Raw genomic sequence first — 243,793 nt, forward strand, 5'->3', positions numbered from 1 at the left:
TTCTTGTTAGCTAAGGGAAGATATTGCAGGATTTGAAACCAAGGCCAATTTGTGCAGTTAGATGCAAATCAGGTAAAGAAAATGTTCCTCCTTGCATTGAATGGTCCTCCTTGGCATGGTGGAGAGGCTTGTACGTTCCCGTAATCTTTTGCGCAATGCCATCGGGGGTTTGTTCCCTGGACACATTACAGTTCAAATGTCCTCAGTAGCAGAACATTCGAAGAAAGACTGTGCATCTCACCAGCTCACAAGGCAGAACAGGACTTCTGCAGCAAAGTTATCGTGGTTCGATATATCACAAACGACCAACTCTTAAAAATAAGCTGTCCCACATTCTCCTGGGACCCTGCACCAGCCGGGATCATCATCTTTGTGGTCAAAGAAATAATAAATTTTGCAACTTGGAATGTTGGAACATTCATGGGAATCAAGTCCCGCAGTCCAGATCCCACTACCTGTGCCACATCCTCCCTCGCTCACTCAAAGATCTGCAGGTCAAAATTCGTCTTGTTCAGTCATGCGGAGACCAAGTGGCTGTCATCTCGAATTGAGGGAGGCCAACGACTATGATAGAATGATACAGCACAGAAAAGGCCATTCCTCCCATAATGCCTATGTTAGCTCCTGATTGAATAATTATCTACCGTACCATTCTAGTAAATGTTTTTGCACTCTATCCAAGGGCTTGACAATTTTTATACCCTGTGTGCCTAGAATTATTCACAACATTCCTAATGAATGTTCTATAAAAGTTTACTAGAGCTTCCTTTCTTCTATAATTAACAGCTTTATTCGTAAAGCTGAAGACTGCATATGCTTTTTTGAATAGTTTTTTTAACTTGCCCAGCCATCTTCAGCAATTCATGTGCATAAACCTCTGCTTTCTCTGTTCCTATATCCACTTCCAAATTGTACCATGTAGTGTGATGTAACTGAAACAGTGGATCTGACTCAAAGGGCCTATCCCTGCATCTAAAAGCCACAAATTAAGGAATACCTAAATTGATTGAACTTAATAATGACTGCTGGTGAACAGGGATTCAGAATGGTTTCCATCTTGACTGGCCGATATCTTTTATGCTCTTTATGCTTTAATTTTTGGAAAAAAGTGACATTTCTAGATGAAGTTGGAACACTCCAAATACTTACTCCCATTTTTCCGCACATTGGGGATTTAGAATTTGTTTGGGAGAATCCCAGCTCAAATCTGTACAAGATCCAGCCTAAGATCTCGGCCTCTCCCTGTTGTGGTCTTTCTTCTGCAAGAGGAAGCATGGAGTTGGGAGCGTGAGAAATGGAATATGGAGAGAAAAGAAAGACAGTATTTGGGGAGAGTGACTGTGAAGTATGGGTGCGTGAAAGCAATACAATGAGGGTAGTGTTAGTTGTTGAGATGGTGATGCGAGGTCTCTGGAGAAAAGGCATGTTCAGAACTGCCAGGTGTTTTGGTGAAAGGAGTGCTGTGCAGGAGCAGTTAATGTGTGAAAGAAGATATCTGAAAGTGATATAGCATTCACCCTTCCTTACCTAATGAGGTCATTAAAATATTTCCAATCCAGATCCCTTGCACCACACTCCTGCTGCCAACAACCACTATTTCCTATTTCCAGCCATACCTATTTCACTTCTCTCCTATCCTGAGAAAACAGCAAACCCCTATGTGCCCTCACCACTTCCAACATGACATGCAGAGAAGAGACGGAGAACACACAGGGCAGCCTCTCACTTCTTCCTTCCATTTCTGCACTGGCATAAGCTTTCAAAGAAAAGTATGCCTGCAACTATTCTGAATGCTACTGGGTTCCTTTTCAATTGGCAGAGTGTAGAACCGCTCGCTGACAAAACCTATGTTCCTAACACACTTTCAACCCCTACTTCTCCCTCATCACCTCCAAATAATCAGCTTATATAAAATTCCATCCTGTATTCCCAAATCCGGATAGTTTCTATTGATCAGAGAAGTAGAGACTGCAGCATTACACTCCGTGCATCTTCCTAGCCGGACAACACCTCTTAACTAATAACTCTTGCTTCATCTTTTTCAGCCAATTCATTATATAATTGTATACTTATGTAGGCTACCCACTGTCTTCAGCATGCATTGCAGCTTTTCCTGTGGAGTTTTATTGACAGCTTTCTGGAAATATGAATATACTATATTTGGAGTGTTCCAACTTCAGCTAGAAATGACACTTCTTTCCAAAAATTAAAGCATAAAGATCAGTCAAGATGGAAACCATTCTGAATCCCTGTTCACCAGCAGTCATTATTAAGTTCATTTAATTTAGGTATTCCTTAATTTGTGGCTTTTAGATGCAGGGATAGGCCCTTTGAGTCTGATCCACTGTTTCAGTTACATCACACTAAATGGTACAATTTGCAAGTGGATATAGGAACAGAGAAAGCAGCAGGTTTTGCACATGAATTGCTGAAGACGGCTGGGCAAAATTATAGGAGAAAGGAAGCTCTAGTGTTTTTTTTAAACGTGATTTCCAGAATGAATTTCAGACATTCTGTGCATCACAGAGTGTCCTAGAATGATTCACACTGGAAAGCAGGGGGCGGGGCCTATCCCCACTGGACAGGCCATGAGTATAGCGCTGAGTGGCATACTGCGCATGTGCCGATCTGTCAGTGCCAAGATTGGTGCATGCGCAGTGCCGCTCACCCAATTGCTGGCCAGCCCCACAGCCTACCCACCCCCGGTCGCAGGCCTCCTGGACCTCCAGGGGCCAGACCCGATGTTCCCCCCCCACCCCAGCCAGCCCTGATCACTCCCCACTCCCCCTTCCCTTAGCCAGTTCTGATCTCCCCGACTTCCCCCAGCCGGCCAGCCCCAATCTCCCAATCCCTCATCCAGACAGTCCCAACACCGCACCCGCTCCCCCCCCCTTCACCACACAGTCCTGATCTGCTGCAAGTCCAGACCCCCTGGACGGCCAGCATCGATTACCTCTTCCCTCCCTTTTAGCAGGAAATTTTGCAACATTTCAGCTAAGTATGTACACCTGGACCAAGACAACTAACAACTTTTATCCCAATATTTGGAACTCTTGACCAATGGAAAGGGTTTTCTTGACTTCCCAACAGCAAACTGAGCTTAATTTGTGTCCTAACCAATGTCCTTCGAACATCTAGTCCTTAAGATTATTCTTCTAGCCAATCTGCTTTACAGCCGTTGTATTGAATGGCGGGGCAGGCTCGAAGGGCTAGATGGCCTACTCCTGCTCCTATTTCTTATGTTCTTATGTTCCCTTCTAACTTATACTATAGACTGTATCTTAACTGGAACATCTTGTCTTAAGGCCAACCTAAAGTCCAATAATGTTGTAGATATAGCATTTATTTATTGCTAAGATAGACATGCTGGAGCCCAAATGTGCCCCAGCTATAACTCCACGCTCTTTCTTAAAGCTACACTACAGTTTTTATCACTTAAAGAAATGCCAACTTAAAGGCATTATTAACAACACCCTAATAATACATGCTGTGAAGTCCCTAGATCATGAAAGAGATAACAAATTGTTTAAATCAGACCTTACCTTCTTGCTTTTTAAAGAAGCAAATTATGCTGATCCAGATGATGTCTGCTACAGGTCACGTGAATAACAAGCTGGTGACGGTTTCTGTAAATTTCCAAACGTAGTTACAGGACAAATCTCAACCTTCACCTTTGTGGAAATTTATACCTCTCATTGTGAGGACACATTACGAACAATGCAACTGGGGATCAGCAGATGATCTGTCGCTCCTGTCTCTTGGGGCAGCATAGTGGCACTGCGGTTAGCACTGTTGCCTCAAGCGCCAGGGACCAGGGTTCAATTCCCAGCTTTGGTCATTGTCAGTGGGGAGTCTGCACGTTCTCCCTGCATGGTCTTCCTCCAGGTGCTTCGGTTTCCTCCCACAGTCTGAAAGACGTGCTGGTTAGGTGCAGTGACCATGCTAAATTCCCCTTCAGTGTACCTGAGCAGGCACTGGAGTGTGGCAACTAAGGGATTTTCACAGTAACTTACTTGCAATGTTAATGTAAGCCTATTGTGATTAATAAATAAATAAACTTTATAAACTTCCCCAGCCCAGTTCCACATAAAGGGAAAGACATCAAAACTCATTATACATTTAGAGGCATTAACTGACAACATCTCCCTCTGAAGGTGCACAATGAACTTTGACCAAAGACATAGAAACTGCTTCTTAGCCTCCACTGACTCATTAGTGATCTAAGCTTCTGGCCTTTGGAATGTTTTAACATATTTCTAGGCTCACAACTCAATCTGCCGTTTAACCTATAGTCTGCAAACACCAATGCAGGACTCCAGGCTGACCAACAACTTGCATCAAATCAAAGTCTCCTCAAAGTCTGTTCCTCTGGAAGATTCCTGCCATCACCTGCTGAGCAAACCAAGTCTCCAACCTGCAAACCAGCACCAACCGCAACATTGACATCAAACCAGCACCAACCACAACATTGACATCAAACCAGCACCAACCACAACACTGACATCAAACCAGCACCAACCACAACATTGTCATCAAACTTGCACCAACCGCAACATTGTCATCAAACCAGCACCAACTGCAACATTGTCATCAAACCAGAACAAACTACAACATTGTCATCAAACCAGAACCAACCACAACATTGTCATCAAACCAGAACAAACTACAACATTGTCATCAAACGAGCACCAACCACAACATTGTCATCAAACTAGCACCAACCATAACATTGTCATCAAACTAGCACCAACCATAACATTGTCTTCAAACCAGCACCAACCACAACATTGTCATCAAACCAGAACAAACTACAACATTGTCATCAAACTAACACCGACCACAACATTGTCATCAAACCAGCACCAACCACAATATTGTCATCAAACCAGCACCAACCACAATATTGTCATCAAACCAGCGCCAACTGCAACAGTGTCATCAAATCAACAGACAAAGGAGGGACCCCTGTCATACTGAACAGAACGGATTACTGCAAAGAAGTACACTGACAACTGAACGACCAGGAACACAACAGACAGTTACCCGCAGATCCAACCAAAGAACACATCTGCCAACTCAATGGACTGATTAAGACCTTTGATCTGGACCTTCAGAACACCTTCAATGCTGTCATCCCACGTACTCCCCGTGGTGGAGATCTCTACTGCCTCCCGAAGACACACAAGGCCAACACACCCAGCTGTCCCATCGTATCAGGCAATGGGACCCTGTGTAAGAACCTCTTCGGCTATGACACGGGCATTCTGAAACCCATCGTACAAGGAACCCCCAGCTTCTGTCACAACACTCTAATCTGATGTTGTAAGACTTCTTACTGTGCGCACCCCAGTCCAATATCAGCATCTCCATAACAAGTCTTTGCAAATCAACATCACCTTGTTGTGCCACCATCTACTTTAAAGAATTCTGCAACTCTTTCTTCAGCTAGCTGAACCTTTCTGAACTGTAATTTTTCCATGCAAAAACCCTCTCATATAAACTGATATCCAAAATATGTAGTTCTTTTTCTTTTAAGTTATTCATAGTTGTATTAACTCATCTATCCTATCTTTCCTATCTTCTTACTCGTGTGTGTGTGTGTGCGTGTGTGTGTGTGTGTGTGTGTGTGTGTGTGTGTGTGTGTGTGTGTGTGTGTGTGTGTGTGTGTGTGTGTGTGTGAGAACATGCAACAATTCCCAGGTTTGAATAAAGAATGATTTTGATTTAGCGTGAAGTCACTTTGAAATTGACATCACGAACAGGGTTTGGAGAAACATACCTATTTCAAAAATTAAATCACCTCTGCTTCTGAGCAGACAGTGAGAAAATAACAGAGTTTGCCTCCCTCCCCAGTCCATCACAATACATATTAAGACTTTCATCACTAAGTTTATGTACAGTAGCATTTGGTAATCTAAGCCATATGAATTATATGAATTACACAAATGGTGAAATCTAACAATTTGCAACCAAAGCAACCCTGACTGCAGTGGAGGAGAACACATTGGAGATTTGTAAAGTGGCACAGACATTAAGGGTTGGTGGTAGAAAGATTAGGGTGATCCACAGAACTGGTGAAAGCATTGAATATCAGACTACTACCAGCATTTAACTGTCCTTCATGCTACATTGATGTCACCACCAGCTAAAGCATTGGATGTCAAGTTTCAAGGTTGTCCCCATATTAAAACTAAATCATGTATTTTAAGGATTCCTCAGGTTGATGATGGATCTACATAATACCATAAAACCATAAGACATAGAAGAAGAAGTAAGTCAAAACCAGCCCATCGTGTTTGCTTTACCTTTCAATGAGATCCTGACTGATCTGATGATAATCCTCAACTCCACTTTCCCACCTTATCCCCATAATCCTCGATTCCCTTACTGATTAAAAATCTGTCTATCTCAGTCTTAAACATAATTAATAATCCAGCCTCCACAGGCCTCTGTGATAACAAATTCCATAGGTTCACTATCGTCTGAGAGAAGAAATTCCTACTCGTCCCTGCCTTAACTGGGATCAACCTAGTGAACCTTCTTGGACTGCTTCTAATGTCGGTATGTCTTTTCTTAGAGAAGGGGACCAAAACTGTTCACAGCGTTCTAGGTGGGGTCTAACTAGTGCCTTGTATTGTTTTAGCAAGACTTCCTTATTTTTATACTCCATTCCCTTTGAAGTAAAGGCCAACATTTCTCAGGGAAACTCTGCTGTGCTCTAACCCCTTCATGCCCATTACTTCCAACACTTGGGGAATATATTTCAAATCTGAGGATCTTTCATGTGACCTTCTTTACTGGCTGAACTCACAGCCTTTTTAGATCCAGGTAGGTAGCTTTTCGGAACCACTTTTTCCCTGGTTGGTTCTCTCATCTGCAGAGTGTCTGCACTTTTTCCCAGCCTTCTGCCACACTGCAGAGTTTTGCTGAAATAGGTCGGGTTGTTCAGCCTATCTGCACTATTCTGGCTTCCTGAGGCACAGCGCTTGGAACTTCACCAAGTCATTTCTCCACAACATAGCTGATTCCCTCATTTCCTTTTGGAACTCCCACTCTGCTCCTTGAGTTTTTAATTTAATTTCCGTCACTTCCTGGTGATGAACTTGTTCTCTCTTTTGTTCACTTTTCTGGAACACTCTCTTTCGCCTCCTCCTTTCCAGTTCTGAATCGGCTAAGAGGGAGATTCATAATCATGAGTGAACTCTTTATCTCTTTACGTACTGGTAACGTCAGGTCCAGACATTCCACTAAGTCCGGGATTTGTTCATTTCTTTTGACTTTGCTGGGTAATTTGAACTGTTATCTCCATAGCTACAGCTTTGAATTAATGTGTGCTAAGGATCTCCAAACTTTCTCCAAAATTTGTATTCTCTGGCTGATCAAACATGGGGATCAAAAGTTGCAGCTTTTCATGTTAGGGCAAGGAATTTGCCTTTGTAAATTACTTGTCTGAAAATTAATTCCAGCCACTAAATTTTCCCTTTTTAGCTTCCAATTCATTTTTTTATCTTTAATTTGTCTTGTCTCTTAACCTGAACTCTGGTTAAATTCAGAATGGGCTTTCCCAGACTTTAGTTCCCAACTTCTGGTACAGACAGAAAGGGGATTCATTTAATCAGCCTCTCATTACTCATCCATAAGCAAAGCATTTTTTTTTACTTCTTCCCCTTTATAAGTGGTGACATAGTTTCCCCAACCCTTCAGTTTGGAGTGTTGCAAACCTGTATTAATAATCCCACAGCAATCTCAAGATAAGGTTAAATAAAAGCTTTGATTCATTTTACAAACACACCAAGCATGGGCCTTTTGCAATCACGCAATAAAAGAGGGATAAGGGAAAGAAAAAGGTTTAAGGCAAAAGCATGATAAAGAACAAGGATTAAGATTTTACGACAGTCCAGAATCAAACGTCTGGTAGCATATTCCTTCAGAGATAGTAGGCTGACTGTTGCAGGGCGGTCTGTCTTTTCAAAAGGGAGGACTTCCATGATGGGGAAGGCACATAGAGGTGAATTAGTTTTGAAAGGCACAGACACAGAAATGGTTCACAGCGTAGATGAGGATCAACCAAGTTATCTGGACATGGGTTCTTTCTGCTGCTACCTGCTCAATGGCAAAATGGTAGACAGAGATGGGCTTCTTGCCTGGAGTCCTGCTTCTCCTGTGGGGTCAAACAATGAATGAAAATGAGACTGAAAAGCTGTGTAATTAAAGGAGTTCTGACAGCTCAAATCTCAGTCATGTGACAGGGTAGTTTTGGGTTGAGTTATTTGGCTAATGAAGCCCCGGTTGAAACCCATTATGTTTTGAAGCGGGTAATGACGCACCGCATTGAAGATTAGGAGGCTCGAGATTTGTCCATAGCTGACTGGGGCAGCTATGACAATCCATTATGTTGGTTTAACTGGAATGTTTGTACAATGCAAGAAGCGTTAACATTCCAAAGGATGTAGGGTGTTAGCTTTTGTTCGCTTTCAGACTGCTCAGAAACTTCCAGAAGGCACCGCGTGATCAACTGGAGGCATTTTATTGGCTCAGCAATTGTCCATTTTGAAAAACAGAAAAAGATTTATTTTACCAAGTAGCCAGCTGAGGGAGATATATATTCCCCCTGTCTCCTAGGAACAGTCTATTTAGCTGGAGATTAGGCAACGTGCCATGGAAGGTAAATATATTATTTTACAATGATCATAAACTTGCAAACATTAATGAGAAGTAAGTGGGTTCATGATTCATTGAACTCATTTGCTCATCAGAAAAAAGTAATGCTTCTATTTGGGATTTTTCATGCTCTCATATAAAGCTTGATGCAAAACAAAGGATTCTACTAAGCCAGAGATTGAAATTCATGGAACATAAGAACATAAGAACATAAGAAATAGGAGTAGGAGTAGGCCAACTAGCCCTTCGAGCCTGCCCCACCATTCAATAAGATCATGGCTGATCTGTCGTGGCTCAGTTCCACATTCCCGCCCTCTCCCCATAACCCTTAATCCCCTCTCTTATCAAAAACCCATCAACCCGCGTCTTAAAAATATTTAGCGAGGTAGCCTCCACCACTTCAACGGGCAGAGAATTCCAGAGATTCACCACCCTTTGAGTGAAGAAGTTCCTCCTCAACTCTGTTCTAAACCGCCCCCCCTTTATCTTGAGGCTGTGCCCCCTAGTCCTGCTATCCTTTCTGAGCGGGAAGAGTCTCTCCACCTCTATCCTATCCATCCCATTCATCATCTTATACGTCTCAATGAGATCTCCCCTCATTCTTCTAAACTCTAACGAGTACAAGCCTAATTTATTCAGCCTCTCCTCATAGCTCAACCCCCTCAACTCCGGCATCAGCCTTGTAAACCTCCTCTGCACTCCCTCCAAGGCCAAAATATCCTTGCGTAAGTACGGCGCCCAAAACTGCACACAGTACTCCAGCTGCGGCCTCACCAATGCCCTATACAGCCGCAGCAAGACCTCGCTACTTTTATATTCAATCCCCCTGAGCATTTTGAAAACATCTTGAGTTGTAACTGGGTTTTTAACGGCGTAGCAATGTCTTAATTACTGCTAAACATACTCACTGGTCCTGTAAAACTAATTTTATGTTTGTGGAATGTCAAATTTCTCCATGATGAGAAAAAGATGAAATTTGAAAGATATTATAATCTTTCTTATCTTCATTTTCATTCCTACCTTTGTCTAATCAATAAATGTTTTGCATTGCACTATCTGATAGGATAGTTTACTTCACTAAGTGAAGGATAGATCCTCCCACAGAATGTGGCAGAAATGATCTACCACATCCCTTGACAAACCCAGATGGCACAGAATTGTCTGTCAGTTATCTCCAGATAGGGAAGTTTTCTTCAGTGGACCCTTAGATGTACAAGTAATGTCTATGGGTTGTATTTAGCCTCCTTATCCTCTGTGTGTTACTGGAGTTCCCCTAGACAATGACCTGAGCTGAGCTGAGCTCCTCTTGAAGCTGTGCTAGATGGTGCCAGGCCCCTTTCCTCATCCTCCTCAATTAGATCATTGCCATCAAGAAGGCAGCATTAAGCACAGATTTCCATTACTCAACTCTCCTTCTCCCTGGAGACTGATAGATGCAAGAGATTACTGAACACTGAGCAAATATAATAGACTCCTACATAATCGGAAAGTCACTGTCATGCCCCAGAGCTGTATCTGTGCTCCTAATGTTTCACTGATGCACTGTCAGCTGAGACACACACTTACATATTTTGGTGCCCACGATGCCAACCCTGACATTGATTGAGTTTTGAAATTTAATCAGTCTGTGTCGCATCTGGCCTTCCATATTCATGTGACTATTGCCATGAGGCTGTCTCTCCAGAGACAGACATCTTAACAATCAGTTCAATAAAATCATTCACTGAGAAGACATTGATGGAGCACTGCTGTCCTTAGACTTGGAATATTGTGTCAAGAAGTGGAGATAAAACAGATTTTGGAATCCTGCAAATTCTGCAGAGAAGACACTAAGAACCCAGGTGCACGGAAATGGTTGAAGCCGCAAAAATGTTGTTGAAAAAGAACAAAGCAAATACAAATGGGCAAAAGGAAAGTAATGACATACAGAATGGGTGTAAATACTGAGTGAATGAGCTGGACAAACTTTGTAAACTTTCCAGTTCCATCTCCAGTAAAAATGAAAGATGATACATGGAAGAATTGGTAGTTTTTCCAATTACAATGGCAGATTTAATTAACAAGCCTGAACAATAAAAGTAGTCACGCTCCTAATGTTGCTGGTGGGGGACTGCTACAAAATGTATACCATCCTAAATTTAACCAACAAAGAAAGAATAAAGGCAGAGATTTTGAAAGATTTAAACAAATGTTTTGAACCCCAAGTGAATGTTACATATATGAACACTATGGAGGTGATCTCACCAAAAGGAATTCTAGGTCCAAAACAGGCAGGAAAATGGGAGATTTGAGGCTATAACAACTGGCTCCCCTTGCTGGGGATCAGCTCTGACCCTCGTCAGAGAGAACCTCTCCCAGCGAGGCCACAGGCAAGAGAGCCCGGATAATAATGTCCTGGGTTCATTACATCCATGCAAAACATATTTAAATTTAATTTGAATAAATTATTCAGCCTTGCGCTGGAAATGGGCAAGAGGTTCACCTCGCCAGATAACCAGTGCCGATAAGACCGCAAGAGATAAAAAATCAGGCGCAAACCTGATTTCTCGGCTCTCTGGTGACCTTACCAGCTCACCCCACTGATGGGCCATCAAGGTGCGATGTTAAGATCACTCTCCCCCTCCATGTCTTCACCAATGCTACATATGAATGCTATGTCTTCAACATTAGAGCACAAGATGCACAAGAATCCATTGAACAGTATGTGACTGTAGTAACACAACTTGCAGAAGTATATGAACTCAGACAGCTCAAAGAAAGTGATAAACATGTGTCAAAAATGGAGAGGCTGTGAAACATCAGCTGATGCATATGTAAGGGATTGCAGACCTGGAAATGTGTTATGATGAAAGACGTTCCAGACCTAAGGACTAGAACAATCACAGATAATGGGCAGGATGGAAATGCTGCGGACTACATCATTCAAAGAGAAAGAAGGATTGCCCAGTGTGGGAAGACAGTGTTTCAACTGCAAGAAACAGAATCACTCCGCGTTTGGCTAGAAAGAAGCAATATTAACCAATAAAAGTGGCAACTGGAGAGATATCCAACAGGAGAATTTGATGAAGAAATTTACAAACATGTGAATAAGGAGCAGCAATAGACCATATGGCCCCTCGACTCTGCTCCACCATTTAATAAAATCATGGCTGACCTGATAGTAACTTCGAATCTGCATCCCATCTACCTTCAATCACCAAACTCTTCCTTGCTTACCAAGAATCTGTCCACCTTTGCTTTAAAAGTATTCAAAGACTCTGCTCCCACCACCTTTTCAGGAAGAGAGCTTCATGTCCCTCTAAGAAAAAAAGATTGCCTCATCTCCGTTTTAAGTGGGTAACCCTTATTTTTAAACAGCATACATCATACAACAGGTTGGTTCAGTTAAGTCGATAAATAATTTGTGACAGCTACAACAATGACCCCAGAAGGAGAATATCAAGCAAACATGAAGTGTCAGATAGACACTGGTGCATCATGCAACATAGTGGGCCTGATTTTACCATCAAGTTGCACCCATTTCCGGACACAAAAACTTGGTAAAGTCAGGCGTGAGGCAGGTAACGCGATCCACGCCCACCTCCGCGGCCGTTCCCCCTTTACCAATGATGGCCTTTCTCCTTTTGCCAATAGCTGAAAATAATTGTGATTGGAATTGTGCCCGAAAATGGGAGCAACAGCAATTTAAATGTGTTTGAATGCATTTAAATTGAATTCATGAGTGGATGCCCAACTTTACCAGCACTTCCCCCTTTACCACCGCGTTTGTCAATCTGGAATCTGTGCAAATCAGACACACTTAATCAGTGAGGGTTAGTGAGGAGGTAAGTGCATGGTGTCTGATGGCTCTCTGCTACTAATGGGTGTCCTGTTATCATGGCCATTTTCTGTCTCTGGTCAGTGGCGGCTCTGCAAGTGTGTGGGGGGATGGGGGGCTGTCACTTTGCAAGATTGCCTATGTCTGACTCGCAGCACAGTCCCAAGTCTTAGCATTGACCTCGGCTCTTATGATGATGCTGGGCCCTAGCGCACTCAGCTCACTTCCAGCAGAAGGATGTGCACAAAACTCTTTCAAATTGCACTGCTGCAGCCCCTCAACTTTGCAAGGAGCTGTAATTGTGGATAGCATGTGGCTGGGGGAATTGGGGGGCTGTGATTGTGGGGAGAATGTGGCTGGGGGAATTGGGGGGGGTGTGATTGTGGGGAGCATGTGGCTGGGGGAATTGGGGGGGCTGTGATTGTGGGCAGCATGTGGCTGGGGGAATTGGGGGGCTGTGATTGTGGGGAGCATGTGGCTGGGGGAATTGGGGGGGCTGTGATTGTGGGGAGCATGTGGCTGGGGGAATTGGGGGGCTGTGATTGTGGGGAGCATGTGGCTGGGGGAATTGGGGGGGCTGTGATTGTGGGGAGTGTGTGGCTGGGGGAATTGGGGGGGTGTGATTGTGGAGAGCATGTGGCTGGGGGAATTGGGGGGGCTGTGATTGTGGGGAGCATGTGGCTGGGGGAATTGGGGGGGGCTGTGATTGTGGGGAGCATGTGGCTGAGGGAATTGGGGGGGCTGTGATTGTGGGGAGCATGTGGCTGGGGGAATTGGGGGGGCTGTGATTGTGGGGAGTATGTGGCTGGGGGAATTGGGGGGGCTGTGATTGTGGGGAGTATGTGGCTGGGGGAATTGGGGGGGCTGTGATTGTGGGGAGCATGTGGCTGGGGGAATTGGGGGAACTGTTATTAAACCCCGCTCACAGGCTTGTACAACGCAATTTGTAATTGCTAATATTTTTGCAGGCAGAATGCGTATGGGGGAACCTGAGAACGGGTCTAAGAGTCGGATCTGAAACACTCCCAGATTCAAGTCCGCCCAGCACTTAGAATTAAAATGGTAAAATAGGGCCAGTAATTTTCACAGACGTGTGCAAAGTAACTCAACATGACAATCCAAAAACGAAACCCTTAAATGTGAGGTTGAAGCTATGCAATGGAATTCCAATGCAGTGGAAAGAAGAATGAGCCAGATTTCCAGACCATAGATGGAGCACCAGAACCACTCATTTCAACTGGAGCTAGGGGATTGGCAGGAATTTTTAAATTTGGCCCAGAATTAACTGAAATGTTGAAGGACAGAATGGTCTGTGGTATGAACAGCTTAATAATTCAAAAAAAGTTATTGACGGAATTCAAAATCACCTTCAAAAATGCTGTGAGCTGGCCCAGGCGACTGAATGAGCAGAGCAGGGAGTAACAGGATTGTAAGTTTTGCAAGGCGTGCCAAATGAAGTAAATCGTTTGTGGCGGAAAATGGCTGTAGCGCAAAACAGCTTAGAAGTGGGCGCAACAATGCCCAATAGAAGAAGTGCAACTGTGAGGGCTGAAATGTGTTTTCGATGTTGGGGAGAACACTCCTGAGAAGTTTGTCGATTTACAAACAATGCGTGCTTCAAATATAACAAGAAAGGTCACTTAAAGCCGTAGTGGAGGGCAAAGCAATCAGTACAGTTGGTGCAAAGGAACAAAAAACAGCAACTGCCAGCTTAACTTGGTTAGAAACTTTGCAGTAGGCCTGCCATAGGTGGCTTGTAAAATTGTGGAGAGAACAGAACTGGTCTCTTACTTCGTGGGGGTACAGGGCTGCAGATGCAGGAAGCACCTGTACCACCTGAGGAGGAAAGCACGGGATACTTAGGTGATCTCTGCAATATGTTTATGGTGGTCAGTTTAATTTCAACATTGAGGTAACTTGAGGTTAAAGAGTTTTCCATCTAGGCAGTACTTAATACTGACACCAGAGGGCAGTCAATCTTTAATCAGGTGAAAAGCACTTGCAGGGCAGTGAAGAAGTTTCTTGGACACCCAAATCTCTCAACCATAATTCGCAGTTTTCTTAGCCTTGTTTTTTTACTTTCTGTATTCTTTCATGGGAGATGGGCTTTGCTGCTTGGGCCAGAACTTATATTGTCTATCCTAATTGCCCTTGGGAAGGGGATGGTGAGCTGCCATCTTGAACCACTACATTTCATGTGGTGTAGGCAAACCACAGTGCTGTTCGGGAGAGAGTTCCAGGATTTTGACCCGGCAGCAGTGAAGGGATGGTGATATATTTCCAAGTTACGATATCTTGGAGACAAACCTGTAGGTGGTTGTGCCCGCCACCCATCTGCTGCCCTTGTCCTTCTACGTGTAGACATCATGAGTTTGGAAGGTAATGCACAAGAACCTAGGTGAGTTGCTGAGGTTCACCTTGTAGAGGTACACTGTATTTTTACCATGCTAGATGTGGAAGGAATGAATGATAGCAGTTTGGGTGCCAATCAAGTGGGGTACTTTGTCCTGGATGATATTGAGCTTCTTGAGTATTGTTGGTGTTGCATTCATCCAGGCAACTGGAGGGTATTTCATCACACTCCTGACTTGTGCCTAATAGATGGCGAACAGGCTTTTGGAAGTCAGGAGGTGAGTTACTCTCTGCAGACTTCCCAGCCTCTGAAATGTTCTTTAAGCCACAGTATTTATATGGCCAATCTAGTTCAGCTTCTGGTCAATGGCAACCCCCCATATGTTGCTAGCGCTTTGTCCAACTTGAAGAGTTCCAGGTGTTGCTATCAACAATTTTCTTAGTTGAGATGATGTTTGGTAATAAGGGTCACATTAGGGGTTCCTGAGGAAGGTTGAAAGCCGCACTCATCCTGGAATCTTCCATTCTGGTTTCTAAGTTCAGTGGAGGGAACCAAATTCGGAATGAATTCCATTAGAGAGTGTGATGCCTGGCCAGGCACCACCTTAAGCTATTCAGCTCACTACCTATGTACCTGCAGGGAGCATGGTGAATCACTTGGCAGGGCGGACAGGTAGTCACTGTCCCCATCGTTACCCTATAGGGTTGAAAGTCTGGGCACCATATCTGAAGGGACCTGGACAGTCTGTACTATACCTTCCACTTTTGCCTGGCCAAACATCCACACTTCCTTGCAAGCCCTTCATTTCTCACCCTCCATGCCATTTGGACTTTCACCACCCAGACTTAAGAGTCGGGTGGCATTTTCAGACACTCCGCCAAGAGGACAATGCAATGGCAATTCACCAATAATCATGGAAGAAGTCTACCTTGCTAGGCACATGCCACTTATCTGCAGTCATCAATATAAATGTTCTAATTTCTTGCTGGCAGTGAACTTAATTTCGAAGGGGAATGAAATTCTGGCAACATGGCCTGTTAATGAGTGCACATGACAAGATAATGCATGCAAAAGGACTCCCTAACATTGCCAGGAGGCTTGACCCACCTTTAAAGTCCTGAGGACATAATTCTTGATGTTCATCCTGCTGTCCAGAAACAGATTTTTGGCCTCATGCTAAATTAAGTACTCCTGCCGTTAAGCTTCTTAGTGCTTGCGGGATCGGAAGATTCCGCCGGGTGTCTCTGAGAGGATTTTCTCAGCCACAGTGAGTAGGCAATTCAGGAGGCTTTCCCTGCTATAGGTAAGAGGGAGAAATAAAACCTCTCACTATTTCCCTTCTTGATGATAGTTCCAAATGACTCATCTTTGAAATGAGAGAAATTTCCTCTCAAATCCGTGGCATGAGGGCATGGAGCTCTGATGCAAGCAGAAATCCTCTAGCTTTGAAGAGCCAAGCTGGAATACCAACAGGGCCTCAGGTTTTATTGTTTTCAGTCCCTGAATAGACTCCTCGGCAACCTGGTCTCACAAAGATGATATGGGGAAGTGATAGGGCACTCGGTGTTGCATCTGTGAAGGGAACATACTCTGAGGCTGACACATCCACCACTAGTAATGGGAACACTTCCAAAATATCCTTGAGAAAACTCATTCCTCAGTGTTTCATGACAATCCACACAGTTTATTGTTTTGCAGTGAAACACAGTATACCCATCAACTAGGTCATATTTTTGTGAAATGGAACCATCCAATTGTTTGAATTAAGCATCATAATTGAGACAATAAAGTGTAAGTAATGTTTTTTTGAAAATCAGAATGATCAAATGATTTCAGTTCAGAGTCTTGAATTAAGATTATTGAGTAGTATCACTTTTTCTCTAACCACACGAGGGTGCTAGCACAATATAGTTGGAATGGGAGCCTGTTTTCAGGCCCAGAACTAGTGTTACATGGACGGAGGCATCCCAAATCCGAAACCTGAGACATTAAGCTTCATTGCCTGCTTGGTGAGTAGCCAAAACCTGGTTATCTTCCACTGGTACCTCCAAACAATGGGTTTTGAGACGAGCAGCCATCACAGAGGTGAAAGGTAGGCCATGTGTGGTTGTGGATGGTGGGTTTGGGGAGGACAGTGGAAATGGGGGTTGGGGAGTGGTGTGAGTGAACTATGTGCCAGTGGCCAGCAAGAGTACAGGAACAGTAAAGCTCCAAATTATAAGAAAAGTCTACAGGAACATTGGGTGTATAGTCTTCCATTCTGGGGTCTCGGTCCGGTGGTGAGCAGGAAAATTGGCGTGATTCCCACTGGACAGCAGGACAGCTGAACATGGGCTATCTTCCACTGTCTGCTTATTAATTATGCAGCCGCAAGGTGCACAGTGATTCTCATGTCATCGCGAGTAGGATTCCCTTCCGTTACCTTGTGTGGGGGGTCAAAGGTCCTGGCACTGTATTTAAAGGGCAGCAATTCACTCAGTGCAGACCAGGAACTCCGTGTTACTCCTGTTGATTGTAGTTCGTACTGGCGAAGCTGGTAGAAGTGAGTAACCACATCCCAGGACGTAAGAAGGTGTCTGCAGCATTGCCTTTCATTCATTTTTTGTTTATTCTTTCACCAATATGGGTGTCATTAGACAGACCAGTATTTTTATTCTCCATCCCTAATTCTCCTTGAGATAGATAAGAATACTGCTGGTTGGGCCATTGCTGGCTACTGCAGTGGACCCTGCTTGCCAGCATCTTGACCATCCTAACCCTCTTCTGCCTCTGCTGCTCAGGCCCTTGCTCCTCCTGGCCCTGTGTCAACTTGCAATGAGTCCTCCTTCTCCTCAATAGGATCAGAGCCATGATTAAAGCAGGGTTGCTTGTAACCTGTATCATCAACAACTCAATGGATCTGTGAATAAATTGAAGTGATAAATTCAATGAGCATGTCTTTTACAGAATTCTCCCCATTTCAAAGCCGACAGGCTAAGCCCTTTACTTGGCCTCTGTCTAGACATGGCATCCCACCTCACCATTTCCAGGTAAAGGACATCCTGGAGGATCAGCAATGGATTTTCCCCATAGATGGGGACCATCTTTGACCATGGTGATGACAGCCACGTGCAAGGAGCGTCCTTCTGACATTTTCTCACTTGGCTCCCATGCCCTCAAGATCCTATAGAGAGACCATAGCTTTGGCAGCATAGAAAGACTAACCACATGAACCCTTGTCAGCCATAACAACCTGGGAGGATGAAGGTTTGGAGTCGAGATTTTGTTGCCCTCCACTTTCCGTGATGCTTGGTGGAATCCGCCTCCTTTCCTCGCTTTATTCCTGTTTTTGACTGCAGCCAATGCAAATGGCACAGAATGAATGGCAGTTCCACACACTGAATTTGTAATATTATGAGGCCCATGAATCAGAAACAAACATGCTACCAGGAGGGCGTCCCCATGGAGGCATGCTCCTGGACATGAATCCTCTCACTATGAATGCTAACATATTTGTCTTCTTTACTTAGTGCACCTGTATGCTTACCTTCAGCAACTGGTGTACAAGGATACTCAAGTCTCATTGCACATTTCTCTCTCTCAATTTATAGCCATTCATAACCGAGCATGATTAACATCCTGTTGCCTCATAATTATTTGGGTGTCACTTTAGTCAACCGCACGTTCTGACCTTGAACTCCACCCATCTGAAAATATCCTCCTCCCACTTTGAGAAATCTCACTTACTACCTTATTGCATTGTCAAGTAAGATTTGTAAACATGGTTCATGGCCCCTTCCAGACTCTGTCCATCACCTTCTACCCTTTCCCTGTTACCTACAAAATTCTTCACCATCCAACATGAGCCACCAGAATCGCCATTTCTCTCCCCTCTCTCATCCTTGAACCATCCCCCACCATCACGAACATCCTTCCTGCATCCAGTCTAATCCTATTGGAGTTTTATAGGTTTCTATGAGATCCCCTCCTTATTCTTCTGAATTCCAGTGAACATAATCCTAACCAACTTGGTCTCTCCTCACACATCAGTCCCACCTTCCCAGGAATCAGTCTAGTAAACTTTTGCTGCACTCCCTGTATAGCAAGAACATCCTTCTCAGATAAGGAGACCGAAACTGCACACAATATTCCACATGCGATCTCACCAAGGCCCAATATGATGACAGCAAGACATACTCCTGTACTTGAATCCTCTCACTATGAATGCTAACATCTTTACTGCCTTGTCTTCTTTACTGCCTACTGCACCTGCATGCTTACCTTCAGCGACTGGTGTACAAGGACATAAGAACATAAGAACATAATAATAATAATAATAAGGACACCCAGGTCTCATTGCACATTTCTCTCTCTCAACTTATAGCCATTCAGATAATAATCTATCTTCCTGTTTTAGTTGTTTTGCTACCAAAGTGGATAACTTCACATTTATCCAAATTATACTGCATCTGCTATGCATTTACAACTCACTCAATTTGCCCAAATCATACTGAAACATCTCTGCACCTTCCTCACAGCTCACCCTCCCACCCAGCTTTGTGTCATCTGCAAATCTGGAGATATTACATTTAATTTCCTCTTCTAAATCATTAATATCCATTGTGACTAGCTGAGGTCCTGGCACTGATCCCTGCGATACTCCACTAGTAAATACATGCAACTTGGAAAAAGACACGTTTTCTTGAAGAATTCCAGTAGATTTGTCATGATTTTGGTTTCGTAAATCCATGCTTTTGTTTTGTAAATCCATGCTGACTCTGTCTGATCATGCCACTGTTTTCCAAGTGTTCTGCTATAAAATGTTTTATAATGAATTCTAAGATTTTTCCCACTACCGACGTCAGGCTGATTGGTCTATAATTCCCTGTTTTCTCTTTCCCTCCTTTTTTAAGAAGTAGAATTACATTAATTACTCTCCAATCTATAGGAACTGCTCCAGAGTCTTTATTCTGGGATGTAGGTTATCAGGCTCTGCAAATTTATTGTCATCTATTTCCCCAACACTATTTTCATACTAATATTGATTTCCTTCAATTCCTGCCTTTCACTAAACCCTGTGTTCCTGAAAATTTCTGATGTTATTTGTGTCCTCCTTTGTGAAGACAGAACCAAAGTATATATTTAGTTGGTTACATACATAACATAACACGTTATTAATTTGTGTGATGGGCGGAATGACTTTTGGCTTGATAGCAGTTTAAAAAGTAGAGGTGAGTTTATAATTTAAGTCTTGTAAGTTATTGTGTCCAGTTAGTCATGTTTACTTTATTTTAATTCTTTTCGATATACAAGAAAGTTTAAGTTTGTTGAAAAAAGTGACATATTGTGGCATAGTCCTGCTGGTAATTTGTTAGGTGTTCAAATTTCTTCTTTAAACTGTAACAATATAGAATAGGTTGAGAATTGACACAGGTTTCACTGTGTGTATAGTCCTTAATTTTCACAGAGTCACAGTATTATTACAGAGGCCATTCAGCCCAACATGTATAGAGCATTATGACTTAGTGCCATATTCTTGCCTTCTCAACATATGGAGATATTCATGTTTTCTTGAAGAATTGCAGTAGATTTGTCATGATTTTGGTCTCCTAAACCCATACTTTCATTTTCTAAGTCCATGCTGACTCTGTCTGATCCTGCCATTGTTTTCTCTGTTATAAAATCATTAATAATGGATCCAAGAATTTTCCCCACTACCTAAATCAGGTTCACTGGTCTAAATCCCCTGTTTTCTCCCCACCTCTGTTTTTAAATAGTAGGGCTACATTAGTCGCCCTCCAATCTGTAGGAAGAATGTTTCCTCTCATTCTATGTTTGAGTGTGTGGCAATTTTTTTAAACATACGTGGCTCCTTTAAATTTTCTTGCACATGAATTGGAAAATGTATCCAATTTAAAGAAGACAAACTGACGTTTCACAACAAGCATGAGTGAACTATGCCAAAATTCATATTTTCAGCTGGAGATTCACTTATTGCCCATAACTTGTCCACACTTGCAGGATATTTGATGAGGCAATTGTGGCTTGGGAGAATCTAGTAGCGTGACAGAATTCATGCTGCAATAGTCCTCAATTCCATGGGAAGTCCTGAGCTATTTTAGATATTTTCTGCAGGTTGTCTGGAAGTAGGGTAGAAATGCATTCTTCCACCTGTCCCTGACTCCCTATTTTCTGACTGTATTCATTATGGGATACCTTATCAAAGGTATTTGATTTGATTTATTATTGTCTCATGTTTTGGGATACAGTGAGAAGTATTGTTTCTTGCGCACTATATACAGACAAAGTATCACATTCATAGAATACATCGGGGAGAAGGAAAGGAGAAGGTGCAGAATATAGTGTTACAGTCACAGTGTGGCTGTAAAGGAAAATTAATTTAACGTGTCGTAGGTCCATTCAAAAGTCTGATAGCAGCAGGGAAGAAATTGTTTTTGAGTCAGTTGGCATGTGATTTTGGTATCTTTTCTCCTGACGGAAGAAGGTGGAAGAGAGTATGTCTGGGATGTATCCTTACTTATTCTGGCTGCTTTTCCAAGGCAGCTGGAATTTTGAAGACAGCAGGTCTTTTGAAAGTTCAGATATATTCCATCTATTGCACTACCATTGTCTGCTCTGCCTGTTACCTCCTCAAACATTTCAGTGAGACTGATCATATGATATTCTCCCTTTAGAAACCAATGTGACTATTCATTTTTATATTTCCTTTAATAGGGATTCCATTATTTTCCCATCACTGATATTAAGCTGACTGGTCTATAATCCCTGGGACATGTTCTGTCCTCCTTCTTAAACACAGTAAAAAGTCTGACTTTTTAACTTGTCGGACTACACACTTCACAGACTTTTTACTGTGTTTACGCCAGTCCATCGCCGGCATACCCACATCACTCCTTCTTAAACACATGGAGGTATTATATTTATGAACTACTAGCCCTCAACCACGACATCTTTTTCTAACAAATTAGTAACTAAGTGTAAGAATGCCTCTGCTATCTCATCCCTGGATTATTTTAAAAGATATGGATTCAATCTATCTTGACCAAGAAAATTACCCTCTTTGAGATTGTTTAGTTTATTCAACTCCCTTGTTTTTACTCCAGTTATACTAATCTCATTGCTCATCTCATTAGCCAAACCATAGAATGTAAGAGAAGGAAGCTTATGCTAGAGCTGTCTAAAGCACTGGTTAGTTCACAGCTGGAATACAATGTACAAATCTGGTCATTTCAGTAAAAGAAGGCTCTGATCGCACTGGACTGTATGGAAGAGCTGAGGAGAGATTTATTTGAGGTGTATAACATCATAAGAGCCCACATAGAGTGGAATGGAATGTCAATTTTTGTTAGCAAAGAGGTCAATAACCTGAAGCATTAATTTAAAGTAATTGTCTTTTGATTTGATTTATTGTCACATGTATTGGTCAAAAGTTAAAAAGGATTGGTTCTTACACAATATACAGACACAGCATACCATACATAAAGAATGAAAGGAGAGATTGCAGAACATAGTGTTACAGTCATAGCTAGGGTGTAGAAAAATATCAACTTAATGTGAGGTAGGTCCATTCAAAATTCTGATGGCAGCAGGGAAGAAGCTGTTCTTAAGTCGGTTGGTGCATGCCCTCAGTCTTTTGCATCTTTTTTCCGATAGAGGAAGATAAAAGAGAATATGTCCGGGATGCATGGGGTCCTTAGTTATGCTGGCTGCTTTGCTGAGGCAGAGGGAAGTATACGCAGAGTCAATGAATGGGAGATTGGTTTGCATAGGGGATTTGACTTTGTTCACGATCTTTTGTAGTTTTTTGCAGTCTTGGGCAGAGCAGGAGCCATACCAAGCTGTGATACAACCAGAAAGAATGCTTTCTATGGTGCATTTGTAAAAGTTGGTGAGAGTTGTAGCAGACATGCCAAATTTCCTTAGATTTCTGAGAAAGACGAGGAGTTGATGGGCTTTCTTAACTATAGCATTGGCATGGGGGAACCAGGACTGATTGTTGGTGACACCTTAAAGCTTTCGACCATTTCTAATTTGTCCCCATTGATATAGAGAGGGGCATATTCTCCACTATGCTTCCTGAAGTTGATGATTATCTCTTTTGTTTTGTTGACATTAAGAGAGAGATTATTGTTGCCGCACCAGTTCACCAGATTCTGGATCTCTTTCCTGTACTCCATCTCATTGTTTGAGATCTAACCCACAACAGTGGTGTTCTCAGCAAACTTGAAAATCGAGTTGGAGGGAAATTTGGCCATACAGTCATAGCTGTATAAAGGGTATAGTAAGAGGCTGAGTAAGAGAGGAGATAGAATATAAAAGCAGGGAGGTCTTGCTGCAACTGTACAGGGCACTGGTGAGGCTGCAGCTGGAGTACTGTGTGCAGTTTTGGTCGCCGCACTTACGCAAGGATATTTTGGCCTTGGAGGGAGTGCAGAGGAGGTTTACTAGGCTGATACCGGAGATGAGGGGGTTGGACTATAAAGAGAGACTAAATAGACTGGGTCTGTACTCGTTGGTGTTTAGAAGGATGAGGGGGGATCTTATAGAGACGTATAAGATAATGAAGGGGATCGATAGGGTAGAGGTGGAGAGATTCTTCCCGCTTAGAAAGGATAGCAGGACTAGAGGGCACAGCCTCAAGATAAAGGGAGGGGGGGGCAGTTTAGATCAGAGTTGAGGAGGAGCTTCTTCACTCAAAGGGTGGTGAATCTCTGGAATTCTCTGCCCGTTGAAGTGGTGGAGGCTATCTCGCTAAATATATTTAAGACACGGGTAGATAGGTTTTTGACAGACAAGAGAATTAAGGGTTATGGGGAGAAAGCGGGAAAGTGGAACTGATCCACTTCAGATCAGCCATGATCTTATTGAATGGCCGGGCAGGCTCAAAGGGCTAGATGGCCTACCCCTGCTCCTATTTCTTATGTTCTTATGTTTAGGTGTTCCAGCCGCACTCACCCCAAATCCTGCCCAGGGTCAACGGAGCTTTGCATGTTCCGTGTCTTGCCCGCTACCATTCCCATAGGCAGGTAGAATGGCGGGCAGAACAGAAAAATTCCATCCAATGACATTGGATGTGTTTTCCCACTCTAAAGAGATTTGACCAGAATCTAATATCACACCATATTGCCTGCTGATACGCTCAACAATGAGCCTATCAGCAAGTGCAGAACTATCAAGATCTGATTGGTGCCTTCGCAGACATCAGCCAGTACAAGTCCCCCTTATTGCTGGGGTCCTGTGCCTAAACACATAGAACCCTGCAGTGCAGAAAGAGGCCCTTTGGCCCATTGAGTCTGCACCGAACACAATCCCACCCAGGCCCTACCCCCATATCCCTACATATTATACCCACTAATCCTTCTAACATACACATCCCTGGATACTGAGGGGCAATTTCTTAGCATGGCCAATCAACCTAACCCGCACATCTTTGGACTGTGGGAGGAAACCAGAGTACCCGGAGAAAACCCACGCGGACACGAGGAGAATATGCAAACTCCACACAGACAGTGACCCTAGCTGGGAATCAAACCCAGGACCCTGGAGCTATGAAGCAGCAGTGCTAACCACTGTGCTACCATGCCGCCCTCAATCTATTTCATTCTACACGATCAACAAACACGATCCATTTCATTTTACATCCGCCTCGTCATTTCTGAATATCTGCAAGTTTCGAAATAAGATTGGAGCCAAGCAAAATGCTGTTTGTTTGACCAGCTATACAAAGTTGTCTAATAGTGAGAAAAAGACTCAAAGTATAGGCTGCCTATATCTTTGTCGTACAATGTCAATACTCTGTTAAAAAATGCTTGTTTAAAGTTTATTTATTAGTGTCACAAGTAGGCTTACATTAATACTGTAATGAAGTTACTGTGAAAATCCTCTCTCCGCCATATACAGGCGCCTGTTCGGGTACGTTGAGGGAGAATTTAACATGGCCAATACATCTAATCAGCACATCTTTCAGATCGTGGGAGGAAACTGGAGTACCCAAAGGAAACCCACACAGACATGGGGAGAAGGTGCAGACTCTACACAGGCAATGACCCAAGCTGGGAATTGAACCCGGGTCCCTGGTGCTGTGAGGCAGCAGTACTAACCACTCCACCACTGTGCCACCTTCAAAGCAGAGGCTGCCTACATCTTTATCTTCCAATGCTAATACTCTGTGAAAGAATGAAAGTCATATGTGGAGATGCCAGTGTTGGACTGGGGTTAACACAGTAAGAAGTCTCACAACGTCAGGTTAAAGTCCAACAGGTTTATTTGGTAGCACAAGCTTTCAGGGCTCTGCCCCTTCATTACATGAGTGGGGAGTTCTGATCACAAACAGGGCATATAAAGACACACATTCAGTTTACAGAATACTGATTAGAATGCAAGTCTTTACAGCTAATCAAGTCTTAAAGGTGCAGACAATGTGAGTGGAGATAGCATTAAGCATTGGTTAAAGAGATGTGTATTGTCTCCAGACAGGACAGTGAGTAAGATTTTGCAAGCTCAGGCAAGTCATGGGGGTTACAGATAGTGACCGAGGTGGTCTTCACGACACACAACAGCACAGAGTCGCTGAGCAGAAACTGATAGCCAAGTTCTGCACACATGAGGACAGCCTCAACTGGGATCTTGGGTTCATGTCACACTATCTGTAACCCCCATGACTTGCCTGGGCTTGCAAAATCTTACTGTCCTGTCTGGAGACAATACACATCTCTTTAACCTATACTTAATGCTATCTCCACTCACACTGTCTGCACCTTTAAGACTTGATCAGCTGTAAAAACTCGCAGTTTAGTCAGTATTCTGTAAACTGAGTGTGTGACTTTACATGCCCTGTTTGTGATCAGAACTCCCCACTCACCTGACGAAGGGCAGAGCCCCGAAAGCCAGTGGCGTTTGCTACCAAATAAACCTGAAAGAATGAATGTGCCAGAGTAAATTGTTTGTCTCATTTCTACCGTTATAGAATGTTGGAGTAAATTGACCATTTGGGATGATAACCCAAGGCTACCTTGAGAACTCTGTGAGAGATATCATTCCATGCCATATGCACTCAGTAAGAAAGCTGGAAAAAGCAGAGCAACAGCTTTATAAACATTGACAAGCAGCAAAAAGCTGACAGCTCAGGAACAACCGTGAGGCATAAAACCCAACAGTTACACAGGCTTGTAATTTAAACTGCAGGTATACATATCAGTCCCTTGCTTGAATCGGAGAAACATGAGTCTATAAAATCTGAAAGGAAAAGGGGAAAACTGGTGGTGCATCCCTAAGGTGACCTGTGGTTCATTCTCTTGCATTTGTTTTGAATTTTGACATTGCAAAAGATGTCCATTTTTCTGAGATCTGGCATGATTTTGTAATAAATCAGTCCACAGTGACATGGCTGTTTCGAAACAAAAGTCAACTGTCTGGCTGGATGCTGAGTGATAAAGGCTATCTGCTGTCACAATTGTCCAGAACATAAACAGCTCTAATACAATGAGGGTCATTCTGGCCCAGAGTTACAATAGAGCATAAGTTTGGAATATTAAAGGCATGTTCCCCATTTTTTGGTCAGTCTAATATTGTTGTAATTAACCTTCCCCCAGTTTAGCACATTATCTTGAGGACTACACTTTTCTTTATCCATTTATTCATTTCTTTATTTCAGGTTTCCAATATCTGCAGTATTTTTCTTTTATTTTAGTATTAGTTATGCAGATTGGCTACTCGTCACTGCTACATGGGTAGCTTCTGCTGATGATGATCCAACTCCAGGAAAATTATCTGGACCAGAGACCAATGCATCTTTCTCTGAAACTCCTCTCAGTCCTGCCTTGAAGTCTGCCCCCACAGGCCTAGGAGTATTCCTCCCAATACTCTCATCAACTTTCTGTAGATAAGGTACTTGGCAATTGGTCAATTTTAGGGAGTTCTTCCTCTATGTGTATCCAGTATGTGTTCAACTGTAGCAGTGCAAGAGGCCCATTGCACCAAGGGAATCCAGCTACCACTCTGCCTCCTAGCTATGACCAGCCTGCCTCCCAGCTCTGACAAAGGATCATTCAGCCTCGAAAGGTTAGCTCTGTTTCCTCTCCATAGATGCTGTCAGACTTGTTTAGATTTTCCAGCATTTTCTGTTTTTGTTTCAGATTCCAGTATCTGCAGTAATTTGCTTTGCCTCCACCTGTGCTGTGCATTAGAGGAAATCGATATGACAGATTCATGCACCATCTTTCAATGGGTGCTCCTTCATTTTCCCTTTCAGTTTGGTGTCTCAATGAAGTCGGAGGAGAGGGCCATTTCCTGTCATTTCCTTGAAGATATGATCTCTACCTCAACTAAGAACCAGTTTTTCTTCCTTTTGAAGCCACGTAGAGACTCAGCCCACCTTGCACAAGCCGATAACATTTTTTTAATCGTCATTCACAGCAGCACTTCAATGGGCCTGTAAAATGTAACCTATTATTTATTTACTTCATCTACAAGATCGTATTTCATAACTTTCCGTACAAGCTCCCGATGGCTCTTTGTCCAGCCAGTCAGTTGGGGAAAATTTGTACCTATAATGTTGTGCTCGTATGACATGTATAAGCAAGAATCTGCTGGTAAAATGTTTGATAGTTGCTAGGGAATTTGTGCTTTGCTTCAATTGTTTTGGATATAATGCTGTATCAGATGTTACCACCAATGTTGCGTATAATGAAGACATGGCTTGCATGTTATTGCCAAGTACAAGTGCAGTATCAGAACAGCACTAATCATGTGTAGCAATGTGAGTTATTAATTTATGAGTAATGTAGCCAAGCAGAGTTGTTCTTATAGTGATACCCAACACCATGCTTGCTGAAATGAAATGGGTAGAAATTACGCCAAAATTTATTGTTGAAGCCTACATGTAGCCCAGAACAGCACCTACATCTGCTTTTCTTTAGATGCAAGTACCACCAGGCCTAATATCTGCATTTATTTTTATTTATCAGTGTCACAATTAGGCTTACATTAACACTGCGATGAAGTTACTGTGAAAATCCTCTAGTTGCCACACTCTGGCACCTGTGCAGGTACATTGAGGGAGAATTTAGCTTGGCCAATGCATCTAACCAGCACATTTTTTGGGACATAGGATAGAGATGGGCAGAAGAAGTATTCACCTGTCCCTTGGAATTTCATATATCAATATAGTAGGAACACATTGACACTAGGTTTTGACCCAAATAACTTCTTCACACAAATTCTACCCCAGAATAAAACAGAACATCTGGGCTATAAACATGAGCCAAACTTAAACAGATCCAAGAAAGGGTGAAAATAAGTTGTATTGGGGAATCAAACATGTTAAATAAAATGACTTAATTGAAAACTGCTTGGTAAACTACTTTAGTTTCTTTGTCAATATCATCCTACATTGAACCTTGCATTTATCTTCAAGTTTCTTCAATGCTCAATCATCAGCTCCAAGCTCAACTTTCTTATAATTCATAATGCAGTTTCAGACAGGACAAGACCCTAGTCCGTCTAGTCCACCTATCCACAATGTTCTCTCTTTGCATTCCTAATAACCATGGATCTGATTTCTCAACAAGAACTTGCTTAGTTCCTTCTTGAAATCTATTAATGTTGTTTCTCTTAAATCCTTTCCCATAATCTGTTCTCCAAACTAATCACCTTTATATTAAAAATCTGTCCCTTACATTTCCTTTCCTTTTGTTATCCTTAACTTTTCATGACCTCTTGTGTACATAATAGCCAAGGTTACTAGATTCAGTTTCTCCAAACCTTTCGTAATTGTAAACATTCCTATCCTATCAGAGGATCTGTCTAGATCAGCTAGATAGTCAACATCTTTTCCAAAAGGTAGTGGAGTCTAAAACTAGAGGCCATAAGTTTAAGGTGAGAGGGGAGAGATACAAAAGGGTCCAGAGGGGCAATTTTTTCACGCAGGGGATGGTGAGTGTCTGGAACAAGCTGCCAGAGACAGTAGTAGAGGCGGTACAATTTTGTCTTTTAAAAATCATTTAGACAGTTACAAGGGTAAAATGGATATAGAGGGATATGGGCCAAACACAGGCAACTGGGAGTAGCTTAGTGTTAAAAAAAAAGGGGCAGCATGGACAAACTAGGCTGAAGGGCCTCTTTCCATGCTATAAACCTCTATGACTCAAACCCCCTCTCAGCCTTCTCAATTTTAAGGTTAATCAATCTTTTTTTATGAGCCCTTCCTTGATGTTCTTGGATCAAGAATGTCGACCTTCTTGCCATCTCCTCCAGAAATTAATAGTCAAATTATTTTAATCCAGATTCTACAGTTCCCACAGTATTGACTCTTCTCAAGGTCACCAGTTCTATTCTCTGTGAGCCTAACTGTGCCATGAATCCCCTTCTTGATCTCATTTTAACATTCAACATAACCAACCCTTCATTCTCAACTGCCTCCCTTTCTTGATACATCTCCAAAACTCTGTCTCTATTTGCTTCCACTCCTATATATTCCAGCATTATCCCCATGAACCCAGGAATGCCTCCTTCTAATCTCACACTGTGACCTCCAGAATACCCTAAATATTGATCCCTCTGTTTAAAATAGTGAATGAAGCTCTCCATTCAAAAAGGGGGGGAGCAAGAAAACAGAAAACTGTCATAGGGAGGATGTTAGAAACTATTAGAAAAAATAAATTCAAGGTAATCAGGCAGAACCAACATGGTTTTGTGAGAGGGAAACCATTTTTAACCAATTTATTGGAGTTCTTTGAATAAATAACAAATGCAGTGGATAAAAAGGAACCAGTGGATGTGTTGTATTTAGATTACCAATAGACATTTGATAAGATGCACAACAAAAGTTATTATGTAAAATAAAAGCTCATTGTGTAGGTGATGTGTTGGCATGGCTAGATAATTGGCGAGTAAGAGGGAATAGAGAGTAGACATAAATGGGTCATTTTTTTGGTTGGCAAGATGTAATGAATGATATGCTACAGGGATCGGTGCTGAGGTCTCAAAGTTTTATAATTTATGTAAAGGGACCAAAGTATGGATACTACATTTGCTGATGATACAAAGATGAGTAGGAAGGTAAGTTGAGAGGAGGATTTAAGGAGGCTGTGAAGATCTGGCAAATGGACAATAAACTGAGAAAATGTGAAATTGTCCATTTTGGCAGGAAGAATAAAAAATAAGTATTTTATCTAAATAATTAGTGTTTTCAGAACTCTGAAATATGGAGAGACCTAGTGCATGAATCACAAAGGCTAGTATACTGATACAACAACAATAATTAGGAAAGCTAATAGAATGTTATTGTTTATTGCAAGGGGAAATGCTTGGTGGTACACTGGTTAGCACTGCTGCTGCACAGTGCCAGAGACCTCAGTTCAATCCCTAACTTGGTTCACTGTCTGTCTGGAGTCTGCACGTTCTCCCTGCGTCTGCGTGAATTTCCTCTGGGCGCTCCAGTTTTCTCCCACAGTCCAAAAGACATGCTGTCCATGTTATCGACCATGTTAAATTCTCCCTCAGTCTACCTGAACAGTGTGGCCATTAGGGATTTTCACAGTAACTTCATTGCAGTGTTAATATAAGCCTACTGACAGATAAACTTTAAAACTTGAATTGAATACGGAAGTAGAGAAATTATGCTTTGGTTATTCAGGGCATTGATGAGACCACAGTTGGAGTACTGTCTACAGTATTGGTCTCCTTATTTAGGGAAAGGTGTAAATGCTTAGGAAACAGTTCAGAGAATGTTTACTAGACTACTAGCTGGAATGGGAGGGTTGTCTTATGAAGAAAGGTTGGAGAGGTTAGACTTGTACCTGCTAGAGTTTAGAAGAGTTAGAGGCGACTTGATGAAGCATAGATCCTGAGGGTTCCTGACAAGATGGATGTGGAAAGGATATTTCCTTTTGTGGGAAAATCTAGAACCAGTAGTCACTATCTAAAAATAAAGAGTCATCCATTTAAGACAGGGATAAGGAGAAGTTTTTCTCACCCAAAATAATGAGTCTTTGGAATTCTCTTTCTCAAAAGGCTGTGGAAGCAGAGTCTTTGAATAGTTTTAAAGTGAGATGGATAGATTCTTGATAAGCAAGGGGGTGAAAAGTATCAGAGTTTGGTGGAAATCTGGAGTTGAAATTAAAAATAGATGAACCATGATCTTATTAATAGCAGAAAAAGCTCAAGGGGTCAAGTGACCTACTTCTGTTCCTGATTTATATGTTTGTTTTGTAGAACATACAACACTACAGCACAGTACAGCCCTTTGGCCTTCGGTGTTGTGCCGAGCCATGTCCGGACCCAAGATCAAGCTATCCCACTCTCTATAGAACATAGAACACAGTTTCCATAATGTTTCCATATCTCTCCAGTGTGTCGACCTCCTTTTTATAATATCGTGACCAGAACTGCATATAGTACTCTAATGTGTTGGCTATATGTTTTGATAGAGGTTTAGAGAAAACTTCCATAATTTTCAATTCTATCTTTCGAGAAATAAAACCTGTTATGATTTAGATGCAGCAGTCAAGAGAGGGAGAGAGACCTCATTCTCTGATGTATCGCACCTACCTGTCAAATAAAAGATACTTTCCTTCATCAGATTTTTGAAAAATCTTGCAGTTTTTGAGCTTTTTGAAAAATTCAACCTTTTTCTCAAGTCTGGATTTTTTTAAAATTTCAATTATTGGCTGAACCTTTGTTTAGTGTCTCTATGTTTTCACCTATTGTTGCAGGACCACCTAGGTTGATTAATTACAATTTCTTCTTGAGATAATTGGTGCTCTACCAGCTGCAGAACTTCTTCCCTTTCGATTGGCCTTGAGTAAGAATCCATATTGTTTATGTTGGTCCAGTCATAAGCACAAAGTCTTTGCTCCTTGTTAATATACATTCAATGAGAATGGAAGTGAGTTGAAGACTTCAAAGTCGCATGTTACAGTTGAGAAATTACACCAACACTTTTCCACCCATGGAATACCTTAAGGCAGAATTTTCCTGTTGCAATCACACCAAGGTCAGAAATTCCCACCCAAGGACAATGGAACTTTGCATGGTCCACTGAATTTTCTGTCCTGTACGCTATGATTCCTGTGGTGGGCAGGACGAGAAAATTCCATTCATATGCTGGAATTTTACCGCGTTGCCCTGCCGAGGCTCGTAAGATCCCACCCGAGGCCAAGGGAAAATGCTGTTTTACGAGCCTCACCCGCCCCAATTTTGGGATGGGCATGGCAGTAAAATTCCAGCCATGGTGTTTTATAATGAAACAGACTTCACGAGTGCTGAGTTTCAGACCTTCAGTGTCCTCAGTGGTATCACGTACATTAGGACTGCGCCTTACCACCAGCATCCAACACTCTAGCTGATCGAGCCATCCAAACTTTAAGCCTCACATAAAGGAGCAGTCAGGAGGGACCCTGAAAACCAGAATCTCATCATTTCTTCTGGGCTACAGGATCATTCCACATGCAACAGCAGGAGTCCTGCCAACAGAGTTGGTAATGTACAGTCATCTCAGAATGAGTTTGAGCCCCATGGTTCCAAATTTAGTGGGGAGGATAGAGGCCAATCTTAAACTGTCATTAACAAAATTGTTAGAACTTTAGGTTAAGCTATAGGTAGGAAACAGTTTTCATTTTTATTACTTTGTAGCAAGTTTGTTAACAAAGAAAGTACACACGCTCAGATATGAAGTAACAAATCTGCACTCTCCTAACATGGTATCACTGCACTGTAACCTTGAGAATCCATTGCAAAAGCAGCCACGATTCTTTATAGTATTAGCTTTACATTTTCCAGCATTTTGCTTCACTGAATTAGAATGAACTGAAGGACACAATTGAAGCAGTCAGAAGATAAACCATGATCCATGAAAGTCAACATGATCATTTTCAGTGGATGCAGCCATGTATCTGAGGAATTTTGGAAGTGGGTCAAGTTGGGTCCCTGGAGGTGTTGTATCCAAAATTGGACTCATGTCTTATCATGTAGATGTAGAAGGAAAGATCATCTGGAAACACACAGAACATTTGAGAGAGCAAGATTTACGCCAACAGCCAGTACTGCTAGCAGAAATTATATTGGCATGTAGAAATGCTGTCAACTATCCAAGCACTGAAATATCTGTTGGTCCTGTGACAAGCAAACCAATGTGGAAGCGCCTGAGAGGAGTTATATCGCTCCAGAAGGATCTGCAAACCACTGAAAGACTTAATGTATAATTGACTAAATTCATGTACTAAATGTTTAATTACATTGGACTGTGTAAATTGAATATTGACATTTATATAAAAAGACTTAGAGGGTGAGGTATTTGGTGATTGTCCCTCTAAGTATCCATCTGCAGAATAAGGGTCACATAACCCAAGGGAACCAATCGGGGGTGGGGATGTTGGAATCACAGAGGTAAACTCAGGTTTCATTTTCAGCTCTAGAACATTGGAGTTCTATGAGGATGTGTCTAGGGCGGTGGATAGAGGAGAGCCGGTGGATGTGGTCTTTCTTGATTTTCAGAAGGCATTTGACAAGGTACCTCACAAGAGGTTATTGCAGAAGGTAAGCGGGCATGGAGTTGGGGGTAGGGTGTTAGCGTGGATAGAGGATTGGTTGTCAAATAGGAGACAGAGAGTGGGGGTTAATGGGTGCTATTCGGATTGACGGTTGGTGACTAGTGGAGTGCCCCAGGGGTCGGTGCTGGGGCCTCAGCTATTTACCATTTATATAGATGATCTGGAGGAGGGAACCGAGTGTATGGTGTCGAAATTTGCTGATGACACCAAGATTGGTGGAACGGCAAATTGCGCGGAGGGTGTGGAGAGTCTGCAGAAGGATCTAGATAGGCTGGGCGAATGGGCCAGGAAATGGCAAATGGAATTTAATGTTGGCAAGTGCGAGGTGGTCCACTTTGGCAGGAATAATGGTAGGAAGGACTATTACTTACGGGGCGAAAAACTGCAGCAGGCGACGGTGCAGAGGGACCTCGGGGTCCTTGTGCATGAGTCGCAAAAACCCAGCCTGCAGGTGCAGCAGGTGTCCAGGAAGGCTAATGGGATGCTGGCCTTCATAGCGAGGGGGATTGAATATAAAAGTAGGGAGGTCTTGCTGCAGCTGTATAGAACATTGGTGAGGCCGCAGCTGGAGTACTGTGTGCAGTTTTGGTCGCCGTACTTACGCAAGGATATTTTGGCCTTGGAGGGAGTGCAGAGGAGGTTTACTAGGCTGATACCGGAGTTGAGGGGGTTGAGCTATGAGGAAAGGCTGAATAAACTAGGCTTGTACTCGTTAGAGTTTAGAAGAATGAGGGGAGATCTCATTGAGACGTATAAGATGATGAATCGGATAGATAGGATAGAGGTGGAGAGGCTCTTCCCGCTCAGAAAGGACAGTAGGACTAGGGGCCACAGCCTCAAGATAAAGGGGGGGGCGGTTTAGAACGGAGTTGAGGAGGAACTTCTTCACTCAAAGGGTGGTGAATCTCTGGAATTCTCTGCCCATTGAGGTGGTGGAGGCTGCCTCGCTAAATATTTTTAAGACGCGGGTTGATGGGTTTTTGATAAGAGAGGGCATAAAGGGTTATGGGGAGAGGGCGGGAATGTGGAACTGAGCCACGACAGATCAGCCATGATCTTATTGAATGGCGGGGCAGGCTCGAAGGGCTGGATGGCCTACTCCTGCTCCTATTTCTTATGTTCTTATGTTCTTATTCTCGGAAGCTGACTAGCAGCCACGAGGCTGCAAGCCTCTGTATTATAGTTACATTTCAAAAGAACACTACAGTTGTTATAGCTGTTATTTACCTGACTGATGAACGGGAATTGTTCAGTCACTTTAATACATCAAAGAACAGTCTGGAGTTTACTACCAAGTCTTCCCTGGGAAAGAGTGATGACTAATGTAGCTCATCAAACCATTTTACATAAATCAGTTCAGTCTCTCAAACTCTCAGTAGAATGCACACAAACACAAGTTTGAGTAATTGATCCTTAGAACATACCTTATTCGTATGTTCTTTCTCACCAAATTATCAAAGAAACCAGTCCACGAAGCTCTGATTTGACATTTCTTTATTAACCTATGATCATAATTAGCAGGATTTAAATTTTAAATGTCAGATTATTTCATTGATAATATTAATTACTGAAATGAATAATGGAGTTATACAAATTGTTTGTAGTTTAGTAGTTCAGTGCTAACTAGATTGCTGATGATAAACTGATAGGCAAAGATCCATGTCCAAGATTGATATAAATTGGTAAAATTTGTTTATGATTAGACTCCTTATGTCGCTGACAAGTTGAAGGCATAATGGTGATTCCACTGAATATATAAAAGTCCAGTGCATCATTTTATTCCTGATTGGTTTCCAGTTAATTATGACTCCAGGAACTCATGCAACTGCATTATTTGGATTTGGCACCACGGAGTTGCTTGTTTTGTATTCCTCTGAGTTAATAATGACAGCCCTTTGGGACATCAGACTGAAGAACCGCTTGCCTGCTGATATGATGTATATTCCCACTTGACCTCCTAGTTTCTGAATAGTTTTTATGCTTGTAGCTGCATCTGAATAAACTGGTTTAAACATCATTCCCGAGTCTAGGAAATATCTCTTACAGCAACGTGACACACTGACGATATTGGACTGGTATGGACATGAAATTTTTAATTCCCGTAATCTCTCATTCCTGTCCTATCGGAGATGTATTTTTCACCCCTTTTACACAGACAGCGTAAAACTATACTGAGAACATTACAATATGACAATCAAAGAATTGTAATGTCTGACCTAATCATTGTACTTAAAGTAATTACATCTATTATAAAGCCTTGATTCTCAAATCTCGGTTATTAACCCATCTGAGTAGCATTTACGTTACAAGAGTTGATACTATTAGACTTAAACACTCATTAACAAAATTGTTATAACTTTAGGTTAAGCTTCAGGTAAGAAACAGTTTCCATTTGGCAACTTCATTTTTATTAGTTTGTAGCAAGCTTGTTAACAAAGAAAATACACAAATTCAGATATGAAGTGACAAATCTGTACTCTCCAAATACGGTATCACTGCACTGTAACCATGATACTCTGTTGCGTGAGCACCCATGATTCTTTGTAGTATCAGCTATACATTTTCCAGCATTTTGCTTGACTGAACTAGAATGAACTGAAGGACATGATTAAAGGACACTTTCCGTGCAGCCTCGCTGGGTGGCAGCTTCCAGTTCCAGCCTGTTTGACTCGCACATTATGTGGAAAAGAAGCTGATACCTGGCATCGCAGGATGTTAGCAACATGAAATTCAGCTCCTCTCACACAAAATCAGAAAGTTTTATTTGTTGTTGAACTTGTACAAACAAAGGCATGCATCCAGTAAAGCTTGTTTTCCTTATACTGAGAACTGCAACTTTCTGTGTGATGGCCAACAACTGTTTAAGTTACAACTGCCACTTTAATCACAATTGTTAAGTTTGTTAAATCACTGAATAGAGAAAAACCTTCATGGTGACTTGGTTGTGCCTTCATGCTAAATAATCATTTAATTCATTAATCTGGCAGTATCATAAAATCTACAGTGCAGAAGGAGGCCAATCGGCCCATCGAGTCTGCACTGACAACCCAGATCTTGTTCTAACCCCATAACCCCACATATTTACCCTCCAAATCCCCTGACATTAAGAGACAATTTTGCCTGGCTGACCAACCTAACTTGCACATCTTTGGTCTGAGGGAGGAAACCAGAGCATCCAGAGGAAACCCACACAGACATGGGAAGAATGTGCAAATTCCACACAGACAGTGACCCGAGGCCAGAATTGAATCCAGATGCCCGACACTGTAAGGCAGCAGTGCTAACTACTGTGCCAACATACCACCCAAATATATAAGTATAAGCCCCTAATCTTCTAAAGGAGAAAGATTAAGGGCTAATTTGCCTATTCCATCTTGTGTCCTTCTGTAGGCTGCTTCTATTCTATATATTGTTTGAATTTTTTATCATCTTCTTAAAAATTTCTACACTAGATAATAGAAGTAAATGCTGATAGCATGAAAACATGCCTTTATGATTAGAGGAATAAGCAAGCATTCATTTTATCTGACCTGACAGCCTATCTAAAATGATGACATGACTAAATTATGATAAAAATTCAAGATTGAATTTTCTATCCTTGAGAATGACCCTGGTCTGTATAATAGATTGTATTGTCTGAATGACTTGGTCATGAATGTTTCCCAGGCCCCCTTTCATTTCTCAGTGAATAAGATTTTGTTTTACATGATGTAAGTTTAAAGCTCAGTTTTTTTAAAAAATCTTAATTGCTGAGCTGTTCTTACTTGCTCTGGTTTCTCAATTATAATCAACTTACTCTTCCCTTCACTTTGTTGTTCTGCTCTACACCATCCCCCCACCCCCAGCACACACACACACACACACACACACACACACACACACACACTGTATCCAGGGATTCATTTAGCAGCAGTTGTTTGGGGGATTGTCAAATTGACAACAAATGATAAGCGACTATTTTCTATACTGAAAGTAAGTTCATTTACTATCAGGAGTTGTGACTGGAGAGGGTATTTTCTTTATTCTTCAAACCTCTGTCATGTTCACCCTACCATTATTCACTGATTATGAGAAGTGTGTCATGCTAATTTAGGGCAGCACAGTGGTTAGCACTGTTGGCTCACAGTGCCAGGGACTCAGGTTCAATTTGAGCCTTGGATGTCTGTCTGTGCGCATTTTGCACGTTCCCTCTGCATGTGTTTCCTCAGACTTTTCCAGTTTCATCCCACATTCCAAAGATGTGCAGGTTAGGTTGGTTGGCCGTGCTAAATTTCCCCAAAATACATAGATTAGCTGGCTAATTATATGGGGTTACGGGGTAAACCCAGGTGTCGGTGCAGAATTGATGTGCCAAATAGCCTTCTTCTATACAGTAGGGATTCTATGATTATCTATGAAATTGTCCCTTAGTGTCCAAAGATGTGTAGGTCAGGTGGATTTGTCATGGTACATGTTATAGGGATAGGGTGGAGTGTGGGGGGCCTGGGAAAGAGTTAGTCCAAACTCAATGGGCCAAATGGCCTTCTTCTGAATTTGTAGGGATTCTGTGCTTCTATGGTTGAAAAATGAGTTGTGGACGAGATTCATGTCATATCAGTGTTATCTGATAATAACTCTTCCAGCAAGGCTGTATTGTAAGCGATCTGAGTCACCAGCTATTGTTAGGATTTGATTTTCTTTGCTTCTCACTTGGATTAGTCTTTGCATAATGTGCAGTTACAATGAATAGATACCAAAAAGCACACTGATTCTCCGACTAACTATCCTGCTCCCAATTAAATATCAAGAACAAGACAGAGGAACCGTACAATGAACCTCAACTTCAAGTCCAAGTTCTACTTATCATTAGCTTCAGCTCATTCCAAAACTCTGCATCGTATCCTCACTGTGATGCATTGTTGCTGACCGAATCCATCATCTCAAATTTAGCATTTTCATTTTTGTGTTTCCCTCGCCTCAACGTTTCCTTTCACAACCCACAAATTCAGGAGGGTCTGGAGTGAGTAGAGGACAGTGGGAACAATCAAAGCAAAATACTGGTGAATCTGAGTGTTTGCAAGAAAAACAGGAAAAGCTGGAAATATTCAGGATCTAGCAGCATCTGTGCCTTCTTTGTCTTCTCCACAGATGCTGCCAGATCCGCTGAGTATTTGTTTTGATAACAGGAATTTTTTTTATTATTCGTTCATGGGATGTGGGCACCACTGGTTGGCCCAGCATTTAGTGCCCATCACTGATGTCAATCACATTGCTCTGGATCTGGAGTCCCATGTAGGCCAAAGCAATTAAGGATGGCAGATTGCCTTCCCTAAAGGACATTAGGGATCTGCTGGCGACTGAAGCTTGGGTCAAGTTCTTTTGACTGGAGGACAGAATTGTGGCCTTAGGCAGAGGGGCACATTACCCGGAGCACGGGGGGTAAAACAGATGGGTTTTTCCAACAATCGACAATGGTTTCATGGTTATCATTTATTTCAACTTTTAATTCCAAATTTTTACTGAATTCAAATTCAATCTGATTCGTTACTTTTTTTTTATTTTGTTGAAGTTTGGAGTCCATTGTTGGCGACTAGGGGAATTTCACAGTAACTTCATTGCAAAATGTGAGCCTTACTTGTGACTAATAAATAAACTTTAAGCAAAACGCACAAGCCAAAGAAGTGGGCAGCGTGATTTCGAATGGGAAATTCTCAGGTCAAGCACTGAGCATTGCCATCATTTTCTGCATGTGATTTCCAGCATTCGCTACATTTCAACACGATATCACAAAAGCTTGTTTTAAATGTATCTTTTCCCGCTTTTGGGGGGCAGGGGGTTTCTATCTTATCCAGATGTGGAGACACCGCAGATGGGTGTGTAAGAGTGGGATGAGGTCATGCTGTCGGTGTCCCTTTAAAGGCAATTCAAGCTGTAAACTTCCGGTCCCGTGGTGTGACAGAAGGAAACTAAATGGAGAGCAGCTTATTTCCATGTTATCAGTGGGAGAAAGGAGCAGAGAGTCGGAGCAATGGACAAGGAGTGCCCGGGGCTTCGCTGTTTGCTCTGTAACTAAAGGCAATACCGGTCTCGCAACGTGTGGGAGGAAAGCAGGATTAACACACGTTTGCAAAAACATACACATACACACAGCCGGGGATCGCTAGAATGTGCCAGGCTAACGTCTGCAGCTCCGGTGGAAATATTGCAGCACATCACAAAGCTATTGTATAATGCTTTGCTCTTGATTTCGTACAAGTGCCTCTTCTCAACTGCAGCCCAGCTGGCAATTTTGTTGACAAGCTCAAATCATTTCCCACCCCAGTGTGTTTCCAGTTTTTTTTTGGAACGAACAGTCAGTGGTCCTCATGTTTTATTGTGTCCGGGTCTCTCTCTCCGCTGCGTTGTGGCTGAAGCCGGCCCGGAGTTGGACGGGTGAGCAGTGGCGACCCAGCTCCTAACCGGCACCTGGAACATCTTGCACTATATATACCCCCCAACAAAAACACCCACATTCTCCCCCCCCCCCCCCCAAAAGCACAAACATCATTCCCAAAGCTGCCTCCACCTCTCCAGCCCTGCAACTCCTTCACTAGTTCACTTTTTGTAATACATATTTAAAGAGAATGGCTTCTCTCAGCCTGGGATTAAATTTCTCACGGAAGAAGAGCATCGCGAGGAATGCTGCAGTGGAAAGGAAAAACCTCATCACCGTCTGCAGGTAAATGGAGGCTTCGTGTACGTGTTGGTGACAGAGACATTGCTGCTCTTTGTGTGTGTATCTCCTTAATTACTCTGGGCTCCCAGTGGCTTTGCCTTGTATCATTCTCTGTAAGCAGACGCTGAAACATACACGTCTCCCTTTCAATTCCCCGCCCGTCCAAGCATTGATTTTGTTCATTAGCATCATTACAAATTGCATCTTTTGGTCGAATGTAAAGCTGGTAAAAGTGCTGAGAGTGTGTGCGGTTGCTCACGCAGTTACTCCAGTTCCATTCTGTCCAGGAGGATCGTATCAATTGATTCACTCTGTTCTAAACGGGGATAATGTGTTTTTTTATCAGTCACGGGATGTAAATGACTCGTCCCACTCTGGCTCCTGTTTCCCACTTTTTAGAGTTTAACGCATGTTTTCTTGACCAACTTGTATTATTAATTTGAGACAGGGGAACCGTCCCGCAGTCCAGCTCCCCATTCCCTGGATCACTGCATTAAATGGACTGGGCAGTAAGGTAGGGAGGGAATCATTTGGGAATTCACTTCCTCAGAGGCTGTGTCGTTGTGTATATTCACGGCCGAGTTAAGATGGATTTTTGATATACACGGGAGACAAGATATTTCTTCTGAGGTTGGGAATAGACAGGAAAGTGGAGTTGACACCTTAAACAGATCAGCTGTTATCTTATGGAATGGAATAGCAGACTGGAAGGGCTGAATGGCCCACTGCTCTGTTCCTAAACCAGTCTGTTTTACCCCCCCCGTGCTCCGGGTAATGTGCCCCTCTGCCTAACACCACAATTCTGTCCTCCAGCCAAAAGAACTTGACCCAAGCTTCAGTCGCCAGCAGATCCTGGTACTTCCAGGTGTTCAGCTTTGCTTGAGGAGGGGGACTGGGGTTGTTGAGTAGCGTGTAACAAATTGATAATGCTAGATTTGAAAAACTTATTCAGTGACTGTTTAATCTGGTTCGGAAGCATTGTGATTGACTGAATAGAATAGTGCTAGATGGACATTGGTAGGGATGCAGTCTCTCTCTCTCCCTTGTGTATTCATATCCAGCCAAAGTGCCAGTGAGTCGCTTCGAGGCATCCTTGCACATAAGAGTGACCGCTAGGAGGTGTAGGTAACGGACTGAGGGTGGATGGTCCTCCTCAATCCCCGGGAAACACCCCGGCCTCTGCTCTTTGTCCCTCTGCTGATCAAGATCGGACAGCTCCTTTGAGGGGGGTTGGCTGGGGAGGCAAAGGTGCATGTAAGCTGCAACTGACATTTCATAGCTGTACACACACATTTGTAGGAATTCTCTTCTTAGCTTTCATTCATTTCATGAGGAAATATTTGTCCATTTTAGTTTTATTTTTTAAAAATCCCACAAGTATTCAAACAGGCTGTGTGGCACCAGTGTTCTCTCCCATTTGTCCTCACTCGACAATGTTTAGTGGCGAGTAATTGGTGGGAAAGGATTTGTTTACTAGACTAAGTACTTTCGGATGAAGGGTCACCCAAAAACGTTGGCTCTGTTCTCCTTGCACAGATGCTGTCAGACCTGCTGAAATTTTCCAGCATTTCCTGTTTTTGTTGGTAGTTTCTTTACCAGTGTAAAGATGGACTGAAATGTTTTTTGTGTTGAAAATTATACTTCCAAATGAAATATTCAACCCAACAAAATATTTCATTTATATTTGTGTTCGTCCAAAACTCTGTCCTGTGTTAGTGCTCACCTGGGTGCTTGGTGGCCTATGTCATTAACTCTTGGTCCACCATGACATCCATTTAAAAATCTAATTATGTTTAAATCATTTATTAACCTTCCTAATCTCTAACCTTTTATTCATTTATGAGGACATGGGTCTCACTGGCTGGCCAGAATTTATTGCCCATCCCTAGAAGCAGTTGAGACTCAACCACAGTGTTGTGGCTTTGGAGCCACATGTAGGCCAGACCAGGTAAGGACAGCAGATTTCCTTCCCAAAGGACATAAGTGAACCAGATGGGTTTTTCTGACAATCAACAATGGTTTCATGGTCATCAGTAGATTCCTAATTCCAGATTTTTAAAAATTTGTTGAATTCAAATTCTGCCATCTGCAACGGTGGGAACTATGGTCCCCAGAACATTAGTTGAGTTGCTGGGTTAATAGTCTAGATAATACCACTAGGCTATCGCCTCCCCTCTAATAATGTCCTCCAGTCCTACAGGCTTCTGGGAACTCTGCGTTCTTCAAACTTTGAGTCCCATGTCCCTCAGATCGCCATTAGTGGTGGTGTCAAGCATGCTTTAGAGTTAAAATTCTTTTTATTCATTCATGCGATTGGGCATCAATAGTTGGGCCAGCATTTAATGGCCATCTCTAATTGCCCTTGAACTGAGTAGCTTGCTAAGCCATTTCAGAGGGCAGTTAAGCATCAACCACATTACTGCGGATCTGGAGTCCCATGTAGGCCAGACCTGGAAAAGATGACAGATTTCCTTCCCTGAAGGACTTTAGTGAGCCAGATGGTTTTTTTTTGACAAATCAATGATAGTTTCATGGTCGTCATTAGATTTTTAATTCCAGATTGTCAATGAATTTGAATTTCACCATCTGCCATGGTGGGATTTAAGACCTTTGCTAAAATCTGCCTTTAAATAGGATTTTAGTTATCACTTCTGATCTCCTACTTCTGGTTCGGCATTAATTTACATCACTGATTAAAGACATGACATAAATGCAAGTTGTTGTAATGTGGTGAGATGTCCCAAGGTACTTAACATGGGAGCATTATCAAGCAAAATTTGACAGAGTCAAAATATGGTTTCACACTGAAGTATACTGGAATGTTTTTCTATTTTACAGAAGCTATACAAATGTAAGTGATCAACTATAAAGGAATGTCCTCATCCAATATCATGTAGGATATGTACAATGTTTTACCTATTGTGATGTGTAATATCTTTTTAAAAATATGACCTTATGTGGCTTAGTGTCTGATTTTGCTGCATGATGCACCTGTGAGGTGCCTGGAGATAGTTAATTGCATTAAAGGTGCTATACAAGTTGTTCATCTTTTGTTGGGATTGTCCAAATTATAAATCAGCAGGAAAAGTTGCTAGCATCATTATAACTGAACAATGGGAGCATGGCCAGGTGACACAATGAATTTACAGATCAGGAGGGGCTCCAAGTTGATGATTAGTCTGAGATCTGGAAAGATTGCTGAAGTCCTACAACTTGCCTCAAGTATAGGGTAGCATGGTGGTGGAGTGGTTAGTACTACTATCTCAGAGCGCCAGGGACCCGGGTTTGATTCACTGCTTGGGTGAATGTGCAGAGTCTGCATGTTCTCCCTGTGTCTACATGGATTTCCTCTGGGTACTCCGGTTTCCCCCCTCAGTCTGAAAGACGTGCTGGCTAGGTGCATTGGCCATGCTAAATTCTTCCTCAGTGCACCCAAAGAGGCGCTAGAGTTGGCAACTAGGGGATTTTCACAGTAACCTCATTGCAGTTAAAATGTAAGCCTACTTGTGATATTAATAAATAAACTTAAAACATCATGTTTTGTCTTACAATTCAGCGACAGCTCATGAACATTATACACGTCGATAATAGGTGAGAAGAAGACTTGCCTCATGTTTGATTGTCTGAGTAACATACATTTTTAAAATTTATATCCAATTCAATGCAATCAAAGTTCAATTTAAAGCCTCAACGAGTGAAATAATCCAGATCCAAGCTCACAAGACAGGATCACCACTTCCTGTCTTGGGCTTGATCTACATGATCCAAGCTGATTGGAGTAGGCATAGCTCCTCCTGCAAGGCTTAATCTCATTTGCATCTTAGCCAAAAGGCCTAGATGCCACTGTAAAAAAAAAATTGCTTCCAATGATGCCTCAGTATAACCTCATGACTTGAACCAAGTGCAGGATAGCAAAACTACTCTTGATCTTAGCTAAAAGTCCAAGAAGCAATTGTCTGAGTAACATACTTTTTTAAAATTTCAATCAAATCAAGTCCAATTCAGAGTCTCAAGTGAGACATTCCTGATCCAAGCTGACAAGACCGGTCTCATCTCCTGTCTTGGGCTTGGTCTACATGATCCAAGCTGATTGGAGTAGGCATTGCACCTCCTCCAAGGCTTGATCTCATTTGCATCTTAGCCAAAAGGCTGAGATGCCACTTTTAAAAATTGCTTCAAATGAAGCTTAATGACTTCAACCAAGTTCAACATGTCGATACTGCATGTGATCTTAACCTTGTCTGAATAACATACTTTCTTGCTCGCAGATAGGGGTGACATTGGGATAAGCTAGCAGAAGGCTGGCAGTATCTAAGGAGCCACACTGAGTCAGCAACTTTAGGATAGAGTGAGAAAAAATAAGTTCCAGCTGCCTTAAATTTTTTCCTGACTTGAAACAAAATACATTTTCAAGAAGCTAAATGAAATGTCGTCATTTATTTTGAAAAAAATGAACAAAACTGCTGCTCTAAATCTACTTTCACTTCTTTAAAACCTGCTGTTGCTTGTGACAGAAATTAAGAGAGGGGAAATGGGAAGTAAAGTAATATGCTTAAATTTCATCATATGATGATGGTAAATGTTACTTAATCTTCTCCACATGATTTGTTTAGGCATGATGCAAAACCAGATCAGAATTGCTTTACCTGTTTTTCATATTGCTTCACTGAAGTCAAGTGATGTAGCATTAAGTCATAGAGGTCAACCCATGCAAGTAATTGAACTGATGGTTCTGTCAAAACTTTGTATCAAAGATTGATTGCCAGCTTATCCTATGTGCCATGATGCACGAGTCCTGGGTGGATATGGTTAGACTGGGTTCCTCAATTATGTGCCTTGAAGGATGTTATTGAGGTTCAATTTTTCTCCTATCCAGATCTTTATGGAATCTCCTGAGGTTGTGACAACTCGCTCTCAAAGTAGGGGGAAATTGCAGCTACATCTGTTTGGCATTAGGGTCCTTCTAGAAACTCCTAAAGGATCTTCAGGCAGAGACAGTCAGTCTGTCATTCGTCAGCTGTACCCTGGGAACTCTTTCTGTTCCTTCATCAGTACTTAGAGCAGCACAGCAGTTGTCACTGTTGCCACACAGTGACAGGGACCCGGGTTTGATTGCTGCTTGGGTGATTGTGCGAAGTCTGCGTGTTTTCCCCATGTCTGCTTGAGTTTCCTCCAGGTACCCTGGTTTTCTCCCACAGTCCACCATTACAGTGCTGGTTAGGTGCATTGGCCATGCTAAATTCTCCCTCAGTGTGCCCGAACAGGTGCTGGAGTGTGGCAACTAGGGGATTTTCATAGTAATTTCATTGCAGTATTAATGTAAGCCTGCTTGTGATGCTAATAAATAAACTTAAAACTTGGCTTCCAGAGCTACAATAGCAGCATACATTTATATGGTGCCTTTTAATGTATTACTATATCCCAAATCATTTCACAGGATCACAATAGGACACAAAATTAATACTGAACCAGAGAAGCTGACATTCGGACAAGTGACCAACCATTTTTGTCAGAGTTTTTATAGAAAGGTGGACAGACCAAGGGGTTTTAGGAAGATAATTCCAGAGCTTGGTTCCAAGATGATTGAAGGCCTAGCCAACATTACATTGTGAAGGAGCTAAGGATGCGCAAGAGATTGGAGTTAAAGGAGCACTGAGCTCTTGGAGAGTTATGTGCCTTGAAGAATTTAGAGATGGGGAGGAATGAAGGCCAAAGAAGGATTTAGAAAAGTAGAAACTAGAAGCAGGAGTAAGCCATTTGGCCCTTTGAGTTTGCTCTGCCATTCATTTTGATCATGGCTGATCGCGAAATTCAATAGCTTGATCCCTTTAGCCCCAAGAACTATATCTAATTTATTCTTGAAATTAGGCCACATTTTGGTCTTAGCTACATTTTGTGGTACTGAATTCTACACATTCATTTGATTTGATTTTATTATTGTTACATATATTTACATACAATGAAAAGTATTGTTTCTCCTGCGCTATAAAGGCAAAACATACTGTTCATAGAGAAGGAAACGAGAGAGTGCAAAATGTAGTGTTACAATCATAGCTGGGTGAAGAGAATTAAATGCAAAGTAAGTCCATTCAAAAGTCTGAAAGCAGCAGGGAAGAAGCTGTTCTTGAGTCGGTTTGTACATGACCTCAGATATTTGTATCTTTTTTCTGAAGGAAGAAGGTGAAAGGGAGAGTGTCCAGGATGCATGGGGTCCTTAATTATGCTGGCTGCTTTGCCAAGGCAGCAAAAGGTGTAGATAGAGTCAATGGATGGGTGGCTCTGGATGAAGACATTTCTCAACTCAGTTTTAAAGGGACTTATCCTCAAACTGTGACCCCTAGTTCTGGATTCCCCCACCATTGGGAACATTCTTTCTGAATCTACCCTGATGTAGAGTTGGCAGCGTTGGATTGGGGTAGGCACAGTATGTAGTCTCTCAACACCAGGTTAATGTCCAACAAGTTTATCTGGTAGCACAAGCTTTTGGAGCACTGTTCCTTCATCAGGTGAGTGGAGGAGCAGTGGTCTGAAAACTCATGCTACCAAATAAACTTGTTGGACTTTAACCTGGTGTTGTGAATCTACCCTGCCTAATCCTGTTAGAATTTTATAAATTTCTATGAGATCCCCTCTCACTCTTCTAAACTTGAGTGAATATAATGCTAACCAATTTAGTCTCTCCTCATATGACAGACCTGCCATCCTAGGAATCAGCCTGGTAAATTTTTGCTGTATTCCACCTGTAGCAAGAACATTCTGCCTTAGAAAAGGACACCAAAACTGCACTCACTACTCCAGGTGTGGCCTCACTATTGCCCTATACAATTGCAGCAAAACATCCCTATTTCTATACTCAATGCTCTCACTTTGAAGGCCAATATACTGGCTGTACCTATGCGCTTACTTTCAATGACTGATGCATGAGGACACCAAGGTCTCGCTAAGTATCTACCTCTCTCAATTTACACCCATTCAAGTAATACGTCTTCCTATTATTGCTACCAAACCTCTCATTTATCCACATTATACTGCATTTGCCGTGCATATGCCTACACACTCAGCTTGTCCAAAGCATGCTGAAGAATCTCTGCATCTTCCTCACAGCTCACCCTCCCACACAACTTTGTATCATCCGCAAATTTGGACATTGTACATTCAGTTCTCTTTTTCAAATCATTAGTATATAATGTAAACATTTGGGATTGAATGTGGACAAATCCCCAGGTTCTGATAATCTTCATTCCAGAGTATGTAAGGAAGTGGCCTTCAAAATAGTAGATCCCTGCAGAACCCCACTAGTCACTGACTGCCAATCAAGAAAAGTCCCATTTATGCCAAGTATTTGCTTACTATCTGCTAACCAGCTTTCTATCCGGTGATACAGTGGTTAGCACTGTTGCCCCACAGCACGAGGGATCCAAGTTTGATTCCTGGCTTGAGTCATTGTGTGTGTGTGTGGAGTCTGCGTGTTCTCCCTGTGTCTGCGTGGCTTTTCTAAGGGTGTTCCGGTTTCCACTCAGTCTGAAAGACATGCTGGTTAGGTGCATTGGCCATTCTAAATTTTTCCTCAGTATACCCGAACAGGTGCCGGAATGTGGCAACTAGGTGAATTTCACAGTAACCTCATTACAGCATTGATGTAAGCCTTACTTGTGACTAATAAATAAACTTTACTTTTTTTACTTTATCTCAAGACAGGACTTGCAGTCCCATATGCTTAAACTTTACATGGTAATCTGTTATGTGAGACCTTATCGAAAGCCTTCTAAAAGTATAAATAAACCACATCCACTGGTTCTCTTTGGTCAATTCTACTAGTTACATTCTCAAAAAATTCCAATAGATTCATCAAAAATGATTTCCTTTTTGTAAATCCATGCTGACTTTTTCTGATTGATTGTACCACTGCCTTCCAAATGCTGAGTTATGAAATCCCTGATAATGGATTCTTGCAACTTACCTGGTACTGATGTCGGGCTCACTGGTCTATCATTCCCTGTTTGCTCTCTACCTCCCTTTTTGAATAACGGGCTTGCATTAACTACCCTCCAATCTGTTTTCAAAGATTTCAAAGAATTTTGGAAAATAACCACCAATGGGTCTACTATTTTGAGGGCCACTTCCTTACATACCCTGGAATGAAGATTATCAGAACCTGGGGATTTGTCCACCTTCAATCCCACCAATTTCCCCAAAACCATTCCTCTACTAATGCTGATTTACTTCAGCTCCTTACTAAAACTTGTTTCTCTTAGAACTTCTGGTACATTATTCATGCCTTCCTTTGTGAAGGCTGAAGGAAAGTACGAATTTAATTCCTTGACCATTTCTTTGTTCCCCTTTATGAATTCTCCTATTTCTCTTTGTAAGGGGCCCACATTTGTTTTTGTCAATCTTTTTCTCTTTACATACCTACAGAAACTTTTACGGTCAGTTTTTAACGTTCTCTGCTAGCTTACTTTTATACTTTATTTTTCTCTCCTTAATCAATCGTTTAGTTCTTCTTTGCTGAATTTTATACTAAAAGATTGTAGGCCCAGTCTTTGGGCCTACAAAAGGTCGTGAATGTAGCCCAATCCATCACACAAACCAGCCTCCTATCCATTGACTCTGACTCACTCCCTGCTGCCTCAGCAAAGCAACTGGCGTAATTAAGGGTCTCACACACCCCGGACATTCTGTGTTTATCATCTTTCGTCAGGAAAAAGGTAGAAAAGTCAGGGGTCACGTACCAATCGAATCAAGAACAGCTTCTTCTCTGCTGCCATCAGATTTCTGAATGGACCTATCAAATCTATTGCTTTTTCTTCCCAATTTGTATGCTTGAATCTGATACTATCTCTAATTTCCCTTGTAAGCCATGGTTTGCCCACAATTCCCTTACCACTCTTGACTCTCCCAATCTATATGCAGATTAAAATCGCCCAGATGTTCCTTTAACACATGCATCTCTGATTTCCTGTCTCATGCATTTCCCAACATTACCAGTACAGATCGGTCTGTATAACACCCCCACCCATGTTTTTTGCCCCTTGTTGTTTCTTAACTCACCCATACAGATTCCACATCATCAATGCTAATATTCTTCCACAATATCATATCAATATCATCTTTGATCAATAATACAACTCTGCTATCTTTTCCTTTTCTGTCTGTCTTTCCTAAACACTTCCTCAATGTTTAGTTCCCATCCTCAGTTACCTTAAAGCCACGTCTCTGAAATGCCAGGTATATCATACCCTTTATATCCATTTGCGCAACTAATGCATTCGTTTTGTTTTCCGGTACAAAACCTTAAGGTGAGCACTTTTAACGTTTCTTTTTCCTCTCCTACAATTTTTTTTACTTGGTCCTTATCTGACTCTAGTCCTTGATTTCCATGCCTACTTATTTGAACATGAACAATCATCATTATGCAAATCTGAGCTGAAATTTTTCAGTTGAGTCATTTGTGTACCTGAGGCAATCTCTCTTGTCAAACTGTAAATGTAATTTAAAACCAGCAAGCTGTATCCATCATCTTGGCCACATCATCTTTGACTGAGTTTTCTGTCCTATTAACACGTTTGATATGTTCGGTTATCATTAAATGGCTTGGTTGTGTATGCCGGTAACTAGAAGAAAGGTTGTACTTGCAGTGAAAATTGCTTTCTGCGTGCATTTGAGTATCTATTATCCATACTTAGAAAGTGTAGGAACAAGCCCTTCGGCCCTTTCAGTCTGTTCCATCATTCAAGTGAATTTTGGCTGATCTGTATCTTTCCTGAGGCCAGTGCTCTAAACCAGACACAATATTTCTGATGGAGTCTGACCAAGTCTCTCTATAATTAAAGTATCACTTCCTGCAGTCGTCTTCAAATAAAGGCCATCATTCTATTGCTTCCTTTGATTAATTTTTTTATTGTCCATTAACTTTAGTGCTTGCAAATATGGATGTGCGTCTAAATTACTCTGCTACTCCACGGTTCCTAGTCTCTCATCATAATGTTCTGATTTGTCTTTCTCTGATCCAAGGTGAATGACCCCACATTGAAATCCACATGTATTTTTTGTCTGTTCACCACATCTATTATGTTCTTTGGCAATTTTCTGCTCAAGTCTGCATGACTTGCTGTCTCAGTGTGATGCAGAGGCAGGTTTGAATGATACAACTGAAAAAGCCATCAAATTATCGTGCCTTCAGTTTTTAAAAGCAATTTATGCTTGCAGTTTTAATAAAACTCTTTGTGCTTTGGATGTTGGAACAGTTTTCCTCATTTAACAGTAGATTTTTAAAACTAGAAGAAAGGTTGTACTTGCTGTGGGATGTGAAAATGTCATCGGCTCAGTTAAGCAGATTTATCTGGAGCACTAATTCTACCATTGCAATATTTAAGCTGAGTCTAACTCACTCAAAAACCATCCAGTTGTACAATTGAAATCAGGCTCTGAGTTGTATTTGAATAAGTCCAGTGTTTGCCAATTAGATTGTTATCAACATATTAAAATAGCTAGAGGAGAAAAGATCTTTCTACTGTCTTCTCAGTCTACAGTGAGAAAAACCAAGGGGGAGTATCAACCAGGGTACAGTGCTAAAAAGTGAGAATGGTGCTCTTGTGCATCAACGTCCAACCAAATATAGGAGCATTGTTTTAATGACCAGCCCTTTCTCACTAAGCTAATGCAAACTAGCATCACCATTTTTAACAAGTTGCTTTCCTGTGAATAAGTACTTCTTTTTCTGTAAAAGTCTGCATCGGAGAACACCTTTGGTTCAGGTTGAATACGATTTAATTTTCAAGAGTGGGTATGATTTTTATACCCCCTTGTTTCCCTTACCAAAGCATAATTTCTATCAAAAAGCTGAATTGAATACTCTGGCTTTTTGAGTTTGAGATGGTCGGGTGTTCAGCGCTCTTGAACGAACCTCTCATTCATTCTGCTTCAAAGGAAGACTAATTAAGTACTTCAGAAGTAAATGAGCTTTCTTTTCTCCTGTATCACTTTGCAATTCTACATGCTCTTGTTACAGAGTCACTCGCTCCAACTCCCAACTTTACAACAGTTATGATCATGTTGCTTGACAACTTTTTGGCTGTGGAATCCAATCAATTTGCTCTGAGGTGGATCTGTGAATTGTAGCTAGCTCTACATCTGCTGCAGCACAGTAGAGACATGTTCTCCAGAGAGAAAACAGAGCAATGGTGATGCAAGGCATGTGGGTATTGTTGGCTGGGCTGGCATTTATTCCCCATCCCTGAGGGTCGTTAAGAGTCATTCACGTTGCTGTAGGTGTGGGGTCACATCTTGGCCAGACTGAGTGAGGATGACAGATTTCCTTCCCTACCAGATATTAGTGAATAAGATGGGTTTTTACAACAATCAACAATGGTTTTGCAGTCATCATTAGACTTTTAATTCCAGATTTTTTTTTAAGTTGTAATTTTACCATCTGCCACGGTGGGATTTGAACCCGGGTCCTCAGAGCATTCCCCTGGACTACTGATCCAGTGACAATACCATGGCCTTCCTTGAATGGTTTACAGAACGCAATGAACATTTGTGACTCCCTAGTTTCAAGAAAGATCATGAGCTTTAAAAGTGGAGCCATCTAGTTGAGTTAAAAACATGACAGCAACCATTTACTGATGGTGGGAGCAAATGCCAGACTTTGTTGCATGTTGGGAGTAAATGCTAAGCAGCATGTCAGATATGGGCACAAGACTCATTGAGGACTGTTGGGAAAGAAGATGAAAGCTAACATTTATTTAGAAGGAAACATAGGACAGCTGCCTAGGTCACATCAGGGGTACAACTGGGCTCCTGAACTGAAGCATGAAACCAGTGTTGATTCTGCTCAGTTGGCTGGACAGCTGGTTAGTGATGTAGAATGCCACTAATCACGTGTTTAATTCCCCCACAGGCTGAGCCCTCTCAACTTTGCCCCTCGCCTGAGGTTGGTGACCCTCAGATTAAAGTCACCACCAGTCCATGGGCTGTCTATGGTCATCTGGGATGATGGCAACTTTACCTTTTACAACCAGTGATTACTGCTTTGTGTTAATAGTTGCCTTGAGAGTACATCCACTTTGAAAATGCCAGGTGTAAATTCAATGTTTTTTTTTGTTTTAAATCTAATGGAATTCCACAGATTTCCATTATGTCACCTCCAGTAATAGAATGCTTTTGTGCCAGCAATGTGACTGAGCTGTTTTAATGTGGCTCTTGTACCAATTCCAAAAAGCAATAACCGCGTCATGTTGCTGAAGTAATGTTGGGAATATATTGTGTATTGCAACTTGCATGCATGCCAACAAATAAGCATTCAAATGGCTCATGTAGTTTTCTACACTGAAAACTCAGTACTTTAGAAAATGATTTTGTAGTGATTTCTATCTTTTTAAAAAAATTCTTTCACTTCTGGATTTGGCAGAGCTTACATGAATTATACAGAATTCAGTGATTTATCCTTGCATTGTATTTCTGTGCACCATTAGTTATAGAACTGTCACTATGTATTATATAACATGATTTTATTCAATTGACTCATTTTAATTCTGCACTGAGTAACTTCCAAAGAGAATAGGCATTACATTTTAACTTGTACATTTAACGACCTTTCTTAGATTCTGGAAATTACCCCATCAAAATTATATTCTGGCAATGCATTTCCAAGCATTGTACCTTCAAAGAAGTTTGTAAATTAAAAGTTACAGTGGCTTGGGATCATGATGAAGGTGAGAGATTCTGGCTGTGACATTGGCTACTGAGCTTAGTAAAAAATCAAAGTGTTCCACCCAGTACAGACAGTGGCTTCAGTTCTGACCCCTCATCCATAGCATTCCTAAACAAAGGAGTAGAAATCGGACCTTGTATCCACTTTATGGGTGTGAAGTATGTACAATTTTGGGGGTCCAATGACTTGACCCAAATTTACCTCAAGAATATCTGACATAAAATTGGGCTGGATTATTTTTCACATATTTGGGATGGTTACCAAAGAAAAACATGAGGCTTACTGGATATGCTAATCGAGGGCAGAGAACAAAGAACAACCCAGCACGGGAAACAGGCCCTTCGGCCCAACAAGCCCACGCCGCTGCATCTTCCTACACCTACCCTGCCCTGTGTGTATGAGAGTGGAACCCTTAATGTAGCCAGATTCAGGGGAGAATACCTCTATCATATCACCCCTTAATCTCTGCCTTTCTAAGGAGAAGAGCCCCAGTTTCTCCAACCTTTCCTCATAACTCAGTCCTTCCATGCCAGGCAACATCCTGGTAAACCTCCTCTGCACCCTCTCCAGAGTCTCCACGTCCTTCCGGTAGTAAGGTGACCAGAACTGGACGCAGTACTCCAAATGCGGTCTAACCAACGTTCTATACAACTGAAGCATTAGACGGCAGCTCTTATACTCTATACCCCTTCCTATAAAGGCTAGCATTCCATAAGCTTTCTTCTCAACCTTCTCTACTTGTGTTGACACCTTCAGAGACTTGTGCACCTGCACTCCCAGGTCCCTCTGTATTTCTATACTCTTAATCGGTCTACCTTTTATCACGCAACTCCTCCCTGCATTATTCCTTCCAAAATGCATCACCTCGCATTTGTCAGGATTAAATTTCATCTGCCCAATATACCAACCTATCTATATCCTGCTGTGTCTGTTTTTGGATTCCAATGCTAATTGAACTGCCCTGAGGGGAGCAGGCTTTCCAGATTGAGATGTGGCCTAGCCAGTAACAACCACTGAAAAGCAAAGTTTGCTACCAAATTGCTCAGGCTTTTGTCTTTTTGGCATGATAGATGTCTGTGCATGTTTACACATCCTTCCGTGGCCTTTCCCACACTTCCTCCGCTTTCTTCCTCTTCAATATTTCCACACATCTTTTGGTCACCTGACTCCAGTGTACCATAACTTCTCTCCCAATGTGCTATGATATTTCAGTTCTGTTCTCTGGAACATCTCCCCTAAATCATCATCTTATCCCCTTCCAGTCTGCTGAAAATGAATCCTTTCATCGGCGTCAACATTTAAGAATAATGTGCTTTAGTGTGGAACTAATATATTTGCATCCTTTGGAGTATTTCTTTTCAAGGTAAATTATAGTTCATCTGATATTAATGGATAGAGATAAGGCCTGTCAGTACAAAGTACAGGTTTACATGAATTTAGCAGAACAACCTCGTGGAGGCAAAAGCAACGTGGCTACCTTGTAGGCTGCCACACCTATTCTCCACTACTTTGGGTCACTCAGAACTTTATTGGGGGGTTGGGATCTGTGAAAAAGCTACAGTACTAAAGATCCAGTCACATGGCTTCATGTGATCTTGAAGTAGAGGATTATTACAATCTGGAAATGATTATAAACAAGGTGTACTAATTTCACAATAAACAAACTGAATCACAGAACATTGATAAAAATATTGTAATTAAAATGGGATTTAACTTATTCAACCACTGTAAACCCCTCACATTGGTTGTTTGTAATTAATAAATCATAACTATTAATGTTACCTGAATACATTGGTATTTTTCTATAGGGTCATATTTAATCCATTTAGGATTTTTTTTCTGACAATTGGCTGTTGGCATCGATGCCTGTGGATAATGCATGCTGATATGTATGATTCCCACAATGAAAATTTAATGAATGTTATAAACCTTTGATGATATTGATATTCTGTGGCTAACGTTTCGGAAATAATAGTCAGTATATAGATCTAATGTTCTGAATAGAGGTTTAAAAATCGATTTGTGCTGCCTTTCTTAATAATTTTAAATCTGCATGGCTTGCTGCACTTCAAACAGAACCTCTGATAGATTTACTTTGCTTAAATGTTCCACAGCTCTATGTGGAAGATCCCCTAATAGGGGAAAAAGCATAAGAGTGAAACTTCTGTTTCAACCTTGAACTACTAATTGGGTCAGAGGCATATGCAGGAGATAACTGCAACAAGGTGGGGTGTGCATCAGCACAAGTAATGAATAGCTCATTCAAAAATGAGAGGGTTAAATCTGTTTGAACATGTGTGCATGGTAGCACAGTGGTTAGCACTGCTGCTTCACGGCTCCAGGGACCTGGGTTTGATTCCTGGCTCGGGTCACAGTCTGTCTGGAGTTTGCATATTCTCCTCATGTCTGTGTGGGTTTCCTCCGGGTGCTCCGGTTTCCTCCCACAGTCCAAAGATGTGCTGGTTAGGCTGATTGGCCATGCTAAAAATTGCCCCTTAGTGTCCAGGGATGTGTGGGTTAGTGGGATTAGTGAGTAAAATATGTAGGGATATGGGGATAGGACCTGGGTGGGATTGTGTTCGGTGTAGACTCGATGGGCCGAAGGGCTTCTTTCTGCACTGTAGGGTTGTATGATTCTATGCACAAGTTTAACTGGGTCTCACAGCATTCCTTTATCACTCTGATAGACCATATCCAGTGACGTTGGTTGTTGTGAACTGGGAGACCTTGGATGAGTTGAAGGTACTTTAAAACGTGATTTCTCACTTGAGAGGCTTGTTGTGAAGGCTGTCAACATTCATTCTGATCCATTTTAATTAACAATCTTCAGAACAACTACTGCCATGATGGCCCTCTTCAATGCCAAGCAACTCACCTGACAGGTTCTGAAAGAACGATGCACCACCTCAATACTGTGGGAATATTTCTTGGGTGAAATATGAGTATTCTGTAAATATTTTGATGCTGCATAATGCCATTGTCCTCATGCACCAAGCGACCCATGTCTCCAATGATGAACAGGCCAGCCAGCCGTGACTATGTCCACGGATACAACCTAATGAGTTGTCACTACCTCCTGAAGTACTGTCTGACCGTTTACATGAAGAACCTCATAACATTTGTAAGCCTACTTGTGACAATAATAAATAAACTTAAACAGATTTTGACATCGTCTTCTCCCAACTGAATAAGTACCTACACCACCACTGTCGAGAACAGTGGCAAAGCCTGTAATTCAACATGACTGAAGCAAGTGTATCTTCAACCCTGATGAAGCCTGGAAAGCCGATGTCATGAACAAAGGCTTTATGAAAAATTCAATGCAGAATAATCTTCTGCAAAGTTCATGGGTAAATCAAAACCCATGTCTGCGCAGATTGTGGAAGATATGGATTTTTGATACACAATAGAAAATTTAAATCTCTTCAGTGTGTGACTATGCTCATCAGACCAAACCATGAAATATATAACAGCCCGGTGCCTGATTCAGATTTACAGAGGAGGCATCGCAGTGGTACACCTTTCCTACTCCTGACACAATTGCCTGGCTTAACTGCCTGAATTTAAAATTATCATTCTATATCAGCCATAAGAAAGAAGAATTAAAATGCCTTGCTCAGGGATGCCAAGTTGCGTTTGTCCAAATTTCCTCTTTTCTGTCTTACTAATTTAGGAATGAATTTTTCACTTATGATACTGGACATGTGGTTTGCAGTCATTTGAGAATACGCTGGGTAGCTTGGAGATTAATAACTCCCAAAAGGCAATGACAGTGACAAGGATGGCAAATTTAGTAAAAAGATTATAAAATAGTTTTGATATTCAAACATGTCTTCTCATTGGGTACATGAGATTCAGGGAATCATCCTTTTGCATTTTCCTTATTAAGCCTTGGATTTTGATTTAACTTGAGGATGTGATGACTTTTCAGGCAACAGCTTTTATAAAAAGAAATGGAAATTTATTTTGAAAACTAGAATTTATAAATTGGATCTGTTGTTGGTGAATACAGTGTAAGACACTGATGCATGCAGCCAGGCTTGCAAGCAAAGACAGTTTGGACACTAGCCTGCATCAAAACATACATTAATATTTTAATTGCATGTGAAACAAACTAGGTAGGAGGTAGGCATTTAATTTGTTAACTTTACACGTAGAATAAGATTTTTGTATAAAGGTGGCAATAACTGCTCAAAAATGTACCATGTAGGAAATAACATTAGTATTCATTGCTTACAGATACTTTAGTGGTATCAATTGCTTTCTTTCAGGACATCCTCAATGTATTATGTATAATTTTCTGATCTTTAGAACTAGAACTGCTTGAGCTTCACAATACAAGTTGCAAACTGATTCACTTGCAATATGAGCTTGTTGGATATTTATTAAAGGTGAACTTGATGGATTCCCTGTCTGAAGGTTCTGCTGGGAATGGTCTTCAGAACTCTGATCAAACCAGTTCAATTCAAAATTATAATCACAATTGACAACACCTTGATTTGCATTTGTAAAAAAATAGTTTTGAGCAACTCTTATTCAATGCATATTTATTTTATGCGCTAATAAATCCAATAAGGAATTCAAGACTCATTTATTTATCCAGAGAATGGTTAGAATGCTAAATTTGCTACCATGTGGAGTGGTTGATAGGAATAGAATGAATGCATTCAAGCTAGAGAAGTATATGAAGGTGGAACAAAATAGAAAGATATACTGGTAGAGTGAGATAAAATAATGTGTGGAACACTAACACTGCACCAGGGAGGCATAATGATTAGCAGTGCAGATCACAGTGCCAGAGACCAGGTTCTATTCCTGACTTGGGTCACTGTCTGTTTGGAGTTTGCATGTTCTCCCCGTGTCTGTGTGGGTTTCCCCCAGATGCTCTGGTTTGCTCCCACATTCCAAAATTGTGCAGGTTAGATGGATTGGCCATGCTAAATTGCGCCATAGTGTCAGGGGGATGGATTCGTGGGGTAATGGAGATGGGGCCTGGTGGGATTGTTGGTGCAGACTCGATGGCCGAATGGCTTCCTTCTGCACTGTAGAGATTCTATAATTCTATGCATAAATCAGCTGGGGCAAATAGCTTGGTCTGTGTTTCAATTTTTATGTAAAGCTAAAGATTTTCATTTACAATTTGGGTTAATTTTTGATTTGGTGTGTTATTTGCTTGCAACTGACTTTATTTTGGCCTATGGTCCTGAGAATGGTCATTTTAAAAGGAATGTTCTTTTCCAAACTTTGTGTAATTTGCAGGTTGAGGGAGGTTGTTAGACTGTGCAACAAGTGCTAAACCAGTTGCATCAATGACTCAATCAGAATGAAGAGATGGATGTAGTCCTAACTCTTGCCGTTGTTTTCCATTGAAATCCTGGGAGCAAAATCCAGACCCACAAAATAGACAGCAGGGAAATTTTACTTAGCTACAGATTTGGAATTTTGCCTATCATTCTTAAATTTCTTTCAAACAAAAAAAAGTGATGGGCTCTTGTTTTTGCCCTTTTCTCCTCCCCAATTTTCTCCACTGCTGAAAATGTGACTCTCAAACCATTAACTCTCTTTAACATCTTTTTCTTCCTGTGACTCCATTCAGAACCAAGACAAGAAGAAGTAATATCTCGTCTTGAAAGAATCCCATCTTCTAATTACTCTGCATGTCTGACACTTGCATTCTGCAATTCCACTGAATGTTTTTTTTCCCCTCTAGTGAGCTGCTGAGCAGTTAGCTGAGTGTCAGTTTAAACACTCAACTGTTGGGATATGTCATCATTTGCTGTTACTGAGTACTTTTATCCTTTCACGGCTGCTGTATTTGAATCTTAATCCTGATGTGTGTTTTTACCTGTGTTCTTTTCATTTTACAGATTTTCTGTCAAGACTCTAATTGATCGTTCCTGTTTTGAGACCATTGACGACTCGTGTTCAGAATTTACAAACTTTGCAGCTATTCTGGAACAAGTCCTGAGTCATCGTCTCAAAGGTAACCTTACCTGCTCTATACGCATTTATCGAATAAACAGGAGTTAGCCCACTGGGTTGTATTTGTTTCAGTGGGGGCGGGGCTGCCTTGTAATTGAGGGTGACGTCCATCAGATGATTGAGGAGGCTGATTCTGGATCTGCAAAATTTTCCGCAATGGGGGAACATTGTCGTTTGGGGGAGTGAAATTTGCAGCCCTGGGTTGGCTTCCCCCTCCTTCCTCTGCCACCGTCTGTCTCACTGTCCAGTCGCTGAACCTCAAAGTGGACCAGGCAACCACCTTTAAGGCTCCGTTTTGTTCTCCTTATGTTACATGGTAGATGTTTGTCCATTGTCCTGCAAAACTTTGAGATACCTATCCACAGCTTGCATGGTATAGAAATGCAAATTGTTCCTCAGGGTTCTGTCCTGATAATTAAAGCTGTAATGAAATTGCCAGCCTTTGATTTTCCTTTTATCTTTGGGCTACCTTTTAGTTGTTGCATTCGTGCTTTCTAAATTTATTTCCCTTGTTTCTGTTTCTCCTGCATTGTTTATTAACTTCCTTCATCCTTTTCAATTTAATGCCCCTACTTTTCATGTCTTTAGATTTTCAAGGTTTAAAGTTGGTGGCAGATGCCTAAATCTGAGAGAAAATGAGGGAGGAGCAATGGTGGCTGGTGGCTGCTTGCTGCATCCATAAAAGTGACTTCAAGGCTGTGCAAAGGCTAACATGATTTAATGACAGGATAATTGTGGCCCCTTTTTAAAAGGAATAAATATCTCTGGCCTCCGATCCAGAGATTACTTGACTGTTTCAGAAGGACAGGTAGCAGGAACCATTTTTAGATAAAAGGTAGACTCCTATTTTGGAAATACACATTTAATAACTTAAACTTGTTGATTTACTCCCATGATGCCATATTTATTTTTATTTCATTAACATGTTTCCTCATTCATGATATCTGAGGATTCTGCATTAATGAAATTAGTTATCAATAAAAACAAAACTCATTCATAATTCAGTGACCAAAGTCACTGAGGAGTCACAAATGATATGGAACATTGTGCAGTTATCAGTGAACATCCCCACTTCTGAAGTTATGATGGAGGGAAGGTCATTAATGAAGTAGCTGGAGATGGTTCAGCCTAGGACACTGCCCTGAGGAGCTCCTGCAGTGATGTCCTGGAGCTAAGATGATTGACTTCCAATCACCTCAACCACCTTCCATTGTGCTAGGTATGCCTCCAATGATTTTCCCATTGACTCCTGTTTTGCCTGGGCACCTTAATGGTGCCTTGTTATCAACAGCAGTCATTCACATCTCTGGCATTCAGCTCTTTTATCCATGTTTGACCAAGGCTGTAATGAGGTCAGGAGCTGAGTGATCCTGGCAAAACCATGAGCAGGTTATTGCTGATTGCGCTGCTGATGACTCTTCACTGATTGTCGAGAGCAGGCTGATGGGGCTGTAATTGGCTGAGTTGGATTTGTCCTGTTTCTTGTGTACAGGATATGCCTGGGCAATTTTCCATATTGCCTGGTGAATGCCAGTGTGTAGCTGTGCTGGAACAGCTTGGCTAGGGGAGCAGCAAGTTCTGGAGTACAAGTCTTCAGAACTATTACTGGAATATTAACAGGCCCATAACCTTTCCAGTATCCAGTGCCTGATTCTTGATATCAACTTGATTGCAGTTTATCATCCCAAGCCTGAATGTTTTGCTGGAGGTGGATAAGGACTTCTTCTGTTTCTGAGAAGTTGCTAAGATTGGTATTGGACATTAACCAGACCAGAAGCCTCCGGTCTTCTGACTTTATGATGAAAGCAAGGTCATTGATGAAGAGGCTGGAAATGGTTAGACTTAAGATCCTAAACTGAGGAATTTCTGCAGCAATGTCCTGGGACTGAGAATAACGGGCCTCCAACAACCAGTATCATCATCTTTTGTGTTAGGTATGACTCCAACCAGTGGGCATTTAAGAGTCAACCACATTGTTGTGGGTCGAAGTCACATATAGGGCAGGCCAGATAAGGATGGCAGATTTCCTTCCCTAAAAGAGATTAATGAATCAGATGGGTTTTTATAACAATCGAAAATGGTTTTATGGTCATCATTAGACTTGAATCTAATAAGAAAATCTGGAATTAATTCGAACCCAGCGCCTCCAAGCTTTACCCAGGGTCTCTTGATAACTAGTCTAGCGACAATACCACTAGGTCATTATCACCTTTAATGAAGATTCATGTCCTACAGCTCATATCTTAATTAGACAAGATTGAAGACACATTAGGCAAAACCAGTCTTAAATTAGTCATAAAGCTACTTTAGTTATAAAACTCAGTAATAAGCTATATTTATTTTAAATTTTATTTTACCAGCAAACTGAGAGTTCTGTTTCATTAAGTACATTGTACTGACTTTGATTAACATTAAAAAATCTTGTAGAAAGAAGTCCCAATTGTTGATTAGCAAATCAGATGTTTAAAATGTAGCGTTACCATCAGAGGGAGTAAGTGTTTTGTAAACATGATACCATGCTCATGTTCTAAAGAAAAGTATGTTAAGAACATTTTAAGGAAGAAATAACTAAATGAATAGACATTGTTCTAAATCTAGCCCAGTTTGCTCATCTTTCCACTAGTTGCAAAGTTCCTACATAAAATATCTTTGAGCAAACTCAATTCAGTTCTAGACGGCAGGAATTTCTGTCACAGTAAAAAAAAATCACTAATTTAAACAGCAATTGGCAATTATACTGATCATAACATTGCTGCTGTAGAAGATGGGGGAAAAAAATCACACAGTGCAGTGAAGATGCTCCCCGTGGCTTTAATTAAGGCACATTGCAAGAGCGCACCTTTGTTGTGCGGCTTTGAATAAACATAAAATATTCATTTGTGAGATGTGGACATTGCTGGTAAGGCCAATATTAATTGCTCAGCTCTGATTACTGCTTTTAATACAGCAGAACAGATTGTGCAGGAAAAATTTGCAGAGTACCAAGAATGTGATGTTTTTAACAATTCCTGGCTGCTTTCGCACAACAGAGCTAGTCTCTGTTGAATATGCAAACAAAGGTGACTATCTGTATATTTGAATTTGCAAAATCTTTATTTCAATTCAAGACAAGGGCTAATAGATTTAAACTCCAAATTCTCTATCCCTTCTGACCACAGTCAGTGCAATTTAACTTTTGATCAGGCTGATGTGTTTTCCCAAAGTGTCTCCCCCACTCCCAAGCAGCAGACTATCATGGATTTTATACAAGGAGTGTTACTTATGCAAATCTGTGGAATTCCCTGCCCAGTGAAGCAGTTGAGGCTACCTCATTGAATGCTTTTAAGGTGAGGATAGATACATTTTTGAACAGTAAAGGAATTAAGGGTTATGGTGAGCGGGCGGGTGAATGGAGCTGAGTCCAGGAAAAGATCAGCCATGATATTGAATGGTAGAGCAGCCTTGAGGGGCCAGATGGCCTACTCCTGCTCTTAATTCTTATGTTCTTATTCACACACTCCTGCTGGAAAGGTCTAATGTTATGTCAATCACACGACCAAGAAAGGTGCGTGCACTTTCCCTCAGCTGATAAATCAGTCCTTCGTATTGAGCACCACTTGGGAGAAGCACTAAGGAAAGCAATGGCACGGAATGTACTCTGGGTTGAGGATTTCAGTGTCTATGAGCAAGAGTGGCTCAGTAGCACCACCATTGACCAAGCCCTAAATAGTATAGCTGCTTGACTAGGTCTGTGGTAGGTTTTGAGGGAATCAAAACAGGGGAAAAAACCTTCTTCATCTTGTCCTCGCACACCATCTGTCACAGATACATCCGTTTATGACAGTATTGGTAGGAATGAGTACCGCATAGTCTTTATGGAGCCAAAATTCCATCCTTAAGTTGAGGGCATCCTCCATTGTGTTGTGTGGCAACACTATGCTACATGGGATAAATTTTGAACGTATCCCGCAAACCCAAAACTGGACATCCATGAGGCAGTGTGGACCATCCGCAGCAGCAAAGTTGATTTAACCACAATCTGTAATCTCAAGGCCCACTCCACTATTACCACCAAGCCGGGAGATTAACCCTGGTTCAATGAAGAGTGCAGGAAGGCATGCCAGGAGCAGCAGCAGGGAAGAAGCTGTTCTTGAGTTGAAAAATGAGATGAGAATCTGATGAAACTTCAAAACAGAGCTACCTGTATGCCGAACAACATGAGCAACAAGTGATAGAGCTAAACGATCTCACATCAGGTCAGTTCTAAGTCCTGCTGTTGTTGAATGCTTGCCCAGTGGTGGACAGTTGGGAAAACATAACTAACTGGAGGAGGAGGATCCCCAAATATCCCCATCCTCAATGATGGGGGGGCCCAGCACATTAGAGCAAGAGAATTTGATTTATTATTGTCACATGCATTAACATACAGTGAAAAGTATTGTATCTTGCACGCTATACAGACAAAACATACTGTTCATAGACAAGGAAAGGAGAGAATGCAGAAAATAGTGTTACAGTCATAGCTAGTCATATAGAAAGATCAACTTAATGTGAGCTTGGTCCATTCAAAGATCTGATGGCAGCAGGGAAGAAGCTGTTCTTGAGTCAGTTGGTATGTGTCTTCAGATTTTTGTATCTTTTTCCCAGTGGAAGAAGGTGGAAGAGAGAATGTCTGGCGTGGGGCCCTTGATTATGCCAGCTGCTTTTCTGAGGCAGCGGGAAATTTAGACAGAATCAGTGGATGGGAGGCTGGTTTGAATGAAGGACATTGCTTCATTAATGACTTTTTTAGTTTTTTGTGGCCTTGGGCAGAGCAGGAGCCATACCAAACTCTGTTACAACCAGAAAAGAATGTTTTCTATGTTACATCTGTAAAAGTTGGTGAGTGTCAAATTTCCTTAGTCTCCTGAGAAAGTAGAGGCATTGATGGGCTTTCTTAACGATAGTGTCGGCATGGAGAGACCAGCAGAGGTTGTTGGTGATCTGGACACCTAGAAACTTGAAGCTCTTGACTCTTTCTAGTTCGTCCGCATTGATGTAGACAGGAGCATGTTCTCCACTATGCTTCCTGAAGTCGATGACAATCTCCTTCATTTTGTTGACATTGAGGGAGAGATTATTGCCATCACACCAGTTCACCAGATTCTCTATCTCATTCCTGTATTCTGTCTCACCATTGTTTGAGCTCCAACCCATTCTGGTGTCATCAGCAAACTTAAAAACCTAGTTGGAGTTGCTTTCCATGGGTTAACTTTTGAGAAGGCTGCTCAGACGTCTGCAATGGAGACAAAACTAAAATGTTTCCAACAATCTTCAGCCAGAAAGTGCCAAGTGGATGATCCATCATGCTTTCCCCCCAAGGTCCATAGTATTGTAGATGCCAATCCTTAGAAAATTCAATTTTTGCCATGTGATATCAAAGGATGGCTGATGACACTGGACCCTGAAGAGTTTATTGTCCTCACAGGATTCTGGCAATAAAACTGAAGATTTCTCTTATGGATCTAGCTGCCAGCCTAGCCAAGCTGTTCCAATACAGCTAACATTTACCTGACAATATGACAAGTTGCCCAGTTATGTCCTGTCAACAGAAAGGACAAATCCAATTCGACCAATTATCATTACGTCGGTCTCTCAATCATCAACAAAATGATGGAAGGTGTTATCAGCAGAGCTATCTAGTGGCACTTGCACAACAATAACCTGCCCACGGATGCTCAGACCCAGCAAAGTGGCACTTCTATACACTCTGCAGGGAATGGCCCTGGAAGTTCTCAAGATTGACTCTGACTCTGATTCTGGACGTCATCAAATCTCATGGCATGAGGGCAAAAAGGATAAGGAAACCTTCTGCTGATCACCACGTACCATTAAGCTGATAAATCAGTTGAACGCCACTTGGAGGAAGCACTGAGGGTAGCAAGAACACAGCTGGGGGAATTCAAAGCCAGAAACTGAGTTGGCTGATTGCCAAAGGACATAGATGGTAACGGAATGTGTGTCACATGGTTGAGAAACCAATAAGGGGGAAAAACATACTTGATCTCGTCCTCATCAACCTCTAGGCAGCAAATTCATCTGTCCATGACTGTGTCGGTAGGAACGAGAACCACAATCCTGTGAAGACAGAGTACTGTCTTCTCACTGTGATGATACTGTGCCTTTAAGAAAATAATTTATATCATGTTTCTTATAAGGAATATGTTTAAAATTCAGCTGTTTTACACTGTGTCAATTTGGGCACCAAACAGTTCACATGCTGAGAATGTAGGCTAATGATTAATTTTGGTCAAAGATGTGTTTGTTTTAATCGGAATTGTTACATTTTTGTTTGTTTCTTTCCTTGGGGTTTCAGAGTAGGACCCTGAATAGGTTGATTGACAAAGATAGCCATGTACTTAAGGGAAGAAGCCAAGCTTACAGGGAAAAACATGCCGTTACTGTTGGATTCTGAAAGAAGCAATAGGACTGTAACTCGCAGTCCCAAGTATGAGCACATAAGGCTGTGTGTTGCTAACTGATTTTTGAAGTGGAGTTTAACTCTATAACAGGAATATTGCTTGAATTGGATGGAATAGAGATAAGTTAGCAGTTAAGGATTATATCATGTTTAAGTATTTCAATTGGTAAACGCTAAGCTAATTCATTCGTTATAGTTAAACTGTATTGTTAAATCTAGTTTGTTTTGGTAAAAACTTCCAGTGTATCAATAGAAGCATACCTAGAGTGAAACATCCTCACATTAATGCCAGAATAAAAAACTGTTGTAGTCTAGTCAGGCTTCATAATATACTTTTTGGGGTTTCTGATCTGGTACCTTAACCATATTGAGGATCCCTTCCATTGTATTCTGTGGCACTATCATCATGCTAAATAGATTTCAAACAAATCTAGTAACCATGAGGCACTCTAAGCCATCAGCAGCAGCAAAGCTGTACTTGACTACAATCTAGCAAAGCTGTTCCAGTACAGCTACAACACTGGCATCTACCCAGCAATGTGAAACATTGCCTGGGTATGTCCTGTACACAGCAAACAGGAAATTGAAGCTGGCTAATTGCCACTTCATTCATCTACTTTTGATCATCAGTAAAGTGATGGAGGGGGTCATCAACAGTGCTATCGAGTGGAATTACTTAGCAATAACCTGCTCACTGATGCTCAGGTTGTGTTCCGCCAAGATCACTCATGTATAATCCAGGTGATGAATTGGGGTGGGTGAACCCATAACAAGGTCAGAGGAGCACTCCTCCTCCTCTCCTCCTCTTCCTCCTATGGGAGATGTGAAAGAAAAATAGTTTTGGTAGTTTTCTTTCCTGATCATCTTCACCTCACAGGTTTTCCATTCAGATTAAGTCAACATTGTTTATCTGTAGTTGCCATTATAAAAACAAACTTGTGTTGGTGCTGATTTTCTGTGATTTTGATTTTAAGCTGTAATATGCTTACTGCCCATGATGTCAATCAAATCTAGTATCGTTATGTAAGAGAAGGTTCTTACTTTCCATATGTTCTTTTTGCTAGTTCAGTTGAGCAAGTTAAAGTTGAGAATAGTCAGCTCCTTTTCATTTCTAGGACTGGTAACTAACCTCTGGTGATGGTAACTAACCTCCATTGAGTTTAACTGCCCAGTTTCTACATTATCACCTGCAAAATGAAAAGGTTGAAGTTGAATTACTGTGTATAACATATGGGTGTTTCCACCCCAAACCCCCTTTCACCTGCAGACTCCAGTTTGCTCTGCCTGCTTTACAGCACTTATTCATAGAATCTGATAGTGCATATGGAGGCCATTTGGCCCATCGAGTCTGCACAAACCACAATCCCACCTATCCCCATAACACCATGCGTTTACCCCAGCTAATCCTCCTGACACTAAGGGGCAATTTACCATGGCCAATCCACCTAACCCGCACATCTTTGGAGTGTGGGAGAGAACCAGAGCACCCAGATGAAACACACACAGACACAGGGAGAATGTACAAACTCCACAGAGACAGTGACTCAAGCTGGGAATCGAACCCGGGTCCCTGATGCTGTGAGGCAGGAGTGCTAACCACTGTACCACTATGCTGCCAAATTGATGCAAAATGATTTCTCCTTACCCTTGTCATTTACTTCTTTTCTTCAAGATGCATGCCTGGTTTTCTTCCATCTGTTTGCCAGTTAAATGTTGGCATACGAGGATAGAAACTGCCTTTAGTTTTATTTTACACTCTCTGTCTCCTTAACTTTATGGCTCTAATATTTACTGGTGAAGTGTTTGTGGGAGTGGGGAGGTGGTTGCACAGGATTCTGGTCAAGTCAACTTTGAGGAGATTGCAAATCTCTGCTGAACGTGTTTCTGTGTTAGTTAATGAATTATGGTGGTGACACTTGCTTCAAGTATGGGGCCAGCTTGGTTTCTCTTATTACAATCATTGGGCACTGAATAGGACTCGGTATTCACAGCAGTGATGCTGAGGAAGATTAATGAGGCATTGCCAACTGTGGTAAATCTAGATGGGCTGACAACAGCAGGACAAACCATAAACAATATGATATTCCATTTCGATAATGAAAATCTATCGCACTCTCACACGGAATACCAATGATTTTGTTACTCGAGCAAGATTACATTTTTGTTCAAACTGTAGCTGGCTTTCACTACATTATCTCCTTTCCATCATGTTTGGTGCAGTTGCTTCTTTGCCAGGCAAGAGGACAATTGAATTACTGCAAGCACAGTTAACTTTTTTCGTCAGCTGTTAAGACAAAACGATTTTTTTCCTCTACCCGTGGCTTCCAAAAGGCCCCCAAGGAAGTGTTTGTCATATGCTAGTGGAGTAGAGATAGACCATCACCTTGAATATAACATGACTAAGGAAGTCTTGTGGCACAATGGTCGTGTACCTACCTCTGGACCAGAAACTCCGGGTCCATATCCAGCACCAGGACTTGTTGGCCAAGGGAGGAACGTTCGTAACACAGTTCAACAGGCTTATAATCAGCTCAGGAATCCTTCCACCACCTCCCCGCTATTCCTTAAAGAAGAAAAGAAGTGTGTGTGAAAGTATCCTTTAAAAAAATCAATGGCCAGCACTGCTTCATGACGCAAACTGGGAAATGTGTAGTTTAACAAGTTTGGCACTATGATCAATGAGTCTTTCCCACAGTAGGCAGTGATTGATCGGGTATAGAGGTGTGAAAAACTTCAACAATAGGCTCTACAAGATCCAGTTTATTTTCACAGATTGAAAAATGTACTGACATGATGATATTTCCCCCACAGCAAAGATAAATTGAATTCTGGTATGTTGAAAATACATCCACAGAATTGCAATTAAATCATGCCACAGCTCAGTGGAAAATACCAATTTATGAACATGATGGAAAGTCTATTCCATTCTCTTGGTGGTCGTATGCTGCTCGTGACTGCTGCCTACCCACGTGAACATGCTGGGCAAATGTGGGACCTTTTCAGAATTCAGTTGTGACCTCTACATTGCTCATTGACACACAAACACTTCACTTCGTACCAATTAAATACTGTTCTCTCCAGGGTGCCTGTAGTTTCTGTAACAGCATAAATGGATGGCTGTATTATGGGATATTCAAATAAGCCTTTCAAGAGACTGCTTGGTTGGCGCTCAGTAGTTCTAGTGGCAAAAAAAAAGCCTTAAGTTTGTGAGATCGAGCCATTTCTGCCACCTCCAGTGTGATATCAGCACCAAATACATCTGCCCTTTCCCTCCCTGAAGGAACCTTTTCCCTCCATAATACCCTGGTCTATTCCTCAGTCAGCCCCCCAGCACCCTTCCAACAACACTTTCCCATGTAAACACAGGTGATGTAACATCTTGCCTTTTAACTCCTGTTAAGCCCCAAACACTCCTCCTAGGCAAAGCAGTAATTTTTGTGTACTACTTTCAATCTAATCTACTGTGTACTGCACACAATGCGGTCTCCTCTACTTTAGGAAAATCAAATTGTTTGGGGTGTTGCAATGGTTTTCTTGTTGTATTTTAAAACTATCGTTCCCCTCAAGTGGCCAAACAAAGTAAATTGTTCCAAGATGAACTTATTAGTAGTTACAACAGAATGGTTCCAAGATGAGCTTTACTATAGCTAGCAATAGTGTGTGAAATTTGGAGTGAAAGCTTCAGAACTACATAGGCAATTAGAAACTCAGTATTGATTACAAGTAATTAACATATACCAATAACAATAGGAGTTGTCTCTATCCTAACATAGTTATGATTACATCATGCATACTTAAGGTTGTGATGTCCAATTAAAACTTGTGCATGTTATGTTGTCAAGCTATAATCTCTGACCAATTGTATCGCAACCTCTCTTTCCATTCTTCCTTGTTCTCATGGGCAGACATGAACTGGAGCTGCACATCATTCAATTGGATAGTCCTTGAGTGTTATCTGGGTTTACTTTTAATCTAAACCTGTCATTTGTTCATCCAGCAGAAGGGATTCTTCAGTTATAGGCAGTAAAATGGAATAAAACTTACTCCAACTTGTAAATCAAAAAAAAGTTAAAGAAACATCATTTACTTCAACACTTTCCGCCTCACCCTGAGCCATCCCAAGCTCTTTAACAATTCCAACAGGATTTTATTTAAACTGAGTCAGCTGATTAGGTGACCACCACGTTATTTTGTCATTGGTTACTAAGTTTATTGGCTCAGCTGACCCTTGCAGTTTGTTACCATTGGATCTGTTGTAGTGTGATCAATGTTATCATAGGTTACATTCTAACATCATTTGCACATAGCAAAGAGCAAGAGGGTAGCCTGAGAGAGGGTTAGCCCATTCAAGGACAAGGGAGGGAATCTATGCGTGGAGACAGAGGAAATAGGCGAGGTATTAAATGAGTACTTTGTGTCAGTATTCACCAAAGAGAAGAACTTGGTAGATTGAGTCTGGGAAAGGATATGTGGATAGTTTGAGTCATGTTGAGATCAAAAAGGAGGTGGTACTGGGATTCCTGAGAAACATTAAGGTAGACGAGTCCCCAGGGCCAGATGGGCTATACCCCAGAATACTGAGAGAGGCAAAGGAGGAAATTGCTGGGGTCTTGAGAGAAATCTTTGTGTCCTCGCTGGCTACAGGGGAGGTCATGACATGGAGATGCCGGCATTGGACTGGGGTAAACACAGTAAGGTTAAAGTCCAACAGCTTTATTTGGTAGCACAAGCCACTAGCTTTTGGAGCGCTGCTCCTTCATCAGGTAAGTGGGAATTCTGTTCACAAACAGGGCATATAAAGACACAACCTCAATTTATAAAACAATGGTTGGAATGCAAATCTTTGCAGGTAATCAAGTCTTAAAGGTACAGACAATGTGAGTGGACAGAAGGTTAAAGAGATGTGTGTAGTCTCCAGCCAGGACAGCTAGTGAAATTTTGCAAGCCCAGGCATGTTGTGGGGGTTACAGTGTGACATGAACCCAAGATCCCGGTTGAGGCTGTCCTCGTGTGCACAGAACTCGGCTATCAGTCTCTGCTCAGCAACTCTGTGTTGTCGTGTGTCGTGAAGGCTGCCTTGGAGAACACTTACCGGACACAAAGTACTCATTTAATATCTCACCAATTTCCTTTGGCCCCATGCGTAGATTCACTCTCCCTGGCTACCATCTTGCTCTTTATATATGTATAAAAAGCCTTGGGACTTCTCTTGATCCTGCTGGTCATGCTTTTTTTGATACCCCTTTTAGCCCTCCTTACACCTTGCTTAAGTTTCTTTCTACTTTCCTTGTATTCCACACTTGCTTCGTGTTTTCCTAGTGTCCTAGCTTTGAGAAATGCTTCCTTTTTCTCTTTGAGTAGGCTCACAATATCTCTTGTTATCCAAGGTTTCCCAAAACCTGCTATACTTATCCTTCATCCTTACAGGAATGTGCTGGTCCTGTTAAATGGATAAATGTCTGGTTTGAGAAATTGATGCATTCTTCATTTAAGCTTGCATGTAATACTGAATTTTCCTTCCCTTTCCCATTACTACCCCAATTCTGGGCAGCTTAAGAAAGCAAACTCTAGCCACTAGAATTTAAGCTGATTGTCATGTTGCCACTTTCCTTGGATTTGTTTCATAACTCAAATGGGCTGGATCATTAGAAGAATCTAATTGCGTTCTCTATTCTTGACCTGTAGACCCTATTACTGCTAAATGGACAGATGTCTGGTTTGAGAAATTGATATATTCTTCATTAAGCTTGCCTGTATCCTTGGAGACTGAGTAACTAGCTCAGTAATGAGAGGGGTTCTGGCTGACTGTTCAGACAGTCTCTGGATTCTATTTGAAGTCTTTGAACCCGGATAGTTAATCTTAGAAATTAATCAGTGTATCCATTTCATGTTGGTTTTAAAAGGTGTTTAAATTTTAAAATGATTATGTTTAAATTAGTGTAAAAAGATTGAACCTGCAGACGCAAACCCGCTGCAGCATAAGATTGGGATTCTTGTATGCTACTTGTACTATAACTGAACAGTTATAAGAAAACGAAACAGTTAATATGAAGAAGCTGAGAAATCCGACATGAATATATATGTACTCTGATCGTGTACACAGAGCTGTATACACCAGTTTTAATAATCCACAAAATATCCAATAGAGTATTTACAGCTCAGTAACTTGTCCTGGTTAGAATTTTGACCATAAGATGATATGTTGACCAGCATGTCTTCACACATAGAATTTTAGTTTCAAATGCACCACCAGGTTCTCCAATACCTGCCTAAACCTATGAATCAGGTTATCCAACATGATCTCTGCTCACTGTTAGAATGAATGAGGTCTTCTTGCATTTTTAAGATGGCACAAGAGATGGAAAATTATGGAAAATTATGGATACACAGAGACGCTCTAGTTATTAGCACTACTGGCCTCTGCCACTTGGCTCTTTGAGCCTGTTCTGCCATTCAATAACATAGTGACTGGTTTGACTATAACCTGCTGCCTACTCTGATTAAACACAGGGATAAAAAGTTATCAAGAATCTATTGACCTCCGCCTTGTTAACATTCAAAGACTTGCTTCTGCTGTATTTTGTGGAAGGGAGCTCCAAAGACTCACTACCCTCCTGAGAGAAAAAAATGCCTTGCACCTGTTTCTTTAATGGGGGTCACTATTTTTTTTAAAAAAAGAATGACTCCTAAAGGAGTCATTGCAGTGACCCTGTGTTGTGGGGTATTTCGAAGTGGCCAATATTATCTTTAACTACAGATAATGCAAAACTCGCGAGGTAGGTATCTCTGCATAATGACATAACATTTATTTAAAATAAGAACATAACAAGTAACTGCTAGCAGGTCACTGAGAGGGTTAGATAGCTCTGGAATAGAGTGACAGAACTGTTCTGCTGAATCTAACCTTTGCAATCAAAAACAGATCAATTATAGATTTTATTGATTATTCTACCCCATATTAGTTTAAATAATTTGCATTCAGCATACATACATCAATAATGATCCCTGACATGTTCTTCAGCCCAATTGCATTTTACCATTTAGCATAATATTTCATTTGTCCATTTAATCCGGACACTGACTCCTAGCTTGGCTGAACTAATTCCTCTGTTGCTAAGTTACAATAGATGCTCATCATAGAAGTCAAAGAGAACATTCCCACTGGCTCACTGCCAAATTGAATAGACATAGGATCCTGCGTCCAGGTGCATACCTATTCTGTGTCTGGGCAATGAATGTCCCTGTTCATGCAGTTGCAAAATATGTTCCCTCCCCAGAAACTTTCTGAATTCTGCTAAATGCTATGGTTCCCAGGCCTTTGGCTCTGAACTTTTCATTTTTACCATCATCTGTTATGAAAACCTGTTTTTGGCTGAAGTGAACAATGATTCATACAATACTTAAAATACATTTTAAAATATAAGTAATAGTTTAAAATCATAATTACTTGTTTGATTCTCTTAATGTCTTTATACATGTGTAAACCATTTGATATGTTAGCTTATTAACTTTGTTTCAAAAATCATTTAACTTTTACTGGTAGTACTGCCAGTGCCTTACGTATCCTGCCTAAAAGGGGATGAGGGGTGGACAATGGAAAGTTCCATTGACCTTCAGGATTTTACGGTTTTGGGATGAGTGAGGCCATAAAATCCCTCCCTTTATCTTCATTGGAGTAAAGTTAGAGGAGATTAAATTTAAAATTGTAACATTATATAAGATTTTGATGGTGTGCATAAGGAAAGATTGGCTTCCAATGAGTAATAACAATGGTGGCTCATCGATTGATGTTAGCCACTGAGGTGAGGAGAATAGTTGGTATTTTTGAGTGTGTGGATATAATTTGGAATGTTGTCAGAGGAGATGGGGTAGGAAAAAGTGGTAATGGGGGAAGTACGGTGAGGAGTTTAAAATCAAATGTCTCGGGTGGGTGGAGATGGTTAGGGAGAGAATGAAAGGAGCAGGAAGAGACTGGAGGATAAATGGAGAGTGGATGAGAATCTTCAAGAGAGAATTAAAACTGTGGCAGACACCTTGCTTTTGCAGGAGAAAAAGAAGTTGGCAGAGCCTTTATATGTACCAGGTTGGATATGAATAACTTGCACTAAGATAATCCTTCAATGCAATTTGTGATGCATTGGATAAGCCAATGGTTCAAATGTGGCAGTAGGCCATGACAGTATTAACTCCACCTATAGAGAGCAACCTAGCTGCCTGTTAGTGAGTGACTGGATAGACAAGGATTAGGCACTCGTCCTGCAGTTTGGATGAAAACGTGGTTGATGTTGGAAATAGGGCCCACAGTCTTTTTATTGGTAGAATTGCTCAGCTGAAACTTTGTATGATACCAAACTGCGGTAAACACATTGTGATGTGGAAGGAGGGAAGTTGACAAAAGAAATGTGGGAGAAGATGCTTCAGCCTTAAGCACCAAATCTTTATCAACCAGCAATGAAGACAGTAATGAACTAAATAATAAGTGTATACTCCAAGTAAAAAATGTGAAAAAAAATGTCTTGCATAATAACTGTAATCATATGAAGGGGAATCTATGGAAAGCTGTTGAAATTATCTGTGGTTTCAAGGACATTCTTAGTTAAACATTCCAAGCAGTTTTCTCTTCTAAAATAAATAATTGAATTTTAAGTGGATTTGGACGTAGCTTTGGGTGCAGGTGGGTATATAAAGTTGTCAATATGTTGGAAAGATGGTTCCAATCTGCTGACTTCACGTTTGACACCAATGTATGAGTTTTCACACCCACAATTTCCTGGAAGAAACATAAACACATAGAAAAAAACTACAGCACAAACAGGCCCTTTGGCGCACAAATTGTGCCGATCATATGCCTACCTACTAGGCTTATCTATAACCCCCAATCCTATTAAGTCCTATGTACTCATCTAGAAGTTTAGAGGCACCTTGAGAAGAATTGTTTGATAGAGCAGACGCAGCACGGATTTGTTAAGGGGAAGTCGTGTCTGACGAATTTATTGGAATTCTATGAGGATGTGACTAGTGCGGTGGACGGAGGGGAACCGGTGGATGTGGTGTTTCTTGATTTTTCAGAAGGCGTTTGATAAGATGCTGCATAAAAGGTTGCTTCAGAGGTTAGGGGGCATGGAGGTGGGGTAAGGTGTTAGTGTGGATAGAGGATTGGTTGCCTAATGGGAGGCAGAGAGTTGGTATCAATGGGTGCTATTCTGATTGGCGGTTGGTGACTAGTGGAGTGCCCCAGGGATCGGTGCTGGGGCCTCAACTATTTACCATTTATATAGATGATCTGGAGGAGGGGGCTGAGTGTAGGGTATCGAAGATAAGTGGAAAAGCAAATTGTGCGGAGGGTGTGGAAAGTCTGCAGAGGGATCTAGATAGGCTAAGTGAGTAGGTGAGGACCTGGCAGATGGAGTACAATGTTAGCAAGTGTGAGGTTATCCACTTTGGCAGGAATAATAGTAGGAGGGACGACTATTTAAAGGGCGAAAAGCTGCAGCATGCTACGGTGCAGAGGGACCTGGGGGTCCTTGTGCATGAGTCGCAAAAACCCAGTCTGCAGGTGCAGCAGGTGATCAGGAAGGCAAATGGGATGCTGGCCTTTATAGCGAGGGGGATTGAATATAAAAGCAGGGAGGTCTTGCTGCAACTGTACAGGGCAATGGTGAGGCCGCAGCTGGAGTACTGTGTGCGGTTTTGGTTGCTGCACTTGCGCAAGGATATTTTGGCCTTGGAGGGAGTGCAGAGGAGGTTCACTAGGCTGATACCGGAGATGAGGGGGTTGGACTATTAAGAGAGGCTGAATAGACTGGGTTTGTACTCGTTGGAGTTTAGAAGGATGAGGGGGGATCTTATTGAGACGTGTAAGATAATGAAGGGGATGGATAGGGTAGAGGTAGAGAGATTCTTCCTGTTCAGAAAGGACAGCAGGACTAGAGGGCATGCCTCAAGATAAAGGGGGGGCGGTTTAGAACGGAGTTGAGGAGGAACTTCTTCACTCAAAGGGTGGTGAATCTCTGGAATTCTCTGCCCGTTGAAGTGGTGGAGGCTGCCTTGCTAAATATTTTTAAGACACGGGTAGATAGGTTTTTGGTAGGCAAGGGGATTAAGGGTTATGGGGAGAGGGCGGGAAAGTGGAACTGAGCCACGACAGATCAGCCATGATCTTATTGAATGGCGGGGCAGGCTCGAAGGGCTAGATGGCCTACTCCTGCTCCTATTTCTTGTGTTCTCTTAAAAGACCCTATCGAATTTGCCTCCAGCACCGATGGCAGCCGATTCCACTCACCCACCACCCTCTGAGTGAAAAACCTACCACTGACATCTCCTCTGTACCTACTCCCCAGAAGGCAGCTTGTCCATTTTTTATGTATTAAATTACTCAATTACAACAACATTGACATACTTTTCTCTTTAACTTTTGGGTCAATGGGTTTCCCAAGTCTTTCTGAAAGTTATGAGTGAATCCAAGGCAAGTACGCAGTGGTAATTGCGAGGCTGAAGAATTCCAGGCAAAGATACCAATAAGGAATCAGTATTCACAGCTGCTTTCTTGCATGCTGGTAAGAAAAGGATTATTCACATAATTTTGCTGAGTGTGCTAATTACTCTAGCCATGGCAGAACACGTTATTTCAGTACTTTGTGATATCAGCTCTTCCTCACCTCGCGAGAGTTGGAGAGAGAATGGAAGAATTCAAACATGGTGAGTCCATTTTGAAAACCTGTCTGTGCATCACACATAATTGGCTACTTCTCAGTGATTCTGTTCAATGACACAGCCTCCATGGTATAGCATCTGTGTCTAACTGAGCAGAGTTTGAAATGGGCTGTATTTTTTAATTCCAGACTCTCCTCCATCTGCTCTTACTCACTTGCTAAATGTGAGTCACCAGGTGAAAACACAACTATCTGTCAGTCTGCTCCTGTCAATGTGCGCGTATCTGAGCTTGTACACAGTGTGTATGGTTCCTGTGATGGTGCACACAGAGAACAAATGAGCTCCTTTTGAGGGCTCATCAGTGAGATAAAGGACACAAATTAGTACTGGCAAGGTATAATTCTATTACATAATGGGGCGGTAAGGTGGCACAGTCGTTAGCATTGCTGTCTCACAGCGCCAGGGACCCGGGGTTCAATTCCAGCCTCAGTTCACTGTCTGTGTGGAGTTTGCGCATTCTCCCCATATCCGCATGGGTTTCCTACCACATTCCAAAGATGTGCAGGTTAGGTCGATTGCCCATGATAAATTGACCTGTAGTGCCGGAGGGATTAATGGGGTAAATGCATGAGGTTACGGGGATAGGGCCTGAGTGGGATTATGGTCAGTTGCAGACTTGATGGGCCGGATGCACTGTAGGGATTCTATGACATGGGCTTCACTGGCTAGGCCAGCAGTTTTATTGCCCTTGATAAGATGGTGGTGAGCGGCAGGACACTGCATAAGGATGAGGACAAATGCCAATGATAGACAAATAACTGGAGGTTTCGGTTTGTGCATTGAAAGAGAAGCAGAAGTGCTGGAGCCTGAACAGGCAGTGGGTGAAGGTATGTAATACACATAATGGGATGTAGGCGCCACTGTATTCACCTTTTGACTTGTTAGGCAGAATGCTTCTGAAAGATTTCTTCTCCCAAAAACAAAATATAACTTAGTCATATTAGGGAAGATCAACAAAAGTTTGGACAAAGAGTTAAGTTTTAAAGGGCATCCAAAGGAGGAAATGGAATTAGAAAGGTTTAAGAATGAAATTCTAGAATTTGGGGCCCATGCAGTTGAAGGTATAGCCACCAATGGTGCAATGATTGAAATCAAGGATGTTTAAGATGCCAGAATTAGAGTAGCACAGATATGAGTTGTAGGGCAAGAGGGGATTACAGAGATATGGAAGCAGAGGCCCTACCATGGAGGGTTTTAAAACCAAGGATGAGAATTTGAAAAGAGAGGTGATATTTAACCAGGTGCCAATCATAGATCAGTGAGCACAGGCATGATGTTTGAATGCGATTTGTTGTGAGTTAGGAGTTGGACAGCAGACTTCTGAAAGGGCTCCAGTTTAGGGACGGTAAAACATGGGAGGCAGGCCTAGAGTGTGTTAGAAGACCTAGACAAAAGTTTCAGCAGCAGATAAGCTGAAGCAAGGGTGGAGTCGGGCCTTGTTTCAGAGGTGGAAGTAGGTAGTCTTAGTAATGGCATGAATATGTGGCTAGAAGATCAATTGGGGTCAAATATTTGACACCATGGGCCCGATTTTTACCATTTTTATTCTAAGTGCTGAATCTGGGCTTAATTCAGACCTGATTTCGAAATCTGCTTTCAGGCACCATACACACTCAGCCTGGAAAAAAAATCATGGGTCCGATTCGCGCTGTGGGCGGGGCTTAGCGCAGCCCAAATGATTGGAGCTCTGAACTGCACATGTGCAGTTAGAAAAAAAAATTTGAAGAGGCGCACCCGTGTCAGGTCGATCCCGGGCCGCAGAAAGCGGAGAGTGAAAAGCAGGAGCGATGGCCCCCCACAGACATCACCCCACCCCCACCCACATCTCTGTCCCCCTTATCAACCCCACCCACATCACTGTCCGCCTTATCCAGCCCCTCACTACCCACACACATCACTGTCCCCTTTATCAACCCTCCCCCTCACTACCCACACACATTGCTGTCCCCCTTGTCAACCCTCCCCCTCACTACCCACACACATCACTGTCCCCTTTATCAACCCTCCCCCTCACTACCCACACACATTGCTGTCCCCTTTATCAACCCTCCCCCTCACTACCCATACACATTGCTGTCCCCTTTATCAACCCTCCCCCTCACGACCCAGACCAATCGCTGCCTCTGCCCCCCTGGCCTCAGTCACTACCACCCACCCTGAGCCTGAGCCTGCATGTAGCTAATGCATTGGTCCTCGTGAACATAATTCACGGATGTATCATGATTGAATTTCCTATGAAATCTGTTTGATTTCACACTGAGATATGTAGCAGTCTGTCAATTTGTAAGGAAGAAACGGAAATTAGAATAAAAATGTATTTCCGCAGTGAAAAATATTTTAAACAGTGAAGTAGAAGCAAAAACATTGCGCACTCTGAGGGAGTCTTGTTTTAATAGATTGAAATCTAATCCACTTTTGTCATTCCTGACATTTTTATATTTTCATGAAGAAAATCAAATTCTGATATTCCTTTTTATCACAATTTTGGTCTTTGTTTTCATGCAAGGTCAAAATTGAAAGAGTCTGACTGTAAGCCTTCAAATGACCAAAAACTCAGCTTTTACTATGAATTTTCCAATAATCACTTAAATCTTATTTCAAATATTAGGGTCTGGCAATATTGCCTTTGATTTCTGTCAGCTGTATGCACATTATCTCCTATAAGCCATTAGTCGCGAAAATGTCAATTTAAAAAACACGACGCATAAAGGAAATTAAATAGTGATTGATATAATGAAATTTCAACTGTTATCCTTGTCTAATCTAATCGGCGCAGTTAAATTTTCCTCGTCGTCTGTAATGTTCTGGTGTAAGTTGGTTCTGTTGCATGCAAATTTAGCTTTGAATAGCTTGTTGCTGTCTATCTGAACATAAGCCATTTGCCTCTCATCGGAAAAAGATACAAAAGTCTGAAGTCACGTACCAACCAACTCGAGAACAGCTTCTTCCCTGTTGCCATCGGACTTCTGAATGGATCTACCTTTATATTAGGTTGATCTCTCTCTCTACACTCTAGCTATGACTGTAACACTACTCTCTGCCCCCTCTCCTTTCCTTCTCCATGAGCTGTATGCTTTGTCTGTATTACACGCAAGAAACTATACTTTTCACTGTATCCCAATACATATGACAATAAATCAAATCAAATCAAATTCCGTTGTTGAACTTGAATTAAAAATGTTAACTGCACGGTTTTCTTCCTTTTATGGTTTCAAGCCTTTCTATTTTTTTCTCCCAGATTTCCTCCCCTTTCTTATCACAATGTGAATTGGTGGCTGAGTTTTTTTGTATAAACCCTGACTAAGAAAAAGATGTAGGAATATGTGCAATGTTTTTAACCCAGTTTTGTGAAGGTCAGATGAACAATCATTTATTCATCCTGATGGGGCATCAATGAATGAACATCTTTGGATTTTATCTGAAGTTCCTTTCCATCAGAGACAGTAAATTAATTATTTTAAATCAAGGCTTCTACAGAGAGAGTAGAGTTTCAGAAGAATGATTAAGCAATTATATGTCAGTAAGGATGTGAACACACTGGAGGGGGTGCAGAGGAGATTCACCAGGATGCTGCCTGGGATGAAACATTTATGAAGAGAGGTTGGATAGGCTTGGGTTGTTTCCATTGGAGCAGAGAAGACTGAGGGGCAACCTGATTGAGGTGTTCAAGATTGAGGGCCATGAACAGGGTGGATAGGGAGCGGCTGTTCCCCTTAGTTCAGGGGTCAGTTACGAGGGCACACTAGCTAAAAGTGAGGGATGGGAGATGAGGGAGGATTTGAGGAAAAACCTTTTTACTCCAGAGGATGGTAACAGTCTGGAATGCACTGTCTGGGATGGTGGTGGAAGCGGGATGCCCCTCATCCTTTAGAATGTACCTGGATGAGTACGTCGTGCACCAAAACATTCAAGTCTATGGGCTAAATGCTGGCAAGTGGGATTAGGTGGGCAGGTCAGGGCAATTCATGCATCAGTGCAGACTTAGTGGGCCGAAGGGCCTCTTCTGCACTTGTAATAATGTGATTCTGTGATTGTGATTCTGTGAACTCTCTGCATAGTTTTCAGGCATTCATCTTTTAACTTGCTTCCGTTTTGACTCCTGTGAGTGAAGTTGATTGATTGGCTGGAAATGTAAGACTACAGCAATCAGTTTTCAACTGAGGGAGAATGTTCCCTTGATTGCTGGTTTAATGCTTGTGTTGCAATTTCATTCTAATTTGACTGTTGCTTTTGAGCAGCTATACCACTCTCTATTCTCACATTTATGTTATGGAGTGTGGTTTTTATACTTCTGTTTTTAGCCAGTATCCAGATCAAGGACTCATTTGTGATCCTTTGATGCATTTCAGCCCTTCATGGATTCAGAACTTCATAAACATGTTCAACTCTTTACCACCTTTCTAGGAAAGGAGCTTAAGATGTTAAGTCAAAGTTACACTGTGGTGAATAAACCATTGTGCTTTTTTTCCATTTTGCTTAACAGTAACAATTAATTTAAAGGCGATTGTCTTATGTGCCCCCCTTTCTGATCATTCAGTCACTGCTTCTTTTTTTTGTATTTTTATTCCAATTCAATCAAATCAAGTCCAATTCAGAGTCTTGAGACATTCCTGATCCAAGCTGACAACACAGGGCTCTCACCTCCTGTCTTGGGCTTGATCTACATGATTCAAGCTGATTGGAGTAGGCATTGCACCTCCTCCAAGACTTGATCTCATTTGCATCTTAGCCAAACGGCCAAGACGCTGCTTTTAAAAATTGCTTCAAAAATGAAGCTAAACTGTAACCTGATGACTGCAACCAAGCACAGCATGTCGATACTGCACTTGATCTTAGCCAAAAGGCCGAAAGTGCTTTTAGCACTTTTACTTATGCCAGTATTCTGACACTCTTATGCTCTTAAGTGATGCCCTTAGTTGGTTTACTAAACTACATTGATTTCCTTGAATGTTGTCATCTGTTTATTATGCTTCCACTAACAGAAGGGAGAGACAAATTTGAGGGAAGTCCTTGATATCCACTACATAATTTTAACATTAATGAGATTATGGGCACCCTGAAGAAGAGGACTACCAGGGTGGCCATCAGTGAAAATCCAAATCTGCTTGTGCAGAACATCTTCAGAGTGGAAGAGAAGGTAAGGGCAGCATGGTGGCACAGTGGTTAGTGCTGCTGCCTCACAGCTCCAGGGATCTGGGTTTGATTCCAGACTTGGGTGACAGTCCGCATGTTCTCCCCATGTCTGTATGGGTTTCCTTCAGATGCTCCAGTTTCCTCCCACAGCCCAAAGATGTGCAAGTTAGGTAGATTAGCCATGCAAAATTGCCCCTTAATGTTTGATAGATTAACCATGGGAAATATGTGGGGTTACAGGGAAAGGCTGGGGAGGAGGGTCTGGGTAAGATACTCTGTCAGAGAGCTGGTGCAGACTTGGGCTGATTGCACTTAGGAATTCTACAATCCTATTCTATGAATGAATGGACTTGTATGAGATCCTTACTTTATATTCTTTTGCAGGCTCGATGGGTAATGTTGATTACTTGTAGGAATGAATATATTTTAACTTACGCACTTTTAGTTGATTGAAATCAGTTCTACAACAGTATCTTCATCACTCAGCAGCCCTTCTTGTGGAAAGCATGAGGAATATAACTTATAGCTACTGGAGAATGCCACTCCATTACAGTTTATAGTCAGGTTCTCCAGTGCCTCTGTGTATGATTTTCATATCATTTGTTCAATTGTTACAGTCCCCCTTTAAGGGACTGTTGATTTGTTTACTGGTTAATTAGTTTATTCTTTCATTCTTTAAAAGAGTATAAAGAGATACTCATTGACACTGGTGGGTATGTTTAGGAGCTATGCAAAATTGTAATGTCTCACATTGTGAATAAATCAAAAACTGAGCAAAGACTGACTTCAGATCTCTTTCATTAACTGGCTATAAGAAGTTTAGCACTGCAAGACACAGACCCAGATTTTCATGAAATCAGGCCAAATTGAGAGACATTTAAAAATGGCGGACAGGACCAAATTCCAGGATTTCCACCCACGTTACAATTTCCGTCAATTTTGCAGGCATAGGGCAAAGGTCTGGGTAACAAGTCCACATGCACTCCCACAGTAACTGGTGGACATTTCAGACCCCTGCTATTTTGATGGAGTTGAGCCTGTTCTGTTGAGACGTGTGGTTCATTTCAGAGGAAGCCTGAACAGTGGGATTCCTAATTCCAAATTGAGAATTAATGACGCATTGAGGTATGTCTCAGAACTTCCTGTTAAGGAAAATAACTTTAACATTCTAGCAAAGACGCCATTGTAGCAACTTATTTCTTATGTATAATATATTCTTGAACAATATGAGCTAAATGTGTCTTATACTTCAGATGCTTATCTGAAAGCCTTATCTAACCCTAACCCTTTCCACTTCAAGGTTTGTGAATCCAGCAATGGGAGAAAAGTTCATTCTAAAAGCCTTAAATTCCATTTGCCAGCTGATTTAATCCGTATTGCCAAACTCCATTTTTAAAAAACCTTCTAATGCACTGCAAACAAAATGTTGAAGGATTGGTATGGGGTTGGAAATTGACAAGTAGGATTGCCAACTGGGATTAAATGTATTCCTGGAGGTTTCATCACATGACTTATCCCAAGGCTCCAGCCATTTGTTGGCCAACACCTCTCTCCTCGTGATGCACAGCCTTCCTACACCAATTGGAAAGCAAAAAGACTCATTATGCAGTTGGGTGGTGCTTGGCTGTCAGCCAAAAACAGCCTTTCCCCCATTTCCAATACTTTTATATCTGGTAAAGTGCAATTTTCAAAGAAAATCCCATTATTCAGTCTAAAGATGTGCAGGTTAGTTGGATTGGCCATGCTAAATTGTTCCTCAGTGTCAGAGGAACTAGTTAGTGCAAATGCATGGGGGAATGGAGATAGGGCCTGGGTGGGATTGTGGTCAGTGTAAACTCGATGGCCAAATGGTGGCCTCCTGCAGAGGTATGATTCCATGAAAATGACAAAAATAAAATAATAAAAGTGTCCTGGAGACTCCAGCTCAATCCTGAGGGCTGGTAACCCTAATAAGTGTTGCACCCACCCTTGGGACATAACACTTGTGCAACACATATTAATTTAGCAGTAGAATGACCTGCACTTGGTCTGCACAAACATGGGGCCGATTTCACTGCTGGACATCCAATACAGGAATTAACACTCCAATTTTTAAGAGCCTAAAAGTCTTTGAAGGACCACGTTGAAAAAGTAATCAAAGCTTGCACCGTTCATGATCTGTGGATGCAAACTACCACCACGCTGGCCCTGGACCTTACTGAATGCCAGTGGGGCAGCAAACCTCATGTTGATGCCTTCACTCAAGGGAGTTGCTTGCAAAGGCATTGCCAAAGCCGACAGCTTACAGTATGTAGCTTAATAAAGCCTGAGGACTAATTTTTATCGATAATCACACCTCTTGACTGACTTGCATACTGTACTCGGCATGGAACACTGTATTTGAGCCTGAAAATGGTGCAGCCTAATTTGTAGGCCACTAACTGGTAATCTAAAAAGATGTTGGTGGAATTCTCCCAGAATTCAAAATGGCAACTAAGTTATTCTCTCAGGCAGTAAATTGTGTATAAAAGGAAAATAACCTAAGTAGGAACTTGTTTTGGCTAATACCTCATGTTTTGAAATGTAAGTGTAAATCTTGAATTATGTTGTCCGGAATGGGAATTTTGAGTAGAGAGAATTGCGGAATAAACATTGTCTAAACTTTTGGATTTGGAGAAATTTGTTCTTCTTATTTAACCACAGATTATCTTAAATTTTTTTTCTGCTCTCCACATCCATTGTGAATAATCTAATGAAATATCGGGGGTTGTATCAGTTTGTCTAACTGTTCTATATTTGGGATGAAAGTACATTAACATTCAAGTGCTCACTGACTATGTTCATTATTCAGACTGTCAGGCTTGCAGTATATTGATACTTTGCGAATGCAACGCAGACTGAGCACATTAATGGAAATGTACTGACCCAAGGATGACCCAATTCTTAAAATGTCAAAAGACTGTTCAGTGCGATCAGCCATGATTGCATTGAATGGCACAGCAAGCTCAGGGGCTGTCTAGTCTACAAAAGCAAAATACTGCAGGTATTGGAATCTGAAATCAAGGCAGGAAATGATGTAGGGTGGCACAGTGGTTAGCGCTGCTACCTCTCAGCACTGGGGACCTGGGTTCGATTTCCGGCTTGGGTCACTTGTGGAGTCTGCATGTTCTCCCCGTGTGCTCCTGTTTCCTCCAACTGTCTAAAAGACATGCTGATGCATGTGTCATGCTAAATTCTCCCTCGATGTAGCCGAACAGACACCAGACCTTGATGACTAGGACATTTTCACAGTAACTTTGTTGCAGTGTTAATATAAGCCTGCTTGTGACACTAATTAATAAATAACTATCCGACAGATCAGGCAGCATCTGTGTAAAGTTAGTACTTCAGGTTGATGGTGACCCTTTATTTAAATTAAAGAAAGATGGTAATTTAATTGGTATTAATTGCTCTGAATTCAATGTTTTGAATCTGCCTTGGAAAAATCTTTGTTTTGTTTCAAAGTGAAGTTACTGATTTTGTAGATTGTTATTTTTATTTGTTTTGGTCTTCTACTTCTGTGTTGCAGGTCAAATAAATTGGTTTGGTTATGAAAGTCCTCGAAGCTTCTGGGACTTCATCCGTGTGGCGTGCAGTAAGGTTCCTCATAACTGCATCAGTAGCATTGAAAACATGGAGAATGCCAGCTCATCGAGGGCAAAGGTTAGTAATTGGTTCTATCTTGGCATTGGTTTCATGGTCTGTGAACATTAACTGATGGCGTGCTATCAAGGGCTGTTTTTGTACTCTGCAGGTCTCACAGTAATACTGTCATTTCCTAATGGGTAGGTTTCACTCAGCCAGTGGCAATCCAAAAGTGCCAGGGATGAGATCCTGGATGGATTTGAAGATGAGATAAAGGATTTTAGCCTCCGTTTTAATCTGGATGTTGTGTTGTATGTGTAAGAAGGTTGAGTTTTTTTAATGGATTTACCCAGGCCGTTTTAATTCCCAGAGCTACTATTTGAGATCAGTGTCTCACCTAAAGGATGGAATTGAGATGAGGTGACTGGGAGCGAGGAGGTTAGCTCACAAATAGAGAAGGATTGTAGACAGTGTAAGAGGGAGGATAGACGGGTGATGGAGAAGGGGAGCGCTCAGACTGAAGGTCTGTGATGTGTCTGTTTTAACACCAGGAGTGTAATGAATAAAGTGGATGAGCTTAGAGCGTGGATTGCTGCTTGGGAATATGATGTGGTGGCCATTACAGAGACTTTGATGTCTCAGGGACAGGACTGGGTACTTCAGGTGCCGGGTTTTAGATGTTTCAGGAAGGACAGGGAGGAAGGCAAAAGAGAGGCGGGGGGAATGGCACTGTTGATCAGGAATAGTGTCACAGCTGTAGAGAAGGTGGACGCTGTGGAGGGATTGTCTAAAAGACCCCTGGATGAGTACATGGGATTTAATAGGATTTGAGGGTTATAGGTAGGGATATAATCAGCTCAACTTGTGAGCCAAAAGGCCTGTTTGTGCTGTAGTTTTTCTATGTTCTAAAATAGATGGAAACAATGTATGGGCTTGTGAGAGTGGGAATAGGGAGGAGAAACAAACAACTTTGGGATCCAAGCAAAGATTCACTGGTATCATATGGACCATCTCTAATCTGAAATGAAAATTGTATTGCGACACTAATGAAACCTTTGGTCTGTGACTTCAACATCTTAAATTGCCCTTATCTGTCTGTGGCAGGTGCCCAAGGTGCTGCTGGAATTGTACCAGCTAAAATGATAACGTGCACAAGCCAGTCGACAATATAGTGCAGATTCCTGGTTGCCGTCTTAAGTAACCACTTACCTTGTTCATGTTGGGTGGCCAGGATTAAAATTGAGCCTCTTAAAGTTAAAACATTTGGAATTGGTGTAGTTCAGCAAGTATGGGATACTATAGAGGGAGTTGTATTCTGGTCCAGCTGGAGTATATAAAAGAGGAAGGAAGGAGGGCATAAAAGAATTTGTGTCTGATTGTGAAAAAAACCTGGATATAGGTTTCTGTGGTGGAGGGGCTGAGGAGGAGGGGGGGGCGGTGGTCAACGTTTGTAGATGGGGGGGGAAAGAAAAGCAGTCTTGGTATGGATAAGGAAGCTCGATTCCAGGTTGAACAGGGTACCAAGTTTTCACTGGAGTAATTAGCTGGGGAACAGGACAGAATCAGTGAGAAGAAAGTGAAATTTACAATATGTTTAGGAAAAATGACTTATTTCATCTGATATTCAGGCGGAGGAAGTAGTGACTCATCTATGATTTTGATGATTGATGGGCAGCCTGATTGCGTGAATGTGGTTATGATGTTGACAGAAATAGTTTAAGTAGAACTGGGCCCCACCTTCAATATAGAAACTGTTTTTATGCCTGCAGGTTTCTCCTCTCTAGCACTAATCTTAAATCGTCCTCTCCTGCTCATTACTCCTTCCTCCTCTCCAATAACTCATGTAATGAACTCATGGCTTTTTTTGACACACAGATAAAGACTATCTGATCAGCTGCCTCTTGCCCACTGTGCCTAGCTTCCTTTAAGGCTATCCTTTGTACTATCTCTGAATTCAATTCTCTTTCTTTCTAGTTTGTTTCCTGTCTCCCTGTTGCATAATCCAAGCTCCTTTTGTCTGTGGGATCCACATCTTAACCCCCAGGCTCTCTCAGAATCATAAAAACTCAACAGTGTAGAAGGAGGCCATTCAGCCCATTGAGTCTGCACCGACAACAATGTCACACAGGCCCTATACCCATAAACCCACATATTTACCTTGCTAATCCCTCTTGCCTATACATACCGGGACACTAAGGAAGAATTTAGCATGGCCGATGCACCTAACTGTCACATCTTTGGACTGTGGGAAGAAATCGAAGCGCCCTGAGGAAACTTGCACAGACACAGTGATAATGTGCAAACTCCAGACAGATAGTAACCCAAGTCGGGAATCGAACCCAGATCCCTGGAGCTGTGAGACAGCAGTGCTAACCATTGTGCCACCTTGCCGCCCCATTACATTCCTATTAAACTGCTGACTGCTCAGCTTCCATTCCTGGCTGTCATAGAAACTGACATCGTTAATGGTTCTCTCGCTTTGGGTTCTGGCTCCTCTTCTTCAAAACTGCTGTCATCATCACCATCTCTCCCTCAGAAAAATAAATTTTGATCCTTCTATTTTTGCAAACTCACATCTTTAACCTCCCTTTCCTTTACAAAGTACCTGTATGTGTCGTCGCCTTCCAAATTATTTTTTATCCTTTTTATAGGACGTGGCCAGCATTTATTATCCAACCCTAATTGCCCTTGAGAAGGTAATGGTGAACTGCTGCAGTTCCTGTGGTGTAGGTACACACAGCATGGTGTTGCAGGAATCCAGGATTTTGACTCCGACAGTGAAGGAACAGTGATATAGTTAGAAACATAGAAAGTAGAAGCAGGAGTAGGCCATTCATCCCTTTTTTGAGCCTGCTCTGCCATTCATTTTGATTATGGCTAATCATTAAATTCAATATCCTGATTGCACCCCGCCCCGCCGCCCCCCCCATATCCTTTGATCCTTTTAGCCCCAAGAGCTATTTCTAATCTCTTCTTGAAATCTGGCAGCGTTTTGGCCTCAACTAACTTCTGTGAATGCCACACATTCACCATCCCCTGGGTGAAGAAATTTCTCCTCTCCCCAGTTCTAAAAGATTTACCACTTATCTTCAAACTATGGTGCCTAATTGTGGACTCCCTACACCATCAGGAACATTCATAGAATCGTAGAACAATTACAGCACAAACAGGCCCTTCGGCCCACAAGTTGCGCCGATCTTATCTCTACCTACTAGGCTTACCTATACCCTCAATCCTATTAAGTCCCGTGTACTCATCTAGAAGTCTCTTAAAAGACCCTGTCGAATTTGCCTCCACCACCACCACCGGCAGCCGATTCCACTCACCCACCACCCTCTGAGTGAAAAACTTACCCCTGACATCTCCTCTGTACCTGCTCCCCAGCACCTTAAACCTGTATCCTCTTGTGGCAGCCATTTCAGCCCTGGGGAAAAGCCTCAGACTCCACCTGATCAATACATCCCATCATCTTATACACCTCTATCAGATCCCCTCTCGTCCTTTGTCTCTCGAAGGAGAAAAGATCAAGCTCTCTCAACCTAACCTCATAAGGCATGCCACCCAATCCAGGTAACATCCTTGTAAATCTCCTCTGCACCCTTTCTATGGCTTCCGCATCCTTTCTATGGCTTCCACACCCTTCCTGTAATGAGGCGACCAGAACTGAGCACAGTACTCCAAGTGGGGTCTGACCAGGATCTTATACAGCCGCAGCATTACCTCCCGACTCCTAAACTCAATCCCTCGATTGATGAAGGCCAGTACACCATACGCCTCCTTAACCACATGCTCTACCTGCGAGGCTGATTTGAGAGTCCTATGAACCCAGACTCCAAGATCCTTCTGATCTTCCACACTGCTAAGAGTCTTACCCTTAATATTGTATTCCTTCATCCCATTTGACCTGTCAAAATGGACCACTACACGCTTATCCCAGTTGCAGTCCATGTGCCACTTCTCCGCCCAGTCTTGCATCCTATCTATGTCATGCTGCAACTTCTGACATCCCTCCAGACTATCCACAACACCTCCAACCTTCGTGTCATCAGCAAACTTACCAACCCATCCCTCCACTTCCTCATCCAGGTCATTTATAAAAATCACAAACAGCAAGGGTCCCAGAACAGATCCCTGGGGCACTCCACTGATGACCGACCTCCATGAAGAAAAAGATCCATCTACAACCACTCTCTGCCTTCTGCAGGCAAGCCAGTTCTGGATCCACAAAGCAACGTCTGCTTGGATCCAATGCCCTGTCACTTTCTCAATAAGCCTTGCATGGGGGACTTTATTGAATGCCTTGCTGAAGTCCATAAAAACCACATCCTCTGCTCTTCCTTTGTCAATGTGTTTAGTCACATTTTCAAAAAATCCATCCAGGCTCGTAAGACACAATCTGCCTTTAACAAAGCCATGCTGACTACTTTTGATCATACTATACTACTCTAAATGTTCATAAATCCTGTCTCTCAGGATCTTCTCGATCAACTTACCAACCACTGAGGTTAGACTCACCGGTTGATAATTTCCTGGGCTACCTCTATTCCCTTTCATGAATATAGGAACCACATCCGCAATCCTCCGGAACCTCTCCCGTCTCCATCGATGACACAAAGATCATCGCCAGAGGCTCTGCAATCTCTTCCCTTGACTCCCACAGTAATCTGGGGAACATCCCATCCTGTCCTGGCGACTTATCTAACTTGATGCTATTCAAAAGCTCCAAATATTTTTTCTGAATATACCATGTCTAACCCTGTTAGAATTTTATAAGTTTCTATAAGATCCTGTTTCACTTTTCTAAACTCCAGTGAATATAATCCAACCGACCTGGTCTCTCCTCATTTGACAAACCTGCTGTTCCTGGAATCAGCCTGCTATCCCTCTATATAGCAAGGACGTTCTTCCTCAGATAAGGACACCAGAACTGCACACAATGGCCAATATTTTGTGACCTTGCATGAATGAGGTTCATAAAATCCTGCTCAAAGCCAATAGAGAATTCCCGTTCTGAGAGATTCCAGGGCGGTCTTGGTAGTAAAATTCCAGCAAATATTCCAGGTATGGCCTCGCCAACACCCAATACAGTTGCAGCAAAAACATCGCTAAACATATGCTCCAATCTTCTCACTATGAAGGCCAACATACTATTTGCCGCCTTTATTTCCTGCTGTACCTACATGCTTCCTTTGAGCGACTGATGGACAAGAACGCCAGGGTCTTGTTGAATATCCATCTTTCTCGATTTACACCCATTCAAGTAATAATCTGTCTTTCTAACATTGCTACCAAAGTAGATAACCTCACATTATCCACATTATGCTGTATCTGTTGAGCAGATACCCACATACTCAGACTGTCCAAATCACACTGACACATCTCTGCATCCTTCTTACAACTCACCCTTCCATCCAACTTTGTATCATCTGCAAATTTGCATATAATACATTCAGTTCCCTCTTCCAAATCATTAATATATAATGTGAATGGTTGGGTCCTAGCAGAGATCTCTGCAGGACCCCATTAGTTTCTAACTGCCAATCAGAAAAAGACCCATTTATGCTGACTCTTTGCTTCCTATCTGCTAATCAGTTTTTATCCATATCAAGACACTTACCTGCAATCCCATGTGCTTTAACTTTATATAATAGTCTGTTATGTGAGACCTTTTTGAAGGCCTTCTGAAAGTCTAATTAAACCACATTCACTGGTTCTCCTCAGTCAATTCTACTAACTACACATTCAAAAATTTCCAATAGATTTGTGAAGCATGATTTCCCTTTTGTAAATCCATGCTGGCTTTGCCTGATTACACTCCAGCATTCCAAATGCTGAGTTATGAAATCCTTGATAATAGACTCTTGCTGATGTTAGGCTCTCTGTTCTATAGTTTCCTGTTTTCTCTTTACCTCCCTTTTTGAATAGCAGCCTTACATCAGCTACCTTCCGATTTGAAGGAACTATACCAGAGTCCAAAGAATTTTGGAAAATAACCACCAATGGATCTACTACTTTTGGGCCTCTTCCTGAAGTACTCTGGGATGAAGATTATCAGGATCTGGAGATTTAACCACCTTCAATCCCATCAATTTCCCCCTAACCTACTAATGCTGATTTCCTTTAGCTCCTCACTAAAACAAGTTTCTCTCAGCACTTCTGGCACTTTATTTATGTCTTCTTTGTGAAAACTGAAGCAAAGTACAACTTTAATTCCTCGACCATTTCTTTATTCCCCGTTATGAATTCTTCCATTTCTGACTGTAAGGGGCCCACATTTGTTTTTGTCAATCTTTTTCTCTTTACATAACTATAGAAACTTTTACAATCAGGTTTTATGTCCTCTGCTAGCTTACTTTCATATTCTATTTTTCCCTTCTTAATCAATCTCTTGGTCCTCCTCTGAATTTTAAACTGCTGTCAATCCTGAGACCTATTGCTTTTTCTTGTTAGTTTGTTTGTTTCTTTCTTGAATCTGATACTCTATAATTTCCCTTGTGAGCCGTGGTTTGCCCACAATTGCCTTACCACTCTTGTGCCAAACAGCAGAAACAACTTCTGGTGTTCACCTATTTGTTTTTCAAACGCCTGCCATTTTCTGTCCATTATCTTTCCTTTCAGTAATGTTTCCCAGTCCACCATGGCCAATTCATGCCTCATGAATCCCAAGTCAGGATGGTGTATGGCTTGGAGGGGGATTTGCAGATGGTGGTGGTCCTATACATTACCGCCCTTGGTCCTTCTAGGCAGTAGAGGTTATGGATGTTGAAGGAGCCTTGCTGAGTTTCTGCCGTGCTGCTCTGCATCTATGGTGGAAAGAATGGATGTTGAAAGTGTTTGATAGGGTGCCAGTCAAGCAGGAAGCTTTGTTCTGCAAGGCCTTGAGCTTCTTGAGAGCTGTTGGAGCTACTTGCACCCATCAAGTGAAAAGTATACCATCACGTGTCTGACTTGAGTCTTGTGAGTGGAGGGGAGGCTTTTGAGAGTCAGGAGATGAGTTACTCTCTGCAAGATTTCCAGCCTGTGGCCTGCTCTTGTAGCCAAGTATTTATATGGCTGATCCAGTTCTGTTTCTGGAGGATGTTAATAGTGGGGAATTCAGCAAAGGTAACACAATAGAATGTCGGGGGAGATGGTTGGATCCTCTCTCTCTGAGGACCATCTTTTGCTCACCGCTCTTTAGCAATTGGTTTTAGATTGATATAATTTCATGCTGGCGTGATGAAAGATTGGATGGCCTGATTTGATGAGAGTGGTCAGCTATTTTAATGAGCATTCATGAGATGCAAATCAATGCAAATGGAATTCATGCCAGCGGGAAGACCCACTCGCCATTAATCCGTCATTAGGAGGATTGCAATATGATTTTTTGTGCCAGTGAGTATCTGCCTTTTTGGCTCCCGCTTGGGTCTGCCTGCCATCAAAGCTGCCACGGGTGGGATGGGAAAGTTCTGCCCAAAATCTCTTGCTGACAACTGATGACGTTTGTGTTCAAATGTTTTATAGGTATTTTTCAGTATCTGAGTAGCTACAGGAGGTCATAAAGACTGACATAAGATGTCCCTATTATTTGTATGTTTTATTGCAAACTATAAGAACTGTTGCTCAAGTGGATTGCAAAACATTGGCTCCCTCATGGTAGGTGTGGATGTGTCTTGTCTTGTCACCATACTCAGCTGTCAGTGCAGTGAACAAAGAATGGTGTAGCTGTTTGCTCAATGCATTTTAATTCTGTTATGCTTCTGTTCTGTCTCTTGTAACTTGACAGGGCAGAGCATGGATCCGTGTCGCCCTCATGGAGAAGCGTCTGTCTGAGTATATCTCTACTTCACTGAGGGACATCAAAACAACCAGGTCTTTACCAATTATCCATGTTATGTGACACTTCCAATAAAACAGCAGAAAGTAATGCAGTCGAACTTGGATTGACTTTATAAAATGATTTATTTATTTAAATAAACGTTGTAGCCTCTTGCCACAATACAAAGTTTTTTTTTGTCTCATGAACCAGCAGACTATTGAAAAGACAGTGTCTATTTGTCCAGCGATTTGCTTGGCTGGAGACACAATACTGTTCATTACCCAGCTGATTTAATTTGATGTGTAATGTTAAAATGATTTGAAATGACGCCTTAAAGCCATCTGTGGCTGAGGCTCTGGAAAAACTTTTGTTCAAATTCCTCTTGCAGGAGATATTATGAAGATGGAGCAATTGTACTGGGAGAAGAAGCAAACATGCTTGCTGGCATGCTGCTTGGACTCAATGCTATCGATTTCAGGTAAGTGACCTAATTTTTTTTTCTACAAATCATGCTAGATTAGTGAACGTATTCTGTTAGTACGTAAAAGGCACTGGTGTTATACAGTTTGTATTTCCTGGTTGGATACACCCAGGCTAAATGCATTAGAAAATACATTTTCTGGCTCAGAAAATACACACACCAGCGCACATACGCTCACTGCTCTTTTAAATGCGAATTAAACTTGTATGTTAGCAAATAGTGGGACAATTCATTTTCTGCTAACCATACACGGATTAAAACCTGATGTTTTAAAAGACATTTGGCAATTATCCATGCCCAAAGGTATAGGCCATTGGAGCAATGTGAAATAGATTCTAGTTGCTAGTAATGTCCCTGCCAGGCTGCTGAAGTGCCCGGCTCTGCAGAGCATGGAACATTTCGCATAAATCTTGTTCTGGATCAAAAACTGCATGTGCATGGCCATGTAAAAAAAAATCTTAAAGATACAGGGCAATGAAAAAAAATGAAGCAGGTGAAGGTAATTGGATCTAGGTCACGATCCTGAGGAACTCCTTGGACTGATTGTCCTCCAACGATCATAACTACCTTCCTTTCTAGTAGGTATTGCTCCAAACAGTGAAGAAGTTTCCCCCTACTTCCCATTGCCTTCACTTTTGCCAGCACCCTTTGATGTCATGTGGAGTCAAACGCTGCCTTTTTGTCAAGGCTAGTCACTCTCACTTCCCCTCTTGACATCAGCTCTTTTCTCGATGTTTGGACCAAGGCTGTAATGGGGTCACGTTGGCACGGGAATTTCTCCTTTGCACGTAAATGACAAAATTAACGTGCAGCTCGAAAGGAAATCAGTATGTTATCCTTTTATTGCAAGGGGGCTGGGGCAAACGGTCATAAAGGTCTTTCTGCAATTGTGTAAGATTTATTGAGACCAGGAAACTACAGTTTTGGTCTCTGTGCCTTATCAAGGATATACTTGCCTTGGACTCTTAGGACGAGAGGACTGCACTGTGAAGAGAGATGGAGTACAGTGGCTCTATATTCTCTGCCGATTAGAAGACTCACACCAATGTGAATGGCCAGAATTTTCTGGCCAATATGTTTAAGTCTCTGGCAACTTCCTCCAGTTCTTGAGTCTCTTCTGCACACAAACTAATTCCTTGGTGCAATTCTTGAATAACTCCAACTTTATCTACTGTCTTTCAATGGGAAAATATAGAATCTTTATTCTTTCAGTTCTTCGAAGACCATTCATTTACCTCTCTCTACTCAAATCTAACAACAACTACCACCTTTTATAACTTCACCATATGTCTTCATCTATTGACTTTTTGGCTTCTACTTACCAGACTCCTCCTCCAAAGAAAACATGGAATTCCCTTCTCCTTTTCAGCTCCATGTCACAATATCCAACTGCCTTTGAGTGACTCCATAAATTTTCTCTTCACCACCCTACTCAAGTGTTCTTTCAGATTTTTTTTTTGACAACAGCTATAAAGATACCTTTACAAGTTTGGGACCATGTCCCTTTGTTTTATAAAAATAGATTAATTTGATTAAAAAAAAACACTTTGGAACAACTTGAATGTTTGTGCCCTAACCCTACATATTATGTATTCTTATGAGGTGTCATCTTGGACCCATTGAGGCACTATTATCTCCGAGCATTAGTCCCTTTATAGGAGTTGAGTTACCTTCTAGTGAGGTATTATTGAGCATCTTCTTCCAATCTATTGGCTTTAAATCTTCACTCATAACTTTTGCCTTTAGTGGTTGGTCATGGTCGTAGGTTCATTTGGGTCACAAAGGTGAAACATTTCTGTGCTCACTGGACCCCAGTGAGGGGGAGAAAAACAACTTGCATTTCTGTAGCACCTTTCACAACATTAGATTATCTGCTTATTTTAGAACATTGCCATATTTAAATTAACTGCTGTGGTTGACTATATTGTAATGGTGACTACACTTCAAATTGGTTAATTGGTTTGAAATGCTTTCGGATATTCTTAGGTTGCGTGAGGCACTATACTAATTCAAGTTTTTTTTCCTTAGTAAGTTAAAGTTTATTTATTAGTCACAATTATTTATTAGGCTTATATTTAACATTGCTATGAAGTTACTGTGAAATTCCTCTAGTTGCCACACTCCAATACCTGTTTGGGTCAATGCACCTAACCAGCACGTCTTTCAGACTGTTGGTGGAAACTGGAGCATCTGGAGGAAACCCATGTAGACATGGAGAGAATGTGCAAACTCCACACAGACTGTTACCCAAGTTGGGAATCGAACCAGGGTCCCTGGCACTGTGAGGCAGCAGTGCTAACCACCGTGTTGCCACTTGTAACTTGTACTTGTAACTTGTACTTGTAACTTGTACTTGTAACTTGTACAGTGTATCAATATACAGTTCCCCTCTTGTAAATCTTGGAACTATAGAATTCCTACAGTACAGAGGAGGGCATTCAGCCCGTTGAGTGCATTGACTCATTGGAAGAGCATCTTACCCAGCACTGCCCTCTGCACCACACCCCTCCCCCCCCCTCCAATTCTTATAACCATGGGCATTTACCACAGCTAATAGGCTTAACCTACACACCTTTGAACACTAATGGGAAATCTAGCATGGCCCATCCACCTAACCTACACATCTTTGGAGTGTGGGAGGAAACCGGGGCACTCGGAGGAAACTCATGCAGACATGGGGGAACGTGCAAACTCCACACAGACAGTGACCCGAGGCCGGAATTGAACCTATGTCCCTGATGCTGTGTGGCAGCAGCGCCGATCATCATGCTGCTCTTCTTTCAAGGATCTTTCATGCCAAACATTAGAATTTACTAATCGTCCTGACGAGCGTATGACGTGCAGCTTAACTCTATTTTTATTAAGTGCAAAGCTATATACTAGGCTTATGTGCCACAGGCATTTGAATCCAGATCCTCATGTGAAGGACTTTATTGAAGAGACATACTCACTGCAGTAAGGCTGCTCGCCCTCGAGGCACTTGAGTACCACTTATGAGCTAAAAGTCACCCTGCCAGCAACCACTTTTCTTGCTTGCTACACACAGAATCAAAGAAACCCCACAATGCAGGAGGGGGCCATTCAGTCCATCGAATCTGCACCGACAACAATCTTGCTCAGGTCCTGTACCCCACGTACTTACCCTGCTAATCCTGAATTTCACACTTTGGTCCTTGCACGTCACATACATTTTGTTATCCCCAACTCCTAAATTTTGTATTTGTGTCTTTAATTTGTGATTATCAAGTAAAAGCAAAGGTTTTTTGAAACTGTACCATTATATTGAGCAAAAGAATTGGAATGAAAATTGAAATACAATCTGTGAAGAAACTGGCTTGCCCATGATGAATAAACAGTTTATCATCTTCTCTTTCAGCTTCTGTTTAAAGGGCGAGAGCTTAGATGGCAATTGTCCTGCTGTTATAGACTACACCCCTTATCTGAAGTTCACACAAAGGTAGATTCATCCTAATTTGTGTAACCTTCAATGTGTTTAAATTAAATAAAATCTCAAAGTCTGGCTTCACTAAAATTTTTAACCTCTGCTTATTCGTGTTATAGTGCCATATAAAAGCAAGTTCTTCTCATTTTATGTCTGTTCCCTGAGTAAAAGGTTTCAAAAAGTGAACTAAGAAGGTGTGAATGCTTTGCATTGCAGGACTTAAGCTTTGGGATATAGCTTCTTTTGTGTGAGGTTAAAAGGAAAATTCTTTACTAAACTGTCCTCTGTTTATAGCTGCACTTAAAGGAGCTTCTCATTTTAGTTATTGTGAAAAACAAATTCTTGAACTCAGCTACAAAAACCAAGGTCTCATCAGATACTAGATTACACCCCTCTTTTACTATTGGTTATTGATTCCATTCGCCTGTCACTGCTCTAACTCAGGCTGAATTAAGCTGCTCAAATCCTTTGCTTCTGTTGAAACCCCACACATGTATTAATGTAGCTTCCACCAATGCAGTGTTGTTTGCCTTCATTCCTACCCAAACCACTCCACTACGTAAAGTCCTTAATAGGTTTTGAGCACCTCTAGATTTCAGTATCATCTTTGTTCACTTTCCACATTTTCACAGATTTTCTTGTTCAAAGCTCAACTGCTTGTATTGCTTCCCGCACCAAGTCCTGATTGTCCGTCACCCTTCATCATGTTGACCTACATTTATTTTCTGTCTGCCAAATTATTACATTTATAATCCTCTTCCATCTCCTAAAATAAAACTTTCATGGTCTGAGTGTCTGATTTCCAAATCTAGAATCATAGAATCCCTACGGTGCAGAAGGAGGCCATTCAGCCCATCAAGTCTACACTAACAACGATCCCACTCAGAACCTATCCTCTTAACCTCACTCATTCTCCTGATACTAAGGGGCAATTAGCATGGCCAGTTCACTTAACCTGCACAACTTTGGATTGTGGGAGGAAACCGGAGCACCTGGAGGAAACCACAGGAAGAAAGTGCAAACTCCACACAGACAATCACCCAATGCTGAAATTGAACCCAGATTTCAGGTGCTGTGAGGCAGCAGTGCTAATCAGTGTGCCACCATGCTGCCCCTTTTGCACTCTCTCCCACTTCCTTCACAGCTCTTCTCTTCCTGCACCCTTCCTATCCACCCAACCCCTGCTGTTCTGTTCTTTTCCACTGAATTTGTGCACATCCTATGTCCCACCATGGGTGTCATAGTCTTCAGATGTTTAGCGTTGCTCCCAAGAACTATTTCCCCAAGCCCTTCCAACTTTACACTGCTCTTTCCTCTGAAAGATCGACCGTTATTGAGCAAACTCTTGGTGGTACTCAGTTTTGTCCCATGTGGCTCAGTACGCACTTACCAATATTTGTGAAATGTGTAACTTTTTGTTACAGCAGTGGCAACATTCATAAATGCAAATTTGTGGGAATTTTAACCTATCCAACCTTTAAAGTTGATTTATTTATTAGTCACAAGTAGGCTTACATCAACACTGCACTGAAATTACTGTGAAAATCCCCTAGTCGCCACACTCCGGCACCTGTTCGGGTACACTGAGGGAGAATTTAACGTGGCCAATCCACCTAACCGGCATATCTTTCAGATAGTGAGAGGTCTCACAACACCAGGTTAAAGTCCAAACAGGTTTATTTGGTAGCACGAGCTTTCGGAGCGCTGCTCACAGTCCAATGCCGGCATCTCCATATCATGTCTTTTGGACTGTTGGAGTAAACTGGAGCACCCAGAGGAAACCCATGCAGACACAGGGAGAATGTGCAAACTCTGCACAGTGACCCAAGCTGGAATCAAATCTAGGTCCCTGGAGCTGTAAGGCAGCAACGCTAACCACTGTGCTGCTCCTGCAGTCCTGCTTGGCAGGAATGGTGTGGGTATGCCGGTGTTGGACTGGTGTAAACACAGTAAAAAGTCTGACAACACCAGGTTTTAGTCCAACCGAAATAAATTGGTTGGACTAAAACCTGGTGTTGTCAGACTTTTTACTGTGGCAGGAATGGAGCAGGCCTGCTGCCAACAAAGCTTTGCTGCTTGATGCCCTCGAGTTCCCACCCACCACTCAGGTGAAAGCTTCATTAATACATACTAATCTGTATCCTATAATCATAGAATTATGGTTACAGCACAGCAGGATTGACATTCAGCCTGCCATACCATCTCTGCAAGAGCCGTATATGTAGCCTTACAATTTTTTCCTCTTCAGATGAATAACTTTTGAAAGCAATGATTGAATCTACCTGCACCGCGATCTCGGGCACTGCATTCCGGATCGAAATGACACAATGTATAAAGAAGTTTCGCTTTATGTTGCTGTCAGTGAAATAATGACTTCCAAATAGTTGCTCATGCTTCCCAATTGGAAACACAACATTTTAAAGAACATGTTTTATATTTTGACATTTTTTAAACTCAAAAAAAATTGAATGGATGGCCATTAGATTAATTTTGACATGATTACAGCTTGTTCACAACTACAGTTTATGGTTAGTCTTACTCCTGATGTTAGAGGTAAGTGACCAGAAATTACTTGAGCGTTCATATGAACTCTCCACAAGACCTACTTAGAACCGTTGAGCTGAGAGGTCATTTCCAGAAGATAACAGATAATGAAGTATTGAACATAACCATTCAATAAAATGCTAATCCTGCTGGAGTTTGTCATCTACTCCAACATCCCAACAAATCCAACAGATTATTTTCTGTTTATGCTCTGAAATTTGATGCGCTAGTCATCTGGTTTTATAGGAACATTTCAAGTTCATAGAATCACAAAAACTAATTTGGTCCATTATGCGTGAACTGGTTCTCTGAAGGATTAATTCACCTGGTGCTACTCTTTTTCACATGCGCACACAGGCACTTTTTGGCCTGCCCCCTCTCTGACCCCCCAACCTCATTGTCAGTCACTTCATTCCAGATCCTATCCAATCATCGCAAAAATAAAATTAATCTTCGTAACAGTACTGCTTCGTTTTGCGATTGCCCCATGGTTCTCCATTGTTCCACAAATGGAAACAGTTTTGCGCCATCATCCAGGCCCCTCGTGATTTTGGTTGCCTCTATTAAATCTCCTCTCAATGTTCTCTTCTCCATGGAGAACAGTTCCAACTTCTTTCTATCTCTATGTAACAGAGGTTCTTCATTCTGTGAATTCCCTGCATTCCCTCTAATGCCTTCACACCCTTCCAAAAGTGCAGTGCCCAGAACAGGGCACAATACTCCAGTTGGGTTCAAAACAGTGTTTTCTACAAGTTTTACATAACTTCCTTGGTTTTGTACTCTACATCCCTATTGATAAAGCCCAGGATGCAATTTGCTTTACTAACTGCTCTCTTAACCCATTCTGCCACTTTCAAGGATTTATACAAATATGCATCTAGGGCCCTCTGCAACTGCTTTAGAATTATACTCTTCATTTTATAGTATTAAAATTTAAACTCTTCCAATTTTCTGATAGTTTCAGCTAAATCTAATTCATGAAATCTCAATTTGTTGCCACAAGCTCGGAGAGTATCAGCAGTGATGAGGAGGAGTTGCGAACTCTGGGAAGTAGCGGCAGCGAAGGAAGCACCCCCGAAAACATTGGTCCGCCTTTCATTACCGATGAACACAGTTGGTACAACAAGTGCAAGCGAGTGGAGCAGAAGTTCAGGCTGGCATTGGAACAGAAGGTAATACCTAATTGGAACAGAAGATTTGATTTATTATTGTCAAATGCATTGGTATACAGTAAAATGTATGGTTTCATGCATGCTATACAGACAAAACAATACCGTTCATAGAGTAAATAGGGGAGAAGGAAAGAAGAGGGTACAGAATGTAGAGTTACAGTCATAGCTAGGTGCAGAGAAAGATCAACTTAATGCAAGGTAGGTCCGTTCAAAAGTCTGATGGCAGCAGGGAAAGAAGCTGTTCTTGAATCATGGTACGTGATTTCAGCCTTTGTATCTTTTTCCCAATGGAAGAAGGTGGAAGAGAGTATTTCTGGACTGTGTGGGGTCTTTGATTATGCTGGTTGCTTTTCAGAGGCAGTGGGAAGTGTAGACAGAGTCAGTGGATGGGAGGCTGGTTTGTGTGATGGACTGGGTTATGTTTACAACCCTTTGTGGTTTCTTACAATTCTTGGTCAGAGCAGAAGCTATACTAAGCTGTGTTACATCTGGAAAGGGTGCTTTCTGTGGTGCGTCTGTAAAAATTGGTTAGAATCGCAGTGGATGTGCCAATTTTTCTTAGCCTTGTTGAGATGCGGGCCTGAGCTTTTTATTGATGGGGAGTAGTCACCCTAATTTTGCATTGTCCAGTTTCTGATGTAAACAGTCAAACCTCAGGGAATAAGCACTTTCTCCATTCCTGGTGACACGGATAGAATCAGAAGGCACAGTACAAGCATGTTACTTTCTACCTGAGTAATAATTTATATCTGCCCAAGATCAGTGCTTCAGAAATTATCTTCCAGTAGGAACTATATGTAAGAAAGGCAAGAAATTGATGTTTTGGACACAAGTCTTTTTCAGAACTACAGCCCGAAAGATAAGCAAACATCTTGTGTAGTGGAAGAGTCTTTAGTAAAAAGAAGGAAAAGTGATAACAGATACTCTGATCATCAAGAAGAAATTAAAGACTTGAATGAGCTGCAGATTACTGAATAGAAAAAAAAGCCAACATTCCAGGTTCTGAACTCCAGCTAGAGTTACATTTTGAAAGTGGCTCCACATTGCAAGAGCCCCTCCCCTGAATGATTTGACATCCTCCATGTTTCACCCTTTACTGAAGGAAAAAACTTAGGCATATCAGATATTAGATATAATCCTAAAGTGATGTTTAGATGGGACAAATGTCCAGGTTTCCAAAGCTTCTTTTGAGCAATGGAGAAAGTGATAGGTGTGAACGGCCCAATGTCAGTCTGTTGAAGGAACTGGTCAGTTGACCTTATGTCAGAACCAGAAGAAATTAAAAATGAACAGCATTTAAAATGAACACAACAGAGGGAATGAGGAAGGAGAAAACACACAAGACAGTTAAATGGATGAGGTGATAGAAACATGAGATAATGACAATTGAAATGTATGAAATCAAAGATGGTGGTGGTAAGTTGGTTAGAAATGAAAGTACAAACAACTGTTAAAATGTTCCTTTTTGTTCACCATCAAAAAAATAAGAATTTAAAGGTAAACTTGCGCAGACGATAGCTATACCTTTCTGGCATAAACTGTGGTGGATGACTTTGCTGATCATTGATATAGCTAAGGCTCAAATGATAAGCAATGAATTGTGTTTCTCCATGCCGCATTTTCTTGACAATGTGTTGTTAATTACATTCAAGTCTGTGTACAACCTGTACATTTTCAGGCTTCAAATCTGATATCCTTGAAAAATTGCCAAGTATAATGATCTTGAGCTCCCAATGTGTTGGAACTCTTTCTCTTCTTCCTTGAGAGCTATCTTAGCTGTGCACATACTCATGCTGAGGCAATTCCAGCTGAGATCAGAAACAAACTTCAGGGGATATTGAGGTGACCCTTTTTATATGTTCTTGGTATCTTTTACATATGGTGTTGAAGGTTGAACTGTAGTTAGTAAATAGGCGATATCCTGAAGAGATCCAGCCGCACCTTTCATCAGCCATTTCCTGCACTTGCCACTAATCTAAGCAAATTATTAATCTATAAAGCCATGGTTTTATGGTGATTGGATAAGTCAAATTTGATTTTCAATACTTGGTTTACAGTAATGTTTAATAGTGACTTGGGGATTGCTTTAGTGATTCTGACCATTACTACAATTATGTGTAACTTCCCGTAATCACCATAAATCAGTGACCTTGCTGGTATTCAAAACACAATGCTTCAGTGAAGTTCTCTTCTGCCTTTTTGTGTGCGAGTGTGTGTTCTCTTCCATTAAGATCCTGCCAGCGGTTATGCATATATGTGAACGTATCCATGGTGATATTATTGAAATTGAGTATTGTTGTCATAGGGCATTATTCCAATTGAGATTTATTTTAATTTGTGTAACTATGGTTTGTAAGCCTTTTACAGCTATGCAATAAATCCTGTATACCTGCATTGGTGCAGTATCTGCCCGTATTGGATCATTGCATCTTTTGTAAACTATGAAATCAACAATGTCCTGGTTATTTCCATAAATAAATTTAATTTTCAGTAAGCTCTTGAAATCGTTTGCTTTCAATACAGATCTCTCGTGCATTTGTCTGTCTATGGTTACGTTTTTTTAGCAAGGGAAGTTTGTACTGAAATGACCTTACATGAAGGATCTGAACTTTCAAAGTTACATTAATGTTTATCTGCTAAACTTGTATTCCAATCGCATTTCACTTTCCAGACTTGATGAAGGATATAAGTAGAGCATCTTTCAATCATTTAAAAAGTATTGTTCCACCCTTTTCTTTGAAGGGAGTTGAGCACGATTTCACTGTTTGGATTATTATTTTCAATGCTTGCAGTGGGGTGGGAAAAAAACACTTTTGGAACTTAGCCTGGTGATGTGAGTGGGACCCTGCATTTTGAATTGTCATTTTGCTTCTAGGGCTACCTGGAAGAGTTAGTACGTTTGCGAGAAGCTCAACTTGCAGAGTCAGTTGCTCAAAACAAACTTGTCCTACAAAGGATGGAGGAGGCTGATCTGAACCACAAATTGGAGAAAGAACAACTGGAGTACATCATCCTGGAACTACAGGATCAGCTGTAAGAAATATAATTGTGCAACATTGCTGAAGCCCTACTGATTGACTATATTAAGGCAGCTCTTTATATACTGTATAATGGAGCATTTATTAGAAGCATTGGAAGCAATGCAGAAAAGAGGCAAGGTGTTCATTCATAGTGTCAGGGCCCTTTGTTGTGAAGATAGACTGGAGAGAGTTGGAGCTGCCTGAAACACCGGTATCTCTGAGGTAGAACTGTAGAGACGAACTTGTAGAGCTGTAAAAGGTAAATGAAGTTATGAAAAATTGCAAGGGGCACAGGGTCAAAACAATGGAGGGTAGATTTATGATTGAAAAGAATGAATTTCCAGAATAATTCTAAGGAACAACTAGATGCAGCGTTGGCAACAGAACATACATTCTTTCAGAACAGAATAATTTTGATGAGTAGAATGGCCTTCCTCATCTCTATCTCATGAACTTGTTCAAATAGAACATCTTAAAAGCATGTCTTTTTTTTTAAAAATTGTAGAGTAAGGTTCCATTTGCTTTGCTGACTTAGCTCTTGAAGCTAGCTCATGTTAACCAATATTTTGTATTTGCATAAATTGAGATGTGGTGGGGAAGGAGCGGCAAAATAAAAATACCTTGCTTGACAAGCAATTTACCATTGAGTAGTAACCAAGGAGAAGCAGTAATTTAAAGAATGAGACAACAGATTGAGTCCCTCATTATTTCCATACCCATATACCTTCTAATGCATTTACATCCTTCCTTAAATAAGGAGACCAATACTTCCCAGTTCTCCAGATGTGGTCTTACCAGAGATTTGTACGAGTGAAGCATAAACTCCCTACTTTGGTATTCAATTCCCCTTGCAATAAATAATAACAACAGCATCCTATTAGCTTTCCTAATTGCTAGCATATTCACCTTTTGTATCTTATGCACTCAGACATCCAGGTCCTTGTGAATCTCCAAGCTCTGCAATCTTATATAATATGCTTCTGTGTTATTCCTCCTGCCAAAATGGATGCCCTTCCATTTGCACCAGGAATTCTGAGGCCAATTGAAGCATGCTTGGTCAAAATGCAAACAGATATACAATTTTAGCAATATTTCAAAAACACCTTTCTCTTGATAATATCTTCAGAACTGTTTGGAAAATGACACTGGGATCATTCAGGATGGTAACAAAATGGAATCCAGACTAGCTTATTAATTTGAGTATTTAACAAGAACAGTTAGCTTTATATCAGACCAAGAAGGCACAGGAATTTAACTTGTTTGGATTCAGAGGAAATACACTTGGCTTGAGCATCAAACTATTAATACGAATCATTGGTTAGATTTTAGCTAGAGTATTATATTCCGTTTGGCACCACATTTCTAATGGATGTCAAGGCCCAGGAGAGGGTGCGGAGATTACCAGAATCATAGTAAGGATGAAGAACTCTTTCAAGCAGAGATGGTTACGGAGCGATTTAATGGAAGTGTTCGCTATTTTGAGGGCAAAGGAGGAGTTGTTTCCAGTGATGGGCTGGATGGTAACTAGAAGACTCGGATTCAAGGTAATTAACAAAAGAACTAGAGGCAGACGTGATTTGCTTGCACAGTGAGTTATTACAATCAGAAATGCATTGCCTGAAATGTGGATGGAAGCAGATTCAATAGGAACTTTAAAATGCACAAGTTTGAAAGGGAAAAATTGCAGGTTTATGGACGGGAGCAGGACTAAATAGATGCATCTTTCAAAGAACCATCAGAGGGTCAGTAAACACTATGGCCTCCCTCCCAACTGTAAGATTTTAATGTTTATGCTACTAATCCTCCAATTTACCTGTGAACAGTGCCACATGACGTCTGCTGCAGATCACAACAAGCTTTGCAGCGCCACATCGGCCCTAATGCATTTGTTTTAGGTCTTTGTGCTGCCATAACATTGATTTTTGCCATTGTTGTGTCTTGTGAAGATGAACATAGCAATAGTGCATAATTGGAAAAATACAGAGTTGATTGTCACGCATGTTTCTCTGGCAATGTGACAGCTGGTTTTGTGTTGTTGAAGGAAGAATTGTTTTGGGAGTAGGGAGGAGACTGCAAGTTCCATTTTCATGGTGTTAATTAAATTGACTGAGTATTATATAACTGAATACCATATAATTATTTAATTGAAAATGGACTAACATATTCAAAGACAGACACAAGAATGACATTCATTGCAAAGACCAATTATTTTGAAGTTCTGTAATCCTTTGCAATGCTAGAGTTTTTTGAACTATGTTTAATTAAGTATGATTCAGGGATGTTTTATGAAATTCATAATTTTAAATTGTACTGACAAGAAAAACAAATCTATCCACAAATACCCACTAAATTCCTGTTCATCCGGTAAATGACAACTATACTCAGAACTGCTAATATTGTTTGTGTACTAGATGCAGTCATAGCAGCTTATTTGCTGCATGCCTAATGACAGTTCAAATTTTAATGCAACCAATTCTAAAGCTCCATCTTTTCCAATTTCCGCACCCACCACTTCCAACTCCAAGTTCAGAAAAATTTGCTTTCTTGCAATTCGATGGTCCATATTCCTGTATGCAAGTGTGGAGCACAGAAATCCCCTTTAGTGATGTTTGTCACCTTTGAACCAAAAGTTACCAATTCTGCAGCTGATTGGTATTAACTGGTCAGTGTATTTCTCTGCTTTATCCTGGCTGACTCCCGGTTGTTAGGGGAGGGACCTCGGGGTCCTTGTGCATGAGTCGCAAAAACCCAGCTTGCAGGTGCAGCAGGTGGTCAGGAAGGCGAATGGGATGCTGGCCTTCATAGCGAGGGGGATTGAATATAAAAGTAGGGAGGTCTTGCTGCAGCTGTATAGGGCATTGGTGAGGCCGCAGCTGGAGTACTGTGTGCAGTTTTGGTCGCCGCACTTATGCATTTTGGCCTTGGAGGGAGTGCAGAGGAGGTTTACTAGGCTGATGCTGGAGTTGAGGGGGTTGAACTATGAGGAGAGGCTGAATAAACTAGGCTTGTACTCGTTAGAGTTTAGAAGAATGAGGGGAGATCTCATTGAGACGTATAAGATGATGAATGGGATGGATAGGATAGAGGTGGAGAGACTCTTCCCGCTCAGAAAGGACAATAGGACTAGGGGGCACAGCCTCAAGATAAAGGGGGGGCGGTTTAGAACGGAGTTGAGGAGGAACTTCTTCACTCAAAGGGTGGTGAATCTCTGGAATTCTCTGCCCGTTGAAGTGGTGGAGGCTGCCTCGCTAAATATTTTTAAGACGCGGGTTGATGGGTTTTTGATAAGAGAGGGGATTAAGGGTTATGGGGAGAGGGTGGGAATGTGGAACTGAGCCACGACAGATCAGCCATGATCTTATTGAATGGAGGGGCAGGCTCGAAGGGCTAGATGGCCTACTCCTGCTCCTATTTCTTATGTTCTTATGTGGTTGTGAGAGAAATGGAAGTTATCTTTTCATAAGGTGAAACACAAGTTATTGCTGCATGAAAAAACTTGGAAAGAATTGAGGATTCAAAAGCTAGTTGCACAGTATAGTGCTTCTGAATCTCTGGCCTCTCAAATTCACAAAAGAAAAGTGGTGTCTTGAAGGACTAAGACAGAAATGGGAACTAGTTAGAAAATAGAAGCATGAAAGTAGTTTGGCCAATATAGATGTAGCAGTCTGAAAGAGCTCAAAATCTTATTTCATAGTAATCTGAAAAACTAAAGGTAATGAGTATGCTGAAGAACTTGCTGTAGAAAGCTTTGAAGCATCAAATATGTTCCTATGCTGCTTGAAAGTGAAGCACAACCTTTGTTTATAAAAGGCTGTCTTGTGATAAAAGCAGACAGTGATAAATCTGCTAGGGGTGCATTGGTCTGATGGGTTTGTTAGCAGAATATTCACTTGACTGCATTTATAGTTGTGGCCTGCCTGATGAAGTTAATGCAAGGAAAGCAGAAAAGGCAAATCCATCATGGGAAAATAACACAATATATTATTGTCACGCTTGAGGAAAGTTATGCACTAGAAGAGAGTGCAGTTGTTCTTGATTTCTGATCTTGAATATTACTGAACATAGAGACATGCTGTTGAAACTTTTCATCTTGCACTCATCAGGACAGATTCACAAGAATACCAAATCCCAAGGGGAGCACAAATTTACACTGGATCATAAGAGGGTGTTAGTTTGGCAGGTAGACTCTGGTAGAGGCATGGGGATCAGGGAAGTTAGTTTCCAAGCCTTTGTTTAAATTCAAACCAGGCAGGTTGGCTCTGGTCAAGGAACTGCCACAGGGAATGAACCAAGGAATGGCTACCCTCAAAGCTTTTGTTCTGTTGTAAAAACGTGCAATGCACGAACATGTTCTTTCTGCTTGCAAAGGACAGGGCCCCATGTGTGAATATATGTAGCTTCTAGCACATGTAAGTGAGCAACTCTGTGAACCAGATTTAGTTGATGATCTTAAGTTGGTTGTTACTGTACTTTAACTCTTAACACAATCAGGACTGTCTAGAAAGTGTTGTCCAATTGTGGACTCCCATCTAATGTTGGACACTGTGTTCTGGGTTTTCCAAGCATGGGCTGGTTGAGTAAGGTCAGTACCTTGCAAACAGCCAGAGGGGCTTGCTGTGTGATACAACCCGCCAGTGGTAGGGAAATATAGCCAATATACCTGGCATGAGACGGGCACTGAAATTCAGATAGTACATTACACACAATAGTTGCTAAACAATCAACACCCTCTTATCATGTTGTTTGAATTGTTGTTCTCTTTGAGATTTGGTATTCTCATGAATCTATCCTGATGAGTGCAAGCCAAAAAGCTTTGACAGCATGTCTTTTTTTCAAACAATACTCAAGTTCTTCCAAGCTCCCCGAAATAAAGATCACAGCATAGAAAATGTCCCCAGAGATGTGAAAATTTTCTCTTTAATTTTCAAGATGTTTTATCTTTTCTATTATATTCATCTTCTAAAATTCAGTTGTATAAAAGAAACTCTGAGCATTTTCCCCCTGAACTTTATGTTGTATTGTAAGATGTATGAAATTTAGGCAAATGGAAAGGTTACGTTTCATAGCATCCGTGATATTTGCAGCTTCACGTTTTATAAAAAAAATGTTATCACAGTTTGCAAGAGTTCTCCAAATGTTCATGATTAAATGATCATGGTTTAAGTTAGATTTGAATCAGTAAAATGCACTCGCTGCATTTCGTGATTGGTGTCCTTATTTAACAGACCAAAGTAGGAGCAGTTTTTTAATATGCTGGAAATCTGTGCTGTGCGATATCTTTAAAATCTGCCCACAGAATAAATTTACAGAATAGATTTCTGGGCAGTATGGCGGCACAATGGTTAGCACTGCTGCCTCTCAGTGCCAAGGTCCCGGGTTCGATTCCCAGCTTGGGTCACTGTCAGTGTGGAATTTGCACATTCTCCTGGTATCTGTGTGCGTTTCCTCCAGGTGCTCTAGCTTCCTCCCACGCTCCAAAGATTGTGTGGGTTGGGCTGATTGGCCATGCTAAATTGCCCCTTAGTGTCCTGGGATGTGTAGGTTAGAGGATTAGTGGGGTAAATATGTGGCGTTGTGGGGAGGGGGCATGGGTGGGATTGTGGTTGGTGCAGACTCGATGGGCCAGGTGGCCTCCTTCTGCATTGTGGGATTTCTATGATGCTGTATCAAAGCTTGGTCTACCAGATGCCAAGTTATAGTCTAGTCATGGCCTTTACCTGATGATGGAGGGGAGTTGGTGTGAGCTAATAAGTGAAATCTCCATCACTGGCCAACACGAGACAGTGTCAGTCTTCTCTATTGTCAGAGAAGAAAATGCCATGAAATGCCACAAATGAAAGTTTTTAAAAAATGGTACCATTGCTACTACTAATTTCAGAGCAGGTCAGGGAAGCTGTTGACCTTTTTTGCAGGTAGTTGCATTGCTTCACTTATCTGCTAATGTCACCAAGGTTGAGACCGCTTCGAGTAACAAGCGATTTAAAGGAGCCACAAGAACTTCCTTTCATGCAGTACCATACCTCTGACAATGGAGGAATAGAATTTGCTGTTGTTTATCTTTATGAAAGATCAATTTATTTAATTATTTTTTCTTGAAGCTATTGTCAGGGATTTGAACCATGAATTAAAAATTGGAAGGTAAAGGAATTGCGTTACTAGAAATGAATTACCATCGCAATGTGACTGGCAAGTATAGATGTAACAACCATTTAAAAATGCATTATTTTCCTCTTTGGGTTACATAACTGAGATAAAAGTCACGTGGAAGGTAAATAAATATTTAATATTGAAAATTAGTAGTACTAAATATAACACATGGTTGCATAGGTGGGTGCTAGCTACTGTTCAGTAATTTTGGGGCAATCTTGGAGATTAACTGTTGTCCAATTATACTGAACACCTTTTCTTACAGGGCGGTGTTAAAAAATAATGACTTGAGATCCAGACAAGAATTAACCGCGCACCTCACCAATCAATGGCCCTCCCCAGGAGCACTGGATGCAGATGCTGTTGCTTTGGATACACTTCTGTACAGGAAACAGTGTGGTCAATGGGATGAGTATGTTCACGCTTCATTTTAACAATTTAATTGTGGCTTTCTAACTTCAGAATCACTTACCCTATCAACCTACCTTGCTCTGGCTAACTTGAGTTTTATTGTATGTTTTTTTTTCTAATGAGAAATGTCTGACCTGTAATATTAACATTGTGCTCTTGCTCTCTCTCTCTCTACCATTCTTGCCAGATGTGCTGAGTGTTCCCACAATTTCAGTCTTTCATTTAGGTTTCCAGTATTTGCAGTGTGGTTTTTGACATTCCCTTTGTTCCCTAGTGTATGATTCAATTTAAAAGACTTGCACATTCTGGGCAGTTTTTCTTTTTTTTTAATACCACTGCCAAAATGATTTTTTGAGTGTTTTTAACTTTTAATTTTTGTTTACCCTCCTTATGTTCTCAGATCACATACCTGTAGCTTAAGAAAACATAAAATCGCACATTCATAGAGTTCCTATATAGAGGAAGAGGCCATTCAGCCCATTGAGTCAGCACTGATCCACCTTTTTATTTAAGTCTTACCCAGGCCCTATCCCCGTAACCCCATGTATTTACCCTGCTCATCCCAATTCATGAGTGGCATGGCGGCACAGTGGTTAGCATTGCTGCCTCACAGCGCCAGGGACCCGGGTTCCATTCCAGCCACGGAGTTTGCACATTCTCCTTGTGTCTGCATGGGCTTCCTCTGGGTGCTCTGGTTTCCTCCCACACTCCAAAGATGTGTAGGTTAGGTTGATTGACTATGATAAATTGTCCCTTATGTCAGAGAAATTAGGAGGGTAAATATGTGGGGTTACGGGGAAAGAGTCTAGGTGGGATTGCTGTTAGTGAAGACTCGGTGGGCCAACTGGCAGCCTCCTGCATTGTAGATGCTATGATTTCCCCCTAACCTACACATCTTGGGACACGAGGGACAATTTAGCATGGCCAATCCACCTAATCTGCACATCTTTGGAGTGTAGGAGGAAACCAGAGCAACAGGAGGAAACCCATGCAGACACACAGAGAACATTGAATCCAGATCCCTGGCACTGTGAGGTAGCAGTGCTAACCATTGTGCCATCATGCCACTCCTTTAGGGGGAGTCAGCTTAGCTCAGTTGGCTGGATGCCTGTTATGTGATGCTAACATTGCGGGTTCCATTCCCATACCAGCTGATGATGATCATGAAGGCCTGCCTTCTCAACCTTGCCCTCAACTGAGGTGTGGTGATCCTCAGGTTAAATCACCACCAGTCAGCTTTGCCATCTAAGGAGAGATAAGTCTATGGTCATCTGGGACAATGGTGATTTTACCTTTTTTTAACCAAGCTTCGCGCAGTGGCAATGTTATAACTCGTGAGGTTTAACTGATGCAAAGTTATTAATTACTGAATTTCTAATGTTCTACCAATTTGCTTAAATTGGCCACTACTACATTGTCTTCATCATTGGCTCTTTTGATATGAAATGTATATATTTAGTTAATTATTAATTGACACTTTTGTAATTGGAGTCAAAATTTTCCATCGCCCGAATGTGGTGAGTTTTTGTGACACATAACCCCTTCTTAATGTGCTGTATTTGCAAAAAGCCATTTCCTATCTACAGCCTGTTTTTTCACTGTTTTTCAGAATTTTTTGATAATTAATTACACCATGACTAAATCTACTATTACACTGCATAGTTTAGTCAACACCTGCTAAATAAACTGACACATTTTACAACTGTTTTTTTAAAAAAGGGGGGATTCACAGTATTTGCAACATAGCCACCAAAAGAAAGCAAATCCAAATTAGTATTAATATTTCAGGAGACTTTATAAAAGTGTTACTGTTGCTCAGTGAATCTTGCAAAGTCATCATTAGCATAGTATTAAAATGTAGAAAGGGAATATTGTGTTATAGTTGAGAGATAAGTGATCTACAATGCTTAATAGTTTTAAAAACTTGACTATTTAAAATTTCCTGTCACACAGTCTTGGCAAGCTTCTAAGGTATTATTGTGCTTTGTTTTTGCAGGCACAGTTTTCAAAGTTTGGAACAACTTTCAACAGAGATCAGTCTTTCTTCAACTTCACTAGATCCATTGCATCCACAGAAAGATGGGACAGGAAGGCATGGAAACTCAAAAAATGACGGTAAGATTTAAAAAAAAATGACATTGGTGTCCTGATCTCTGATCGGCACTGCATTAAGTACTTTCAAGTGGGTTGTGTGGACCAAAATCTTCTAGCATTCAATATGAACTGGATGTCATCTGTCCAGAGTGTATACCAAAAGTACATACTATAAAGTTGTTGATTTTACATACACAGTTAAGTCAAGCACAAACTGGAGCATATACACTTATGGATAACTACAGCTGGACTCTATTTTAATTTCAGCTATAGTTCAGTTGTAAGCACTCTTGCCTTTGAGTCAGAAGGTTCAGGTCCAACTACAGATATAAGAATGTAGACTGATACTCCAGTACATTACTAAGTGAGTCCTGCACTGCTGGAGGTGCTGTATTTTTGATCAGATGTTAAACAGAGACTCAGTCTGCACCCTCAGCAGGCTATGAAAGACCTAGTTGCACTAATTCAAAGAAAAGCAAGGGAACTGCATGAGGTACTCTGGCTAATATTTATCCCTCAAGCAACATCACTGAAAATAGATTATCTGAACGTTCTCATATTGCTTTTTCTGGGAACTTACTGGGCACAAACTGAATGTGATATTTCTAACATTACAATAGAGACTACACTACACTTCAAAAGTACTTCATTGACAGTAAAGCATTTTGGAATATTCTGAGGTTCAAAAGCAAGTCATGCTTTTTTAACCAATGTGTGACAATCTTAACATTCACATTCAGTTGACCATTCATGATAAGGGAGAGAAAGGAGAGATGTTTGTTGAATGCATCATACTCCAGGTGGCAGCAATGACAGGGAGGTGATCCTTTGTGTGTGGAGGATGGTGGGTTGGAAGGTGAGTACTAAATTGACTGTGGAGGCTTGCTGAGAAGTTTTCAACTTGAACTATTTCTACCATCTCAATCACAATACCACCACCAAACACATCTTCTTCACTTCTCTCTCAACATTCTGAAGGAACTGTTGCACATGCACCACCCTAGTCTACTCCTCAATCATCTCCAACACCGTCTCCTTTTCCCATAGCATCTACTCTGCAAACGCAGCTACGACACCTTCCATTTTACACTCTCCCCAGCTAGGACTTCAAATACTACTTTCAGGTGAAACAATGATTTATCATAACTACTTTTAACTTGGTCTGCATGGGTTTCCTCTGGGGGCTTCATTTTCTCCCATGGTCTAAAGATGTGCAGGTTAGGTGGATTGGCTGTGCTGAATTGCCCATTAATGTTCCAAGATGTGTTGTTTGCGGGATTTGCCATAGTAAATGTGCAGGATTACAGTGATAAGGTGGAGGGAAGGGCTTGGGCCAGATTCTGTTTCGGAGGTCAGAAGCCTCTTCTGCATTGTAAGGATTCTATGGTTCTTTGGTCGACCAAATTCATTGTCACGTTGTAATCTTTTCCTCACTGAGAAGACTAGACTCCAATTAGGTGGGCACTTTCTTTGAATACTTCCGTTCACTTTGCAAATATGGCTCTGAACTTCTGGCTGCCTGTAATTTTATTTTCCTGCCTTACTCCCATTCTAGTGGCCTCTTACACTGTTCCAATGAAACTCAATGCAAGCTTGGGGAACAGCACCTCATCTTTTGATTAGGCACATTTCCAGTCTTATGGACTCAAAACATACATTGAAAATTGGAGGAGGAGTGGGCCATTCAGCTCTTTTGAGCTTGCTCTGCCATTCATCATGATCATGGCTGATCATCAAATGCAATATCCTTGACCCCTGTAGCCCCAACAGCTACACCTATAGAAACATTGAATTTTAAATCATAATCACTACCTCACTTTTTCAGACAAAAACATTTAATTATTCTGCTATTCCCAGCTATACTTTGGATCTATTATTTAATGCCCTACTTGTCCCATTTTGCCTTGCACCATCATTAAAAAGAAACCTTTCTTTCGTGCCTTCCACCCTATCTCAGACTGTTCCTTTTGTTCTCCCCTTACCCCTACCCCTGCTCAGTACTTGCTTAAAACCTGCCACATCTCCGAAACTCTTTTTAGTTCTGACAACAGATCCTTCTGTTTCTCTTTTCACAGATGTTGCACGACCTGCTGAGTATTCCCAGCATGTTGTTATTTCTGATTAACAGCATTTGGAGTTTTGTGCTTTTAGATCGGACTTTTGAAGATGTAGTGCTGTGAATGTAATCCTACAGGATACTTCAGAGATTGGGGTGGGAGAAGGACCCAAATTTGCAGACAAGTGTGGGAATTTAAAATTTAATACATAAAGGAGAGGTAATGTTAGAAGGTAATCTGTCTGCACACAGGACTTAGTGCCATCTTTAATGAATATTATAACTGATTTCATTCTGTAATGTTTAGTTGTGATTTATCTGCTTTACATAAAGATGGAAATGATTGCATTTCCTACACATTGCTAGTAAGTGCTGTACTTCAGTTTTATACCAGTTGAAAATAAGGATTTTTTTTTATTTTTAGGGAAGGAGGACACACCCTCATTACTTGGTTTATGTGGATCCTTGACCTCCATGACAAGCTACAAGTCTCTTACAAGCCTCAAGTCAAGTGAATGTCTTGCCAGTCCCAATGCTGAGATTACAAGCCCAGGGCTCACCCCATCTTAGGAATGTTAAGGAATCTTAGTAGTGACATTCCAATCATTCAACAAATCCTGAAAAGCATGGATACTTGACTTAATAAGTCCAATCTGATTTTATTTAACTAGAAGACCGACCAGAAAATGTACTCGCTGATCTGCGGTATCTTTAGCATTCGCAGAAGGCTTTGGCCAGTTGTGCAGGGTGCTTTACTTGAATGCATTTACTTTGGGAATTATTCTGGATGTGCAAACATCAGCCATGACAGCTTGTGTGGAGATTTCTTTTCCCATAAAATGTCTGCTTTAAGGTATCCTACTTATAAAAGAAAGCATTTTAATTCTCATTGCTTGTTTGCTGCCAGCGTTACTTTGCAGAAGTCTGAAACACTGGGTTTGTGAATTTATGGAGCAAAAAAAGTTGTCAAATGTGCAATTAGTTTCATTGCTTAAAAAGAGAAGCTGCTATTTTTCTCTGGAGAATTAAAGTGCAAGTGTTTTCTGTTCCTTGTTCTAATTAAGGTTGCAGACTTCTCAATGTATTTCATTAGCTATTTACTTTTTTTTAGAGAATTTCCATCTAGCTGTACATCTTGACTATTGGATCAAAGCCATTTTCCACAGACCTGTAAGTGAAAGTGTTACCTAGTTTTTCTTTTGTGTTATTTGACCAACTTGATACAAGATGCCTTTAACATTCGGACAGGGCTGAGGTAAGTGAAGGTGTAGGTTGGATTTATTCACTAATATGTGAAAGCTTTAAGTACCTATCTGTTACATGAGAATGTAAATGACAAGCATATTTTGTGTTCATTTAAATGCAGTTGCCAGAAGATTTTGTGTGCTCACAATATGGGAGTAGTTTTTGATCTCTAATCTGGAACACGCGCTGTAACCCAGCCAAACGTGTACTGGTTCAAATACTGTGCTCCATAGTGTAATTGTTTAATTCCAGTGCAATTATGTCAACAAAATGATAAATTTGTAACATTCTCCTGCCCTTATAAAGAAAAGTGAATCAACAATGAATGTTTTGCAATAAAGAATAATAAATCACTGATTAAATACATTAAGGATGATGCGTGCAAAATGTGTTAATGCATTTAAACACGTTGCAAAGAGAACCTTACCACAAATGTAGGCACACCCTTGAAATGAAGTGTGAAAATGTTTAAATTGTTCTGTTAATTGTAACTAACTAGGTATGACTTTTTCTAATATTTGTAAATTGCATTTGTCTTTGACCTTGTGTTACACGTATACGTTTGTGACTTTGTCAACATGTGATGTTTTGCTCTAAATAGTCTGAAGTCACATTGGCTGTTCACTTGCTGTTACTTTGAACTGTTTATACACACAAATTATTAATTACAATGGGTCTTAGTATAGGGTCTTTTATGACATTTTATTTTGAAAATGTTGGTACAATTGTCTCACTTTTTTAGTGTTTACTTTTAAATACAATCCTACTGTACATTTTATTCCATGTTGAACTAACATTAAGTTGCTGCTACAATGTACATAATGCATGATGAATCTGTTTCCTTTTTAGCACCAATGGCTGTTCACAGGGTTATTACTTGGTTCCAATTTTATTTAAACAAGAAGGGAAATGTCAGATTTTACTTGTGTATGCTTTCTTAATTTTTGTCTTGATAATTTGTGATGTCAAAATGAGCTGCATGTATAATAAAGTGAAACCAGTAGACTTTGCAGTTTGGCTGTTTCTGATTTGTAAACCTTTCGGCTTCAGCTATAACATGAAGATTATTGATCTCTCACTCGTTTTAATATTTTAAATACTACATGATAGACCGAATGAGCTGAATTTTGCAGTCAGCAGCAAAGGAGCCATACGCTTATCATATGCTTAGAGCTGCCCATAGTCAGATTCCTCAACAACACAATCATGATCACGTTGGTTGTAAAGTGCTTTGAGATGTCTGGCAGAAATGAAAAGTACGATATGAAGACGTTTGTTTTGTTTATATATGGTAACTTTCAGTAGTTAGAGATCTCTTTTTCAGTGCTGCCTTTTCCAGGGAACTATAGTGCATAAACACACAAAATCCTGATGGGACTGGACAGGCTAGATGCGGGAACAATGTTTCCAATGTTGGGGAAGTCCAGAACTAGGGGTCACAGTCTAAGAATAAGGGGTAAGCCATTCAGGACTGAGATGAGGAAGAACTTCTTTCACTCAGAGTTGTGAACCTGTGGAATTCTCTACCAGAGTAAGTTGTTGGGGCCATTTCATTAGATATATTGAAGAGGGAGAACATGGCCCTTGCTGAAGCAAATAAGGGATATGGAGAGAAAGTAGGAATGGGATACTGAAAGCACATGATCAACCACGATCATCTTGAATGATAGTGTAGGCTCGAAGGGTTGAATGACCTACTCCTGCACTTATTTTTATGTTTCTCTGTCTATAGACAAGACTGTTTCTGGGAGCTGGGCTCAAACTGGCTGCTGTGTTTCTAACATTATAACAGTGATTACACTTCAAAGGTACTTCATTGCTGATAAAGCTCTAAAGTCCTGAAGATGGCATGTTTTAAAGAAATTAGAACAAAGTCTAACATTCACAACTTTCACATTTTCACTTCATTCACCATTCGTAAAAGGTAAGGAGAAAGGAATGTTTGCTGAAAGCATCATCATGTCTCTGTAACCATTCAAACTGAAGAATCCGCACCCACATGTCAAAACCACAAGGTATGTAAATTAGAACATTTAATGTAAATTCATGTATAGAAAACAAAATATAATGAGGGAAAGATGTGATTGACAAAGGGAGAGAGTTTTTTTGAACTATGAAGAGAGGCTGAATAGACTGGGTTTGTACCCGTTGGAATTTAGAAGGATGAGGGGGGATCTTATAGAGACGTATAAGATAATGAAGGGGATGGATAGGGTAGAGGTAGAGAGATTCTTCCCGCTCAGAAAGGACAGCAGGACTAGAGGGCACAGCTTCAAGATGGGGGGGGGGGGGGTGCAGTTTAGAACGGAGTTGAGGAGGAACTTCTTCACTTAAAGGGTGGTGAATCTCTGGAATTCTCTGCCCGTTGATGTGTTAGAGGCTACCTCGCTAAATATATTTAAGACACGGGTGGATAGGTTTTTGGTAGGCAAGGGGATTAAGGGTTATGGGGAGAAAGCGGGAAAGTGGAACTGAGCCACTTCAGATCAGCCATGATCTTATTGAATGGTGGGGCAGGCTCGAAGGGCTAGATGGCCTACTCCTGCTTCTATTTCTTATGTTCTTTTTTAAACTATTGACAACAGCTAGAATCTGAATGGCAGACTCCACACTTGTAAAATGTTAATTTTCAGTGCCAGAGGTTGTTTGGCAGCAATTAAGGCCTATCACAACATTAAAAATTTGAATAGTTGTTTGATAATACAGAATTGGAGTGCTATAGAGAAAAAGAGATGTGCTGTTAAAGCTATTCATCTTGCACTCATGAGGTCAGACAGAAATATGCCAAATCTCAAATGGAACAGCAGCCAAAGAATAAGGGGTAAGCCATTCTTATGCCTGTCTTGATGAGTGTAAGACCAAAGGCTTTACATATTATAGGAACTAGGCGCAGGAGTAGTCCATCTGGTCCTTTGAGCCCAGTCTATCATTCAATAGAATCATGGTTGATGGTTGACTCAGCTCCACTTAACCACTCACTCACCATAACCCTTTAGTATACAAACATCTATCTATATATGCCTTAAAAGCACTCAACAAGGTAGCCACAACTGCTTTGCTGGGCAGGGAATTCCAGATTCACAACCCAATGCGCTCCCCCTTATTTTGAGGCAATGCCCTCTAGTTCTAATTTCACCTGTCAGTGAAAACAGCCTCCCCTGCTTCTACTACTCCCCTCATAATTGTATATGTTTCTATAATATCCCCCCTCATTCTTTTAAATTACAATGAGTATAGTCCCAGTCTATTCAGTCTCTCCTCATTTAAGTCAACTCTGGAATTAACCTAGTGAATCCACTCTGCATCTCCTCCATCTTAAGTAGAGACCAAAACTGTACATAGTGCTCCAGGTTTGGCCTCATCAGCACTTACACAGCTGCAACATAACCTTCCTTTTTAAACTCCATCCCTTTAGCAATGAAGGACAAAACTCCATTTGCCATCTTAATTTTAAAACGATAGCTAAATCTTTGAACAGTAAAGGAATTAAGGATTATGGTGAACAGGTGCGTAAGTGGTGCTGAGTCCATGAAAAGACCAGCCATGATCTTTTGAATGGTGCTGCAGTCTCGAGGCAGCCATTGGGCTCCTCCTACTCCTAGTTATTAATTACCTATATGACAGCATATCTTTTTCAGTAATTAAAAATTCACTTGCCCTAATATTTGTCTGCATTATTAGTGGCTAATAAGTGATTACATACAGCAGCCTCATCTGTTGCAAGAGTTAAGCACATAGAACAACAAATACCTCATACTTGCATGTAACTGCCCACTTGCAGATGCTGCAAATGGCTGTCTGACCCTGTTCCTTAGGGTGGGCAATGACAGCCTCATCCTTATCATGAAGTCAATCTAATTTATGCAGCAGTTATTTTTGCTGCTGTGAGACTGCTGGCAGTTCAAAGATATAATGTAGCCTTTGTTTATGTAAAGGTGGCACGGTGGTTAGCACTGCCATCTCAGTTCAGGACTCAGGATCAATTCCAGCCCTGGGTGATTATGTGGAGTTTGCATGCTCTGTGTTTGTGTGCCTGCTCCCCCAAACCCTGGGTACTCTAGTTCCTTCACACAATCCTAAGATGCGCAGGTTAGGTGGATCGGCTATGCTAAATTTCCCAGTAGTGTTCCAAGATGTGTAGGGTGGGTGAATTTGCCATGGTAAATGCACAGGGTGCCACAATTTTGACCCAGCATCATTGAAGGAATGACAATATATTTCCAAGTCGGTATCATGAGTGACTTGGAGGGGGTCTTCAGGTGGTAGTGGTCTCAGCTCTCTTCTGCCCTTGTCCTTCTAGATCGTAGTTCCATAAACGTAACCTAGCTGTCCCTGCCTTAAACAACTGTGTATTTTCCCAGCTTAAAACTAGCAGATATTATTCCAATTTCCTAGATGTCTCTGATACTTCCATGTCATCACTTTTTCCTCGATTAAATGCAGTGCCTTCTGTCTCATTCTTATCAAATTATGAATTATCAACAGAGTTCCTTTGAGATAGAGGTCAGAAAATTTACTTGGCTGAAAACATTTTTGATTATATCTGTTTCCTAATGATGCAAGTTCATAGGGCATTTCTGCTCAATCTATAAATTACTGATTTGTTTAAGTCTTTCAAAAATTAACAAACTACATGTGGAAACCAATATTTCAAGTTTGTGTAAAAATGGTCAAAAGCAGATCAGTTACCTGTTAAATGCCTGGCCCTAATGGTACAGTTGAAGATCTCTCAATGCAATGCAATGCAATGCAATGCAATGCAAGTCTGAAGTTAAGTTTTCCTGCTTACCCATACTGAGGAAAACGCCTCATATTTCATTAGCAATTGTAATTATTCTAGTTGATCTGCATCTTAAGGCAGGATTTCCTCCATCTGTTAAAATGAGGTTAAATGACATCTCATCAGAAAGGAGGAGGGAGCAAGCCACTTCATTGATTTGAACGACATACCTGTCTGTTTTAACTAGGTGGCTTGGGTGAAAATTAAGCCTTGGGTTTAAGCTGCATTTATTTGTTACTTTAGCAGTAAAGCTACTTTTGTTATACCATAAATTCAGAATAGTGAGTGGAAATGAATAATTTATTGATTTTAGATTATCATGAATGCTACACATCCCTATTTCCTCATCAGTGACCTTTGAGGAAAGGTCACTGATGAGGCAGCTGATGATGATTGGGCCTTGGACACCTGAGGAATTGCTGCAGTGAAGTCCAACAACCAGAATCATATTTTTGTACTAGGTGACACCAACCAGTGTAGCAGTTTCCTCCTGATTCTTAATGACTTAATTTTTGCAGGACTCCTTGATGCCACGCTTGGTCAAATACTGTCTTGATTTCAAAAGCACTGATTCCTCACTTATAGAATTTAGCTCTTTCGTGCATGTTTGGGCTGGGACTGTAATGAGATATGAAACTGAGTGACCCTGGCACAAGCTGTTTATTGCTGAGTAAGTGTTAACTAAGCACTGTCAACTAAATCTTCCATTGCTTATTTCATATGTAAATTTTTCCTTTTCATATTCCAGTTTATAGCAGGATACTAACTCTGTTAAGACCTGGGTGATATATCTTAAGCATTGCTGCAGGCATTCAAGCCTCTAAAATTGCAGGTAAATTCTTGTCATAGTTATTAGAATTATCAGTTCAGGTTGATCTCAGCTAACAAATATTAGAAACAGGAGAGGGCAAGTAACTTTTTTCCCCATCTCCTCAATGACAATACTAAAGAACAAACAAAGAACAAAGAACAACCCGGCACGGGAAACAGGCCCTTCGGCCCAACGAGCCCGCGCCGCCATTTTAAAGCCTTTTCATACACCTACCTTGCCTTGTGTGTATGCGAATGGTACCCCTACTGTAGCCAGATTCAGGGGAGAATAGTGCAGGGTCAATTTGGTACACCAATCAGCCTAAGAGCACATCTTTGGGGTGTGGGAGGAAACCGGAGCACCCGGAGGAAACCCACGCAACCACAGGGAGAATGCGCAAACCCCCACAGACACTGGCCCAAATCCATGTATCTGCACAGCCAGCAGTGATAGTCACTGAGCTGTTGTGGTGCCCATCTGCTGGTCCAGGTTTAAGCATACACATCAACACAAAGTACTAGGCTACTCTCGAAACATCCAAGAGCAGCCCATACACGACCCACCGTGTGCATGCCCCTACTTTCCAGTCTACAAATTTTACACACTAATAATTGCACTTAACTAGAATGAACTACTTTTAGGAAGAAGGGAAACAATCACGAGTAAAAATAAAAGGATATTTTACATCAATAAAAATTAATGAATTACTGAGATGTATTTAAACTTGTATGTCACTGGGACCAAAAAATTTGTTCAGGTGTGCACTGTTCATTTATTTAAAAAAGATATTATTAGAAACCCAAAAAAAACACTTTGTAACAAACAAATTTCCACAAATTAACATTTACTGGACTGTTTCAGAAAATAATAATCTTTGCTTATAAATTGTTCAATGAACAAACCATAACAATCTCACCAGACCATGAAATCTGCTGTTCTGGCAGCCAATTCATGGTCTATGTATAGATAAGTAGTAGGATGGGTAATTTTCTATATTAGTATTGCACTTTTTTCTACAGATGCATTTGAAACATCTGATTATGACAAATACAACTTTAATATCATTTCTTACCTCCCTTGGTTGTGAACCTTCATTAACAAATTTCCAATGCTAAATAGGTAAATTGTTCCTATTGCTTTTCTTTCACATATCTCATTATTTCTATAGCTTTCACATCATTTTGACTGGATCTTGGAATTTGAGTTACATTGGCAAACACATTTTACAGTGACTTTATAAACAGTGGAAACAGAGTCAGACAAAGTTCTACAAAAAAAATCCTGTCCAATCATGAAATAATTGATGTTCCAAAGTCTCTCCTGTGTATGATGATGAGTAAGCCATGTTTGAAGTTTGTCTATTTGGCAAGAAATGAGTCTCCACATTTGATTTCTTCTTCAAACTCAGGTGTATGAATTTTCTCAGCTGATGTCTGATTTCCAGCTTGCCCTCAGTTCCCGCTCTCGGTTTATCTTACGAAAAAAGGACTTGCCGTATTCATAGGAACTGATCATAATAGCACAAGCCGGTGCTACCTTCATTAATCGAGGCAACAAACCTGGAGGAAGACAGCTATTACTTACTATTTTATGCACAGCCTTATGAAATAAATCTTTACTAAATTAGTTAAATAATTAGTTGCTGCTGCAATTTCAATCAGGCTAATAATACATTTTCAAATTTACATGACAGAATTTAAGGCATTGGTGATTAGAAAATACAAGTGCTGCTTGTATTCAGTTGATTCTTACTAGTACCTGAGAGTTTGAGCAGATGCTATTTTTAACTGGATCAACCTTTTTGGGACTGTGGTGAGAATGAAGAAAGATGATTTTCATCTTGCTTCTTGGTTTGCAAAGGCTACAATGGTAATGGGAATGCTTAGAACATGTTCTACTATGCTGGAGGAAGATGAGACTTGAGGAAATTATTACTGAAAAATAATAATCAAGAAGTTGGAAAGTGTTGGGGAAGGAGGTCAGAGACTCCAAGCTATATTATGAAGTTTGCTTAGACCCCAACCTTTTTTTTGATTTTGGCATTATGCAAACACAGGATGTTTTGCTCCTGCTGTTTTATTCATTATGGGACATGGGCATTTTTGGCTGGCCAGCATTTATTACCCCATCCCTAGTTGTCTGAAGGTAGTTGAGAGTCAATTACATTGCTGTGGCTCTGAAGTCACCTGTAGGCCAGATTTCCTTCCCTAAAGGACATTAGTGAAGCAGATCGTTTTTTTTCCCCCCAACAATTGACAACAGTTTCATGGTCATAAGTAGATTCTTATTTCCAGGTTTTTATTGAATCCAAATTCTATACAAAGAACTTTGGTAGCAGCTATTGTGGGTGATTCTATTGACCCACTAAAGTTTTTATTAAAACAAACTTTATTTAACAACAGTTAAAATATAACAAAGAATCAACATAACTTTTACCAATTGAAATACTTAAGAATTATATCTTGTCATGTTTAATTGCTAGCTGTCTCTATAATTTCAGTTTTTGTGAAAATATAGTTTGATAGTTTCAAAGACATAAATACTTCTGTAGAATCAGTTAGCATAAGCCTTTATGTTTTATGTGGGTGCTAGACCTCCAGCCTTTTAATACTTATGAACAGAAAGACTGCTGTCTTCTGACTCCCATACAGCAGCCTCCAGAGAAAGATCTATCGTCAAACTGCAAAAGTGAAGAGAAAGAGACGTATTTTCTTGCAGGTCCTATACTACAATCTCCACAGAGAGAACTTCTTTCTAAGTATGCCAAGCAGCAATCTGCTTGTTTTCCACTTTCAGCTTAGGTCCATGAAGTCACATGATTTTTCTTGTCCAACATAATCAAACCTCATTCTGAAAAATCCCAGGGTAAATACTAAAATAACCAAACTGCATTAACCCAGATTGAAACAAGCATTTAGGATCAATTATGATTCTTCAACATGTGGACTATGTTATAAACAAAGCAGCATGGGATAAATAGAATGGATTTCTAAAAAAAAAATCCAGCACAAGAAACATGACAAATACATTTCTTAAAGGCACATGAATTTTGTGCCAGTTTGATTGGGTTGTAGGGAGGCAAACACAAGCTGCTGGAAACTATAGAAAATGCATAATATTATTAGATGAGACCGGTTCAAGATTTTGCACAATACTGACAGCATATAAAAATGATTCTTCATGTGAAAACATCAGAGACAATTAGAAGTCATTCTCCTGTCAAAAATAAAATATGCCAGGAATTTGTCTTCTAATGCTGAAACTAACCACAAAGCCAGACTGCAAGCTGATATTTCATCAATACAACATTCTAGTTTGTAGATACATACCAACAAATAAACCTCCAAAACCAGATTCACGAACAATTCTTCTCATTATTTTCCAGGTGGAGGTTAAGGTTTTTCGTGACTCTGGAAAAGAAAATTTACCATAGAAACTCTCAATTCTGCCTTCATCAATTTGATGATTTTTCCTTGCTACAGGATACACATTTGATAGTTTGGAAAATTATGATGTCTGTATTAGAAGGCAATAGAAACTAAGCATTAATGGTTTTCTGAAAGCCATTTGTAAACTCGTATATGGAGGTCTCATAAGAACATAAGAAATAGGAGCAGGAGTAGGCCATCTAGCCCCTCAAGCCTGTCCTGCCATTCAATAAGATCATGGCTGATCTGAAGTGGATCAGTTCCACTTAGCCGCCTGCTCTCCATAACCCTTAATTCCCTTATCGATCAGAAATCTACCTACCCGTGACTTAAACGTATTCACCGAGGTAGCCTCCACTACTTCAATAGGCAGAGAATTCCCGAGATTCACTACCCTCAGAGAAGAGGTTCCTCCTCGACTCTGTTCTAAACTGACCGTCCCCCCCCCCTTATTTTGAGGCTGTGCCCTCTAGTTCTGGTTTCCTTTCTACGTGGAAAGAATCTCTCTACCTCTACGCTATCTAGTCCCTTCATTATCTTGTAAGTCTCCATATACAAGGTTGAAGAATTTAGCTGATAAGCACATTAACTTGAATCAGTTCATAGCACACCATCAGTTTGATGACAGTAAAGAATGTGGCTCCTGTGAATTCATGCAGGAGGCCTCCATACTCTAAAGCCTCCTGGCTAGAAAGTAGCATGAAACAAGAATTGTTCAAGAAACAAATTCATAGAGCTTTACATGCAACATTCTGACAAAGAACCAGCACAGGCATAATGGGCTGCAAGTCCATCTTTTGCATTATTTTATTCCATGATTCATAAAATGGGGAAGACTGTCAGGAATGGCAGTGGTTAGTACTGCTTCCTCACAGCACCAGGGCCTTGGATGACTGTGTGGAATTTGCACGTTCTCCTGTATTTGAATGGGTTTCCTCCCACACTTCAAAGATGTGCAATTTAAGTTGATTGGCCATGTTAAATTGCCCCTCAGTCTCAGAAGCATTAGTGAGGATAATACCTGGATGGGGTTGTTGTTGGTGCAGACTTGATGGACCAAATGGCCTCCTTCTGCAGTGTAGGGATTGTGTGCCGTCTAGCTTTCGACATGAAATGTAGAAATCTGCTTAGCACATACATTCATAATTTAGGTTCACTGTACGGTTAGAGTCATAGAGGTTTATAACATGAAACCAGGCCCTTCAGCCCAACTTGTCCATGCCACCCTTTTTTTTAAACCCCTAAGCTAATTCCAATTGCCTGCATTTGGCCCATATCCCTTTATACCCATCTTAACCATGTAGCTATCTAAATGCTTTTTAAAAGACAACATTGTACCTGCCTCTACTACTACCTCTGGCAGCTTGTTCCAGACACTCACCACCCTCTCCCCTCTCACCTTAAACCTATGCCGTCTAGGATTAGGCTCCCCTAAATTTGGGAAAAGATATTGACTATCTAGCTGATCTGTGCCCCTCATTATTTTATAGTCCTCTATAAGATCACCCTTCAGCCTCTTACACTCCAGAGAAAAAAGTCCCAGTCTATCCAGCATTTCCTTACAACCCAAACCATCAAGTCCCAGTATATCTTTTCTGCATTCTTTCTAGTTTAATAATATCCTTTCTATAATAGGGTGACCAGAGCTGCACACAGTATTCTAAGTGTGGCCTTACCAATGTCTTGTACAACTTCAACAAGACATCCCAACTCCTGTATTCAGTGTTCTGACCGATGAAACCTAGCATGCCAAATGCCTTCACCACTCTGTGACTCCACTTTCAAGTGACTAATGAACATGCATACTTAGATCTCTCTGTTCTGTAAGTCTCCCCCAATGCCCTACCACTAACTAACTGAGTAAGTCCTACCCCAGTTCAATCTACCAAAATGTATTACCTCGCATTTGTCTAAATTAAACTCCATCTGCCATTCGTCAGCCCACTGGCCCAATTGATCAAGATCCCGTTGCAATTGAAGATAAGTTTCTTCACTATCCACTATGCCACCAATCTTGGTGTTATCGGCAAACTTACTAAGCAGGCCTCCTATATTCTCATCCAAATCATTAATATAAATGACAAATAACAATGAATCCAGCACTGAGGTACACTGCTGGTCACAGGCCTCCAATTTGAAAAACAACTCTCTACAACAATCCTCTGGCTTCTGTTAAGAAGCCAATTTTGTATCCATTTAGATACCTCATCCTGAATCCCGTGAGATTTAACCTTGTGCAACAACCTGTCATGCAGTACCTCGAAGGCCTTGCTAAAATCCACACAGACAACATCAACTGCACTGCCTTCAACTACCTTCTTGATTACCCCTTCAAATAACTCAATCAAATTTGTGAGACATGATTTTCAAACATGAGTTTCAAACAAAACTTTTAAAAAATGACATACGTGACACGCTCAGCTCTCCAAGTTCAATCTGTCTGTGAGTTTTCACCACATCAAATGGCAAGGTCAATACAGCTGCAATCTGAAAGAAATGGTCAAGTATTGGCAGCATACATTTGTATTCATTTCTATTCAAGTAATGTTTGAACTATTTTGATGAGGAAAAGACATCAGTTTGTGATTAGTTGTCTCTTATTACTCGTAGATGACGAACAAAAATGTGCTGAAAATACATCATCTGCTGCAAGATGCAAACACCCAGCCTTGTACATACACCACTCTATAGCTAGCTGCTGTGAGATTCACTATTAGACACAGTAATAGCTTTTCTATAGCTTTTTCTGCCTTCATGAAGGCTTTATGCACAACTAAGGGGAATGGGTGTCAAGCATTATTGAGGCTCTGATACATTATTAGAAAATGGTTGCCCAATTATACAAGTTTAACTGGCTGCACATGCCTGGAGAATGCTCAGTTCCCAGGGGCATCCTGCATCAAATATTCATCTCCATTAGCCTTGAGCAGGATTTCCTTAGCACCACTTGGTGAAGTTGGTGCCAATCCCAGCATAATCCTGAAAATAAGAAAGGAACAGAAGGCGATGACCATGGTGAATTGCAAGGTAACTGTAATCTGTCAAGAGACAGGTCAGTGTAGGTTTGGGGCTTGTAAAAGGATCTAGGCCAGAAAATACAAAAGGCATCTTTCCCCAAACATGTATCCCATTTGAGGTGTGCTATACTTAAGACATACATGGAGGAAAATTTATCACATTTTAGCACTGTAGATACCATACAACATAGGTTGAATGCAAAACTATATAGTGGTCCAATTTTAGAAATCGAATGGCAATCTCAGAATATTCATAAATAGGATATTTGATTACATTCTGATCTACTATGAAATGGTGTCAGGCTTGGATTCATAGCTCCTTTGTAATGCACTAAGAGATAAGAAGTAGATTGAGACTGCTTGACCATTCAATTTGACCAGGGCTGACATCTCTCTCAATGTCACTTTACAGCATAATCTCTGTATCCGCTGATGTCACTGGTCTCCAGAAATCCATCGATTTCTGTTTTGAACATGCTCAATAAATGAGCTCCCATGGCCCTCTGGGAATTCCATGGATTCACCACCCTCAATGAAGAAGTTCCTCTTCAGCTCAGTCTTCAATGCCTACCGCTTATCCTGAGGTTTTGTCCCCTAATTTTAGGCTCACCAGCAAGTGGAAACATTTTATCTCCAACCATCCTGTAAGAATTGTATAAATTTCAAGGCCCAATCTCTCCTCATATGACAATCTCAGAGATTAATGTGGTGAACCTCCACTGCACTCCAATGGCAAATATGCTCTTCCTTAGACAAGGGGACCAAAACTGTGCTTGAACTCGAGACAAGGTCACATAATAACTAAATAAACTGCAACACGGGATCCTTCCTTCTGCACTCAAATTCCTTTGCAGTGAAGGCCAATATATCATTTGCCTTCCTAATTGGTTGCTCCTCTTGAATGCTAGCTTTTAGTGACTCAGAACTGTTTCATAACGAGATAAGCAAAGAGACATTTCTTGAGAAAACATTCCTTAGCTCTGTTCTGAAGATACAGAAGTTAAAATACAGCATGCATTTGTAAACCTACAGACCACTGCTCACTATACAGCAACGTGACTTTTGAAGAGTTAAATTTGGTCAACTTTAAATTAGACTGCACCTACTGATCTCAAACTGGTACAGAGCAGATGGTACAATGAAATATAAAGCACATAAACTCTAGAGTTAATTAAATGGCAACAAATGATATAGATTTTGAAAATGTCTGCATCTCAAGAATTAGCAGTAGGATCAATGGTTTGGATTTTATAGTCGTCGGTAAAGTGGTGGCGCACAGAGACAGCTTGAGGAAAACTGGCAATCAAAAATCTCAGTGACATGGATTTTACTTGTCATAATATTAAAATTTGGTTCTGGCATTAACTGTAGGAAACTTCTGGAGTTCAATGATGATGTCATCAAGCAATCAATCACACTGAAGGATTCTCAGACAGCAACCAGGAAGAAAATGCACTGGTCATCCTTCATTTTTTAATCATTTTACAGTGAGAAATTAAGATGGGGACACATACATGGGATTAAGATAGTTCAAAATATCATAAAAAAACACTAAAATCTTAAAATTGGGGAATGATGGGGGAAATTTGGCATTCCACAATAGAAAATTAAATTTTACAAGGCTAGAGAGGATATATAACAGTAATTATACCTTGGAACCCCATTAAAAATCCAGTTACACCTATTCAACCAGATGCAACATCTAGGGGGTTTTAGCAGCAAGATAAAGAGCATACAAGGTAGAACTCTGTGTTGATTCAAGTGACTCCCACGTGCGGCGACTGCAATATACCCTAATGAACAGTAGGGAATCACTGATAGCAACTTTTTGATTTCCATGTCAACTTCATAGCTAACAGTGGCAAATGCCGACTACAACTCCAAAATCCAGGCCAATTTATTTTTTAGATCTTGTATGTATACATGATGAGACCACATTTGTGAAACAGATTGCAATTTTGGATCTTCTAGTGTGGAATTTCCAATCTCCACTGTATCTTCAGCAGAAACACTGGAGAAAGAGTGCAAAAGGTTACGTCAGCCATTTCTCCAGAAGTTACAGCTATCATGGCACACAATCAAAAGAAATTTTATGAAAATTTCAGGTGCCTTTCGCTAGAGAGGCATTAATTTCATTTGGCCATCAGGGACAGGGGAGGAACCATAAAGGCTTGTTGGGCCGAAGGGCCTGTTTCCTGTGCTGTGTTGTTCTTTGAGTGCAACTACAGGCTTCAGAGAAATTTTGTATAACTTTCTCAGAACATGCCAGGTTTTCAACATTCATGGTGATGTTCAAAGTTAATAAACTATTAGCATTTGAATACTAAAACAAATTGATAAAGGCTATGAAGTACTAATGTAAAGGGGCATGTAAAATGTTTTAAATGATGAGGTATAATTTAATTTTTGATAGATAATAGTAATATTCTTGGTCAAATGTTTTAAGATTAACCACAATAAAAAAAATTACAATTCAACATTTTAAAGATAAATTTAAAGATTTTGTCGATCGAGATTTAAGGAGAAAAACATCTGATTTCAATGTTCTACCTAAAATTGCCTAGTATACCTATAGGCAATATTTATGTAACTAGAGTCAGACTTACTGCGCCTGATGATGCTCCTGAGGAAAAACTGATCGTTAATGTAGGTTCACTGACATTGTATCTCTTGCATAACTGGTTCTTCATCAGTTCATAATTAAACCAGTAAATTGCTGTGGGGACACATAGTTAAATTAAACATCTATTGCAAAACTCTCCCATTTGCAGGCAACACACCTTCTTATTACAGACCAATTATGCTTCTAATCAAAGTACAAATAGAATAATGTGCAAATCCACCAGTCATTTTCAATTCATTTTCAGACAAATGCTCAGTATGATTTAATTGCTGAGGGGAAATTAAAACACTGGTGCATTTAATCTTTTGTAAATGACTAACATTTAGTTACTTACATTGCATTACTGGTCTAATTCAAGCTATAACTTAGTGAACATCTGAGAACACAATCAATGCTGCCATTTCTCTTAGCAAAAATTAAGATTATGCCTTCCTCTTGCAATCTGACAAACGTTCTTATTTTAAGAAGCTTTTGAGTTAGAGATCGAGTTATTTTTTAGATGAATCAAAGTTAGAGCATGAGAAATGAGACAAAGAAATTAGAAGATTCAGCACAGAGGTGTAAATAAGAAAATATACATTGTTCCATGTAACTTCAAGTGCCAGATCATTGATGATAAATTAAATGTTCAAAAATACTGCTATCCTATTTTATTTGATCTATAAAAATCTATTTCTGTGACACTGGTGATATATCTTTAAACTGTCCTGAAGGAATGTATTCATTAAGGTTTCCTTTAAACAATTCCGCTGCAAAAGTTTCAAAAGTAGTAATATTTTTAGAAGGTGAGTAAAATATATTATCAATTAATTTAAAATATCCACTTTCCTTTACGTGGTTAATGTTGAGTATTTCTCCCAAAGTGGTATCTTTCTTCATCTCTTTCCATTGGCAAAGTTCCGGAAGACTGGAGGACGGCTAATGTTGTTCCGTTGTTTAAGAACGGTAGCAAAGAGAAGGGGAATTACAGACCAGTGAGCCTGACATCAGTGGTGGGTAAGTTATTAGAGGGGATTCTGAGGAGCAAGATCTACCAACATTTAGATAGTCAAGGTCTGATTAGGGATAGTCAGTTACAGCTTTCTGCGTCAGAAGTCATGTCTGATAAATCTTTTAGAGTTTTTCAAAGAGATAACCAAAATAATGGATGAGGATAGGGCAGTAAATATTGTCTAAATTAACTTTAGCAAGGCCTTTGACAAGTCCCACATGGTAGCTTAGTCTGGAAGGTTAGCTAATTGGATTCAAAATTGGCTTGACAGTAGGAAGCAGAGGGTGTGGTAGAAGGTTGTTTCTCAGACCAGAGGCCTGTGACTAGTTGTGTGCCTCAGGTCGGTGTTGGGACTCTAGGTATTCATTATTTAAATGATTTGGATGTGAATTCTCAAGGCATGGTTAGTAAGTTTGCAGATGTTAAATTAGGAGGTATTGCTGATAGTGAAGAAGGTTTTCAAAAAATACAGGGGGATCTTGATCAGTTAGGGAGGTGGGCCGAGAATTGGCAAATGGATTTCAATACAGATAAGCACGAGGTTGCATTTTGGAAGATCAAACCACGGTAAAACTTATATAGTGAATGGTAGGACCCTGGGGTATGTTGAGAAACAGAAAGGCCTAAGATTGTAAGTACATAGTTCGTGAAAAGTGATGTCACAGGGAGACAGGGTGGTGAAGAAGGTGTTTAGCACACTAGCCTTCAGCAATCAGGACATGCAGATTAGGAATTGGGACATTATGTTACAGTTGTATAAATCATTGGTGAGGCCACACTTGAGTATTGTGTACCATTTTGGTCACCCTGTTACAGTTCAAAGAAGATTCACAAGGATATGGCCAGGACTACTGGGGTTGAGTTATAGGGAGAGGTTGACTCAGCTAGGATTTATTCCTTAGAACATAGGGGAATGAGGGGTGATCTTATTGAGGTGTATAAAATCATGAAGGGCATAGAAAGGATGAATGCAGTCTTTTTCTCAGGAAAGGGGAATTGAAAACTACAGGACATAGATTTGAGGTGAGAGGGGAAAGATTTAAAAAGGAACATGAGGGACAATTTCTTCACGAAGAGGGTGGTGCATATATGGAATGAGTTGTCAGTGAAAGTGGTTGAGGCAGGTACAATAGCAACATTTAAAAAAACATTTGGATAACTACATGGATGGGAAAGGATTAGAGGAATATGGGCCAAACACAGGCAATTGGGACTAGCTAGGAGGGCACCATGGTCAGCGTGGACTGATTGGGCCGAAGAGCCTGTTTCCATGCTGTATTACTCTATGACTCTATCTACCAGAAACGGTACAATGGAAGCCACCAGAGCTAGGGTGATTGTGAAATGGTACGAACATCCTGAAGTTCTGCTCGATTACTCTTTTGGTGAAGTATTTATGATGTATTTTATATTAGGAAAATAAATAAATGTAATAGATTCTGCCACAGGGAAGACGGAACAGAACGTAAAAGAATTGAGCCTGATAGACCACTAGTCTTTTCTCATCCCCCGTGAAGTTTTACATTCTTTATTTTTCAGTTCTGCTACTTTTACCAAATAGCAGACAAAAAGTTCTTTGGGACAAAGAACATCATTTTACTTAAGGAATCAGAATTTATACCCATTATTCTCAATGGTTCCATGATTGCGTGTATTTCTTGAAGTCTACTTTGTTTGCTGTATATTTCTAGAAACAGAAAGTGAAAGCTATTTCTAAAACAGTAATTAAAAAAAAATTTGAAAGATTAGAGATGTTTCGGTGGTCAAAACAATAGGGCGGCACAATGGTTCGCATTGTTGCCTCACAGCGCAAGGGGCCCAGTTTCAATTCTGGCCTCAGGTCACCTTCTGTGTGGAGTGTGCATGTTCTGTTTATCTCTGAGTTTCCTCCAGGTGCTCCAGTTTCTTCTCACAGTCTAAAGATGTGTGGGTTAGGTTAATTGGCCATGCTGAATTCCCCTTTGGTCTCAGGGGGACTAGCAAGGTAAATGCTTCAGGTAGTGCTTGGGTGAGATTGTTGTCAGTGCAGGCTTGATGGGCCTAATGGCCTCTCAACACCGTAGGGCATCTGTGGATTCTGTGGAAGTGTTTTTGTTTTAATTACAGTTGTTTAAAGGACACAAATCAATTTCCTACAACACCTCACTTTTTATCAAAAGGACAAGAATGTACTAAGAGGAATGGAAAAATTTAAACGGAAAGAAATTTTTTTCCCCCCACACAACTGAATGCACTTTTAATTAGAGATCATTTGGATCTATCCTAGGAATCATAGATCTAAATAATAATAGCTTAACTTGAAATGCTGAAATAGTTTCATCGAGCAAATCTGTGTTTAAAACAAATCTTCCTATAGCAAATGAATTGAGCAGAACAATGGTATTGCTAAAGATTTCAATATTTGCCTTCACAAGTCACCACAGATTTGGATAAAAGCAAATTACTGTGGATGCTGGAATCTGAAACAAAAACAGAAAATACTAGAAAGTCTCAGCAGGTTTGACAGCATCTTTGGAAAGAGAACGGAGCTAAAGTTTTGAGTCCAGATGACTCTTCATCAAATTCATAGATTTGGAATTTGACTATGAACAAATAATGCTAATTTTCCTTTTGACAGTTTTCTCTCCTTCTTCCTGCTCACCTGGAGTTGACTGTTATTAGATAGTAACTCCAAGAGCACCAGCTGCCCTCAACTATTTTCACCTTTAACTACCATCAGTACGGCCAACCCAAGTAACACAGCAATAGTTTAGTTCAATTTTAATCTGATGACTTAGGTGATACTTTAAACCAAGGTTCAATTGGATTCAAAAGATCTAATGACATGGCTCAAAAAACAAGTTTTCTTGGTGACCTCATCAACATCTATTTCTGAATCAATGTCACCAAATAGATTTTCAAATAATTTATTTAATTTTGTTTGTGGAACTTTGCTGGAATTACTACTATTAGATAAATTAGGTTGGAGTTGTTCTCTCTGTCTGGAATTAAGATTCAAAACGTAGTGTCTTTATTGCACATCATTTAAGAGGGAATGACACTTACAGGCAATATGAACAATGATACGAAGGTTGCAGAAGACCTCAAGTTACAATTGCTGAAATTTTCCACTTCCAACCACTCTCCCTGGGTCTTCAATAACTTCCTTTTATGAGTTCAACTACATTGTGTGGGATTCTCCGATCTAGTTTGCCTCGTCCCTGCTGCCAGCAAGAATGGAGATTTGGCACTCAGCAAAAGTGCTATTCACTGCAGTGGCACCGGAGAAACCCAGCGAAGTCTGAGGTTTCGGCAATAGAATCAACTCCACCATTGTTTTATAGTTGGCTTAAGGCACCAAGTCAGAATTTTAGAGAGTGGGGTTTAGAATTCATGTCAGACTTGAAAATAAGTGCACTAGGGTGCGGTGAGAAAAAAAAACTTCCCTTGCAACTTCTATGCTGCTTGCTAATAATTTGGCCAGGCAGCCACAAGGCCATACCACTCACTGTGCATCGATGTGGTGGAGGAGTCAAAGAACACTACCTAAGGTGAGCAAGCAAAGGAAGAAAAAGGAAGGAGTCACCGAAGTTCTCTGATGCTGCACTAGAAGACTTGAAACAGGCAAATGGAGATTGTTGACTGAGTCAGTGACAGGAAAATCAAGAACATGGCTACAATACAAGGAAATAAATTTAACAAATTAACTAAAGTTAAGGAAAGCTTACTTTCTAAAGCTTCCAATCAATTACTTTATGACACAGATTTTCCCAGAAACGGTAACGCTCTGAGCACTTGACTTTTAAAAAAATTATACAGATACCTTTTATGAGACTAACCTGAGAATGGTACATCTCTAAGCACTGTAGGAGCCCAGCCCCTCCAGAGGGACAGCCAGCCATCTTGTGCCACTGCAACCCGAACAACGCTACCCATCTCACGATATGTCAGCTTACGAGACTGACTCTTTGTTCTGATTAATTCCAAGGGGCTTATGACAGTAACTGCACCCACTGAAATACAAGAAAACACTGAAGGGTTATGAAAATGAACTCTACTTGCTATACAAAATCAAGAGTAGTACCTTGGAACTACTTCAAATCTTCTTCAATTCCAAAGTTTTGATTATAATACAATTACTGTGAAATAATTTATCGACACTGCTTTTTATGTAAATCGTACTCTATTACTTCTCAAAATATAAACTCTCTCAAACTCTAGGCTGCACTTCTATATAGGTATACAGAATTGTTGTGACTATAAACACACATTTCATTGATTCAGCTGTGTGTTCCAATATTAAAACTTCCAAAAAAGCTACCAAACATAACTGTAAAATCACTGCAGGCACCAGCAACATAGTACATATGTTAGATACAGCATTATTAAAAAATACTATTCCTTACTAAAATATAGATGAAAATACTACAGGCACCTGAATTTAGCAGCAAAACAAAAAAAAAATCACACTGCAACTTAAAATGGTTCAATCATTTAAGTTTTGAACAATGCAGTTCATTAAAGCAATAGAAGCTTTTGATGAAAGCAAATTACTGCAGATGCTAGAATCTGAAACAAAAACAGAATTTTGGAAAATCTCAACAGGTCTAACAGCATCTGTGGAGAGAGGAGAGAGCCAATGTTTCAAGTCTGGATGACTCTTCAAAGCTTTTGATGCATTAGTTAGTTCTAACAACCTTCACTCTGTTGTGATGAAATGGTTTCAAAGCTTTTAAGTGTTTTTACCCCTAAATGAAAAAGAAACCAAGTCCAGATTAATTGGATTTCTAATAAATCAGCCTCAATCTTAGGTTGCTAAGAAAATGGAAGCAGATCGGAAAAAAAATACAAACACCAGGTTAGGAAGTCAAATTTTAGCCAGTGGTCCGAACAACTGTGAATACTGGGCAAATGGTCCAAGCACGCTGTTGATCTGGGTGCTTTTGAAAAAAAAACAGAAGTAATCATATTTCTAGGGTATTACAGTGTGATTGGATGTGGGTGACTCTGGGGAAGATATGCCTTTAGGACTGTCTTGAACCAAGTAAAAGAGGTTATGCAGAAATGTCCCTTTTTGGTGATAATCTTTTCTGTGCAACTCAATGGAGTAAAACTGCTGTCACAGGCTACTTGGTGATCAAATCCTGGTGAAGAAGAGTGGAATGAGGAATAGTATATTTTAAAATAATGGTATTATGTTCTTGGTATCAACAGTAATTTTACTGTCTCATTTAGTTTATTTGTATTTTCAGTTGTTTTAGTACTGAGATACTAAAGTCCTGAACTGATCTAATGCACACTTGTAGTTAAAATAATCCTGTACATCTACATCAGAAAGTTGCCTAATATCTGAGAATTTATGTTTTGAGAAGTAATAGGGTACGATTTAACTCAGATTCACAAAACAGGTGTGGAGAAAATATTTAATATTTATAGTAATTGCAATTACTCCACTGTACGTACATAGTCCAAGTTTGAGTTGTACAGAAGAGGTGGGAGAACGACTGCCTTATAGGTGAGAACCTTGGTGTCATTATGAATATTGCAGACATCAAACTCTCTCATCCTGAGGCATCGCTCATAGATTGGATATGATATTGGGACTCCACATCGACATCAACCTTAGTTAAGAGATGGCTTCCCAGATAGGGAAAATGTTCCACGTTTGGGAGGGTCGCTTTGATGATCTTGATGATAGAGAGACCAGATCTTGCCCTGGACTTCAGGTTGAAACCAAGACCGATTGTTTGGTATGCTTCCATGAGGGTGTCAAGCATGGCTTGAAGATTCTCTTCTGATAACGTGGGGATGGTGATGTCATCTACATATTGAAGTTCTACAAGTCATATCAGTGATGTTTTCTTCTTGAATTTCAACCCTGGTGAAATACCATCAATGCTGACCAAGATGGATTCTTCTTACCAGCTGGGAGGACAGACGTGCTAATATCAGCATCCTTGAAGGAGCCAAGAGCACCAGCAATGAGGCCATGATCATCTGAAACCAACTCTGGCCTTGTGCTTAGGATGTCAGAGTCCTGACTGCCAAAACAAATTTTCTTTGTACAGTTCAAGGGCCCCTCCAGAACAAAAAGGACAAAGGAAATGCTTCAAAGATACCCTGAAGCTTACCTCAAGAAATGCAACATAGATATCAATATCTGGACACCCTTGCTCAGAAGAGAGCTAATTGGAGGGACCTTCTGACTGAAAGGACACAATTCTTCAAGGACATGCAATGTCAAAAGGAGGTCTGGAATAGGAGCCTGAGAAAAGAATACCAGTGACTGGAGTCCAGGTTCTGAATCCACGTCCCTCCCAGAGACACCTGCCAAGTGTGTGGTCTAAAATGCAGCTCTAGGATTGGCACGCAAGCACCCACAGGACCCATGACCAGTAACACAGAGTTTCTTAAGTCGACAATCATATTTGTTAGCGAGTTATTGTCAAAGGAAAAGAAATTATTTCATTGGAGAAAGATAGATTTGTAAAGGAGTTTAGGGACTGCAAGTGGTGCCATTAGTGCTGGGGGAATGGCCAGTAAATCTGAAAGAGTTATTTTTGTTGTTATTTGTTGTATAAATACAGCTATTTATAGAGTAATTTATAGTTTCTATTGAATCCAATTTGCCCGTTCATTCAAATTTAGTTTCGGTTTAATTTGATTGTTACAGTAAAAGTAATTAAAGAGAGATTTTCTCCATCAGTTTACTCACTGGTTTCATTTGGAAAGTTTGGTTCTTTTACACTATTGGTCTCCACTGGCACCATTGCACCTTTTAATTTAAAGCACGGTTAATTTTATAGTCAGGTCTCTACAATGAACAGACCAACTTCCTACTAGGAAAGCTTCCTAAGATGCGTATGCTTTTAATAACCATTAAATAACTTCCAAAACTTTTAGATGAAAGTAACGTATATAAATTTTTCAATTTTGGGGGGTGGATTTCAACTTTGAATGATGGTCCAAAATGAGTGACAGCGAGTTGGCAGCCCATTTACTAACTACCAGTTTTACATTAGCACGAAGTTAATACTGCCACCTTGTGGCATTTTCATAACCAATGCTCAATTCATTTCTTTTAAGCCTGGTCTCTCTGGTTCCCATACCAACCTTTTGGAGAACTGCTTATAAAAAGTACAGTTCAAACATTTCCCCAGGGGAATAGGGAAATATCCTATGGATTACTGATTCTCCAGACTTCAAGCATACTGCATTAGGAAGGAACTTCATAATTTCAAGACATCATCTTTTTGTCAATGAGTTAACTGAATGCCATTTAACTTAGCTGTAGACAAAATTCTTGCTTTATTTCTTTAAAAACCGCATTAAAACACATTAAGCTAATTATTAATTGCCTACCAACTGTCCTTACCCTTCTCTGGAAGGTGGCAATGTCGTGCCTTTGTTTAAAAAGGGGTGCAGGGAAAAGCCTGGGAGCTACAGGCCTGTGAGTCTCACACCTGTGGGGGACAGTATTTTGAGAGACAGGATCTACAGGCATATCGAGACGTAAAGACTGATTACGGACAGTCAGCATGGCTTTGTGAGTGAAAAATTGTGTCTCTCAAATTTGATTGAGTTTTTTGAAGAGGTAACTAAGAAGTTAGATGAGGGCAGTGCAGTTGATGTTGTCTACATGGATTTTAGCAAGGCCTTTGACAAGGTATCACATGGTAGTTTTATTTGATTGGATTGAATTGGAATAAAAACAAGTCCATTCAGAGTCTCAACAAGTTGAGACATTCTCGATCCAAGCTGACAAGACAGGGCTCTCCTCCTGTCTTGGGCTTGATCTACATGATCCAAGCTGATTGGAGTAGGCATAGCTCCTCCTCCAAGGTTTGATCTCATTTAGGTTAAATCTCACAGGATCCAGGGCAAGGTAGCCAAATGGATACAGAATTGGCTTGATGACAAAAGATGGTTGTTTTTCAAACTGGAGGCCTGTGACCAGGGGTGTGCTTCAGGGATCAGTGCTGGGTCCACTGTTATTTGTCATTTATATTAATGATTCGGATGAGAATATAGGAGGTATGGTTAGTAAGTTTGCAGATGACACCAAGATTGGTAGCATAGTGGACAGTAAAGAAGGTTATCTTGGATTGCAATGGGTTCTTGATCAATCGGGCTGTGGACTGACGAATGGCAGATGGAGTTTAATTCAGATAAATGCGAGGTGATGCATTTTCGTAGATTGAACCAGGGCAGGACTTACTCAGTTAATGGTAGGGCATGGGGAGAGTTACAGAACAAAGAGATCTAGGGGTACAGGTTCATAGCTCCTTGAAAGTGAAGTCACAGGTGGACAAAGCGGTGAAGAAGGCATTCAGCATGCTTGGTTTCATTGGTCAGAATACTGAATACAGGAATTGGGATGTCTTGAAGTTGTACAAGACATTGGTAAGGCCATACTTGGAATACTGTGTACAGTTCTGGTCACTCTATTGTAGAAAGGATATTATTAATCTAGACAGCGTGCAGAAGGATGCTACCAGGACTTGATAGTTTGAGTTGTAAGGAGAGGTTGGATAGACTGGAGCGTAGAAGACTGAGGGGTGATCTTACAGAAGTCTATAAAATCATGAGGGGCATAGATCAACTAAATAGTGAATATTTTTTCTCAAAGGTAGGGGAGTCTAAAGCTATAAGGCATACGTTTAAGATGAGAAGGGAGGTATACATGAAAGGGTCCAGAGGGGCAGTTTTTTTTTTACACAGAGGGTGGTGAGTGTTTGGAACAAGCTGCCAGAGGCAGTAGTAGAGGCAGATATAATTTTATCTTTTACAAAGCGTTTAGACAGTTACATGGGTAAGGTGGGTATAGAGGGATATGGTCCAAATGCAGGCAATTGGGACTAGCTTAGGCATTTAAAAAAAAGGCAGCATGGACAAGTTGGGCTGAAGGGCCTGTTTCCATGCTGTAAATCTTTATCACTCTAGATAGTGCTCCCATGCTTCTGCTGCCCTAGTCCTCCCATGCTTCTGCTGCCCTAGTCCTCCCAGGTGGTAGAGATTGAAGGATTGGAATATACGGCAACAAGTATCCCAATACAGCTCGTCAGCTCTAGGCTGGGAAAATGTTGGTTTGCAGCATCATTTCTGCTCTTCTTGGACTCACAGTATAATTTTAATACTTATCTGTATAGGCGTTTCTGGTATACCTCATTGACTGAAGCATCCACATCAGACTCTCAGTCGTGTAGAGTTAAATTGGCAGTCAGGTCTTAAATATAATCAAAGAACAGGCAGCACATTGGCACAGTGGTTAGCACTGCTGCCTCACAGCATCAGAGGCATGGCTTGGGTCACTGACCGTGTGGAGTCTGCACGTTCTCCCCATGTCTACGAGAGTTTCCTCTAGATGGTCTGTTTCCTCCCACAGTCTGAAAGATCATAGAACCCTACAGTGCAGAAAGAGGCCCTTCAGCCCATTGAGTCTGCACCGAAAACAATCCCACCCAGGCCCTACCCCCATATACCTACATATTATACACACTAATGCCTCTAATCTACGCATCCCTGGATACTACCAGATGTGCTGGTTAGGTGCACTGGCCATCTAAATTCTCCCTTACTGTACCTGAATGCTGGAACATGGCAAATAAGTGGATTTTCACAGCAACTTCATTGCTGTGTTAGGTAAGCCTAGTTGTGCCTAAATAAATAGCAAACCTTAATTTGCATAGATAAGCATCTGCCACCATCATAGTACCACGGCTGGAGATAAAACTATGAGAATCCACACACCGATGTTAGCATTTTACTTTAACTGTCCTTTGCAGAATTGTGGTTAAATAATGCCAGGATTTCAAAATTAACAACAGTCTGCAAGAAACAGAATTGATCCAAGATGGATCTTGAGTTGCAAATGTACTGCTTTGTTTTTATAGCAATTAACAATGGTTTCATGGTCATCGTTGGACTTTTAATTTCAAATTGCACCATCTGCCATAGTGGAATTTGAGCCTGGGTCACCAGATCATTGCCTTGGCCATCTGGATTATTAGCCCAGTGATGACAGATACCATTCTGCCACCTCCTCTCCCGAGCCCATTATTAATTCTTGGCTGAGGTCCAAAAGCTGTTGAATGATTTATGTCAGAAAGGGGCTGTGTTCTCATTTGACAGTTTTAAGAGTGTATTAAAGGATTATCTATATTTGATGTGTTAAGTCAGTAAGTATTTATTTATTTTTGCAATAGACAGCAAATTTAAATTTTTCAATGGTTTTAAATTAATTCCTTTGCAGCACCAAATGTGTTTGAACAGCAGCATTATTAGTTTTTAGAAGTTCATTGTTTTCATCTCCATTTCAAAGACATTTTGATCTCTGGATGAGTGGTTTTGGAGAATACACCAAGGGCACAGGGAATATCAGTTGGTATGAAAGGTTAAGAAGTTAGGTTCATGGAGCATTAGAACAATGTTGGGAGCTAGGCTGCTGTCTTTGAGAAGAATCTTCTAACCAGCCTGGTTCTGCACCTACATGACTTTCACATTACACAATGGCTTACAAAACCTGACCACTCTCTGTCTACAACTCGAGTTAAAAATATGGAGGAATGCTGTTTGAAGGTGAGATGGCATTTTGGAAAGTACAAAAAGGTGCGACTTGTGTTTTATTGTTCTTACATAAAAATTCAGCCAGAAATGTTGAATCTGCAACCTGTTGATTCATTTAGAACACAGCAATCACTGAGTCACTAGAAGAGATAGCTTGTAACCTGAAAGCTTACAGACTAATATTTATCCAGCTTCAGCCGAGTTGGGATGCTGAGGTCTGCCACATCAGCAGTCTTTTTTCTATTTATTCCTTCATGGCATGTGGGCATTGCTGGCTAGGTCAACAGTTTATTGTCTGTCTCTAATTGCCTTTGAAAAGGTGGTGATGAGCTACCTTCTTGTGTTTGCAGTAGCCAAGGTGGTAAATGCATAATGGGTAGGTGCCATTTACAACTTGTATTAAATTAGACTTCCTTGCACCAGTTTTCTGAAAATAAAACTATGGCATGAAGGTTCAATTCTGTACCAGAACATCACCAGAAACATGCACAATACCATATTATTTCAGGCACTCTACAAGCTTTCCTGCTTTCAGTATAAGATAAGAATGATCACCCTTCAATAAGAGGTCTAATGTCTGTTTCAGAATATCATTCACAAATTATCACAAAGAATAGACAGAGCTTGTATTATGAGCTCTGATCAGTTTTTTTGGTTCTACAATGAACTTAAAAGGGACTGCTGGAAACTAACACTAGGCAAGTTGCAACCTTCAAACTTCATAAAATTTACTTGAATGTGCAGCCAAAAGAAATTCATTTAAAGCCATTCAAAAAATCTTAGGATCACCTTCATCCAAGACCCACCTGAGGACCTGCCAACTTCACAACAACCTGAAATTCATCTGTGCTTCACTGCAAGAGACATGTTTATAGAAGACATCCATAACTGTCCAAACTTAATGAAGCCAGATCCTTGTTATATTTATGAAACTTGACCCGGGGTTGTGGTACAATTGTACAAAACTTTATTCGGTCTTCAACGTTACACGCTGATATTACTTGTTGTTTTCTTCTTCACAATACTTACAAATTTCACAACTTTTACAACTCCTCTCAGAGGCAGGGCTGAGGGAGTGTCAGTTCCTAACATGGATTGGTTGCAACATGCCACAGTGGGACGTTACCCCCACTGATTAAGATATACACCCAATCACATACAACGCATTATGTTTTTGGTGATGTTGGTTATTGAGTAACTGAACTTGTGTTGTCTTTTACGTATACTTTAACTTAGTTCCACAACACCACAGCAGTTGTAGACAATTAGCGGGACCTGGCAAGTCTCGTTTCAATGTTTGACCTTTGGCAATGTATTGAGGTTTAAATCAAGTTTCAACATATAGCTCAGCAATTCTTTCACATCAGCAATATAATACGCACACAGGTTTGGTTCCTCTTCTGATTGTTATTAATGAATAAAACTGCTTGCATATAACAATCTACACCTGCATACTCAATATCAATCATGCCTCAAGCCAACCTATTTTGAGATAGAAATCATTCTATGCATCCAGTTCATATCGGGCAAGCACTGTGAATAGACTTCTACCCCATGAAATTTCTGACAAGAAAGAAAATACAGGAATCATGACCACTTCCGGACAAGGAAACATTTGGCATGTAGATTTGCAATTATCTGTTTAGCGTTTGGTCAGGCATCATGCAGGATTAAAAACATACAATTTTGCTCTGTCCAGCAGAATTAATCCTAATGCCACCTGACTTAGAGCAATTTGGATATTGAAAGCAATACTAGAGTGTAACCTATGCCTGTCACTAACTACTCTGTTATCTTAGAGCATTGATAGAATTAACAAAAAGTTCAGTAATGTTCACATACAATTAAAACTTACCACGAGCTGAAGCTCCGGCTAGCAATGGAATATAGATGCTATCATGTTGCAGTTGGTACTTCAGAAAGCTCCGTAATTGATCATAACAAGTGAAATAAATAACTGTTGCAGGCACCGCCATTATTCTGCAAGATAATATTTTGGGAAATTAACCAGTCTGATTTTAAGTATGTCAATGTCATATTGCTATTAATTTTTCTTTATATTGTGATATTAACCTTTAACATTTGTCAAATATACAAGTATGGTATCTTAAAATAGCTAATAAAAGCATAACGCTTTCAAGTTTGCGGCCACTAAAATTTTTGTAGTGAGGTAGCACTATCAGATTCTAATATGAAGTAACCACTTGTTAATGAGATGTGCTAATAGGAGTCAACAGGTGAAAAAAGTAGCAAAGCACATCACAGAGAAAAAGATTCTCTCACAAAGCACTGAAGGAAATGGGATTTGTGGGCTCTACCCAAATGATTTTTGACCCTGAATGGAAAAAATGAGTAGAATATGCTTTTAACGTTAGTCATGTTAAAGGTGGTAGCAACAGAGCTGTTTGAAGGACGAGTTATTTTCATTTACATCAGTTATCCTACCATGAATCGTGAGACACAAGCATAGAATATCTATGTTAAAAGCATTTTTAATTAGGAGCTTATAAATCAAACTATTTAATTATACACAATTGCAAACAGTTTCACTTGGTGAAACTTAATGCAACTGGAAATTAATGTGGATTAGAAAACAGGAGTAGGAGTTATTCCTGTGACAGCAATAATACTGTTGCCACCTCCTACATGTTGAAAAATGATATATGCAAGGACACTAGGGAATGAGTGGATCTGTATTGCACTTGATATACCTCCTGTGGTTCCTGGATAAAATGCATGGTTGTAATGTTTTGCAGTGTTCACAGTAAGAAAATGGTTTCACCCTGAAGAATGACCTAATTACACAATAAAGGTTCATTGATGGAACCTGCTGGTTAGAATTTAACAGCAACAAAAAAAATCAATAAAGTGTTTAGCAGGTTTGTACATTAAAACTCTAGAATGAACAATTAAAAATGTCTGAATCATAAGTGAAGATTAAAAAATGATTTCTTCAGCCTTAAAACAGGAAGTGTAGGATCAAGTTACTCTCATGATGAAAGTTTTTGCTTTCTTTTTATAGACAGCTAGAATAGCTACATATATTCTCTGCTAAGCAGTGTAATGCATGATTTGTGCCGTTATTCTCTACTGAACAGCAGAATGCATGATTTGTGCCTATTTTGCCACTATATTGTGAAAAAAATAAAAGAAATTGAATACTGGGTCAAAATAATTAGTTGTACTCTTAAATAGATTGGCTATCTGAATGTTTTAGAAGATCTACCTCACATCGGATGGGGGAGTCCTTTAAAAAATTAGAGCTTCCCTTCACAAATTGTAGAGAGAATCAGGATTGGAAACATTAATGAAAATTACCTCTCTACTTAGAGGGCACTCTAGTCCACTAAAAATGCCCACTATTGTAGGATCATCCTGAATGCAAAGATAACCCAGGCATTCTTTCTCAATTGCAGATCATTGTTCTAAATCTCTCTCCCCTGTTCCCTCCATATTCACTTCCAACAAATGATAGCAGCCCAGAGACTTCTTTGTCATTAAGATTTAGACAATCCAATCAGCTGCCTCTCCTCCACTAGCCCACTTGGCCAAATTTTAATTCTCCTTACTCCAGCCCTGAACTTGTAACTTTGTGTATTTTTTAATATATCACCCTTATGCCCTGTCTGTGCTTATCTTTTTCATGAGATTCATCTACAGTTCAACCAAACTGCTCATCGTGCAACACCTCCTCCTGGCACACGTTAGCTGATATCACAAGCGCTCTCTTCAGGTGTTATCTCTGTCCTTTAAATCTGCTGTCTTCACACCCTCTCCCCATTTGAAAAAAAACATTGACTTTTCTGTCCTTGTAATTTAGTGTCCCATCTCTAATTTCCCTTTCCTCTCCTTTTACGAGTTGACACCTCCCAAATATATTCCCAACTTTACTGGAATTCCATGTTTGAAACTCTCCACTCAGGCTAAATTATCATACTGTGCACCCAAAATCCAAGAGAGGACTAGCAGAAATTTCCTCCAGTTGATCACTAGGAAGGCTGAAGCCATTGTTTTCATTCTTCATTCCACTCTCTGATCCCTAACTACAGACTCCATTCCTTTTCCTCACAGCAGTCTGAGATTATGCCAGTCTGTTGGGAATCTTGGATCAGAATTTTACTGGCATGCATGCCCCAATTCTGGGGGCAGGTGAGGCTCGGAGAACAGCTTTGTCTGTTGACCTCGGGTGGGATCGTATGGACCTCGGGCTGATGTGCCGGTAAAATTCCACCCTTGGTGTTAAATTTGATCCCGAGATGCTTCTGACCTCATTCTCAATGTCTCTAAATCTGCCTATTTTTGCGTCAGTAATCCCTGCCTTCTCTCATCTGCTGGTGACACCCTCATCCTTGCCTTAATTTCCTCTGGACCTATCAATTCCTTTATACTTCTGGCTGGTCTCACACATACTACCCTCCCTAAATTTAAGATCATCCATAACTTGGGTTGCAGCCATGTCTTCAGTTGTCCAGACTTCAAGCTCTGGAATTCCCTCTCTACAGCTCTCTTTCATACTTTAAAACAATTCATAGCGAGGGGGATTGAATATAAAAGTAGGGAGGTCTTGCTGCAGCTGTATAGGGCATTGGTGAGGCCGCAGCTGGAGTACTGTGTGCAGTTTTGGGCGCTGCACCTGCGCAAGGATATTTTGGCCCTGGAGGGAGTGCAGAGGAGGTTTACTAGGCTGATACCGGAGTTGAGGGGATTGAGCTATGAGGAGAGGCTGAATAAACTAGGCTTGTACTCGTTAGAGTTTAGAAGAATGAGGGGAGATCTCATTGAGACGTATAAGATGATGAATGGGATGGATAGGATAGAGGTGGAGAGACTCTTCCCGCTCAAAAAAGACAGTAGGACTAGGGGGCACAGCCTCAAGATAAGGGGGAGGCGGTTTAGAACGGAGTTGAGGAGGAACTTCTTCACTCAAAGGGTGGTGAATCTCTGGAATTCTCTGCCCTTTGAAGTGGTGGAGGCTACCTCGCTAAATATTTTTAAGACGCGGGTTGATGGGTTCTTGATAAGAGAGGGGATTAAGGGTTATGGGGAGAGGGCGGGAAAGTGGAACTGAGCCACGACAGATCAGCCATGATCTTATTGAATGGCAGGGCAGGCTCGAAGGGCTAGATGGCCTACTCCTGCTCCTATTTCTTATTAGAAATACAGACATAGAAAATAGAAACTAGAAGCAGGAGCAGACCTGAGCTTGCTCTGCCATTCATCTTGATCATTGAATTCAATATCCCAAACCACCCTTCCTCCCATACCCCTTAATCCCTTTAGCCCCAACAGCTATATCTAATTTCTTCTTGAAATCAGACGTTTTGGCCTCAACTACCTTTGGTGATCATGAATTCCACACATTCACCTCCCTCTGGATAAAGAAATTTCTCCTCACCTCAGTTCTAAAAGGTTTACCCCTCAAAAATCTTCCTCTTTGATCAGGCTTTTAGTGGTCTGATCTAATGGGCTAGCTTTTTACTGGGTCAGTATGGCTTGGGAGGCCTTTAAAAATGGCATGGGGGGGTGGTTGGTGTGTGTGTGTGGTGGTGTGTATCCCATTTCTGGTATATCTCTCATTCAGCCACTTTGGCTCCTTATACCTCAATGCCAAGCTATGTCCCCCAAAGCAAACCCAATGACCCCTCCTACTACCCCCATACATGAAGCTAGAGCAATTCTAAGCCTATGCATTCACTATACACTAACAAATTAATAAATCTCAAGTGACAGTAGGGTGTGTAAAAAGTGCATTAAAAAGTGAATTGTTCTTAACTACATTCCAATGAAAGTGTCACCTCATCTAGACATTTTAAAGTATCAGTAGCCGCAGCTGCAAGCATTCGAAACCTTCATCTTGTGAAATTGACAGCACAGGTCAAAGACCCAGAAATGTCAATAAAGTAATGTTCTTCCCTGGGTTCAGATGCTTCAACAGACTACTGGATTTCTGGGCTCTCTGCCAAGCCCCAATATGTGTGGTATGCAGTTGAGTTTACAGTTCCTGCATGCAGATCATAGGTGGCCACAGGGGCTGCTAAGTGGACTGTTTAAAAGGTTCTCTAGGACTTTGTTGTTTTGTTCAACATTGGGTTCTCTTGTATACTCACCCCATCTTCCCAAAGCTACTCCCCTTGCCACCACCTACTTAGATGGCCTCTTATAGCTCCCATGCCAATCTAATGCAAGTCTCATGCCAGCCACACCCTCTAACTCTTTGTCCTTATACCCTCCATGACAATTCATCTATATCTATGATGATAGATATCAGGAGCCTGGTGAGATTAAATAAAGGTCTAAATGTATATTACAACCTTTACCATAATAAAGTTTTTTTTTATGAAAACCCAAATTTTAAAAGGCTCTGAAGTGTTTAATCTCTTAGAAAACAAGCTAACTTGTATTCATACGGCCACGTCAAAGACAGCTAATCCTTTAATATCATCTGAAATATGAATTAAACTATGAACTTACATGTCCCCTACTGGGATAATTGTAGGTTGAGGAAAGTAGCTGAACGTTAATAATGTAAAATGATAACACTTATGGTAATGTCTAACAGCCATTTTGTAAATGCTACAAATAGGTTATATTTGAATCTCACTGACACAAAGGGTTTTTTTCTAAAACGAAAAGGGCTGGGTTAAGTAACTTTATAGCTCGATAGTTCCACAGACCTTATGCAGTCTTCACTTAGCTTCACATCTCCTCCATAAATGTGTGATTCTCATACCACAGCACACTATAATGAAAATGGGTTCAGCAGTTCAAATGGCCTGCCAAGTTTGGGTTTCCCTCATGTTGAGTCATGCCCCATCCTTTTCCTCTACCGGTGAAAATGGGCTCAGTTGGAAATGATGGGACGGGGGCGTCCAGATTTGGTCCTACCCACCATTTTTGATGGTCTGGGGAGTGTTTAGGAATGTGAAAATCCTGTGCATCAATATTTTAACATGCTTGACCAATGCAACATAGGCACCAGGAGTTGCAGTAATCATGAATTAAGCTGGAACTTAAAACCTTTTGAAAATAAGTTAATGCACAATTTAAGAGGCAAGAAAATTCACTTTTTCAAAAAAAAAGAGACAGAATGAATACAGGTTCAGTTGCAACAGAAAGAAAGGTAAGCAAAGAAGAGATTAAGAATAGTGGTGACGCTGAAGATGATGGCAGAAACATTAGGTACAATCAGCAGTCTTTCCAGAATCCAGAGTGAGAATGATCTAATCAAGTTTATGGTAGACAGAAAGAAAAATGGCTGAACAGAAAGTAACAGAAATAGATCTTTATTAAAGCAATCAAAATTAAAATTAAGAGAAAAACCATCCAAAAATAACTTTGTCTTTAGAATTGTACAAATATTGTAGGTCAGGAGAGGTAGAAATTAACAGACACTTTGGCTAGCAATCAGGCACATATGTTGAAGAAGACAGCCTTTCTCAATAAGATTATTTTTGCCAGCTCTGATGATAGATATACATAGATTATGCAGGAATACAGTTAACCTAAATGTTTTAAGATTAATTTAAGCAGTAGGCTTGAACACCAGAACATGCTAAGATTGACCGAAGATATAACAAGCTTTTTTCTTGATGCAAACACAATAAAACTGCCAACCAAGGTCAAGTACTTGACTTGATAGAATCACAGAATAGTACAGCACAGAAGGACACATTCAGCCTACTGAGTCTGCTTTGGCAGTTTTGAAAGGCAATCTAGCTAGTCATGTTCTTCCATTTCTTTGGCTATGTTTTTCTCCCCCTTCAAGTATTTATCCAATTCTCTTTTGAAAGTGACTAATACATCTATTTTTGCTGAACTATCAGGCGGTGCATTCTAAACCCAAACCACTGATTGCAAAATAAAATGTTGTTATTCTTCATATTGCCTCTGGTCCTTTGGCCAATCATCCTAAATCTGTTAACATTTGGTTATCAACTCTTCAGCAACTGGAAACAATTTCTCCATGTAAACCCTTCATGATCTTAAACAATTTGATTAAATTTCCTCCTAGTCTTCACTGCTCTAAGCACAAAATCCCCAGCTTCTCCAGTCCAAGTAACTGTAATCCCTCATCCCCGGAATTATTCTAGTAAAATCTATTTGCTGTGCCTCCAATGTCTTCCTATCCTTCCTGTATCATGGTGCCTAGAATAGGGCACAATATTCCAGCTAAAGTCAAATTAGTTTTTTATGCAAATTTAGCAATTCTTCCTGGCTTTTGTACACTCTGGGTGGAATTTAGTTTTGGGGAGAACCAATGGGAGCCCATATTGCCTTTCCACAGGAGGCCTGATGCTATTTCAGTGCAGCATCAGGCCTCCAAACTGAATGATGGTTGAAGCAAGGTGGAAACCCCTCTCCAGAGAGCTTCCAGCTAATGAGAAGTCAGTAACTCTGCAGAACTGGCAGTACAAGCCACTACCAGTATTGCACTAGGGCCTATGCAGAGAATTGGCAATGGATTGCCATTGCCAGTCAGCTAAATTGAGCAAGATGGGTTTCCATGGAGGGTGGCACTGGATTGGGGTGGATGAGGTCAACCAAAAACTGACAGAGGATGGTTTCCTGTGGGAAAGCTTTTCACTTCCCAACGCTGAGTTCTTAAATAATGCACAGAATGCCTGAGAATTGAAGGATACCTCCTCAAGTCCCCCGGAATGTAGAGGCCCTGTGGTTGAATACCAGCGGTAGTAGGAGGAGTTCCTTAAAGGTCCTCAGCTAGAGGCAGGAAGTCTTCCAATCCCAGATTTTATCAAAAGGATGGCAGCAGGTACTATACCTCATTGTTTCCACATCCATCATGTCCACTCCGCCACCTTTGAACTCACCTTCTTGGGGGAGGGCCTTAAAGTCTGACAATATTGCCATTCAAAATGCCCACATCACTATATTAACTGCTTTATTAATCTGTAATGTTGCCAGGTCTTTTGTCTTTTCAATAAAGTTATACCACTAAGCTTGTATTCTATCTGATCTTATACTCTCCAGCACTGATTTTTATCTGCTGCATTTCTTACATTTACATAAGCCCCTTTTTCTTTTGAAATCTATTACTAGCTTTCCAAAATAATCCCAAACCAAAATCACAAACTTCAGTCATTGAGCCCACGATGTGTGTGAGGATGCTCACTCAGAAACTGAAGTAGAAATTATTGTCAATACTTGCTCCGAAGCACATGAGAAACAACACAGTACAACACCTCCCAAAGGTGAGATCCTGGAAAACATGGATAATTTTCCAATTCTTGGGAGCATAAGACCATAAGACACAGGAGCAGAATTAGACCACTTGGCCCATCGAGTCTGCTCTGCCATTCAATCATGGCTGATACTTCTCATCCCTATTCTCCTGTCATTTCCCCATAACCCCTGATCTCCTTATTAATCAAGCATCCTCTTGACAAAGGCAGATATAAGTGAAAAAACACACCATCACTTCCAATGTGACAGTTCAGGTTTCAAACAACTGAGGAAAAGACCACTTTTCTCTTATCTTTTGTGGGATGTGAGCATCGATGGCATGGCCAACACTTGTTGTTCATCCCTAATTGCCCCTTGAACTGAGTACCTCGCTTGGCCATTTTAGAGTCAATTACATTGCTGTGGTCTGTACTCACATATAGCCCAGACCAGGTAAAATGCCAGATTTCCTTCCCTAAAAAGGTCACACGTTGGAACATAAGAACATAAGAAATAGGAGCAGGAGTAGGCCATCTAGCCCTTCAAGCCTGCCCCGCCATTCAATAAGATCATGGCTGATCTGTCGTGGCTCAGTTCCACATTCCCGCCCTCTCCCCATAACCCTTAATCCCCTCTCTTATCAAAAACCCATCAACCCGCGTCTTAAAAATATTTAGCGAGGCAGCCTCCACCACTTCAACGGGCAGAGAATTCCAGAGATTCACCACCCTTTGAGTGAAGAAGTTCCTCCTCAACTCCGTTCTAAACCGCCTCCCCTTTATCTTGAGGCTGTGCCCCCTAGTCCTACTGTCCTTTCTGAGCGGGAAGAGTCTCTCCACCTCTATCCTATCCATCCCATTCATCATCTTATACGTCTCAATGAGATCTCCCCTCATTCTTCTAAACTCTAACCAGTACAAGCCTAGTTTATTCAGCCTCTCCTCATAGCTCAACCCCCTCAACTCCGGTATCAGCCTAGTAAACCTCCTCTGCACTCCCTCCAAGGCCAAAATATCCTTGCGCAGGTGCGGCGCCCAAAACTGCACACAGTACTCCAGCTGCGGCCTCACCAATGCCCTATACAGCTGCAGCAAGACCTCCCTACTTTTATATTCAATCCCCCTCGCTATGAAGGCCAGCATCCCATTCGCCTTCCTGACCACCTGCTGCACCTGCAGGCTGGGTTTTTGCGACTCATGCACAAGGACCCTGAGGTCCCTCTGCACCGTCGCCTGCTGCAGTTTTTCGCCACGTAAGTAATAGTCCTTCCTACCATTATTCCTACCTAAGTGGACCACCTCGCACTTGCCAACATTAAATTCCATTTGCCAGTTCCTGGCCCATTCGCCCAGCCTATCCAGATCCTTCTGCAGACTCTCCACACCCTCCGCGCAATTTGCCATTCCACCAATCTTGGTGCCATCAGCAAATTTCGACACCCTACACTCGGTTCCCTCCTCCAGATCATCTATATAAATGGTAAATAGCTGAGGCCCCAGCACCGACCCCTGGGGCACTCCACTAGTCACCAACCGCCAATCCGAATAGCACCCATTAACCCCCACTCTCTGCCTCCTATTTGACAACCAATCCTCTATCCACGCTAACACCCTACCCCCAACTCCATGCCCCCTTACCTTCTGCAATAACCTCTTGTGAGGTACCTTGTCAAACACCTTCTGAAAATCAAGACAGACCACATCCACCGGCTCTCCCCTAGACACATCCTCACAGAACTCCAATAAATTTGTCAGACACGACTTCCCCTTAACGAAACCGTGCTGCGTCTGCTCTATCAAGCAATTCCCCTCAAGATGCCTCGCTATTTCCTCCTTGATGACGGATTCTAACATTTTACCTACAACAGACGTTAAACTAACCGGCCTACAATTGCCTGCCTTTTGCCTGCCACCCTTCTTAAACAACGGCGTAACATTAGCCGTTTTCCAATCTTCCGGCACTTCCCCGGAATCCAGCGATGTTTGGAAAATAACCACCAAGGACTTATCAATCATCTGAAAACCTATTGAACTGGAGTGGAAGCAAGTCATTATGGATTCCAAGGGACTGCCTAAGACGTCTATCTTCCCACTGTTAAGTACACTTCCAAGTTTGTGTCATCTGTAAACTTGTGCCCTGTACCCCAAATCCAAGTCATTATTGTATACAAAAATAGCTGTGGTCCTTGTTTTGAACACTGAGGAACAATGTATAACTTCCTCCAGGCAAATTTCTCTTCCTTGCATCCAATTTGGTATCCATACTGCCCCTTTTATCCCATAGATTTTAACTTTTTGTCAACAAGCCTATCAGGCAGCACTTCATCAAATATCATTTGTAAATCTGTATATACAACGACTAATATACTTAGGTAAGCTCTATACTATTTCATTAAAAATCAAGATGGTCAAACGATTCGTCCTTAAAAATAATCAAAGTTGGCTTTCCCTCAGATATTCATTCTTGTTACAGAAGCTGCTAACTTTCCCCCAGATAATTTTTTCTAAAGGCTTTTCTACCACCAGCATCAAACTGACTAGTCTGTAAGCATCAGGTTTATGATGTGGGTATGCCGGCGTTGGACTGGCGTAAACACAGTAAAATGTCTGACAACACCAGGTTTTAGTCCAACCTATTTATTTGATAATATACTCACAAGCTTTCGGGGTTAGCCCCTTCGTCAGGTGAATGCTGACCATTCACCTGGCGAAGGGGCTAACCCCGAAAGCTTGTGAGTATATTATCAAATAAATAGGTTGGACTAAAACCTGGTGTTGTCAGACTTTTTACAGCATCAGGTTTACACAGGAAGAAGTCTGACAACACCAAGTTTAAGACTGGCGTTGTCAGACTTCTTACTGTGTTTACCCCAGTCCAACGCTGGCATCTCCACAGCATTAGGTTTAGCCAGATTTGTTGTTGCATACATTTGAAAATATAACTATTTAAAGTGAGGTGGGCACAGACAGGTTATAGCACTATAGATGAAGGGTACTTCATTAGGGTACTAGTACAGTTACTGCCTGGTTGAACTATTTCCCTTTTTAATACTGGGGGACACCTGCTATACTTATATTCCACCTCATAACTTTTAAGGATAACATATGGCATGTTTAACAGAAATATTATGAAATAAAGTACAATACCAAGCCACAGAAGGAAAATTAGGTCAGATGACCAGAACTTTGGTCAGAAAGATAGGTTTTAAAAGAGCACCATAAAGGAGAAAGAGGTGCAAACAAGTGGAGGGAGGTTATTCAAGAGTTTGAGACCTAGGCAACTGAAGGGTCAGCTGCCAATGGTGAAATCAGTAAAACTGAAGATGCTCAAAAGGCTAGAATTAGAGGAACACAGATATCTTGAAGTGTTGTGGTGACAGAGAAGATTACCGAGGTTGGAAGGAACATGGCCACGAGGGATTTGGAAACATGAAGACTTTAAAAATCAAGATCTTGCTCGATCAGGAGTCAATGCAGGTCAGTGAGCACAGGGTGATAGGGAAACAGGACTTGCTGTGAGTAGACATGAGCAGCAAAGTTTTAGCTTACTTCAACATTAGAGTAGAATGTAACCATTTTATTATCACTGAAGTTGTGGCAGATGTATAAAGAGTGGCTGTTCCAATACCACTGGTTTCATATTCCCCCAAAGCTTAAATTTTCAATGTTTTTATTCCATGACAGTTTCAATTTCATTTTTGATCCACAGACTTTTCATGCTTTCGTCTATTGCTTACATTTTCTTCTGGAATCTCAGGTCCTTATTATTCAATTCCTTCAATATTTATGTATTTTGCTTAATTGAAATTATGCAACATGCTTTTCTGATTGTATTAATATGCCACTTATTTGCTCTTGAAGCATATCTCTCCAAAGATGCCAATTATTTGTAGAGCTTAACGCACAGAAACAGGTTGTACAGTCCAACCTCTCTGTTACTCATGTAAGTGTGGATCACATTTATCTATTCTGTTATCTATTCAAGCTCCTTCAACCACCTTTTCCCATCATTTGTCTATCCAATTCAAACTGCAATGCTTTCAAAATTTCACCTTAATCATTAGCTCTGGACTTTGATTCCACTCTCTATAAAGAAATTTACCTTCTATTCTAAATCTCTGCTATCCCACCCTGTTATGATTTTCATTCCTCCTACAACATTGCCCCATAAACTGCACTGGTCTAAATGAAGACAATTTTTGTAACTTTTTTTTGCAACTTTTTTTTGCTTTTACATTTTTTCAGGTAAAATTCTACTCGACCTACATTCTACCCTCTCTAAAAGTCTCAATATCCCTACAATATGGTTTGGAGCTCAATACTGAATACAGCACTCTAACATATTAAGACTGTATAAAGAATTATTACCACTTAGTCATAATATTTTATTCTTCTCTAAACAAAACTTATTTACCCTCAAACCGATGACTCTGCCTTCTTCTACTAACCAGTAACTGCTTATTGTTTCTAGTCTTTTCTGTTTTGTTGTAGCCATTTTAAATGATTGTTTTCAAAAGACATCTGCCAAGGGTTTCCAAGGTAGAATGCAGTTTAGTTCCTCACTAAACTGAAGCAGAGTTGAATGTTCCATTGCTTTTTAAAAATGCAAGTTTGCAGGTCAAGTTTCTAATCTTATGACAGCATTATTTAAATAACCTTACAATGTTGGAGGAAGTCCACTCCAGAGTGACTTTATTCCCTCATTACGAACAATTTGAACAAATGCATCCTAGAACACAGAAATGAAAAAAAAAATACTCATGTTATGCCAAACAATGACTTAAAATGAAGCAAATTCAAGACAAAGCTGTCACAACATCTGAAAGCATGCTGACTGCTTTTTCATTCATAAAAACTAAAACTAAAGTGGAAATATGGTGTAGTTGGTAAGGAATGTAGTAGCTACCAGACTTGACTCAGTGTTCCATTTGAAATGTCACATACTATGTATGATGGAATGAAGCGTTACATGAAAAGTCTATCTGATAATAAATATATACCTATGCAAACAAATATTAGATATAATGGCTCATAATTTGCCACAGCAAAGAAATTGACAGTGCTTGCCATTACTTTGACTTGCCCTTTTTGGTTTAGGATATTTAAACATTGTGTGGAATTTTGCCAAGAATGTAAGTTGAAAGATTAGATTGAGAGACCAAAAGGAAGCGTCAAAACAAAATTTAAAATTTTACATATTAAACACTAACAACAACTAAAATGTGAAGAAATGAGACACACATTTGTAGTAGTTAATTTTCACTGCCAGGGAAATAATTCACATCTATCACATGATTAATATAACAACCTATCGGAAACAGATAAGACAACTTTCTATGTCAAATTAGCGCACATCTACCATGCAAATAGAGCAAATTCTTATCAAAGCATTTCAGCAAGAAGCCAGCGGCAATTTTTGGATTGCCATGATAAACCAGACACCTATGCTCATCTGAAGTTACTGTAGCATTTCTCATAAATAATAGAGGATCAGCCTCATTGTTACTTTAACAGTAAATTGCGGGCCACCATAATTTATATTTTTATATAAAGTATTTATTACAAGTCCTGCAGCGTATTTGTATATCAACAATCTAAACTTTTTTTTAAAAAGCAAAACAGAAAATACTGGAAAATCTCAGCAGGTCTGACAGCATCTGTGGCGAGAAAGTAGAGCCAACATTTCCAGCCTAGATGACTCTTCATCCTGACAAGACTCAATATTGGCTCCATTCTGTGCATGGTTAAGGAATGTTTCCAAAAAAAAGGGAAAGGTAAGCCAAAGAAATCTAGTGCTCTTATGATGACAAAAGAGATAGAGATTAAGATGAAGAATAATTGTGCCTATGATAGATGTCAGGTGGACAGTACAACCGAGAACCAGGCTGGATATAGAAGATTGAACCTGGAAGTTAAAAAGCAAATAAGGGAAGGAATGAGAGAGCGTGAAACGAGATCTGTAGCTAAAATAATACGTTATCACTAGTGAAAGGATCAAGAACAAATCAGATTTAAAGTAATGGGCAAAAGAAGCCATGTAGACATGAGGAAAAACTTTTTCACAAAACTAGTAGTTTAAATCTGCAATGCACTGAGTGTATGGAGACAAGTTCAATTGAGGCATTTAAGGGGGAATTGAATTCTAAGAAACAAGAACCAGGTGCAGGAGTAGGCCATCTGGCCCTTCGAGCCTACTCTGCCATTCAATAAGATCATGGCTGACCTTTTCATGGACTCAGCTCCACTTACCCGCCCTCTCACCGTAACTCTTAATTCCTTTACTGTTCAAAAATTTACCTGTCCTTGCCTTAAAAACAATGAGATAGCCTCAACTGCTTCACTAGACAGGGGAATGCCACAGATTCACAAACCTTTGTGTGAAGAAGTTCCTCCTCAACTCAGTCCTAAATCTGCTCCCCATTATTTTGAGGCCATGCCCCATAGTTCCATCTGCCAGTGGAAACAACTTCCGTGCTTCTATCTTATCCATCCCCTTCATAATCTTACACGTTTCTATAAGATCTCCCCCCATTCTTCTGAATTCCAATCAGTATTGCCTCAGTCTACCCTCAGTCTCTCATCATAAGCCTAGGTAGGGGAGTCTAAAACTAGAGAGCATAGGTTTAAGGTGAGAGGGGAGAGATACAAAAGTGTCCAGAGGGGTAATTTTTTCACAGAGGGTGGTGAGTGTCTGGAACAAGCTGTCAGAGGTAGTAGTAGAGGTGGGTACAATTTTGTCTTTTAAAAAGCATTTAGATAGTTACATGATAAGATGGGTATAGAGGGATATAAGCCAAATGTGGGCAATTGGGATTAGTTTAGGGGTTTAAATAAAAAATGGCAGCATGGACAAGTTGCTGTAAACCTCTATGATTCTATGAACGCTCTCAACTCTGGAATCAACCTAGTGAACCTCCTCAGCACTCCCTCCAGTAACAGTATATCCCTTCTCAAGTAAGGAGACCAAAACAGTACACAGTACTCCATGTATGGCCTCAACAGCACCTTACACAGCTGCAACATAACCTCGCTGTTTTTAAATTCCACCCCTCCAGCTATGATGGATAAAATTCCATTTGCCTTCTTAATTACTTGCTGCACCTGCAAACCAACTCCTTGTGATTCTTGCACAAGTACTCCCAGGTCCCTCTGCACGGCAGCATGCTGCAATTTTTTTACCATTTAAATAATAGTCCATTTTGCTGTTATTCCTACCAAAATGGATGACCTCACGTTTATCAACATTATACGCCATCTGGCGGATCCTCGCCCACTCATTTAGACTATCTATATCCTTTTGCAGACTTTCCGTGTCTTCTGCACACTTTGCTCTTTCAGGCATCTTGGTGTCATCTGTGAATTTTGACACATTGCACTTGGTCCCCAATTCCAAATCATCTATGTAAATCGTAAATAATTGTCCCAACACTGATCCCTAAGGCACACCACTCATCACTGATCGCCAACCAGAAAAACACCCATTAACCCCCACTCTTTGCTTTCTGTTAGTTAACCAATCCTCTATCCATGCCAATACATTACCTGTAACACTGTTCACCTTTATCTTATGTAGCAGTCTTTGGTGTGGCACCTTGTCAAATGCCTTCTGGAAATCCAGACACACCACATCCACAGGTTCCCCACTGTCCACCGCGCATGTGATGTCCTTAAAGAATTCCACCAAATTAATCAAACATGACTTGCCCTTCATGAACCCATGCTGCGTCTTACTAATGGAACAATTTGGATCCAGATGCTTCAATATTTCTTCCTTGATGATAGATTATTATCTGGAAAGGAAGAATGTGCAGTGCTATGGAGAGAAGGCAGGGGAATGGCACTCGGTAAACCGGTCTTGTAGAGAGCTGGTGCAGACCGAAAGGCCTCCTCCTGTGCTGAAACAATTGTGTTGGGTATAATATTTTACGAACGCTACCAGGTAAAGATGAATAGACTGGTCTTTCTTTTGAAGAGAAGGTTAAAGGGTGATCAAGTAGTGGTCTTTAACATTATGAAAAAGTTTGATAGAGCAGTAACAAAAAGCGGGTGGGGAGAATTTAATACTCTCCCCCATGGTGAATTTGGAGAGGGGAGTGGGTGGAAGGTATTTAATCACTTGAGAAGATGACAGGTGAGGACACTGCCGCTTTCCCATCTCCACCATGACTAAATCCATGGTGAGAAGATTCCTGGATAGCCTTCCCACCCTGCCGATAATTGAGGTCCTTAACTAATCAATAAATTCAGTGACAGTCAGGGGGATTTGTCACACAGGGAACATGACAAACAAACCTACACAGGATTGCTTGCAGACTCCTGGTGGGTGGGGTCCCTTTTTCAAAGGTACTCAGTCCCCAATTGAGGATCTGGCATTAGGAAGGCAGGCCAGAAAGCTCTCTCTTGTCCTTGCAGCCATTCTTCTTTGTAATCCTCACCCTGCGAACTGCACTCCCACCATCACTCATTTGTGGCCTGGGTTGCTAAACCTCAGGTGTAAGGCATATCGACAGCAGCCATTGCTTCCCCAGTGATGTTGCCGTTCAGTAGAACTGCCAGTCTCTGGTTGGCAACTCTTGTCAGGTTGAATTTGTACTCCAGGATCATTGATCTGCTGCTGCCCGGCTACTTGTCAAAAAGGCATTTAATATGTCTCTTTACCTAAATCTCCATTAGATTCAGCCCAGTGTTTCTACTTGTGGGGAAGAGAAAATCCATTACGTGTTTGACTTGAACCTTGGAGAGGCTATGAGGGCTCAAGAGTTAAGAAATCTTTTGCTTCTGCACTGTTCTCAAAGTTACAGTTCAGATATAGCTTATCAAAGATGCGGAGGATGGGGAACTTGTTGGTAGCGGTGCCATAAATGGCTCTTGAGGTTAGAGCTTTTGTCGAATCTGTTCATTACTTAGTATGTTGTCAGCCATTTATCAAGAAGGTAGAAATTAGGAACCACTGCTTGACAGAACATTTTTAGAGAACTTCTGAATAAAATACACTTTTGAATACAACTGGGGTAGCAGCAGAACAGAAGCCATGCAAAGGGATAAGGAAGCTCTACAGCATCACCTGGTGGCATGACATGGCAATTGGGACAAGTAAATCTTTTTTATCATTGGCTAATTTATCGTTGGAATTCCCATAAAATTGTTTACAAAGAAGTTTACAATGTATTCCAGATAAGACTTTTAATAAATATTCATTTTACTTCCCAGTATTAGTTTGCACCTTCCTTCCTTCAGTCTTGAATCTCTCCCTCCTTCCACACTATTGCTGGCCTTCCTTTCTTCTGTTTCTACTGCAAATGCTTCTCCCCCCTTACACACATCTTTCCTGCCTCTATGCTTGCTTGAAACCAGTTACATCTCTCAACTTTGTCCAGTTCTGATGAAAAGTCATTGAGCTAAAATATTAACCTACTCTCTTCACAAGATCTGCCTGATCTGCTGAGCATTTCCAGCATTATATTTTTATTTCAGATTTCCCACATCTGCATTATTTTGGTTATGTCAAAGACTGGGATTGGTCATTTGCCATACCTACTAGAGATTCTAACAACTTCTGAGAAAAAAAATAACATTGGTATAAAATTACTGTCTCTAACTATCCATACAGAATTACTCCTGTATTTGAAAGGTATCTTAGACTTGCATTATAATGATTGGCACATGGAGATGTGATACCAATTAGCAAATTCCTTTATGAGAACATTTCGTCACAAGTATTTTAATCTCTTTGGGAGTGCATTCCCTAAAGAAACTTGTACTCTTACCAATGTTCCTTTGAATTGCCCTGGTGCTTTATACCAAGCAGTCTTATTTCCATTTTCACAGATGCATACATGGTCCATCAAGCCATTGCAGTACAGAAAGCATTTCCCTATAATTATAAATATATACATTTAAAAGGCAGGATAAATGTACAGGTTTCTGTCATACACAAAATGTTGATGTAAAAAAGTCATGAAAAATACAAGAGTTATACAATGCACTGGTAACACTGAATAAAATCAATTGTGCAACAAGTTTAATAGATCAGTAACCTGAAAGATGAATGAAATTCACTTGTCTATTTCAGTGGCACACATGTTAAATTGGTAAACAACTCTAAATGCTTTGGTTTCAAACTACTTTCAGAAGTCTTGACAATTATTTTGGTGGATAAACAGCCCAAGACATGGTATTGCCCAATTACTCAATTAGGAAGATATGAAAAGTTGTTACTCTAGTTTGCTTTTATTAAATATTTTCTTGTACTTCATTTAGCAATTACCTTTATGAAATGGAGTTCTTTGCGCTTGCAGTCGTATTTTTATGACATCAAATGGAGTAACTGAAAAGAAAGAAAATTATTTTGAAGAGAATGTTCAAAATTATAGTCCATTATCAACAGATATTAAGCACAACATTACATACAAAGATAGGGCCTGATTCTCAAAGTCCCAATTATATACTGCATTTAAACAAGGCAGAAAACAGCTGAATTCAACAGTCATTTGTAAGTGAATCCTGCTTATTCCATAACATACTTTGGCATTAAAAACAATTTCTAAAAACTAAAGTCTGTGATATAGAAATACTGTGTTCTACATTAGTTTAAAGGACAACAACATCTTCAATTCAAACTAAGCAAAATTCATGAGGAACAAAAGGACAACTGACAATGTGCTATGACCATAAGAGCACATCATCCAAGCTTTTATCCAAGGAAGAGTACACATTGTAAGTTTTCTTGGAAATGGAAAAGGCTTTCAACAAAATTTGATAAGACAATGTGATACAACATCCCTTACAAACTTTCAAAATATTTGTTATACTCTACGTTTCTGTAATTTGGTTTCACCAGTAAACTTCAATACCAAACTCTCAATTTACAAGTCCATACAGATACATATTATAATTGAACTGAAATGTGAATCGTACAAATGCTTATATTTTAAACAAAAAAAGTCCCAAAAACATAAGTAAATGTACTTTCTTACCAATCAATGAAGTCATGAATGCACCAGAACATGAAGCTATCATTTGTTGAATTGGTGTGATTCCATTCATACCAAGGTTTGACTGACGGGCAGCCATTTTGCCTTATTCTACTCTACAGAAAAAAAAATGAGATAGTGATTTTAAAATTTTAGAATAGTCCTCGCAATTCCAGATTTTTTACATTACTAGTAAAAATTCTATTTAGTAGTGGTCAGTCTCCACATCTTCCACTAGATTTTTAATCACTTTTCCGAATACCTCCTTATGTCTCTTACTTTGAATTTCTATTCGATAACTGTACTGTGGAGTGCCTTGAGATGTTCCACTCTGTTAAAGAAGTGACACAACATCTTTTGCAAATTTGCCAGTCATTGAAACTAAAATTTGTTTTTGTTTTACATAATGAGTTGACTGATTTCACCATCATAAAATCATTAGTTTAATCAAAGGGTATCAATAGAGATTTGGGATTTTTTAAAATAGCCATTGTGTTCTTTTGTCAATAAAAATGGTAAACATTTATTTTATACTCAGCTATTAAATTATCTTCATCTGGAGCATATAGTCATTTGCCAGTATTAGGAACATGCTCAGAAGAAACTGGATTGGGAATTTTCTAATTCATTTCCTGTAGGACCATTACACCTAACAAACAATCGGGAGTTTCATATCATCTGGGATGGATTTGGACCATGGTCCCACAACTGAAAGACCAATGTTCATCCAATGAAAAACCTAGTTTCCAAATTCTGTCAATTAATTTTGTTGCAAAAAAAAAAGCCAATTGGAATATAACACCACAGATCAAAGCAATATATGTCTTTTCCATAAAAAGCAGGGTAAATCCAAGCCTGTATAGGTCTGCAAGCTCCTGGGTGCAAGGTGAACAGGACTTGTACACGACAACAAAGCAGAGTTTTGGACGATCTCAATTTTGTGAAAGATAGAAGGTGGGAGATTGGCCAGGAGTTCTTTGGAAAAATCAAATCTAAAAGGTAGCTGAGGCATGAATAAGGGCTGCACCACCAAATATTCTGAGGGAGGGACAGCCTCCAGTGACATTATAATGACTAGGAACCATGAGCAAGAGGAGGTCCCAGGGGCTGAGGAGCAGGCTGGGTGGACAACTGTCAAGAGGAAGAAGAAGAATAGTCCTGGTCCTCAGACCTCCCCAGTGGCTCCCCAAGGTTCATCGACAGGGGCACAAAAGGATAGTCAGGTGGGCCAGAATGACTCAGACGGACAGAAGGGGGCTGGCAATGTGATAGTGGTAGGGGATGGGAAGGTCAAAGGAATCAATAGTAGGTTCTGTGGGCAGAGGCGCGACTCCAGGATGGTGGTCTGCCTCCCTGGAGCAGGGGTACAGGACATAACGGAAAGGATAGAGGGAATTTTGAAAGGGGAGGGGACCCAGGCACAGGTAATAATACACACAGGGGAGAGGGACGTGGGAAGGCGGAATAGGGCAGAAGTACGTAGACAATTTAGGGAGTTGGGGTCCAAACTGAAGAGCAGGACCTCCAGGGTGGCATTCTCTGGGCTGCTGCCTAGTACCAGTAGGGCTAGGAATAACGAGATCATGCAGCTGAATGCATGGCTGAGGGATTGGTGCAAGGTAGAGGGCTTCACTTTTGTAGACCACTGGGAGGTATTTGTGAGAGAAGGGCAACTGTATAGGAGGGATGGGGAAAATTTGAATGGGAGAGGGACAAATGTCTTAGCAGGGAGGTCGGGAGGGAGTTGGGTGATAGGGTAGGTTTGGGTGAAAGGAAAATTAGCAGGGAGAAGGAGGCTCTGAGAGGCACTGGAGGGTTGGACTGCGTCTGTTTCAATGCGAGGAGTGTGACGGGTAAGACGGATGAGCTTAGGGCCTTGATGTTTGTGAGGAAGTTAGATGTGGTGGCAGTAACGGAGACGTGGTTACGTGAAGGGCAGGATTGGCAGCTGAATGTTCCTGGGCATAAGTGTTTTAGGTGTGACAGAGGAGGGTTGAAGAGAGGTGGTGGGGTGGCATTGTTAGTAAAGGAGCACATCACAGCAGTGCAGAGGGAGGACAATATGGAGGAGTTAGGGATTGAGTCTCTGTGGGTGGAGTTGAGGAATAAAAAGAGAGAGATTACGATGCTAGGGGTATACTATAGGCCACCCAACAGCCCGAGGTCAGTGGAGGAAGGTATTTGCAGAGACATTTTAGATAGGTGCAGAAAGAATAAGGTGGTTGTAGTGGCTGACTTTAACCTTCCTGGAGTGGATTGGAAGGTGCCTAGAGCTGGGGGTACAGAGGGAGAGGATTTTGTAAAGTGTGTGTTGGAAGGGTCCCTAGAGCAGTACGTAACTAGCCCGACTAGGGAGGGGGCTATACTGGATTTAGTGCTGGGAAATGAGCCGGGGCAGGTGGTTGAGGTAGGCGAACACGTGGCTAACAGTGACCACAAGTCCGTCTACTTTAGGATAAAAATGGAAAGGGATGATTGCCAGCCGACGGGAAGGGTTCTGAACTGGGGGAAGGCGAGCAATAGTCAGATTAGGAGGGAGCTGAAGGACACTGATTGGGAGAGGTTGTTAGCTGGCAAGTCCACGGTTGGTAAGTGGGAAGTTTTTAAGGGCAAACTGAAAATGTTGCAGGAAAGGCACGTGCCGGTAAAGAGGAAGGATGGGAAAGCCAGGATTAGGGAGCCGTGGATTACAGGGGGTATAGAAGACTTGGTCAGGAAGAAGAGGGAGGCATATGTTAGGTCGAAACAACTGGGAACGGAGAGTGCGCTGGAAGAATATAGAGAGAGTAGGAGGGAGCTAAAAGGGGAGTTAGAAGGGCGAAAAGGGGGCATGAAATGGCCTTGGCCGACAGGATTAAGGAAAATCCAAAAGCATTTTACTCTTATATTAGGAGCAAGAGAGTGGTTAGAGGGAAAATTGGTCCTCTTAGGGACAAGGGAGGGGAGCTATGTATCGAGTCTGAGGGAATGGGGGAGATCCTGAATGAATACTTTGCGTCGGTATTCACGAAGGAGAGGGGATCGGTGTCGCGTAGTGTCTTGGAGGGAGCTGTAGATCAATGGAAGGAAATATCCATTACGAGGGAGGAAGTGCTAAGGTTTTTAGGTAGCATAAAAACTGATAAAGCTCTGGGGCCTGATGGTATTTATCCCAGGCTGCTTAGGGAGGTGAAAGATGAAATTGCTGGGCCTCTGACGCAAATCTTTGTCTCTTCTTTGGACACAGGTGAGGTCCCAGAAGACTGGAGGGTAGCTAATGTGGTACCGCTGTTTAAAAAGGGTAGTAGGGATAACCCTGGTAATTATAGGCCAGTGAGTTTGACATCGGTGGTAGGAAAATTATTGGAAAAAATTCTTTGGGCTAGGATGTATGAGCATTTGGAGCGTTGCGATCTGATTAGGGATACGCAACATGGCTTTGTTCGGGGGAGGTCTTGCCTTACGAATCTGATGGAATTCTTCGAGGAGGTGACAAAAACGGTTGACGATGGACGAGCCGTTGATGTCATCTATATGGATTTCAGTAAGGCATTTGACAAAGTCCCTCACGGTAGGCTGGTAGAAAAGGTTAAGGCACGTGGGATACAAGGACAGGTAGCTAGGTGGATCGAAAACTGGCTGGGAAATAGGAGACAGAGAGTAGTTGTTGAGGGGACCTTTTCTGGCTGGAGGCCAGTCACCAGTGGTGTGCCACAGGGTTCAGTACTGGGACCTCTCCTCTTTGTAGTATATATAAACGACTTGGAAGGGGGTGTACGTGGTGTGATCAGCAAATTTGCAGATGACACCAAGGTGGTAGGATTGGCAGATACTAAGGACTGTCAGGTGACACAGCAGGATATAGATAGGTTGGTATATTGGGCAGATAGATGGCAGATGGAATTTAATCCTGACAAATGTGAGGTGATGCATTTTGGAAGGAATAATGCAGGGAGGAGTTATGTGATAAAAGGTAGACCGATTAAGAGTATAGAGATACAGAGGGACCTGGGGGTGCAGGTGCACAACTCTGAAGGTGTCGACACAGGTAGAGAAGGTTGTGAAGAAAGCTTATGGAATGCTAGCCTTTATAGGAAGGGGTATAGAGTATAAGAGCTGCCGTCTAATGCTTCAGTAGTACAGAACGTTGGTTAGACCGCATTTGGAGTACTGCGTCCAGTTCTGGTCACCTTACTACCGGAAGGACGTGGAGGCTCTGGAGAGGGTGCAGAGGAGGTTTACCAGGATGTTGCCTGGCATGGAAGGACTGAGTTACGAGGAAAGGTTGGAGAAACTGGGGCTCTTCTCCTTAGAAAGACAGAGATTAAGGGGTGATATGATAGAGGTATATAAAATACTGATGGGAATAGATAGAGTAAACAGTGGTAGACTTTTCCCTAGATTGGGGACAATTACCAGAGGTCACGATCTAAGGGTGAGAGGGGAGAAGTATAATTTGGATACGAGAGGAAGGTTTTTCACGCAGAGGGTCGTGGGGGTGTGGAACGCACTACCGAGTAGGTTGGTGGAGGCAGGCACGTTGGACTTGTTTAAGGTTTACTTAGACAGACACACAAGCGAAGCAAGGATGGAGGGTTATAGTAGAGGGTATTAAATAGGGTCAGAGCCTCGGGACGACACTGGAGATGTAGTTTTATATGTTAACGTATTGTCTTTTTATTCCACAGGGTCAGTCCATCTTGTTGTCAAATGAGGGGCATGCACACGGTGGGTCGTGCGTGGGCTGCTCTTGGAGGTTCCGGGAGTGGCCTAGTACTTCGTGTCATTGTGTGTGCTTAATCCTGGACCAGCAGATGGGCACCACAACAGCTCAGTGACTATCACTGCTAGCTGTGCAGATACATGGATTTGGGCCTGTGTCTGTGGGAGTTTGCGCATTCTCTCTGTGGTTGTGTGGGTTTCCTCCCACACCCCAAAGATGTACTCTTAGGCTGATTGGTGTACCAAATTGACACTATTCTCCCCTGAATCTGGCTACATTAGGGGTTCCACTCACATACACACAGGGCAGGGTAGGTGTGGGAAGATGCGGCGGCGTGGGCTCGTTGGGCCGAAGGGCCTGTTTCCCGTGCTGGGATGTTCTTTGTATAAAGGTGAAAATAAGCAGTCTGAGATATGTTCCAAGAAGTTCATTTCAGGGTCAAATATGACACTCCCAGTACTTCTCTCTGTTTTCAAACTTCTCCCTAAAATCTTCCTTCTCTAAAATTGATCCTACACAAGCTTCTTTGCTGGTTCCAATTTTTTTGATGACCATGTGGTGAACGAGTGGCATATAAATCAAGAGCTGGGAATGAGGGTAAAGCCCTCGGGTATGCCTTGAGTGATCACGTGAAAGAGGGAGAAGCCTTTGGCAGGAATGTAATATCTATTTTCTGACAGTTATAAGCTAAGCCATAGGCAGCATGGTGACACAGTAATTAGCACTGTTGTTTCACAGCGCCAGGAATCCAGGTCTGATTCTAGCCTTGAGTGACTGACTTTGTGAAGTTTGCACAATCCCCCCTATCTATGTGGGTTTGGTTTCCTCCCACAGTCCAATGATGTGCAAGTTAGATGGATTGGTCATGGTGGATGTGCAGGGTTGTGGGAATAGGTGTGCTGAGAAAGAAGCATTGAAAGCAAAATTTTACCTACAAGAGAAAATCCACAGTAGTACTAGGCATGCTGACAGTATTTCATTCTTACTGTTGAAGTTTTCTGTTGTTTAAACAATTAAGTTTATCTGCGCCTATCTGTACAGAAATCATAGATAGTCTCAACTGAAATGTTCAGTACTACAAATAGATCTCTGGATCACAGTTAGTAATATGGCAATGTCATTGAACTAGTAATGCAGAAGCTTTGGCTAATGCTTTGTGGATGTGGGTTCAAATCTCAACATGGCAGCTGGTGAAATTTAAATTCAATAAATAAATCTGGAATTGAATTGGAATGGTAACCATAAAACCTTGTTTGTCTTAAAAACCTATCTGGTTGACTAAAATGCTGTTCTGACAAACTTCAATAGTCACGCACATTAAATGAATAATACCTTTCAGCCAATGTCCTAGACTCCACTATAATTTTAATGGTAATTAAGATTTAATGGGATTGAGGGTTATAGGTAGGCCTAGTAGGTAGGGATATGATCAGAGCAACTTGTGGGCTGAAGGGCCTGTTTGTGCTGTAGTTTTCTGTGTTCTATAACCATCGCTGCTGTTCACAGCATAAGCCCATACACACAGTCAGGAGGACCATGCCTGGGACTGCACAACATTGATTCCAAACCCATGAAGTTTCATGGCATCTGGTCAACCAGTCAAGGAAACCTATCTGCTGATTACCACATACTACCCTTCCTCTGCTGATAGTCAGCACTTTTCCATGTTGAAATCAGTTGGGAAGAAATACTGAGGTCAGGGAGCAAGGGCACAAACATATTCTGGGCAGGAAGACTACAATGATAATCACCAAGAGTGGCTCAATAGCATCACTGATGATGTTGGTAAAGTCCCGATGGACTTATTCAGCAGGCTGAACCTGTGGCAGGTGCTGAGGGAACTAACAAGACAGGGGAAAAAAATGGCAGACCTTTGTCCCCACCAAGCTACTGATCACTGACACATCTGTCCATGACTGTACTGGTATGAGTGATCATCCCATTGTCTTTCTGACGACAAAGCTGTGCCTTCATATTGAAGATATTGTCCATCGTATTGTGTGGCACTACCATTTAATAAATGGGGTAGATTCAGAATAGATCCAGCAACTAAAAGCTGAGGATCCATGAAGCACCGTGGGCCATCAGAATTGTGCTCAACCATAATCTAGAGATTCTAGCTCAGTGACTGATGGCCTTCCTCCCACTACCACTGCCATTAAGCCTTGGCATCAACCCTGATTCCAAGAAGAGTGCAGGAAAGCAAGCCAGCAGCAGAACCTGACATCTAAAATAAGGTGTCAATCCGGTCAAACTACAACACAGGGTTAGGAGCTGGCCATTCAGCCTCACAAGCCTTCTCTGGCATTTGAGAACATCATTGTTGATTCGATTTCATCTGAAAGGGTTAATAATCACACAAATTTAAAATCACATAAGCTGCTATGAGAGAAACCAGAGGTCTTTATTAAAGATGACCCAGATAAGCATCAATGTCCTTAGTCTGAGAGAATTCATTAAATCAGATGTCTGGGCACGGAAGGGGTGACTGATATCCACAAACACAGAACAGAAGCTGGAACGTCAATGATAACTTGTAAAAAGAATGAATTAGGTCAGTTAGCACAAGTCTTCATGCTGATTGGATATTGTAATTAAGCAAGCACATAATAGTAGTGATTGGTGTTCAACATTTGAATCTTATGCATATGTAACCTTAATCAATAGTTGAGCAGATAGAGATAAGTCTTATACCTTTAATTGGGTAATATACTTGTAATCAAATCTGAAACTATACCTGCTTGGGTATTCTTGAATTCTGTACTCTAACTACTAGCTGGCTTCCCAGAGTCCTACAGATACAGAGTAAACCATTGTGAAACACTCTGTGACTTTGTCTGGTTACTTGAAGGGAACAAAGTAGTAAATAAACAAACAGACGGAACATCAAAGAAAGCTCTGCAACAGTGTCCTTAACTCCACTTGTTTGCCCAATATTCTTTGATTCCCTTATCGAATCAGCCTCCACTTATCTCTGAGGAAGAGCAACCCACAGACTAACTACCATGAGAGAAAATAAAATTCTCATCTCCATCTTAAATGGTAGATCCTTTATTTTTAAACTCGTCCACTAATTCTAATATTTTTCTTAAGGGGAAACATCCTCTCAGCTTTCACCCTGTCAAGTCCCTTCAAGATATTTTATGTTTCAATAAGATCACCTCTCATTCTTCTAAACTCCAGTGGACGCAGGCCCTAAGCATTTCCTAAGATAGGCCCTTCATCCCAGGAATCAACCTTCTCTGAACTGCTTTTAATGCAATTATGTCTGTTCTCAAGTAAGAAGTCCAAAACTGTACACAGTATGTCAGATATTTTCTCAATACCCTGCACAATGGTAGCAAAATTTCCCTACTTTTATATTCAATTTCCCTTGCAATAAAAGGTAACATTCCATTTGCCTCCCTAATCACTTGTACCTACATAAGAATTTTTTGGTGATTCATGTACGAGGACACACACATCCCTCTGTACCTCAAAGTTCTGCAATCTCTATTTAAATGATGTGCTACTTTTCTATTCTTCCTGACAAGTAGACAAATTCACATTTTCCCATATTATCCTTCACCTGCTCATTTTTTTTGCCCACTCGCTTAACCTATTCCTCTTTTATGTCCTCAAGATTTACTTTCCTATTGGTGTGTGTGTCATCAGCATATTCAGCTAACATACCTTCAATCCTGTCATCCAAGTTACTAATACAAATTATACAGCTGAAGCCCCAACACTGTTCCCCGTGGCACTCCACGAGTTACAACTTGCGAACCTAAAAATTGCCTTTTTATTCCAATACTCTACTTTCTGTTAGCTAACCAATCCATGACAATATGTTAGCCCTCACATCATGAGCTCGTTTTGTGTAGTAACCTTTGATGTGGCATCTTATTAAATATCTTTTGGAAATCCAACTACACCACATCTACAGGTTCCCCTTTATCCACATTACCTATTACTACCTCAAAGAACTCTAATAAATTAGTCAAATACAATTCCTCTTTCACCAAACCATGTTGAGTCTTCCAGATTGTATAAAGATTTTCTAAGTGTCCTGCTATAAACTTCTTGGTAATAGATTCCAGCATATTCCCTTCAGCAGATGTTACTCTAACTGGCCTGTTTGCTGTCTCCCTCCTTTATTAAATAGAGGAGATTGTTTGCTATTTTCCAATCTGACGGGATTTTCCGTCCCTGTTGTGGTGGGATCCGTAGCGGCAGATTCGACAGTCCAGCCAAAAGTCCACTGGCCTTCAGCTCAGGAGCAAACAATCCCAACGGCAGACAAGGCTGGAAGATCCCACTCTCTGGAAATCTAGAGAATTACAACCAACACATTTATTACCTCTGCAGTCACTTATTTTAGGACTCCAGTATGAAGTCTATCATGACCTCAGGGCTTATCAAGCTTTAATTCTAATAGTTTTCTCAAGACCCTTTCTCTGGTGATTGTAATTACATTAAGTTGCCCCCCTCCCTTTCATTTCTTGGTTTTCAAGTATTTCTGGAATGTTATGTGTCTTCTACAGTGAAGACAGGCACAAATATCTGTTCAACAATTCCACCATTTCCTTATTTTCCGTTTTTAATTCCCCATACTAGAGGATCCATGCTCACTTTAGATACTTTTTCCTTGTTAAATTAGGGCTTAATATCAAAAGGGCTTGGGAGAAAAAGGGCCAGGTGAGTTTGTGTGGAAATTTTCAAAATTACTGCAGTGAATAATGGAGGGGCATGTGATGTGTGGTTTCTGTATGATGTGGGAACTGGTGGACCCCAGGGTCCTCCCCAGTGACCATGTCTGCAGTAAGTGCAGGTTGCTGGAGGAGCTCCAGCTCAAGGTAGATGATCTGGCCTCTGAGCTACAGACGCTGAGGCTCATCGGGGGAGAAAGGGTGCCATTGTCCATGGGGTGCAAGTAACATCCACCCCCCCTAGACTGGCTAACTCTAAGGGTCAGGAACAAGAGGGGGCTGCAGAGAGGAGGAAGGAGGGTGGGGAGAGGAGGCCTCAGCCTCTCAAGCTGCATAACAGGTTTGAGGTTCTTGCTTCCAGTCTGGACGAGGGCGAGGGAGGTGAGGTCGGTGAGCAGACTGCACACGGTACAGTGATGCAGCAGGCCATAGGCAAAGAGAAGGGGAAAAGGAACGTAGTTGTAATTGGGGATAGTGGGGTGAAGGGTATTGACACTGTTCTTTGTCACAATGACAAAGTGCACAGAAGGGTGTGTTGTCTGCCTGGTGCTCGGGTCTGGGATGTCACATCTGGGCTGCAGAGGAACCTGGAGTGGGAGGGTGAGAATCCGGTCGTAGTTGTTCATGTGGGTGCCGACGACGTAGGCAAAATGCAAACTGAGGATCTGGGGAGGGAGTATGAAAAGCTGGGAATGGAATTAAAAAGTAGAACCGGCAAGGTGGTCATCTCTGGGCTACTGCCTGAACCGAGTGCAGACGGGCGTAGGGTTGATAGGATTAAGGAAGTGAATGGGTGGCTGAGGGATTGATGTGGGAGGAATGGGTTTGAATTTATGGGGCATTGGCACCAGTATTGGGGTAGGTGGGACCTGTTCAGGTGGGATGGGATTGGTCTGAACTGTGCTGGGATCAGATTGCTGGCTAATCGTGTAAAGAGGACTGCAGATAGGGCTTTAAACTAATGGGGGGGGGTGTGTGTGTGTGAGGGTAGGTGACATTGCGGGGTCTAAAGTTAAGGAGACGGTACAGGTAAGGATAGAGGCCGAGGATGTCCCAATAATAGAGGGAGTAAGGGGCGTGAGTATGGTTGGTGGCGTTCCAGCAAATAAGGTCCAGGTGAAGGCTGGGATGAAGGTGCTTTATCTGAATGCGCGAAGCATTAGGAATAAAGTGGATGAGTTGGTGGCGCGGATCGACACAAATGGATATGATCTGGTGGCCATTACAGAGACGTGGCTGCAAGGTGACAGGGACTGGGAGCTGAATGTCCAGGGGTATCAAGTGTTTAGGAAGGATAGGCAGGAGGGAAAAAGGGGGGGTGGGGGGGGGGGCGTAGCTCTGCTGATTAAGGATAGCATCAGGGTGGTAGCGAGGGATGATACTGGAGCCAAGGAGCAGAAGGTGGAATCGTTGTGGGTGGAGATTAGGAACAGCAAAAGGGAGGAAGACGCTGGTGGGTGTCGTCTATAGGCCCCCCAATAATGATCTGGAGGTGGGGCGGGCTGTTAACGCACAAGTAAGTGCGGCGTGCAGGAATGGGACGGCCGTGGTTATGGGGGATTTCAATCTGCATATTGATTGGTCGACCCACGTTGGACGCGGTGGGCTCGAGGAGGAGTTCTTGGAATGCTGCCGGGATAGTTTCCTCTGACAGTGTGTGTTGGAGCCGACAAGGGAGCGAGCGAGCTATCTCAGATCTGGTGCTATGTAATGAGGCGGGTAGAGTTAGGGAACTTGCGGTGAAGGATCCTCTTGGGGAGAGTGATCATTGTATGGTGGAGTTTCTGGTGCAGATGGAGGAGGAGAAAGTGGGTTCCCAGACACGCATCCTTTGTTTGAACAGAGGGGAGTACGGTAGGATGAGAGAAGAATTGGTGAATGTGGACTGGGGGAGCGCGTTGGAAGGTAGGTCTGCTGAGGAGCAGTGGAGGATCTTTAAGGAGATCTTTCTTGGTGCTCAGCAGAAATTTATTCCGATGGTCAAAAAGGACCGTAGGAGGAGAGGTAATTAGCCGTGGATAACGAAGGAGGTGAAGGAAAGTGTTAAATTAAAAGCGGAGGCGTTTAGAGTAGCTAAGAGTAGTGGGCGAGAAGAGGATTGGGAGAGGTTTAAATGTCAACAAAGATTGACAAAGAACATAGAACATAGAACATAACAGCGCAGAACAGGCCCTTCGGCCCACGATGTTGCGCCGACCAGTTCTTTTAAAAAAAACACTGACCCACTAATCTAAACCAATCCCTTTTCGTCCATAAACCTATCCACAGATCTCTTAAACGCCCCCAAACTAGGCCCCCAAAGAAGTTGATAAAGGAGGGTAGGAGAAACTATGAAGCTGGGCTAGCGCTTAATATAAAAAAGGATAGCAAGAGTTTTTATAAATATATAAAAAGGAAGAGGCTGGCTAGGGTGAACGTTGGTCCCTTAGAGGATGAGAAGGGGACTTAGTGGTAGGGGATGGGGATATGGCAGAGGTCTTGAATAACTTTTTTGTTTCGGTCTTCACGGAGGAGGACGTGAATAATTTGCCGGATGTTAGAGATGGAAAGGTGGTAGGACTGGAGGGTCTCGATGACATTACTGTTATTAGAGAGGTGGTGCTCGACAGACTGGAGGGGCTGATTGTGGACAAGTCCCCAGGACCGGATGGAATGCACCCGAGGGTCCTGAAAGAAACGGCGGGGGTGATAGTGGATGCCTTGGTGGTTATTTTCCAGACGCCGCTGGATTCCGGGGAAGTGCCGGAAGATTGGAAAACGGCTAATGTTACGCCGTTGTTTAAGAAGGGTGCCAGGCAAAAGGCGGGGAATTATAGGCCTGTTAGTTTAACATCTGTTGTAGGTAAAATGTTAGAATCTGTCATCAAGGAGGAAATAGCGAGGCATCTTGAGGGGAACTGCTTGATAGATCAGACGCAGCACGGTTTCCTTCAAGGGAAGTCGTGTCTGACAAATTTACTGGAGTTCTATGAGGATGTGTCTGGGGCGGTGGATAGAGGAGAGCCGGTGGATGTGGTCTGTCTTGATTTTCAGAAGGCGTTTGACAAGGTACCTCACAAGAGGTTATTACAGAAGGTCAGGGGGCATGGAGTTGGGGGTAGGGTGTTAGCGTGGATAGAGGATTGGTTGTCAAATAGGAGGCAGAGTGTGGGGGTCAATGGGTGCTATTCGGATTGGCGGATGGTGACTAGTGGAGTGCCCCAGGGGTCAGTGCTGGGGCCTCAGCTTTTTACCATTTATATAGATGATCTGGAGGAGGGAACCGAGTGTAGGGTGTCAAAATTTGCTGATGACACCAAAATTGGTGGAAAGGCAAATTGTGCGGAGGGTGGGGAGAGTCTACAGAAGGATCTAGATAGGCTGGGCGAATGGGCCAGGAAATGGCAAATGGAATTTAATGTTGGCAAGTGCGAGGTGGTCCACTTTGGTAGGAATAATGGTAGGAAGGACTATTACTTACGTGGAGAAAAACTGCAGCAGGCGACAGTGCAGAGGGACCTCAGGGTCCTTGTGCATGAGTCGCAAAAACCCAGCTTGCAGGTGCAGCAGGAGGTCAGGAAGGCGAATGGGATGCTGGCCTTCATCGCGACGGGGATTGAATATAAAAGTAGGGAGGTCTTGCTGCGGCTGTATAGGGCATTGGTGAGGCCGCAGCTGGAGTACTGTGTGCAGTTTTGGGCGCCGTACTTACGCAAGGATATATTAGCCTTGGAGGGAATGCAGAGGAGGTTTACTAGGCTGATGCCGGAGTTGAGGGGGTTGAGCTATGAGGAGAGGCTGAATAGATTAGGCTTGTACTGGTTAGAGTTTAGAAGAATGAGGGGAGATCTCATTGAGACGTATAAGATGATGAATGGGATGGATAGGATAGAGGTGGAGAGACTCTTCCCGCTCAGAAAGGATAGTAGGACTAGGGGGCATAGCCTCAAGATAAAGGGGGGGCGGTTTAGAACAGAGTTGAGGAGGAACTTCTTCACTCAAAGGGTGGTGAATCTCTGGAATTCTCTGCCCGTTGAAGTGGTGGAGGCTGCCTCGCTAAATATTTTTAAGACGCGGGTTGATGGGTTTTTGAGGAGAGAGGGGATTAAGGGTTATGGGGAGAGGGCGGGAATGTGGAACTGAGCCACGACAGATCAGCCATGATCTTATTGAATGGCGGGGCGGGCTCGAAGGGCTAGTTGGCCTACTCCTGCTCCTATTTCTTATGTTCTAGAAATTTGTATCATCTATTTTTATATTTCTAGCTAGCTTTCTCTCAGACTCTAATTTTTCTTTCCGTATCACTTTGTTAGTCATTCTTTGCTGCCAAACAGCAGAATCAGCATGCAATAGACAAAACTAAGCAATTCCACAATTGACAGATCAGATCAAAGTTCTGGAGCACCCAGTCATGAATAGTAATGGACAGCTAAACAATTAAACAAATGAGGAAGCTCCACAAATATCCCCAAACTGGAGGAGCCTAGCTTAGAACATCAGCGTATAAGACATGTCTAAAGTATTGCAACAATTTCAGCAGAAATGCTAAGTGGATGATCACTCCATGAAAATAATAATTAAAAAAAAAATCAGGTGAGGTGCAGCTACTGTCATTGCTGGGGCCTCAGGAACTGATGTGATAATCAACTATCCTGGAATGAAAAAGGTCAAATACTATTGTATTTTGTGAGGGGTAAAGCTGAGGAAAGCTGTTTACCAGATGATACAATACGAATCAGAACAAAATCAATATCAAAGTCACTTCCCAAGTCTCACAGTCGAAGAAGAAATGTTTGTTGGCCAGAAAGATTCCAAATTCAAATGGGATTAATCCCTTTTTATAACGACTGACTTACAATAGAGCAAAACTCTTGCTTAATGCCAAAGTCAACATTGCTTCTAAAAGAGATCTTTCTTGAAAGTAAAATCAGGTATACAAATTTCTAATGGACAGCTGTCTATATTTTGGTCAAAGATTAATTTACTTTGTGCTACATTGGAGTACATTCACAATCTTAAAAGTTGCCATACAGATAACATACAGTGGCTGGGAAAGATAAAGGAAAATCTACCTACTCCTGCACGAAAGGCGTGTCATTTTGTTCAAAGTATGATGTTGCTTGGCGTTTTATTTTTGCCACACAAACTGTAAAAGCAAATCAAGGTGACCTTGCAGATAGTTTCCTATCTGGATCATTCCATGTGTAAACTCTGAATGCCACCCAATGACTTTGTGATGCTGTGGTAATTATTCACAGAATTGACGAGCATGTTCTGTCAAAAAAAACCCCCAATAATCTTGGCGTAGATTTTATGCTTACGGAGCAGACTACTTAAACTGGGACTAGCTAATAAGTAAACCATAGTCCCGTTTATGTGTCCTCTGATGACTCAGCAGGCCAATCCTGGGACTATGGTCCTTGGGCCAAGAGTTATCTGAGCAAGTTGGGTTCTCAGCCAGGACTCCACCCTCTCCCACCTTTCATATTCATTGCGTCTCAGCAGCAGAGTTTATGAAGTCAGTTTCTGACCATGGTGAAGATTGCTGGATGAGATGTCTACCACACACTGAGGGAAAGACAAATCATGAAGTCTCGGAGATGTTATTTTTGTTTCAAGGGACTAATGACAAGAATTCCTGGTTTAATAACCTTAAGAAAATAGCACTTAAAACATTGGCTTACATTTTTTAAAAATTAAAACATTCAAGGAAAGCAATTTCAATATTGAGGAACTGAACATTTCAACACTTCCGGCAATCATTATCAAAATCAGACGTAGCACAATTCTGATTGGTAGACAGTGATGTCTCCACACCCCAGTAATCATGCTGTGAAACAGAGCAGAAAAATATAGAATACAGGAATATAAAAACATTAAATGCTTCAAAGTTAGATGCAATGTAAAATATAAGCTAGTATACTTAGAACACGGTGGCAGTGGTTAGCACTGCTGCTTCACACCGCTAGGGACCCAAATTCGATTCCCGGCTTGGGTCACTGTGTGGAGTCTGCACATTCTTCCCGTGGCTGCGTGGGTTTTCCCTGGTTTCCTCCCACAGTCCAAAGATGTTCAGGTTAGGTACACTGGCCGTGTTAAATTGCCCCTTAGTGTCGGGAGACTAGCTAGGGTAAAGAACATAAGAACTAGGAGAAGGAGTAGGCAATCTGGCCCCCCGAGCCTGTTTCACCATTCAATAAGATCATGGCTGATCTGTCGTGGCTCAGTTCCACATTCCCGCCCTCTCCCCATAACCCTTAATCCCCTCGCTTATCAAAAACCCATCAACCCGCGTCTTAAAAATATTTAGCGAGGTAGCCTCCACCACTTCAATGGGCAGAGAATTCCAGAGATTCACCACCCTTTGAGTGAAGAAGTTCTTCCTCAACTCCGTTCTAAACCGCCCCCCCTTTATCTTGAGGCTGTGCCCCCTAGTCCTTCTGTCCTTTCTGAGCGGGAAGAGTCTCTCCACCTCTATCCTATCCATCCCATTCATCATCTTATACGTCTCAATGAGACCATGCTCCATAGTTTGTCTCATCTGCCAGTGGAAACAACTTCCCTGCTTCTACCTTATCTATTCCTTTCACAATCTTGTTTCTAAGAGATCTCTCTTCATTCTTCTGGATTCCAATGAGTATAGCCTCAGTCTACTCAGTCTCTCATCATAAGCTAACCCTCTCAATTCCAGGGTCAACCTAGTGAATCTCCTCTGCACCCCCTCCAGTGCCAGTACATCCTTTCTCAAGGAGACCAAAACCGTACACAGTACTCCAGGTGTGGCCTCACCAGCACCTTATAAAGCTGCAACATAACCTCGCTGTTTTTAAGTTCCATCCTTCTCGCAATAAAGGACAAAATTCTATTTGCCTTTTTAATTATCTGCTGCGACCTGCAAACCAACTTTTTATGATTCACGCACAAGAACACACAGGTCCCTCTGCACAGCAGCATGCCGTAATTTTTTACCATTTAAATATTGGTTTATTTTGCTGTTATTCCTATCAAAATGGACGACCTCACATTTACCAATATTGTACTCCATCTGCCAGACACTCGTCCACTCATTTAGACTATCTATATCCCTTTGCAGACTTGCAGTGGCCTCTGCACACTTTGCTCTGCCACTCATCTTAGTGTCATCTGCGAATGTGGACATATTACACTAGGTCCCCAACTCTAAATCATCTATGTAAATCGTAAACAATTGCGATCCCAACACTGATCCAAGGCACACCACTAGTCAGTAATCACCAACGAGAAAAACACCCATTGGCCCCCACTCTTTGCTTTCTGTTAGTCAACCAGTTCTCCATTCATGCTAATACACTACCCGTAACACTGTGCAACTTAATCTTATGCAGCAGCCTTTAGTGCCTTCTGAAAGTCCAGATACACCACATCCACAGGTTCCCCATTGTCCACTGCACATGTAAAGTTCTCAAAAGAATTCCACCAGATTTGTCAAACGTGACCTGCCTTTCATGAACACATGCTGTGTCTTCCCAATGGGACAATTTATAATCTAGATGTCTTGCTATTTCTTCCTTGATGATAGATTCAAGCATTTTTCCTCATACAGAAGTTAAACTAACCCACATTTTGTCTACCTCCTTTTTTTAAAATCGGTGGCATCACATTTGCTCTTTCCCAAACTGCAGGAAATCACCTCAGAGTCCAGTGAAGTTTGGTAAATTACCACTAGTGCATTTGCTATTTCCCCCGCCATGTCATTTAGTATCCTGGGAATGCATTCCATCAGGGCCAGGAGACTTGTCTACCTTTAGCCCATTAGCTTACCCAACAGTACCTCTTTCACGATGATGATAATTTCTAGGTCCTCACCTGCCATAGCTTTCTTGTCATCAATTTTTGACATATTATTTGTGTCTTCCACTGTGAAGAGCTACACAAAATACTTGTTCAATGCCTCAGCCATTTCCTCATTTCCAGTTATTACATCCCCCTTCTCATCCTCTAAAGGACCAATATTTACTTTAGCCACTCTTTTTCATTTTATATATTTGTAGAAACTTGCATGAGGTAAATGTATGGGGTTTTGGGGCTAGGGCCTGGGTGGGACTGTGCTCAGTGCAGACTCAATGCAGCGAATGGCCTCTTTCTGCAGTGTAGGATTCTATAGTTCTAACACAAGAAAATATCTGAAAAAGTGGGAGCGGTAGTTAAGAGCTAAAATACATTCAAATATATATTCAACTATGTTAAGCCTAAAAGCCTGTAAAACGTCCAATTGAAAGAAGAGGTGCTATTCCTCAAGGTTAGATTGGAATAGAGAACTAAAATAACAAAACTAAATCTAAACCATTCCTTTTAGGCATCCAGTCAAATCAAATACAATTTAATGCCTGAAGTATAATTTTCGGTGAAGCACACCTCAAGGCTGAATTCCCAATACTGAACTTCAAATTCTTTTCATCTTTCACACTTCACTGGCCTCTTCAAGGCAGCACAAATTTATACTTATGTAACATTACGCAACTGTCACATAGAAAAAGTGATGGGAAAGAAATTAATTTGTTCACATATAACCAATTAACTCTAGTTTACACGTAACGCATCAAACACATTTAAACAGATGACAATTGTAAATGTTTACTGCAACTACTGTTCTGTAAAACATGAGGTGTTTCTGAAAAAAAATGAAAAATGTGAACAAAGTTCTCCTCGTCAATATTAGTGCCCAAACTATTACTGCAGAAATACCATTATTGCCTAAGTTAAAAAACTACTCAGCAATGAAATACAAACTTAAAATGTACTTATGTTCTGTATAAACAAAAATACATGCTGCAGGCACCAGACCATTCTCTACTAGTGCTAGCACATTTCGTTATCAAATCGATCTGTTTACTTAAAATTGTTTTATAGCAAAGAGTTCTATTCCTGCAGAGAAAGAGGAAACTCTTACTTTATGACAGATTTTTGCAATCGGAATAATTGGCAAAACATACACGTGTAATATCTTTTGAAGAGAAATACTCCCCTTAATCAAAAAGAGCAGTAAACATATTTCTTCTAAATGTAGTGATACCAGACGAACTTAACTGTTCAAATGATTGTACAACTTTTTAGTAAAGTGCTGAATCCTGGCAGCGACAAGATACAGACAATGCAAATTGTCCAGTATCGTAAGAAAGGCTAATTTCACCATACTCAGTTTGAGCAACAGCTGTCAGTCAAAGATACTCAAAATATAAGAGACAGGGAATAAAATTCTCAAACCTTAAGTCTTTGTTTGCACCGTTACGAGTTAAAGAGCGCTTACCCTCTAACGTGATCAGCAAACTGTTTTATGGCGGCAGTGAGTGGATCAATCTGGGAAAGACCAGGTGCTGGTTCGCAGCGCCTCTGGAGTGTGTTGGGCATTGCCTCCCCGCCTCACGCCTCCGTCACCGGTTCGCACACATGGTCGCAAACTGTCAGCGGCGCGGACAGGCCTTGGTCCCGGTTCATTGCTGCGGCCTTGAGGCCCAGAGTTGGTGGCCGCGGTCCTCGAAATAATCGCCGCCTTCCCTCTCTCCAACCGACCACCCACTCCACACACACACAAGGTCGGTCAGACCAGCGCCCGGCGGCACATTCACTGTTTATTTCAACTGCACCGATTTGCTGATTTATCCGCTCCCTATCATCAGATTATTTCCGTGATTTTTTTTTAAAAGGTCAAACAAGAAGCAGCGAATCGATTTTTTGCTTGCCGCCCCCCCCCCCCGAATCTGAGGCAGGCAGTGCGTGTGGAAAGTGCGGAGAGGGTAACGCGGCTGGATATACTCACCTCGGCGCGATTGCGCGAGCGGCGGGAAAAAGGAAAAAAAAACGGGAGAGAGAAAAATCGGACGGCGGAGAGGTAGAGAAAAGACCCGCTCTCGGTGAGTGTGGGAACGGCCCCGGGGAGGGGGGATCGGGGTTATTTAAACCGCGAAGGGCCCGTTCAAAGGAGATGGCGGTGGCCTGTTTATCCGAGACTCTCACTGTCTCTCCCCCCTCCAGCCGCCCTGACCCCCATCACCTTTCACGCAGGGTTTAAAACTTGCGTTGGGATCAGTTGTTAAACCCAATCCTCCCCCCCCGGCGCTTTTAACCGATTTCCCCGGCACCATTTCCAAGAAGAGCGAGTTAGCTTTGTGCCCTGCCCAATATCCCCTTCCTCAATCAACACAGAACGAAGGAAGCCATTCGGCCCATCGACCCTGCACCGACTCCTCCACAATGATCCCACCCAGGCCCTAGCCCCACGTATGTACCCTGCTAATCCCCCATAACCTACACATCTTTGGACACAAGCAGCAATTTAGCATGGCCAGTCCGTTAGAGCCGCCCATCTTTGGACTCTAACCATGATGTGGAGATCCCAGTGTTGGACCGGGGTGGGCATACAGTAAGAAGTCTCACAACACCAGGTTAAAATCCAACACGTTTATTTGGTATCACAAGCTTTCAGAGTGCTGCTCCTTCATCAGGTGAGTCCTGTGTGAGACCACTGACTGTGCCCATCTTTGGACTGTAGGGGGGAAAACTGGAGCACCTGGACGAAACCCTCACAGACACAATCTCAATGGGCCAAATGGCCTCTTTCTGCAGTATGGATATTCTGTGGTTCTGAATGGGTCAATTGATCTTTTTCAAGATTTAATTGGAACAGATAGAATAGGTAGATTGAGGGGAGAGATACAAAAGGGGCAATTTTTTCATACAGAGGGTGGTGAGTGTCTGGAACAAGCTGCCAGAGATAATAGCAGAGGTGGGTACAATTTTTATCTTTTAAAAAGGGAGTGGGATAGCTTGATCTTGGGTTCAAACATAGCTCGGCACAACATTGAGGGCCAAAGGGCCTGTACTGTGCTGCACTGTACTATATGAAAGAGCATTTAGATAGTTACATGGGTACGATAGGTTTTGAGGGATATGAGCCAATGTGGGCAATTGGGATTAGCTTTGGGGTTTTAAAAAAAAGGGCAGCATGGACCAGTTGGGCCGAAGGGCCTGTTTCCATGCTGTAAGCCTCTATGACATCTATGACATGGGTAGAAAGTGCAGACTCCACGTAGATAGTGACCTGAGGCTGGAATTGAACCCGTGTCCCTGGTGCTGAGGAGGCAATGCTACCCACTATACTGCCTTATCACAAAAATGAATTGACCTGGTTATTACCACTTCTTTTTTGGTATGAGAGCTCGCTGTGTATAAGTTGGCCTTGAATTTCCCTCATCGCAACAATAAGTGCACTTTTAAAAGTATTTTGTTGTCTTTAATGTACTGTGACATCTGATGGTTGTGAAAGGTGCTCTAAGAATAGGCGTCTTTTTCCTAAGCAGCTGTTAATTTGCCCAAATAAAGGCCTCAAAACTCCTGAGTAAATTTAAATACTTCTTTCTGGCTTTTAGAACTCTCATTTTTGGACTGTAACATTTTCCTCTGGCATTTTTTAGAGTACAATATATTAATTCAGTGGATATTTCCAAATGTAATGTTTTAATTGAAGATTTATTCTGTTAATTGTTGAGATCAGAAAATTAGCTCACTAAATTGACCAAACCTACATACTTGGATAAAGTAAAGCGTGTGATGAGATTAAATATGCTGTGGCCACTGAATTCCAACAGTTTACCAGAGTAAAATTTTTAAAGCAAACTATGAAGATACTAGAAATCTAAAAAAATGAACATGCTGTAAATACGTTCAACAAATCAGGCAACATCTGTAGGCAGTAAAACTGAGTTAAAAATTTTAGGTGAATAACCTTTACTCAAGTGAGAAATACAACCTTGTAGTCAATACTGGTTGTTCGTATTCATTTCCAACTTCTATGCCCGAGTAAATAAAATTTAGGTTGACACAAATTATCATCCTAATTTAACCATCTAAGCCTAAGTATCATTCTATTGAATTTGCACTGTACCTTCTCTGAGGTTAAGCTATCCTTCCTGAGATGATTGCCTAATACTGAATGCGGTACCCCAGACGGTGTCTGACCAAAGATTTATGCAATCGAAAGATTAATTTCTGCTCTCTTACACTTCACTAATGGAGTTTATGAACGAAATTTCACCCACTTACTTAATTTTTGTTTATCATTTGCAACTCCCTGTTCCCACCATCAGTATGTATTTACAAAGAACAATACAGCACAGGAACAGGCCCTTCGGCCCTCCAGCCTGCGCTGCTCATGTGCCCAACCAGACCATTCGTTTGTATCCCTCTATTCCTAGTCTGTTCACGTGGCTATCCAGATAAGCCTTAAACGATCCCAGCGTGTCCATCTCAACCACCTTGCTTGGCAATCATAAAAGCTGAAAGCTATTTTGGTTCTTTCTAACAATTTTGTATTTGCTCATGCACTTGGTTACCCTTTCCTTCATTAGTTAGAATAGATTGGCAAGTGATGTTGCAGCTTTATAGAATCTTAGTTAGGCCGCACTTGGAATATAGTGTTCAATTTTGGTCACCACATTACCAGAAGGATGTAGAGGCTTTGGAGATGTCTTTTACAAAAAAGTTTTACCAGGATGTTGCCTAATGTGGAGGGCACTAGCTATGAGGAGAGGTTGGAGAAACTTGGTTTGTTCTCACTGGAATGACAGAGGTTGAGGGGCAACCTGATAGAAGTCTACAAGATTATGAGAGGAGAACTGGAATTCTCTGCCCGTTGAAGTGGTGGAGGCTGCCTCGCTAAATATTTTTAAGAAGCAGGTTGATGGGTTCTTGATAAGAGAGGGGATTAAGGGTTATGGGGAGAGGGCGGGAAAGTGGAACTGAGCCACGACAGATCAGCCATGATCTTATTGAATGGCGGGGCAGGCTCGAAGGGCTAGATGGCCTACTCCTGCTCCTATTTCTCATGTTCTTATGTTCTTATGAGAATGAAGCTTTTTCCCAGGGTGGAAGTGTCAATTACTAAGGGGATAGGTTTAAAAGAGATGTTTAAAAGAGGCAAGTTTTTTTTACTCAGAGGGAGTGGGTGTGCCTGGAACTCGCTGCCAGGGGAGGTAGTGGAAGCGAATACGGTAGTGACTTTTAAGAGGTGTCCTGACAAGTACATGAATAGGATGGGAATAGAGGGATATGTTCCTGGAAGGGTAGGGGGTTTTAGTTAAGTTGGACAGCATGGTGCAGGTTTGGAGGGCCAAAGGGCCTGTTCCTTTGCCTTTGTTCTTTGAATCTGATACAACAACAGAAAATGCTTGAAAATCTCAGCAGATCTGACAGCATCCATGGAGAGAGAATGGAGCCAATGTTTTGAGTCTGGATTACCCTTTGTCACAGTTCTGAGTAGCTGACCCATGTTTTCTCCACTATTTTCTGTTTCTGTGTTGTTGCACCACATGTGGCTCTGCTGTATAGGAGGGGAGAAAGAGAGGGCAAGAGCAGCAGTGATAGTGGATTCATTACGTAGGGGAACAGACAGGAGTTTGTAGCTGTAGGCATGCCTTCAGGATGTTATGTTTCCTCCCTGGTGCAAGTGTCAAGGATGTCACAGAGTGGCTGCAGGCATAGATCAGTTAAATAGTCAATATCTTTTCCCAAAGGTAGGGGAGTCTAAAACTAGAGGGCATAGATTTAAGGTGAGAGAGGAGAGATACAAAAGGGTTCAGAGGGACAATTTTTTCACTCGGAGGGTGGTGAGTGTCTGGACAAGCTGCTGGAAGTAGTAGTAGAGGCGGGTACAATTTTGTTTTTTAAAAAGCATTTAGACAGTTGCATGGGTAAGATGGGTATAGAGGGATATGGGCCAAATGGGAGCAATTGGGACTAGCTTCGGGGTTTAACATGAAAGGGCGGCATGGGCAAGTTTGGCCGAAGGGCCTGTTTCCATGCTGTAAACCTCTATGATTCTATTGAAACGTAGAAGATAGAAGCAGAAAGGGGCCATTTGGCTGTTCGAGCATGCTCCGTCATTCATTACGATCGTGGCTGATCATCCAACTCAATAGCCTAATCCTGCTTTTTATCCATAATTCATCCCAAATGCTCTATCCAGCCACCTCTCGGTTTGAGGAGGAACTTCTTCACTCAAAGGGTGGTGAATCTCTGGAATTCTCTGCCCGTTGAAGTGGTGGAGGCTGCCTCGCTAAATATTTTTAAGAAGCGGGTTGATGGGTTTTTGATAAGAGAGGGGATTAAGGGTTATGGGGAGAGGGCGGGAAAGTGGAACTGAGCCACAACAGATCAGCCATGATCTTATTGAATGGCGGGGCAGGCTCGAAGGGCTAGATGGCCTACTCCTGCTCCTATTTCTTATGTTCTTATGTTCTTATGAATACATTCAATGTTTTGGTATCAACTACTTCCTGTGGTAATGAATTCCACAGGCTCACCACTCTTTGGGTGAAGAAATGTCTCCTCACTCTGTCGTAAGTGGTTTACCTAAACAGCCAGGCCCTGGGAATTTATCCACCTTCAATGGTCTATCCTCAGACTGTGCCCCTGGTTCTGGACTCTCCCACCATCGGGACATCCTCCCTGCATCTATCCTGTTTAGACCTGTTAGAATTTTATGAGTCTCTATGAAATTCCCCCTTATTCATCTGAACTCCAACAAAAACAATCCTAACCTAGTCAATCCCTCCTCATACATCAGTCCCGCCATCCCCGGAATCAGCCCGGTAAACCTTTTGTTGTACTTCCTCAAGAGTAAGAACACCCTTCCTCAGAAGAGGAGACCAAAACTACACACAATACTCTGGGTGTGGCCTCATCAAGACTCCGTATAGGTGCAACAACACATCCCTGCTCCTGTACTCGAAACCTCTCACAATGAAAGCCAACGTGCCATTTGCCTTTTTTATCGCCTGCTGCATCTGCATGCTTACCTTCAGTGACGGGTGCACAAGGATACCCAGGTCCCTCTGCACATTTCCCTCTTCCAATTTCCAATTCAGGTAGTAATCTGATGCCTTGTTTTTGCTTCCAAAGTGAATAACCTCACACTTATCCAAATTATACTGCATCTACCATTGATTAACCCACTCCCCAACCTGTCCAGATCATTCTGAAGGATCTCTGCATCCTCAGCACTGTTCACCCTCCCACCCAACTTGGTATCATCTGCAAACTTTGAAATGTTACGCTTTGTTCCCTCATCCAAATCATTAATATATATTGTGAATAGCTGGGGTCCCAGCACCGATCTCTGTGGCACCCCACTGGTTACTGGCTGCCAATTTGAAAAGCACCCATTAATTCCTACTCTTTGTTCCCTCTCTGCCAATCAGTTTTCTATCCATTTCAATACACTTCCTCCAATCCTGAGCGCTTTAATCTTGCATGATAATCTCTTGTGCAGGACTTTATCGAATGTTTTGTGCAAGTCCAGATATACCACATCGACTGGCTCTCCCTTGGTAACTCTACTAGTTACATCTTCAAAGGATTCCAACAGATTTGTCAAACATGATCTCCCCTTCATAAATCCATGCTGACTCTGTCTGGTCCTGCCACTGCTTTCTAGATGCTCTGCGATAAATTCCTCGATAATGGATTCAAGAATTTTCCCTCTACTGATGTTAAGCTTACTGGTCTATAATTCCCTTTTTGAAGATTGGAGTGGCATTTGTTACCCTCCAATCTGCAGGAACTGTTCCAGAGTCTATAGAGTTCTGGAAGATGACCGCCAATACATCCATTATTTCTAGAGCTACTTCCTTAAGTAATCTGGAATGTAGATTATCAGGCCCTGGGGATTTATCTGCCTTCAATCCCATCAATTTTCCCAGCACCATTTCTCTACCAATATTGATCTCCCTCAGTTCTTCCCTCTCACTAAATCTTGCATTCGCCAACATTTCTGGTATCTGATTTGTGTCCTCTTTTGTGAAGACAGAACTGTATTCAGTTGCTCAGCTATTTCTTTGCCCCCTATTATACATTCCCCCATTTCTATCTGTAGGGGACTTGCATTTGTCTTTCTCTTTACATATCCATGGAAACTCTTAGTGTCAGTCTTTATGATCACGGCAGGCTTACTTTCGTACAGTATTTTCCCTTTCTTATTCAATCCTTTGGTCCTTCTTTGTTGAATTCTAAACTGCTCCCAATCCTCAGACCTATTATTTTTCTTGGCCAATCTGATATGCTTCTTCCTTAGATTCTCTCTCATTTCCTTTATAAGCCATGGATTGATCCTCTTACCCATTTTGCTTTTGTGCCAGTTGCTGCAGTTCCACTATGCATTCCTTGAATGTTTGCCATTGCCTATTCACTGTCATCCCTTTAAGTAACTCTCCCCAATCTATCAAGGCCAACTCACACCTCATATCCTCTTAGTTTCCTTTATTAAGATTCAGCACCCTAGTCTCCAAATCAACTACTTCACTCCCCATCTTGATAAAAAAATTCTATCATGTTATGGGTCACTCATCCCCAAGTGTTCTCGTACAGCAAGATGGACAATGATTCCCTTCTCATTACATAGTACCCAGTCTAAGATGGCCTGATCTCTAGTTGGTTCTTTTACATATTAGTTATGAAAACCATCCCATTACACTCCAGGAGTTCCTCCTCTACAGCATTGTGGCTAATTTGATTTGCCCAATCTATGTGCAGATTAAAATAACCCATGATCACCGATATTCCCTTATCACATGCGTCACTAATTTCATATTTAATGCCATTCCCAACATCACTGCAGTTTGGGGGTCAAAAAATGACACCTACTAATGTTTTTTGCCCCTTGGTATTTCTCAACTCAACCCAGACAGACTCTACGTTGTCAGAGCCAATATCCTTTTACACTATTGTGTTAATTTACTGTTTAACGGACAGTGCCACTCCAGCACCTTTTCCTTTATGCTTATCCTTCTTAAATATTGAATTTCCTGGGACAATCAATTCCCAACCCTGGAATAATGAAATGTAACTAATTGCAAAGCAAATGGTTCTTGAACATAGCCTGGAATCTTTGGGTGTTTTGGATTTTATCTTGCTTATTGTTGAACTATTTTAGCTTTGTAGATTGAATTCACAGTTTCTGAAGACATAAGCACTTTCATAAACTTTAGAAGACAGTCATTTGACAGTATAGAACTTGAGTTTTGCAGTAATAAGACATTCTGTCAATGCTTTTTGTCTTGGACTTATCAAGACAATCATAAAAATACTCGCCGGAATTTACTTGTCCTCCTTGCCACAGAATCGGAACAGACGAGGATCAGACAATGTCCTTTGACCTCAGGCGGGATTTACCAGTCTCAGATCAAGCAAGGCCATAGAATCCCACCAAATCTGTCAGGAGAGGCAAGTTTATATTATATGAGAAGAGAGTGCTGATTGGTTGGCAAGCGGACTCTGACTGGTAGAGGTGTGGCCAAGCATTGTTTGTAAATTTAAGCCCAGCAGCTTGACCATTAAATGGTCAAGGCATTGCCCTGAGGAACGAATCGCTGAATGACTATCACATTCTTCGTTTAGCTTAAACAAGCTGAATATGTGTACATGTTCTTTTAGTCTACAAAAAGCCTGTGTATTAATATATGTAGCATCCTGTATACTCAAATGCATCATAACGCAAGCCTCATTATGACAATCTCAAATTGGTTATCAGTGTAATTTTTAGCACATTAAGGACTATTTAACAAATGTTGTCCAACCGCAGAATCACATCTAATGTTGGGCACTGTTTTGAGTTCTGCAAGCATGGACTGGTAGGGTATGGTTTATACCTTGCCTGTTGTGAACAGAGGTAGGGACACGCTGTTTGATACAATTTGCCAGCCTTTTAGACGGACAGCCTAAATACCTTGCATGACCTTGCGTTCTCCTCACCATTCATCTCACCAAGCTTTGTGTTGTCTGCAACCTTGGAAATATTATATTTGGTTCCCTCATCCAAATCATTGATGTATATTGTGAATGTCTGGGGCTGAAGCACTGATCCCTGTGAGACCACACTATGTACTGCCTGCCATTTTGAAAAATACGCATTTGTCCCTACTTTGTTTTCTATCTGCTAGCTAATTCTCAATCTGTATTAACATATCACCCAAAGCTGGAAACAATTCCGGGTCTCTGCCGCTATGAGGCAGAAGTGCTAACCACTGTGCCGCCAATTAATGTAATGTAATTAGCAGCATGGTGGCACAGTGGTTAGTACTACTGCCTCACAGCTCCAGGGACCTGTGTTCAATTCCCAGCTTGGGCACTGCCTTTATGGAGTTTGCACATTCTCCCCATGTCTGCATGGGTTTCTTCTCACAGTCCAAGGATGTGCGGGTTAGGTGCATTGGCCATGCTAAATTGACCCTTAGTGTCCCGGAATGTGTAGGTTAGAGGAATTACATGGTAAATATGTGGGATGTGGTGATAGGGTTTGAGTGAGATTGTTGTTGGTGCAGACTTGATGGGCCAAATGGCCTTCTGCACTGTAGGGTTCTATAATTCTATACTGAATCAAATAAAGAACAAAGAAGATTACAGCACAGGACTAGGCCCTTTGGCCCTCCAAGTCTGCACTGACCATGAGTTAATTAAAACCCCCTACTCTTCCGGCTACCATATTCCCTCTGTTTCCATCCTATTCATTTACTTGTCAAGACGCCCCTTAACAGTCACTACCATATGCGCTTCCACTACCTGTCCCGGCAATGGGTTCCAGGCACCCACTACTCTCTGTGTAAAAAAAAAACTGCCTCTTTAAACCTTGCCCCTTGCACCTTAAACGTATGCCCGCCGGTAATTGACTCTTCCAACCTGGGAAAAAGCTTCTGACAATCCACTCTGTCCATGCCTCTCATAATCTTGTAGACTTCTAGAAGATCTCCCCTCAGCCTCCATCGCTCCAGTGAGAACAAACCAAGTTTCTCCAGCCTCCTCATTGTTAATGCCCTCCATACCAGGCAACATCCTGGTATATATTTTCTGTACCCTCTCCAAAGCCCCCACATCCTTCCGGTAGTGTGGCGACCAGAATTGAACACTATATTCCAAATACCTGGGCTGATGAAAGCAAGCACGCCGTATGCCTTCTTGACTACCTTCTTCATCTGCATTGCCACTTTGTGACCTGTGTATCTGTACACCCAGATTCCTTTGCCTACCAATATTCTTAAGGGTTCTGCCATTTAGTATATATTTCCTATCTGTATTAGATATGCCAAAATGCATTACCTCACATTTGTCCGGACTTGAACTCCATCTGCCATCTCTCTGCCCAAGTCTCCAATTGATGTATATCCTGTTGTATGCTCTGACAGTCCTCATCGCTATCCGCAAATCCACCAAACTTTGTGTCATCTGCAAACTTACTAATCAATCCAGTTATATTTTCATCCAAACCATTTATATATTTATATTACAAACAGCAAAGGTCCCAGCACTGATTGCTGAGGAACACCACTTGTCCCAGCCCTCCATTCAGAAACGCACCCTTCCACTGCTACCCTCTGTCTTTGATCGAGCCTGTTTTGTATCCACCTTCCTAGCTCACCTTTGATCCCACGCAACTTCACTTTCTGCACCAGTCTGCCATGAGGGACCTTGTCAAAGATTTTGCTGAAGTCTAATTAGACAACATCCACTGCCCTACTCTCATTAATCACCTTCGTCACTTCCTTGAAAAACTCGATCAAGTTCGTGAGACACGACCTCCTCTTCACAAAACCAAAGAAATATTAAGAAGGGTGAAAAAAGTTTGGTCAAAGTATAGGGTTTTACAGGGAATCTTAAAGGTAAGAGGGAACTGAAAAGGCTGACAGATTTATGGAGGAAATTCTAGAGAGTAGAACCAAGGTAGGGAAGGCACAGCCATCAATGATGGGTGAAGGATGGGGCGAGGATGGGCCAAAGGCCAGAGCCAGAGAAGCTCTGTTTGGGGAGTGGAATGTTTGTAAGGCTGGGTGTGTTTCCAGAGATAGAGGGCTGAGTGTATGAAAGCATTTAAACATTAATTTTGCAGTATTGAGCAATCCGGAGCCAATATAAGTTTGCAAAAACTGCATGAGTGGGCTGATATGGATTAGAACAGAGTGCAGCATGAGCTGAATTTCAGAATGAAAGATGAGGAGGAGCCTGGTAACGATACAGTCTTAGATGTGCATTTCAGCAACAAATGGACTGACATAAACGCAGCTGAATAGTCTCCTTCTACACTGTAGAGATTCTATTATTATTGTAGGATCTTACTATGTGTAAATTGACTACACAAATTGACTTCTATATTCCAACAGTGTACTGGGATTATGAAATGTACAATATAAATGCAAGTTCTTTTTGTGTCATCAAACCATAATTGAACCAGTCCTGTGCACATCTGACATTATCTGGTACAGACTTGCCTAAAGTATACTTTTTTTTAAACGCAGCTTATGAGGTCTTACCAGGTCATCAGGGACAACCCTGAGGTCATCATTTTCAGAATCTTTCTGTTTGTTGTCTTAAAAGCATGTAATTTTTAAAATGCTAATAAATATATTTTTTGCAATAGTACCTAATTTCTTTTTTGGGAAAAAAAGGTATCATACTAAAGTTATGATTATTGGATTGTCAGTATTTGCCAGACAGAAAAATTTGAACACTTTGAAGTTTTGTTCTTGTGATGTGGGCACTCGAGGAAGGCTGTATTTATTGTCCAACCCTGATTGCTCTTTTGGTGGCAGCACCTATCCTAAAAGATAATCCAGTTTGTGAGTATTTTTTCATCTCAGCTCACAGCAATTTGTTGAGTTCAGTCTTGTGATGTCCAATACCATAACCACTACACTGCTGTCTACAGCATACAGCTTGAAATACTTCTATACTTTGTCAGTTCATCATAAAAAACTGTTCTACGTGATCTTTTAGGGAATGAATAATGGTTCATAATCCCCATGAGATTTTACATTCAGTCTTTAGATTTTTTCCAATTTTTTATAGTCATCAACTACTGTCATTCTGACCTACGCAAGCAATCATTTACCTATTAGTTTTGTCTCTTTTTCTTCTTTTTAAGTTTGAATTATAGAGACCTGCAACTGAGCAGTTGGCTTTAATATTTTTCTTTTCCTATTATCTATTTAGCAACTGGCATGATCTGGAAAAAAAAACACTGGAGCATGATGAAATTCACTATTTCTCCCACTAAGTGCAGCAAATTTGTTTAGCAATTGCTTGCTCTCCTGAAAAATAAACATGGGTGTGAGGAAATTCACCCAACCATAATTGGCCATTAGTTAATTATTGACTTGTATCTGGATCCCATGTATGCATTGACTAAATATCAAATGCAAGATTTTTAAAAATAAATTCTTGGGTATGGGCATTGAAGGCAAGGTTGATATTTGTCGCCCATCCTTAGTTCCCTGAGAGAATGTTGCTGAACCATCTTCTTGAAGTGGTTTGCTACGTCTGAGTGTTTTGCAAGGCCACAGTGCTGTGCAATTGAAGATCATGGTGACCAGATCCTTGTTTCTTTCTTGAATAATATTTGAGTCAGTTGGGTTTTTACAACCAATAGCTTCATGATCATGATTTTTCTTTATAAGGCTTTTTATTTCCATTTTTTAGAAACTGAATTCATATTCTCAAACTGCTGTGGGTTTGAACCCTGTCTAGACTGCTAGTCCAGGATTAAGAGTGTACTAACGTAATGAATATGCAATGCTATCCAGTTTCTGCATTATATAAACTTTTTGTCCCAAGCTTTTGTATTTAATTCTAAATCTTGAAGAAAGCATTGATGTTCAGATGTCCCCAAAATTTGTTGTGTTTCAGTGATAACTAGTACTGCTGTTATCATCTGGTGACAGAAACCTTGTCTCTACCTCGCCATAATCATTTTAATCTATAAAAACGTTAACATTTAAAATAAATACTAATTATATCGTCCATCAATGGTGTGCATGCTTTCCTAGCATTGCCTATTCAAAAATAGAAAAAAATGCTAAATTTCAAAAAATCTTGCTTTTTTTATGGTTTTGAATGCTGTATATATTTAGCTGTGAATTCTGTGGAATGTGTTGTGGCAGTTTATCACATTAATGGCACTATATAAATGCAAATGATTATTGTTAAAGCTAGATAAATGTTTGGAAAAAACACGAGTTCAAGCGCATAATTGAGAAATGGGATTAGAACTGATGGCTCTTTTCTGCATTAAAATGCCTGTGGTTTTATTAGACAGGCTCAGCCCAACTAAAATCCTTATTAGTGTTGCATAACATGCTTCTGTTAGTACCTAACCAAATTTATAGTTAATAACGATAATGAGGAACTTACTTATTCACTTTTTGTTACCAAATAACTTTTGATTGCAATCCATTTGTTTCAATTGTACCTAACCTAACAAACAATATTTTCAGAAACCATAGAATTACTACTTGAATGGGATGTATGAACATCTTGATCAAGAAGCCAACAACAGAGGATACATATTGAGAGCTGCTAGAAACAAAGGGATCAGGCTTAATATAGCTGTCTAGATTGAGGAAGAATTGCTAGTGATACATTCTTTTGTTCTTGATGTAAATATAGATGATTTAAACTTTAATCAGAGGAGCTTAAAGTGAAATTTTCTGTTGAATGTTTCACAAGCTGCGAGAGAACTGTAAAAGACGGCAGGAGAATATTGTCAAGTGATCAAAATTGGCAAATGCAATTTAATAAGTTTGAGGTGAAAAATTTTAAGAGGGGAATAAGGAATCAAAGTTTTCTTAAAACTTTGGGATGCAGCTGGCTCTGAATGGCCAACATTTACTATTTATCCCTAGATAGAACGTAGAAAAACTACAGCGCAAACAGGGTCCTTCGGCCCACAAGTTGCACTGAACATAGCTCTACCTACTAGGCTTACCTATAACCCTCAATCTTACTAAGTCCCATGTACTCATCCAGAAGTCTCTTAAAAGACCCTATCGAATCCGCTTCCACCACCACTGCCGGCAGCCAATTCCATGCACCCACCACGCTGTGGGTGAAAAACTTACCCCTGACATCTCCTCTGTACCTACTCCCCAGCACTCTAAACCTGTGTCCTCTTGTGGCAGCCATTTCAGCCCTGGGAAAAAGCCTCTGAGAATCCACCCGATCAATACCTCTCAACATCTTATACACCTCTATCAGATCCCCTTTCATCCTTCGTCTCTCCAAGGAGAAAAGACCAAGCTCTTCTCAACCTACCCTCATAAGGCATGTCACCCAATGCAGGCAACATCCTTGTAAATCTCCTCTGCATCCTTTCAATGGCTTCCACATCCTTCCTGTAATGAGATGACCAGAACTGAGCACAGTACTCCAAGTGGGGTCTGACCAGGGTCTTATACAGCTGCAGCATTATCTCCTGACTCCTAAACTCAATTCTGTGATTGATGAAGGCCAGTACACCATACACCTTTTAACTACGTCCTCAACCTGCGAAGCCGATTTGAGAGTCCTATGAACCCGGACCCCAAGATCCTTCTGATCTTCCACACTGCTAAGAGTCTTACCCTTAATATTATATTCCTTCATCCCATTTGATCTGCCAAAATGAAGCACCACACACTTATCTGGGTTGAAGTCCATCTGCCACTTTTCTGCCCAGTCTTGCATCCTATCTATGTCTCGCTGCATCTTCTGATATTCCTCCAAACTATCCACAACACCGCCAGCCTTTGTGTCATTGGCAAACTTACCAACCTATCCCTGCACTTCCTCATCCAGGTCGTTTATAAAAATCACAAAGAGCAAGGGTCCCAGAACAGATCCCTGGGGCACTCTACTGGTGACCGACCTCCATGCAGAAAAAGACCCATCTATAACCACTCTTTGCCTTCTGTAGGCAAGCCAGTTCTGGATCCACAAAGCAATATCCCCTTGGATATGGGGGACCTTATAACGCCTTGCTGAAGTCCATCTAAAACTACATCTACCGCTCTTCCTTGTTAATGTGTTTAGTCACATCTTCAGAAAACTCAACCAGGCTTTAAGGCCTTTGACAAAGCCATGCTGACTATTTTTGATCATACTATACTTCTCCAAATGTTCATAAATCCTGTCTCTTAGGATCTTCTCTATCAACTTACCAATCACTGAGGTTAGACGCGCCGGTCAGTAATTTCCTGGGCTATCTCTACTCCCTTTCTCGAATAGAGGAACCACATCCGCAATCCTCCAGAACCTCTCCCGTCTCCATTGATGATGCAAAGATCATCGCCAGAGGCTCTGCAATCTTTTCCCTTGCCTCCCACAGTAACCTGGGGTACATCCCATCCAGTCCTGGCGACTTATCTAACTTGATGCTTTTCAAAAGCTCCAACACATCCTCTTTTTTAATGTCAACATACTCAAACTTTTCAGTCCACTGCAAGCCTGCACAACAACCACCAAGGTCCTTTTCTACCGTGAATGCTGAAGTAAAGTATTCATTGAGCACTTCTGCTATTTCTACCGGTTCTATACAAACTTTCCCACTGTCACATTTGATAGGTCCTATTTCCTTCACATCTCATCCTTTTGCTCTTTACATACTTGTAGAACACCTTGGGGTTTTCCTTAATCTTACCTGCCAAGGCCTTCTCATAACCCCTTCTATCTCTCCTAATTTCCTTCTTAAGTTCCTTCCTACAAGTCGTATACTCCTCTAGATCCCTAATGTTACCTAGCTCCCTGAACCTTTTGTATGCTTTTCTTTTCTTTCTGACTTGATTCATTACAACTTTCATGCACCATGGTTCCTGTAACCTACTAAAACTTCCCTGTCTCATCGGAACGTTGTCATGCAGAACTCTAGACAAGCATTCCTTGAAAATCTGCCGCATTACTTCTGTACATTTCCCCGAGAAAACCTTCTTCCAATTTATGCCTCTAATTTCCTGCCTGATGGCTTCATAATTCTCCTTACTCCAGATAAACACTTTCCTTGCTTGCTTGATCCTATCTCTCTCCAATGCTAGTGTAAAGGAGATAGAGTTATGATCACTATCATAAGAGATCTGAGAGATCTGACACCTGTCCAGGTTCATTACCCAATACCAAATCAAGTACAGCCTCTCCTCTTGTAGACTTATCCACATATTCTGTCAGGAAACCCTCCTGAACACACCTAACAAACTCCTCTCCATCTAAACCCTTTACTCTAGGGAGATTCCAATCGATATTTGGGAAATTAAAGTCTCCCATCACGACGACTCTATTATTACATCTCTCCAGGATCTGTTTCAATATCTGCTCCTCAACATCCCTGTTACTGCTGGGCGGCCTATAGAAAACATTTTGTAAAGTTATTAACCTTTTCCTGTTGCAAACTTCCACCCACAGAAACTCCATAGACAATCCTTCCACAGCGTCCACCTTCTCTACAGCTGTGACACTATCTCTGATCAACAATGCCACTCCCACACCTCTTTTGCTTGCCTCCCTCCCTGTCCCTCCTGAAACATCTGGAACCTGGCACTTGAAGTATTCAGTCCTGCCCCTGAGTCATCCAAGCCTCTGTAATGATCACTACATCACATTTCCAAGCAGCAATCCACACTCTAAGCTCATCCACTTTGTTCACAACACTCCTAGTGTTAAAATAGACACATCTCAAACCTTCAGCCTGAGCACTTCCCTTCTCCATCACCCACCTATCCTCCCTCTCACACTGTCGACAATCTCTCCCTCTTTGCGAGCTAACCTCCTCTCTCCCAGTCACTTCATTTCGATTCCCTCCCCCCAACCTTCTAGTTTAAAGTCTCCCCAGTAGCCTTAGCAAACCTTCCCACTGGGATATTGGTCCCCTTGGGATTCAAGTGCCACCTGTCCTTTTTGCACAGGTCACACCTGCCCCTAAAGAGGTCCCAATGATCCAGGAACCTGAATCCCTGCCCCCTGCTCCAATCCCTCAGCCATGCATTTATCCTCCACCTCATTCCATTCCTGCTCTCACTTTCTCGTGGCATAGGCAGCAATCCTGAGATTACTACTTTTGCATTCCTCCTTCTCAACTCTCTACCTAACTCCCTATATTCTGTTTTCATAATCTCTTCCCTTCAGCGGTACCAATATGTACCACGAGCTCTGGCCCCTTTCCCTCCCACTTCAGGATTTCTCGGATGCGACCGGAAAGATCCCGGATCTCTGCACTAGGGAGGCAAACTACCATCCGAGTTTCCCATTTGCCTCCACAAAATTGCCTGTCTGATCCCCTCACTGTAGAATCCCCGATTAATACTGCCTTTCTCCTCCTCTCCTTACTGTCATGAGCTACAGGACCGAACTCTGTGCCGGAGACACGGCCACTGCTGCTTCCACCAGGTGGGCTGTCCCCCCCAACAGTACTCAAACAGGAGTACTTATTGTGAAGGGGCACATCCACCGGGGTGCTCTCTAGCACCTGAGCTTTCCCCTTCCTGACTGTGACCCACTTGCCTCCTGTGGCCCCAGTGTGACCACCTGCCTGTAACTCCTATCTATCACCTCCTCGTTCTCCTGACCAGACGAAGGTCCTCGAGCTGAAACTCCAGTTCCCTAACACGGTCCCTTTGGAGGGGCAGCTCGATGCACCCGCATAGATATGGATGTCCGGGAGGCTAGGAGACGCCAGGACCTCCCCCATCCGACGCCCTTGAGAAGTAAGTCTTGTTGAACCATTGCAGCTCAAGTGTTGAAAGAACCTCTGCAGTTTTTCTGGATAGGGAGTTCCAGCATTTTAACCAACAATGAAGGAAAAGTGATATGTATCCAGGTCAGATAGTATTACTTGGAGATGATGTTCTCCTACACTTGCTGCATTGTTGGGTGGTGGATGCCATGAGTTTGGATGTGCCAGTGGAAAAACAGTGAAGGCAATGGATGAACGTTGAGATCCGGTAGTTCAAATACTTGAAAGACAATTCTTGAAAGACAAGAAAGTCATAAAAATGGCACTGGTCTTTTTGAGAGAATGCACTAGAATAATTCTCAGGATGAGAACTATAATTAATAGACTAAATTTAAAATGCTGGGACTACTTCCACTGGAGATGCATTGGTGAAGAAGAGATATAAGAAGGATTTTAGCATTGTAGAGGATTGTGATGAGTGAATATGAAAAGCCTATTTCATCAGATTGAGGAAACAGTGACCAGGGATAATCAATACAAAATTATAACTGACCGATTAAAGAGATCATGTGAAATTTCTTTGCGCACAGCTATTAAAGTTTGAAATGCTTTGCTGCAGTGAGTTAAGACAGAGATCATTGTACCTTCAAGAGAAAAGTAGTTAAGTATTTAAAGCAATTTAAGGGATAGAGCTCTTGAGAGAATAAGTAAGAAAAATTGATTAGCAAGGGGCTAATGCGTACTTGGTGTAAAATGGTTATCTCCTGTGCAATCAACTCATACAGTTCCATGTTTTAAGTTCAGAGTCACAGAGTGGAATTTCCTCTTTTTTTGACTGTCAAATTAGACAGGAAAAGGAGTGTAGCCTGTCAGCCTCACTGCTGGCTTTTCCCTCCATATTATTTGGCACATTGTCAAAAGGAATCTTGGGGCAATGCCCAACAGCATTATAATCATAGCCAGCATAATCAAGGACCCCAACTCTCTTCCGTCATGAAAAAGATACAAAAGTCTGAGGTCACATACCAACTAACTCAAGAACAGCTTCTTCCCTGTTGCCATAGATTTTTGAATGGATCTACCTTATATTAAATTGATATTTCTTTACACCCTAGCTATGACTGTAATACTACATTCTGCACCCTTTCCTTTCCTTCTCCCCTATGTACTCCACAAACAGTATGCTTTGTAAAGTGTGTAAGCAACAACACTTCTCACAATATACTAACACGTATGCCAATAATAAATCAAATCAAATCATGCTCCACCAGCAACCTTGTCTGCTGACAGATTGGGGCATCCTTTTTAAAGGGCACCCCAATCCGAAAACAAAAATAAAAAAGAACATAAATAACCCACAACACACCCGCCACCCCCCATCCTGAACCTCCCCAACAGAGGGCCCCTTAGCATTTGGCAGCGTTTGTGCCTGGGTACTGCCCAGACAAATCATCTTCCCCATTGAGGGCTGTACTTATCTGTCACCTGGCCCCAGTGGTCCAGATCTGTTGTAAGCCCCGCTGAACTGATACCATATTAGCAAGTGAGGGGAAATCCTAAGCCCACCAATGATACTTGCGTGTATGGTAATGGGGTCCTTGACCTTTTGTGGCTTGAACCCCATTATTGTCATTGGTGGGAGAATGGGGGCAATCGAATGGAGAAATCCTGTTGGCGTGAAAACTATTTTTGGACTCTTCCACAATTTTTCACTCCCCTAGGCCAAAAATTGGGGTGGAAAATCCCCCCTTTTGTGTCAGCTTGTTCTAAAACAGGTTTGTGTTTGGATTGACAAGCAGGTGAATCACTATCCAGTAGAATGCTCTTTCTGACTTCTCACACTGAAGGAATATCAAATATGACATATTCATTGCATGTTTGTGAAGTGATTTGCAACCAATTGTAAGAAGGATCTATCTACATGTATTCTAATATTTATCTGGTTAACCTTTTTCAGATACTTCATAAACCAAAATGGTATAGAAAGAATGTGATTTTACTTGAAAATGAAACCTCGCACTAATACTGTAGATAGCAAATTACTGCCAAACCGTAAGTATAGTTTTAATGTTAATTCAAAAAATTCTGTCTGCAAAGTTATGAAATAATTGTGTAAAAGGAGTGTGATCATGTTTTTCAGGAAGCCAAGTAGGCAGCCAAAAAACTGTAACTGTGAAATATACATTGATGTTACAATTAATAGAATATTCCAGTTACTGTTCATTCCATTGCCATTTATTTTTCAATCTTTCTGTTTCGTTATTACTTACAGGGTTATAAGTAAATGATCAGGAAAAAATACTGAAGCAATACTTCGATCTTGTGCTATGCACTTCATCTTCATTACTCCTATATGTCTCAATGTTCCCTCCAGCTGCAATCTAATTTTTGAAGTGCAAAATCTGTAGGGTAGTTTTTAGATGTTTTTGTTAAGGTTACTGAGACATAACATTAAAATTTTACCTGTCCACCTTGTGTTATTACTCATTTGCCTTGCTTTGCATAATGGACCCCTTGTTCCTTATGCACCAGAAATGATTCACACTGACCAACCTTTACTTGTATGTAAACAAAACTTAACAAGTGCACAAGCCCACGGACTTCCCAAAAATGAGACTGAATAACAAATTCAGTGTTTGGTGAATCTGCTTCAATGCTGTCACATTAGCAATTTAACTGTTTTTCATCTCCGATTGTTTAGATGATTTATAAATACACTTTGGTTTTTGAAACCACAGGATTTTCTGTGGAGAAATTATCAAAAAAGATCTCAAACTGTAATACCTTCTGCTTTGCAGGAATCCCGTAATAAAGCGATTTCTCCTTCTGTCTGTCCTTTTATAATTTTAATTTTTTTTGCTTGTTCTAAACTATCCTATGTCTCTTGATCCTCTTTCTAACCTGCCATATTACATATGAACAAGGGTAGACCATTGAGTACAAGTATGCTCCATTATTCAGTTTGATTGTGGCTGATATATATCTCAGATCCATTTATCCATTTCCTTTGATATCCTTACCTAACAAACATGTCGTCATCATACTCACATGTTTTGTGGCAGAAAATTGAAGAGGTGTGCTACTTTGTATGATAAAGAGCTTTCTAATTTCAATCCTGGCTAATTTATTTCTAATTTTAACACACTCCTCCAACACTATTGTTGTCCAACTGGATGGAACTGTTGTCATGTGGTACCATTCTTATTTATCTAATCGTAGCCAGAGAGAAATGGCTTCCCTACCTGCTTGCACACAGTTACCGCTGGTATTGAACTGGTACAATGACATTAATCTCTCCCTTGATGTTAACAAAATGAAAGAGATAGTCATCGACTTCAAGAAGCATAGTGGTGGACATATCTCTGTCTACATCAATGGGGACAAAGTATAAATGGTTGAGAGCTTTATGTTTTTAGGTGTCCAGATTGCCAACAATCTGATCTGGTCCCTCCATGCCAACACTAGAGTTAAGAAAGCCCACCAATCCTCTACGTTCGCAGAAGACTAAGGAAATTTGGCATGCCCACTATGACTCTCACCAACTTTTACAGATGCACCATTGAAAATATTCTTTCTGGTTGTATCACAGCTTGATATGGCTCGTGCTCTGTCCAAAACTGCAAGAAACTACAAAGGGTCGTGAATGAAGCCCAATCCATCACTCCAACCAGCCTCCCACCCATTGACACTGTCTACATTTCCCACTGAAGAAACTCATTAAAACAATATTTGACCAAGCTTTTAATCATCTGACCGAAATATTCCTGGTTTAATACTCCTGTGTAGTACTTTGGGATATTCCATTATCTTAAAAGTGCTAAATAAGTTGAAGCAATTGTGGTTGACTGAAGCTGAACTTCCCCTTTTTATTACAGGTCTCTTGAGATAAAGATCAACATTCCATAGCTTTTTTTTTGATAACTGTCTCTCTGCTAACTTCTAATGGCCTGTGTATGTGAACTCCCAAATCTCTTTGCCCTTTTATGGTTTCAGGAAATAATTGTATGCATCAAAATGACTAGAAAATAAAACATTGATTCAAATGTGTCCCTGTTAATTATTTTAAATAATTGACAGGTTAGATACTTGGTTAATACATGTTTGCACTGTCAAATATGCACTGCCCAATTATCTGCCTTACAAAATGCTGATTACGAATATTTAGGATAATTTTGAGCACAATGCCAGTGTAAAATGAGTGTGGATGGAGTGTAGCCTTTCGACACTATATAATTCTAATTCTTTAGCTTGTTATTTACCTTTAGGATAAGATAACTTAATGCAAACTTAGGATTCTCCTGCGTAGCACAGTTAATTACTATGGTGTAATACTGATTTTGTAATTGATTTTGTATGTTTCCGGGATGGAAGAGGGCAGCAAGAGTTGTTTATCTGTAAACTTGAGTAAACGATAATAATTACTTTCAGTTATCATAAGGATGAAATTTTACTCCTTCCCACGTTGTTTTTAAGTAATAATTTTCCATACACCATTTTCTGAGTTAAGAGTGCGAGCGAGTGAAGGGTTCCTGACCCAACAGGGGGATTCTCTGGCCTTGCCTCTTGTTTCTTGTGGATGAAGGCAACATGCTGTGGTGATGGGATCTTCTGGTTCTGCCATCGTCAAAGGGATGTCCCATTGACTGCACCTCATGCTTGGTGAGGAAACCTGAGGTGGGAATGCGCTGTCAACAGGACTGGAGGATCCCGCCAGCATGAACAGCTGGAGAATTACGGCCCAAGTTGTCATTGAAAATAATTGAATTTGAAAGGTACTGGAATGGCCTTTTTAAGCTTGAACTGAGTGGGTTGCTAGGCCATTTTTGAGGGCCATGAAGAGTCATCACATTGCTGTGTGTTCGGAGTTAAATATAGACCCAACCAGGTAAAGGTGGCAGATTTCTTTCTCTAAAGGACATTAGTGAAACAGATGGATTTTTACAGTAATTTATGGTAGTTTTATGGTCACCATTAGCTTTTAATTGCATATTTTTTACCAATTTAGTTTAAATTCCACTAGCTTCCATGGTGGGATTTGAACTCGTATCCCCAGAGCATTAGCCTGGATCTCTGCTTACTAGTCCAGTGACACCTCATGTAGGGAATCATGACATAAATCCATATTTTGTCATTGTGTTGATTCCATTTAATGTAATGATGTTTTTAAACTGAATTTTCTACTAAAGTGTTTTAATCAGTATTCCTTATTATAGGATTAACAATACATGGAAAATCTGGAAGAAGTAAAGGAACAGTAAAGGCATTACAGAGAGGAGTTAACAAAGCAGCAGATATCAAAGTAAAGCCTTTCAGTGGAAAAGTCTTTTACCTTGACCTACCTTCCAATAAACATACTGAAAACTTAGAGAAGGATCTACAAGATCTAGGCGGGGTATGTTCACAATTACAAGAATAACCAGTTTTATCTTTTAACAAATTGAAGAATGCTATCACCCCATTTGTATTGCAAATTAGTCACCATCTTTTAAAGTGTTATTTTAGATATTTGCATACAAGTAAAGTGGCAGTTAAATCTACCTTTATTTTAAATTGTAGAGCTCAACCTTTTAACGCTTAGTTTCACATACTTGACAAGTACTTAGATGGGGACCCCTCAGATTTCAGTGCTGACCAAAATTTAATTGCCAGTTCAATAATTTGCGAGTTTCCAATTGGTCAGTCCACAATGACACTTTTCATAACATTTGGGAGTAGAAGTTGCTATAAAGGGTCCCATGCAGTGTAGCACTGTACGTTTGATCTGTGTGAACATTCACGCCTCTGCTAAATTTGTCTTTCATCCAACATTTTTGTGTTTGCTACTCTTCACAAGTCCCTGGTCTGACAATGCCTCAATTTTAAATTGTCGTACTTATTTTCAATTCCCTCCATAGCTTTACCTCTCTCTAACACTGCAGCCTTTTCTAAACCTGTAAATCTTAGTGATCTCTGTGTTCTTCCAAATCTGGTCCCTTGCAACTTCGATTTCATTTAGTCCATCATTGGAAGCTGTGCTTTCTGCTGCCTTAGCCCTAAGCCTTTCCATCTCTCTACCTTCTGTTAAGAAAACCTATTAAATTGTTAAAACCTTAAAACCTATCTCTCAAGTTGAGTGTCTTGGCCATCTGTCTTGTTATCTTCTTCTTTGACTTGAGTGCTTTTATACACTGTGGGACGTTTTACAGCATTAAAAATGCTATGCAAATACAAGTTGCCTTTATCAAAATTTAAATAGGAACGTGGTGCCGATCATACTAAGATTTAAAGTAAAGTTTACTTATTAGTCACAAGGCTTACATTAACACTGCAATGAACTTACTGTGAAATTCCCCTAGTCGCTACAGTCCGGCACCTGTCTGGTCAATGCACCCTAACCAATGAGTCTTTCAGAATGTGGGAGGAAACCCACGCAGACAAGGGGAGAACGTGCAGACTCCACACAGAGTGACCCAAACTGGGAATTCAACCTGGGTGCCTGGCATTGTGAAGCAGCAGTGCTAACCACTGTGCCGCCATGCTGCCCATTTATGCAGTGCTGGAAAGTGTGTTGTCTGCATAATTTTTAAAAACCCCTTTCTAATCAATTTTTCTCTTGTGTTTTATTTTAATACAGACAATTGAAAAGTTTCTCAGCAAAGATATTAACTACATCATTTCAAATAGAAGTGAGGCCAAATTTGCCCAAACTACAGGGAAAAACTCACCTGTACCAAGCCCAGATTCTGTTCAGAATGCTGGAAACACATCTTCCCATCTGAGTAGTCGAAGAGAAAGTCATGAAGGAAGCCCACATAGAGCTTTGGAGATGGTATGCTTCAGTGTATATTATGCAAATACTGCAGAGGTTTACTGAACTTGAAACACTTCCAGTTTTCGTTATCCTGCAAATAACCTTGGTAACTTTATGACATTGCTTTTTTGAGTACTAAATGTAATACTGCTATAGAATTCTAATTTAGTTAATTTATTTAGCTGATGTCATAATACCAGAATGGCAAACTAAATATCAAAACTTGGAGAAGTTAAAGTGGAAGCTTGCTGTAGTTCATTAAAAGAGGGAAAGAAAGTCTGGAAGTTAGCCTGCATTTTGCAGTGACTAGTGAAATAATAACAGCCATTCATTAGATGTGCCCACAGCCTTTCTAAGGGCATTTATTCATTTTAGTTTGACGGACAAAAAACTTTTTATCTCCTTAAAAAATAATCAGATTGAAGAATTCTTAATTAAGAATGCAAGGTTTAAAACAGGAAGAGTAAATTAGTTAATTTAACTCCAACTTTTAAAAGATTATTTTTTACAAGAAAATGTTCCAAGGTGGAAACCCTGTAGTTTACTCTTTCTATTGGCCTGCTCATTAGCACTAATTATGGAGATAGAACATTTTTCAGAGCAATGCCATGGAAGACAACTGGTGTGTGATTTTGATGTGTTAAAACTTCGATGGCAGGAAAGTAAATGCTCCACAACAAGGAATGCAAATTCTGTTGCCTTTGCTATCTGCCGCGCTGGGATTCGAATCTGGGTCCTCAGAACATTGGCTGAGTTTCTGGATTAATAGGTCATCGCCTCCCCAAATCCAGCACTGGGAGACACTAGCACAGCAAACACAGGCATGAACCCTGTGAATTGACCAACACGAGAATCTCCCGGCAGCAGGATGGGAGAATCGCAGTCAAGATTTCCAATTCTGAATTTTTGCAATTGTCTCCCCATGCAGAGCTTTCAACCATCTTGCTTCTAGTATTTGAAACATACTGCAAATGTCTCAGCACCTTTTGTGTGTATTTGCAGACAATCTCAAAACTCAAATTTTTGACAGCACTTGGTCACCTTTTGATGACTTGATGTCCATTCTTTTTATTTCCATTGTTTTAAAAAACTTTCCTTCTCCCACCCAATGTAAATTGTTTTGGGATAGTTTCTGGATTAACAGAATTACATGTTTTGGTGCAGAAATGTTCTTGAATTTGCCAGTGTATTGAAGCCAAATAAATTTGCATTTAAATCACCAATCAAATTGATTTTAAAAAAAAACTGTTTAAAACTGACAGGGCTTCTTTCGGTCATCAAAAATGCAAAATCCTGTGCCTCAAAAAATGTTGATTTAATGTTCCTTTTTAATTAACAGGTAAGCAGAGGAAAAAGCTTTGTCAAAAAGGTTATCAAGGAACAGGTAAGTGTGTAATCAAAAAAAGATGGGCAAAAGAAACCGAACATTCTTAGTTCCATTTTAATTCTAGAAGCTCAATGTTAGGTAGTGAATTTGAATGATTGCTCTTTTTGTTTTAATTTGGATAATTGATCACACTCGGTTAATTTCAACTAACAGTTTACAGTTGCTATTTTAAATGTGTTCTCGTTATTCATATGATGCTGACAATACCAGTGGATTAAGTGCAATCTGATGTAATGAAGCCAGTCTTTTTGTCAAACGAGGTGCTAAAACAAACAAGCAAATGACCATAAATCATTTTGAATAATGTATAGCATCACTGACCAAAAATCTGAAGTTGGAAGAAGTTAAGTTTGATATAAAATTGAAATAATAATGGACACAATTTAAACTTAAATAATCATAAGTAATTTAGCACAACATCCTAGAAAAATATTAAAGATAAAGCAGTTTAGAAGAGCTGGTACAGACCCCCAAGAGCTGTAAAGGAAAGAATGGCTTTGATTATAGCATAAGAGCTATGAAAATGAGTACGGCTTCCGCCTCTTACAGCGAGTACATTTGTCTGAACCCAATTTGTCTACTATACACAATGTTAAGTAGAATGTCGTAGCTATAGAGGGTAGTTTCAAATGTTCATCGACAGTAGCAGGATTCATACAGTAAGACTTTCCTATAGCCTTGATGCATAAGTTTCATAATAAATTAGAAAACGGTAACTTAGTTTGATTAGCTGGAGGCAATTTTCAGCCCAAGTGTTCGCCGCCAGGGAGAACGGCGATGTGAGCTGAAAATCAGGAGAGAATGAGAACATCATTTAAACGGATTTTAATAGATTGAACAATAATTGCCAGGCCACATCCCCTGCCATATTTCCTCCCCTCACCATATTTTCAAACTCACTAATATGACACCATGTTGGTGAGGTTTACACAGGTAATCCCAGACATGAACCTGTCGTAGGGATTCCTCCGGGGCCACAAAGTGAGTTTATTTTCTGGGGGAGAGGGACATGCCCTGGCATTGGCCCCTGTTAGAAGTTGGCATTGTGTTACCAGAATTTTTTTGATCAAGTCTTTGAGCTGCTAAGTAGTGAGCAAGCATAGCTGTTTCTATCCAAAATACACAGTGTACTTAAGATGCTATAACCACCAACTTTCACATTGATGTTAATATACATTATAAATGTCAGCACTTTTTTGGCTGACCAAAGTGGCTCCCTTAAATGTGAGCATTTAAGTGGTGGTGACTGTAGTTGCTGTGAACTTGTAATTTAAGTTGTAAGTTCCTAATGTCACTTCACATCTATTGATGGGGAAGGTTGGAAGGAGAAACATGTAAGTACCTTTTTTAAAGTTCATTTAAGGGATGTGGGTATCACTGGCTAGACCAGCAATTACTGGACATCCCTAGTTTCCCTCCTGTGCTGCAGACCCTGAAGTGTAGGTACACTCAGAGCTGTTAGGGATTCCAAGATTTTGACCCAGTGACTTGGAGGGGAACCTCCAGGAGGTCATGTTCCCAGGACTCTGCTGCTCTTGTCCTTCTAGATGGTAGTGGTCGAGGGTTTTGAAGGTTTGGTTGGAGAGAGCCGCAGAACCCAAGACTCTGCTGGGCTTGTTCGTCCCAGGAAAGATGGCGAGAGCTGCAGAGTTCAGGGCTGGAACTTTCTGGCCATTCCTGCTGCCAGGATCGTTTTGTTCCACTTTCTGCAGATTTCCCAGCGATGACGGGTGCATTCAATGGGAAATCCTTTTGACAAAGGTGGTACCGAAAGATCCCATCACCGGACAATGGTAGTCTGCCTCTGCCGCAGCAAAACATACAGGGAGTTGCCCAGAAAATCCCACCCAGAACTCCATAGAGCTAGATAGTTTGTAGGTGAGGCAAGTCCCAGACGGCCATCAGCTTCTCTCTCCGTTGAGGGGGAGAGCTGACTGGTGGTGATTTAACCTAAGAGTCACCACATCTTAGGTGAGGAGCAAGGTTGAGAAGGTTCCTTCATGAATTGAATCCACGCTGGTGGGTCATTCTGCTTCAAGAACCAGCCATCCAGCCAACTCAGCTAAACTGACCCCTTGTTTATTGCAAGGGTAATTGAATACAAAAGTAAGGAGATTATATTTCAGATATACAGAGCATTAGTGAGATCAGATAAGGTTGTCTTATTTACAGAAAGATATAAATGTGTTGGAAGCAATTCAGAGAAGGTTTACCAGACTAATACCCGTAATAAGCAGGATATCTTACGAGGAAAGGCTAGACAAGCTAGGATTGTATTCAGTGGAGCTTAGAGAATAAGAGGTGACTTGATTGAAACATATAAGATGCTGAGGGTTCCTGACAGGGTGGATATGGATGTTTGCCCTTGTAGGAGAATCTAGAACCAGGGGATCACTGTTTAAAAATAACAGGCCATCCATTTAAGACCAAGATGAGGAGAATGGGGCAGTGAATCTTTGGCACTTTTCCTCAAAAGGTGTTAGGAGCAGAATCCTTGAATATTTTTAAGACAGAGATCAATAGATTCTTTATGAGAAAGGGTTGTAAGGTTATTGGGGGGGGGAGGGGGAGTGGTTAGAAGAATGTGGAGTAATCATGATCTTACTGAATAGTGGAGCAGGTCATGGAATCAAGTGGCCTACTCCTGTTAATTTCTATGTTCATATTGACTTGAAGTCAAATAGTTCTACCATTTGAAGTGTCTGAGCAGCAGTTACATTTCACTACAGATCATAAAAAAATGTTATAAGTAAGATTTTTTTGTGCCAAAAAAAATTTGGACCATTTTGTCTTCAGCCAGGCTGATGCATGTTAAGAGATCACTCCAATCATCTTTCTTTCTCCCCTTTTCCTCCTCTCTGTCCTTTCCACTCACTGCCCAGACCCTTTTACTCATTACTTCCCTTGCGATGTGTTTTACTGCGAGAACAACTAAGCAAATAATAAGGATCATGACAAAAACTGTTTATAATTTATTTAAATATTTCTTTCTTTAGAGAAAATGCCTTCCCCGTTCTCCCTCATTTAATGTTTTGTATTTGAAATTATTATTGAGGTTTTTTACATTAGTTTCATGCCCTTTTTTGTCTTGATCCCAGGTGATTCTAGCACGCACTTAAAGAAAAGTTATGGCAATAATCCTTGACAAATGTTTTGACGATATTTGGGTCTATTTAATGGATGTTTTTTAAAAAAATGATTATAGTATTCACTTCTATGGTACTATTCCATTAAATATTTCTGATTGAGATTTGATGTACTTTTTTCCTTTCCTCCTGCCCCGCAATACAGGAATTTGTCCCTGGAAACAACATCCTGTCAAACGCCCTGGCTTGGGGAGTACGAATACTTTACATAGATGGTATCCTTTCTTTTTTTTTGCATTGTTTTGAATTTAAGTTTTAACCCACATTTCAACAATATGGAATTGTTGCTAAAGTTATGGGAACTGGCTGTTTAAAGCATCCTTTACTCTCTTTACTCGATCATCAATATTGTGAAAAGCTCAATTTGATTGTTTATTATAAACTGAAAAATCCACTAGCAAAGTATTTCCTACAATGTGCTGCATATATGAATCTGAGGTTTTAACAAAATGTGTGGTAGGTACTTTAACGGACTAACTCTTGACATATTTGTGTTTCTGAATATCTATCCCCCTATTGCTAATGGAAAGACTCTTGATAGTGTGGATGAGCAGAGAGATCTCAGTGTACATGTGTATAGATCCCTGAAAGTTGGCACCCAGGTTGATGGGGTTGTTAAGAAGGTGTACGGTGTGTTAGCTTTTATTGGTAGAAGGATTGAATTTCGGAGCTGTGAGATCATGTTGCAGCTGTACAAAACTCTGGTGCGTCCGCACTTGGAGTATTGCGTACAGTTCTGGTCGCATTATAGGAAAGATGTAGAAGCATTGGAAAGGGTGCAGAGGAGATTTGCCAGGATGTTGCCTGATATGGTGGGAGGTCTTATGAGGAAAGACTTGAGGTTGTTTTCGTTAGAGAGAAGAAGGTTAATTGAGACCTATTGAGACATACAAGATGATCAGAGGATTAGATAGGGTGGACAGTGAGAGCCTTTTTCCTCAGATGGTAATGGCTAACACGAGGGGACATAGCTTTAAATTGAGGGGTGTTCATCATAGGACGGATGTCAGAGGTAGGTTCTTTACTCAGAGGGTAGTAAGGGCGTGGAGTGCCCTGCCTGCAACAGTAGTGGACTTGCCAACTTTAAGGGCATTCAAATGGTCATTGGATAGGTATATGGATAATATTGGAATAGTTTAGGTTAGAAGGTCATTAGATTGGTTCCACTGGTCGGCACCACATCGTGGGCCTGTACTGCGCCCTAATGTTCTATGTTCTATTCATGCCAAAAATGAGGAAATATTATTTGTTTGAAGTTTAGTTATTAGTGTCACAAGTAGGCTAACATAAACACTGCAATGAAGTTACTGTGACAATTCCCTAGTCGTTACACTGAGGGAGAATTTAGCATGGCCAATGCACCTTACCAACACGACTTTTGGACTGTGGGAAGAAACCAAAGCATCTGGAAGAAACCCATGCAGAGATGGGGAGAACATGCAGACTTTGCACAGACAGTGACCCAGTCTGGAAATCAAACTTGGCCCCCAGCACTGAGACAACATTACTAACCACTGCCACCATGCCACCCCATTTTGTTCATCAGATTGGCTTCTACTGACAACAGTCATACAATTTAAATTATGATGTGTTTTGTCCAAAGTATTTAATTTCCAGAAGATCGTTGATCACCACAGCTAAAATTCCCATGATAAACAATTTCAATTCTGCTCCAATGATAAAAAATAATGTTGGTGTAATGTTAAAATCTATTATTTTTAACTTTGACCAATTGCATCCATTGATCCAAAAGTACTTGAAACACAATATTTTATAAACTGTTCACTGACTTGGAGCTATACTCATTCTTCTAAACTTCAACCTTCAGGATACCCTTTGTAGAATTATAAAGTTTGCTAAAGACATTATTTGATCTGATTTGTAAATTTTGCTAAAGACACTATTTGATTTGATTTATTATTGTCACATGTATTGACATACAGTGAAAAGTATTGTTTCTTGCGCACTATACAGACAAAATATACCGTTCATAGAGAAGGAAACAAGAGAGTGTAGAATGTAGTGTTACAGTCATAGCTAGGGTGTAGAGAAAAATCAACTGAATGTGAGGTAGTCCATTCAAAAGTCTGACAGCAGCAGGGAAGAAACTGTTCTTGAGTCGGTTGGTACGTGACCTCAGACTTTTGTATCTTTTTCCCAACAGAAGAAAGTGGAAAAGAGAATGTCTGGGGTGCATAGGGTCCTTAATTATGCTGTCTGCTTTGCCAAGGCAGCGGGAAGTGGAGGCAGAATCAGTGGATGGGAGACTAGTTTGCATGATGGATTGGCTACATTCACAACCTTTTGTAGTTCCTTGTGGTCTTGGGCAGAGCAGGAGCCATATCAAGCTGTGATTTAGCCAGAAAGAATGCCTTCTATGGTGCATCTGTAAAAGTTGGTGAGAGTTGTAGCTGACATGCCAAATTTCCTGAGTCTTCTGAGAAAGTGGAGGCATTGGTGGGCTTTCTTAACAATAGTGTTGGTATGGGGGAACCAGGTTGTTGGTGATCTGGACACCTAAAAACATGAACTTCTCGACCCTTTCTACTTCCCATTGACTTAGACAGGGGCATGTTCTCCTTTACACTTCCTGAAGTTGATGACAATCTCCTTCATTCGTTGACATTGAGGGAGAAATTATTGTTGCTGCACCAGTTCACCAGATTCTCTATCTCATTCCTGTACTGTCTCGTCATTGTTTGAAGTCCGACCCACTACAGTGGGGTCGTCAGCAAACTTGAAATTCGCATTGGAAGGCAATTTGGTCACACTGTCATAGGTGTGTAAGGAGTATAGTACGGGGCAATGTGATCACATGAGAACCACAGGGGAGAGTGATAGCATTTGGAAGAATCTGAATCAAAAAGTTGTTGAACAATAGGTAGAAACACTAGACGTGTTATTATTATATGCCATCCCACCATGGGCAATTCTTTACTGAGTCTGAAGGTAAAAATATAATTTGAAAAATTATTTGATTTTCTCTAGTAATTAGTAAAGCAAATTAAAATAGCTTTGCTTAATCAGATTATGTTAAGTAAACATTCTCAAGCACAAATTTTACTTATAAAATTGTTTCATTATTCTGTAACAAACGTGAAGCCATACTGCTTGATTTGAGATTTCTAATGTTAGTTGTGTACAGGTTATCAAGCTGTCTCTTTTCTAATATTTAAAGAAGTCATGGGGGCAATTTCCCTAAGTGTTGAATTCATGTGAAAACTGGAGAAGTCATCGAGGCTGAGGGAATGGGGGAGATCCTGAATGAATACTTTACGTCGGTATTCACGAAGGAGAGGGGCTTGGTGTCTTGTAATGTCTTGGAGGGAGCTGTAGACCAGTTGAAGGAAATATCCATTACAAGCGAGGAAGTGTTAGGGTTTTTAGGCAGCATAAAAACTGATAAAGCTCCGGGGCCTGATGACATTTAGAGAGGTGAGAGATGAAATTGCTGGGCCTCTGACGCAAATCTTTGTCTCTTCTTTGGACACAGGTGAGGTCCCAGAGGACTGGAGGATAGCTGATGTAGTACCGCTGTTTAAAAAGGGCAGTAGGGATAACCCTGGTAATTATAGGCTGGTGAGTTTGACGTCAGTGGTAGGAAAATTGTTGGAAAAAATTCTTAGGGATAGGATGTACAAGCGTTTGGAGCGTTGCGATCTGATTAGGGATACACAGCATGGCTTTGTTCAGGGGAGGTCTTGCCTTACGAATCTGGTAGAATTTTTTGAGGAGGCGACAAAAACGGTTGATGATGGACGAGCCGTTGATGTCATCTATATGAATTTCAGTAAGGCGTTTGACAAAGTCCCTCATGGTAGGCTGGTAGAAAAGGTTAAGGCTCGTGGCATACAGGGACAGGTATCTAGATGGATTGAAAACTGGCTAGGCAACAGGAGACAGCGAGTAGTAGTGGAAGGGTCCTTTTCTAGCTGGAGGTCTGTCACCAGTGGTGTGCTGCAGGGCTCAGTACTGGGACCTCTTCTATTCGTAATATATATAAATGACTTGGAAGAGGGTGTACGTGGTGTGATCAGCACATTTGCAGATGACACAAAGATGGCAGGATTGGCGGATAGCGAGGAGGAATGTCAGGTGACACAGCAGGATATAGATAGGCTGGTATATTGGGCAGATAAATGGCAGATGGAATTTAATCCTGATAAATGCGAGGTGATGCATTTTGGAAGGAATAATGTAGGGAGGAGTTACATGATAAAGGGTAGACCTATTAACAGTATAGAAATGCAGAGGGACCTGGGAGTGCAAGTGCACAGGTCTCTGAAGGTGGCAACTCAGGTGGAGAAGGTTGTGAAGAAAGCTTACGGTATGCTAGACTTTATAGGAAGGGGTATAGAGTATAAGAGCTGTTGTCTAATGCTACAGTTGTACAGAACGTTGGTTAGATCGCATTTGGAGTACTGCGTCCAGTTCTGGTCACCTTACTACCGGAAGGATGTGGAGACCCTGGAGAGAGTGCAGAGGAGACTTACCAGGATGCTGCCTGGTATGGAAGGACTGGGTTATGAGGAAAGATTGGGTAAACTGGGGCTCTTTTCCTTAGAAAGACAGAGATGAAGGGGGGATCTGATAGGGGTGTATAAAATAATGAAGGGTATAGATAGAGTCAACAGTGGCAGGCTTTTTCCTAGATTAGAGACAAATATCACGAGGGGCCATGAGCTTAGGGTGAGGGGGGAGAAGTATAATTTGGATACAAGAGGGAGGTTTTTCACACAGAGGGTCGTGGGGGTATGGAATGCACTACCAAGTAAGGTGGTGGAGGCAGGCACGCTGGACTTGTTTAAGGTTTACTTAGATAGACACATGAGTGAAACAGGGATGGAGGGTTATAGGAGACGGTTTTAAATAAGGGTCAGAGCCTCGGAACGTTCCTGGAAATCTAATGCTACATGTGTTGATGTTTTGTCTCTTTTACTCCGCAGGTGCGTCGGTCCACCTTGTTGACTAACGAGGGGCATGCACACGGTGGGTCGTGCGTGGGCTGCTCTTGGATGTTTCGAGAGTGGCCTAGTACTTCACGTCGTTTGTGTATGCTTAAAACTGGACCAGCAGTTGGGCACCACAACAGCTCAGTGACTATCACTGCTAGCTGTGCAGATACGTGGATTTGGGCCTGTGTCTGTGGGAGTTTGTGCATTCTCCCTGTGGTTGCGTGGGTTTCCTCCAGGTGCTCTGGTTTCCTCCCACACCCCAAAGGTGTGCTCTTAGGCTGATTGATGTAACAAATTGTCCCTAAATTATTCTCCCCTGAATCTGGTTTCCAATGGGGGTACCATAAGCATAGACACGGGTCAAGGGAGGTGTAGGAAAAATACACTGTTAAGATGGCGGTGCGGGCTCGTTGGGCTGAAGGGCCCGTTTCCCGTGCTGTGTTGTTCTTTGTTCATGCTGTTTTTTCAGTGGGAGTTCCAAACTGCGTCTCCCACACTGTGCACTGCAGAGTGCACTGCTGTAAATGGCGTGAAAAATCAGTGGATGGGGCCCATTCCCACTTGGTAGGTTGGCAGCATAGCGCTGAGCGGGCTATTGCGCATGTGTCAATCTGTCAGCGCCGAAATCAGCACGTGCGCTGTGGCCCCAGTCTGGCGGCTTCCTGATCACTGGATAGCTTGATTGCTGGCCTCCCAAGCATATCCAGGCCGAGCTCTGCCCCCAGCACACCTCGATCACTGCCTTTCCCCTGCAACTCCAATCTCCCATTTAAACCCCACCACCAATAGCCAGCTGCAACCACTGGCCTCACTCCCTGTGCACACAATCCGTATGCAGAGTGGCAACGGGACCCGCCCCCATGATCGCCCCAGAGGCTGTACCCCCAATCAGACCCTGCCTCTTGGCACTGCCCCGTACCTGATGGGTAGTACCATGGTGCTCCCTAGAAATTGGCACTTCGCCCCTTGGCAGGGCCATAGGGTGTAGGCTGGCACCGCTAGGGTGCTAGTGCCCAGGGAGAGCACTACCTGCCCCTCTGGGAGCCTTGATTGCACACGCAACACACACGCAACACACACACACACACACACACACACACACCCGCCCAAGTGGAGAGCTACTGTAAACCCGGCTGGAGTGAAATACTCCTGGCACGGGGTGAGGGATGTGGGAAAAGAGACTAGCGGGCCCAAAAACTTCAATCCTGGGTCTGCTAATCATATTTAATTTATTATTTAAATAATTTATGCGGCTCCCCCCCATGAGTTGGGAGCTTATGCATTTAAGCATGCATGTAAGATATTATCCTTTGCCTGCTTTAAGAGTGAATGCTTTCATCTTTCTGCACCTTAAAACTAGACACATGAAGTATGTTACACATGGAAAACTGCAATAATTTTGTTACAACATATCTGTATTCTAACCACAGTTCATCGTATTTAAAAAACGTCATGTGGTAGAAGTTGTTATATGCAATGAGATCTTGCTCACCACCAGTCTTTTGGTAATTTCGTGCCAGCCTTGCCTTTGACTTTTTTGTATTTTCATCTTTCTAATTCAATTAAATCTGAAACTTTTACATGACCTTAATATTATTTTTAGATGTGAGAGCTTATATTGCAAGAAGGAAGGAGACATTTGTAACCACAAAATCTGTTGTTGTTGTCAAGGGGGTAAGTAAAACAATACCTTGCATCCTTGGTTTGCTTACCATGGTTAGAAAAATTTCTGCTGTTTTCAGTAGATGATGATGTCAGAAGTGAGTTATCAAATAATGCTGTGAGTTAAGTTTGGACTACCCAAATTGCAATTGCAATTACAGGCATCAAGGAAAATAGAATAGCTGAGATTGGTATCTTTGTTTTAAATCTTTTAAATTTTGATTCTTGCTGAAGTTTTACTAAAAGTAAGCCTCTGCTGTTCCTTTTCCATATTTCACAAATTTATATAATGCCCTCCCATCTGCTCTGTTTTTTAAAAAAGTGTTTGGATTGAGGTGCACTTATTAACATACAGCATGCAATGCAGAGTAATGTTCTAAAGCGGGCTGCAGTGTGAGTGTTTCACCTCTGATTTAAAAGTGAAATCATTACAATCACAGGAGGTCTGGAGAACCATAGAGCCTGACTGACGAATGGAAAATTGCGCTTTGAGGTGCGAACAGTTGCTTGAACAGCTCAAAATAGTTTGCACGCATAATGCAGTTTTATTGGCATCTTTGTAACTGACACCTTTGACAGTTCCCAACTGTCCTTTATAGGTGGTTGTCCCAGATAACCAGGGATGGTGTGGGAGGGACTGTATGGTGGTTGCTTATCTTTTTGGTTTAACTGCCACTGGGTATAGCAGGCAAGCCATGTTGATGCAGACATGTCCAATAAATTGGGCTTTGAACAATACTTGAATTTCTGCGTTATTTAGCTTTGGAAAATGATATTCATCACTTTGTTTGGTTTTTTTTAGGAGAAATGCAATCGAACTGTCCAATCTAATAGTCACAGAACAAAGGGTAGGCATTTTATATTAAATATTTCTTGCATAGACTATATACAGAATTAATTATAGAGAAGGGACTTGTTAAAAGGGCACTTTGAGACAAAATTGTAGGGGTTTTATAAAATGCAAGCAGCAATACAGGGAAATTTGGGCAATTAGAGAAGAATTCTTAGGTAGGATGGATCAGCACTGTGGCAGGATTTAAAAAATGGATAAAGTACTTAAGACATCTGGAAACCAGTAATGGTTTTACTGAGAAAGAACTCCTGCTAACTATGGATTGCAAAGCTATGACACTGGTATCTACCCAGCAATGTGGGAAATTGTGCGCAGGAAACAGGACCAATCCAACCCAACCAAGTACTGCCCATCAGTCTACTCTCAGTCATCAGCAAAGTGATGGAAGGAGTCATCAGCCGTGCTATAAAGCTTGCTGTATATCCTGCTCAGTCTGGGTTCTGCCAGGGTCACTCAGCTTCTGACCTCAGTAAAGCCTTGTTCAAACATGGACAAAAGAACTGAATGTCAGAGAGTGACTGTCCCTGATATCAAAGCAGCATTTGACAGAGTATGGCATCAAGGAGCCATAGCAAAACTGAAGTCAGTGGGAATCGGGGAAAAGCTCTCTACTGGTTGGAGTCACACCTTGCACAAAGGAAGATGGTTGCTGGGATTGGAGGTCAATTATCTCTGCTCCAGGACATCATTGTAATTTCTTCATCTTGGGAGCGGTGAATTTGTGGAACTCTTTGCCATAGAAGGATGTGGAGGCCAGGGCATTGAGTGTCTTTAAGACAGAGATAGATAGTCCTTGATTAATAAGGGGATCAGGGGATATGGAGAAAAAGCAGGAGAATGGGGATGAGAAAAATATCAGCCACGTTTGAATGGCGGGGCAGACTTGATGGGGCGAGTGGCCTAATTCTGCTCCTATGTCTTATGGTCTCATGGTGTCCTGACCCCAACCATCTTCAGCTGCTTCATCAATGACTTCCCTTTCATCATAAGGTCAGAAGTTGTGATGTTCACAGATGGCTACATGTTGAGTCTATTTGCAACTCCTCAGATACTAAGCTGATATGTATTACATGTTTCAACACTTATATTCTAATTTCTGTAATTAATACAGCAGGAAAACTGAAGAAACCTTTTATCAAAGTTGAAGCAATAAACCGGTAAGATAATTGTACCTAGATTAAAATTGGTTCTTACTACAGATGCTTCTCAGTAACTGGTTGGCATTGCATAGCTTAAAATCTTTGTTTTATTTTTAAAGTTTTTAACTTAAGTGAATTGTTTTTAAGAATCAAGTGAATTTAGATTGCGTTAGCAAGTTCTAACAGTTTACCTAAAAGTAGAATAAACAATGCTACCATGTATATGTAGATAAATGACTAAAATATATATAATGTATACTTGAAAGAAGCATTACCAAAATTATTCAACCTGGAATCATCTAGAAACATTGGTCTTAATTTTTATGGGAAAGTAGGAGGAATTTGAAGTCTGTGCATGTGACCATTAGGAGTTCATCCCCTGCTGCCCACATAGAGGGGCTTCAGTGTTTCATTAGAAAGTTGACACTTCCAATGGTGTAGTGCTTTGTGCAGCCTCGGTTTTTGTCTCTGGAGTATGACTTGAAACCATAACCCTCTGCCCAGAGACACTGAGCTAAAAATCTTTCTGGTCCTGTTCTAGCCAGTCAGTTCCTCCAACCATGTTGTTGCTTCTGGGCATTATGAAACACCCTGTCTGGACCTACCATGTTATCAGGCTGCAATCTTTCAGTCTTGAGGGGGCCTCCATCTATTTTTTATAGGAATCTCGTCCAGGGAGTGGCCATGGAGTTGGAGGTGGAATTGTGATTTTAAAATTGTAGATCTTTCACCTGACCTTTTCCTAAATGTTAAAATCGGGACTATAGACTAATACAGCATAGAATGAAACTTCTTGGCCCATTGTGTCTCTATCAGCTTTTTAGAAGAGCTGTCTAATTAGCCCCACCGACTGACAAATTTTTCCTTTTTCAAATGTGTTCAACTACTTTTTAAAATTAATATTAAATCTGCATCCAGTGCATTGAAGATCACCATAATCTGTTGCAGGAAAAAATTCTCCCCTGATTCTCTAGTTAGGACTAGAGGGCACAGCCTCAAGATAAGGGGGAGGGGACAGTTTAGAACGGAATTGAGGAGGAACTTCTTCACTCAAAGGGTGGTGAATCTCTGGAATTCTCTGCCCGTTGAAGTGGTGGAGGCTGCCTTGCTAAATATATTTAAGACGCGGGTAGATAGGTTTTTGATAGGCAAGGGGATTAAGGGTTATGGGGAGAAGGCGGGAAAGTGGAACTGAGCCACGACAGATCAGCCATGATCTTATTGAATGGCGGGGCAGGCTCAAAGGGCTAGATGGCCTACTCCTACTCCTGTTTCTTATGTTCTTATGTATTCTTTGCCATTTATCTCAAACCTGTATTCACCTGGTTGTTGACCCTCCGCCCAATGGAAACAAAATATCAAAACTATTTGAACGCATCTATTAAATTTCTCCTTGATTTTCTCAGCATTTTGGCTAAGATCAAGTGTAGTATTGACATGCTGTGCTTGGTTGAAGTCATGAGGTTACATTTTACCTTCATTTGAAGCAATTTTTTTTTTAATATTCAATATCATGTACTTTATTATAGTTATAATTAAGTCCACATAATACAGGCTGACACAATTGTTTTACAACCTAGACAGGTTAGCAACTTTCCTGAAACGTATACAGTGTTTTGTGTCGTACATCCCTCCCTTGTTTGAGTTCCTCTCTCTCCCAGATTGGAATGAGTGCAGTATGAGCCTGGCTTGTTTGCAATGCAGTTACATCTGTGCACACTCTCTTTTTGTAGTCTGGAGTTGTATGTTCGTGATACTGTGTTCCAGGCATCCATGTAGCGATCCATACATTTAGCTATACATTTCTGTTCAGAGTTGTCCAGTGAACTTCCTGGTTTCCCAATACACTTCCTGAAACATTTATCAGTCATCCTCCATGAGTTCCTGGGCGTTTGCCATGGCGATCTGAAATTTCACCTGCTCCATAATCATGCCTGAGTCCACCTTCCCTCCGACCGGTCCTCCTGAGGAGAAATTGTCCATCGTGCCAAGGTCGTGAGCGCCTTTTGCTGCCAGTAACGGACTGAGAGAAAGCGGCATCTTGGCTTTTTATCTAAGATGCAAATAAGAACATAAAAAATAGGAGCAGGTGTCGGCCATCTAGCCCCTGGAGCCTGCCCCGCCATTCAGTAAGATCATGGCTGATCTGAAGTGAATCAGTTCCACTTTCCCGCTTTCTCCCCATAACCCTTAATTCCCTTGTCTATCAGAAACCTATCTACCTGTGACTTAAATATATTCAACGAGGTAGCCTCCACCACTTCAATGGGCAAAGGATTCCAAAGATTTACCACCCTTTGAGTGAAGAAGTTCTTCCTCAGCTCTGTTCTAAATTGCACCCTCCCCCCCCCTCTTATTTTGAGGCTGTGCCCTCTACTTCTGCTATCCTTTCTAAGCGAGAAGAATCTCTCTACCTCTACCCTATCTAGCCCCTTCATTATCTTGTAAGTCTCTATAAGATCCCCCCCTCAGCCTTCTAAACTCTAATGAATACAGACCCAGTCTATTCAATCTCTCTTCATAAGCTAACCCCCTCATCTCCGGTATCAGCCTGGTGAACCTTCTCTGTACTCCCTCCAAGGCTAATATATCCTTTCGCCCTTACGGGGGCCAAAACTACACACAGTATTCCAGTTGCGGCCTCACCAGTGCCCTGAACAGTTGCAGCAAGACCTCCCTGCTTTTATATTCTATCCCCCTCACTGTAAAGGCCAACATTCCATTCGCCTTCTTGATCACTTGCTGCACCTGCAGACTGGGTTTTTGCGATTCATGCACAAGGACCCCCAGGTCCCTCTGCACTGTAGCATGCTGCAGCTTTTCACCCTTTAAATAATAATCCCTCCTACTATTATTTATACCAAACTGGATAACCTCACATTTGCTAACGTTATACTCCATCTGCCAGGTCCTCGCCCACTCACTCAGCCTATCCAGATCTCTCTGCAGACTTTTCGCGCCCTCCACGCAATTTACTTTTCCACTCATCTTTGTGTCATCAGCAAATTTTGTTACCCTACACTCAGCCCCCTCCTCCAGCTCGTCTATGTAAATGGTACACGAGCCTTGGAGGAGGAACTATGCCTACTCCAATTAGCTTGGATCATGGAGATCAAGCCCAACGAGGTGAGAGTCCTATCTTATCAGCTTGGATCGGGAATGTCTCAACTTGTTGAGACTCTGAATTGGACTTGATTTGATTGAATTGGAATAGAAACAAAAAAAAAAGGTCCAAATATTGGTGAATAAGTCAAGGAGCCTGACCCATAGGTTTTTGAAAAGTCTGTGCTCTAACTACTTGATCCTTCTGTTAAAAGGGATTTTAAAACTCTGAACTGCTGTCAGTTGCTACTTGTGAAGATACCGACTATTAATGAATATAAAAATGTTAAGAAAGTTTCTGCTTTACTTAGCCATTACAGACCATTGTATATACAGTTGGATTGCTACCCAGAGATCAACTACCATGGTCCAAATCCCTGGAGTCCTTTTGATATTGACAAGAAAAGCAAGACCAATGATAAACAAATTAAAGGCAAGGCTAGGTATGTGGACATTTTGCTTTCAGTTCGTTTTCTGCACAAATATGCAGTAGCACAAAGGCCTGGATCTTCCTAGGAGCAGCAATCACTGTCAGTTTGTAGTTCTAGTCCTACTTTTCTGCGCCATAATGGAGCTGTGCATTTTTGACTGGGTCTTCCGATCCCAGCTTCTTCAGAAATGTGGAGTGATCTTCCATTGAATTGCTTCCTTGTAGTGCTGGATTGTCAGGAGGTGTACCAAACTATGCCTCATTTTTACTGTACTAGCTGCCTATTCTAGTAAACGTTCATTAACAACAAAAAGCGGGATATTTAAACAGCTTTTCAGTATGTTTGTTTATGGCTGAATGGAAAGATGAAGTAAGTGGGCAATTAGGTAGGGTGGCAGCTGTGTTGAGTGAGTCCCCTTTAGTTGGGTAAGGAGTAGTGAAGTTGCAGAGTCAGAGGGGAGTCAGGTCCGGTCAATGGGGATGGGGGGTATTGAGGTTGGAATCTGAGTTGGTAGTTGTATAGTTACCCAGGAGTGAGACACATATTTTTTCTGTCTAACATTTCCTGGGTAACTGTTTAGATAAGTCAGAGCTGCCCAAAATCTCTGACTACGCTTAGAACGGTCCAGCGAGTGGGGGAATTGTCTATCAGAATTTGAAATCTCCCAGGCAGTTCCCAACAGAGTCAATTCATCAGGATCTCCACAGGGTTCTGAAGCCTGTCTTGTGGGGTGCATCAGCTCTGACAATCCAGAAGATCCTGGGCCTTTGATTTTAGCTAGATTTTTAATGCACAATCAGGAATTCTTGGGATTAAAATTTTTGGAATATGTGTCTTCACTGAGTATCTGGTTAAATATAGTGAGCCTGGAAGTCAGAAAATCCACTTTAATGATATGTTGCATCCTTAAACTGGGGGCATGAAAACAACTCTCTCTCAGACTATTGATTCAGCTGTGAGTTACAGCACAGTTTTATTGAATGTTGAACAGGTATTATTACATAAAAGTAAAATACTGAGGATGCTGGAATCTGAAACAAAAACAGAAAATGCTGGAAAATCTTAGCAGGTCTGACAGCACCTGTGGAGAGAGAGTGGAGCCAACGTTCCAAGTCTGGGTGACCCTTTGTAGAGCTGCTCTGACAAATTATTACATTATTGAAATCAAAGAGTAGACTTATCATTATTGCTGATTAATTTGCTTGAATTTTTGCAAACAAGAAAGATTTTTCTTCTGCCCTGGCAGTATGGTGATTTGTTACTCTGGAGTTTCTAGCTTCCTGGTCATAATTGATTTATTGAATTCAAACTCCACTAATGCTATGGTGGGATTTGAAAACTGATCACCAGAGCATTGCCCTGCTTTCTGGATTACTAGTCCAGTTACAATAAAATTACTTGGGTGAAGACTGCCAGTTAATCTGTTAAGTGTAAAAATATGTGGGGGGATGGGGGGCACTTATGGATAATTGTGCACATATTGCGAGACACTTGGAGCGATTCTTAATTGTTTTTAGTTTGCTCAAAAGAATATGTTGAGATAATTATTGACACTGGCAGTTGGTTGGAGAGTTGGAAACTATATTTGCAATGTTTCAATTTGAGAATTAATATAAAACTGAGTAAAGGTTGACTTCTGGTCTCCTCTCTCGCCAACTGGTTATCAGACACTTTAACAATAAGCCTTTTTGCTCCAGGTTATAAGGCTGTAAGGTTGATGAGCAAAGGTTGATGAGCAAACTGCCCATGGTACAGTGGTGCAGACACAGGACAAAGTGGAAGAAATAAAGAGGAATGTAGTGGTAATTGGGGTAGTGTGGTTAGGGGTATAGACACTGTCTTTTGTTACAATGCTAAAGAATACAGAAGGGTGTGTTGTCTGCCTGGTGCTGGGGTCCAGGATGTCTCATCTGGGCTGCCGAGGAACCTGGAGTGGGAGGGTGAGAATCTGGTTGTTGTGGTACATCTGGGTGCCAACGACATAGGCAAAATGGGAACTAAGGATCTGCAGAGGGAGTATGAAAAGCTGGGAATCAAATTAAAAAGCAGAACCGACAAGGTGGTTATCTCTGGATTACTACCTGAACCGCGTGCAGATGGGCGTAGGGTAAATAGGATTAAGGAGATGAATGGGTGGCTCAGGGGTTGGTGTGGGAGGGATGGGTTTGAATTTATGGGGCATTGGCACCAGTATTGGGGCAGGTGGGACCTGTTCAGATGGGATGGTCTTGGTTTGAACCGTGCTGGGACCGGAGTCCTGGCGAATCGTATAACTAGGATTGTAGATGGGGCTTTAAATTAATTGGTGGGGGGGAGGGTGCAGGGGTAGGAGAAATTACAATGTCTAAAGTAAAAGAGAGGGTACGGGTGCGGGAAAATGTTGAGGATGGCCCAATAATAAAGGGAGAAGGGGGCATGAGAAAGGTTGGTAGCGTTCCTTCAAATAGGGTACAGATAAAGGCTGGGATAAAGACGCTTTACCTGAATGCACAAAGCATTCGGAACAAAGTGAATGAGCTGGTGGCGCAGATCAGCACAAATGGATATGATCTGGTGGCCATTACGGAAACATGGTTGCAGGGTGACAGGGACTGGGAGCTGAATGTCCAGGGGTATCAAGTGTTTAGGAAGGATAGATGGGAGGAAAAAGGGGTTGGGGTAGCTCTGCTGATTAAGGATAGTAAGGGAAGATATAGGCTCCAAAGAGCAGAACATGGAATCGTTATGGGTGGAGATAAGGAACAGTAAGGGGAGGAAGATGCTGGTGGGTGTGGTCTATAGGCCCCCAAATAATAACTTGGAGGTGGGGCGGGCTATAAACAAGCAAATAAATGATGCGTGCAGAAATGAAACGGCAATAATTATGGGGGATTTCAATCTGCATATTGATTGGTTGACCCAAGTCGGACGCGGTGGGCTTGAGGAAGAGTTCTTGGAATGCTGTAGAGATAGTTTCCTTGAACAGTGTGTGACAGAACTGACGAGGGAGCAAGCTATCTTAGATCTGGTGTTGTGTAACGAGGCAGGAAGAATTAGGGATCTTGTTGTGAGGGATCCTCTTGGGACGAGCGATCATTGTACGGTTGAGTTTTTGATGCAGATGGAGGATGAGAAAGTAGGGTCCCGGACCTGTGCCCTCTGTTTGAACAGAGGGGAGTATGATAGGATGAGAGAGGAATTGGCAAATGTAGACTGGGGGCGCAGATTGTTCGGTAGGACTGCTGAGGAACAGTGGAGGATCTTTAAGGAGATCTTTTGCGGTGCTCAGCAGAAATATATTCCAATGGTAAAGAAGGAATGTAGGAGAAGGGATAATCAGCCGTAGTTATCGAAGGAAATAAAGGAGAGTATTAAATTAAAAGCTGATACTTTTAGAATGGCTAAAAGTAGTGAGCGAGTAGAAGATTGGGAGAGGTTTAAAAATCAACAAAGAATGACTAAGAAGTTGATAAAGAAAGGAAGGATAGCCTATGAAGCTAAACTAGCACTAAATATTAAAAAGGACAGTAAGAGTTTTTACAAATATATGAAGAGGAGGAAGCTGGTTAGAATGGTGGACCCTTAGAGGATGAGAGGGGGGATTTAGTGGTGGGAGATGAGGAGATGGCTGAGGCCTTAAATAAGTTTTTTGCCTCGGTCTTCACGGAGGAGGACACGAATAGTTTGCCGGATATTAAAGATAGAAGGATGGTAGGAGTTGAGGGCCTGAATGTGATTACTGTCAAAAGAGAGGTCTTGATCGACTAGCGGGACTGATGGTGGACAAGTCCCCAGGACTGGATGGAATGCATCCCAGGGTTCTGAAGGAAATGGCAGAGGTGATAGTGGATGCCTTAGTGATTATTTACCAAACTTCGTTGGATTCCAGGGAAGTGCCGGAAGATTGGAAAACGGTTAATGTTACGCCACTGTTTAAAAAAGGTAGCAGGCAAAAGGCAGGGAATTATAGGCTGGTTAGTTTAATGTCTGTTGTTGGAAAAATGCTTGAATCCGTCATCAAAGAAGAAATAGCGAGGCACCTAGAAAAGAATTGTTTGATAGAGCAGACGCAACACGGATTCGTTAAGGGGAAGTCGTGTTTGACAAATTTATTGGAATTCTATGAGGATGTGACTAGTGCGGTAGACAGAGGGGAACCGGTGGATTTGGTGTTTCTCGATTTTCAGAATGCGTTTGATAAGGTGCCGCACAAAAGGTTGCTTCAGAAGGTTAGAGGGCATGGAGTTGGGGGTAAGGTGTTAGCTTGGATAGAGGACTGGTTGTCTAATAGGAGGCAGAGAGTTGGTATCAATGGGTGCTATTCTGATTGGCGGTTGGTAACTAGTGGAGTGAACTAGTGGAGTGCTGCAGGGATCGGTGCTGGGGCCTCAGTATTTACCATTTATATACATGATCTGGAGGAGGGGGGCTGAGTGTAGGGTGACAAAAGTTGGAGATGACACAAAGATGAGTGGAAAAGCAAATTGTGCGGAGGGTGTGGAAAGTCTGCAGAGGGATCTGGATAGGCTGAGCGAGTGGGTGAGGACCTGGCAGATGGAGTACAATGTTAGCAAGTGTGAGGTTATCCACTTTGGCAGGAATAATAGTAGGAGGGATTACTATTTAAAGGGCGAAAAGCTGCAGCATGCTACGGTGCAGAGGGACCTGGGAGTCCTTGTGCATGAGTCGCAGAAACCCAGTCTGCAGGTGCAGCAGGTGATCAAGAAGGCGAATGGGATGCTGGCCTTTATAGCGAGGGGGATAGAATATAAAAGCAGGGAGGTCTTGCTGCAACTGTACAGGGGATTGGTGAGGCCGGAGCTGGAGTACTGTGTGCAGTTTTGGTTGCCGCGCTTGTGCAAGGATATTTTGGCCTTGGAGGGAGTGCAGAGGAGGTTCACTAGGCTGATACCGGAGATGAGGGGGTTGGACTATGAAGAGAGACTAAATAGACTGGGTTTGTACTCGTTGGAGTTTAGAAGGATGAGGGGGGATCTTATAGAGACGTGTAAGATAATGAAAGGGATGGATAGGGTAGAGGTAGAGAGATTCTTCCCGCTCAGGAAGGACAGCAGGACTAGAGGGCACAGCCTCAAGATAAGGGGGGGGTGGCAGTTTAGAACAGAGTTGAGGAGGAACTTCTTCACTCAAAGGGTGGTGAATCTCTGGAATTCTCTGCCTGTTGAAGTGGTGGAGGCTACCTCGCTAAATATATTTAAGACGCGGGTAGATAGGTTTTTGGCAGACAAGGGAATTGAGGGTTATGGGGAGAATGCGGGAAAGTGGAACTGAGCCACTTCAGATCAGCCATGATCTTATTGAATGGCGGGGCAGGCTCGAAGGGCTAGATGGCCTACTCCTGCTCCTACTTCTTATGTTCTTATAGGTTGATTTAAGCAAACAGTTAATTAGAGCTATACCCCACTTGGATGTGATTTGGGTCTTACTTTAATTCTGAAGGCAAAACAAATGTTAAAATTCTGCTACTTTACAATAACATCTCATTGTGACATAAAAATTGATGTTTGAATTTTTTCTGTTCATTTTTTCATCATTTTTATCGTTGAAACTGCTTATAAAGGAGCAGACGAGGAAGGAGCATCAGAGAGAAAGCTAAGACTTTACCTGTTAAAAACCTGTTTAAAATAAGTTTAAAGCACTTTGTTCTTTGTAGAACTGTTTAAAGCATTTACTTATTGTATTTACTGCTTTAAGAATTGTGAGGGAGTGATTATCAGGCAGTTGTGGCCCATCAGCTTTAAATCAGCGCCAAGTTTAAAAGGAGGCCTGGTGTAGATAGCGGGCAGCGTCGGAGCGGGCAGCGGAGTGAGAGGGCAGCAGAGTGAGCTATTAGGGCTTAATATCAAAAAGGGCTTGAAGGTAAAAAGGCCAGGTGGAAAGAACAAGAAAAAAAAAAAATTTTTTTTTTCAAAACTACTACAGCAAAAAACAAGGAAAATATTTTTTCCCACAACAAATTATATTGAATAATGGAGGGGCATGTGATGTGCGGTTCCTGTATGATGTGGGAACTGGTGGACCCCAGGGTCCTTCCCAGTGGCCATGTCTGCAGTAAGTGCAGGTTGCTGGAGGAGCTCCAGCTCAAGGTGGATGAGCTGGCCTCTGAGCTACAGACACTGAGGCTCATCAGGGGGAGAGAGGGTGTCATTGTCAATGGGGTGCAAGTGACATCCACCCCCCCTAGACTGTCTAAATCTAAGGGTCAGGGACAAAAGGGGGCTGCTGGGAGGAGGAAGGGGGGTGAGGAGCGGAGGCCTCAGCCTCTTAATCTGCATAACAGGTTTGAGGTTCTTGCTTCCAGTCTGGAAGAGGACGAGGCAGGTGAGGTTGGTGAGCAAACTGCACACGGTACAGTGATGCAGCAGGACATAGGCAAAGAGAAGGGGAAAAGGAACGTAGTAGTGATTGGAGATAGTGGGGTGAAGGGTATTGACACTGTCCTTTGTCACAATGACAAAGTGCACAGAAGGGTGTGTTGTCTGCCTGGTGCTCGGGTACAGGATGTCGCAGCTGGGCTGCAGAGGAATCTGGAGTGGGAGGGTGAGAACCCAGTTGTGGTGGTACATGTGGGTGCCAGCGACGTAGGCAAAGTGCGGACTGAGGATCTGGGGAGGGAGTATGAGAAGCTGGGAATGGAATTAAAAAGTAGAACCGACAAGGTGGTCTTCTCTGGGCTACTGCCTGAACCGAGTGCAGACGGGCGTAGGGTTGACAGGATAAAGGAAGTGAATGGGTGGCTCAGAGATTGGTGTGGGAGGAATGGGATCGAATTTATGGGGCATTGGCACCAGTATTGGGGTAGGTGGGACTTGTTCGGGCAGGATGGGGTTGGTCTGAATCGTGCTGGGACCAGAGTGCTGGCGAATCGAGTAAAGAGAACTGTAGACAGGGCTTTAAACTAATTAGGGGGGGGGAGGGTGCGAGGGTAGGTGATGTTAGGAGGTCTACAGTTAAGGATAGGGTACAGGTAAGGGAAGAGGCTGAGGATGTCCCAAGTGGTGGCGTTACGGCAAATAGGGTCCAGAAGAAGGCTGGGATGAAAGCGCTTTATCTGAATGCACGAAGCATTCGGAATAAAGTGGATGAGCTGGTGGCGCAGATCGACACAAATGGATACGATCTGGTGGCCATTACAGAGACGTGGCTGCAAGGTGACAGGGACTGGGAGATGAATGTACAGGGCTATCAAGTGTTTAGGAAGGATAGGCAGGAGGAAAGAGGGGGTGGCGTAGCTCTGCTGATTAAGGACAGCATCAAGGTGGTAGCAAGGGATGATATCGGAGCCAAAGAGCAGAAAGTGGAATCGTTGTGGGTGGAGATTAGGAACAGCAAAGGGAGGAAGACGCTGGTGGGTGTCGTCTATAGGCCCCCGAATAATGATCTGGAGGTGGGGCGGGCTGTTAACGCGCAAATAAGTGCGGCGTGCAGGAATGGGACGGCAGTAGTTATGGGGGATTTCAATCTGCATATTGATTGGTCGACCCATGTTGGACGAGGTGGGCTCGAGGAGGAGTTCTTGGAATGCTGCCGGGATAGTTTCCTGGAACAGTGTGTGTTGGAGCCGACGAGGGAGCGAGCTATCTTGGATCTGGTGCTATGTAATGAGGCGGGTAGAATTAGGGACCTTGAGGTGAAGGATCCTCTTGGAGAGAGTGATCATTGTATGGTGGAGTTTCTGTTGCAGATGGAGGAGGAGAAAGTGGGTTCCCGGACACGTGTCCTTTGTTTGAATAGAGGGGAGTATGGTAGGATGAGAGAAGAATTGGCGAATGTGGACTGGGGGAGTGCGTTGGAAGGTAGGTCTGCTGAGGAGCAGTGGAGGGTCTTTAAGGAGATCTTTCTTGGTGCTCAGCAGAAATTTATTCCGATGGTCAAAAAGGACAGTAGGAAGAGAGGTAATAAGCCGTGGATAACGAAGGAGGTGAAGGAAAGTGTTAAATTAAAAGCGGAGGAATTTAGAGTAGCTAAGAGCAGTGGGCGAGAAGAGGATTGGGAAAGGTTTAAATGTCAACAAAGATTGACAAAAAAGTTGATAAAGGAGGGTAGAAGAAGCTATGAAGCTGGGCTAGCACTTAATATAAAAAAGGATAGCAAGAGTTTTTATAAATATATAAAAAGGAAGAGGCTGGCTAGGGTGAACGTTGGTCCCTTAGCGGATGAGAAAGGGGACCTAGTGGTAGGGGATGGGGATATGGCTAAGGTCTTGAATAACTTTTTTGTTTCTGTCTTCACGGAGGAGGACGTGAATAATTTGCCGGGTGTTAGCGATGGAAAGGTGGTAGGACTGGAGGGTCTTAATGACATTACTGTTACTAGAGAGGTGGTGCGCGACAGACTGGAGGGGCTGATTGTGGACAAGTCCCCAGGACCGGATGGAATGCATCCGAGGGTTCTGAAAGAAATGGCGGAGGTGATAGTGGATGCCTTGGTGGTTATTTTCCAGACGTCGCTGGATTCCGGGGAAGTGCCGGAGGATTGGAAAACGGCTAATGTTACGCCGTTGTTTAAGAAGGGTGCCAGGCAAAAGGCGGGGAATTACAGGCCGGTTAGTTTAACGTCTGTGGTAGGTAAAATGTTAGAATCCGTCATTAAGGAGGAAATTGCGAGGCATCTTGAAGGGAATTGCTTGATAGGGCAGACGCAACACGGTTTCATTAAAGGGAAGTCGTGTCTGACAAATTTACTGGAGTTCTATGAGGATGTGTCTAGGGCGGTGGATAGAGGAGAGCCGGTGGATGTGGTCTTTCTGGATTTTCAGAAGGCGTTTGATAAGGTACCTCACAAGAGGTTACTGCAGAAGGTCAGAGGACATGGAGTTGGGGGTAGGGTGTTAGCGTGGATAGAGGATTGGTTGTCAAATAGGAGGCAGAGAGTGGGGGTCAATGGGTGCTATTCGGATTGGCGGTTGGTGACTAGTGGAGTGCCCCAGGGGTCGGTGCTGGGGCCTCAGCTATTTACCATTTATATAGATGATCTGGAGGAGGGAACCGAGTGTAGGGTGTCGAAATTTGCTGATGACACCAAGATTGGGGGAAAGGCAAATTGTGCGGAGGGTGTGGAGAGTCTGCAGAAGGATCTAGATAGGCTGGGCGAATGGGCCAGGAAATGGCAAATGGAATTTAATGTTGGCAAGTGTGAGGTGGTCCACTTTGGTAGGAAGAATGGTAGGAAGGACTATTACTTACGTGGCGAAAAACTGCAGCAGGCGACGGTGCAGAGGGACCTCGGGGTCCTTGTGCATGAGTCGCAAAAACCCAGCCTGCAGGTGCAGCAGGTGGTCAGGAAGGCGAATGGGATGCTGGCCTTCATAGCGAGGGGGATTGAATATAAAAGTAGGGAGGTCTTGCTGCAGCTGTATAGGGCATTGGTGAGGCCGCAGCTGGAGTACTGTGTGCAGTTTTGGGCGCCGCACCTGCGCAAGGATATTTTGGCCTTGGAGGGAGTGCAGAGGAGGTTTACTAGGCTGATACCGGAGTTGAGGGGGTTGAGCTACGAGGAGAGGCTGAATAAACTAGGCTTGTACTCGTTAGAGTTTAGAAGAATGAGGGGAGATCTCATTGAGACGTATAAGATGATGAATGGGATGGATAGGATAGAGGTGGAAAGACTCTTCCCGCTCAAAAAAGACAGTAGGACTAGGGGGCACAGCCTCAAGATAAAGGGGGGGCAGTTCAGAACGGAGTTGAGGAGGAACTTCTTCACTCAAAGGGTGGTGAATCTCTGGAATTCTCTGCCCGTTGAAGTGGTGGAGGCTGCCTCGCTAAATATTTTTAAGAAGCGGGTTGATGGGTTTTTGATAAGAGAGGGGATTAAGGGTTATGGGGAGAGGGCGGGAAAGTGGAACTGAGCCACGACAGATCAGCCATGATCTTATTGAATGGCGGGGCAGGCTCGAAGGGCCAGATGGCCTACTCCTGCTCCTATTTCTTATGTTCTTATGTTCTTATGTTCTTATAAAGGGTTAAATTTAAAATATTCAAGATATTGGATCAAGAGAAAATTTATGACCTCAACCATCCGGTGGAAAGTTTCATAAGATTCAGATAGCATGAAGGTAGTCCTTTAGATCATTCTTGCTATAATCATTCATCAATATTGAAAAGGGAAATATAGCCTTTATTTCAATATAGCTCCAATAGGTGCTGGCAGTTAAACACTCAGCTTCAATTTTAAAATTGAAAAATTAAAATGCTTGAATCCGTCTTGAAAGAAGAAATAGCGAGGCACCTAGAAAGGAATGGTTTGATAGAGCAGATGCAGCATGGATTCGTTAAGGGGAAGTCATGTTTAACGAATTTATTGGATTTCTATGAGGATGTGACTAGTGCGGTAGACAGAGGGGAACTGGTGGATGTGGTGTTTCTAGATTTTCAAAAGGTGTTTGATAAGGTGCCTCACAAAAGGTTGCTACAGAAGGTTAGGGTGCATGGAGTTGAAGGTAAGGTGTTAGTGTGGATAGAGAATTTGTTGTCTAATAGGAGACAGAGAGTTGGTATCAGTGGGTACTATTCTGATTGGCGGTTGGTGACTAGTGGAGTGCCGCAGGGCCTCAGCTATTTACCATTTATATAGATAATCTGGAGGAGGGGGCTGAGTGTAGGGTGACGAAATTTGCTGATGACATGAAGATGAGTGGAAAAGCAAATTGTGCGGAGGGTGTGGAAAGTCTGCAGAGGGATCTGGATAGGCTGAATGAGTGGGCGAGGACCTGGCAGATGGAGTACAATGTTAGCAAGTGTGAGGTTATCCACTTTGGCAGAAATAATAATAGGAGGGATTACTATTTAAAAGGCGAAAAGCTGCAGCATGTTACGGTGCAGAGGGACCTGGGAGTCCTTGTGCATGAGTCGCAAAAACCCAGTCTGCAGGTGCAGCAGGTGATCAAGAAGGCGAATGGTATGCTGGCCTTTATAGCGAGGGGGATAGAATATAAAAGCAGGGAGGTCTTGCTGCAACTGTACAGGGTACTGGTGAGGCCGCAGCTGGAGTATTATGTGCGGTTTTGGTCACTGCACTTGTGCAAGGATATTTTGGCCTTGGAGGGAGTGCAGAGGAGGTTCACTAGGCTGATACCGGAGATGAGGGAGTTGGACTATGAAGAGAGACTAAATAGACTGGGTCTGTACTCGTTGGAGTTTAGAAGGATGAGGGGGGGATCTTATTGAGACATATAAGATAATGAAAGGGATGGATAGGGTAGAGGTAGAGATCCTTCCTGCTCAGGAAGGACAGCAGGACTAGAGGGCACAGCCTCAAGGTAAGGGCGGGCAGTTTAGATCGGAGTTGAGGAGGAACTTCTTCACTCAAAGGGTGGAGAATCTCTGGAATTCTCTGCCCGTTGAAGTGGTGGAGGCTACCTTGCTAAATATATTTAAGTCACGGGTAGATAGGTTTTTGACGGACATGGGAATTGAGGGTTATGGGGAGAAAGCAGGAAAGTGGAACTGATCCACTTCAGATCAGCCATGATCTTATTGATTGGCAGGGCAGGCTCGAAGGGCTAGATGGCCTACTCCTGCTCCTATTTCTAATGTTCTTTAAATTCAGTGTTTAAAATTGTGTCTGCCAGCAGAGAGATTATTGTAACTAGTATGTTTCATAGTTTAAGAGCTAGACTTTTGTTTTAAATTAATTTATGCATAGATAGAAAATGACAAGGATTTTCATTTTATGTATATTGGCACCATACCTGTTCCAACCTGGCAGTGCCAACCTAAGCCAAGGGGTGGGCACCTGTGGGAACCTCATGGGGGAGAGGGGATTCATTTAGTTGTGGTTCCGGCGGGGGTAGACAGAGGAGCTGAGGATGCCGACGATGGCTGTTGGGCAGTGGTGGAGGTGGATGCTGGGTCAGATTGTGGAGGGAGTGAGAGTTGATAGAGAAGGGGTCAATGATCAGGGGTGGGGGGTTGGGGAATTCCTGAGATTGGCTGGAGAAGTGTTGACTCCGATGAGGGGCTGGTCAGGTGGGGAATCCCTGAGACCTTAGTCATGGGCTAGAGCGGAGGTTTATACAGGTCATGATCAGGGCACCCTATAAACATGGTGCCCCAATCTCTGTAGGTGGATTTTGCTGGCATATATAGGTCCCACCCTCCTGTATAAGGGTGTAAAACACACCCCTTTGATTGTTTTGGCAGTGTTGTAAGACCTGGAAAGAAAACTGGCTGGTTTCTCTGGGGAGAAACATGCCGGTTTTCTCGCTGGAAACAATGCTGTGTCATTTTCGGTAAGATTTAATAACCTGTCTAGTTGAAAGTGTTATTCTTACAGGGGTCTTCTTGCGATTTCTTGCCCTCAATGCCACTTAACTCGATATTGGACAGGAAATGGGACACTATAGGGGGATGCAAGGTTTGCTTACAGGTGATGAAACTGAATCTAAAAAAATATTTTGTGGAGAAAACCAAAATGTGATGCTGACTACAGTGTGTATCTAACCAAACTGTACAAAATGGTGCCTAAGCACATAGAGGTTGGGACGTAATCTTGAGGACAGAATCTTATGAAGTATAATCTCTGACTTGCAGAAGTGGTTAGAAATATCTATGATTTTAAATAACTGCCAGAGTGTGTGCAAAAGTATAAAAGCAACTTTTATTCTTCGGAAATATGACATAAATTCCCTGTCACATTGGATTCTTTTTATTTTTTGGAAGCAGAAGTAAAGGCCATAAAATGGTATTCAGTGAAAAAAACTGCAAAATGGATACAAAAATCATGGAAACTTTAAAAGAGAAGAAAAAGAAGGGTTACTGTGAATGCTGTATGATGAAGTATGACGATTTAAAAATTGTAAGTGTTAACATTACACTATTTTCATTATTTTTGCATACCTTTCACTACTTGTATTATAATAGATTTGCACCAACAGGATATGCACTTGTTCAATAATTTCTGGAAAAAAGATTGAACAGAAAAGTGGAATGAAGGGGAAAACTAATTGTATTTTTCGAGCAACATCTTTACAAGTGTCAAAAATAGTGTGGCAATTAAATTATGGCAACAAAAATAATCTGCTGTAATGGTTATAGACTGCATATTAACCAAATACTTTAAGACATTTCTTGGTAATATGACAGGTAAAACTTCCAGATGCCTGCTCAAAACCAGTCATCTGTTCTTGACCACTGAAACAAACCTGAAAAGTTGAAGAGGTTAAATTTACTCTTTGATTATACATTGTGCTAAAGATGTGGCATTAATTTAAATATGAAAACTCAGTTCACTTCTAAACCATCAAGAGCTCCAAAGAAATTTGCTGTAGACGTAACAAGGCACAGTTAGTCAATTATCTGAGACAGAAAGTAAACCTGTATTCGCTCAGAACTTGATTATTGTGGAGAAAAGAGACATGCTGTAATTTTTCATTTTGTGCTCATCAGGACAGATGCAAGAATGCCAAATTTCAAAGGGACCAACAATTTATATTGCATTAGAAAAGAGTGCTAATTGGTTGGTTGAGATATGGCTGTGAAGAGGGATCTATTGCCCCCATACTTCTGTTAATTCAAAAAGGGTGCAACATCTGGACATATTTTTACCTACAGAGGACTCGTTCCTGTATATGAATATATGTAACTGCTAGCAAGTAAATCACATTGCAAGCCTGACTGATGATGGTTGTTAGTGTAATTCTTAAAATACTCAAAATTGTTCAGCAAGTACTGTCCAATCACAGAACCACATCTAAGTTAGCCATTATGGCCATAATTATTCAGCCGTTCATGCCAGCTGGGTTCGCTCGGGTCCCACTGGCAGTGCATTCCTGCCAGCGTGGGGTGATGTCAGTGGGAATTCTGACTAGCCAGGCGTCACTGGGGAGAGGCCGCCCAGTAAGAATAGGAGGAGGACGACAATAATGAGCAACACCACCCACGTGCTGGAGGGCTAATGACAGCAAGGATCAAGCATGAGAGGGAGGCCCTGATCACCACGTGCTTTGGTGACTAGGAGCCTGTGTTGCCTCACATGGGTTCCATTCCTCCTCCTCCTCACCCTCCTCCCTTCCTCTCCTCACCCTCCTCCCTCCCTCCCTCCCTCCGTTGAGTTCTACACTCTCCTGCAACATTGTAACACCAGAATGGTGCAAGGCGGGAGAGGAATCTGGGCTGCATGCAACTTGCTTGCGATTTCTCCAGCAAATGGAAGATTGGCAGGTGCACATTCCTATTCTCCAGCCCAACAGTGCTGTCTCTAATGGTCCACATGCCCTGCTCTCCGGCAAGCTCCAATTCCCATTCCCCAAAGTAGGTGAGGACTGGTTCTCAGGCACACCACCCTCTGTCTTCGCCCTCTCCCGGCGATTATGAGTTTTCTTCTTCTGTGAAGACAGAAGGAGCAAGATGGCACAAGTTCTGCAGTGTTTCAGGGGGTGGTCCTCAAGAGAGCAAAGGTTGTGCTACTCTTGGATGGAAGAAGGGAGGTGCTTGGGGGTCAGGGGCTGAAAACATGCAGAATGCTGCCAGTGGGGGGATCTGGGGCTCATTTAGGGGGAAGATGCTAGATGATGTATTACATGGTAGGTTGTTGCATAAAGTTAAATCTCACAGGATCCAGGATGAGGTATTTCAATGGATACAAAATTGGCTTCTTGACAGAAACCAGAGGGTGGTTGTAGAGAGTTGTTTTTCTGTGACCAGCGGTGTGCCTCAGGAATCAGTGCTGGGTCCACTGTTATTTGTCATTTATATTAATGATTTGGATGAGAATATAGGGGGCATGGTTAGTAACTTTGCAGATGACACCAAGATTGGTGGCATAGTGGACAGTGAAGAAAGTTATCTCCAACTACAACGGGATCTTGATCAATTGGGTCAGTGGGCTGACGAATGGCAGATGGAGTTTAATTTAGACAAATGCGAGGTGATGCATTTTGGTAGATTGAACCAGGGCAGTACTTACTCAGTTAATGGTAGGACATTGGGGAAGATCTAGGGGTACATGTTCATAGGTCCTTGAAAGTGGAGTCACGTGGACAGAGTGGTGAAGAAGGCATTCCGCGTGCTTGGTTTCATCAGTCAGAACATTGAATACAGGAGTTGGGACGTCTTGTTAAAATTGTACAAGACATTGGTAAGGCCACACTTGGAATACTGTGTGCAATTCTGGTCACCCTATTATAGAAAGGATTAAACTAGAAAGAGTGCAGAAAAGATGTACTAGGAGGCTGCTGGGACTTGATGGTTTGAATTATAAGGAAAAGCTGAATAGGTGGGACTTTTTTTTCTGGAGCGTATTCTCTGGTGCATAGGAGGCTTGGGGCGGGGCAGGGGGGTGGTGTGGGGAGTGGGGTAGACCTTACAGAGGTCTATACAATAATGAGGGACATAGACGAGGTAGATAGTCAATATCTTTTCCCGAAGATAGGGAAGTCTAAAACTAGAAGGCATAGGTTTAAGATGAGAGGGGAGAGATACAAAAATGACCACGGGCAGTTTTTTCACACAGAGGGTGGTGAGTGTCTGGAAGAACCTGCCAAAGGTAGTAGGAGACATGGGTACAATTTTATCTTTTAAAAAGCATTTAGATAGTTACATGGTTATCGAGGGATATGAGCCAAATGCGGGCAATTGGAATTGGCTTAAAGGCTTTAAAAAGGGGGGGCATGGACAAGTTGGGCCTAAGGGCCTGTTTCCATGCTGTAAACCTCCGTGATTCTGAGGTAAAACACTCACCCTAGCTGCCCGGATTAGGTCATTCAGCTTTTTTTAATGGCACTTCTTCCTGGTTCTTCTAGCCAGTGCCCTTGCATTAATATAAAGTATCCCTCCCTCCCTCCCAGGCTGCGTTTCCATCCCTTCCTCTGGGATGGCATCCTGCTTGGGGGGGTGGGGGGAGAGGATGTCCTGCCTTGCCTCCACCACCTCCAGCAACCTGGCCAGGTCAGTATCAGAAAAATGGGGAGCTGCCTTCCTGGGTGCCATTTTTTCTGCACTGCCTGCCTGTCTGTCCACCCTTGGAGTTTTTATGGAGTTCTCCCTTGTTAGGCGGATTAGCTGCAGGCAGTCTGGGCGAGTTGCGTGCCCATTAGAGCATTCCAATGAGTTTAATGCAGTTTGCCTTGTTACCATGGAGGGGAAGCCAAGTCAGCACTTCCAAGTGAGCTGATAGAGTGGAGGAGAGGATGCCACATTTGTGCCTCTGTGATGACTGGGGGCAGGGGAGATAAAGGGCCATGTCAGTCAGCCATCGTAGCCAGTGGGGGGACATGTGCAGGGGGGTGGGGGTGGACCTACTTCCCTTCAATTCTGAAGCAATCATATTCATCTCAAGATATTAACTTGGTTTCTCTCTTCAAAGATGCTGCCAGAACTGCTGAGTTTTTCTAGCACATTCTGCTTTTACTTGCAATGTTTGCAGTATTTTGTTGTTAACTTAATTCTTCTTTTTTTCAGCATCTGCAAAGTGAACATCATAAGAAATTTTCTGAGAGTACAGAATTTAATGTTGTGGATAAAATAATTTCTCAATTCGATTATGACTTTGTCGAATTCCAGAGAGATAAGATGAAAAGGTAAAAATATTATTTCCCTAAATAATAAATGACTTGAAAATATGGCATGAGCCTCAATCATATTCTTAAAGGCGGGTTTCCATCCTGATCGTTACACGTGCTCTTGCAAGTATGTTTTCACTGCTTTGTAAAACCATAGAATGGCCACAATGTAAAAGGAAGCCATTTGACTCGTTGAGTCCATTCTGGATTTCTGAAAGAGCAACTCAACTAATTCCACTGCCCTGTCCTTTTGCCCTAACCCCAGAGGGTTGTGGATGCTTCATCGTTGAATATATTTAAGACTGAGATAGACAGATTTTTGGTGTCTCGAGGAATTAAGGAATATGGGGAAACAGGTGAGAAAGTAGAGATGAAGATCAGCCGTGATTATATTGAATGGAGGAGCAGGCTCATTCCATCCTATGGTGTACTCCTGTTCCTATTTCTTATTATTATGTTCTCATTTCCCCTAGCCCTTCAATCACTATTGTCTGTTGCTTCTCTGCGAAGAACTATTTGTAAATTAAAGATGTTATAAAATATAATTTTTAATTCTAGGGCATTTTCTGTATGGTTCCACTGTCAGATACATTTAAAGTTCTTGAGTTCTTCATGAAGCAGAATTTAGTGACCCATTTAAAAGATTGGGAAGAGTTGTTATACAGAACTGAGTTTTGGTGGGGAGTTTCTTTCTCTGATAATATGAACCCTCAAAACTTGTGTGATTAAAACTCCCGTGCTAAATGACTGCAGTTGTCATTTGACCATGTTTGTCTTTTGTATTGACTGATGTGAAAATTTATTTTTTTTAAACAGATCTTGCAATCAAATTTAGTCTGTGAAGAGCCTATATAATTCCTAATTCTCAATGACTTAATTAATAACTTTTATTTCTTGCTACTGTCAGCATTCTCTTTTTGTCCTTATTGTAGCTCCTTCTAACACTGTTTATGGTTGCCAAAAAAATGCTAGCATTACACAGCAGATTTGTCACCATCTAAATATAAACCTAGGTTGTTTTGATTGCCTTTATGATTTTGCATTTATCAGGGTAGAAGTTGTTGCCACTTTTTTAAGAAGTTATTTTATGTTCAGTGGTATCCAAATATTTATAATTGGGTATCTTGTTTATGCCAATGAGATTATTTAAAAGTGGAAACTTATTTCAGCCACTATTTATCTGAAAAAATACCTAGCTTTTTAATGAAATGATGCATTTCATAAATTGTGAAGACTAGACTGTCAAAAGTAGGCTTTTCATTATTGTAATGTGCTTAACATTTTTAAGGAATATCATATTTAATCTGACCTTATCAGAGGCCTTCCACACCAAACACTGTCATAACTAACAGACCAGATGTGCATCTTTCCCCCCATTGTGAATTCGACATATTCTTAAAATTAGTTAGATACCTACCCTTCTCTGTATCCCTTTCACAGTGGAATACTTCTGCTTTGGCAGTTTGGTTATAAGTCAACATCATGCCATTTGCCATGAATATTGAATTTGCTACTAAATAATAAAGGAATTGAAATATAATTTTAATGAAAGGTTTTGTTTATGTTTAGGACAAAGTGCAGCATTGGTGTAAACACCCATGATTTCACCCAGATAAGTATTGCAGGAGTGCATGAAGAAGTTCAAAGACCACATAAAGAGCATGTGGAAGGAAACAGATCTGCAGTAATGTGGAGCGCAAAGAATAACGAATGTGTCAGTGGATGGGAAAATAAACCAAGTAGTTTGTCTTTCCAAGGAAAAGAAATTGTATCTTCAGGCACCCTGAATTCACCTAGCCAGATGTTGCCTTTGTCTACACCGAGTCATGTTAGCATTTCTGAAATGCTACTTTTATCCACTTTTATTAATAACAAATCCCCTGGAGAAGGTGTGGTTAATTTTGAAAATCAGAAAAAAGACACAACTCCGCATAGTTTATCTTTGTGCCAAGGAGAGGAACATAGTTCCATTATTTCAAAGGTCTGTATATCAGAACAGTTGCAGTTGCATCATATTGGAAGATTACCAGCTGAGAGATCTCATTCTTTAGCTGAAGAGTCATCACAAAAGCATCGATTTGATGATGATATCTTTGGAAGTAGGCCACAGCCAGATACTGCTGAATGTTCTGACAGTGGCGAAAGCAAAACTAGGCTACTTAAGTTGTCAAAGAATAATTTACAACAAAAGCGCAAGGAACAGGAAAATACAATCGTTCGTGTTCCCAAACATTCTCGGATAACAGATACTGCAGCAGCTCCTGTTGAAAATCCATGTAGCCCTCTACTGACGCAAGTGTTTGTTGGCCAAAGCAGGAGTGAAAAACTGATGCCTGAAATAATAACGCCTTCATTTAATATCACTGCACATGAAAGCACTGAATTAAACGTGATTCCTCAAACTGAATTCACTTCTTCACCCTGTATGAAACTACACAGGAAAGTGAGATTTTCTGCTGTTTATGGAAGAAATAAAAAGAAGGCTGAGGATCACGGAATGGAAATAAGTACACTTGCAAAGGAAAGGTGTTTGATTGAGGAAAGTGAGGGTCCCAGCTTGCCATTGAAAAATTTGCTAGAATTGTTTCAAACTAGTGAAGATAGTGGTTCAGACTTTTCAGGTTTTACAGCTCATTCATCACAGAAAATGTCAGAGATGTGGGATGACGATCAACCAGCGAATATCCTGTCACTGTTTGCCCAATCGTCGTCATTGTCATCTTTTCTTGGTTTCTAGTGCAATGCTGAAATGACAATTTTTGTTTTAAAAAATGCAACATGAAAGGACTATAACTTTATTCCTGTTCCGGTTTCACCATAGCTCCAGTCTGGTTACATACAGTTTTTTTTCAATTTCATCATTTTAATGTGACTTTTAGATTTGAAAATGAATATTAAATGCCATGTAGCTACTGTTTTAAGAACAATGAGTCTGATTTAGAATTTTTTCCAGTTTTCTATTTAACCGTTTAGTTTTAACCAATAGTATGATCAATTCGGCCTAAAATTTGGTCTAAAAGTACCAACCTTTGTCAGTAAAATCCAACAGTAACAAAAATGTTGCATTTTGCCTTGCTGCAACATTTTTAAGGATAAGTGGGTAACCATTGATTTGTTTATTTTATTCACTGAATAACTCAAAACCAAGCGTAATTGTTTAGCTTTATTGCATAAAAGTGAATCCTCATTTTAACAGTGTTAACCAATAATTAATTTTTAAAAATATCCACATTGGAGGGTGCACTGAGTTAACTTTTTGTCCTTTCATGTCTGGAGCGGGGATCCAGATCTGATCGGATGACAATCTTTTTGACTAGATTGCGTAGTGTCAGCCCCTATCTTATTAGACAGTGTGGAATTTGGCAAGCTCGCTTATATGAAAAACATAATGAAATGGGAAGTTGTAAATGTCGCATTGATATTGTATGGAGTTGTTCTTTGTGGGAGAGTTAGGTGTCTACACACAAACTATGTCACTTTTTAATTTGCATCTAACCTTTACTACATCTGATCTCGGAAGAGTTTGGTGACACTGAATACTTAAAATATGGAATAATTCCTTTCCCAATGTTAATATCCCTAATCTGTGAGCATTTAAAATAATTAGAAAAGGAACCCCTAACTCAACCTTTAATAGAGAACAACTGCATAAAAGGGCATGAAAAGACATAACGACCAATTGTAATTTGCATTCATATGCCACCTCTTAACATAGTAAAATGTGCCAAGGACATTGGTACACAAAATTTGAAGCCGAGCCACAAGGAGGACATTAGGATAAACGATCAAAGGGGCTTCTCAGAGGGCAAGGAAGTGGAAATTTTAGGGAGGACGTTTCGGAGCTTAGAGCCTAGACAGCAATAGTCAAAATATAGAGGCTATAAGATTCCCAATTGGGTTCCTATTCTGAGTTACCAGATCTCATTGTGGGCATTAATTGAGCCTCTGTGTCAGGAGGGAGAATAAAATTTGCCAGAATCCCTCCTAGTTACTATACAGGTAGGTTAGGCTAAATGTGAGAGAACGGTATCTCATTTGGTTGCGCAGCCCTGCTAATAGTCGGTTTGAATGCATAAAAAATAACAATGGATGAGTTACCAGAGCTCATGGAACTGTAACCAGCAAGATCAGAGTGAGACACAGATTGCAGAGGAGAAAAAAAGGCAAGGTGAGACTGTTGCATATTGGGAATAACTTTTACTGCTCTAACCTCTCTTTTAGGTGTGTTAGTTCAAATAAATGAAATTTTCCCTTGCAGAAATCCGGGTTTCAAGTCTACTTTAGGTTTTTGAGTGTTTTGCATGGTGCCCTTTAATTCCATAGCTCATGTAGTAAATTCCTAAATTTTAAAAAAAGCTCAGTAGGTCAGGCAGCAGTTATGGAGAGAAACAGAATTAACATTTCAGGCAATGAAAATAATTCTGTTTCTCTGCACAAGTACTATCTGGTCTACTGACCTTTTCCAGCATTTTGTGTTTTTTATTTCACTTTTACAATATCTGGTGTTTTACTTTTGTAACAAATTCCTAAAACTTCAGTAGAAACATCCAAGGAGGATGTCACAAAGATTCAAGGTATTTCAAATTATTTTAACTGTTGTGTCAACGAGATTAAAACATGCTATGATGCAAATGCCAGTTCATGCAGTTAAAACAATGGACAGCCCAGCTTTATAGTAATCTGACATCTGAAAAGTATGCTCTATTTACCATTGGTGTTATATTGCATTTGGCTTATCTACTTTTTAATTAATATAACTGAACTCTTGCAATAGTTATATTAAACATTCTAGTCACCTATTCCTTCTAAATTAGAATAAAATATTAAATCTGTAATTAAAGCTGTAATATTAAAAGTTTACAGTTCCTTGAACAATTAAATAAATAGCAAGGAAGTAAGCAGCGGGACTGTTACCCCCATTTGAATATTTCTTTAAAGCATTGGCTATCTATTGTAAAGGACTGATTTTATAATATGGTTCCAGAAAGCTGAGATCATTGTTAACATTTTCATCAATTTTCCAAAATTTGTGGAGGCTGAAATTATTTAGAATGGGTTCTATAGAATTTTATGCAATGACGGAAAGTGATGGAAAGAGAAAATGTTAACCTTTTTAAAAATTCAGTCATGGGATGTGGGTGTCAATATTACCTATTATTAATTACCCTTGAAATTTTAAAGTTTATTTATCAGCGACACAAGTAGGCTTACATTAACACTGCAGTGAAGTTACTGTGAAAATCCCCTCGTCGCCACACTCCAGCAGCTGTTTGGGTACACTGAGGGAGAATTGGCCAAAGCACTTAACCACCTAACATCTTTCGGATGGTGGGATGAAATCGAAGCACCCAGAAGAAACCCATGCAGACACAGGGAGAAGTGCAGACTCTACACAGACAATGACCCAAACCGGGAATGGAACTCAGGTCCCTGGTGCTGAGACGCAGCAGTGCTAATCTCTGTGCCACCTGCCTTGAGAAGGTGGTAGTGGTGAGCTGCCTTCTTGATTTTCTTGAATTAATATTAACAGATTTAACAATGTAAAAGAGCCTTGTCTAATCGGGCAGAATTCTCCGGTCTTCTCCCCCATGTGTTTTTCCGCAGCAGAAGTGATTTACCATCAGCTGTATTGTCTGGTCCCAGCAAAGTCGATGGTGATTTACATTCCCTACCTATGTTGCTGTTAGAGAACCCATGTGGAGGTTGACTTTGGCAGGACTGGAAGATCCCACTGGCAGGTAGGGCTGGAGAATTCTGCCCCTCGTAACTCTTGAATAGTAAGCGCAAGTACAGATCTCTTGACAGAAAGAAAATGTGGTATTCAACACTTAACCTATATGAGGACTGGATTCATACAATATCTGTTCAGCAAATGTTGCTGTTAAAATCATGAACAAGATCTTCTATGAAGATGTCTCCTTTTTATGTCATTGTATACATTTTGTCCAAGTACAGTGCTTGTTAGCATTTTGACTTGTCAACCTATTTACAAGTTCTGTTCTTTTGGTCCCACAGATGAGAATATTTAAGTCACTTTCACCTAGTTTGCTGTTCATACGGAAAGTTGATTTCTGCTATAAAACTGAATTTCTTGTGGTCTTTTTAAATGAAGGCTCCTGCTTTGATTTATACCTTTTATAATGTTTGAATTACACATTTTTGAGTTAGAAAAAGTGCCAAAAAGATGAACTTTTAAAATATATTCTATATTTTAATACAAAAAGCAACAGTAGCCTATTTTTTGGGTACTAGCTGTTGATTAGAATTTTCAGAGGAGCCTTTGATGTATTTGTTGTAAGTTTTGTATACAAAACTTCAGTGTCAGAATTTAAACAAAAAATAAATGAGATTAATTCCGTTGCAAATGAAACTGATATTTATCTCAGTTTGGCTGAACTTTGCTGAAACCTGTATCTTTTATGGAATGTGGGTGGATGATCTCCAATTGTTGATCAAATTGAGAATGTGCAAAATTAAGAGCACCACTTCAAATGTTGCAGTTAAATCTAACCAGACTAAACTATTCATAATCTTCATGTTGTTAATAAACCTTTT

The 243,793-nt window shown here is 41.4% G+C and overlaps 3 protein-coding genes across 5 annotated transcripts; 2 read left to right on the forward strand and 1 right to left on the reverse strand.

The window, feature by feature from the left end:
- The first annotated feature begins 39,323 nt into the window (after positions 1-39,323).
- On the forward strand, positions 39,324-116,080 carry rundc3b (RUN domain containing 3b). Its single transcript, XM_080210629.1, has 11 exons — positions 39,324-40,076; positions 58,656-58,771; positions 84,603-84,736; positions 92,424-92,509; positions 92,845-92,934; positions 96,314-96,394; positions 99,927-100,095; positions 102,971-103,128; positions 109,528-109,674; positions 111,670-111,788; positions 114,248-116,080. Exons 1-11 carry the CDS (start codon positions 39,982-39,984, stop codon positions 114,391-114,393), a joined length of 1,341 nt encoding a protein of 446 aa, XP_080066755.1. The 5' UTR covers positions 39,324-39,981; the 3' UTR covers positions 114,394-116,080.
- A 5,406-nt stretch (positions 116,081-121,486) lies between these two features.
- Positions 121,487-180,341, reverse strand: slc25a40 (solute carrier family 25 member 40). Of its 2 annotated transcripts, none has more exons than XM_080210648.1 (11): positions 180,071-180,341; positions 161,419-161,526; positions 160,710-160,769; positions 160,210-160,316; positions 155,104-155,171; positions 143,119-143,243; positions 134,537-134,710; positions 129,711-129,820; positions 126,496-126,574; positions 123,989-124,069; positions 121,487-122,218 (listed from the first exon to the last, which is right to left on the reverse strand). In XM_080210648.1, exons 2-11 carry the CDS (start codon positions 161,513-161,515, stop codon positions 122,082-122,084), a joined length of 1,038 nt encoding a protein of 345 aa, XP_080066774.1. In that variant the 5' UTR covers positions 161,516-161,526; positions 180,071-180,341; the 3' UTR covers positions 121,487-122,081. The 2 variants fall into 2 exon arrangements, with proteins under 2 accessions (XP_080066774.1, XP_080066767.1); XM_080210641.1 differs by having other exon boundaries at positions 161,419-161,531.
- A 232-nt stretch (positions 180,342-180,573) lies between these two features.
- dbf4 (DBF4-CDC7 kinase regulatory subunit) lies at positions 180,574-240,344 on the forward strand. Of its 2 annotated transcripts, none has more exons than XM_080217097.1 (13): positions 180,574-180,674; positions 199,233-199,327; positions 202,489-202,667; positions 203,889-204,083; positions 205,405-205,449; positions 208,744-208,813; positions 215,157-215,227; positions 216,018-216,063; positions 217,180-217,225; positions 220,621-220,752; positions 233,400-233,535; positions 237,138-237,256; positions 238,808-240,344. In XM_080217097.1, exons 2-13 carry the CDS (start codon positions 199,282-199,284, stop codon positions 239,973-239,975), a joined length of 2,253 nt encoding a protein of 750 aa, XP_080073223.1. In that variant the 5' UTR covers positions 180,574-180,674; positions 199,233-199,281; the 3' UTR covers positions 239,976-240,344. The 2 variants fall into 2 exon arrangements, with proteins under 2 accessions (XP_080073223.1, XP_080073233.1); XM_080217107.1 differs by having other exon boundaries at positions 233,403-233,535.
- The last annotated feature ends 3,449 nt before the right edge of the window (positions 240,345-243,793 follow it).

The sequence above is a fragment of the Carcharhinus amblyrhynchos genome, chromosome 2, assembly GCF_965287045.1.
Source record: "Carcharhinus amblyrhynchos chromosome 2, sCarAmb.v2.hapA, whole genome shotgun sequence".
In the NCBI taxonomy this organism is placed as follows: domain Eukaryota; kingdom Metazoa; phylum Chordata; class Chondrichthyes; order Carcharhiniformes; family Carcharhinidae; genus Carcharhinus; species Carcharhinus amblyrhynchos.

What these genes read in the sequence shown, in the direction of transcription:
- rundc3b (XM_080210629.1), top strand. Translation starts at nt 39,982, where the DNA reads ATGGCTTCTCTCAGCCTGGGATTAAATTTCTCACGGAAGAAGAGCATC. An exon ending in CCAGCTCATCGAGGGCAAAG is followed by an intron (nt 84,737 to 92,423) that starts GTTAGTAATTGG and finishes GTAACTTGACAG; the next exon opens with GGCAGAGCATGGATCCGTGT. An exon ending in CAGTGTGGTCAATGGGATGA is followed by an intron (nt 109,675 to 111,669) that starts GTATGTTCACGC and finishes TTGTTTTTGCAG; the next exon opens with GCACAGTTTTCAAAGTTTGG.
- slc25a40 (XM_080210648.1), bottom strand. Translation starts at nt 161,515, where the DNA reads ATGGCTGCCCGTCAGTCAAACCTTGGTATGAATGGAATCACACCAATT. An exon ending in ATTCATGACTTCATTGATTG is followed by an intron (nt 160,770 to 161,418) that starts GTAAGAAAGTAC and finishes CTTTCTTTTCAG; the next exon opens with TTACTCCATTTGATGTCATA. An exon ending in AAGAACTCCATTTCATAAAG is followed by an intron (nt 160,317 to 160,709) that starts GTAATTGCTAAA and finishes TTATAATTATAG; the next exon opens with GGAAATGCTTTCTGTACTGC.
- dbf4 (XM_080217097.1), top strand. Translation starts at nt 199,282, where the DNA reads ATGAAACCTCGCACTAATACTGTAGATAGCAAATTACTGCCAAACC. An exon ending in ACGAATACTTTACATAGATG is followed by an intron (nt 208,814 to 215,156) that starts GTATCCTTTCTT and finishes TATTATTTTTAG; the next exon opens with ATGTGAGAGCTTATATTGCA. An exon ending in CAAATTAAAGGCAAGGCTAG is followed by an intron (nt 220,753 to 233,399) that starts GTATGTGGACAT and finishes ATTTTTTGGAAG; the next exon opens with CAGAAGTAAAGGCCATAAAA.